This window comes from Trichosurus vulpecula, chromosome 5, assembly GCF_011100635.1.
Source record: "Trichosurus vulpecula isolate mTriVul1 chromosome 5, mTriVul1.pri, whole genome shotgun sequence".
In the NCBI taxonomy this organism is placed as follows: domain Eukaryota; kingdom Metazoa; phylum Chordata; class Mammalia; order Diprotodontia; family Phalangeridae; genus Trichosurus; species Trichosurus vulpecula.
Genome location: NC_050577.1, coordinates 143,000,043 through 143,288,400, shown reverse-complemented (window position 1 = coordinate 143,288,400; position 288,358 = coordinate 143,000,043).

Below are 288,358 nucleotides of genomic sequence, written 5' to 3'. Positions count from 1 at the left end.
CCATATGGACCGGCAGATTTTTTCCTAGGGAGTTTATTGGTAGCTTGTTCAATTTCTTTTTCTGAGATGGAGTTATTTAAGTGTTTTACTTCCTCTTCTGTTAATCTGGGCAGTTTATGTTTTTGCAAATATTCATCCATTTCCCTAAGATTATCACATTCCTGGGCATATAATTAGGCAAAATAATTCCTAATTATTGTTTGAATTTCTTCTTCATTGGAGGTGAATTAACTTTCTTCATTTTTTGATATTGGTAATTTGTTTTTCTTCTTTTTTTTCAAAATGTTTGGCAGTTTATTTTTAACAAATGTTATCAAATAATCCAAAATATTCATATTTAAAATCTGTAGACCAGTAATATCTGTTGGTGAAAGATATTTAACCACATAAGTGAGGAAAACAGTGGGATAAAGCTCTGCTTTTTTTTCTCTTTGAAGATATCATTATATCTTACACATACAATTTCATTAATATCTATTTTGAAAGTGTTGTGGGACACTGTTTCCTCCATCAAGTTGGAATCCACAGGGAATTTTGTTAAGAGGCATTCATGGCTGGTGTTTATTCATTTACATGCTTATAATTATAGTATTTACATCATCTCACACTGTGCTTATTTTCTAAGTGCTGAACTTTCTTTTTTTTAATTAATGTATTTTATTTTTAGTTTACAACACTCAGTTCCACATGATTTTGAGTTTCAGATTTTCTTCCTCCTCCCTCCCTGAGATTGCATGGAATCTGGTATATCTTGTACGTATATCTTTGCATTAAACTTATTTACCCAATAGTCAAGTTGTAAAGAAAAATTATTAGCAATGGAATGAATCAAGAGAAAGAAGAAACAAAACCAAAAAACAAAACAAAACAAAAGAGGAGGAAAAAAGAAAAAAAAAAGGAAAAAAGAAAATAATTTGCCTCAATCTGCATTCAGACTCCATAGTTCTTTCTCTGGATGTAGATAGCTCTCTACATGATGAGTCCTTTGGAATTGTCTTTAAACCTTATATTGCTGAGAAGAGCCAAGTCTATCAAGGTTAATCATCACAGAATCAATATATCTGTAGTTGTGTATAATGTTCTCCTAGTTCTGCTCTGCTCACTCAGCATTATATCATGTAGGTTTTTCCAGGTTATTATGAAGTCCATATCTTCCCCATTTCTTATAGCACAATAGTATTCCATTACATTCATATACCACAACTTGTTTAGATATTCCCCAACTGAAGGACATTCCCTTGATTTCCAATTCATTGCTACCACAAAAAGAGGAGCTATAAATAATTTTGTACATATGGGTCCTTTTCCCTTTTGTGTGATCTCTTTGAGATACAGGCCTAGAAGTGGTAATGATGGGTCAAAGGGTATGCACATTTTTATAGTCCTTTGGGCATAGTTCCAAATTGCTCTCCAAAATGGCTGGATCAGTTCACAACTCCACCAGCAATGTAACAGTGTTCCAAATTTCCCACATCCTCTCCAGCATTTTTCACTTTCTTGTTTTGATATTGTAATCAATCTGACAGCAGAGATGTGGAATCTGAGAGTTGCTTTGATTTGCATTTCTCTAATCAGTTGTGATTTTGAGCATTTTTTCATATGCCTATAGATATCTTTAATTTATTCCTCTGAAAACTGCATGTTCTTTGACCATTTCTCAATTGGGGAATGACTTGTATTCCTACAAATATGGCTCAGTTTCCTGTATATTTTAGACAGGAAGCCTTTATCAGAGACACTAGTTGTAAAGATTTTCTCCTAATTTTCTGCTTCCCTCCTAATCTTTGTTGCATTGGCTTTTTTTTATACAAAAACTTTTCAATTTAACATAATCAAAATTATCCATTTTACATTTTGTAATTCTCTCTATCTCTTGTTGTTTCACAAATTCCTTCCTTTCCAATAAATCTGATAGGTAAACTATTTCTTGCTCTCCCAAATTGCTCATAGTTTAAGCCTTTATTCCTACATCATGAACCAATTTTGACTTTTTTTGGTATACAGTATAAGATATTGGTCTATGCCCAATTTCTGCCCTAACATTTTCCAATTTTCCCAGCAGTTTTTGTGAAATAGTGAATTCTTAGCCCAGAGGCTGGATTCTTTGGGTTTATCAAAGAGTAGATTGCTATAGTGTTGACTACTGTGTCTTGTGTACCTAAACTATTCCACTGATCCACCACTCTGTTTCTTAGCCAGTACCAAGTAGTTTTGATGACTACTGCTTTATAGTACAGTTTAATATCTGGTATTGTTAGGCCACCTTCTCTAGCATTTCTTTTCATTAATTCTCTAGATATTCTGGACCTCTTGCTCTTCCAGATGAATTTTGTTATTATTTTATCCAGCTTTGTAAAATAATTTTTTGGTAGTTCAATTAGTATGGTGCTGAATGAGTAAATTAATTTAGGTAAAATTGTCATTTTTATTATATTAGCTCAGCCTAACCATGAGCAATTGATGTTTTTGCACTTATTTAGATCTGACTTTATTTGTGTGAAAGGTGTTTCATAATTATGTTCATATAGGCCCTGGGTTTGACTTGGCAGATAGACTCCCAAATATTTTATAGTGTCTACAGTAACTTTGAATGGAATTTCTCTATCTCTTGCTGTTGGGACTTTTTAGTATTATGCAGGAATGCCAAGGATTTGTGTGGGTTTATTTTATATCCTGCAACTTTTCTAAACTTGTTTTTTATTTCAAGTAGTTTTTTACTTGATTTTTTAGGTTTCTCTAAATGAATCATCATATCATCTGCAAAAAGTGATATTTTAGTTTCTTCTTTGCCTATTCTAATTCTTTCAATTTCTTTGTATTCTCTAATTACTGCAGCTAACATTTCTAGTACCAAATTGAATAATAGGGGTGATAATGGACATTTTTATTTCACCCCTGATCTTATTGGGAATGCATCTGGCTTATCCCCATTGCAAGTAATGCTTGTTGATGGTTTTAGATAGATGGTATTTACAATTTTGAGGAAATCCTACCTGGTCGTGGTGTGTTATTGTATTGATAAGTTGGTGCAATCTTTTTGCAAACATTTTATTTAAAATTTTTTGCATCAATATTCATTAGGGAATATGGTCTATCATTTTCTTCCTCTGTTTTGACTCTGCTGGTTTAGGAACTAGTACCATATTTGTGTTGTAAAAAGAATTTGGTAGGACTCCTTCTTCACCTATTTTCCCAAATAGTCTATAAAATATTGGAATTAGTTGTTTTTTAAATGTTTCATAGAATTGACATGTAAAACCATATGGCCCTGGAGATTTTTTCCTAGGGAGTTCATTGATGACTTGATAAATTTCTTTTTCTGTCATGGAGTTATTTAGGTATTTTAATTCATCTTTAGTTAACCTGGGCAATTTATAATTTTTGTAAGCATTCATCCATTTCCCTAAGGCTGTCAAATTTATGGGCATACGATTCGGCAAAATATTTCCTAATTATTGTTTTAATTTCCTCTTCATTGGAGGTGCGTTGACCCTTCTCACTTTTGATATTGGTAATTTCGTTTTCTTCTTTCTTTTTTTAATGAAATCAACCAAAGTTTTATCAATTTTATTGGTTTTTTCCTAAAACCAGCTCTTTGTTTTATTTATTAGTTCAATAGTCTTCTTGATTTCAATTTTATTAATCTCTCCTTTGAGTTTTAGTATTTCTAATTTGGTATTTAAATGGGGATTTTCAATTTTTTCTTTTTTTAGCTTTTTTGGTTGCATGCCCAATTCATTGATCTCCTTCTTCCTTACTTTATTCAGGTAAGCATTCAGAGATATAAAACCTCCCCTAACAACTGCTTTTCCTGCATCCCACAAGTTTTGGTATGTTGTCTCATCATTTTAAATCTCTTGAATGAAGTTAATGATTTTTTCTATGATTTGTTTTTTGACTCATTCATTCTTTAGGATTAGATTATTTAGTTTCCAATTAGTTTTTAGTCTATCTTTCTATGGCCCTTTATTACAAACAATTTTTATTGCGTCATGATGTAAAAAAGATGCATTGACTATTTCTACCTTTCTACACTGGATTTTGAGGTTTTTGTGCCCTAGTACATGGTCAGTTTTTGTGTATGTGCAATGTACCACTGAGAAAAAAAAAAGTGTATTCCTTTATATCCCCATTCGGTTTTCTCCAGAGATCTATCATATATACCTATTCTAAAATTCTATTCACCCCCTTAACTTCTTTCTTATTTATTCTGAGGTTAGATTTATTGAGTTAAGAGAGGGAGAGGTTGGGAAACCAAGGACTGGCCTAAAGCTCTCCCCCAGGACCCTCCAAACACCTATAAAAATGGCTCTGAACAAATTCTAGAAATGCAGAACCCACGAAATAGCAGAGGGAAACAGGGCTCCAGCCCAGGACAGCCTAGATGGTTGCTGGGTAAGGTCTATTGCATGGAGCTGGGAGCAGAGTAGAGCAGAGCCCAGCACAGGCTGCACCCGGGTCAACCAGACTGGGAGCCGGGCAGAACAGGCCCTAGTGCCCTGCATCAGTGAGCTATGACAGTTACCAGACTTCTCAACCCACAAATACCAAAGAAAAATAGGGAAGGTTAGTGGGAAAAAATTGCAGGGACATAGTGAAAAGAGTTTGTGGTTCGGCCACCACCCTGGGGGCAGTGGAGGTGGTGCAGCTACAGAAGTACAGCTCCAGTTGCTTCCAGCCTCAGGCCCACCTGGTGGGAGGAATTAAGTGGCGGATCAGAGCGGGAGTGCACAGCCTGCTCAGATCTGAGTCACTGTCCGGGTTGGTGGTTGTTGGGGGAGGAGGAGCACTGGTGTGGCAGAGCTTGCTGTGTAGAGAAAGCTCTGAAAACAACAGCACAGACCCTCAAGCTTGGGACAAAGTGCTCTATACTCTACAAGCAGTCATACCCCCATGAAAAACTCAAGTAGTTGCCTCAGAACATGGCCAGGCAGTGGAAACAGACTCAGATTCAGACTCAGACCTTTGAATTTTTTTTTTGGTGTCAAAGAATACCAAAACATACAACCAGAAGAAGTCAACAAAGTCAAAGAGGCTACATCTAAAGCTTCCATGAAAAACATGAACTGCTCTCAGGCCATGGAAGAACTCAAAAAGGATTTGGAAAAGCAAGTCAGAGAAGTAGAGTAAAAATTGGGAAGAAAATTGAGAGTAATGTGGAAAAACCTTGAAAAACAAGGCAATGATTTGCTAAGGGAGACCCAAACAAATCCTGAAGAAAACAACACCTTAAAAAATAGACTAACTCAAATGGCAAAAGAGCTCCAGAAAGACAAGGAGGAGAAGAATGCCTTGAAAGGCAGAATTAGCCAAATGGACAAGAAGGTCCAAAAGACCACTGAAGAAAATGCTACCTTAAAAATTATATTGGAACAAGTGGAAGCTAGTGACTTTATGAAAAATCAAGATATTTTAAAACAGAACCAAAGGAGTGAAAAAATGGAAGACAGTGTGAAATATCTCATTGGAAAAACTGCTGAACTGGAAAATAGATCTAGGAGAGATAATTTAAAAATTATTGGACTACCTGAAAGCCATGATCAAAGAGAGCCTAGATATCATCTGTCAAGAAATTATCAAGGAGAACTGCCCTGATATTCTAGAGCCAGAGGGTAAATTTGAAATTGAAAGAATCCGCCAATTGCCTGCTGAAAAAGATCCCAAAAAGAAAACTCTTATGAATATTGTCGCCAAATGCTGGAGGTCCCAGATCAAGGAGAAAATACTGCAAGCAATCAAACAGAAACAATTTGTGTATTGTGGAAACACAATCAGAATAATACAAGATCTAGCAGCTTCTTCATTAAGGGATCGAAGGACTTGGAATATGATATCCTGGAGGTCAATGGAGCTAGGATTAAAACCAAGAATCACTTACCCAGCAAAACTGAGTATCATGCTCCAAGGCAAAATATGGATTTTCAATAAAATAGAGGACTTTCAAGCTTTCTCAGTGAAAAGACCAAATCTGAATAGAAAATTTGACTTTCAAACACAAGAATCAAGAGAAGTATGAAAAGGCAATCAAGAAAGAGAAAACATAAGGGTCTTACTAAAGTTGAACTGTTTTGTTTACATTCCTACATGGAAAGATGATGTATATAATTTCCGAGACCACAGTATTAGGGTAGCTGAAGGGAATACACACAGACACACACACACACACACGCACACACACACACATATATATATACATTTATATGTATATATATATAGATGTATGTGAATATATATGCATATATATATATATATGTAGACAGCAGCACAGAGTGCATTGATTATGATGGGATGATATCTAAAACATAAAATTAAGGGATGAGAGAGGAATATATTGAGAGAGGGAGAAAGGGAGAGATAGAATGGGGTAAATTATCTCACATAAAAGTGGCATGAAAAGCAGTTCTGTTGGAAGGTCAAAGGGGGCAGGTAAGGGGGAATGAGTGAGTCTTGCTCTCATAGGATTTGACCTGAGGAAGGAATAACATGCACCCTCAATTGAGTATCTTACCCCACAGGAAAGAAGGAGGATGGAGATAAAAAAGGGGGGGGTGATAGGAGGGAGGGAAGACATGGGAAGGTGGTAATCAAAAGCAAACACTTTCAAAAAGGGACAGGGTCAAGGGAGAAAATTGAACAAACCAGTATAGGATAGGAAGGAGCAAAATAAAGTTAGTCTTTCACAACATGAATATTGTGGAAGGGTTTTACGTAATGATACACATGTGGATTATGTTAAATTGCTTGCCTTCTTAGGGAGGTTGGGTTTGGAGGGAAGAGGGGAGAGAATTTGGAACTCAAAATTTTAAAAACTGATGTTCAAAAAAAAGTTTTTGCATGCAACTAGGAAATAAGATATACAGGCAATGGTACATAGAAATCTATCTTGCCCTACAAACAAGTAAGGGAAAAGAGGATGGGGGGGAGTGGGATGACAGAAGGGAGGGTTCAATGGGGAACAGAGCAAGCAGAATATAGGTCATCTTCGAGTCGGGGGGGAGGGTAGAAATGCGGAGAAAATTTGTAATTCAAACTCTTGTGAAAATCAGTGCTGAAAACTAAAAGTATTTAAAAATTAAAATAAAGAAAAAAAAGGGAGAGGTCGAGGTCCCCCCACTAGTATAGTTTTGCTGTCTATTACTTCCTGTAACTCCCTTAAGTTCTCTTAGAGTAGTATTATTACTTCATTGTAATATTACTTCATTGCCTAAGGTGCCTTTTAGCAGGATATGTTTTCCTTCCTTATCTCTTTTAATTAGATCTCTTTGCTTTTTCTTTGTCTGAGGTTAGGATTGCTATTCCTGCTATTTTTGCTTCAGCTGAAGCATAATATATTCCACTCCAGCCTTTTCCCTTTTCCCTGTGTATATCCCCCTGTTCCAAATGTATTTCTTTTAAACAGTGTATTGTAGGAATATGCTTTTAATGTATTCTGCTATGCACCTTTGTTTTATGGGAGAGTTCATCCCATTCACATTCACAGCTATGATTACTATCTGTGTCTTTTTTTCCCAACCTGTTCCCCCACATTTATGTTTTTATTTCTCCCTTCTGCCTTTCCCTTCTCAAAAGAGTTTTGCTTCTGACCACCACCTCCCTCCATATTCCCTCCCTTTCAGTCTCCCCTTATCTTACCCTTTCCCCCTTACTACTTCTTCCCTTCCTTCTAGCCCCACTTTTTTCTTTCCCCATCCCCTTCTATTTCCTGTAGGACAAGATTGATTTTTATACTTATAAGATTATGTTATTCTCTCCTTGAACCAAATCCAATGAGAGTGAAGCTCACACACTGCTCTTCTCCCTCCTTTCTTTCCCTCTGCTATAATATGGTTTGTGCCTCTTCATGTGGTAAAATTTACTCTTTTCTGCCTCATCCTTACCTCTTCACCCAGACCAATCCCTTTGCACTCCTTAATTATGTTTTTATCATTATATCCATTAAATTATACTCACATCCTCGATCTATGTATATCCCTTTTGATTTTCATAATAACTATACCATTCTCACCATTAACATATATAACATATATAAAACAATATAATCCTGTATAAGATGGTAAATATTTTATCCTTATTGAATAACAAGGTTTTTGTGTGTTTGTTTGTTTGTTTTCCCTCTCTGTTTACCTTTTTATGTCTCTGTTGTGTTTTGTATTTGAAGATCAAATTTTGGGGGGCAGCGATGTGGCCCAGTGAGTAGAGCACCAGCCCTAGAGTCAGGAGGACTTGAGTTCAAATCTGCCCTCAGATGCTTGACAAACTTACTAGCTGTGTGACCTTGGGCAAATCACTTAACCCCAATTGCCCTGCCTTCCTCCCTCAAATAAAAAAAAAAAAGATTCAAATTTTCCTTTCAGCTCTGACCTTTTCATCAGGAAGTTCTGGAATTCCCTTATTTCATTGAATGTCCATCTCCTTGCTTGAGAAATTATGCTCAGTTTTGATGGGTAGTTGATCCTTGGTTGTAGTCTAAGCTCATTTGCCTTACAGAATATCAGATTCCAATCCTTCCTGTCTTTTAATGTAGAAGCTGCAAGGTCCTGTGTGATCCTGACTGTAGTTTGGCAATATTTGAATTGTTTCTTTCTAGCTGCTTGCAGTATTTTCTCCTTGACCTGATAATTCTGGAATTTGGTTACAATATTCCTTATAGTTTTCAATTTGGGATCTCTTTCAGGGGGTGTTTGGTGGAACCTTTAGATGAATATCTGGTACTAGATACCCCCCCTCTGGTTCTAGAACTTTGGGGCAATTTTTCTGATGATTTATAGGAAGATAATGTACAGGCTTTTTTTTCATCATGGCTTTCTGGTAGACCAATAATTCTTAGACTGTATCTTCTGGATCTATTTTTACATCAGTTGTTTTTCTGATGAGGTATTTTACTTTTTCTTCTATTTTTTCATTCCTTAGATTTTTTTTTGACTGATTCTTGATTTCTCATGGAGTCATTACCCTCCACTTGTCTAATCCTAATTTTTAATAAACTGTTTTCTTAATTTAGCTCCTATACCTCTTTTTCCATTTGGCTAATTTTACTTTTCAAGGAGGAATTTTCTCCAGATTCTGAACCTCCTTAACCATTTTGCGAATTTTACTTTTTAAAGATTTGTTCTCGGGGCAGCTAGGTGGCACAGGGGGCAGCTAGGTGGCACAGTGAGTAGAGCACTGGCCCTGGAGTCAGGAGGACCTGAGTTCAAATCCAGCCTCAGACACTTGACACATGTACTAGCTGTGTGACCTTGGGCAAGTCACTTAACCCCAATTGCCCTGCAAAAAAAAACCAAAAAACAAAAAAACAAAAAAAAAAAATAAAAATAAAGATTTGTTCTCATCAGTGAATTTATTTCAATTTTTCTTCCTTTACCTCTTTAATTTGGTTTTTAAAATCCTCTTTGAGCTCATTAACAAATGCTTTTTGGGCTTGAGACTAGTTCATATTCCCTTCTGAAGTTTCAGATGTGGGTATTGTGTCAATGCTGTCCTCTTATGAATTCATATTTTGATCTTCTCTGTCCCCATAATATGATTCAATGGTCTTTTTTTTTTACGTTTCTAGATTCTTTCTTCATGGTGGTTGCCTTTTTCCTGGCTTTCCTCGGGTCCAGGTGTCTCTGTCCCAAGGTTCTTGCGCTGCATACTGGAGGCCTGGTTACTGGCTTTGTGTGCTGTAGCCTCTGATTTTGTCACCTAGAGGTTATATAGTGCTGCTGCTCACCTGGTGCTGAGCTAGAGTTGGCTGGTTTGCCAAGAATTGAGGCCCAATGAGGTCTTTCTTAGTTTCCCAGGGTGGGTGGGTCACCAAATGGGGTATGGGGGAGGGATGGTCTGGATACTGGAAGTCTGTTCTTCACCTAGGGCTGTGCACTAACATAGATGGTCTCAGCTGTTGTCTTGCTGCTATCTGCCAATTCCCCTGCCTGTGCAAACGCATGCCTGGTGTCCTGGTGTTGGTGTTTGCTGGCTCCACCCCCTGGGGCTCAGGAACTCCAACTGGTCTCCCAAGGTGAGGCTTGCTAGGCCACCTCCCTTCCTATACTGGTCTCCTTCCACTACCACAAGAGAGGGCGTTTCCCCATCCTCGTGAGATATAAGATTACTGAACCTCCACTTCTGGTTTCTCAATTACAGGATTTCTCCTAGGGCAGTATTTTCTGGGTTTATTCAAGGGAGGGAGGCATTTTACCTGGTCACCATGGCTCCCAGAATTTCAAGAAGGTGAGTTTCATACCTTTGGTCTGTGGGCTGAATGCCTCAGGAGTAGCTTCTGCTGTGGCTGCAGGGTTTGTGCTGCTGCCTTAGGGAGCTCCAATAGACTCCTGTCCTGGGCTGAGAGGCCTGGGGATTGCCACTGCAGCTGGCACTTCAACCCTGGGCTTGCTCCTGCTCCTGCTCTGGCATGGTTTCATTCCACTTGCCCAGCATTCTCCCAGCCTGATTTGCTGGCTGAGTTCTGCAGCTGCTCCTGTTCTGGTGTGGTGAGGTACAATTCCCCAGACTGGTCCTTTCTCAGCCCACAGATCCATCCTGTCCACCCTCAGGCCTCTCCTGAGCTTGAAGTCTGCCACATTCAGTCTCCTAGTGTCTTCTACCTCTATCAAATCTGCTCAGATTCACTTTTTTAGAGGTGTCTGATAGAATTTTAAGAGAGGTCTGATAAGTCACTGTTTTCACTCCACCATCTTGGCTCCACCCTCCCAATCTCATGCTTTATGTAATAATAAATGCAGAAGATCACAATAAAAAAAGTTAGATGACACTGGAAGTGTCAAAGTTATGAACAGGAGAAAATTCTAAACAAGAAAGGGATAAAAGATCATAAATGATAAAAAGAAAAAATCAGTTATTTGAAGTTTTTTTAAAAGTGTGCAAATAACATCTATGTATCTAGAATCAGAACAAAAGATAAAAGACGGGAGAAATCATTATAATAAATATCTCCACTATCCCAAAATCCAAATAAAAAGACACCCAGTACTAATGCATAATTTACATCATTCACCAGTAGATGAGTTATCAAAAGATATGAGTGGATTTAAAGTAAAACTGTCAATAACCATCTGAAAAGTGTTCAGAATGAAAAAAATGCAAGTTAAAACAACCTTGAGGTATCACCTTGTACCAATTAAGCTAATAAATATGCCAAAATTTGTGAAAATTGTTTGAGGGGCTGTGGGGACACAACCAAGCTAACTTATTGCTGATGGAATTGAATTGGTTCAGTCATTCTGGAAAACAATTTTGAATTATGCAACAAAAAAGTTAGTAAATTACTAACTCATTTATAGCCTTTGATCAAGCGCTTTAATTACTGTGACTATACCATAACTAGATAAATGACAGCAAGATACATATACACAAAGATGTTCATAGCCACATTATTTGTGATAACAAAAAAGCTAGGAACAAAATATATGTCAAGCAATTGAAGAAGAGCTGAACAAATGACAATATATGAAAATAATGGAAGGGATGACAAATATGGGGGTTTTAGAAAAACATGGGAAGATTTATATAAACTGCCACAGAGTAAGAAACCAGAGCTGAAAGAATAATATGGACAATAAATATAGCAAAATAATTCAACATAGAAACAGAGCAAAATTGTGGTCAAGTATCAAGGTCTATTTTAACACTATATGCTCAGTGTTTAAACATGCATCATTCCTTTCTTTTAACAATAGATAGTTTAACTAGGATAAATATACTTTTAAAGTGGGTTAAGGGTGCAATTTTTGGAAAGTATCTGTTTTATCAAAATAAAATAAAACATTTTTTCTTATATTTAATAAATATAGCCAGAGCCATCTCCAAAAGGCCCCAGAGCCTTCTAGAAAGACCTTACCATAGTCTTAGATCTTACCAGAAGATTGACTCCCAAAATATGTACCTTGCCCATATCCCTCCAGCTCCTTCTCTTGAAACTAGGGGAGAATCACATGGTGGCCAAGCAAGAAGCACCAAGCCCAAAATATCTTTCTTACATTGTGTCTTTGTCTGTCAGTACAAAGAGAGAGAAAGAAACCAAAAACCATGCCCAGTTCTTGTAAAATTTACTCTGATGTACCACATAATGTACTCCTGCTGTCTATAACTTGTCTCTAATCTACCTTTTCAGCATAACTGCCTTTCACACATTTTGCATTCCAGCCTAACTAGCCTTCTTGCTCTTCCTCACACACAGCACTAAATGTCTTTTAATGGGCCAGGTATGTAATACAAGCCTTATTTCTGCCTTTTAGAATTCCAACATTCCTTCAAATTTCAGTTCAAGGACCACATTCTACATGTGACCTTTCCGGGTTTCCTCAGTTGCTATTATTCCTCCCCATTCCCATTGAAAAAGAAAATTTTATTGCTATATTTTGTGTACTTTCATATTTGTATGTTGATTCCCATAATTAAACACATACTCTGAGGATGATAGTTTCTTTTCTTTTTTAATCCTTAATTTCTAGCACAGTTCCTGTCACATAGTACTACCTTAATAAATATTTACTAAGCAACTTTATTAGTTGATTCTTCTTCATGAAAGTTGTCTTGGATCTTATTTTCAAACTGGGAACAATCTAAGCAAACTAAAAGACCAGAAAAAAGCAAATATACTTATTTATATACCAAAACTAAGTAATTTCTAGGTGGGTTTTTTTATAATCATATCATATTGTGACTTCCATTTGAAACATTTATAATGCCTATTTATGTAAATAAATATTTTTATAAAAGTGGTATTATCTAAATTTTAACATAGAATAAATAAGGAAATGTTTTGTCTATTGCTAAGAGAAGGAGCTGGCAGATTGATCTTCACAAATAGAAACCTGAAGCAAATAATTTTCACATTACAATTAGCTATTTTAAATTAATTTTTTTCATTTTCCATTTTCCTAAGATGTGTTATTATGTTGGAGATTCTTTTATGATGAAATAAATAGTACCAAAAATAAATTTTCATACACACATACATTTATGTGTGTGTACATACAGACAGGAATATAATGTATATATGTTATGTATCAGTATATGTGCATATATATATATATACACATATATACAAATTTCTATTAATAAAGCCAATTCATAATCTGAAACCCAGATACCTAAACCATCCACTAATTATTTTTTCTAATTTGGTTGATTTCATTGTGCAGAATTAAGTTCACTTAACTCAATTTTCCAGTTGTGTGTATTTTTAGCTATTTTATTAGGATGAATGATCCTGGATGACTAGAAAGTAACAAATTCTGCATTAAGACATAAGGTGAATTTCCACCTGATAGCAAATAAGGCACTGTTATTTTATGCTTTTAGAGTCTATTTTAATTTTGAAGCAGATAGCTGCTGTATAATTAAAGCTTAGAAGCAAAAGAAGTATGGATTTTTAATTATGATTTTCCTCATTAGAGAGAAATGGCAGCTTCTAAGTTAAAAAAAACTGTAAGAAATCACATTAGGTATTGAGCATCGAATCTCTAAATGGAAAGCAATATATCTAGTAGGAAAGATGCAGGAAAATGATTGGCATATTCTTTGTACTCATTATTCATTACAGAGTTTGAATGAGCATAATACAGAAATATGTTTAGAGGTACTATTGTACAGTGGAAGGAACATTAGGTCTGGAGTCAGATGACCTAGGATCAAAATCTAATAATAATAAAATTTAGAAGTCACAATTTTAGAGAAATGTTTAATTTTTTTTAACATGTGATTGGGGAAAAATAAAATATTATGGAACAAGATACTGAGGTAGTTATTGGACAACACAGAGATTATAAGTTGCAGAGCAGATGTCATTCTGTATTGGCAGAAGGTGCTTCCTTAGAGGACTTCCCTATAACAATGAAATGCAGGAAAAAAAATTAGTTCGTAATAATAATAGCAATTATAACCAAACAAATTCCATTTATATAGTTCATTAAAAGTGGAAAATCCCTTTACTTGTGTTCTTTAATTTAAATCTGACACCAGGTGAGAACAGATTGCATTTCCTTCCAGAAATGGCAAAACTTTTTTAATGATCCCAAGTTTCTCCTGGAAACAAAAGCTCCTGTTTTACTACCAGTATCTTATAGTACCTTTGTTGTTGTATGACTTTGAGACACATAAGTCTTGGAAAATTTCACAGTAAATATCAAGCTGACAGCCATGGAGAGGTGTGTTGTCAATGTGAGCAGACTGAAATTTAAATCAAATGGTGAATTTGGAAGAACAGGGTTAAATGTGTCATCAGGGAAATGTATCACAGGAAGAGAAGATGGACTGGTCACATGATGAGAGTGAGGAATGAAAGATGAATATATCAGGTGCTTTAATACTATATCAGGCAAAAACAAAGAAGGCCTTCCACAAAACTGGTAAGCTATCTACATTGGAATTATTTGACAGCACAGATAGGCCAGCATGGATGGGTTGTTATTGATGTCATCGAACAAAATATCCATACAGTTGAGATCACAGATCTGCTTAAGAATATAATTATAATCATCTCTGACCCTATAAAGGTCTTTAATCATATTGCCATTTATATTTAAAATTTGGCTTCATTAAGTATCATAGTATTTTAGTTTTTAATAAAAGCTAAAACCTGATGGATGTGGTAGTTCTTGTACCTTTTTGCTGATAAATGCTGAAGACTGTGGAAATAGCTAATGAAAGCAGCATAGAATAATATAGTTATACTTAATTATAGACGTAGGTGATACTATGCTTCAGTGAAATTTCCAAAGATTGAGGAAAAGGAAGGCCAACTGTAAATCAGCAATTGTTATCTGTTATGTTTTAAGTAAACTTCCCTACAAAGGAAAAACACACAGAAAGATACATCATTTTGCCATGTTTAGCATCCATAGATGCTTGCTTAAGGAAAGCTCCCTCAGTGGTCTACTTGATTTTGAATAGAAGTGTTTAGCTCCTTTTCTAAACTTTAATGATAAGTTTTTTTTCCTTTTAGAATTTAGATAATACCATTCAGTATGAAGAGCATAAACATAAGAGTTTCTGAATCAGGGTGCTTTGTGAGAAATAGCAAATCTGACTGGATATAAATAGAATCTGAAATTTACCATTCGTGTTTTATTTTCTAGAGGTCTGAAATAAGGAGGTTACAATATGAGAGTGTATGGAAGTAGAGATATAAATCAAAAAGGGTGAAAAAGAAAGTTCCATAAAGCTCTGAAACAAATTGTTACCTGCAATAACATACCAATGAAAATAATCTTTAATATGTTGTTTTTATGTGTAATCCATTAGCTCATAACAAAGATTTGCTTTATATCTTGCAATGCTTACTGAACTAAAACTCATTGGCCTAAGGATAGCTACTTGCTCATTGATAAATGATCATCCCTATACACTGATGAGAAAATGCTCTAAGCATAATGTGAGGTGAGGCAGATAGCAGTGGGCAGATATATAGACCAAGGGAATAAGAAATGTCTAAGAGATTAACCCTCTACACACCTAAGGGTGTGTTTGGGGGAGGGGGTTGTATTTGGGAGATGAGAAAGAATGAAGTAGGAATAAATCTTAATATATTCAGCTGTTTTTCCATGTTAGGGAACTAAAAATAGCTTGGAGTACTTGGGGGAGGGTTAAAGTAAACTTTTTATCCATTCATTCTTACAACAAGAATTTATTAAACATATGTTTTGTTAAAAACCCTCTGCTAACCCCTGGTGATAAAAATTTTCCCAGTTTTAGAATCTCTTACACACAGTAAATTTCTACATGCTTTTCCAGTGTATCCTACTTTGCCATGTTAAGAAGTTCAAGTTCTTTCTGTGAGTTCCTTATGCATCCATATTAGTGTAAGAAGTCAACTCTTCATGTCACTTGTTGGAATGAAAATTCATGTTTGCTTAAAGAGTTGCCATCCCTTCTAAGGCAAATCCTAAAGACTCATGATGGAAAATGCTATCCACATGCAGAGAAAGAACTTTGGAGTCTGAATGCAGATGAAAGCATACTATTTCCTCTCCTTTAGAAAAAAGTGTTGCCATCCTTTTTAGGAGATGGCTTCCTTTTCAGAATTTTGGGTGTAGGAACCTGCTTTTCCTTCCTCTGAAAATTTTGAAATGTCTGTTGCTATATAATTATACATATTTAACATATAATTCAAATATGAAATATGTTTGAATTGAAGATGTTAATATATAAAATACATATGTAACACATACATGTGGTGTATATTATATTGCGTATGTTATATTTAGTTATTGTATACTTCAGGTTGTGAGGCGATTAGGTGACTCAGTGGATATAGCACTGAGCCTGGAGTCAGGAAGACCTGAGTTAAAATCCTTCCTTAGATACTCACATGCTAAAGGAGATCCCATAAAATACTGAGATAAAAATAGACTAACCAAAATGACAAAAGAGGTCAAAAAAGCCAGTGAGGAGAACTCTACTAAAAAGCAAAAATGTGATTGACCAAATGGAAAAGGAGGTCCAAAAGCTCACTGAGGAAAATAATTCCTTAAAAATTAGAGTGGGACAAATAGGAGTTAAAGATTCAATGAGAAATCAAGAAATTATCAAACAAAACCAAAAGAACAAAAAAAGAAGACAATGTGAAATATTTTATTGGAAACACAACTACCTGGAAAACAGATCCAGGAGAGAGAATTTTTAAATTATTAGACTACCAGAAAATCATGATCAAAAAAGGAGCCCAAACATCATCTTTCAAGAAATTATCAAGGAAAACTGCCCTGATATTCTAGAATCAGAGGGTAAAACAGAAATGGAAAAATCTGCTGATCATCTCCTGAAAGAGATCCCAAAAGAAAGACTCCTAGGAATATTGTAGCCAAATTCCATAGTTTCCAGGGTCAAGGAGAAAATATTACAAGTGTCCCAAAAGAAACAATTTCACTATTGTGGAACCACAATCAGGATAACACAAAAATCTAGCAGCTTCTACATTAAGGGATTACAGAGCTTGGAATATGATATTCTGGAGGTCAAAGGAGCTAGGATTAAAACCAGGAATCATCTACCCAGCAAAACTGAGTATAATCCTTCAGGGGGAAATGGATATTCAATGAAATAGAGGACTTTCAGGCATTTTTTGAGATTTTTTATTTTTAGTTTACAACACTTGGTTCTACATAATTTTGACTTCCAGATTTACCTCCCTCCTTCCCCCTCCCTCCTCAAGACAGCATGGAATCTGATATATCTTCTACATTTAACTTCGCATTGAACTTATTTACACAATAGTCATGTTGTGAAGAAGAATTATGACCAATGGAATGAATCATGAGAAAGAAGAAACAGAACCAAAAAAAAAAAAAAAACAAAACCAAAAACAAAAGGGAAAAAAGGCAAGCATAAAGTGTGCCTCAATCTGTATTCAGACTCCATAGTTCTTTCTCTGGATGTAGATAGCTCTCTCCATGATGAGTCCTTAGGAGCTGTCTTTGCACCTTGTATTGCTGAGAAGAGTGAAGTCTATCAGGGTTAGTCATCACAGAATCCGTATATGTGTGGTTGTGTATAATGTTCTCCTGGTTCTGCTCCACTCACTCAGCATTATATCATGTAGATTTTTCTAGGTTATTATGAAGTCTGTATATTATATACATATACACACATATATACATATATACATACACACAGATAGACAGACAGAGGGCACAGGTTGAGTTGTATATGCAGGTATGATATCTAAAAAATAAAGGGGTGAGAGAGGAAAGTACTGGGAGAAGGAGAAAGGAAGAGATAGAATAGGGTAAATATCTCACATAAAAGAGGCAAGTTTATTCAGTAGAGGGGAAGAAGGGGAAGGTGAGATGGAATGAATGAACCTTACTCTCATCATAGTTGGCTTAACAAGAGAATAACATACACACTCAATTGGGTATGGAAGGGGAAAAGAGGGGGGGCGGGATGAGAGATGGGAGAGCAGATTGGGGGAGGGGTTAATCATAAGCAAACACTTTTGATGAGGGACAGGGTCAAAGGAGAGAACAGACTAAATGGAGGGCAGGATAGGATAAAAGGAAATAAAATTAGTCTTTCACAACATGACTATAATGGAAGTGTTTTGCATAACTACACATGTATAACCTATATTGAATTGCTTGCCTTCTCAATGAGGGTTGGTGAGGAGGGAGTAAGGGAGGAAATTTGGAACTCAAAGGTTTAAAAATGAATGTTAAAAAATATTTTTACATGCGACTGGGAAATAAGATATACCTGCAATGGGGTATAGAAATCTGTTTTACCCTAGAGGGAAATAGAAGGAGAAGGGGATAAGAGAAGGGTGGGGGTGGTAGAAGGGAGGGCAGATTGGAGGAAGGGCTAATCAGAATGCATGCTGTCTTGGAGTAGGGGCAGGGGAGAGATAGGGAGAAAATTTGTAACTCAAACTCTTGTGGAAATGAATGTTGAAAAACAAAAATTAATTAAGTTTCCTTCAAGCTCTTAAAAAAGAAGTTATGAACAAATCTTTTTAGAGAAAGTGAGTTTTACCAAATGTCCAGATAACTGAAATCTCCCATAACCTCTGTGACAGACTTATGATCCATTTCTTTGACTTTTTATTTACTTCTTTTTGACCAGCTACCCTGTAATTCACATTGAGGACAAAATCACTGTTTCCTCACCTCCATTGATTTTTAACGCAAGTTGTTATATCATATATAATTAATTCTTGAATGTCCTGCTTCCCTTCTGTGGGCCTTCAATTTCTTCATGTGGTTATACCTATTAAATTTATAATGTTCTGCCACTCCATCAAATTATATCTCCCCTTACTCTAGTGTCATCTATAGATGTCAGAGCTTTCAATCCTGAGCTTTATTCCAAAAAATCTCAGTCAGTTGGACTATAAACAATGAATTTTTTGTTATGTATGAGGCATCATGCTAAGTGCTGGGGATGCAAAGAAAGGGGACAAAAAGAGATTTCATGTTTCCAAGAAGCTCATAGTCTAATTGGGGAGATTGCATATAAACAATCATGCACAGGCAAAATATACACAGGATAAATTGGAAACGATCAATAGAAGATAAAGGCTTCCTGTAGAAAGTGAGATTTAGTCTGGGACTTGAATTAAGCCAGGGTAGCCAGTAAGTGGAGATGAAGAGGGAGAGCATTCCACACATGAAGCAGTGATAATGCCCAGGCACAGAAAATGGAGTGTCTTGTTTGAGGAGAAGAAAGGAGGTCACTGTCATTAGATTGCAGAGTATATGCTGTGGTATATGCTGTATAAAGATTGGGAAGGTGTGTGTGTGTGTGTGTGTGTGTGTGTGTGTGTGTGTGTGTGCGTATGGGGCAGATGGTATTGAAGGACTTTGAACACAGAGGAAAATACTTGATCCTCATGGCAATAAGACATCGTATCTGGAGTTCAAATCTTCAAATCAAGCACTTTGTTATGAAAATATTGTAACAGCACAAGTGTTTCTGTAAGAAATAACAATCAAACTTTAATATATTTTTAAAAAAATAGCTTTGCCTCTAAAGAAGTGTTAAATATATAAAAAGAAAAAGCATTAATCATTTATAATTATAATTTTTGATATATCTATAACTTCAGAGACATTCACAATATTAAGTATTAGCAGTAATTCAACATTTTAAACATCCCTTTCTTGAGACAGTTTTCTTTTTTAAAATTAAGGCAATACAAAGAATTTTTTTTAAATTGAAATTACTATTGTAATTTTTAGATGCTTAAGACATTTTATCCATAAAGAGTCATAAATGTATTTTATGTTTAATCATGTATTTAATCGATTGAGTCAAAAGAGACATGTGATTTATGGTAATTTATGCCTGTTTCTTATTATTTTTGTTTCCTTCTTGCACATTTATGTGGGAAAATCTGAAGTAAATGACTTCATGTATTATTGTCATTCCCTTTCTCCTCCTACATTGGAGTTGATATTTCTTTCTTGATTATGAAATCTTATTTTATAAGGTTGGAGATGACATTGAGTCATGATTTTTGTCCCTCTCTTTGAGCAATATTACATTCAAAATTAAAATATATATATATATATATATATATATATATATATATATATATATATATATATATTCTAAAAACCACTAGCACATCAGAACTTATGGCCCAAGGAGAACTGAGAACCTGGCTCCAAGGTGGAAAAGAGTACTTATGTTCACTCACAGGCCAAGAGAGTAATAAACCCACCTCTCCCTAGATCATACCACCTTGGAAGAGCTGAATTCATACGGGGACCCAGAATTACCCCTGAAAACAGCTACACAAAAAAATGGAAGGTTGGAACAGTGCCCACTCCACCCTACCCCGACTTGGGAAGAGAGCTTGCTTTAGTGTATGGTGATATGCAAAGATAGGCTAGACAAATGAGCATACAGCTGGAAAAAGTTCCTGACTACAGAAAATTGTTATGGTAACAAGGAAGATCAAAACACAAACTCAGACAACAAATTCAAAACTACTACATCCAGTGCTTAAAGGAAAAATATGAATTGTCTCAGGCCATGGAAAAGCTTAAAAATTATTTTAAAAATCAAGTAAGAGACGTAGAGGAAAAATTGGGAAGAGAAATGAGAGTGATGCAAGACAATCATGAAGAAAAAAAACTCAACAGCTTGGTAAGGGCAACACAAAAAAATACTGAAGGAAATAACACCTTAAAAACAGAATAAGAATAATGGTAAAAGAGGCACAAAAATCCAACGCAAAGAATGATTTGAAAAGCAGAATTGGGAAGCAGCTAGATGGTGCAATGGATATAACACCAGCCCTGGAGTCAGGGGAAAGGAGGAGACTGACAGAAAGAAGGATGGATTGGGGGGAAGTCAAAGTAAAAAGCAAAACACTTTTGAGTCTAGACAGGGTAAAAGGAGCGAGTATGATAAAAGGTGGGAAATAGAATGGAGGGAAATGCACAGTAATCATAACTGTGAAAAAATTACAGCAAGTTTCTCTAATAAAGACCCCATTTCTCAAATACATAGTCACATTTATAGAAATAAGAGCCATTCCTCAATTGATAAATCATCAAAGGATATAAACAGGCAGTTTTCAGATGAAGTAATCAAAGATATCTATAGTCATATAAAATGCTCTAAATTACTATCAATTAGAGAAAGGCAGATCAAAACAACTCTGAGGTACCGTACCACATCTATCAACTTGGCTTATGTGAGAGAAAAGGAAAATGACAAATGTTGGAAGGGAAGTGGAAAAATTCAGACATTATTGCTCTGTTGGTAGTGCTATACTGATTCAACCATTCTGGAGAGTAATTCGCAACTATACCCAAAGGGCTATAAAACTAAGCATATCCTTTGACCCAGCAATACCACTACTAGGTTTGTATCCCAATGAAATAAAACAGAAAAAGGAAAAGAACCTACATGTACAAAAACACTTATAGCAGCTCTTTTAGTGGTGGCAAAGAATTGGAAATTGAGGCTATGTCCATCAATTGGGAAATGGGTGAGCAAGCTGTGGTATATGATTGTGATTGAATGCTATTGTGCTATAAGAAATTATTAGCAAGATTCTCTCATGAACCTGGAAAGACTTATATGAACTGATTCAAAGTGAAATTTGCAGAATCAGGAAAACATTGTACACAGTAACAACAATATTGTATCATGATCTACCATGAATAACTTAACTATTCTCAGCAATACGATGTAAATACCTATTTGTATGTAATCCGTAAAATTTGATTGTACCTTGTCTCTTTTCTCCTTTTCTATTGCCTACTTGAGGATATGAACGATTCATTTTGTAACATCTTTCAATAATGAATGTTCTTATACTCTAACCTTTTTATCTATTTTTTAAGCTAAGGGAAATAATAGAGAAATAATTTTAGAATTCCACAAATTAGGGTGATTTTTTTCATTGTATAGTAGAAAATGAAATGATTAATGTCTTTTATAGATGTTTCTTTAAGTCTCACCTAACAAGGGAAGAGTCTAGCTAAATACCTTTCAGAAGACCATACCACACGGGTACATTTAGGAGACCAGCTAAATCACGGAGCTCGAGCAAATCCCAAAGACCACCAATCTTAGCCCCCTGGTTTGGAGAGAAGGACACTGGCTCTCAAAGAAGTGAAATGAATTGTTAAAGTTATACTGCAAGTTTGTAGCAGAGCTGAGTCTAGATATCAGGTCTCCTAATCCACAGAACCATACTTTTCTGTCATGCCAAATATTCTTAACTTTTTCTGTGTGTTATGGTTCCCTTTGACAGTCTGGTGAATCTTATGGACCCTTTCTCGGAATGTTTTTAAATAATTGAAGCATTTACTGCATTTAAGGCACCCCCTATTCCAAATGTCCTTATTTCTGTCAAGGGCACAAACGTTACCTATTAACTTTCATCTATAATGCTCTAATACCCTGTCATTAGTTTCCTTGCTTCTCTCTCCAGTCCATCCTCAAAACATCTACTAAAATCATCTTATGGCTTGAGTCTAACCTTGTGGCTTTCTTAGTAAAAGCAACCCTGCTCCTCTCCTCCTCTTCTCCCTCTTACTCATTCTCCTGGCACTTGTATAGTACATTAAGGTTTGCAAAGTGCCTTAAATGTGCTCTGATTTGATCCTCACAACAATCTTGAGAGGTAGGTGCTACCATTATTTCCATTTTATTCATGAAGGAATTGGGCTGAGAAGAGTTAGGTGGCTTATACAGGTCTAACACAGCTAATAAGTGTCTGAGTCAGGATTTCAATTCAGGTATTCCTTACTCTTGGTCCAATCTACTGTACCACCTAGTGTAACAATAATGCTACTTGCTGCTACTGTGGCTGTGTAAGACCAACAACAAGAGCACACAGGAGGGCTGCTAGCCCCAGTTCTTTGATCTGCTTTGTTAAGGAAAGCAACTTTAAGGGTTTATAATCTCACTTTAATTAAACATACATATATCATTCACGTAGTTCAAGGGAAAAAGTCAGCACCCTGAACTTCAGAGAAAACACAAGCAGAAATTTCAAGCAGAAATTATACAAACAGCAAAATGACACAAATCAGCAGACAAGCTTCTGGCTGTCTGTCCCAGATATTACATAAATAGTTATCAGAGAGAGAAGCACCAACATCTGGGGTTTTCAAAGCTGGGGGTGCTCCAGTGGCTACCTAGAGTCTCATCTGGGCAAATTACATGACACTCCTCCAGTGAGTGAGCCCCCAAAGCAAAACCTCCCCTCCTGCAGTTCAGGGAGTTCTAGCTTAATGGCTACCCTCAGAGTATATATACCCTTTTTCAGGGCCTGAGGGCTGGAGGGCTTAACTCTGGTCACCTAAATAGCAAAAGGGTGTGGACCTTCCTACAAACAAAGGCAAGACTCAAAGGCACTTGATTGTCTTAGTGCTGAGAAGTACTCCAAAACACAAGACAACAAAAAATCCCACTTTGCTTGCCATTACACCTAGCTGCCTCAATAAACAAGCAAAGCCCTATAGGGGCTTCCTAATTACCACCAGGCTAAAAGTCTTTAACCTGGATTTAAAGTCCCTTGATATTTTGTCTTCAAACAGCATTGAAAGCTTCCCTGTCTAGCCAAATGACACTACTAGCCCTTCCCTGCACTCACTATATGATCTGCTGCCTCCATGTATCCACACTGCCCACTCCATTTACCCTCTACCCCCTCTTAGAGGCATCCATATGGTGCTATGGAAAACACCAAGCCTAGAATGTTAAGGACACCTACTATCTGTGTGATCCTAAGTATCACCGTCAACTTGTATCTGCCTCAGTTTCCTCAACTATAAAATGGGAATAATAAAGTCACCTAATTCACAGGGTTATTGTAAGGCTAACAAGAGATAATATGTCTAAAGCAGTTAACAAATTTCCTGGAATATAGCTACTACTTACTTAATAAATGATTGATTCCTTCCCCTTTTCCAATCCTTGCTATATCCTTAGAATGCTCTAGCTCCTTTCTTCTTTGGCTTTCAGAGTATTTATCTTCCTTCCAGGTTTGGTTTAGATGATATTTCCTCCAGGAAGTTTTTCCTCATCTCTCTAACTATTTCCTCTTTAAATACACACAGACACAAACACACACACATATGTATAAGTATTTGTGTATTCCTGTATATATGTTAATATCCTCAAGAAGAAAATAAGGTTTTTGAGGACAAGGGAACTTTGAATTTTTATCTTTGAGTTTTTGCAGTCCAGTCCAGTATGAACACATTGTGGACAATTAATAATTTGTTGAAATAAATTGATAATGTGCCACAAGTTCTGTGCTATCTCAAATATTTTCCAAAGCATTTTCTCTTCTGTCATAGGTATATACATTTGAAATTATATTACCCTTGGCACACTGAACACCTAATGCAAAGAAAATGTAATAAACTAGGAATTAATTTTAATAATGAATGACATCTCAACAATTATGAGCAGTAAAATAAGCAAAGAATAAATTTTCAGCCAACCCATTAGTCCCTGTTATTTATATTTTCATAAGAAAAAGCCAAAATATAGCTACAATTATTTAATTATTTAGACAGTTTGTTTTCTAAAAAAACATTATTAATGCTCTTTGTTTGATATTCCAGGCGTTTCCATACACACACATACATATATGCATATATATATATATATATATACACATATATATGTGTGTATATGTATATATTCCTCCCCTTACCCTTATCCAATGAGTGTTCCCTAGTAATAAAACATTCATTCAATCAATCAGGAATTTATTATATGCCTATTGTTCCAAGAACTGGGGCAAACACTGGGGTACAACAAGAAATAAAGAAAAAAATTGTTAAAACTAAATAAATGCAGTAACAATTTACAAATATTTCATTTAAATAGACTTCCAACTTTCTACCAGATAGAGTTAGGTTAAGTGTTATAATTTGAATTCACCCATTAACTGAATATGTAGCTAATGATATTCTTCAACAATATAGTGATTTTTGCTTCTTTCAGAGTTTGGGGCTATCCTGAATCTACTTCATTAGATAATTATGGCCAACTGTACAAAGTGCTTTCATATACATCTCATTGGATTATTAAAAAAAAAAAAACCCTATGAGTTAAGTAAATGAGTTATAATCACTTGCATGTTATAGATAAGGTAAAACATAGTTGTTACGTGACATTTCCAAGGTCACCTTACAAGTAGAATTATCAAGTCAAAAATTAATGCATCTCCTGATTTCTAATTCATAAATAATGCCATTAAATCTCACTGTCTCCCATTTATGTCTGGTTACCTACATGTGTGATTTCACCTATAAGGAATTCACCATACGGATGTTCTCTTCATTTATGCAAATCAGCCACTTATCCGGAACTTACGGTCCAAGAGGGGTTGGGATTGGAGAGGGTTAGGGAAGTCAGACAGTTATTTTGTGTCAAAGGCAGATCTTAAAACCTACTCCTCTTTGCTCAAAGCTACCCCATACTGTTATGCAAGAATACCTTCAAGTTTTATGTTCTTTATAGTATTTGACATCTGGATTAGTAAAATAATGTACTGCAAAAATTAATTTCCCAAATATTTTTATGGTTTTTAGTAGCTTAAGAGAAATATGAAAAGAGCAGTGAGAAACACCCCCACATACACACATACCTTTTTTTTCAAAGAATCTGTCAGAATATGAGTCCTTTCATTTTGCTCTAATCTAAATCTTTAAATCCTGACAATTTGACAGTTTACTTCGTTTCATGTCAGCGGGGTCTTATCCCTGGAAATTGAGTCTTTGTGCATACATAGACCTGGGTTCCAACATTCTATTTCGAGGTTTGAATTTATCCAGTGCTTTTCTTTTATTATTACTTTATTTTGCTTATCAGTCTATTTCTATATTCTCTGAAATGAACCATTCATTACATTACAAAGTATTATAAATTCATCTTATTTGCATCCTACCTTGCTTCACTATCTCCCTACTGGCAAAACTGTTGGCATGTAGTGGATCTGTAGTTTCAGCGAGCATATTATTATCATAAGTATTATAAAAAATCTTATTAATTCAGATGATTGCAGGGTAGCGTGGGAAATGCCACAAATAAGTTGATATTTCAGAAGATTAATAAGAAAATGCAATTTTATTTTTTAAAAATCACATTTAAAAATTATCAAACATTTAATTACTTTTCTCCCTCCACTGCCCCATCCTCCTGGAAAGAAAGAAAAGAAAAACAAAATCCTTGTAACAAACAAACCTAGTAAAGCAAAAAAAATCCCACATTGGTCATACAAAAAATTTATATTTTATTCTACATATCAGTCTATCACCTTTCTATTAGGAGGAAACATAACATTTTTGTTATTTCCAAGGTGAAATTGAGAAGATAGTGTGTTTGGGCTGCTTCAAGGAGCAAACATTTCATATTTGCATTTAACACACTAATTGTATACTATTTGGGAGAGAGAAAAAAAAAAACTTACTTTCCTAAGTAAGTCATCCACTAAGCTACAACCTAATAGCTGTTTGCTTAAGGGTAAGACATAATTTCACTTAAACTCAGTTTCCTCATTTATAAAATAAGGCTATTAATCTTTACACTAATTTCTTCTTAAGATGGTTGGGAAGAAAATTCTCTGTAAACTTTTAAACATTGTGTATGTACAGCCTTCTGTGGAGAATAAAATTTGTCTGAATAGGGCTTGATTTTTTCCCCTCCCCTCCTATCAAGAAAGATGAGTAGCTGACCGCTTTTTGACTTTGCCTTTCTCTGTGCACTAGGATGGCTCACAACTGAATTTTCCCACTGGACATTGCTACTTTATACCTCTCCATCCTATGTAAGAGGCACAACTATTTTTTAGGGAGGTGGCATTGAGAAGCAGGATTTACATTAAGTGCCTAAAGCAACCAAACACTGGATATAGCAAATAATGAGCTTGAGGTTTAGGCCTAAGGCCTATGGCCTAAGACTACTCCTAAAATAGCAGAGAATTCTGCATAGCTAGAAACTGACTGAAAATAATAATAATAATAATAATAATAATAAAATTTATCCCTATGATAAAATTAGTCCTTGACCCATTTAAATATTTGTGTATTCAAGTTACCCATTTTCATCCATCCATTTTCCTTATCAGTATGCAATTAAACTCATATGCTGTATGAAAGCAAAATGATTTATTTTACCTTTAAGAACATTTTAGTAGAGAAATCTATTGTAAATGAATGGCTTAAAAGAGAGAACCTTAGATTTAAGTATCTGCCCTTTCCAGGAAAGAATGAGGTAAGAAACAAAAGACTCTCACCAGTTGCTTGAAGTCTCAGAGAAGAACAATTCTGTCACCTTTGAGCAGCATGATTTCAGTGAATGGAGTAGTGAGCAAAGGGAGGCTAGCTGCTCAACACTTAACTGTCAGTGCTCATTCAAAGCATCCCTCATCATAGCTGGTGGTGCTGCTATTCTCTCAGTCCTGTTACAGATGCCCAGTCTAGCTCCAAAGGAATTTTCTCCTTCTATGTTGCAGAATGCTTCAACAATACCTAATGTGGCAAAAATCTGTCTTCTATCTCAAGGTCCATAATAGTTCCATAGTCATTCAGGTCTACAAATCCCAGGGTCCTTAATGAGGATTCTAAAACTGTTTCTTTCAACCACAGGGGAATTAGTCTGAGCCATCTGAATATCCTGTTTCAGGTAAATTTGAATTATTATTGCTATTACTACTTCAATCATTTATCTACTAGCAAACTTCATACCCACTAGGTCTTACACCATCCAAATGGAAAAAAAATTGGATTAGCAAGCAGGTTTTACTGTACTATCTAGTTCCAATGCAATAAGATAATTTTATATGCAGGGCAGATGGTGAAATAAGATTTTTTTATAATTACTCAGGTATATGACTGAATCATATTCTCAATGCCACTACTGCTGGTTCTCCTAAGTGGGCCACAGCAATTCACAATAACCAGACGGTTTGTTTTGCTTCTTTTGACCAGAGGAAATTCAGTGGGGAGTTAAAGTCTGGAGATGGTGATCACCTTTTCTAGAAATGATGTTGTTGTTTTCTCTTTGCAGTGAATTAGGAGTTGAGAATACTTCAGTTTGCTTGGGAGCTGGAATAAGAACAAGGAAATGGCAGTATTTGTAGGATACTTAGAATTCCTTGTATTTAGATGGTCAATTATATTTACAGAATATTTTTCATGAATTAATGTCACTTGAGCTTCACAATGATCCTTTGAAATAAATAGATGGATGTTTGTGGAAGATGTAGGACTTGAACCAAGGTATAGTGCATTGAACTCTGTAACATATAAAAAATGGTGGTACATTTAGAGTCATAAGATTGGAATTTAAATCTCAGGTTTGTCAGTTTTTACCTCTGTATGACTGTGGGTAAGTCCCTTAAACTTAGTAGGTCTAAGTGTCTTCATATTTAAAATAAAGAAGTTGGATCAGATGACCTCTAAGGCCCCTTTCATGTCTAAAAAGAGGATCTCATGATTCTGTCATCTTATGATGTAGTTGTAAGTTCTGATTCTTTTGTGTATACCCTGTATGACCATAGACAAACCCGTCACCTCTCTGGGCCTCCATTTCTCTATCTACCAAAAAAGGAATTTGAAACAGAATCTCTCAAAGGTTGTTTCTATCTCGGGTTTTAGGATCCTACAAACCTAGGTCTTTTTAACTACGAGTCCAATATGCTTTACCTCATTCATGTTTAATGAGGGCAAGTGTCTTTTTTGAAGCTATTTCTCAGGATGATCTAATAGCTACGCTTATAATATCACGTATTTAATGGATGCCTAGCATGAGTTGATACCCAAGACTCATTTTCAAGATAGTCTTCTCTTCACCTTCACTGAGATGTTAACTGCTTTTTTATAGCTACTTTGTGCTGTTTTATTGGTGTTAATGGAACTACTGTGGTTGTTACTGACCATCATTACGTTATTTCCCATCCTCACTTCTGTAGCATGTCTATGTCTCTCTAGCAAACATGACATTGATCATATTTTTAAGTATCAGCCTCAGATGATAAACCTGGTGGTGCTAGTGAATGACAGCTTTGGAAGGACCATAAAATGTCTCCCAGACAGATGGCAAATGTACAACTGTTTACATTTTTAAATGCATGCTACAGATGGTGAGAAATTATTTTACCATGTTTAATAGGGAAAAAACCACAGTATTTCTACAACGACCCTTTTCATTTTTACTACTAGGGAATATATTCACTAAGCTAGGTACCAACCATCCCTTTGCCTTCCAAATTGTATATTACAAGCATATGGGAATGAGGTCTAAAGATGTTGCATCTATTTTTCTTATATGTCCTTAAATTTATTGAGCAGTAAAATAAATAGAAATGAGAAAGGTCTATGAATGTGTTAATTCTTTGGGGAGACAAAAATAATTCTTATAGTCATTTCATGTACTTATTCAATTACAAACTACATCTATGACTTAAAAGATTGATTGTAAAGAATAAATATAAATTCCATATTTTTATTTTCTTTGCTTAAAGTCCTCCTTTACAATTTCTTGTTGTTTTGTTGTTGTTTTAATGTAGCATGTGAGTATCTGTATGGATGTGGGTTACGCAGTGAAGTTATTTGTAATAAAACTAGTACCTTAATCCCAAATTCTTAGAAATAAGGGGCAGGTAGTATAATATAAATCAATAGACTTTAATTTCTGGGTTTTGACTTTTATTTTATTTTTTTACATTTGTGGTGATTTTCATTATAAAATATAATTAGGGTTAAAAATTTTGCTTTTCATACCTAAAAATTGCCATATTAACAGGTTGGCTTGCATGACTATAAGTTTATTTCAACCTCTGGTTCCTTCTGTTGAATGCAATAGTATGAAGCTATAGTTTTTGATTTTCAATATCAAATACATAAGAGGACTATGAAAACTTTGAAAAAGGTACCCACAAACTGTTATTTGTTGGAGGAATAGATCCTAAGTGCATTTTATTTATTTGCCAGGACTTGAAAGCTGAAGGGATTCATTTTACCTCATCCTTTCAGAATGGAAATCTCAAGACAAATTTTGACCTTTAAATATGAGAAAAATGAGATAGCATTACATTAATAATGCTCCACCCAATAAATATTGTCTGACTTTCTGTTTGTAATTGGGCCAGTAACATCCTGTCCTCCCAGAAGTATAGGAGGAATTTAGAGGTATGATATATAATGAACATGTATTGCTGTGTAATGTGCATTAAAATTTTCATCATTCTATGTACATCTTATCTGTACCTACTGTATTATGGGATACCTGAGGAAAGGGGGCATGTTTTATTTATCTTTATATCTCCTCCACTGACCTTCAAAGCAAGCTATAGTCCGTATTTTATATACATTTGTTGAATGAACGGACGGATGCAGTGGACTCACAATTTAGTATTTATAGATCCAGGTTATAATATAACTTAGCACCACTTCTTAACATATTGGTGCCCCGGGTGACAACTGGCATATTCTTCATGATACTGCAGATGTAGCCCATCTAATGAAAGACATTATTACTATAAACTATTTTAAACATAAACAACTTCCTATTAATGCCAAGAATATAAATTTTACGTGAGGTGGCTGGCCTCCTGTTTGTTGCTCAAATAAGATACCACATCTTCCAAATCTGCGCATTTTAACTGGAAGTCCCCCATGCCTGGAACCTCCATTTAACAAGGGTGACCAGGCTAGCCACTCCTTCATTTCCCATCAGGCTGCACTCCTCCGGGCTTCTCCATCATGCCTCCAAAACTATTTACCTTTCCTCCATCCTTTCCCCTTTTAGCTTCCTTTTATAGATTTTCTTCCTCAATGGAATGAAAGCTACTTGAGGGTAGTGATTGTTTTTTCTTTTTATTTACATTAATATTCTTAGTGCTTAACAAAGTGCTTGATACACAATTAAGCTTGATAAATGTTTTTTGACTAGCTATTTTTCAAGTTTAAACAGCAATAACTGAAACGTCTGTTTCAGGATGTATGAAGACATCTTATTGCAGCTACAGGCATGTATCCATAAGACTTCATCAGAATGTTTCCATAAATGTCACTGTTTTGCATTTATTATTTGTTTGCAGTCCTAGATATATATGCTCCCAAATCTTCTATGACTATTTTAAACTTGAAGATTTCTAGAGTCTGACAAATGCAGTGTGGTGTTCAATCAACACTGTCTAAATATCTCTAAGCTTGGTTTACCTTGATTACTTGTGTCCCTGGACCTATGACACTCTAGGGTGCATGGCTAACTTATTTCCACAGATATTTCTCTGCCATTCCATAGAAATGTCTACAGTCTGGAAGCTTACTCTAGCCCTGGGTTACTTATATTGGAATTTGCCCCATAGCCTTTTCCTCTTATACTTCCTTTCCTCCATTTTAAGGAGAAGACTCAGCTTTACCATGCCTGTATCCATCTCCGGGCTACACTGCTGACTACTATCTACAGAACTTTCTTTACCATTCCCCCATACAGGGTACTTTTACCTACTTAACTCTTTTCAGCTCTGTTTCATGTGTTGTCTTCACCAATTAGAACATGTTACTTGAGGACAGTGACAAGCTTTTTGTCTATGTTTGTATTTCTGTTCCTTAGCACGGTAACCAGGATAGAATAAACATTTAAAAAAAATTCTTATTACCTCTTGGACTGAAATAAATAATCACTCCTAGGTGAGAAGGAAAATAGGAAAATTTTGAAAAACTGAAAATTATAGATTAAAGATTCCTCTAAATAAGAAGCCTAGGTTCTTATGATCTAAGAAGGTGTCCATTGATTCACCTTAGGCCCATTCCATCTTTCCAGGTTGATATTTTTATTGAACAATTATATTTGTTTATTTGAGATATTGTAATGTTCTAGGAACAGTGTTGGGGATGAAGAAAATTATGAATCTAATTTCAGCTCTCTTTCTCATGAAGTATATGAGCTTCAATAAGCCATTTAATTATTATTTGGGTCTTGGTTTCTTCATCTTTTGTTGTTTTGCTTTGTTATATCTTAATAACCTTTTGTTTTTGTTTTAAATTTATTATTTATTTTAATATTCTTTTCATCTTGAAATTTAATTTCCAGTTTCTCTCCCTGCCTTCCTCCCATGCCTCTACCATATACTGAGAAGACAAACAACATATGAATTACAAATGTGAATTCATGCAAAAAATATTTCTGTTAGACATAACCCAAAAAAGTATAAAAAAAAGTGAGAAAATTATACTTCTGTTTGCACTCAGAGTTCATCAGTTCTCTCCCTGGAGATGAGTAAAATTTTTTCATCATGAGTTCTTGGGACATGTCTTGGATCATAATATTGGTCATAGTAAACAAGCATATTACGTTTGATCACCATTACAATATTACTGTTACTGTGCAAAGTGATCTCCTGGTTCTTTTCTCTTCGATTTGCATCAATTCATATATATCTTAACATTATTTTTTTTTTCTGAAACCACCCCCCCCATTGTGGTTTCTTATAGTACAATCATATTTTATCAAAATCATATGCGTAACTTGTTTAGACATTCCCCAATTGATGAGCATCCCCTCAATTTAAAATTCTTTGACACCACAAAAAGAACTGCTATAAAAACATTTTGTTCATTTAAGTCCCTTTCCTTTTTCTCTGATCTCTTTGGATGCAGAGACCTAATAGCGGTCTTGCTGGATAAAAGGATATGCAGTTTTATGGCCCTTTGGGCATAGATTGTTCACCATAGTGTTGTGTAGAACGGTTAGATCAATTCTGTACTCCAACAACAATTTATCAATGTACCTATTTTCTCTCATGTCCTCTAGCATTTGTCATTCCTGATAGGTGTGAAGCAGTACCTCATAGTTGTTTTAATTTGTCTTTCTCTAATCAATATGGATTTACAGCATTTTTCCTATGATTTTATATATATATATATATATATATATATATATATGTATATAAAATATATCTTATATAATATATTCTTCTATATAATCTTAGATTTTATATATATATTTGTAAAATCATATATATGTATATATGTATGTATATATATAATATATATATATATATATATATGATCTTAGATTTTTTTCCTCTTGAAACCTGCTTGTTCATATCTTTTGATCATTTATCAATTGGTACTGGCTCTTAATTTTAAGAATTTTCACTCAGTTTTATACTCAGCATGTGTTTGAGAAATGAGGCCTTTATTAAATAAATTTGCTTAGAGAAATTGTTCATAATTTTTCACTGTCTATTGTATCTTTTAGCAAAATGTAATTTCCCTGTGTATCTCTTTTAGTTATGTCTCTTTTTGCTTTAGCTTTGTCTGAGATCATGATTGCTACCGCTTTCTTTTTTAATTCAGCCGAAGAATAGTAAATTCTTCTCCAATTCTTTATTTTAACCTGTATGTCTCTTTCTGTTTCAAGTATGTCTATTTAAAACAACATATTATTGGATTCAGATTTCTAATCCATTCTGCTATCTGCTTCCATTTTGTGGATGAGTTCATCCCATTATCGTTAAGTTATGATTAATAACTGTGTATTTCCCTTAATCCCATTTTCCTCAGTTTATCCTTCTCTTTCTCTCTCCATATATGTGTGTGTGTATTCATATATATGCATATATAGTATATATGTGCATTTACATGTATGTATATACATACATATATGTATATATGTACATATATATACGTGTGTGTGTGTGTCCTGTTCCTCCTCAAAAGTCTGTTTTACTTTTGACTACTGCCTCCTCGAATGTGTTGTCACCCTTATCATCCCCCCTCATTTCTTATCCCCTTCCCCTCCTATCTCACTATTGCGTAGGATAGATTTCTATAGCCAAATGATTGTGTAAACATATATACTTTCCCCTTTGAATCAATTCTGATGATAGTAAGCTTCAAATATTGCCTGCCACACCTCCCCATTTCCCCCTCCACTATAAAAGCTCTTCCTTACGTGCCTCCTTTAAGTGAGAAAAACTGCCCCATTCTACTCCTCCTTTGCTCCTTCACCCAATGCATATCTCTTTCTCATCCCTACGTTCTTTTTAGGGAGAATATCCCAACATAATCCACTCACCCTTGTCCTCTGTTTATGCAGACTCATTTTAACTGCCCTAATTATGATAAAACTCTTAGGAATTACACAAATTGTCTTTCCATATAGGAATGTCAAAAGTTTAACTATATTGAATCCCTTATGATTATTCTTTCATGTTTACCTTTATATGCTCCTCTTGAGCGTTCCAATTTTATTTCAGGTTTTTAGTTCTACTCAGGTCTGTTCATCAGGCAGGCTTAAAAGTCCTCTATTTCATTAATTTTCCCCTGACAAATTACACTTAGTTTCCTTGATAGGTTATTTTTGGTTGTAATCCTAGATCCTTTTCCTCCAGGAATAGTATATTCCAAGCTCTCCTATCCTTTAGAATAGAAGCTGCTAAATCTTGTGCAATGCTGACTGTGGTTCAGCGATATTTGAGTTATTTCTTTCTGGATGCTTCTTTGAACATAGCTCCAGAATTATCTATAATATTCCTGGGAATTTTGATTTTATGATGTCTTTCAGGAGATAATCAATGGATTCTTTCAATTTCTTATTTTTACCTTCTGGATCTAAGATATAGGGGGAATTTTCCTTTTTAATTTATTAAAGTGTTATGTTTAGATTTTTTTATCATGGCTTTCTGGTAATCCAATAATACTTAAATTATCTCTCCTCAATCTGTTTTCTAGACCATTTGTTTTCCCAATGAAATATTTCACATTTCCTTGTATTTTAACATTGTTTTAAATTTGGTTTTGTTTCTTGATATTTCATGGATTTATTAGCTTTCACTTGCCAAATTCTAATTTTTAGGGAATTATTTTCTTTGGTGAACTTTTGTATCTCTTTTTCCATTTGGCCACTTTTTGCTTTTAAAGGAGTTATTTTCTTAAGCAAATTGTTCTGCCTCTTTGGCCATTAGACTAATTTTTTGATGTTTAATGGGGATATTTTCTTCAATATTTTTTATGTTTTTTTTTTACCAAGCTGTCAATTTTCTTTTCATAATTTTCTCTCATCATTCTTATTTATTTTCCCAAATTTTCCTCTATCATTCTTATTTCTTTATTTAACTTTTCCAGGATTCTTGCTGGCCTTGGATCCAATTAATATTTTTCTTTAAGGCTTTGCTTGTAGCTGTATTCACATTGCTATCTTCTAAGTTTATGTTTTATCTTTCCCTATCCTCATAGTAGATGTTTATAGTCTTCTTCTTCTTCCTCTTGTTCTCCTTCTTCTTCATCTCTTTCTTCTTTATCTTCATCTTCATCTTTGTCTTTTCTTTCTTCTCCCTCTTTCTTCAGTATTTCTTGACTTATAACTTTATGTTAAAGTTGAGCTCTGCTCACTTAGGGATATGGAACCACTGTCCCATGCTCTATGCTTTTACATGGTACTTTTTAAAGAGCTAATCCTAGGACTCTGCAACTTTTAAGTTCTTCCAAGTTATGGTGATCCTAGAACTGGGATCACTGTTCTCTTGGGTTTGTACTCTAATATTTACCCAGGAAGTTTCCCTGCTTTCCTGAATCTGCAAATACTAGTGCTCCTCTTGATCCTGGCACTGTGACCAGGTCCTCTGCCCTCCTACAGCTGCAAGTGCCAAATGTCCTTCCTGTTCTGGAATTGCAATCTAGAAGTGCTTATGTGCAATGTAGATGTGAATCAGCCCCAGGTGCACCAAGTTCCAAGAAAGGGTTCCCTGTAATCTCTTTCTGACCAGTTGTCTGACCCCCTTACTTTCTCCCAAATCTGTTACTGCTACTGCTGTTCCTTTTGCAGCTACCTTCAAGTCTCAACATTGATGTTTCTGCCACACTCCATGCCTGTGCCCATTGTGTTTTAGACCTTCCCTGGCAACCTCCCAAGTTTTCTTAGGCTGGAAAAGTGTCTCCCTCTGGCTTTTCATTGGCCCTGATGCTCTAAAGTTTGACTTGTAGTTTTATAAGACAAATGAGGGAAGTACAGATTGGGTAACTATGAGTGAATTATAATCTGAATCATGGGAGGTTATATCATGTTTTCAGATAGCTAGCTATCTAGCTAGCTAGCTAGAGATATAGCTACACACATATACTCCAGAGTAATAGGAAATATCCTTATTTCTATATATCAATATTTCTATCTATATCTATACCTCTGTCTATCTATCTGTCTGCCTGTCTGTCTGTCTGATTCAAAGAGAAATTCAGTTAAGTTACCTGTGAAAAAGGAAGGTCATAATCAGTTTCCTAGATGATTTATTGGTCTAAAAGAATTGTGGGACTTTATCTCAAATCTGAATTTGAGTTTTATGTATTCTTTTATCTGCTGGTATGCAGCTTTTGAAATTACATAGGTTTAAGAATGATCATAAGTATTTCTCATAAATGTGAAGCATGACTTTTTTGTGCACACTTACTACAAATCTCTTGATATGGGGAGAAGAAAATTTCGGTTTCAGTTAAGATAGAGGTAGGAGTGTGGTTAGTGAAAAAAATGGCATAATTGACAGTATTTATCTGACAGATTTTTAAGCACTTGAAGTGCTAATAGCCTTCATACTATAGTGAGCACTTTCTTCTAATATTATGTGTGCACATCTGTCAATCTTTGAGTTAATTTTCTCAGATTTATAAGGAGGTAATGAAATGTGCCATGTTGACAGCCAGTCTGAAGGCCCGATACACTTTTTTCCTTTACCCCCCTTTCATTTTCTTATGGTTAAAATGTCCTTTATTTATATTGTAGTTGGCTACATTTAACAAAGGAAGCCATATAATGTCTTATGGCTGTAATATGCATGTTGGGTGAATCAAACATTAAAGGTACTAACTGCCTGTCACTTTAACTTCTCCCCAAAACCCTGACTAAGTTTTTCACTAAATCTATAGAAGCAGACCATAGTCCTTATAATAAGGCAAGAATAAACCATATTCTTAGGTAATAACTGGTCACTGAACAGAGGACAAAGATGCCTACTTAATAAGGCTCAGTAAAAAATGGACTTGAACAGACCAGGCACTTCCTCTAACCTGTTCAGGTATAGACCATTACCTATACCACTTATCTTGAAACCATACTTGTTAGCTGTGTCTTATTCCCTTCCATCCAATTCAATCAATCAAGTAAGCTTTTACTAAGTACCACCACTGTACTGTACATTGGGGAAACAGATACAAAGAGCAGAATAGTCCCTGATCTCCAGAAGCATATATTCAATATTAAATGCCTGTTATGTTCTTGATGCTGTATTAAGCACAGGAAAGAACAGTAACAAAAATGGAAATAGGTCTTCCCCTCAAGAAGCTTATAGTTTATTGAGGGAATATATATACACATATATATGTGTGTGTGTATATATATATATATATATATGTATATATATATATACACACACGTATATATACACACACATGCATGTTTGTATACACACACGCGTGCACACACACACGCACATATATATACACATACATACATATATATACACATATATATACATATATATATATACATATATATACATGAGTAAGTAACAAAATATAATGTTTTACAATGTCTGAAGGAAGGATGAGGCTATTGCACCATGCTCTTTCTGTTTAGATCCTTGTACTTCTTTTCCATTTGAAATTTAAACTTTACATTAATTCCTTGTACATCATCCTTACATCTTTAGCTGGAAATATTGTTAGTCAGGCACTGGTGACTACAATGTCACCACATCCAATGGAGTTAAATTATCACTTGTGACTGATAATTCTCAGCAGCAGATTATCACTGTATTCATCAGGGAGATTAACACTTATAATTACATTAAAAAACACCCTAAATTAATTCAGCTGAAAAATGTTAAACATTTTAAACTTGGCTGTAAGCTTGCTATAATCTAGACTGATACAGGGCAAACATACAATGGCCAACATTCTACTTTTTTATTTTTTGAGACTCTTCTGTTCTCATTGAATTATACTAAAAGGGTTCTAAGCCAATGTTCATCCTGAAAATGACAGTGTAACAGCGTACCCAGGGAATCTTGTCAATCATTTTGACTTAAGAAGGCGTTCCTAAGCATTAAGAGGTGGTTCAATCTTTCTTTCATTTTCACAAAAAGCTGTTCCTGAGGATATATCAATGATAAATCAAACTTTGGCAGAGAAAATCCCACAGTATACGGATACTTGCTTAATGATATAAAGACATCAAGAACAGAACAGTTATAAGACCTCATTAACTTATATCACAACTCTTCCCCACCTCCACCTCCTTGATCTCTAAAATCTAACAAGGGGCTCCAAGTTTGGTGGTGAGAATAAAGTTGATATTCGTTGCACTCCAACCCTATTTTCAAATGCATGATGAAGTGAGAACACCAAAAATATTACCTCCTCTGGAGAGTCTGTGTCTGTTTCATGGGATCATAGCTTTAGATTTGAAAGAGAAATTAAAGCCCATCTGGTCCAACCACTTCAATTTACAGATGGTGAACTGATGTCTGGAGAGGTTAATAATAAAAAGAAATAATATTTGTAAAACACTTACCACCATGCCTGGAACACAGTAGTTTATTGCTTTCCCTTCCCCCTCAAGGCCCTTAACACCCTTGTCCAAGGTCTCTTAGAAAATATCATAATCAGGAGTCAAACATAGGTCCTTTACCTTCCATAAGTCCTTTATATACTTCTCACCCTACCTTTCACATCTTCTGTTCCTCTGTCTTGTTCCAATATGACTTTAGGGAGCACCTAAGTGACACAATGGTTAGCACACTGGGCCTGGAGTCAGAAAAAAGCTGAGTTCAAATCTGGTCTCAGACATTTACTAGTTGTGTGATCATGGGCAACTTGCTTATACCCCTTTCTGCCTCAGTTTCCTCAACTAAAATGGGGATAATGCCAGTACATACCTCCCAGGCTTATTGTGAGGATCAAATGAGATAGTATTTGTAAAGTCTTTAACGTAGTGCCTGGAATAATTTAGGCACTTAATAACTATTCCTTCCCTCCCTCCCTCCCTTCCTTCCTTCCTTCCTTCCTTCCTTCTTCATGCACTCATGGGTCTCTAATGATATAGCTAAGATTTACCTAGGTTGGCCTTCATCCATCTTGAAACACAGCACAAAATCTCATAACATTATTTGTTATGGAGATTGTGAGGCCTAGTGAATAGAGTATTAGTTTCTTAGAGCTAGGAAAACCTTGGTTCAAATGCTATATCTGACCCTTACACAATAAGGCCTTAGGAGCAAGTTCATTAAAGTCTCTGAGTTTCTGTTTCTCCAACTATAAATGTCAGTGGCTCTTATTTCGAGAACCTGCAACTAGTAATGTTTTTGGCTGGGGCAATATTGGTCAGAAGACATGTTGACTCATTGTGTAACCTGATTGGGAAGAAGTTAGTGATGAGAGAACACTATATATTCTTTTTATATTTAATTTATTTATTTTCAGTTTTCAGTATTTATTTCCATAATTTTTAAATTTTCTCCCCTCCTTCCTTTCTCCAGATGGCATGCAATGTGATATGTGCTCTACACATACATTCCTATTAAACACATTTTCACGTTACTCATGTCGCATAGAAGAGTTATAACAAATAGGAAAAGCCACGAGAAAGAAAACAAAACAAAACAAAAGAGAAAAGAGTATGTTTTACTCTGCACTCTGACTCCACAGTTCTTTTTCTGGATGTGGATGGCATTTTCCATCATGGGTCCTTTGGAAAAGTTTTAGGTCCATGAATTGCTGAGAAGGGCTAAATCTATCAAAATCAGTCCTCCCACATTGTGGCTGTTACCGAATGCAATGTTCTTCTGGTTCTGCTCACATCACTCAGCATCAGTTCATATAAGTATTTCCAGGTTTTCATGAAGTCCATCTCCTCATCATTTCTTATAGCAAATAGTGTTCCATTACATCCATATACCACAACTTGTTCAGCCATTCCCCAATTGGTGGGCATACCCTCAATTTCCAGTTCTTGGCCACCATAAAAAAGAGTTGCTATCAATATTTTTGTACATGTGGGACCTTTTCCATTTTTAAAAATTTATTTATTTAATTTATTTAATATTTTTAGTTTTCAGCATTGATTTTCACAAGAGTTTGAATTACAAATTTTCTTCCCATTTCTACCCTCTCCCCCATTCCAAGATGGCATATATTCTGGTTGCTCCATTCCCCAGTCAGCCCTCCATTCTGTCACCCCACTACCCCCCCATCCCCTTTTCCCTTCTTCTCTTGTAGGGCAAGATAAATTTCTATGCCCCATTGCCTGTATATCTTATTTCCTAGTTGCATGCAAAAACTCTTTTTGAACATCTGTTTTTAAAACTTTGAGTTCCAAATTCTCTCCCCTCTTCCCTCCCTACACACCCTCCCTAAGAAGGCAAACAATTCAACATAGGCCACATGCGTATCATTATGTAAAACCCTTCCACAATACTCATGTTGTGAAAGACTAACTGTATTTTCCTCCTTCCTATCCTATCCCACTTTATTGAATTTTCTCCCTTGACCCTGATCCCTTTTCGAAAGAGTTTGCTTTTGATTACCTTCTCCCCCTATGTGCCCTCCCTTCTGTCATCCCCCCTTTTTTATCTCCTTCCTCCTTCTTTCCTGTGGGGTAAGATACCCAATTGAGTGTGTATGTTATTCGCTCCTCAAGTCAAATCTGATGAGAGCGAGATTCACTCATTCCCCCTCACCTAACCCCTCTTCGCTTCCTACAGAACTGCTTTTTTGTGCCACTTTTATGTGAGATAGTTTACCCCATTCTATCTCTCCCTTTCTCCCTCTCTCAATATATTCCTCTCTCATCCCTTAATTTGATTTTATCTTTTTAGTAATCATTCCTTCATATCCAACTCACCCTGTGCCCTCTTTCTCTATATATATGTATGTATGTATATATATTCCTTTCAGCTACCCCAATACTGATGTCTCATGAATTATACACATCATCTTTCCATGTAGGAATCTAAACAAAACAGTTCAATTTTAGTAAGTCCCTTATGATTTCTCTTTCTTGTTTACCTTTTCATGCTTCTCTTGATTCTTGTGTTTGAAAGTCAAATTTTCTATTCAGATCTAATATTCTCACTGAGAAACCTTGAAAGTTCTCTATTTTACTGAAAGTCCATATTTTGCCTTGGAGCATGATACTCAGTTTTGCTGGGTAGGTGATTCTTGGTTTTAATCCTAGCTCCATTGAACTCCAGAATATCGTATTCCAAGCCCTTAGATCCATTAATGTAGAAGCTGCTAGATCTTATGTTATCCTGATTGTGTTTCCACAGTATTCAAATTGTTTCTTTCTGGCTGCTGGCAGTATTTTCTTCTTGGTCTGGGAGCTCTGGAATTTGGTGACAATATTCCTAGGAGTTTTCTTTTGGGGAGCTTTGTCAGGAGGTGATCTGTGGATTCTTTCAATTTCTATTTTACCCTCTGGCTCTAGAATATCAGGGCAGTTCTTGATAATTCCTTGAAAGATAATATATAGGCTCTTTTTTGATTAAGTAGTCTAATAATTTTTAAATTATCTGTCCTGAATCTATTTTCCAGGTCAGTGGTTTTTCCAATGAGATATTTCACATTGTCTTCCATTTTTTCATTTCTTTGGTTCTGTTTTATAATATCTTGATTTCTCATAAAGTCATTAGCTTCCACTTGCTCCAGTGTATTTTTTTTAAATTTATTTAACATATTTAGTTTTCAGCATTGATTTTCACAAGAGTTTGAATTACAAATTTTCTCCCCATTTCTACCCTCCCACCCACTCCAAGATGGCGTATATTCTGGTTGCCCTGTTTCCCAGGAAGCACTCCCCTCTGTCACCCCACTCCCCTCCCATCCCCTTTTCCCTTCCTTTCTTGTAGGGCAAGATAAATTTCTACACCCCATTGTCTGTGTATCTTATTTTCTAGTTGCATGCAAAAACATTTTTGTTTGTTTTTGAATATCTGTTTTTAAAACTTTGAGTCCCAAATTCTCTCCCCTCTTCCCTTCCCACCCACCCTCCCTAAGAAGTCAAGCAATTCAACATAGGCCACATGTGTATCATTATGTATAACCCTTCCACAATACTCATGTTGTGAAAGACTAACTATATTTTACTCCTTCCCAACCCATCCCCCTTTATTGAATTTTCTCCCTTGACCCTGTCCCCTTTCGAAAGTGTTTGTTTTTGACTACCTCCACCCCCATCAGCCCTCTCCTCCATCATCCCCCCATTTATTTTTATCTTCTTCCCTCTTCTTTCTTGTGGGGTAAGATTCTCCATTGGGTATGTATGGTATTCCCTCCTTAGGCCAAATCTGATGAGAGCAATGTTCACTCATTCCCCCCTCATCTGCCCTCTCCCCTCCTCCCACAGAACTGCTTGCTCTTGCCTCCTTTATGAGAGATAATCCACCCCATTCTATCTCTCCTTATCTCCCTCTCTCAGTATGTTCCTCTCTCATCCCTTAATTTGATTTTATTTCTTTTAGATATCTTCCCTTCATCTTCAACTCACCCTGTGTCCTCTCTCTCTCTCTCTCTCTCTCTCTCTCTTTCTCTCTCTCTCCACATATAGATATATACATACATACACATTCACCCATATATATATACATAAACATATATGTATGCATATTCCCTTCAGCTACCCTAATACTGAGGTCTCATGAATCATACTCATCATCTTTCCATGTAGGAATGTCAACAAAACAGTTCCCCTTTAGTAAGTTCCTTGCAATTTCTTTTTCTTGTTCTTTTTCTTGATTACCTTATCATGCTTCTCTTAATTCTTGTGTTTGAAAATCAAATTTTCTATTCATTTCTGGTCTTTTCACTGAGAAAGCTTGAAAGTCCTCTATTTTATTGAAAATCCATATTTTGCATTGGAGCATGATACTCAGTTTTGCTGGGTAGATGATTCTAGGTTTTAATCCTAGCTCCATTGACCTCCGGAATATCGTATTCCAAGCCCTTTGATCTCTTAATGTAGAGGCTGCCAGATCTTGGGTTATTCTGATTGGGTTTCCACAATACTCAAATTGTTTCTTTCTGGCTGCTTGCAGTATTTTCTCCTTGATCTGGGAGCTCTGGAATTTGGCGACAATATTCTTAGGAGATTTCTTTTTGGGATCTATTTGAGGAGGTGATCGATGGATTCTTTCAATTTCTATTTTACCCTGTGGCTCTAGAATATCAGGGCAGTTCTCGTTGATAATTTCTTGAAAGATGGTATCTAGGCTCTTTTTTTGATCATGGCTTTCAGGTAGTCCAATAATTTTTAAATTCTCTCTCCTGGATCTATTTTCCAGGTCAGTGGTTTTTCCAAGGAGATATTTGACCTTGTCTTCCATTTTTTCATTCCTTTGGTTCTGTTTTATAATATCTTGATTTCTCATAAAGTCACTAGCTTCCACTTGCTCCAATCTAATTCTTAAAGTAGTATTTTCTTCAGTGGTCTTTTGGACCTCCTTTTCCATTTGGCTAATTCTGCCTTTCAAGGCATTCTTCTCCTCATTGGCTTTTTGGAGCTCTTTTGCCATTTGAGTTAGTCTGTTTTTTAAGGTGTTGTTTTCTTCAGTGTATTTTTCAGTATTTTTTTGGGTCTCCTTTAGCAGGTCATTGACTTGTTTTTCATGGTTTTCTCGCATCCTTCTCATTTCTCTTCCCAATTTTTCCTCTACTTCTCTAACTTGCTTTTCCAATTCCTTTTTGAGCCCTTCCATGGCCTGAGACCAGTTCATGTTTTTCTTGGAGGTTTCTGTTGTAGGCTCTTTGACTTTATCATTTTCTTCTGTCTGTATGTTTTGGTCTTCTTTGTCAGCAAAGAAAGAATGCAAAGTCTGAGACTGAATCTCGGTGCGTTTTTGCTGCCTGGCCATGTTCCCAGCCAACTAATGTGACCCTTCAGTTTTTCATGGGGGTATGACTTCTTGTAGAGTATAAAGTACTTTGTCCCAAGCTTGAGGGGCTTCTCTATTGTTTTCAGAGCTATTTCTGCACAATAAGCTCTGCCACACCAGCGTTCCTCCTCCCCCAAGAATTGCCAACCCGGACTGGGATTGAGATCTAAGCTGGCTTTGCACACCTGCTCAGATCTGCCACTTAATTCCTCCCAGCAGGTGGGCCTGGGGCTGGAAGCAACTGTAAGCAGCCTCAGAGCTGCATCACCTCTGTTGCCCCCAGGGCGATGGCTAAACCGCAAACTCCTTTAATTCTGTCCCCGAAGCTTTTCCCACTAACCTTCTCTGTTGTCTTTGGTGTTTGTGGGTTGAGAAGTCTGGTAATTGCCACAGCCCACTGATTCAGGGCCCTAGGCCCTGTTCCCTCTGGCTCCCAGTCTAGTTGGTCCAGGTGTGGCTCACACTGGGCTCTACTTGGCTCTGCTCCCAGTTCTGTGTGATAGACCTACCATCCAGGCTGTCCTGGGCTGGAGCCCTGCTTCCCTCTGCTATTTTGTGGGTTCTGCAGTTCTAGAATTTGTTCAGAGACATTTTTATAGGTGTTTGGAGGGACCTGGAGGGGAGTTCATGCAAGTCCCCACCTTTTCCATTTTTATGATCTCTTTGGGATACAGCACTAGAAGAGGTATTGCTGGGTCAAAGGAGAGAATATTATATATTCTAATCATGAGAAAGGGCCTAGGCAAATGGACAGAGGCTGGATGTGGTAGACTGTGATGGGATAAAGACTAATAGTATTATTTGAATGAAATGCAGAGTGCACAAAAGAATATAATGACAAAGAAAGCTAGAAAAGATGATATGTAGGTAGTGGTAGAGAATGAGTAGACTTTTCTAAGATGTGTTAAGATATCTGGCATTTCTCCATACTGTGTTATTTCTGGATAGTGAAGATTTTCTGTATGAGCCACTAAACTTCTTATATCTACCCAAATACATGCTACATTTTCTAAACTACCAGAGTAACCAAAAGTACACAATTAAGATGAAAGGTAGAAGTTTATGATGAAGAAAAAATAAGTTAGAGAGATTCTTAGGCTCATTATTTAAAATGGAACTGAGCATTATTGAAGCAGAATCCAAGAGCAAGTCAACAGAAGAGGGGGCACCAATAAGAAATAGAGGGAATTCATTTGCCTATTACTAATCATAGTAATGATTGTGACATTTCTAAGTCTTAGAATGCTTTGAATTCATATTGGATTCAATCATTCTCTCTAATGATTATGTACCCAAAGAGCACTTCAAATGAAGACATTTTCAAAAGTTCAGTGATAGAAGAATCAAATACACCTACTAAATATTAAATAGTCTTATCTTCTGGAATCCCCCATCATTTTCAATATGTCTGAATCAAAGTATTTCCCCATTAGATTTTAGTGTGTATTTATCTATCCATAATCTATCTATCTATTTATCTATCTCCATATAGATATTAGGGTGATGTTGCTAATCCATATCAATATGAAAAGATATACTCTGTGTGTATGTTGTTCTTATCACAAATATAATTTATTTTTATTACACATTTGATTACATTCCCAGTAAAGTCAATTACTTTTTCCTTGGCCATACATTATCTGTCAGGAGGTCTATTGTTGTGACAATATTTAGATTTTATAAGCAGACATGTTTTATTAGAGGTAGCAGTAATATTTTTAAATAGTAGCTATATAATGCATCTTAGACCTTTGAAGGTGAAAATTTATTATATGCAGCGAGGCCAAGAATAGATAACATGTTATAGTAATATACAAATATGTCTATGACCATGATACAGTGGTATAAGCCTAAGACAGAAAATTACACTACTATAACCTTTGGCTGCTGGAGGGAGAGGAGTTCAACCTTTTCACAGATTTAGCCCAATGGTAGAACATGGTTCTAATTTATGCACTTACCTGCCCAGATGAATATCTAATTACAATTGCTCAAATTTTCTCACATGTAAAATGATGGGATTGGACTAGATGTCCTTTAAGGGCTCCTTATTCTCTAAATCAACAATTCTATCAACTGTTGCATAGCCTTTTCCTATAGGGATCCCTGAAGAGTGGCTGTTTGGAAGATTGCAAGGTGTAATTATTATTCCTTTCATCCCTAAAGTTTTATTAAACTTTTACCTGCTAAAGGAGAAATCACACTCACACACTCACATAACCCAAGCTGTTAGTTACATGTATTTGAGTGTATGCGTAGCTGAGAAATTTATTTTGTTCATGCTAAGGCAATAGAATTTGGTTGACCTTAGGCTTGTGTGCATAGCTCCCTTCTCATGTCAGAAATGCTTAGGTCAGGCCACAAGTAATGAGTAGCTTGCTGACAAGGACTTTCATGTTTGGGAAGAGTGTGCCCAAGTGTCACTCTGGGCAATGTACAGTCTTTTATTTGTCAGTTTCTATGCCTTGAGTTCATTAATACAACATCCATAGTAATCAGACTCCCATTCAGACTGTACATCAATGTACAATAAAGAACCCTATGTCTACGTGATTTTTAATATTTTTTTAGTCTAGGAGAAAATTATGCCATTTGCATCCCATTATACTGGGATTATTATTGTTGTTGTTGTTTTCAAATGCAGCATCATATAGGATAATGTTAACCATGAAGACATTAAGTTATGCATCTGAGCATAACTGAAGTTATAAATTACTTTTCAGACTAATGATCTCATTAATCATACAAAATTCACTGACAGACTGGAAAAGAGATTATCACACATGAGCCTTTAATAGACAGACCAAAAATTTCATGGATTCTCTTAAAAAATTGAAACGTATTGCAGGCAGCTTTCCATTTTTCTTCCTGTTTTAAAGCATGCTTAGCTTTAATGTTTCTTATATATTTGGGTTCTGTGGGAATTTGGAGACATTTAATAGTCCATTTCTACCAAATAATTCAATTATATAAGCCCTTTAGTAATGTTTACAGCTCATTAAAAAGTTGTAGAATCTTAAAATTGAAAGGGACTTTCTAGTTTAACTATCTGTTTTAACTTTCTACCTTATGTAGAAATCCTCTCTAAAATATGCATGATGAAAGATTATCCAGCCTTTATTTGAATGCTTTCAATGGCAAGCACATCACTACCTTACCAAGGATTTCACTTAATTTTTTTTAATATCTCCAATATTTATGAAGTTATTTCTTCATATTGAGTCAAAGTCTATTTATATGTAAGCTCACTCCCTAATTCTGGTTGTGACCACTCAAGCTATGTAGATGTCTAATCTTCCTTCTGCATGACAGCTCTTTGAAATCAGCCATCAGTATTTCCCTTAAATGGTATATTCCTCAGAAAAAATAACCCTACTTTTAGTTTTATTGCTCATATTATATGTTGTATACTTTCAGTAAAAATATATGATCCTTGAGGGTAGGAATATTTTTTGGTTTGTTTTTACCTTTATGTGTCAAAACCTCCCATCCTGCCTAGCACATAATAAATGTTTGCTGAACTGAATAGAATCCTAGCAGCTCCCTTCTAGATTCACCCTGGTTATCAATGTCACTCTTAAAAGGTGGACCTCCATACACCAGGCTATATCTGTGATCTAACCTGATTGTAGCACAGTTGAATTATTAAATAACATGTCTTGATTTTTGATTTATCAGATTTTATGCCTCTTTGATCCTTGGCAGCTGTTTGGTGGCTTCCAACTAAGATCCTGATTAGGCCTAAGCATAAATATTATTACTTTATGAAACAAATCTATGTGAAGTTTAGGCTAGTTTGGTACCAACAGCTCATTATCAATGAACTTCTGGAATACGAATTTCATGACTCATTAACTACTAAGTTTTTCAGGGCACATTCTTTTGACTACGTTATTAATTGATTGGCTTTTGATAATAATCCCTAAATTAGTTTAATATTTACCAAAATATAGACTATACAGTTCATAAAGAATATGCAAGCGATATAGAATATTCAGTTTTCAGTCAAATTTCTGAGGGAAAGAATATTGGATTACAATATGAAATGTAATGCTATGAACTGTATCCTTTGAAATTTGTGAGATCATTTCTATAAATTAGTTGAGGTAAGCCTGATATGAAGTATTTTTTAAAGTTGAAATGTAGCCACAATGAATTGTTCAATACAGTAAAATATTTCCCTATTCAGAAAACTGGTGTACATTTAACTGTCATTTACCTTTGTACCATGTCACATCTGGTTACCATGAATCATATCACATCTTGAGCATGCTACCATATCATGCCTCAAGGTGACATAAAAACCTAACATGATGTGACAAATCATACACTGTTAGGAAAGTCATGCCCCTCCAAATTATTCTTTTGAAACAAAATGAAACAAACTAGATTTTTTTGTCCTACAGATAATATTATATACACATATATGTTAATATTTGTGTTTATATGTATGTGAGTGTGTATGTGTATATATACACATATAAACACATTTAACATATTTAAAGATTGATTCCAAAATTTTCCCATGATTCCTTTTTTCATTGCTGTTTTGAGGTGGAAGGCTGCATTTACAACTTTTATTTCTTTGATATATGGAATGATGTGATAAATCATATACTGTTAGAAAAGTCTTGCTTCTCCAAGTTACAGCCATGATACAGTATAAGACAAACTATAATTTTTTATTCTGCAGAGAAAATACATTGTATAATACACACACATGCTTATATGAATGTATATGTGTTTATGTATATTATATATACACACAAATACATATAATACATTTTAATGATAAATTCCAAAAGTAACTGTGATGCCTTATTTTCTCATTGTTTGAGAGGATAGAGTCGATCTGGATCTTTCATTTCTTTGGTATAGGAAATTCATCATAAGGAAATTCCCTTTTCTAATATTGTTCTACAACATAGAGTGTTAAAGAGTTACTTTCAGGGGCAGCTAGGTGGTGCAGTGAGTAGAGCACCAGCCCTGGAATCAGGAGGACCTAAGTTCAAATCTGGCCTCAGACACTTGACACACTTACTAGCTGTGTGACTTTGGGCAAGTCACTGAACCCCAATTGCCCTGCCTTCCCCCCTGCAAAAAAAAGTGCTACTTTCATCCTTGAGAAATCAAGTGACTTGCTCAGGGTCATGTAGACATAATGTGTCAGTGATAAAGACTTGAATGAAGGACTTCACAACCTTGAGGTCATTCCTGACCCTCTCAGGAAGTGATAAGTACCACCACCCAAAAAAACCCTCCAGCTTTTATTTAATTTTCATATACCTTATATATTGAGAGGGAAGTCAGAGCCAGAAAATGTTAGAGGTTCAAGTCTTGTCTCTGACAAATGCTAGCTTTTAGATTCTTATGCCAATAAAGCTGAGAGAGAGAGAGAGAGAGAGAGAGAGAGAGAGAGAGAGAGAGAGAGAGAGAGAGAGAAAGAGAGAGAGAGAGAGAAAGGAAAGAAACAGGGAAATTGAAAAAGAAAGAGTAGAAAAGGAAAGAAAAGAAGTAAATATGTGATAAAAATGAATGCCAAAAGATAATCATCCTTTAAAAGACACAATAATGAGATAAAAATAGATTGTGCATTTGCTAATATGATATCTAATTAATTGGTTGGAAAGTGAAAATATTTGAAATTTTAATATAGCATCATGAAGATAACAAACAAGGTATTTTTTTCCTTTAATTCAAGTACACTGGGGTTGTATTTGTCTAATTTTTAAAACGAACTCAGTCACTTCATGTAAAAAGATTTGTGTGATGACCGAGCCATCTTTGGTACAGGATAGGGGAAGAAGGAAAACGCAAAATGCAAACAATTATGACAGATTCTCATTTTGTCTTCATATAATCATAGATTTGCAATTGGAAAGGACCTTAGAGACCATCAAGTTAACATCACTTATTTTAAAGAGGAGGAATCAAGCCACAGAGAAGTGAAATGATTTCCTGAGGGTCACACAACTAGAAAGAATCTGAAGAATCATTTGAACTCATTTTCCTTATTACGAATCCAGGGTATCATCCACCAGGCCATTTTACCTCTATTCTGCAAGGTCTTCAAAGGAGATGCTCTCAAAAGGGGAAAAAAGGCAGGGTCAGGAAAATGTGGTTCACAGTCTCTGAGAAGGAAAGACAGTCACATCAATCTTCTTTTAGGAAATGTCTTTATCTGCCTGTGGGTTGACAGGTGGAGTGGGGGGCATTTTAGGTATCTGATTATTGAGAAAATGTGAAAGAAATCACGGGATATATTGTATTGTCAGTAATGCAAATACCCAGAACACTGGAGATTGATGTGACCTCCAATTCTGCAGAAGAACTGGATTTATTTGGAATGACCACTCAAATCCTACTCTAATACCTCCTCATTGTGTGGAGACAGCCTTAGGGTCCTAATTAAGCACACCTCAGCAAATCTTACCAAGTTATCTGTCTGCAAATTGTCAGAGTCATCGACTTACCCATCTTCTTATAAACTCAATTCTTGTCAGTCAAAGAACTTTCTTAATGCTGCCTTTGTAATATTTCCCCCATGTAGCCTTTCCTTTCTACTCTCATGTCTACCACCTAGTACAAATCCTCATCAATTCTTAAGACTTCTATTATAATCATCTTGTAACCTTATTCCCAGATTGTCCTTCTGTAATGATTCCTATTTCCAGTTAAGCTTTCTCAAACCTACTGTGTTTCAGTCACTCAATTACTTTAACATTTATGATTTTTATCCATTTCCAAACTAGTTTCCTTAGCTGACAATCAAGGACCGCCACAATGTCACTGATATCTGTTTATAGTTTCTTTCTATTGTGAATGCACTTATATAGGTACCTCTTGCTCTCTTGTTAGAATGTAACCTCTACAAAGGTACAGACATCTGTCTAGCTACATGACTATCTATCTATCTATCATCTATCTATCTATTCATTCATTTATTTATTCACACACTTATTTATGTGTTTGTTTATTTATTTTGTATCTGTATGCTTGGAATCTAGCAAAGCATCTGGCATATAGTATTCATTTAATAAAGATTTGTTGGTTGATCAATTCACATTCTTATCTGCCATTATTCAATCTGAACTTTTTCCAACTAGCCAAATTTATCTTTTCACAGTTTCCCAAATGTTTTGTGTTATTTAATCTCTCCATATCTTTCATCATGCCTTTGTTTTATCAATGTGTTTTTGTTTTTATTTTTTTTCTGAATTTACTTTATTCTTCTGTAATTTAGGTATCAGGATCTTATTTGTATCATAATCTCAAGGGTCTTTGTGAAATTAATTTACACACATGTTAAAGACATACCTGTGGGAAGGACAGAAAGCAGTTTTACAGTCACATAGTTGACTGAAAGTTGTAGAGAAAACAAGATTTCAATTTGTTATAAGTTTATTGATGATAAAAAAGTATATCATAAAGTAGAACAAAATTCTAACTTAAAGGCTATTTGCCAACAATATCTTTACCTTTTTAAAAATTTATTTGAACATTTGCTTTTAAAACTTTGATTTCCAAATTCTCTCCTCTCTTCCCTCCCCACCCACCCTCCCTAAGAATACAAGCAATTCAACACAGGTCACACATGTATCATTATGTAAAACACTTCCACAATACTCATGTTATGAAAGACTAACTATATTTTGCTCCCACTTATCCAGTCGTCCTTTATTCAGTTTTCTCCCTTGACCCTGTCCCTTTTCAAAAGTGTTTGCTTTTGATTACCTCCTCCCCTATCTGCCCTCCCTTCTATTGTCCTCCTTTTTTATCCCTTTCCTCCTTCTTTCCTGTGGGGTGATATGCCCAATTGAGTATGTATGTTATTCTCTCCTCAGGTCAAATCTGATGAGAGCAAGATTCACTCATTCCCCCTCCCCTGCCCCTTTTCCCTTTCAACAGAACTGCTTTTTCTTGTCACTTTTATGTGAAATAATTTACCCCATTCTATCTCTCCCCTTCTCCCTCTCTCAATATATTCCTCTATCATTCCTTAATTTTATTTTACTTTTTTAGACATTATCCCTTCATATTCAACTCACCGTGTGCTCTCTGTCTATATGTCTATATATATATATATATATATATATATATATATATATATATATGTATATATACATATATGTATGTATATTCCCTTCAGCTACCCTAATACTGAGGTCTCATGAATCATACACATCACCTTTCCATGTAGATATGTAAACAAAACAGTTCAACTTTAGTAAGTCCCTTATGATTTCTCTTTCTTGTTTACCTTCTCATGCTTCCCTTCATTCTTGTGTTTGAAAATCAAATTTTCTATTCAGCTCCGGTCTTTTCACTGAGAAAGCTTGAAAGTCCTCTATTTTATTGAAAATCCATATTTTGTCTTGTGGCATGATACTCAGTTTTGCTGGGTAGGTGATTCTTGGTTTTAATCCTAACTCCTTTGACCTCCAGAATATCATATTCCAAGACCTTGGATCCCTTAATGTGGAAGGTGCTAGATCTTGCGTTATCCTGATTGTATTTCCACAATACTCAAATTGTTTCTTTCTGGCTACTTGCAGTATTTTCTCCTTCATCTGGGAGCTCTGGAATTTGGTGACAATATTCCTAGGAGTTTTCTTTGTGGGATCTTTTTCAGGAGGTGATTGGTGGATACTTTCAATTTCTCTTTTACCCTCTGGCTCTAGAATATCAAGGCAGTTCTTGATAATCTCTTGAAAGATGATATCTAGGCTCTTTTTTTTGATTATGACTTTCAGGTAGTCCAATAATTTTTAAATTATCTGTCCTGGATCTATTTTCCAGGTCAGTGGTTTTTCCAATGCGATATTTCACATTGTCTTCAATTTTTTCATTCCTTTGGTTCTGTTTTATAATATCTTGATTTCTCATAAAGTCACTAGCTTCCACTTGCTGCAATCTAATTTATAAGGTAGTATTTTCTTCAGTGGTCTTTTAGACCTCCTTTTCCATGTGGCTGATTCTGCCTTTCAAGTCATTTTTCTTCGCATTGGCTTTTTGGAACTCTTTTGCCATTTGAGTGAGTCTATTTTTTAAGGTGTTATTTTCTTCAGTATTTTTTGAGTCTCCTTCAGCAAGTCATTGACTTGTTTTTCATGGTTTTCTTGTATCACTCTCATTTCTCTTCCCAATTTTTCCTCCACTTCTCTTACTTGATTTTCCAAATCCTTTTTGAGCTCTTCCATGGCCTGAGACCAATTCATATTTTTCTTGGAGGCTTTTGATGTAAGCTCTTTGATTTTGTTGTCTTCTTCTGGCTGTATGTTTTGGTCTTCTTTGTCACCAAAGAAAGATTCCAAAGTCTAACTCTGAATCTGAGACCATTTTCACTGCCTGTTCATGTTCCTGGCCAACTACTTGACCCCTAAGGTTTTTGTTGGGGTGTGACTGCTTGTAGAGTAGAGAGTACTTTGTCCCAAGCTTGAGGGGCTTTGCTGCTATTTTCAGAGCTACTTCTGCACAGCAAGCTCTGCCACAGTAGTGCTCCTTCTCCCCCAAGAACTGCCAACCAGGATTGTGGCCCAGATCCAGGCAAGACAAAGCAGGCTTTGCCCTCCCACTCTAATCTGCCACTTAATTCTTCCACCAGGTGGGCGTGGGGCTGGAAGCAACTGCAGCTGTAGCTCTGGAAGCAGCCTCAGAGCTGCAGTACCACTGTCACCCCTGGGGTGGTGGTCACCCACAAACTCCTTTAACTCTGTCCCAGCAGCTTTTCCCACTAACCTTCTCTGTTGTCTTTGGTGTTTTTAGGTTGAGAACTCTGGTAACTGTCACAGGTCACTGATTTAGGGTACTACACCTATTCTGCTTGACTCCTGGTGTAGTTGGTCCTGGTGCAGCCCATACTGGGCTTTCCTCCATTCTGCTCCCAGCTCTGTGCAATAGACCCTTCCCAGGGACCATCCAGGCTGTCCTGGAGTTAAATGACTTGACCAGGGTTACACAGCTAGTAAGTGTCTTAGTTTAGATTTACATTTGGGTCTTCCTGACTCCAGCCCTAGCACTCTATCCACTCCTCCATCTAGCTGCCCTAAGTCCAAAGAGTTCCTAAGAACTTTTTTCATCACTAGGGCAGTTAAAAGGAGTTTATATAGACAGAAGGTATGTTTTTGAGACAATTATTTTAGAATGGTGTCCAAAAAAATGAAAGGATAAGAAAGAAGGATGCACTTGGAGAAGGGAAAGGTCGAGGTAGAATAGGGAAAATATTCTCACATGAAAGAGGCACACAAGTAAGAGCTTTTACAGTGTAGGATGAGGGTAGGTGGCAGACAATAGTTGAGCTTCATTCTCAATGGAATTGATTTGAAGAGGGAAGACTACACATACAAACCAATTTGGGTATAAACATCTGTCTTACCCAATAGTGTAATAGAAGAGAAAGTAATAAGAGAAAGAGGGAGATGATAAAAGGGAGGTCAGACTGAGGGAGATAGTGGTTAGAAACAAATAGTTTTTTTGAGGATGAACAGAATAAAAAGAGAAGGCTAAGCAGAAGAAAATAGGATGGAGAGAAATACACAGTTAGTAATCATAACTGCATATGTGAATGGGATGAGCTCTCCCATAAAATAGAAATGGATAGCAGAGTGAATTAGAAACTAGAATCTAATAAGAGACACATGAAACAGAAATCATGCACACAGTTAAAATGAAGAGCTGGAGCAGAACATATGCTTCAGCTAAATTTTAAAAAAAGGCAGGGGTGGGAGCCAAGATGGTGGCTGGTAAGCAGGGAATAATGTGAGCTCCGTACAGAGACCCTCCAAAAACTTATAAAAAATGGCTCTGAACCAATTATAGAACGGCTGAACCCATAAAACAGCAGAGGGAAGTAGAGCTCCAGCCCAGGACAGCCTGGATGGTATCTGGGTGAGGTCTATCCCACACGGAGCTCGGAGCTGGGAGCTGGGAGCTGGGAATGGAGTGGAGCAGAGCCCAGCCTGAGCGGCGTGGACCATCCAGACCAGAAGCTGGGCGGAGGGGGCCCTAGCGCCCTGATTCGGTGAGCTGTGGCAGTTACGAGACTTGTCAACCTACAAACATCAAAGACTTCAGAGAAAGTTAGTGGGAAAAGCTGCAGCAGTGGAAGGAGTTCGGAGTTCGGCTTCCAGCCCCCGGGGGCAGCGGAGGTGGGGCAGCTACAGCTGTTGCTGCTTCTGGCTCCAGGCCCACCTGGTGGGAGGAATTAAGTGGCAGATCAGAGCAGGGGTGCACAGCCTGCCGAAGATCTAAGCCCAGTTCGGGTTGGGGGTTGGGGAAGGAGCAGTGCTGGTGTGGCAGAGCTGGCACCTCCCCCCCCCAAACGTGGAACATAGAACTCTGTAATCTACAAGCAGTCGTACCCCACTGAAAAACTCAAGGGTCAAGTTAGTTGGCTGGGAATATGGCAAGGCAGCAAAAACGCACCAAGATTCAGTCTCAGACTTTGCATTCTTTCTTTGCTGACAAAGAAGACCAAAACATACAGACAGAAGAAATTAATAAAGTCAAAGAGCCTACAACAGAAACCTCCAAGAAAAACAGGAACAGGTCCCAGGCCATGGAAGAGCTCAAAAAGGAGTTGGAAAAGCAAGTTAGAGAAGTAGATGAAAAATTGGGAAGAGAAATGAGAAGGATGCGAGAAAACCATGAAAAACAAGTCAATGACTTGCTAAAGGAGACCCCAAAAAATACTGAAAAATACACTGAAGAAAACAACACCTTAAAAAACAGACTAACTCAAATTGCAAAAGAGCTCCAAAAAGCCAATGAGGGGAAGAATGCCTTGAAAGGCAGAATTAGCCAAATGGAAAAGGAGGTCCAAAAGACCACTGAAGAAAATACTACTTTAAAAATTAGATTGGAGCAAGTGGAAGCTAGTGACTTTATGAGAAATCAGGATATTATAAAACAGAACCAAAGGAATGAAAAAATGGAAGACAATGTCAGATATCTCATTGGAAAAACCACTGACCTGGAAAATAGATCCAGGAGAGAGAATTTAAAAATTATTGGACTACCTGAAAGCCATGATCAAAAAAAGAGCCTAGATACCATCTTTCAAGAAATTATCAAGGAGAACTGCCCTGATATTCTAGAGCCACAGGGCAAAATAGAAATTGAAAGAATCCATCGATCGCCTCCTCAAATAGATCCCAAAAAGAAATCTCCTAGGAATATTGTCGCCAAATTCCAGAGCTCCCAGATCAAGGAGAAAATACTGCAAGCAGCCAGAAAGAAACAATTTGAGTATTGTGGAAACCCAATCAGAATAACCCAAGATCTGGCAGCTTCTACATTAAGAGATCGAAGGGCTTGGAATGAGGTCAATGGAGCTAGGATTAAAACCTCGAATCACCTACCCAGCAAAATTGAGTGTCATGTTCCAATGCAAAATATGGATTTTCAATAAAATAGAGGACTTTCAAGCTTTCTCAGTGAAAAGACCAGAACTGAATAGAAAATTTGACTTTCAAACACAAGAATCAAGAGAAGCATGAAAAGGTAATCGAGAAACAGAAATTGCAAGGGACTTACTAAAGTTGAACTGTTTTGTTTACATTCCTACATGGAAAGATGATGTGTATGATTCATGAGACCTCAGTATTAGGGTAGTTGAAGGGAATATGCATATATATATATATATGTTTATGTATATATATAGCTGAATGTGTATGTATGTATGTATCTATGTGTATATGTATGCATGTGTATGTAGGTATATATATATGTGTGTGCTTTTATATATGTATATACATATATATGTGTATATATATATATATATGTATATGTAAAAGAGAGAGAACAGACACAGGGTGAGTTGAAGATGAAGGGAAGATATGTAAAAGAAATTAAATGAAGTTAAGGGATGAGAGAGCAACATACTGAGAGAGGGAGATAGGGAGAGATAGAATGGGGTGGATTATCTCGCCTAAAGGTGGCAAGAGGAAGCAGTTCTGTGGGAGGAGGGGAGAGGGCAGGTGAGTCGGGAATGAGTGAACCTTGCTCTCATCAGATTCGGCCTGAGGAGGGAATACCATACATACTCAGTTGGGTATCTTACCCCACAAGAAAGAAGAGGGAGGAAGATAAAAAAAAAAATAAAAGGGGGGGATGATGGAGGGGAGGGCAGATGGGGGTGGAGGTAATCAAAACAAAACTTTGGAAAGGGGACAGGGTCAAGGGAGAAAATTCAATAAAGCGGGATGGGTTGGGAAGGAGCAAAATGTAGTTAGCCTTTCACAACTTGAGTATTGTGGAAGGGTTATACATAATGCTACATGCGTGGCCTAGGTTGAAGTTCTCGACTTCTTAGGGAGGGTGGGTGGGAAGGGAAGAGGGGAGAGAATTTGAAACTCAAAGTTTTAAAATCAGATGTTCAAAAACAAAAAAAAAGTTTTTGCATGCAACTAAAAAATAAGATACACAGGCAATGGGGCATAGAAATTTATCTTGCCCTACAAGAAAGGAAGGGAAAAGGGGATGAGAGGGGAGGGGGGTGATAGAGGGTAGGGCTGACTGGGGAACAGGGCAACCAGAATATAAGCCATCTTGGAGTCGGGGGGAGGGTAGAAATGGGGAGAAAATTTGTAATTCAAACTGTTGTGAAAATCAGTGCTGAAAACCAAATATGTTAAATAAATAAATTAATAAAAAAGGCAGGGGTAGCAATCATGTCTTGGATAAAGCAAAAGGAAAAATAGAGCTAATTAAAGGAGATAATCAAAGAAACTATGTTTTGATAAAAGGTACCATAGACAATGAAATAATATCAACAAATTTCGCAGCAAGTTTCTCTGATAAAACCCTAATTTCTCAAATGTATAGAGAACTGCATAAAATTTATAAAAATAAGAACCTTTCCCTGATACATAAATGGTCAAAGGATATGAATGAGCAATTATTGGAAGAAATCAAATCTATCTATAGTCATGTGAAAAAAAATGATCTCACTCACAATTAATTGGAGAAATGCAAGTTTAAACAATTTGAGATACCATCTCACACCTATCAGAAATTTCAAAAGCTGGAGAGGATGAGTGAAATTTGCTACATTATTAATTGTTGATGGAGTAGTGAACTGGTCCAGTTCATTCTGGAAAACAAAGGTCTATAAAACTTTGCATTCCCTTTGGACCAGCAATATTGCTACTAGGTTTTTATCCCAAAGAGGAAAAAGAAAAAGGAAAAGAATGTACATATGTGTTCAATATTTTTCATAGCCCTTTTTGTGTTGGCAGAGAATTGGGAATCAAGGTGATACTCATCAATTGGGGAATGACTGAACAAGTTGTGACATTATGGTGATGACATATTATTAGGCAGTCATAAAAGATGAGGAGAGTGGTTTCAGAAAAAATTATAGCAATACCTAGATGAACTGATAGAAATCGAAGTGAACAGAACTGGCAGATCATTTTGCATTGTAACAGCCATGTTTACATGATGATCATCGGTGAAAGAGTTGGTGCTGATCAGAAAATGATCTAAGACAATTCTATCAGACTCATGAGAAAAAATGATATCTACCTCCAGAGATAACTGATCAACTCTTGGTTCAAATTGAAGTATAATTTTCTCATTCTATGTTTTTGGCTTTTTTCCCCAACATGGTTAATAAGGAAATAGGTTTTGCATGATTTCACAGATATAAGTGATATCATACCATTTACTTTCTCGATGGGTGGAAGAGATGGTAGGGAGGGAGAAAATTTGGAACTCACAATTTAAAAGAAAAAATATTTAAAGTAAATAAAAAATTAAAATATATAACATTTGAAATGATCAAATGGGACAAATGGATCCTTGGAAAAGCTTGATACAATTACAGTGATAAACAAACCATGTGGCTAAAGATGTTTTTTTGCTAAGTGCAAAGTTCATTATACCTGGAAGATACCACTCATGAAAAAATAACCAATGGTTTGAGTTGTTGTATGCAAATCCTCACCCATCCTTGTAGAAAAAATTTCCAAAAATTAGAAATACTTTTTCATGGAGAATTACCTTTCCCTTCTCTTCATTGCCACTGAAAAAAGAGATAAATTAAAGTAATGTAAAGCTACTTAACTGTGTAAAATTTGGTCCCTTACTCCTATGCTTCATTAAAATTTTAACCCATATTTTCATTTTTCTTTCCTAGTGCATATGACTCTCAATTTGTAACATAAAAAAGCTTCAACATCAACTATTCACATTTATCATGGTAGCTTTTCCTTCAAGAAATATACTTAATAACATTTTAGATTTCAAATCCATATTTACAGCATGATGAATTTCCTGACATAGTAATTTCATTTTCATTGGAAGGGGGAAAGTATGTATTTTATTGATAGAAGTCCTGGGAAATTTGAATATCTGGCATGGAAAGACAGAGAGAGGGTCAAACTATCAATGTTATGTAGTAATGATAAAATATGGTCATCCAATTAGATCATGCATTTAAAGCTGCTCCTGCATTTTTGATAAATTATTGTCAAGTATAAACCATAAAATATTTTAACTTATGTTAAACATATATACATAAATTCAAATACTGCATACCCTATTTTGTATTTTGTCTTCAAAAATCCTCTTTTAATTTTGTTCTTTACAAACATACTCCTTGGATGCCATGAAACTGAGGCAAAAAGAATTTGACCATGTATTTTGCAGTGACCAAGTCTTTATTAATATATGTAGGCAATTTCATTTTTATAAATGCTGTACCAGTGTACTAAAATTTTCACACACATAGAAACTCAATGCTTTTAGTTAGTGTTAGATTTAAAATAATGCCCAAATTTCTGAAGTCTCAACTCTTTAGTTTCTTGGCCAAATTATTTTTCTGATTTTATTTCACTTTGTTCATTGAAAGAAAAATTGTCTTCAAGGATGGTGTTTGTATACACACACATGCACACACATATAAACATACATAGATCATACAATATCGGTATATATATAATTATGCATATATATTTAATTTTATAAAATCAAAAAGTAAAAAGTCTTTTGTCTTCAATAAACATATAGTATCCTAGGGCACTAAAATTGGTTGTCAAAGGGACCTTAGAGGTCATCTAAGTTCAACTCCATCATTTTACAAACAAACAACAAAAACAAAAACAACTGAGGCCAAATGATATAATAATATAATGTATAATTGTATATACACACATACATACACATACATGGTGAGGGAGGGAGGGAGGGGGAGAGAGAAAGAGAGAGAGAGAGAGAGAGAGAGAGAGAGAGAGAGAGAGAGAGAGAGAGAGAGATTAATTAAGATGGAATATATTAAAACTACAAATGGAAAAGACATTCGCTCTGCAGTCAGAGCTACCTCTGATACTTTTCTCCCCTTTTGACTTCTGGCAATTTACTTAACACCCTAGACCTCAATTTTTATACATAAAATCAGGGTGTTGGATGATCTGTGACCATTTTCATCTCTAAATCAATGATGATATTATGAATAAAACAAGTTCAGCAGAATAAGAACCACAAACATATTGACCACCATTTTTCCCAAAGGGCAACAAAGATGCAGGTATTATGTCCATACAGTTCTAGAAGAAGACACTGAACAAATGATATGACTTTTTTTTTAAAAAATTGTGTTATACTCTTCAAAATGTATTTCTGCTTTTAATATTTTATTTATGAATTTGTGCTATATTCTTTTGTGTTTAGACTTGTCAGGTATTACTAAGTTTGGAGTAATAAACATTTTTAAAAGTATACTAAAGTGATTTAACAATAAAAAAGGAATAGCGTGTCTTCTTTGAAGTACACTTATTAGATGCAGCTTAAAACAAAGAAGACAAATATGTAGGTTGTCACTAGGAAAAATAAAATTATTTAGAGCTAATTTCTTTGAGTTGAGGCAATCATGTGTTAAGAAGGTAGCACAATTATGAATGTGTAGGAGGTGTTAGTAATTTCTTCACTCAACTATAGCACATTATTAAGGGGAAAAGAAGGAAATTTTCTGGGTAAATAAAAAATTAGTCAACAACTGGGCAATGCAGGGGAAGTGACTAGTTAAAATCCATTGCCTAAAGAGAAAAAGGATACTTTTTCCCCATACCAGTGAAGGCTGATGCATGGTAATTATTGATTCAAAGTGAAGTACATGCCTTATTCAAGTTTAGCAATTTGATTCTGCAGGGCATCCCAAAAATAAAATTTCTGTGCATTAAAAGTCAGTTTTATTTTGCCTTACTCCCAACTTTTATTTTGGAGCAATGGAGTAAAATGGAATCTTTAGGTTCCGGAGAGAAAGAATTACAGGCCAAGGTTTGCTCAAGGCATTTATATGTATGTCTGTATAGACTTACACATATATAAACACACATATTTCATCAGATTATACACATACATATATATGACTTGAACCATATATATACATACATATATACATACATATATATACATATATATATATATATATATAAACATACATATAAATAATTTAATGAAATTCTTAACTATCTTTTTCTGTAAGTTTGTTACTTCATAAAGCAAACCAACAATGGAAAAAAGCACAAGATTCACGGTGAAAAGACCTGAGTTTAAAACCTGAATCTCCCTTTTACCAAACAGATGACCTCTTCTGCAAGTTATTCTAGTTACTTGTGCTATTTTGGCCTCAGTTTCTTTCTTTCTTTTTTTTTTTTTTTTTGCAAAATAAGGGAGCTGAACTTAAATGACCTCTAAGAAATCCAAGTATCACATCCTAAGGTCCAATATTTTATACTTATCCTATTTTTATATTTTATCCTATATTTTACTTTTTATATATTGCATGTTAACAAAATTTTTAACATTTTTATTTGAATTCCAGATGCTCTCTTCCACCCTCTCCTCTCACTTGGAGAAGGCAAGAAATTTGATACAGATTTCCATGTTAGTCATGTTGCAAAAGAAAAGAGACCAAAGGGGGAAAAAGAATAATAAGGAAAGAAATAAAAAGTATGCTTCAATCTGCATTCAGTTTCCATCAGTTTTTTCTCTGGAGGTAGGTAACATTTTCCTCATAAGCCTTTTGGAATTGCCTTGGGTTATTGTATTGCTGAGAGCAGCTAAGTCATTCACACAAGTGATCATCATACAATATTGTTGTTACTAGGTACAATATTCTTCTGGTTCTGTTAATTTCACTTTGCATCAGTTCATGTAAGTCTTCCAAGGGTTTTTGAAAGCATTCTGCTCTTAATTTCTTATTGCACAATAATATTCTGACACAGTCAGTATACTACAACTTGTTCAGCCACTCTCCTTCCCCCATTGATGGGCATCCCATTGATTGCTAATTATTTGCCATCAAAAGAATAGTTACTATACCTGTTTTTGTATATATAGATCTTTTTGCTTTGATCTCTTTGGATCACAGACCTAGAAGTGATATTGCTGAGTCAAAGGATATGCGGTTTTATAGCCCTTAGTTCCAAATTGTTCCCCAGAGTTGATCAGTTCACAACTCTACTAACTGCATTGCATCACTATTTTTCCATATCTCATCTAACATTTGTCATTTTCCTTTTCTGTTATACTAGCCAATGTAATAGTGTGAGGTGGTACCTCTGAGTTTTATTTTAATTTGCATTTTTCTAATCAATAGTGATTTTGAGTATTTTTATATGACTCTAGATAGCTTTGATTTCTTCTGAAAACTGCCTGTTCATACCCTTTGACAATTATCAATTGAAGAATGACTTATAAATTTATGTTACATTACAATTCTTAAATTTAATTCAATTGTCCAATGTATTTGAGAAATGATGCCTTTTTCAGAGTAATTTGCTGTAAATTTCTTTTTCTCACTTTTCTGCATTTCTTCTACTCTTGGTTGTATTGGTTTTGTTTCTGAAAAACCTCTGTATTTTATTGTAGTCAAAATTATTCATTTTACATCTCATAATGCTATTAATTGTTTGGTCATAAATTCTTCCCTTATCCATAAATCTGATAGGTAAAACGTCTCATTTCCCCCCGCCCCACCATTTGGTTATGATTTTACGTTTCATATCTAAGTCATGTACCCATTTTGACTTTATCTTGTCATATGGTGTGAGATGTCTATACCTACTTACTGACAAACTGATTCCCAGTTTTTCTAGCCATCTTAGCCAAATAATTATTTCTTTTCCCCAGATCTTTTATCTGTGGATTTGTCAAACCCTAGATTAGTATTGTCATTTACTACTGTGTGTTGTGTACCTAATCTATTCTACTTATCCACCATTCTGTTCCTTAGCCAGTACCAGATTACTTTAGTTTTAGTTATCACTGTTATGTAATACAGTTTGAGGTCTGAAACTGCTAAGCTACCTTCTTGCACATTTTAAAATGAATTCCTTTGATATTCTTGACCTTTTGTTCTTTCACATGAATTTTGTTATTATTTTTTCTACCTCTATAAAATAATATTCTGGTATTTTGATTGCTATGGCACTAAATAAGTAATGACATTGAGTTAGAATTGTCATTTTTGTTATATTGGCTTGGCCTACCCATGAGCAATTAATATTTCTCCACATATTTATATTTACTTTTATTTGTGTGAAAAGTGTTTTGTGATTTTACTCATATAGTTCCTAGGTTTATCATGGCAGATAGACTCCCAAGTGTTTTACATGGTCTGCAGTTATCTTAAATGGAATTTCTATTTCCATCTCTTCCTGCTGGACATTGGTGATAACATATGGAAATGCCGATGATTTATTCTCATTTATTTTACATCCTGCTATTAATTTCGTTAAAGTTTTTCATTTTTCAACTAGTTTTTTCGTTGATTCTCTAGAATTTTCTAAATACACATCATGATATCACCTGCAGTGTGATAGTTTTGTTTCTTTATTGATTATCCTAATTTCTTCTATTTCTTTTTTGTATTATTGCTATAAGCTAGCATTTCTAGAATAATTTTGAGTAATAGTGGTGGTAATTGGTATACTTACTTCACCTCAGATCTTGTTGGAAAGACTGTTAGTTTATCCCCATTGCAGATAATGCTTTATGATGGTTTTAGATAGATACTACTCAGCATTTTAAGGAAGGCTACATTAATTTCTGTTTTCTAGTGTTTTAATAGGAACCAGAGTTGTATTTTGTCAAAAAATATTTTTGTTCATCTTTTACTATTCAGCCAATTCTATTTTTTAAGGTGTCATTTTCTTCTGCATATTTTTGTCTCTTTTACTAGACTGTTCACTTACTTTTCATAATTTTCTTACATCATTCTCATTTATTTTCTCAATTTTTCCTCTACCTCTCTTATTTGATTTTTAAAACTCTTTTTTGAGCTCTTTCAGGAATTAATTTGGGACCTGGACCTATTCACAGTTTTCTGTGAGGCTTTGAATATTCTTCTAACTTGTGCTCCAGTGTTTACCCAGGAAGGGTCCTTGTTCTTCTTTATTCACCAGCACAAGCACTCATCCTGGCCCTGGTACTGTGATTAGGCCCCCAGCTCCATTGAAGCCCCAATTGCTAGTGTTTCTCTCTTTCTTCTAATTGAGACCATGCTCCCTAATACCCCTTCGGTGGCCACAGTGCTCCTCTCTACCTTGGAAGCAGGACCAGGGCCCCTGTTCCCTTATGGCCACAATTGTTATTGCTTCCTTTGGCCCTAGGACTGTGACCTAGGCCTGCATATGGGCAATGTAACAGGGTCCTGAACCCAGTGCCAGCAAAGGTCCCCTGTATTCTCCTTCCAAACAGTTCTCCAATATTTGGGCCCCCACCACATACACACACACACACACTTTCTGCGCACTGCTTGCTCTTAAAGCTGCTGTTAATGCTTCCAGTACAGCTGCCTCCAAGGCCTGTTGCATAGTTTTGCAGACTACATTGCAGGGACTGTGTGGTACTCCATGCTTGGTCTCCACCTCAGTGTGATAGACCTTAGTTCTTAGATAGTCCTAAATTGTTTCAGGCTGGAAAATCATTTTACCCCATGTTTTCTTTATTTTACCTCTCTAGAGTTCAATCAATGGCATTATTTTAGAATTGTTTAGAAGGGAATTTGGGAAAGCACTGATAAATGCTTTCTCTAATCTACCATCTTCAAATTGTGTATTTTTATAGATGACAAATCACCTTCATTTTTTTGATCCTATAAGATTAAACAACTAAAGATCTCATAGGGAAAAAAAAAACATTTTCTTTCCTACTGGAACCATGTCATTTTTGTTTTTCTTTTTTGAATATTGTTGACTTTATGTGTAGGTTTGGTTAAAAACTACTGATATAATACATTAAAAATATTCAAGTAATTCCCTTTATTTCCTTACCTTCTTCACTACCATGTCATATATATACACACACACACACACACACACACACACACACACACATATATACATATATATATACATACATATATATACGTGTATATATATATATATATATATATATATATATATATTCAAATAGAATCAGGTTCCAGAAATGACTGCAATGTAGAAAACATCAATAAAACCTATAAAATATTATGTGGCAGCCAGATGAAAGATTTAAAATAAATAGATGATCTTTTCTTTTAAATAGTTAACTCCATAGAAATCAATTCTCTGTCATACAATATTGAATTACTTGGGACTACTAAAGTCACTTTTCATATTAATTTACTTTGTAAGGAGAGAGTGAAGTAAATTGCATTTGAGAAATTGTGCAACACTTTCAATGACCTCAGACTTCCTTCTTGAAAAAAAGCCTCATATTTATAAGTTCAATATTCTTTCATTGAAGCTATATAACTACAATTCTTGGAGAATCACAGTCATTTAAAAATGAATTTAAAGGTCAAACAAAGGGCAGTGGAGAAAAATGGAGGACATATTTGGTCTACATCATATTATCAATGGTAACTTGTGCAAAATAAGGTGGATAAGAGATGTAATTGAAGATATGTGGTAAAGGACATGTGTAGTTCATGTATGAAGATGAAGGGATAACAGATTAACAGACTTCCTAATAGTATGAAAGAACAAACCCTAGAAGAAGATCCTCAATATTGGTTGGATCCCAAGTAGAAGATTTAGGAAAGAACATTGACATAAATCCTACAGTAAAAATAAAGGTGATTAGGTTTCAAACTGTACTATTAGAGATATTACCAAGTAGCTCATAGATTTGTTGAAGTTTTGAAGTGATCCTTTGCTATATACAACTTTAGCTCTATGACCCTTGGCTCAGGGATCTTATTTGACTGTCCTTGGTGCCTAGAATATTCTCTTGTATCTGCTAATGTCTTCCCTACCTTCAAGTCCCACCTAAAATCTCATCTTCTATAGGACACATTTCCTAAGTCTTCTAAATTCTAGTCCCCTCCGTCTTTTAATGATTACCTTTTTTTTTCCTATAGATTGCTCTTTTGCATATTTGTTTGTTTATCATCTTATCGATTAAATTGTGAGCTCGTTGAGGACAGGGACTATCTTCTGCCTCTTTTTGTATCCCCAATGCTTAGTGCAGTGCCTGGTACATAATAGTGCTTCATAATTGTTTATCATCTATATGATGTTACAGATTTGTATATATCTACATTTTGTGTGAGTATGTGTATATATATATAAATACATGTATATTATCGTTTTTATATATATAGTCTCTCAAAAATCCTACATATATAATTTTATCTAACACGCAGACACACACACACACACAGAAAAATTGCAGTTTCAGATCCAGTTTATTGTTCAGTGACTGAAGCCAGAAGGAACAGATAAGAAGCCATAAAGCTGAGGTTACTCTGCAGTGTCTGTGCTATATCAGTGACTTATCTAAAAGCTGTGGAAAGGCAATGGGGTCTTTGAATATGGCTTCCTCAAAGATAAAAAGATAGAGAAAGGCTATTGAGAACACTGAAAATTTAAGGTGAATTAGGTACCATTAATGTTTCCATTTCTTTAAATCTTTCTTCAAATGATATGTTGTCTTTGAATGATCATATTGATATAATTCATTTTTGGTCTAGATGAATAAAATAATTTGATAGTTTTAAAGAGTCTTATTTTGATAAAAAATCATCATCTATCACAGAATTAGAATTTATCTAACACATACTTTTTGCGTCAAAGTATCACATAAATACTAGTAGTGTTAATAATATCCTGGTTCAATGAAGCCAGGACTATTTTAAAAGAAAACACCTGTGAGAACTGTCTATATCTAGAGATAAACTCAAGTTCTTTTTTATCACCCCTATGAGAAATAATATATTCCTCCTCTGAACTTTGATAATTGTTATTATCTAAACCATTTTTGTGGCACTTGTGCTGTACTCTATTTTATTTATGTGCATGTCTTAGTTACATATATATTATGAATTCCTATTATGAAGGTATTATTTCTTATAATCTTGAAGTAGCAGAATATAGTGGAGATAACACAGAGCTTGGTATAAGAGCACCATGGATGAAACATCTACTACATCTAGACCAACCCATAAATTAGAAGAATTCCCTCTAACCAAGACTCCAAATTAGTCATCAAGGCTTCAACTGAAAACCAATTGTACTTGCTAAGTTAGGCTATTGCAATTTCAGATTGTTCTGATTATTAGAAATTCATGGGGGCAGCTAGGTCACACTCAGTGAGTAGAGCTCCAGCCCTGGAGTCAGAAGGACCTGAGTTCAAATATGGCCTCATACACTTGACCTTGGGCAAGTCACTTAACCCCAATTGCCCTGCCAAAAAAAAAAACCAAGACAAAAGAAATTCATTGCTCCAATCAGTTGTAACGTTCTCACTCTTGTTTCCACCCTCTTAACAATAACTCCCATTTCTTCCTTCTGGGGCCAAAAAGAACAAGACTAGTCTCTCTTCCTCATAGCAAATAATTGAATACAATAATAATGCCCCCCCCATAAATTTTATCTTTAGGCTAAACATTCCAAGTTCCTTCAATTAATATCCAATTAAATAGTCTCAGGGCCCACCTTCATGATTCTTTGTCCTCATTATTCTTATGGCATTTTCCAGGTTGTCATTATGTTTTCTAAAATGTGACATTCAGAACTCTGCATTCATGATATGGTTTGACAGGAGCTGAGAACAATGGAACAATCACCTTGAATGTTGTGGATACTCTGCCTTTCTCAACAAAGCCTAAGATTGAAACGAATGTTGTTATTGTAGTTGTAGTTTGTAAGGAGGTTTAGGAGAAGGGAGAAAGGTCCATCCATAGCACAATACTAATTTGTATTGACCTTGCTGTCCACTATCTCTCCCAGTTTTTTGACAATGCATGTCATCTAGCTGTACCTTCCCATTCTTGCAACTCTGAAGTTAATTTTAGAGCACACATGAAAAAACGTACATTTATATTTTTCTCAACTTCATCCTATTACACCGCCCTATTGTTCTAGCTCTTCAAAATCCTAATTCTCAACCTTGACTATTTTTTTTAGTTTGTTAGCTGTCCCTGCCTCTTGGCTTCATGCAAAGTGGTTAAGCAGATCCTCTAGCTCTTCATCACAGTGACTGCTAATTTGAACATCACCACTGGAGTTAAGGGCAACTCCCTGGGCACTGCACTGGAGGACTCCTTTCAAGTTTGCATTTAGACATTAATGATTTCTCTTTGGGTCCTTGGAAACAAAGCTACTAAATAACGTTTTTCTACATTCTACACATCTCTCATTTCTCTGATTTACCAGAAAAGGAATATCTATATCATTATCTAAGAATTCTTATCAATGAAATCACAGACCTGGCCCCTGTCCCAACCAGTCTTTTTAATCCTTCCAATAGAAGGAAGTCCTTTAACCCATGGTATGCTGGTATATTTTTAAACACTGACTCTAAGAAAAAATACTTATGATATACTTTTAGGCTTAATCTATATTATTAACATTTTCTCCATCTTGTTCTTAAGTTGAGACAATCAAGAAGACAATAAATCAAGCTCTGATTAATAGTATTTGCTGATTTCCCAGGTACAGATGCTCACACTGAAAATTTAACAATAGGCTCTTATGAGCTGTTATGCACTAGCTATAGCACACCCTTGCCTTTAAATAGTATTCCTGTTGGAATACAGATTCCAGTCCTGGATCTCACATTTATTAACTTTGCAACCTTGCACAAGTTATTAATTTATCCTGAAACTTTGCTTTTCCTTTTGTGTAAGATAGGTCAGATATTTGTTTTAGCTATGTTATAAGGTTCTTCTGAGTGAATCACTTTGAAAGCCATTAAGTACTTTGTAAGTGTAAGTTGTTATTTTTTTCCTGTCTTCCTTATAGTGCATAATAGACACTATGTAAACAGGTTTTAAGCAAATGAGTCCAAACTCATGACGACTGATGCTAAAAGGAGAGTCTGAAGTTATCTGAACAGTAAGCTCTTAGAGAAAGATTGGAAAATGTTTTGTTTGTGAAACTGCTTCCTCTTTGCAAAAAAATCTTACTGGCATCTAAAGCAAGCATTTACAACTGAACTTATTGCCAAGAATAGAATCCATCTATAACTAACCATACTGTTCATTTAATGGAATGATTAGAATTTACCCCTTTGGTTACGTGGCTTTCTAATTTATCTATCTAATTATCTATCTGTCTATCTATCTATCTATGTATCTATCTAACTTTTTTTCTTCAATGATCCTGTCTCTTCTTCTAGTAGAAATGGAAAATAGGCCAGGCAACAAGCCTGGGCTATTGCCATGGTAGACACCAACCATGCAAGCAAAGTCAGATTCAGGTTGAGCATAGACCAAATCAGGGAGCTTGTACTGGAAGTTTTACAAGTAAGGAAGATCAAAAATTGATGCAATAGATTAGGGCACAGTAGAAAAGCCCTCTGCTCTATTTTGTAATAAGAACTCGGAAAGTTAATTCCTCCATCAAAGATTTGATTTTATTTCTTTAACTTTAGAAATGATATGTTTTGAAACTTAGTGCTATGTAATTAAAATGACTGTAAAAGAGAGGAGAAAATTAATCTGCTTTCTTTGCAAACGTTAGGGTTTATGGTTATAAAACACTGACAATAAGCTCAGAACTGGTTGATATGTTAGTTTTTAGTTCTGAAAAATAGTTTTTTCCCCCATTTCATCTGTATTCTTTGTTATAAGGGTAGCTTCCTGGTTAGAAGAGATAAGAGGGATATATTAGTAAGTGACAATGATATAAAAGCAAAATATACATGTATATTTTTCAATTTAAAAAATAAGTTAATAAAGTAAATATGTTATCATTGCTTTTTTAAAGATTGTCACTGTCAATATGCAATCGACAGTCCCTTCCTCCCCCCCACAAAAAAATGGCATTAAGCACAATAAACTAACACATTGATCACATCTGGTAACATATACTTAATTCTTCATGTAACTGAATGCTGTGTAATTATAATGACAACATTTAGCAGTATCTGCTTGTTTAAGGAAACTTACCTAGTTATGAAAGGCTTAGATACTCCCATGTACCTCATTTCTCAAGTGCTTTCAGTTTGTTTTTTGACCTGGTTACAAGTTCCATGGGGTCAAAAGAAGTATCTATGAGGTCCATAGTTTGTTAAGAGTAGTCATTACCTTTTTTTAATGATTCTTCTTTATCTGATCCAGAGAGAGAAATGTGAGCTGGGCCAGGGCCCTGTTACTTGCCATTTTATTAGATCAATATTCTTTTTAAAAAAATATTTATTTTTAGTTTTCAACATTTACTTAGATAAGGTATTGAGTTTTAAAGTTTCTCCACCTCCTGCCCCTCCCCTTCCCCATTCCCCAAGACCATATGTAATCTGATATAGATTCTACATATACATTCTTATTAAACATATTTTCACATTAAACACACTGTATAGAAGAATTAGAATGAATATAAGGAACCATGAGAAAGAAAAAACAAAACAAAACAAGAAAGAGCAAACAGTACGCTTCAATCAGCCTTCAGACTCCATAGTTCTTTCTCTGGATGTGGATGATATTTTCTATCATGAGGCTTTTGGAGTTGCCTTAGTTCCTTGCACTATTGAGAAGAGTTAAGTCTATCAAAGTCAGTCATCACATGATGTGGCTGTTACTCTGTACAATGTTCTCCTGGTTCTGCTCACTTCACTCAGCATCAGTTCATAGAAGTCTTTCCAGGTTTTTCTGAAGTCCACCTGTTCATCATTCTTATAACACAATAGTATTCCAGTACATTCATATACCACAACTTGTTTAGCCATTCCCCAATTGATGGGCATCCCTTTAATTTCCAGTTCTTGGCTACCACAAAAATTGCTACTATAAATATTTTTGTGCATGTAGATCCTTTTATCATTTTTATTATCTCTTTGGGATACAGCCCTAGAAGTGGTATTATTGAGTCAAAGGATATGCATATTTTATAGGCATTGGGGCGGAGTTCCAAGTTACTCTCCAGAATGGTTGGATCAGTTCACAACTCCACCAACAATGCATAAGTGTTCCAATTTTCCCACATGTTCTTCAGTATTTATCACTTTCCTGTTTTGTCATATTAGCCGATCTGATGGGTGTGATGTGGTACCTAAGAGTTATTTTGATTTGCATTTCTCTAATCAATGGGGATTTGGAGTGGTTTTTTTTTTCATATGCCTATACATATCTTTGATTTCTTTATCTGAAAAGTGTCTGTTCATATCCTTTGAAGATTTATCCGTTGGGGAATGACTCATATTCTTATAAATTTGACTCATTCCTCTGTATATTTTAGAAATGAGGCCCTTTATCAGAGACACTGGTTGTAAAAATTCCTTCCCAGTTTTCTGCTTCCCTCCTAATATTGGTTGCATTCACTTTGTACATAAACGGTTCAATTTAATGTAATCAAAGTATCCATTTTGCATTTCATCATGTTCTTTATCTCTTGTTTGATCATAAATTCTTCCCTTCTCCATAAATCTGACAGGTATACTGTTCATTGTTTATATTGTATACCCATTTTTGTGTACCCAGTTTATATTGTGTACCCATTTTGACTTTATTTTAGTATACAGTGTAAGTTTCTGCCAGTTTTTGCCATATTGTTTTCCAGTTTTCCCAGTAGTTATTGTCAAATAATGAGTTCTTACCTCAAAAATTGGGGTCTTTGGGTTTATCAAGTAATAGATTACTATTGTCATTGACTACTGTGTCTTGTGTACCTAACCTATTCCACTGCTCTACTACTCTATTTCTTAGCCAGTACCAAGTAGTTTTGATGATTGCTGCTTTATCATACAATTTGAGATCTGGTATGACTAGGTCACCTTCCCTAGAATTTCTTTTCATTAATTCCCTTGATATTTTGGACTTTTTGTGCTTCCAGATAAATTTTGTTATTAATTTTTCTGTAAGTCAATATTCTTAGAAATAACTGCAGTTCACAGCAAAAACAAACCAGTGTAAAATTTTGGAAACTGATGGGAAAACAACTGAAAGCCCACATAATATTGATCGTATCCATGTTTATTTTCTCAAGTTATCACTAAGGCTTTGAATTTATCAGGGAAATCAGAAAGAATGACCCAAATTTCTTCTGAGTCTCTTTCTAAGAATTTCTAAAATTAATTCCAGTTACTCAAGTGATTAGGAATTTTTTCCTAATATCTGTTCTTTTCTATGGCTAATTGCTTCAATTGAATGCTTAGAGAGAAACATTATCCTTTTTATATTAAGTTACTTATTTTAGGCAGAACATATTAAGAAATAAATTTTAGAACAATAGAATAATATTTAATTATTGAAAGAGTTAACATTTATTTTTGAATGCTAAGCTTACAAAATAATTTGCAATCTGGCTAAGGGTTTTGTATTTTAAGAAAGTCAAAAATATATGAATAATCAAAGAGATTATTAATGATCCAATTCTATTTTTTAATTTTTTTAAATTTATTTATTTATTTTTAGTTTTCAATATTCACTTCCATAAGTTTTGAATTTTCCCCATCTCCCATTCCTCCTCCATCTCCCCTCCCCAAGATGGCATTAAATATATTTTCACATTAGTCAAGTTGTATAGAAGAGTTAGAACAAATGGGAGGAACCATGAGAAAGAAAAAAAAAACAAAAGAAAACCAAAAAAAGAGGGAACAAATAGTATGCTTCAACCAGCATTCAGACTCCATAGTTCTTTCTCTGGATGTGGATGGCATTTTCTAACATGAGTCTTTTGTAGTTGTCTTAGGTCCTTACATTCCTGAGAAGTGCTAAGTCTATCTAAGTCAGTCATAACACAACGTGGCTGGCTGTTACTCTGTACAATGTTCTCCTGGTTCTGCTCACTTCACTCGGCATCAGTTCATAAAAGTCTATACAGGTTTTTCTGAAGTCCACCTGTTCGTCATTCCTTATAGCAATGGTAATCCATTACATTCATATACCACAACTTGTTCAGCCATTCCCCAATTGATGGGCATCACCTCAATTTCCAGTTCTTGGCCACCACAAAAAGGGCTGCTATCAATATTTTTGTACATGTGGGTCCTTTCCACATTTTTATGATCTCTTTGGGATACAGCCCTAGAAGTGGTATTGCTGGGTCAATAATTCTATTTTTTTTTCAAAAATTCAATTCTCTTTTGGAGCAAGTGTCATGGCTCTGTTCAACATATAGTGCAGTTCTTTGCATCTATCAGATGCTTAATAAATGCTTAATAAACTTGAATTTGACATTCAATTCAGTTAAACACACACTGATTTAGCACTTACTATGTTTATGATGGGGTCAAGCAATACATAATAGAGGGCTACTTCTGATTCTCTACTCTTACCCCTGTCCCCCACCTGATCAATATTGTGACCGACTCTTGAAGAAGTATGAGAGAGGTGGTAGGCTAGCAGTGCAGAATTTAACATTTTAGAATGAGACTATAAACTGTTATACTAAATTTCTTTCATGAAGCAAAATGACTGTTTAATCATTCACATTCTTAAACAGGACAAAAGGAAAATAGACTTTTTAAAGGGCACAGAGATTGTTCAACTAAATATAAATATTTATATGATACATTCATTGGGGAGTAAACTTATATAACCCAATTCACTGTTGCTATATCAAAACTGTTTTTGTTTTGTTTTGTTTTCTCTTTGTTTTGGATAAAATTCATCAAGTTCACTTAGAAATTAAGTATGTCTGTTGGGAAGTTTCCAGTTAAAGTATAGCAATGTAAAAAGTCATACCAGAATCCAATTGTCTTACATGTACATACACACACGTAAATATATATGTATATGTTACCACATCAAATAATAATCAGGAAATTCATAGGGACATTAGAGTAAGCACCTTCATCTTGCCTTTGTAAAGAACAGAACTGTTATTAATGTAATCAGCTCCTGAAGGTGTATGCAAGGGGTGAGGCCTAGAGATGCACAATTTGATATACTTTTTCATATAAGACTAGTTTGTGGATTTGATTTGCTTATTACAAGGAAGGGTTTTTCAGAGGGGGTATAGAATATAGCAGTAGTAACATTAAAAAAGAAAAGAAAGAGTGTCAATAAAATTTAAACTTGAGCAGAAAAGTGGAAGGAAGGAAGGAAGGAAGGAAGGAAGGAAGGAAGGAAGGAAGGAAGGAAGAGCCTGAGTGCCAAGCACTGTGCTAAGTGCTTTACAAATATTATCCCATTTGATCAAATGAACAGAAGGGAGTCCTGAGGGAGATATAAACAATCAGTACAGCTTTAAAACTATTGTACTGATTTTTTATGTGTTAAAAGTTGTTTTTAATGGAAAAGATATGTTTGTCTGTATATATACACATGTATATATATATATATACATACACACACACACACACACACACACACACACACACACACATATATATATATATATATATATACACATGTGTGTATGTATATATTTGTGTGTTCCTGATGTCATACAATCCTCTCTTTCTCTTGTTATATTTGTCAAATTTAGACTAACAGAAAAAGAAAAAAAATAAATCCCATAGAGATTGGCTATTTGAGTGAACTATTCTCAAAAGACCCGGTCATGAGATTAAATTCAGTCTTTTAAAAAATCAAGCTGTTTGTATAGACAAAACATTAGTTTCATTTATTTGAATTTTATAAAATGCACTTTATGTACTATAATATAAATATGACATAGAAGATAATTGGGATAAGGGATTACAAAATTATCTCTGATCTTTTGGATACCTATTTCATAGTTTGCCTTGGTAAAATATTGATCTCCAAGTGGCTAGCTTGATGAGTAACACATCTCTTAGTAGTTAATGCGGCTCATCCTAGAAAAGCAGATAACTTGTGTTGTTAGACTTTATCAGATGTCAGCTATTCGACTAAAAATAATACCACAAGAAATTCTGAAGAAGGAGATTCACAGACAAGCAGGGAAGTTTCCTTATTATTGTGTTCAATTGAATATGCACTTTAAAAATGTATGAGAGTTCACAGTTGTGTATACAGTCCTGCTCCTTGTTATTTATGCATTGAAATGTACATTTGCTGGTAAAAGTCAGCAGTCAGTCAAAAAGTATGTATTACATGTGTATTATTTGCAGGAATGTCAGTTAAGTTCAAAGTGAAAAAAGATAATTTAAAAAAATAAAATAAAACATAGCTCAAATAGATCTCCAATTCTAGGTGATGAATGATTTTAGGCAATAACAAGTTCAATTTTCCCAACTCTGAAAAATTTCACTGAATAATGATCTAGCTTTTCAGTGTCTATAACAAACATCTATAGGAAATTTAACATTGTTCTCATATTAAGGTGGGTAGAGGGACCACATGAAACCCTAGCAATAGAACTATTGCTTTTATGCCTCTATTTTATAATATATTCACATGTGTGTATACATGCATACATGTTTCTGTATTTTATTCTACTCTGTGTCTTGTAAGATAGTATTCCTCTCTAGATCTCTTAGCTTTCAGAAAAAAAATACAGAAAACAGAATGAAAAAAGACTCCTTCATACTTAGGGAATATATATTTTCAGAATGAATTATCTTTCTCAAAGGAAAAAAGGTGACTGATTAGAAAATATTAAGGAGTAATCTGTTTTACTCTCTTCATGGGCATTTTTTTTTAAAATGCCAGTCATTCTGTAGAGTCAGAATGTTGAAAAGTGAAATTCTAGTCCCTGGGTCCATGCTTGAGACTTTTGGACATGGTTTCAACTGCCAAAGTTGAACTGCCACTGACTTAGTCTCCAAGAACACTTATTCACCTCTGTACCATGTGAGGCATTGGAGGAGGATTGTAGTATAGATCTGAGGGTGTAAACAAAAACAAAATGAAACAAAACAAAATTGTCTTTAGGTGATTATATCAGTTGAATTCAGATAAGCTCATCAGTAGACAATAAAATCTAAAAGTGAATATAAATCAATGAAGTATTGAAAACCTTCACTAAAAATTTGGATTGTCACTTATTTCTCATGCCCAGATCAAACTTTTTGTGAAATGCTTTAGTCTTTATTTTCACATACGCAAACCCACACACAGCACATATTGTACTTTTTCAATTAATTAAGATGATTGACTTGAATGGATATGATGCAACTGCCAATTACACATTGACAATCTCATAATTGTACTATGTAATTATTCATTACTAGTATTTGTTTTTCATTAACATTTGATTGGCTTGCCAGACTGTTACTCAATTATTTTTTAATGATCTTGGAATCCAAACTCAGTAATATGTATTGGTTTGATATGGTTTCCTGTTATTCAATTATGCCTTAAAGATCTTGGGCTAATTTCAGTGATCTAGTTTGAGCATTAAATTTGATGAATTGCGGTTGGCAATTTTTATGTCAGGTATGTTTTTAAAATTCAAGAGCAAGAAGTTTCAAACTTATTCTAAATGATTGATTCAATCCAAATACTGATATATTGCTGATACACATATATACATATATATGCATATATACATAAATGTAGAATAATATTTACATAACTTGCTTAAATGTTAAATAATGACTATTTCTAAGTCATATCAATATTTGTAAAGTGACTATGTCTCAATAGCAAAACAGAATAAATATTGATTTTTGTCCTTAAAAAAATTAATGTTCATATAGAGTTCTATTGATCACCATGATTTTTTCTTCCCAAGATTGGTCATCTCTTAATTATCTGCAAGGAAGGATGACTCGTATAATCAAATAATTTTATTTATCTTTGAAATCCATCATCTTACTTTTCACTATGGATTTTCCTTTTGATTATGCTTCTCTTTGCATACTATTAAGGTTAATTTGTATTTTCTGAAAGCAGAATGCTAAGTGGTGGTGGGAGTCTGACTTGAATGGGTGGAAGGAGGAGATTCATAGAATCGTGGAATTTTAGGACTAATAGAGACCATTGAACCCAAATGCTTCATTTCACAGGTGAGAAAACAGAGACTCAGAGAGATTAAGTGACTTTCTTGAAGTTATACAAATAGATAATGACTGAGAGGGGACCAAAACCATGAATCCCAAACCAATATTCTTTCAACCAAACCACACTGACTCTGCATGCATATAATCAGGGGTTGACTTTACATCTCAAACATTGGCTTTATATAAGCAGTGAATTAGACATGGCATTTTTTGCCATTTCTCATTATATGTGTGCACTTCCAGAATATATATGCTAAAAATGGTTAAATTTGATTGTTGTGTTTACTTAACTGGGCTTACTCTGGTATTTACACTCATATAAATGGATCCCGTCTCCTCTAGCAAGGAAATGTTGTATAATGGATAGATGCTCTGACTAGTGTTAGGATGACCTGGACCAAAATCCCAGCACTGACATTTACGAAGTACAGTCTCTTAAATTTTCACATGCTCAGTTTCCTAACTTTTAAAAAAAAGGTTATGATAATAACATTGAACTCTTTTCCTCATAATCTTTATCTCATAGCGTCTAACTATTGATGTATCTAAAATGGTTTAAAAGTGCAATATGAATTTAAGGAGTAAAAATAATGAGAATAGGTAGGATTATGTCCCCAAAGACTGAAATAAAATTGAAGGTTCACCGATTATTCCAGTGCTATGCGAGTGACCAGTTTATACACCCCAAAGCCAAAAATGAAGATACACACACAAACACACACACACACACACACACACACACACACACACACACACACACACCCCTATAGCCATCATTGTGGAGTAAATGAATTGAAAATATCTTGCAAAGTTAAGAAAATATTACATATTTGTGTTGACCTCAGTCTATCTCTCTTTCTGCCTCTGTTTTTCTGTCTCTGTCTCTCCATCTCTTTCTTTCTTTCTCTTTCTGTGTCTGTATTTTTTTACTCCCTTTGTCTGCCTGTCTGTGTCTGTCCTCAGATAAGAGCACATTAGCTTCTGATTAGTCTGCTTGTACAAGTCTGTCCTCACTCCAGTCCATCCTCTATTCAGCTGCCATAGTGATCTTTTTTCACTCCTCTACTCAGTAAAAATCTACTGGAACACTATCACCTCCAGGATCCAATGAAAAAATCTGTTTGGGGTTCAAAGCCCTTCATTATCTCCCCCAACATTTCATTTTGTGTACATAATGCATTAGATGTCAATATATATTGCATGTGAAGCCACTATCTGAACACTTTGATATAATTGTTTTCAAATTTAACCACTTTACTTACTAAACTCATTTTTGTGGAAAAACTTTTGAATTTCATGTAATCAAAATAATCTACTTGATCTTTTATTAAGACTACATCTTCTTGTAGCTGTGAAAAATATGTGAACTGTTTCTCTTCTATTTTTTTAGTGGCATGATCTTTAATCTTAAGGTCAGGAATCCATTTTGAGTTTGTTGTCTAATATGGTATACAATATTGTTTAGCATAAGATTAATTCTAGCCAAACTCTTTTCTGAAATCCCCAGCAGTTTTAATCAAATAGGGACATCTTTCCTTACTAATTTATGATTTAGGTTTTATTGAACATTGGTCTATTGAGTTCCATTGTTTCTGGTTCTGGTTTCTGGTGCTGGTCCTCCACTATCAGTTTTATTGTTTAACAAATTCCAAATGGTTGTGATGACTGTAGCTTCATAATAATTTGAGATCTGGAATACTATTTCCATTTCTTTTCTATCTTTTGTCATTATTTCCCTGCAGATTTTGTTTCTCACAGTAAATTTTATTATTTTACCAAGTTTATAAAGCATCCTTTTGATAGTTTGATTACTTTTTCATTAAAACTGTAAATTTCAGTGAACACTCCAAGTTTTGATGCAATAAGCAAAATACCTTCTGTAAACAGCCCTATCTGAAGGACCTTGCCATCTTTAACTACACTGTTGTCTTTTCACCCACCTCCTTTTATAAGTAAAGGTTCTGAGGTTTGTTTTTGTTTCTAAGTCTTTTGTATGTTTCCTCCTTTGAATATTTGAGTAGCTATCCTTTAGCACACTCAGAATTATTTATCTCCAGCAGTAACCTCCTCTATGTGTAGTTGGTCTATTTCACCTTCGATTTCTCCATTTTTTGTTTCAGTTTCATTTCCACATGCTTAAGTAGCAAAACCAAGACTGATAGATTGATTAAATATGGTAACTTCACTGTTCTTGATAAAAAGAGTTTCTTGTTTCAAAAGAAAAGAAAATAAAACAAGAATGAAAACAAATGCTGCCTTTCCTCCCATATTTGGTTGTCCAGGATACTTTCCAGGGATTGCAACATCATCCTGCATCCTGCAAGTCTGCTAGGGGCCTCTTTTTTACCCTGAGATTTCCTGTGGGAACCAGATACAGCCGCCCAACTGTAGGCTATGCTTTTGTACCTATATCAATTCCATGCCTAGAATGAATATTTGTAGCCATCTTGCTCCTGATTCTTCTCAAGGTGTCCTTGGGTAGCCCCTGACTTGTATTCACCTCAGGAGATTGCCTTTACTGTTCCAGAAGATGATTTCGGAGCACTCTGTCTCAAATTGTCAGATCTTTCCTCCTATCCAGACTTGAGACAACTAGATATTGGAATAGATAAAGCACTGGGGCTGGAGTCATGAAAGCTTGAGTTCAAATCCAGCCTCAGACACTTACTAGCTGTGTCACCCTGGCCAAGTCATTTAATCTCTGTTTGCCTCAGTTTCCTCAACCATAAAATGTGAATAATAACAGTACCTACCTCATAAGATTATTGTGAGGATTAAGTAAGATAGTATTTGTAAAGTACTTACCACAATAAGTGGCACTTAATAAGTAGTTCCTATATAAATTCTTATTCTCTTTCCTGAGGCTACTTGAAGGTCCCTAGTGAGATTTAGGGCTCTTGGGCCTCACAAAACTAAATATCTCCACTTACAACAAAATTCAGACATCACAATAGGGCCCTGGATATTTTAATCACTTATCTCGCCCAAATAGATTTTCCTCTAGTCACTTACAATCTGTTTGACTTCATTCCTCAGTGATTAGCATACTCCCACCCATTCATACTGTTGAAGGTGAAAGATGAAATGATTGTGGAAATGAAGTTTCAAGCTTCTGAGCATATCAATTTCATAAGAAATGCTCAAAGGATTAGGACCAGACCCCTTAGCATTGGCACTGGATGCTGAATACAGAAGGAGCAGATTTTGATGCATTTAAAATAATTAATCAAATAAGACTAATTAATTACAAGAAAACAGTTAACTATGGTGGGGGGAGCGGGATGGGCAGAGCAGAGCCAAGATGGCAGGTGGAAAGCAGGGACTTGCTTAAGGTCTCCCCCAAATCCCTTCAAACAACTGTAAAAAATGTCTCTGAACAAATTCTAGAGCTACAGAACACACAAAATAGCAAAGGGAAGCAGGTCTCCAACCCAGGATAGCCTGGATGGTCGCTGGGAAGGGTCTATCTCACAGGGATGGGAGAGAAGCGCAGCCAAGCATGGGCTGCAACAGGACAGACCAGACCAGGAGTCGACTGGAGCAGGCCTTAGGGCCATGAATCATTGAGCTGTGGCAGTTACTAGACTTCTCAACCCAGAAACACCAAAGACCACGGAGCAGGTTAGTGGGTAAACTGCTATATCTGGTTAGAGAACAGTCTGGCCCCAGCCCTGGGGGTTGCAGAACTAGTATGGCGGTGCTTCCAGAGCTCCAACATCAACTTCTTCCAGAGTCTTGGGCTCACACAGTGGGAGTAATCAAGCAGCAGACCAGAGCAGGAGTGCGGGGTTTGCTTTGCCCTGCTTGGATCTAGGTCGAAATCCTGGTTAGTGGTTCTTGGGGAAGGATGAGTGCTGCTGTGGCAGATCTTGTGGTGTCAGTGGAGTAGAAGTAGGTCTGAAAACAGCAGCACAGACCATAAGCTGGGGACAAAGCAGTCTCTACCGTACAAGCAGTCATATCCTGACAAAAAGCTCAAAGGTCAAGTAGTTGGCTAGGAAAATGGCCACGCATCAAAAAAGGATGCATATGCAGACTCTGACTCTAGCATCTTTTTTTTGATGGCAAAGAAGATCAAAACATACAGCCAGAAGAAGTCAACAAAGTCAAAGAGCCTACAAAAGCCTTCAAGAAAAATATGAATTGGTCTCAGGCCATGGAAGAGCTCAGGAAGGATTTGGAAAAGCAAGTTAGAGAAGTAGAGGAAAAATTGGGAAGGGAAATGAGAGTGATGCAAGAAAATCATGAAAAACAAGTCAATGACTTGCTAAAGGAGACCCAAAAAATACTGAAGAAAATAACACCTTAAAGAATAGACTAATCCAAATGTTAAAAGAGCTCCAAAAAGCCAACGAGGAGATGAATGCCTTGAAAGGTAGAATTAGCCAAATGGAAAAGGAGGTCTAAAAGACCACTGAAGAAAATACTAACTTAAAAATTAGATTGGAACAAGTGGAAGCTACTGACTTGATGAGAAATCAAGATATAATAAAATAGAATCAAATGAATTAAAAAATGGAAGACAATGTGAAATATCTCATTGTAAAAACCACTGACCTGGAGAATAGATCCAGGAGAGGTAATTTAAAAATTATTGGACTTCCTGAAAGCCATGATCAAAAAAAAGATCCTAGACATCATCTTTCAAGAAATTATCAAGGAAAACTGCCTTGATATTCTAGAGCCAGAGGGTAAAAAGCTGAAATAATCCACTGATTGCCTCTTGAAAAAGATCCCCAAAAGAAAACTCCTAGGAATATTGTCACCAAATTCCAGCATTCCCAGATCAAGGAGAAAATACTTCAAGCAGCCAGAAAGAAACAATTTGAATAGTGTGGAAACATAATCAGGATAACACAAGATCTAGCAGCTTCTACCTTAAGGTATCAAAGGGCTTGGAATATGAAATTCTGGAGGAAAATGGAGCTAGGATTAAAACCAAGAATCACTTATCCAGCAAAACTGAGTGTCATGCTCCAAGGCAAAAGATGGATTTTCAATAAAATAGAGGACTTTCAAGCTTTCTCAGTGAAAAGACCAGAGCTGAATAGAAAATTTGACTTTCAAACACAAGAATGAAGGGAAGCATGAGAACGTAAACAAGAAAGAGAAATCATAAGGGACTTACTAAAGTTGAACTGTTTTGTTTACATATCTACATGGAAAGGTGATGTGTATGATTCATGAGACCTTTCTCAGTATTAGGGTAGTTGAAGGGAATATACATATATAGAGAGACAGAGGGCACAGGGTGAGTTGAATATGAAGGGATGATATCTAAAAAATAAAATTAAGGGATGAGAGGGGAACATATTGAGAGAGGGAGAAAGAGAGGTGGAATGGGGTGAACTATCTCACATAAAAGTGGCAAGAAAAAGCAGTTCTGTTGGAAGGGAAGAGGGGGCAGGTGAGTGGGAATGAGTGAATGTTGCTCTCATCCAGTTTGACCTGAGGAGGGAATAACATACACACTCAATCCAGTATCTTACCCCACAGGACAATAGGGGGATGGGGATAAAAAGGGGGATGATAGAAGGGAGGGCAGATAGGGGGCGGAGGAACTCAAAAGCAAACACTTTTGAAAAGGGACAGTCAAGGGATAAAATTGAATAAAGGGGGACAGGCTAGGATGGAGGGAAATGTAGTTAGTCTTTCACAAAATGAGTATTGTGGAAGTGTTTTACACAATGATGCATGTGTGGCCTATGTTGAATTGTTTGCCTTCTTAGGGAGGGTGGGTGGGAAGGGAAGATGGGAGAGAATTTGGAACTCAAAGTTTTAAAATCAGATGCTCAAAAGAAAAAGTCGCTTTTGCATGCAACTGAAAAATAAGATATATAGGGAATGGGGCTCAGAAACCTATCCTGCCCTACAAGAAAGTAAGGGGAAAGGGGGTGGGGGGAGTGGGGTGACAGAATGGAGGGCTGACTGGGGAATGGGGCAATCAGAATATATGCCATCTTGGAGTGGGGGGATAGGGTAGAAGTGGGGAGAAAATTTGTAACTCAAAATCTTGTGGAAATCAATGTTGAAAACGAAAATATTAAATAATAAAAATGTAGGTAATCAGATTTCTAAGTGGAGGGAAGATTAGGGACTTTCCAAGTTGGGAGTGGGAGAGAGAACAGGAACAACTCCCTGAAATCAGAAAAAGAGGTGTACCACTGCCCCAAAGTGTCTACATGTAATCAAAAGAACATGGGAACAACAACTGATAAAACATTACAGGGCCATTTTTCAAAGACATATGGGTTATTTGAGATGTATAATTGTGAGAAAACTCATTGCATCAGTCTTTAGATCCAACCAGGTTTCTAGTCAGCATAACTTAAATCCGTAGTTAAGATTCTATAAACAGTGGGTAGAGGTAGCCCAGTTTTCCAGTCATTCAGGACTAGGTTTGCACGGGTCAATAAGGTTTTCTCACAAGACAGAAACTGGATTAGAGCCATAATTGAGGAGAATGGGAACTAAGCTAGATCCAGAATTGAGTCACAAGGCGGAGTCAGAGTGGTTCACTCATAGCTTGACACTTCTTGCTATTTTACTCGTCTTAATACTCTTCTCATGCCAGTAATTCTGAACACCCAACATAATTGTACAAATTCTGTTGCATTTCCCCATTAATGACATCCATAATCCCAGCATGCTCTGCCTCTCTAATTCCTGGCACTTTAAACCTTACCTGCTTGATGTACAGATCCAGCTCTACCCACCCCTTCTACTATACCTTCTAGAATTTTTGTTCCATAGTTAATTAACTTATTTTCACTTGAAAATTGAGCCTTCCTCACTCCTTCCATCTTCAGACCCTCATTGAGACCAGGCTCTGACCTTATATCACAGAATCCTTGCATTATAACCCTTTATAGGACTGGTTGTAATTTTATTCATATTTCCCCTCCCCAATTGCCCATACATATACACACCAACTCACTGATTCAGTTGGGGAGGTTAGAATGCAATTAACTCTTTACTTCCACTTCCAAGGTCTTCCTCTACCCCAATCACTCAGTAACCTCTCCCCTGTGTGGTTCACTCAATTGATATGTTTTTTATTCAGTCAATGTTGTGGTAGCTGTTATCTACTGATTTTTGTGATATTCCCCTTCTTTTCTTCATTGCATTCAGTACCTGACTCAGAGTCTGTTCTCTATTTCCCTATTCCTACACTCACACTAGAGAATTTTAACATACATATCAATACTCCCTCAAGCACTCTGACCTTCCAGTCCCTTAACTTACTCATTTTTCATGACCTTTTCCTCTACCTTACCTCAGCCAAACACAGAGATGTTACTCCCTTTATCTTGCCATAACCCACAAATATTCCACTTCAATGTTTATGAACTCTGAAATACTCTGATCACAGTCTGTTGACTTTCGACATTTCCATCTGCCTTGCAATCAAAAATAAATATTCTTCATCCTCACAATGACTTCCAATCCCTCAACCCTTCGGTTCTTTTCCAAATAACCTTCCTGCACTTCTCCCTTCCTTATCAAGATGTATTTAAAATCTATAGTGTCCTTTTCTCTTGTGAAGTTTGGGACAGTGCACTCTACAACCTAGAAGCAGAGTCCCACTTTAGCAAAGACTGAAAAGTCAAGAAATAGGCTGGAAAAATGAGCAAACAATAGAAAAAACTTTGACTATAGAAGTTACTATGGTTACAAGGAAGATCAAAACACACACTGAGAAGACAGCAGAGTCAAAACTCCTACAACCAAAGCCTCAAAGAAAAATATGAAATGGTCTCAGGTCATGGAAGACCTCAAAAAGGATTTTAAAAAACAAGTAAGAGAAGTAGAGGAAAAATTGGGAAGAGAAATTAGAATGATGTAAGAAAATTACGAAAAATGAGTCAATAGTTTAGCAAAGGAGGCACAAAAATAGTGAAGAAAACAACCCTTTAAAAAACAGAATAGGCTAACTGGTAAAAGAGGTATAAAAATTCAATGAGAAGAATGCCTCAAAAAGCAGAATTGGCTAAATGAAAAAGATATACAAAAGTTCACAGAAGAAAATAACTCCTTAAAAATCAGAATCCCCAAATTGAAAATTCAAATTTTTCATTGATGCTTTACTTGTTGCTATTTTGACAAAAATGCCATATACTAAGTCTGTGTATTGATTCTCCCTGTCACTAGGGTAACTGATATAGTAACTGATTATGGTCATGTTCTTTATCATTGTTGTTACTGTTTGCTCATTTTTTCCAGCCTATTTCTTGCCTTCTAACTTTAAATTAAAGTTGGGGTTTGCTCCTGGGGTAGAAAGGGCAAAGTCTCAAGCTTTAGGTTTTTTTTTGCTGTTGTTTTCAGAGCTAGTTTTTACAGTTTGTAAGTTTTTAATCCTTCTAAGGTGGTATGATCCAGGAAGAGGTGGGATCACTGCTGCTCTGTCATGTAGTTTGCTCTTTATCCTGGAAGGATCTTTGCTCCCCTGAAGCTACAAGGCCTACCACCTACTTGGCCTTGGAATTGTGAACAGGTCCTTTGCTCTCCTGAAGACACAAGCACTAGTAGTCCTTTCAATCCTGGTGTTGAGACCAGGACCCCTGTTCCTTCATGCATGAATTCAGGCACTGTTCTCCTCCCTGGAAGTGTGACAGAGCCCCTGATCTCTTGTAGCTACAAATGCTAGTATCCCTTCTTCCTTGCAACTTTGACCAGGCCTCTTCCCCCTCTGTAGCTACAAGTTCTAGTGATCATCTTTACCTTGGAACTCCAACACGGAACCACATATAAGCAATGCAACAGTGCCAGAAAAAAGCCCCCTGTAATCTCTTTCTGACCAGTAGTATGAACACCTTACCATCTGTTGGCTGAGAGTTCTCAAAACTTCTCTTACAGCTGTTGTAGCTGCCTTCAAGGCTCTATTTTAAAGTTCTTTAGAGGGAGAGGTTGGGAGAGTTCAACTGAGTATTGGGCTATACTCTGCTACCTTGACTCCACTTCTCTTATCAGATAATCTAATTCCAACTAAAATGGTCTCTTCTTAGTCCTCAACCTTGGTCATCTTTCTATAGCCTTTGAGCTTCTCTCTTTTTATTTTATTTTTTCCTGCAATTACATATCAAGAAAAATTTTAGCATTTATTTTTACAAGATTTGAGTTCCAAACTTTTCTCCCTCCCCTTCTGAAAATGGTATGCAGTTTTATTTAGTTTATACATATGCTATCATGTAAAACATATTTCCATATTCATCACAGTTGTGGAAGAAGAAACAGATAAAAAAACATGAAAAAGAATAAAATAAGTGAAAAAATATGTTTCAATCTGCATTCAGAGTCCATCAGTTCTTTCTCTGGACATGGATAGCATTTTCCTTCTTCAGTCCTTTGTACTTGTCTTGCATCATTGTGCTGCTGAGAAAAGCTCAGTCATTCATGGTTGATCATCACATAATGTTGCTACACTTTGCACAGTGTTTTCCTGGTTCTGCTAATTTCACTTTGTATGAGTTTTTATAAGTCTTTCCAAGTTTTTCTGAAATGTGCCTGTTTATCATGTCTCATTGTATAATAGTATTCCATTACATTCATATACTACAGCTTGTTCAGCCATTCCATAATTGATGGGCATTCCCTCAATTACCAGTGTTTTACCACTATGAAAAGGGTTGTTAGAAGTATTTTTTTGCACACGTAGGTCTTTTTTCCCCTTGTAATGATCTCTTTGGGATACAAACTAATATTGGTATTGCTGGATCAAAGGATATGCAGTTGGGGTAGCCCTTTGGGCATAGTTCTAAATTGCTCTCTAGAATGGTTGGATCAATTCTCAACTCCACCAACAGTGTATCAGTGTCCCAATTTTCCCACATCCTCTCCAAAATTTATCATTTTCCTTTTCTATCATATTAGCCAATCTAATTGGTGTGATTTGGTATTTCAAATTTGTTTTAATTTGCATTTTCTAATCAGAAGTGATTTAGAGTACTTCTTATGCCTATACATATATTTGATTTCTTCATCTGAAAAGTGCCTGTTCATATCCTTTGACCATTTATCAATTAGAGAATAGCTTGTATTCTCATAAATTTGGCTCAGTTCTCTATATATTTGAAAAATGAGGCCTTTATCAGAGATACCATCTGTAAAGATTGTTTCCCAGCTTTCTGTTTTCCTTCTAATCTTGGTTGAATTGTTTTTGTTTGTACAAAAGCTTTTCAGTTACATATGCTCAAAATTATTTATTCTACATTTAATAATGCTCTCTACCTCTTGTTTGGTCATGAATTCTTCCCCTCCCCATAGATCTTAGAGGTAGATAAGTATACTACTTGCTCTTCTAATTTGATTGCTTCATTGTCTGTGGTACCTTTTAGCAAGATGTAATTTCCTTCCTTATCTCTTCTAATCAGATTTATTTTTGTTTTTACATTGTCTAAAATCAGGATTGGTATACCTGCTTTTCATTACTTTAGCCAAAGCATAACACATTCTCCTCTAGGCCCTTGTCTTTACTCTGCGTGTGCCTCTGTGCTTCAAGTGTGTTTCTTGTAAGTAACATATTATAGAATTCTTGATTGTGATCCATTCTGCTGTCTGCTTCCATTTTATGGGAGAATTCATCCCATTCACTTTCACAGTTATGATTACTACCTATGCATTTCCCTATACCCTATTCTTCCTCCTGCTTTTCCTCTCTCTCCTTTTACCCTTTTCCACCTCACCAGTGCTTTGCTTCTGTCTACCACTGTTGCAACAATCCGGGTAGCAGCTGCTGTGGGGGGTGAAAAACCAATACAAGCCCAACAACAAGGATGCTGCAAGCACAGGTTCTTTTGATCTGTTTTACTGAGGAAAGTAGTGTTAAGGGGGTTAACAATCTTATTTCAATCCAACATACAAATATCATTCACTTAGTTCAGGGGAAAAAGCCAGCACCCTGAACTTCAGAATAAATACAAACAAATTACAAACATCAACAGACAGAACTTGTCTGATTCAAATCTCAATGCATAGTTACCAGGGTTTAACAAAGTCCTGACATCCAGGTTTACAAGCTGGAGCACTCTTAACTACGGCTGCCTAGAGTCTCCACATCAACACACCTCCAAGAGCAAGAACCCCAAGAGAGAACGCCAACCTTTGGGTTTATATATCTTGTTCAGGGTCAAAGGCGAGTCACACATGCGACTCACCCACATGACCTAAAAGTGTCACAAAAATGCAACTCAAATCCACATGGTCTAAATGCCTCTGATGTCACAAACATGTCACTCAAACCCATGTAAACTAGGCTTTCCCCCGAGGCAAGGAGGTCATCAAGGACTCCTAATTTAATCAAGGAAACAAAGGCAAAACTCTTCAAGGGCACTTGATTGAATAAGTACTAAAAGCCCTCCTTAATTACCAATACAACCACCTCCCCTGATCTGTCATCCTTTCTGTCTGTCCCCACCCCACCACTTTACTTAAATTTTCTTTCCTCCTACTTTCTTGTCAAGTAAAGTAGATTCCTATATTCAACGAATTGCATATAAGATTCCATCTTTGAGCCTATACTGATGAAAGTAAGATTTAAGCAATGCCAATTGCCGTTCCCTTCCAAATTCCTCTCCCAGTCTTCCCCTCCACTGTCATAGATCTTTCTTGTCTCTTCATGTGTGGTAATTTCCTCCATTCTACCTCTCCCTTACTTCTGCATCCATTGTATTTCTCATACCAGTACCACTGTGATGCAGACCTCAGTACTTTACAACTGGATAATTGCAATAGCCTTCAGGTTGGTTGCTGTGGTTCAAGTCTCTCCTTACTCTAGTTTTTCCTACACTTAAATGCCAAAATCGGCCTCCTAAAGTATAGGTCTTATGATGTCTCTCCATTACTCATTCCATACACTGCAGTATTTCCCTATTACCTCCACAAACAAATACAAAATCTCCTTGTAATCTAAAGGCAACCTGGCCCTTTTCTACCATCCATTCCTCTTATACTTTATTTCCTTCTATTCACTCCATGATCTGGGAATGTTGATCTCCTTGTTGCTCTTCACTTTCATCACTCCATCTCCTGACACTATGCTGGCCCCATTCCTTAGATACCATCTCTCTCCATCTCTGCCTCCTGGCTTTCCTGGCTTCCCTGGCTTCCTTCAAAACTCAGCTCAAATACTTCCATCTGTAAAAGCCTTCCCTGTCCCCCTCATATCCAGTGCCTTCCCTCTGATACTACTTTCACTCCCCTCCCTCTCTCTTAATAGTTATATAAATTGATATGTATATAAAATATTCTAATATATGTATATATATATACACATATATACATATATATACATATATATATATACTCGTAGTCACAAGTGGTTATAACTTGCATATATGACTGTTTAAATATTATTTTACCCAATGAAGTGTGAGCTCTTTGAAGGCAGAGACCATTTTTCTACCTTTGTTTGTCTCCTCAACACTTCACATAATGTTTGATACATAGTAAGTTCTTAGACGGGCTTATTGACTTTACTTGACCTATACTTAAGTGTCATATCTTTTTTGTCATTTATTTAATTTTTTCTAAGATCATAAGATCATAGATCTACATCTTGAATGAATCTTAAATGCATTCTAGCCCAAACACTTAATTTTATAAGAGGAAACTAATAAATAGACTAATGCATAGTAAATAAAAGCAGAACTGAGATTTGAACACAGTTCTTCCAATGTCAAATTCAGTACTCTCTCCATTGTGCCATGCTGACTAGTTTTGTGTCAATTTGAATCTTTACTCTAATAAATAAGTGATCTGATTTTAAAAACTCAATTTTAGAATGACTCCCTGTCAATAAGGAGTCATTTCTTATCTGTTAAAATATAATTAAATTACTTTTTGTTTGTTGTTTCATCTCTCCCAATTCATTTCTTGAAGAAAGGACTCATGATACAGAGGGGTGAGATTTCTGTAGAGTTTATAAGTCTTTAGCCTTTTAAATTCTTTACTCTTAAACCATATTCTCCAACATTTTTCACTATAATCTCTGACAGCTCCGCCTATCAGTGAAATTAACAAGCATCAAGTTGTATTTTGACTTAGTTTGGAAGATCTTATTAAATTCTTCATAGACTTTCTCTACCTTTTCCTTGTGACAGATTTTTATAGATAAAAGGCCACCATTTGTATGGAAGTCTTTTGGAGAATATTTTTCAGAAGCCCTGTAACATGAGGTAAACAAAATCCTTCTAAATCAATAATCCTTTAACTCTTTCTCTCTCTCTCTCTCTCTCTCTCTCTCTCTCTCTCTCTCTCTCTCTCTCTCTCTCTCTCTCTCTCTCCTTCTCTCTCTCCTCTCTCTCTCTCTCTCTCTCTCTGTTTCTTTTCTTTTGGAGTGCTTCTCAGCACTAAGGAAATCAAGTGCCTTTGACTGAGTCTTTGATGACTTGCTTAAGTCACAAGAAAGCCTACATCACATGAGTTTGAGTCACATAGCTCTCTCTCTCTCTCTCTGTGATGAGTACATTTTGGCAATATGGTGACTCCTGTGGATGCATGGATTAAGATTACAAAAAATTGTCATATTGAAGTGCAGTTATCAAAATATTTAAAAAGCAAATTCATAGAACTCAGGTTAAGAACCTATGTGCTAAGTCCCCATTTCTTGATCTAATTTCAATAGTTTTGTGATTCTTAGTGCTTTTGGCTTCATTTTTCAAGAAGTTAAAACCATCACTCCATGATTAGACAGAGGCTGCAATAAGATCGAGAGCCATTTTATTTTTTGCTTTTTTTATTTTGAACTACAAAATGGGGAGGGATTTTTGAAGTCATCTATCCCAAACCTCTTATGTTGCAAGACAGGAAACTGAGGCACAAAGAGGCTAAATGAAAGTTACAAGGCTTTTAGTAAAAAAAAATTTGGATTCAAGCTCAGATCACCAGACTCCAAACCTGGTGTGTCCGCACTTTTGTCAAAGGATTTTCATCATGGATCATCCTTATATCGAACAAATGCTTCTTCATATTTAGCCAGTCTGTCCTTGAAAAACATATATAGTCTATTGTAACCCTTTTGAGCATGATATAATCTATCAAAGCCTGAATACCACTGCCAGATTTTAGATTCTGGATTTATTTGCGCTGCCTGGTGAAAGTAGGAATTCCTTGGTAATATTCTTTATAAGACCTATGATTTCATCAGTATAGGAGTTTCCAGTGAGCAACTTCTTCTGCCACTGAAAATCAACATTATACTACTGAGATTTTTAGAAAATTACTTGGGGCACTAAGATGTTGAATGACTTGCCCAAGGTCACCCAGTCAGTACTTGTCACAATTGGGCTTTGAACATAAACTTTACTTGTTATGAGAATATCTAATACTCCACAAATGATTTTGGTAAAGAATAGTTAGTTAAAAGAGTAAACTTCTTCATATCTCACTTCCTTTATGGGTAGAAATCAGTGTGGGCAGCCACTCCAACAGAAGTGCAGTGGTATCTCAAAATCTCTGCCCAAAAAGGACAATGTCCTACATATCTGTTCCCTATGGAATGCTATGATGCTCCTTATCCTTAAGCAAGGTTGTTTTCCATGCCAGTTACCCTTGGCACAGTTTTTGGTGCTAAATTCCGTTATAAATACCTCCTTATGGTTTTGTTATCTTTTATGTTGTTAACTTGGCTTTTACATGAGGGATTTTAATCTGGCTAGCTATCATTCCACTTATATATTGTATGAAGAGCACTAATCTAACATAGAAAGCATGGGTTCTAGTTCTTCAGTTGCTTACTATCTATATATGTTCTGCTACTGAAATTATTTATAAATAAACTTGGCTGAGTGACTTAACCTCTCTGGGCTTTTGCTTCCTCTATTTCACAATGCGACTAGTAATTCTTTTTCAACGTTGAGGCTGAAAGCTGGGTGAAATGACCTTTTAAGGTCTTGTTTTGCTCTAAAATCATTGATTCTATGATGTTTGACACATTGATTTGGTTCGTAAACAAAATTATACTAAAATAGAACATCCATCATGACTCCTGTGTAAATTAAAGATAATAAATCATTTTACATAAACTAAATTAGTTTTTCATTTGATTTGTCAGTGGTACATTTAATTATCTCAAGATCTCTTTTAATTACCTGTTCCTAACAGTTAGCTGCTGCGATTTAATGGGCATATGTGTTGATGGAGGTCAGTGAGTAATATTGCAAATATAAGGTTCTCTTGTTGTGTCCTAAAACCAAAATTGGTTGAAAAGTGAAAAACCTAATTTATAAAATGATTTTATCTATGTGACTTAAGACAAAGAGTATTCAGAATTTTGTAATGGATGTGTCTCATTTCCATGAACAAGATTGTTGAAAATCCTCTCTTGACCATAACCTATCATCCTTACATTTCCACGCATGCTTCTCCCCTCCTAAAACAATTCTTTATCCTCACCATGACCTTAAAATGCTTTCTCATATAATTCATTACCCCCTGTTCTGACGTCACTTACCTCCCTTCCTATCTTTTCTCTTCACCCATTTAAAATCAAAATATCACACTTCCTCAAATCCTTTGCCCTCTTTTCCTCTCATTTCTATTGCATTGCCTAGCCTGCCTCTTACAATTCAGCATGATAAAGTGGAAAGAGTCAGAAGAAATGGGTCAAATGTGCTTCGGATATTTACTATGTCCTTGGGCAAATCACTTAAGATTCTGGAGCCTCATTTCCTTATCTAGGAAATTAATGGTTTTGTATTGGATACCTTGTGAGTTCCCTTCCATCTCTAGAACTATGAGGTTAGGAATGACTTACTCATATGCTGTTGAATCTTGTTGAAGGAATTCATATAATTGTTGCAATGAGATTTACACAGCATTCCCTTTATTCTTCCCTTTTAGACTCTATCAGATTCATCCCTGGAGGTATCAAGAACTTTTCTCTTTTCAAGCTTCTTCCACAACCCCAACAAAAATACATTTGTTTTAAAATAGATTCCTTTTTTTTAAAGAAACTGAAAGATTCCATTACATCTCAATGGAAATGCATACCAATACAAGAAATACTAACACTGCTAATGCCATTCACTCACTCTTAAAACCCATCTCTGTAAGGGCAAGCAAAGTGGTACATTTTACTGTTTCTTTTCTTTTGGAGTGCTTCTCAGCACTAAGGAAATCAAGTGCCTTTGACTGAGTCTTTGATGACTTGCTTAAGTCACAAGAAAGCCTACATCACATGAGTTTGAGTCACATAGTTGTGACACCCTCTGACCCTGATACATATACTCTGAGGTTAGAATTTTGCTTTGGGGGGCTCGCTCACTGGAAGAGTGTTCATATGATTTGTCCAGAGGAGAATCTGAATGGCTGTTAAGGATCTCCCCCGGCTTTGAAAATTCAGATGCTGGTGTTTCTCTTTCTGGTAACTATGTATGTATTGCTATGGACAGATCATTTGAAGTCCTGTCTGCTGATTTGTGTTATTTGATCTGTTTATATAATTTCTGCATTTAATTTCTGTTTGTGTTTCCCCTGAACTAAGTGAATTTTATATATATATAATATAGTGTGTGTCTACATACATACACAATACATATATGTGTGTATATGTACACACATATATATGTATATGTGTATATGTATATATGTAGGTATGTGTATATATGTGTATATGTCTGTGTATATATATATGTATCCACCTTGAAGTGAGAAAGATTAGAATCTAATAGCCATATGTGTATGTATGTATATGTATGTGTGTATGTACATACACATATATATATATATATATATATATATGTTTAATCAAAGTGAGATTGTAAATTCCTTAAATTTGCTTTCCTTAGAAAAGCAGAACAAAAACCTGTGCAGGCAGCCCTCCTGTGTGCTGGTGTTATTGGCCTTATACCTGCACAGCAGCTGTGAGCAGCATTGTTGTTACAATCTCCCCTCGCCCCAAACAAGATTTTATTATGATACTTAACTATCTTTTGTAAAACTCCTGCCAGGTCTTCTAACTTTGTCTGCTTTTTAAGAGGGCAAAAATATATTTGGTCTTATGTTCTTATTTTCTGAGTTCTTTGAGTATTACTGTTTGACCCTTGAAGGCTTTTTTCAATATTTTTTTTTATCCATCTCACCCTTAAGAATCATTTTGTTCTATTTTAAACACTGTTGGGGAGGGGATATTTTTAAAAGAATTTTCTACAAATGTCAATGGATTGCTAGCTTCAATTTCTGCTACCAGGTGCATTTACTGCCCTCGTTTCCATTCCTAAGTTCCTAGTTGAAATCATATTGCAGTCTCTCTGTATCTTTAATCCAGAAAATTACGTTATCAGGTTTCCTAAGGAAATCTCTTAGAATTGTTGGGAAGCTGAGTAAGAAAGACTTCTTTCTGGTAGCTAGGTGGTGTTATAGATAAGAGTGCTGCCCCTGAAAGCAGATAGAACTGAGTTCACACTCTGCCTCTGAAGTTTGCTGGCTTTGTTACCCTCAACAAGTATATTATCCTCAATTACTTCATGTATAAACTGAGATACTAGTAACAGCAGCTTCACAAGGTTATGATGAAAACCAAGAGTTTGAAATCCTTAATGTGCTTTATAAATTTTATCATAACCATCATCATCATCTTCACCCCCACTCTTCCTCCTCCTCCTTCTTCATAATTATCATCATTATTGCCATGCTGGTATTAAATATTTTTTTCTTTGTTTTATTTCCTTTCCAAAATGCAGTTGTTATTTCATTATCACACTACTTTCATCAATTCTGCTGGACTATTTTTGGAAGTGAGAAATGATGAGGTAGACTTGGTGTTTTTGTTTTCTTTTGCTGTTTTATTTAGGCAAGCATAACATGATTCAAGCATCAAATTCCTTTTACCATAAGTGCTTGTGGAATGCATGGATATGTAGATGAATGAATGACTGGCTCAATGAATGAATTGTTTGAATTCAACATTTTTTACCAATTTCAACAGTTTTACCTATGACCTGAAGGAATGTGTAGATGGCAAGTTTATTGTTAGTCATTGGAATTTGAAGATTTGGTATTGCACTGAAGTTGACAATAGCAGCTGTCAGCTTCACCCCTTTTCCTTTCTTGGTTTTCAGGATTTCTGATAGTCATCACCATCTTTTCCCCTTCCCTTCCAGGGATTCTAGTGTTTTCTTGATACTTCTCTGGTGTCAGCCTAATTTTCATGGCCTGATCTCTCTCTCTCTCTCTGTCTCTGTCTCTGTCTCTCTCTCTCTCACACACACACACACATACAATCACACACCCATTGGGGTAGAGGGTCATGCTAAGCATTTAATAAGGAATGCAAAGACAAATGGAATACAAGAGTATATTCTCTTCTGCAGTTTGAAAGAAAAATTAGCAGGAATTGATGACCATTTAAGAAGTATCCACCTTGAAGTGAGAAAGATTAGAATCTAATAGCCATGACTTAGCTAGGAGTGAGAGCTGGGAAGCATTGACTAATATGGGCCAGTCAAAACCTGTTCATGGTTGCCATGGGGTTTGGAAGGGGTCAGGGTTGGGTCATGAAGTCCAACAAGCAAAGAGGTAGAAATGTATTAAATTACAGAGATACATATTGGTTATTGCCATCTCATCTCATGGTAAGACCTATAACAGACAGACAGATAGACAGACATGGAGACAGGTAGACAAAAAACAACAATAATAACAACACAGATCCAGATAGGGATAAAGACAGACTGACAGAGACAGAGCAACAGAAAGAGACAGAGACAGATGGAAACAGAGGCAGAGAAAGACACCTAGATTCAGAGAAAGACAAAGACAGAGAGATAGAGATGAAGATAAAGAGAGACATAGAGAGAGAGAGACAGAGACAGAGGGACAGAATCAAAGAACAATAGAAAGAGATGCCACATAGGCCTGGAAGCAGTAAAAACTCTGGAGATCCAAAAAGATTAGAAAGCAGCAGAGAACCCTTGACTGAAACACCTGAAGAGGTATTACTGAGAGCTGAGAAGTGAGAAGCAAAGATATACAGAGCTATTATGTAGAGGACCAAACTAAGACCTTGCCATTCATTGCTAATCTGACTCATACTGACTATGCAGATCTGGAAAAACTAAATTACCCTGCTTGGTGGGACTACAATATTATTGTGCTAATATAAGCTTTGGTAACTAAGTCATTTAGTGGAAAAAATGAAATCCATCAAAGGGGAAAGTTTTCTTAACTGTCTATAGAGTCAGGTAAAAGTGTTTCTTTATTCTTTATTGTATATAATAAGCTTTTTACTTCTCCCAAATATTGTTCAACTTGAGGCTTAAAAGGGAATTGGAGAGGTTTAAGGAAGTGCTAGAAACTTGCTTTGCATAACATCTTGGGATTGTCAATGCCTCCCTATTCTTCCTAGTGCAAGGCAGTGGAATATAACCTACTTGAAGGCAAAAACTATTTCATTTTCATCTTTCAATTTCTAGTTCCTAGAGTTGTCATTATTACATAGTAAGTTCCTAAGTGATGTTTGTTGAGCTATGAGAAGCAAAGACAATTATAAAGTTAATTTTAAATTATTCTTGATATAGTCTTCTGACTTAACTGCTACTGATTATTAGCATAAGGAATTGAGAATTATCATTAAAGTTTCATGACTATTATAAGAAAATTCCATTACTTCATATTTTTGTCTTGTATTACTTTGAGGTTGTGTTTGAGACAGGAAACTGCTTTCAGAAAATATCCAGTGGCAAGTCTGTCAAATCATTGCTGATTTTTTTCTTCCTTTTGCTTGTCTTTCATATTAGTACTTTCAAACTCATTCCCTATTGTATATTTTGAGATTTATTATTTCTCCTTATGTAAAATTGTATAGCTCTTTATTATACTTTATCCCATTGAGCTCAGACCATCTGTCTGACTTTTTTTAGATTGTTGGTATTCTCCTCTGATCCTCCAAATGCCATTAACTGTTGCCAACTTGATATTATCTGTACTTTGCAGCTGCACTCTGTACTACTTCATTTATAAGAACACTAAAAATATGGGACTTAATGTGGAATCCCTTTGAATTCTACTTGATATCTGTTCCTAATTTGATCACCCACATCAACATTTAAGTCTATAACATTTATGACAATAAAACTAACTGAGGTCAGAATTTTTAAATCAATGTGGCACAGTAGATAAAGAGCATACTCTGGGACAGAAAACCTGGATTCAAGTCCAGCCTCTGACACATACTGTCTGTGTGACCTTGAAAAGTTCACTTTATTTCTAAATGCTCTCTGCACAAGTTTTAAAGATTACATATAGCACAGAGGTTGCCAAGCCACTTTGGTAGGAGTTTTCTCACTTAAGATTTTCCTTTATCAAAGAAATCAGTTCCTGTCCTTATTCTTATTATTTGGAAACTTGAGCTACTGAAATCCTCATTGACATTATTATGTCACTTGGAAAATCTGAGTGTAATTATATGTGTGTGTGTGTGTGTGTGTGTGTGTGTGTGTGTGTGTGTGTACTATATGTATATCTATATGTATCATTCCCAATACTTATTCTTCCAGGCCTAGGATGAGCAGGAAGAGAAAGTGGGACACACACATTGCATAAGACAGAGACATCAAACTCAAATAGAAATATGGGCCACTAAACCATAAATAAAATCCCTGCAGCTGCGTATTGACTTAGAAAACCACATCAATATTATCTATATTCTATTGTCTTTTAAATTTATTTTATTAAATATTCCCAGATTACATTTTAATCTGGTTAGGGTGGCACTTGGGGATGTTTGTGGGTGCTGTTTGGCACCTCTGAATAAGGGGCAAGAATAATGGAAAATTAATAAGGTAGGAGATATGGCTTTAAACACATTTCTGCCCCTAGCCAGCACTGAGTATGGACCAATCAATATTCTGGATGATGGATTTCTTAACCGAAAAGGAAGGGGTTTGGATGAGTTCTAGTAAGTGATATATCAATGCAATAAAGTAGAATTAACTATATCTTTACACTGGAACCAGGTTATACTAAACTTTACAAATATTTTATTTTGAGATTTACTTTCAAATTTTTATTTTATTCACTGCATTTTGTTGACTTTTATCCAAATGTCTATTAATGTTATTTGTTTTTTTTCTAAAAGCTGATGCCAATTGTTTTGCATATTATAGTCATTTCCCAAAACTACCCCTGCTATTCCAAATTGGGTACCTATACATTCTCTCTTTTTTTTGCAGGGAGGAAGGCAGGACAATTGGGGTTAAGTGACTTGCCCAAGATCACACAGCTAGTAAGTGTGTCAAGTGTCTGAGGTTAAATTTGAACTCAGGTCCTCCTGAGTTCCCAGGCCAGTGCTCTACTCACTGTGCAACCTAGCTGTCCCTACCTATACATTCTAACAAAGAAAAACAGTTAAGCAAAACCAACCAACACAACAAAATTTAATATCACTTCTCTGCTAGGAGAAGGGAAATGTATTCTATCACCTGTTTTCTAAAACTAAGATTAGTTGTTTAATGAAAAATTAGCTGACTTCTAGTGTTAGGTTTGTTGATGAAAACAATGATGAAGATGTATATTTTACCTAATTCTGATTTCTTTGTTTTATACCATTTCATTCATTCCAATTTTCCCTGAATTTCTCAAATTACAAGCTTCTTATAATTTCATATACAATCATATTTAATTCACTTTTATCAACCCCTGATAACCATTATGTTCTTGCCAAGGTGTAATAGCTAATTAGATTATTACACTAAATATAATTCCTGAGGGTTCCAGTGTCATAATATACATCTACATCTTAATAAAAAGTTGACTATTAAGTACCTATAAAATGATTTTTTTAATCTTAGCAAGCCATAATTTTGACTTTTTTATTCTTTTATATTGATTTCAAAACTTTTCATGAAACCACAAAGACAGTTATTGCCCAGAGGTATGAGTGAAAAGGTCTCTACTGTTTCATGGAAGCAGAAGACAGGGCAAAATCATGAGTGTGGCTGAAATACAGAACTCCTTCACATGAGTAGAACAAAATGAACCTGGCAAGACGTATTGTATCCAGACTGTGCAACATTTTATGTTCAGACTAGAGAGTTTTTATTTTATGTAGTATTTAATCAGGAACCAATAAGCATTGTTAAATAAAGTTATATTTGTAGGCCACTGAATTAGGAAGAATAGTATGGTTGCACCCTGAAAGATGATTTAGAGAAGAGAGATCATGTGAGAAGTAATGAGTTTTATTTAGGGCTGTGACAGTAGAAGTGTAGAGGAAATGATGGATATGAGAGTACTAACTGAACGGTGTTATATAAAATATAGATGGAGCCTCATATACAGTAGATATTCAGTGATTATTTTTTGAACAAATGAATGAATGAATATGAATAAATGAATTAATCCAATGGAAAAATTATTTATAAAGCTTCAACTATGTGGAAAGAATAATAATCAGTGCTAAAAATATAAAGAAACAAACAAATAAACAAACAAAAATCTCTGCCCTCAAAGGATTTGTATTTTATTGAGGAATCAGAAGATAAAACAGATGAATAGATAATTTTAGGTATAAACAGAGAGCATTAACAAGAAGGATTAGGATAAAAAGTGACAAGAGCTGAGCCTTGAAGGAAGGTAAGAATTTTAAGTGACAGAGATAAGGGAGAACATTCTAGACATATAGGACAACTTGGTGCTAATATGTGGAGGTATGGGATGGTTTGGATACTATAAATCTCCAGTTTGCCTAAAGCATAGAGTGCATAAAGGAGACTAATACATTTAAACATAAGGCTGGATCAAGATTGTTAAAGACTTTAAATGACAAGTTCAAGATTTTGAATTTTATCCATTTTTCCACTAAAGCTTTTAAGCAGAGGAATGACATGGAAAGCCATGTTTTACATATATTATATTTGTAGTTGTGTGGATGCTTGATTGGGGAGGGGACAGACTGGGAGCCCAGAGCCCTGTTAGCATACTTTTGCAATTTCCCTGTAAAGAGATGAAGAGTACCTGAATGAGGGTGGTGGAAATATGAATGAATACAAAGCAATGGACGTGAGAAATGTGGTGGAAAAAGAATCAACACAATTGGGACATGGATTACATTTGGAGGCATAAGAAAGAGTCAGGAATCAAGGATGATTTTGAGATTAAGAACCTAAGCCGCTAGAAAAATGATAATGCTCAATAAAAATAGAGAACTTTGGATGAGAGACAGATTTAGTTGGAGTGGTGATGTGTTCTCTTTTAGTCCTATTGAGTTTGTGATGCCTAAAAATATAAAATCGGATATATCCAACAAGAAGTCATTAATGTGGGGTACTGACCATATGAGAGATAACTAGAGTTGATTGTGATTGATTCATTTTATTGTTAATGAACTTTTGCTAAATGGGAAGATCTTTCCCATCCATTAATAGGCTCATGTGACTTTCTCATGTCACATGGAAGTGTAAGTCACATGAGTATGAATCACATGAGCCTGGGTCACAAGGGTTATGATGCCCTCTGACCCTGAAGAAGTATATATATACTCTGATGTTAGCATTTTGCTTTGGGGCTCACTCATGGGAAGAGTGTTCAAGTGATGTAGCCAGATGAAACTCTGGGTAGCTATTAGAGCCCCCTGGGCTTTGACAAACCCAGATGTTGGTGCTTCTCTCTCTGGTAACTGTGTATGTATTGCTTTTGGTCAGACAGTTGCAAGTCCTGTCTGTTGGTCTCTGTTTATACAATTTCTGCTTGCAATTTCTGTTTGTATTTTCTCTGAAGTTCAGGGTGCTGACTTTTCCCCTGAACTAAGTGAAATACACACACACACACACACACACATACACACACACACATGTTTGATTAAAGTAAGATTGTTGACCCCTTTTAAGTTGCTTTCCTTTAGAAAAGTAGATCAAAGAAACTGTGCTAGCAGCCCTCCTGTGTGCTGATATTATAACATTTGTTGTTACAGTCATATACCAGCCATCAGATTCCAAATCATCTTTATCCTCATTTGGGCATGAAATATTAAATAATCACTGCGTTACATTTATTGTTAATTGGAGCAAATTTGTTATAATAGTTTATGTTGAATTAAATTTTAAATGTATTTTTATTTAAAAATTTTAATATTTTTGTCTAAAAATCATACTAAAATGTTCAATAATTTTGGCAATTTATTTGTGCCTTCTTCCCAAAGGATTCATCATCAGTATGGCAGGAGGAGTGCACCTCAGTTTAGAAAACTCTCCTTTAGGTAGCAAAAACTATGCCAGATGGGAGTGCCTCCCACATATCCCATTGTGATTGTGTAACAACAATGCTGCTAGCAGCTGTTGAGGGGTGAAAGACTGATAACACTAGCACACAGAAGGGCTGCTAGAACAGGTCCTTTGGTCTGTTTTTCTACTTTAAGGGGTTATGAATCTTACTTTAATTAAACATACGCACACCATTCACTTAGTTCAGCGGCAAAAGCCAGTACCCTGAATACAAACAGAAATTAGAAATGGATCAACAGACAGGCTTTTATCTATCTGACCAAATCACAGTACCTGCGTAGTTACCAGAGAGAAGCACCACCATCTGGGCTTTCAAAGCTGGGGTGCAGTGGGGCCGCTGCCAACATGCTTTCAATTAGTACCCCCCAAAAACAAAACATCAACCTCCATCCTCCAATCTCATATAAACATCTCAGGGCCCTGGGGCACTTGATTAGGTCAGTGCTGAGAAGCACACAAACAAAAAACAACAAAAAGTCCTATTTTCCTTGCCATTACATTTGAAAGGCAAGACTCATCAAAGATACTTGATTACCTTAGCATTCCAAAAGAGAAAACAGTAACAAAGTCCTATCCTAATTACCATAACAGATTGATAGATTTCTTTTATGGTTATGGTGACAGACTGTTGTTTGAGGACAAGACTAGCTAAGTTCAGAGAAGCTAATCATTAGAATTTTAGCCTGAGAATAAGAAATTTTTCAATTCCAGCAACTTATGATGACTTCTATTAAAGGAGTGGAAGGAAGCAGTTTAGAAAAAGACCATGGTATTAAATACACATAAACATACAAGCAAGTAGCAAAACCTTCTTTAAAATAAGCCCACATAATATCATAATTTAAAGCATAAAGACCATTGACTAATATATTAATATCATATTTTGTGTCCACACAAAGGAAATAATTGAGACTTGAAATGTTTAAGTATAAATATGATTGTGACAAAACCATAGTGGGATTCCATTCATAAAACCCGAGTTTCAATTCCACCTGAAACTCTTTCTAGCTTACTTCCTGACTTTGTACAAATCACTTAAACTTCCTCAGTCTCAGTTTCATCATCTTTAAAATGGGGATAATAAAAGCTTCTACCTCAGTGGGCTGTTGTGAGAATCAAATGAGATAATATGTGTAAAGTGTTCTGCAAGCCATAAAGTCATATAGAAATATTAGTTATTACTTCTAATAATAGTATGCTATAATCATAATTATTGTATTTTTTATAGTTATATTGGTTGTATTGGTTGAAATACATTGAGGTCAAATGTTAACTTTAGGAAGAAGTGCCCGCCTTTAGAATTTGTGATAGGAAAGAAAGTTGTTTTGGGAAGATGGCATTCAGGGATCTGGAAAAAGAAATAGAATGATCCATAGGCTAAAGTTTTCTAGAAAAAAAATCTTACTACGAAGGAATTCTCTTAAGGATAAAATTCTGAAGGTGACCACAGAAACAATTCTGGTGAAGAGGAATAGTTGGGGAAGTATCAAAAGAAACTAATGTAGGTTCACAGAGTCCTTGTCAATCACTTTAAAAAGTCAAATATAGAAAACAGATTCAAGATCAAGGAATGAAGAATGGCAGATGCATAAGTAGATAATACTTACAAAAAAATCTGGAATTTCAGTAACGTCCATGTTCAAAATGGATCTATGAGGCAAAATAGCAGACAAAAACTAATGTGATTTTAGGCTACTTTAAAAAAGGCACAGTACAGGCCCACCATATTCTGTACTGCTCAAATCACATGTATAGTATCCTTGTTAGTTCTGGTTACCACCTTTTATGAAATATATTGGAAAATGATAGAAAATTCATCAGAGTGAGATGAGGGGACTGATTTCCCTTAAGGCCATAAAAGATGAAAAAAGCCAAAATCCACAAGAGAGATTCAGTGTCTGGAATGCTAGGAATCTTCCATCTCCAGTCGCTGGAGATTTGGAAATTTAGGTCTTGAATCTGCATTTAATTGTCTCATCTCAAACCCTTTAAGAAATTAAATTATATTTTAAAAAGAAAATATCTTCTTGTTACCTCCCCCTCTGTATCTATACGAATGCACAGGCATGTGTATGTGATGTATGTGTATATATACATATGAATACACATACACCCCTAATGATTATACCCTTAAGGATTTACTTTATTATTTTTTTTAATAATAATTCTCTTAAAATGCCGATTGCCTCAGTTTTCTGTGTTTTGATTTAGGATGAATTAACTAGTGACTGAGGCTATTTGTAAAATGTTACTTAAAATATATTTATAACTTTATTAGTAAGAAAGGAAAACAACATTTTAATTAAGAATCTTACTATTTAATCATTATTTAAAGCAGTAGTGTCAAGGTCAAGTAGGAATGGGGGCTACTAAACTACCATATATAAGGATTGATGTCAAACACATTTTGACTTAGAAAACTATACATTAACATATTTTATTGTGTTGTATTTGTTAAATATTGCCCACTTACATTTTAATCTGGTTCAGGCCACCCTCAGAAAGTTGTGGGTCACAACAGAGGATTGAGAACTCTGATTTAGAGGGCACACACACACACACACACACAGAGGATTTTTTCTCCATTCTTTTGCTTCTGTTTTTCCTCCGTCTTCCCCAAATAATCATACATATGCTTAAAACCATACTAAAAATTTGGGGATGCCATCTGTGTGTACAAGTATGTATACATACATAATACATACATACACATGTGTGTATATACACACACTCATCCACAAATATCTGTATATATGCATATAAATGTGTCTATGTGTCCATATATGAATCTATGTGTTTGTATGTGTATGTGCCTTTTATGTTGCCCTAATTGTATATCTTCTCCCTCCTCAAATTATCTTGTACTTATTAGTGTATATATTGAGGCTACGTAATAGACTGAAGGCTCTTTGAGGGTAGGAACTGATTTTAATTTTTTAGTTTATATTTGAAATACCTAGGACTGTACCTTGCACATAGTAGGTGCTTAAAATTTATTTATTGGATTACTTAAGATTGGACTGCTTTGAGTCAATATACATTTAGAAGCGCACTATGTGAGCTGAAGGATGCAGTTGCTAGAAACATGTACAGATAGTAACCAGACACTGTCCTCTTTAATTGTCTCAAAAACCTGTTGTGTTATTTTGCATTTTTATTTTCACATTACTAACTCCAAATTAGTGTAGCATGAGGCAAGAGGAAATTTTTGTTCCTGCCAATTATGGAGTGACCATATAAAATGGAAACATATCATCCATCTGCTATTCTTGTCAGGAGATTAGCATTTATTCATGAAATAGTAATGGATTTGGTTACCACGCAAGGCATTTTTGGGGTGAGATTGGAGAAATGGACAGTCCTACACATGCCTAACTCTGACCATTGAGCCAGATGCCAAAGATTAAATCCTTGATTTCTGCCCGGTGGTAACTGCACCTGTTTAGAGAGCTGAGTCTGCCAGCAGAACTGGCAGTGGTTTTTACTTCAGAGGGAGCGGCTTGTTTACTCTCTTGGCAAATAAACCTCTGCGTATCACTGTTTGAACTCCTGAGGTAAAATTCTACATTCAATTGTCTCCTATTAGAAAAGAATCCCATTCATTTAATACTAAATGCATTACATTGTGAAATAACAGCAATGTCTTGCTGAGGGGAGAGATGAGAGGAAGAAGGGGAAAAGGAAAAAAAAAATCTTAGCTGCATATGAGTATGTGTTTAAGGTGTCTGCTACCTTAGAGGGACTTGGCAAGACAATGGATCTGCCTCTAGTAATAAAATCAAGGAAACCTTTTTATAATCTAACAGGAGACAATAGAAAGTTCACTTTGTTAATAGTCAAAAGATCCAGACTTGAATCCTGGCTCCTAAACTTAATATTTGATCTTGGGCAGTTTGGTCAACCTTCCCCTACCACCATCCTGCCTCAGTTTCCTCTTCTGTTAAATATAGATTTTAGACTAGATGATTTCAAAAATCCCTTCCAGATTTAAGTCTACCGTAAACATTACTTCTTGTAGACATTTCATTCTTCTTTACGAGTAGGTTTTAGGGCAACATCCCCACCTCCCCTCCTCTTTCCTCTCCTCCTTGCTCTGCCCTTATTATAATCACAAACTCTGTTATACAGTTAACATTAAAGACCCTGTTTTTGTTGTTTTTTAAAAGGTTTCTATTTTTTTCCTCTTTAGTGGTTGAAATTACTTTGAAATTTTATGCATTGTCATTTAACATGAAACAAGTGAACAGACAAGTAAGAGAGTTAGATATTGAAGGGATCTTAGAGGATTATTGTAGCCAACTACTTTATTTTAGAGATGAGGAAACTGAAGCTCAGAGTGGTTATGCAGCTAGTAAATGGCAAAGTTTGGGATCAGTACCCACATCTTCTGTCGGATACAGTGACCTTGATTACTGTCTTGTTTGAAAATGGTTCTTCTTTAGTCTGTACCTGATGGTACTATCCTTTATCAGCCTTCCATATGTTGCATTGACTGGCACGTGATGTAAACAAACTGAGACTGGCAAGAACATGCTATTGTCCTCTAGTATTCTCACTGAGGTAAAGCAGAGTCATGAAGTCTATTACTGAATAACATGGAAATGCCAAAGCTGCTTCTTGAGTATATTTGTTCCATAAGGGCTTTAAATTCCTCATCAAGGATTCAGCTGTCTCCCCATTCTGAACAGGCTTCCTGGGAGCCTCTTAATGTCTGTGAACTTCTAGTGCTTCAAGGGGAGTTAACACTCAGCTTGATATTCTGCTTTGTTTCCCTTGATCCCTTGGAAGTGCAATTTGATACACAAAAGGAGGGAAAATAGCACATGTGGTTGAGCAGCTGATGACTCATATGGCAGCCACACAAACAAGCTAATGAGGGATTGGCATTTGGAAAGAGCCAGTCCACACTAGACTCATACTGTTCTAGTTGCTTTGGCCAATAATAAGTCGTTGGGGGAGAGGAGGAACTGATTTTTGCAAACATTTTCTACCAATTTTTTTTCTCTTCCAAATCTTATCTTTTTGTGCTAATAATTGTAGAAATAAAAACCTGCTCTTTATTATCACTATCCACATTAGAGAAGTAGCATGGAATAATGCATAAATAGACTCAGAGTGAGGAAAATTTGGGTCAGGTTTTTACTAGTACTGTGACCATAAGCAAGTCTCTTTATATAATAAAATTATGTATTTAAAGCTGGAAGAGACAATAAATGAGGAAGCTGAGACTGAGAGAGATTAAAAGATTTACTTGTAGTCACTTAGCTTTTAAGTGTGAGCCAGTTTTGTGCTGAGGTCTTCCTTACTCTAAGACTAGAGATCTATCCATTGCACCACATAGCTGCCCCAGATAAATTTCTAAATATCCAGGCAAATCACTAATAAATGTTACAGACAAGTTAAAAGTCTCTATTAGAGGATAGAATTACCCACAATAACAAAATTATACACATATACCCCACCAAAAAAAGAGAAGAAAAAAATTGCATTGCATATCCTCGCATGTTTTTATTTTGTTTTTGTTTTTATTATTCAAAGTAATATTCACTTTCCTTCAACTTTACAATAAGTAATTGCTAAAATGTTCTAATATTAATCCACAATCTTCCTGTGATTAGCCTGGGCTACGATGACATGCAACTGACAGCTGCTGTAGGAACTCTTGGTTGGCAGTGTATATTTGTCATTGAATTTCAAAATCCAAAGGGTGCCTGCTGAAAAAGAGTGAGCAGCCAAAAATGACAGACAGAACAGGCCAGTATCTCTTATCTCAATGGTAAGTTGAACAGCACCCCTGCCTTGTAAACTTTGAGGGCTATGGGAAGCACCATGCGACATTTGCACAAGCCTGCCAAAACATGTGCTCACTTCCTTGATATGGTTTTCAAGTTCTTGATTTATTAGTTTGACATTTGAAAGGCTGCAATAGACAAGCACAATTCCATGACAGCTAACAGCTCTCTATTGTAAACAGACGTAGGGGTGGGGAGGGGAAGGTTGCTTGGGGTAGGTTGAATATCAATTATTTTCATTTTGATTGCTAATCCAAAGTGCCAAGCAAACACTCCAAAATGATATATAATCTGTTGCATGTCACCTCATATTTGGGCTTCTTGAACAAAGTTATCAACATACAGCAAGCAATTAATGAATTACTGCCTCTACGACTTTTGAGGCAATTGGCTTTGTAGAGAAAGAAGATCAGGATATACTGTAATTCTGAAATCCAAGCACTTTTTCATTCTGGAGAGCAGCAGTAAATTACAGGAAAATAGATAAATTAGCAGATTATCTTAACTCTGTTGTGTTAGAAAATGCATAAGAGGATGTCATTAATACTGAAAAATACAGAAAAAAAGTTTCAGCAAACCAAACACTAGAACACTAGATCTGAAGTCAGAAACTTTTAGGTTCAAATCTCACCATCTATCTTCACTCAGAAAATGAACAGGAGCAAATGACTCACCTAACCAGTGTTGGGATTCAAATGAATTAACAACCTGTTTTCCATGGAACTGAACCAAGGTGCAGCCCCCATGCTGACGCCCCAGCCCCACTAACCTGTTCATGGAACTCAACCTAAAATTAGGTACTGATTCTACCGAACTGGTGGGAAATGCTGAATCCCACCGCTGCACTTAACATCTATGAACCTCAGTTTCTTCATTCCAAGAATGTTGTGAATATTAAAAAAAAGTACATGAAGCATTTTTTAAATCTTAAAGCACTTTATAATTATGAACTATTTTTGCTTCTTATTTGCAAAAGCCGGTGATTACTTAAAAACACATAGTAATCACTGATTATTTAGAGGAAAATTCCCAGCATTTATAAGAATTCCGTTAAGATCATAACCCAACTAGGAATTAGTAGATTAAGTCTTAGGGAGTTCCCAGGGGGAGAGACAGTTTAAGTGGGTCACTGAAGGTCTTAAACTAATGGCAAAGTTCATATTTGAATCCAGGTCTTCCAGACTAGAAGACCACTACCCTAACCATTAAAATCTGCTGCTCCTGTAGTCTATGATTAATACATGTTAAATCTAGATACCCCTAGTATGATAGATTTATGAATTAATTAGTGGAATAATTAACAATAATAATAGCAACCAGAATACCAACCATATATAAAGTATGTTAAGTTTTACTGTGCTTTACATATATTTTCTCATTTGAGCTTTACAACAGCACTATGAGGTAGGGGCTATAATTACTATTCTTGCCCAGCGTCTTAGAGCCAATAAATGATTGAGGAATAATTTGACCTCAGGTCTGATGACTCCATATCTGGCATTCCTTGCACTAAACCATACTGCCCCTGTGGTTCATGATTAATATAGGTTAAATCTAAGCACTACTAGGAGAAAAAAGTCTTAAGAGATTATTTTGTGAAATAAATAGTATGGATCATTGTAGGAAAACTAACCTCATTCCTCAAATGTCTATTAATTTATTGTTGCTTATCTGTTCAATAGCACATACAAGAGCATCTCAGCTGTACTACAGTATGAACCATAGCATATGGCCAAATGTGGGCACTCCTCTTTATTTCATTTAACTCAGTCAATAGCTCAACTGATTGTGACTATGAAACATTTCTTAGGGGGGTGGAGCCAAGATGGCGGCTGGTAAGCACGGACTAGAGTGAGCTCCGTACCCGAGTCCCTCCAAAAACCTATAAAAATGGCTATGAACCAATTCTAGAACGGCAGAACCCACAGAACAGCAGAGGGAAGCAGGGCTCCAGCCCAGGACAGCCCGGATGGTCTCTGGGTGAGCTCTATTCCACACGGAGCTGGGAGCTGGGAGCTGGGAGCTGGGAACGGAGTGGAGCAGAGCCCAGCCTGAGCGGCGTGGACGATCCAGACCGGAAGCCGGGCAGAGGGGGCCCTAGCGCCCTGAATACGTGAGCAGTTACCAGACCCCTCGACCCACAAACACCAAAGACTGTGGAGAAGGTTAGTGGGAAAAGCTGCGGGAGTGGAAGGAGTTCGCGGTTCGGCTTCCAGCCCCGGGGGCAGCGGAGGTGGGGCAGCTACAGCTGTTGTTACTTCCGGCTCCAGGCCCACCTGGTGGGGGGAATTAAGTGGCAGATCACAGCAGGGGTGCACAGCCTGCCGAAGATCTGAGCCCAGTCTGGACTGGGGGTTTTTGGGGAAGGAGTAGTGCGGCTCTGACAGAGCTGGCACCTCCCCCCCAAACGTAGAACATAGAACTCTGTAATCTACAAGCAGTCATACCCCACTGAAAAACTCAAGGGTCAAGTTAGTTGGTTGGGAATATGGCCAGGACGCGAAAACGCGCCCAGATTCAGTCTCAGACTTTGGATTCTTTCTTTGGTGACAAAGAAGACCAAAACATACAGCCTAAAGAAGACAGCAAAGTCATAGAGCCTACAACCAAAGCCTCCAAGAAAAACATGAACTGGCCCCAGACCATAGAAGAACTCAAAAAGGATTTGGAAAAGCAAGTTAGAGAAGTAGAGGAAAAATTGGGAAGAGAAATAAGAAGGATGCGAGAAAACCATGAAAAACAAGTCAATGACTTGCTAAAGGAGACCCAAAAAAATACTGAAAAATACACTGAAGAAAACAACACCTTACAAAATAGACTAACTCAAATGGCAAAAGAGCTCCAAAAAGCCAATGAGGAGAAGAATTCCTTGAAAGGCAGAATTAGCCAAATGGAAAAGGAGGTCCAAAAGACCACTGAAGAAAATACTACTTTAAAAATTAGATTGGAGCAAGTGGAAGCTAGTGACTTTATGAGAAATCAGGATATTATAAAACAGAACCAGAGGAATGAAAAAATGGAAGACAATGTGAAATATCTCCTTGGAAAAACCACTGACCTGGAAAATAGATCCAGGAGAGATAATTTAAAAATTATTGGACTACCTGAAAGCCATGATCAAAAAAAGAGCCTAGATACCATCTTTCAGGAAATTATCAAGGAGAACTGCCCTGATATTCTAGAGCCACAGGGCAAAATAGAAATTGAAAGAATCCATCGATCGCCTCCGCAAATAGATCCCAAAAAGAAATCTCCTAGGAATATTGTTGCCAAATTCCAGAGCTCCCAGATCAAGGAGAAAATACTGCAAGCAGCCAGAAAGAAACAATTTGAATATTGTGGAAACCCAATCAGAATAACCCAAGACCTGGCAGCTTCTACATTAAGAGATCGAAGGGCTTGGAATGCGATATTCCGGAGGTCAATGGAGCTAGGATTAAAACCTAGAATCACCTACCCAGCAAAACTGAGTATCATGTTCCAAGGCAAAATATGGACTTTCAATAAAATGGAGGACTTTCAAGCTTTCTCAGTGAAAAGACCAGAACTGAATAGAAAATTTGACTTTCAAACACAAGAATCAAGAGAAGCATGAAAAGGTAATCAAGAAACGGAAATTGCAAGGGACTTACTAAAGTTGAACTGTTTTGTTTACATTCCTACATGGAAAGATGATGAGTATGATTCATGAGACCTCAGTATTAGGGTAGTTGAAGGGAATATGCATATATATATATGCATATATATATGTTTATGTATATATATAAGTGAATGTGTATGTATGCATGTATCTATGTGTATATGTATGTATGTGTATGTATGTGTATATATATATATATATGTAAAAGAAAGAGAGCAGACACAGGGTGAGTTGAGGATGAAGGGAAGATAGCTAAAAGAAATAAAATGAAATTAAGGGATGAGAGAGTAACTTACTGAGAGAGGGAGATAGGGAGAGATAGAATGGGGTGGATTATCTCCCATAAAGGTGGCAAGAGGAAGCAGTTCTAGGAGAGGAGGGGAGTGGGCAGGTGAGGGGGGAATGAGTGAACCTTGCTCTCATCAGATGTGGCCTGAGGGGGAATACCATACATACTCAGTTGGGTATCTTACCCCACAGGAAAGAAGAGGGAGGAAGATAAAAAAAAAAATAAAAGGCAGGGGGATGATGGAGTGGAGGGCAGATGGGGGTGGAGGTAATCAAAACAAACACTTTGGAAAGGGGACAGGGTCAAGGAAGAAAATTCAATAAAGCGGGATGGGTTGGGAAGGAGCAAAATGTAGTTAGCCTTTCACAACATGAATATTGTGGAAGGGTTATACATAATAATACATGTGTTGCCTAGGTTGAATTGCTCAACTTCTTAGGGAGGGTGGGTGGGAAGGGAAGAGGGAAGGGAATTTGGAACTCAAAGTTTTAAAATCAGATGTTCAAAAACAAAAAAACTTTTTGTATGTAACTAAAAAATAAGATACACAGGCAATGGGGCGTAGAAATTTATCTTGCCCTACAAGAAAGGAAGGGAAAAGGGGATGAGAGGGGAGGGGGGTGATAGAGGGGAGGGCTGACTGGGGAACAGGGCAACCAGAATATATGCCATCTTGGAGTGGGGGGGGAGGGCAGAAATGGGGAGAAAATTTGTAATTCAAACTGTTGTGAAAATCAATGCTGAAAACCAAATATGTTAAATAAATAAATTGCATTAAAAAAAAAGAAACATTTCTTAAAAACATATTAGGTATTTTGCATATTAGGCACAAAGTAATTAATAGTTTACCTCTTCTGCACAACTCCTGTCAAAAAGTACTCTTTCTTTTAGGTCTAAGTGTTCTTAGCTTTCATTATACCATGTTTTATGCTTTGAGTGCAATCTCAGCTATGCCATATGTGGAGCAGTTGAAAGGATTGTCAATACTTCAGTAGAAGAGAACATTGTATATAAAGAGGCAGTACATGTCAGCCATCTTCAAATATTTGAAGGGCTCTAATGTAAGTGTACTTTAGTGTACCTAGTTTTCAACATTCCCTCCAGCAGTTGTAATTTTCCTTTTCTGTCATGGAAGCTATGATGTGAGCTGGTACCACACATTGTAAGTATTTAAACAGAAGCCAAATGATCGCATAGAGTACATGTCATATCTGATTCATTTTGGATAGGAGTTGGACTAGAGGAGAGTCATTTTTTTTTCAATTCTATGATTTTAGAATCTATTGTTTTATATTTAAAATTTATTTATTTAGTATTTTACTTTTTCCTACTTACTTATAAAAACAATTTTTAACCTTCATTTTTAAAATTTTGAATTCTAAACTCTCTCCCTTCCTCCTTTCCTTCCCACACATCCCCCACTGAGAAGGCAAGCAATCAATATAGATTATCCATGTACACTCATGCAAAACATTTCCAATATAATCATGTTGTGAAAGAAAACATAGCCCAAAAAAATACCCAACCCTCAAGAAAAAAATAAAGTAAAAAAAGGATGTTTAAATCTATATTCAGACACCATCAGATCTTTCTCTGAGGATGGATTGCATTTTTCATCATAAATCCTTCATAGTTGTGTTGGATCATTGTATTGCTGAAAATAGCCAAGTCATTCACTGCTGATCATCTTAAAATATTGCTGTTACTTTGTACACAATACATTTCACTTTGCATCAGCTCATGTAAATCATTCTAGGTTTTTCTGAGAGCACCCTGCTCATTATGTCTTATAGCACAAAAATATTCCATCACAATCACATACCAAAATTTGTTCAGCCATTCCCCAATTGATGGGCATCCTTTCAATTTCTAATTCTTTGCCACCGGAAAAGAAGTACGATAAATAGTTTAGTTCACACAAGCCCTTTTCCTTTTTCTTTTTGATTTCTTTTGGGATACAGACCTAGTGGTGGTATTGCTAGGTCAAAGGGTTGCATGGTTTTATAGCCCTTTGGGCATAGTTTTAAATTGCTCTACAGAATTGTTGAATCATTTCACAACTCCACCAACAGTACATTGATGTTGCATTTCTTCTATGTCCCCTCCACTACTTGTCATTTTCATTTTCTGTCCTTTTAGCTAGTCTAACAGGTTTAGGTAGTACCTCTAAATTATTTTAGCTTACATTTCTCCAATCAATAGTGAATTAGAGCATTTTTAAATATGGCTATAGGGAGCTTTGATAATTCATCTGAAAACAATTCATATCTTTTGATAATTTATCAGTTGGGGAATGGCACTTATTTTTATAAATTTGACTCTGTTCTCTATATGTTTGAGAAATGAAGACTTTCTTAAAGAAAATTGCTTCAAATTTTTTTTCACAGTTACTATTGTTAATTGCATTTTCCTCCAATCTTTCCCCCCCAATTTATTCTGTTCTCTCTCTCCTTTCACCCCGTCCCTCCTCAAAAGTGTTTTGCTTTTGACTACCCTCTCCCCCAATCTGTCTTCCCTTCTATTACTCTGCTTTTCTTATCCCCTATCCCTCCTATTTTCCTGTACGGTAAGATATATTTCTATACCCAAATGTTATTCCCTCTTTGATTCAATTCTGATGAGAGTAAGGTTCACTCACTCCCCCTTACTTTTTCCATCTTCACGTTCACTGTAAAAGCTTTTCCTTGTCGTTGTGTTGTGAGATAATTTACCCCATTATAACTTTTCATTTCCCTTTTTCTGAGTGCATTTCTCTCAAACCGTTGTGGCACCCCCTCCAGTTTCTCCATTTTGCCCCAGCTCACCCCACTGTTTGTGTTCCCTTCTCCACGGAAATCAAATTGAGTTCTTTCCCTTTAAGTACCCTGACCCTACTCCTGCTTGGGGCTGTTCGATTTGAGTCTTTATTCAAAACAATTGCGTGCTTGAATAAATCCACATCAAAATTAATATCCGGGTCTTGCTCACTTTTTTTGGGCACAACACAACTGCTTATATCCCTTATGATTTTCTTTTGCTGTTTACCTTTTTGTGCTTCTTTTGAGCTTTGTATTTGCAAGTCAATATTCAGTTTTGCTGGAGAGGTGATTCTTGGTTGTAATTCTAGCTCCCTTGCCCTCTAGAGTATCATGTTCCAAGCCCTCTGATCCTTTGATGTAGAAGCTGCTAAATCTTGTGTTATCTTTTATCCTGACTGTGGCTCTGTGATGCTTGAATTATTACTTTCTGGCTGCTTGCAATAATTTCCCCTTGACCTGGGAGCTCTGGAATTGGGCTATAATATTCTTGGCAGTATTCATTTTAGGATCTCTTTTAGGAGGCGATTAGTGGATCAGTTCATATTTTACCATCTTGTTCTACCATATCAGGGCAGTTTTCCTTGATAATTTCATGAAAGATCATGTTTAGGCTCTTTTTAAAATTTTATTAATTTATTATTTTTTTTAAATCATCCAATAATTTTTAAATTGTCCAATAATTTTTAAATCGTCCAATAATTTTTAAATTATCTCTTCCAGATCTATTTTCTAGGTCAGTTGGTTTTCCAGTGAGATAGTTCACATTGTCTTCTACTTTTTCCATTCTTTGGTTTTGTTTCATTGTTTCTTGATTTCTCATGAAGTCATAAGCTTCCATTTGCTCCATTCTGATTTTTAAGGAACTATTTTCTTCAATAAGCTTTTGTACCTCCTTTTCCATTTGGCCAATTCTGCTTTTTAAGAAATTCTTCTCTTCATTGACTTTTTGTATTTCTTTTACCATTTGTCCTAGCCTGTTTTTTAAGGTATTATTTTCTGTGGTGCTTTTTGTCTCCTTTACCAAGCTGTTGACTCATTTTTTTATGAGAGTCTTGCATCACTCGCATTTCCCTACCCAATTTTTTTCTACCTCTCTTACTTGATTTTTAAAATCCTTTTTCAGCTCTTCCATGGCCTGAGACCAATTTGTGTTTTTCTTTGAGGCTTTGGATGCAGGAATTTTGACTTTGTTATCTTCTTTGAATGTGTATTTTGATCTTTCTTGTCACCACAGTACCTTTCTATGGCAAAAATTTTTCTTTTGTTCACTTATTTTCCCAGCTTATTTCTTGACTTTTAACTCTTTGTTAAAGTAGGGCTCTGCTTCAATGATGGAGGCTGTACTTTCCCAAGCTTCAGGATTTTTTGTGCAGCTGTTTTCAGAGAGATTTCTTGGGACCTGTAAGTTTTCAATTCTTCCAAGGTGGTATAGTCTAAGGAGAGGTGTGTTTTCTACTCTCCTGGCCTGTGCTGTGGTCTGTGAGCAAACGCAAGTACTTTTTTTCTGCCCAGATCCACTGGTGACACAAGCTCTGGTGTGCTAGTGCTCCTCCCTGCCCTGACACTGCCTCCCAGGTCTTTGATGTGGATCTGAGTATGGACAAAGCAACAGAGTCCTGCCTTAGTGCTAGGAAAGAGGCCCCTGTAATCTCCTTTTGACAAGTTGCTCAACTCCCTTACCCTAAATGGGCTGAGAGCTCCAGAAGCAGTCACTGCTAGTGCTGATTCAGTGGCTCCCAAACTCTACTCCTGGTTGGCTGTTTCTGAGGCTGTGCAGGAGCAGCCTGCATTGGACTATGCTCCATTTCCTCCTGACTTTCATCCTGACCATTTAAGTAGTCTTTGGAGTCTGTAGGCAGGAAACTGCTGCTTCTGTCACTGATTCAGTCGCCCCCAGATCTGCTCCTGGTTTGCTGGGGCCAGGTCTGGGCTGATGAGACCTGTGCTATACTGAGCACCTTTCTCATTTGGTGCAACAGACCTTTCCTGTGGACCCTCCAAGTTGTCTTTGGCTAGAAAATTATTTCACACCATCTTTTTTGTGGGTTCTACTCCTCTAGAATTTGTTTAGAGTTATTATTTAAAAGTTTTTGAAGGAATTTGGCATAGAGCTCAGTTGAGTCCCTGCCTTTACTCAGCCATCTTGACTCTGCCTCTAGAATTTATTGTTTTAAAAGCAATTTTGTATCTATAGGTCAATTTTCCTTTCTCATTTTGCATACTCTACTTCTCATCAGTTTTTTTTCTTCTACAGACTTCATAAGAAGATAAATGTGATCTACTATATCATTTATATTTTCTGTCACATTTTTTTGTAATTGGTATTTTATTTTTCTGATTATGTGTAAAAATAGTTTTCTACATTCATTTTTATAAGATTTTGAATTCCAAATTTTTCTCCTTCTATTCCTTTGCTCCCCTCTCCCCAAGAGAGCAAGCAATCTGATTTAGGTTGTACATGTGCAATCATGTTAAACATATTTCCACATTTCTCATGTTGTAAAAGAAGAAACAGAACAAAAGGGAAAAACCATGAAAAGAGTGAAAATGGTGTGCTTTAATCCATATTCAGATGCCATTGTTCTTTCTCTGAATGTGGAGAATATTTTCAATCATTCATCTTTCGGAATTTCTTGGCTCATTGTATTGCTGAGAGGAGCTAAGTCTATCATAGGTGATCATTGCAAAATGTTGCTGTTACTTTGATACATACAATTTTATATCATTGTACTTTCTTTTATTTCCTCACTTCTTCCTTCATGTTTCTCTATTTTCTTATTCGCAGTTAGACACTGAAAACCATTCTCTTTCTGGTTACACAATCCCTTCTTTGATCTCCCTGGTACACAATACTTTCTTTTACTCTAGAGTTTTCTAGTGTGCTAGACTTTGTTTAGAAAGGACCTTAGAGATAATTTCATCCATCATCGGCATTAATTTGTTTTTTTTTCAGTCTTAACCTTTCTTAACCTTTTCATTTAATTTGCCACTGTTGACCACCTTCTCCTTCTGGATATTTTCTCTTCTTCAGGCTTTCCTGACACTCACTGTTCCCTGCTTCTCCTTTGCCTGTCTGACCACTCTTCAATCTCTAGTGCCAATTCATGATCCATACTATTTCCACTATCATTCTCCCTATATCTCATTGCTCCCCAAGTTCTGCCCTGGTCCCTCTTTTCTCTATATTCTCTTGATGACATTATCAGTTCATTTTAATTTAATTATCATCTCTATGCTAATGAGTCATCATATTTATATCCTGCTCCAGACTCTCCTCTGTGGTTCCATCCTATATTATTAATTACCCACTGATCATTGCAAAGTGGATATCCAGGAGATATGTGAAGCTCAATATATCCATGACATAACTCAATTCTTTCTTTCCAAATATATCCTTCTTCCAAATTTCCCTATTTCTTCCAAAGGCATCACTCTTCTGCTAGTATCCTAGAGTCATAACTTCAGCACTGCCCCAGAAATTCACTCTGCTTTACCCTGCACATCCGATCAGTTGCCAAATCTGTCCCTTTCTACCTCTATAATATCTTTCATACTACCCTACTGTCTACTTACACAACTGCCAACTTAGCTCAGGTCCTCATCACCTATTTCTGAATTAATTACAGTGGCCTTCTAATGGTCTCTTTGTCTTAAGTCTCTCACCACTCCAGTCCATCTTGCTCACAGATCTCAAAGTGAATTTCACCAAAAGAAAACCTGACCATGTCATTTACTTCCAACTCAATAAATTCCAGACTCTTATCTGCCTCTGGTGAAAAAAAAAGAGAAAGCCTTTTCCTTGACTTAAAAACCTTTCAAAGTCTGATTTGAGCCTATCTGCTCAGCCTAATTGTACATTAGTCCTTATCCTGCTCTCTATGATCTAGTCAAACTAGCCACCTTTCTTCCTTACATAGGGCAAAACATCACTATGCTTTTTCACTAACCATCTCCCAAGAGTTAAATGCACTTGCTCTTCACCTTTGCCTCATTAAATACATTATTTTCTTTAAGACTTCTGAGGCATCATCTTTTAAATGAAACCTTTGCTGATGTCTGCATTTGCTTGTGTCCTCACTCCCAAATTATTTTGTAGTTAAATATTTTGTATTTATTTTAGTTTTCTTTTAAAAATATATATACATATAGATATCTGTGTATATATAGATACATACGCATATATAGATGTTTGTGTGTATATGTATGAATGTGTGTTTGTATATATCCTTGTTGTCACTTTCTTAGAATGAAAATACCTTGTGGATAGAAATTATTTCAATCATTGTATTTGTATTCCTAGGCCCTAGTACTATGCCTGTCACATTGTGGGTGATTAGTACTATTATACTAATTAATTGATTTCTGAATATATTGCTCCACATCCCCAATCCATTCAATAAATGAATGATAAGAAAGGGAAATATTCGTACAAAGAAAATCACCAATTGAATCTGACATTGTATGAAGTGTTCTATACCCATTTTTCCCCTCACATCTGCAAAGAAGAGTGGCATTTTCTCATCTCTTTTCTGGGGTCATGGTTGGTCATCATATAGTGTTCAATTTCATTTTTTTTCTTTCCATTTCCATTGCTGTAGTCATTATGTATATCATTTTCTTGATTCTTCTTATTTCACTCTACAGTTTTTCACACAGTTCTTCCCAGTCTTCTCTAAATTGTTTATATTAATCAATCAACATTCATATTCATCATTACTTACAATATACTATTATATAATTACGTTTATATATCACACTTTGTTTACTCATTTCCCAATCAATGCAATAGCAGTTATAGATGAGGACACGGAGACAAAGAAAAATTTAAGTGAGTTGGCCAATATCCCATAGGTTGTAAGTGGAAGAGCTAGGATTCGATTTGCTTTTTTTTTCCCCTGAAAGCCTGCATGTGTTCTCCTATACCACATTGTTTCCTAGCATGTGGTATGCACAGGGCCAGGCCTCAGTAAAATTATAATGGGGATGGATTCTCTGTAGTATATTACTAGACTGCTTTTTAAAATTTTGTTATTAAGCGTTCTTTTTTATGACTGCCTAAGGGCCTTAGTGAGGGAACCAACTCAACCTTTTTTAAAAATTTTAATTTGAAAAAAATTAAAAACAGTTATTTTCTCTTCCTCTCACTCTACCCTCCCTCCCCAATTGGGAAAAATAATGAAAAGGAAACCCTGTAACAAATATGTATTGTAAAGCAAAACAAATTCCTATGTTTTGAACGTTGCCAAAAATGTATGTGACAATTTGTATCTTGAGCCTATTATAGTCTCTTCCAGGAGGTTGGGTGCATTTTTTTTAAAATTTGGTTTTGAATTGTTTTATTTTTTTCCATTGATCTTCTTGAATCATAGTTGGTCAATGCAATGATCAGAATGCTTAGGCCTTTCAGGGTTTTATTTTTCCCCAAATTATCCAAGGTTTCACTGAAACTGTTCCTCTCATCATTTTTGTTCAGCCATTCCCCAGTAGCAGGGCAAGATTTTCGTTTCTAGGTCTTTGGCATTACAAATGAAGTAATTGTTTATGCTATAAATATTTTTGTTCATTTATGCCCTTCTGTTTCATTTATCTTTTTAGAGTATAGGGCTAGTAGCAGTCTTATGCAATTAAGTAACTTTTGGGGTTCAGCTCTTTTCTGCTTGAGAAATAGTTCACCCTTTGGAACCATCTCGCCACTATAAATCCAATACATACTAATCTCTCATATATCTCATTTCCTATTCTGTCTCCTTCTAAGTGTATAAATTTGTCAAACTAACATTTAAATGATTTTCAAAGGCTGAAAGGATAATATATTTCCATATTTGCAAGTTAATTCTGGAAACCAATCAAGCAAACATAAATTACCTTCCCCAAGGGATTACAGGAAACCAGTTAGGAAAAGGCAAGTAGATATTGTGGGAAGTTGGGAATATCTTTCACTTCCATGCCATTACCATGTAGACATGTAATATTTGCACCATTCAGAATTGCATGTATGTATATATGAATATATGTGAATGCATGTGTGCTATATATACATTTGTACATAACATATATTTTATATCTGCACGTACACACACGTGCAGTGTTTAGGAAGATTAGATAGCTGCCTACATGGTATGCTCTGTAGGTAAGTAGAATCATATATACAGTTTCAGAATGTTTACATATAGGGAAATGGTGAGTTTATATGATATCCACAAATTTGCAAAAACTCAAATCAACGTCTTCAAGCACATAAAATGACAATCTGAAGATAGACCGGTCTGCTTCAGGAGGTAGTGGATTCTCTCTCTAAAGCAATTGGGATGATCACTCATATTTGTATATGTGGTGTCATTCAATAGAATATACCCTCCTTGAGCGCAAAGATTGTTTCATTTTTTTTCTTTTTGTATCTCTCGTACCTAGCACAATACCTAGTACAGAGTGGGTACTTAATAAATGCCTGTTGATTCCTTACAGGTCTGAAATTTTGTGATTCTTTGAGGACACACACAATTTGACAAACAATCTTTAAAGTTATACTATGTACCAGCAACAAAAATGAAATAGCTTCTATGCTTAAGCAGTTTACATTACTGGGAAGGATACCATATATTACAAGTGAATAAAAACATTCTGTACAAATTAATTTCCAAGAGGGAGATAGGGCTAGGGACTGTGGTGATTAGAAAAAGGCTCCTAGAATGATGCTGTCCCTGTACATTTACTGCCCAATTTTGGTCAATTTGCTTAAACTCTAGATTTCTTTATACAAACAATGAAGGAGTTCAACTGATGATTGATGATCCTCCAAGGTTCCTTCCAGCTCTGAAACCTGTGCCCAGAGAAAGCAACTTTCTAAAGTAAATTTGATTTAACAACAATTCTATAACACATGTTTCTTTGCAACTCAGTAAATATTTTATTTTTTCTAACCATCAGAGAACCTTGACAAGTTCATCGTGCAGAGCACTGTCAAAGAACCTCACGAGCAATATGTCCCTTTTCTTTTTCACAGACACCAAGGCTCTTATGAATGCTATGCCATGGTTCATCTTTCAGAGTGTGGCACATGTTCTCACTGACATTTAAAAGGTGAATGGAAATGCAGATGCCCCAAAATGACAGGGAAAAGAAAGTGAGACATGACAAGGAGACAAAGCAGGGACAGATGTTTCAAATGTTAAAAATCTTAGTCTCAATTTTAGGAAAGCTTCTTCTTGCTCTTAAAAATAACTGTAAGAAGGTAGAGACATAAAAGCAATTGAAGGAAAATGAGAAGTCCCCATGATGTTATCTCTGTTTATCTATATCTGTGTCTACGTTATACAAGTCTGTCTGTCTGTCTATCCACTTATCTATCTATCTATATTTGTCTATTTATTCATTTGTTCATTTATTTGCTTTTTTGTTTGTTTGTTTGTTTGTTCTGAGGCTGGGTCTCCTTATGTCATTCAAATTGAAAGTGTACTAGCCAGTAATGGACCCAATCCCACTACTGTTATTTACAGGAACTTTGATTGTTCGATTTCTGATCTGGGTGCTTGCTCCACTTTAGGCAGCCTTATATTCCTGTACCTGAGTTAATGGAGATACCTGTTTGGTTTTTAAACCCACTGCAGCTCAGTACCTCTGAGCTCAAGAGACTCACCAGCCTCAGTTTCCCCATTTCAAAGTTTACATATGTGCAGCACCACATTCAGGATCTTCATAATGTTATTTTTTCCCTGACATTAAAAATGTTGGGAAAATTGATGAGGTCTGTTTTATAATTGACTCAAAAATATCCTCCCCTGTTCCACTGAAAACAGATTCATTATCTTCTATCTTGTGGTAGAATTACATAATTTTGAAGCAGGGATTTGTGCTGTAGATCAACTAACAAAACTGCTTCAAGTTTTTAGATGAAGGCTTTGACTTTCTTCACAATATGGCCCCAGCCTCTTCAACATATAACATGATTTTTCCCCAAATAGGAATACTAATGCTCTCTTCATGGAGCCAAGAACTGGTCCAAATTTTCTAGAGAAAAATTTGGAACTTCACCCAAAGCACTATAAAACTGTGCATACCTTTGACCAATTAATTCATTACTAGATCTACACCCCAAGGAGTCCAGAGAAAAAGCAAAAGGACCCATATATACAAAAATGTGTTAGCAGCTTTTATTGTGGTGGCAAAGAATTGGAAACTGAGGAGATGCCCATCAATTGGGGAATGACTGAACAAGTTGTGGTATATGCTTGTGATGGTATGCTATTAGACTCTAAGAAATGAGGAAAGGGATGGTTTCAGAAAAACCGGGGAAGACTTGTATGAACTGAAACAAAGTGGTGTGAGCAGAGCCAGAAGAACCCTGTGCACAGTATCAGCAATAGTGTAATGATAAACAACTGAAAGACTTAGTAACTCTGATCAATACAATGATATATGACAGTTTCATGACAGACTCATGATGAAAAATGTTATCAATATACAAATAGAGAAATTATGGACTCTGAGTGCAGATTGAAGTATATATTTTCTCTTTTTTCTTGCTTTTCTCATAGCATGGCCAATGTAGAAATGTGTTTCGCATGACAATGTGTAAAATGAGTATCTTATTTCTTGCCTTCTCAGTGGGTGGCGGAGAAGTTGGATATAGGGATAGAATTTTGAACTCAAACTAGTTTTTTTAAAGTGACTTCCCCAAGATTGTCCGGTAAGTTAGCAAATCCAACACAAGTAAGCAGGTCAAAGACTTTTTCTTTTATACAATTGTTTCCTCAGGTGAAGAAGTTATAGTCACGTTGCTAATGATTTGTGTTATTGGGTCTTCGTCCTGGCTAAAGGAAGCCCAGATATTAAATGACCAGCTAGTATATAAGAAAGAATAAAAGACTGGCAATCAGAAGCTATATGACTTTCAGTCTTCCTCTGGCTCTTGTTATCTGGGAGACCAGAGGCAAGTCACTTAACCTCCTTGAGCCCCCCTGTTCCTGTGGGGCAGTGGATAGAGTGGGGACCTAGAGTCACAGAGATGTAGGTTCAAATTCTGCCACAGACAGTGAGTAACCCTGCACAAATCACTTAAGCTGTCTGCCTCAGTTTCCTTTTCTGATAAAAAAAATAATCATAATATAATAGTACCTAGCTTCCAGAGGTGTTGTGAAGATAAAGGACATATTGGTAAAGTGTTACACGAACATTAAGGTGCTATATAAATGCTAATGCTAATAATAATAATAAAAAATACCTGTGTTACTTGCCTCATGAGTATGCATAAAATAAATGCATAAAATGCAATTATGTAAATGTGTTACCTACCTCACAAGGTTATGATGAAGGTCAAATAAGATAATGAAATACCTTTGTGTAAAACTTTAAAGTACTATTTAAATAACAGCTATTATCTTCCCCCATTTTGGGGAAGTATCTTGTGAAGTAGGTTATTCTAACTCTAGACCAGAGTTTCTTAATCTGGGGTCAATAAAGTTTCATGTATGTGTGTGTGTTCATATGTGTGTTTGTGTACAGTTTTTTTTAATTGTATTCCAATAGAATTTATTTCCTTTTGATCATGCATGTTTTATTTTATGCATTTAAAACATTATTCTGAAAAAAAGAGATGCATAGACTTTACCAGACTGATAGAGGAGTTCATGATAGAGAAAAAAATGGTTAAGACCTCATAGGAAGAAACATAGGGGAAAATAGTCTTATTCCTCATCTCTTTTTCTTAAATTCTCACTGTGGAGCAGAGTGGTAGGAGTTGTGACATATATAATTTCATCTGAACCAATCCCTAACATCCAGGGACTAGATTTCCTCTCCACCCAAATGAATATGTGCCCATAGAGAGTCATTAAGTTAACTTTGATAGAAGGGGAGGGATTGGCATGGGGAATAAAGATCAGTGTTTCCCTTTGTTCACCATTCTCCCCCATTTCCTTTCTTATTCCCCAGGGCCCCAAACATGCATGGGTATGCGTGCATGAGCATGTGCACACACACACACACACACACACATGCAAAATTGCTAATCACTTGGTCCATAAATCAATAAGCATTTATCACTTGCCTATGTGTTCCAGACATTATGCTAAGTGCTGGAGATATAAAATAATGCAAAAGACAGTCCCTGTTCTCAGAGAGCTTGCATTCTAATGGGGTTAGAGGAAGACAACATGAAAAACAACTAGGTACAAACAAGATACATACAAGAGAAATTAGAGATAATCAATAGAGGGAAGGCAGGAGCATTAAAGGGGATGAGGAAAGTTTGCTTATAATAAATGGAATTTTAGTCCAGATGTGAAGGAAGCCATCAAAGCCAGGAGGATGAGATGATAGTATAGAGTTTGGAAAATACATTATTGACTAGAAAATAATAAAATTAAAATGAAATTATGAATTCATTTCACTTTATATATTAATGTTCTGCTTAAATTATGTGCATGGAATTTTTGCAACGAAAATGTTTTAAATGTATTGACAACTTGTTATTTTAAGGGAATCTTAGAATGAATCCGATTTCAAAGTAAAACTTATTTAATTCATGTATTGTTCCCTTATGTGTATTGCTACATGTTAGGAAATGGGCATGCCTGCTTTTCTTAAAATTGAATCAGTCATGGGTTTAACAATGTTTATAAATGTTTACCTTGTTTTTAAAATGCCAATCATAGACATAGCTGGAAATTCTCGCACCTAGGTGAAATTCATTTGGGCGGCTAAAAGAGTTGAGGTGATGAGAAAGGTAGAGAATAGGGGAAAACACAGTAACCACTAAAATCCCCATTGACACCAATATTGGTCCCAAAAGTTCTGTGTAGGAAGCATCTTAAAATGACCTTCCTGCCTCCTAAATATCTTAACCTTGGGAAAACATTCTTGAAGTCCTGTGCTATTCAGGCTCTGATGTTAAGTAATATCTCCCATTTATGATTCTTTATAAATTAAAAATTTTAAAGATGATTTCATTCATATTTCTCCTCCTATTTTCTATGTTTAGTTCATCGTACTACCTTTCTTTCAAGCACTCAGGGACAAAACCTCAGTCTTTTATTCTTTTGCTCTCTTCCTCAACCCTATCATCTACTCGGTTGTCGGTTGTCAAATCTTGTTGTTTTATGTATGTAATATCCCTTAAATCTACTTAACTCCTTTTCAATACCACTGATACTTCCCCAGTTCAAGGTCCCTATTACCTCTCAAACTCGTCCATCATATTACAAGCTTAAGTGTTTTTTTAATTCCCAAATATCCCTACCCACTTTCCTATTCTATTCTTTACACAATTTCAAAAATCATCTTCCTAATGCATGGATAGGGCCATATGACTCCGTTACTAAAAGGAAAATTAATAGCAAAAACAACAGCAAAACTTCAGGAGCTCTCAGTCATCCATAGGAAAACTTTTGATTCACCAGCTTCTTAGAATTTGAGATCCTCCACAATCCAGTTCTAAACTACTTTTCTAACTTTATTTTACTGTGCAAAGTATCTATTACATAACAGGTGCTTGGTAAATGCTCCTCTACATTTGAAACTTGTTTTGACATATTCTGTATCATAGGTATCAAAGTTGCTATCTGCAGGGCAGAAGCATAGTGTAGACTGCACCAGATTGAAATGTAAATGGGAAATAATAATAAAATAATTAAAATACAATATGACATATATAATATTAATTTGTGGTTTTCTAACAGCAGGGAATCTGTTTATATTTGAGTCTGATACCACTGATCTATAGTATAGTCAAATTGGAGTATCCTCCAATCACAGGAGTATAGATCTAGAGATTAATGGGGTGTAAGTCAGGAGGATTTTTAGAGTTTTTAGAGATCTTTTTTAGAGTTTAATTTCTCAGGATCCAGGGCCATGGCAATGTCTAGTTTCCAGGTATTAGATAATAACTTCTAGAATAGCCCCAAGGATACTAGATAGTAATTCCTAGAATCATAGTGATAGACAGTCCTGCTGAGGCCGCACAGTAAGATAAGGGGTGACATAATATGATATTTACTATGTATGTGCAGAATGACAATATTGTTAAAGTTAACCTGTGAACTTAATGTTGGCAAGATACCTTCTTTGTCTGTTGCCCCATAAAGCAAGTGAGCACTAGTCATTGCCCATAATCCATAGTAGGACCCATGGGGGAACCCATTTGGGATTTGGATAATGCATAGAGGAATGCATGTACCTGCCTGAACCGGCCCCCTTTGAGGCCTGAGGGCATTTAGGGAAGTACACAAGCTGTGCCTGTCTCAATTGACCCCATCGAGATATAGGGGGAGTTGCTCCCCCTTCACTCCTGTCCCTGCAAGAAGGGTTGTTAGGGAATGCTGTGGAGTTAGTGCTCCCATTATCAGCAACCCTTTTGAGAAGACTAGACTAGAATAAAGTAAGATTATTAACCCCTCCTAAGCTATCTTCCTGTCATTCTTGTCTGACCAGATCAAGAGTGAACTTGTTAGAGGCTGAAGTCCAAAAACTCCAGTGCCTACTGTGTGTTATCTGTGAAACATGGGACTATAATCGTCTTCATTTTATAGATGAGGAAACTGAGGATCAGAGAGGTTAAGCATATTGTCCAGGCTCATATAGTTAGTAAGTCTGAGGTGGGATTCAGAACAATGCCTTATATGATGAATGACAGTTGAATTTAATTTCACTTTCATGAATGTCTCAATCAAAGTGAAATCCCAGATAGCACCATAGGTCTAGTTGAGCACAAGAGATATTCAAAAAAGACCTGGAAATGTGTCAGGTATAGTTCCAGGATTTTCATGACTTCCATTTTTTTTCTGTTAAAAAAGAAAAGAATTCAACAAAATCCTTGTTTCACTAGCAGAAAAAGAGTTGAAAGGAACTTCAAGGGTCCCCTCTACTTCCTTTCCCTGACTTCCTTTAGTCTAACCTATCTTTGGGAACATTGCTCTAAAGGTCTGTTTCCTAATTTTGTCTTCAAGAACTTCATAGTGGCTTTTAGCTATGAGTTGTTGGTGGAAAGATTCTTACTGAGCCCTATTCAACAGAAATACTTGTCACTTGCAACTCATCACATTAGACGTTTCAAGAGAAATAAAAGTCCAGCTTCTTACATTGTGGGGATCAGGAGTATGTATGTGTGTATTTGAGCCTTGGTGGGTGTAAATCAGGCTCACCATTTTATGTCTTTGCAACAGAAGCAACTCCATTGGTAATATTTCAATAAAAATCCATTCTCTCAGACAAAGAGAGTAATTGAGAAAATGAATGGGAAAGCAGGTCTACATTCCTTTCCACTTTACTTTTTGAAAGCCTGTCCTATTCAGTTACTTCTTTTCTTCACCAAAGAAAAAAAGAAATAATAGACTCTCCAAGTGCTTGGACACAGAAAAAAGAAATATATTGAAAAGAAAGACCATCATTATTTTGTAAGACAGTTGATTTTAGGGAACACTGAATTGTGGATTAATATCATTTGTTGAAATAATGAAGACTTCAGAGTCAAAGGAAAATCACAAATCATCATAGCAATATTCACAATAGTCAGAAATCTTTCTTATTCCTTGCCACTTATACACAGGTCATCATTTCATTGCTATCACTTTTCAAAAGTCTTTTTCAATCTTTTCATACCAGAAGATAATCTTTGGTACTAATTATATCTCTGTAGTTGTTGCATCTTCCTTTTCTCAGAACTTTGTCCCTTCTGCTTTTCACATTCTGCACAAAATTACCTTATTTGATACTGCTCTAAGCAACTCTTTTCCAGAAGTTTAAGCAGATGTAGTATGTGAAAGTATTAATTTACACAAAAGATGAGTTAGAGGGTGTCTGCCTTGCAGAAGGAATCCTTGCTTTACCCAAAGAATTTGCAAGTGTTCTTTTAAAAAGCCAAACTTCTTATTGCAAATAAAATGTAGTTTAACTAGCCAATAGGGGCGGCACACAACTGTCTGTATTTCTTGAGCTTGGGAGTTTTGATTTGCAGTGTGCTAGGCCAATCAGGTGTCCATGTTAAGTCCAGTAGCAATACTGTAAACCTTCTTGAAGGGGAGGAACCACCAGGCTACGTAAAGAGGAACAAACTCATGAAGTCTGGAAATGAAGCAGATCAGAGCTCCTATATTGACCTGTTTCTGCTTATAAAACTTTGATTGGATTTCTCAGATTGAATTAAAAATTCATGTAATGAAAAATTTTATCAATAAACAGAAATTTCAAGATATTTTGGAAGAAGAGGCAAAATATCTCCCAATTTGATGTATATGTGCATTGAAAGTGAAAGAGTCAAACTTTTATAGTCAGCAATACAGTCAGTTAGTCAGATAAGCTTTTACTATGTGTCAGGCATTGTGCTAAATAACTGGGATACAATGAAAGACAAAAGTAGTCCCTGCCAGTAAGGAGCTCAGAATTTGGATAATTAGCTTGGGATTTAATCAAACAAAACAAGTCCCAGTTGTAAAAGGTTCAAGTCTAAAAGTTATCAGGGGGGAAAAATGGGCCATTTCCTCTCCATTTCTACTTAGAAAACTTTGATCAGTTTTCTCAGATTGGGTTAAAATGTGAAGAGTGATAAACATTTAAATATGCCTTTTTAGGTTACATTATGGAGTGTTAGTATCAAAATAAAATAAGGATAACAGTGTTGAAAAACTCAATATGCCATCTAACTACAGATCTGTTAATATAGAAAGCTGTTACTGAGAATACTGAGGATTATTGATTAGAATAATTGAAGAATATCTCTCTCTCTCTCTCTCTCTCTCTTCCTCTCTCTCTGCTCTCTCTTTCTCTCTCTCTCTCTCTTCCTCTCCTCTCTCTCTCTCTCTCTCTCTCTCTCTCTCTCTCTCTCTCTCTCTTTCTCTCTCTCTCTCTCTCTCTCTCTCTCTCTTCCTCTCTCTCTCTCTCTCTTTCTCTTCCTCTCTCTCTCTCTCCCCCCCCTTTCTCTGTCTCACTGTTTCTCTTTGTCTCTGTCTCTCTCTGCTACTGTTTCTCTGTCTCACCCCTCCCCCCTTCGTGGTGGAAGATTTCATAACAAGCGCTTATGGAAGAATTTGGTTTGTGCTTGAACAGTTTGAGCTGTGACTTCGTTCATTTTTCTAAGGAGGAAAATAGGGAACATAATTATGTAGTGAAGATCTACTTGGGAAATTGTATGACTGATCTCATTGAAGGCTCATTCAATTGAGCAATCCTAGAGCCCTAGAGCCACCCACAGATGTCATACATGTTTTCTACCATCAACACAAGCTGCTTTGCCAGTACTCACTCTTGGTTCTCTCAGAAAATTAGTTGGAGGTAAAATCAATAGTACTTTCCCCCTAGGGTTTATCACTCATCACTCCACTGAAACGAAAATAACTTCCCTCATTATATTAAGCAATCTATTCTCTTCAATTTTGTGAATGATATATTCTCAGGAATGCAATACAATATAAATAATATTATGGAATTATGTACATAGTTTACATATGCATGTATGCATATGCATACAAAATCATAGTAAACATTATATAAAGCAATGGTAGTATTAAGATACTTAAGTGTCTCTATTAGGGAAAATCACACCTATATGTACTACAATGGCATCTATGGACTCCAAAGAGTTGAGATGATCTGATGGCAGGAAGTTTATTACAATAAGCTAACCATTGCCCAGGTGGTTCAAAATAATGAGGTGAGCACTTCTAGAAGGCATAGTGAATAATGGAGGGCAAGCCTGCCTGGAGATTGTTGGTAATGAGGAGATGAGGCACAGTTATTGAGTCAAACCAACCATTTCCTGACTTCACAGTCATTATCTAGGTACTAGATACTCTGTTAAAAATAAGCAGATGTTGAATTTTCACCTGAAAACAACTCCCTTCTCCAACCCCAACTCCCATAAAAAAAATTGTCTGCCCTTTTGACACAGAGAATTAAAAAAATCTCTAGTTAATAGTATTGGATCTGACTTGGACATGGCTAGAAATACTATTTTTGCTAATCCTCCAGTCTGTGAAGGTTTCCCCTTTTCCATATGTTCCCACCTTCATATTTGTCCTTTCAACTATTTCCACAGAGAATGTCAAAGGAGGCCCCAGAACCTGAGCATCTGAACTAAATTTTCCTTTTGAAGTTGAATGAATCAGTAAATGAAAAATACTTAAGCACTTATACTGCGCTGTTCCCAGAGATTCAGATAAAAAAAATCCCTACCCTTAAGGCACTTACATTCTAATAGGAGCTATAACATATGTAGGTTATTGGTATGCAGGAAGTGATGTTTTGCTTTAGAAAATTATGGAGAAGGTGAATGAGGCATAGAAGAAGGCATAAACCTATCCTTTCCAGGAGTAAGGAAAGATGTTTTGATTGTGGTCTGAGAACTAGAAAGCCAAAAAAAGGTGGAGGGGGGGCAGGGCAAAGGGTACATGCCTGGTGGCATGAAGCTATATAGTAATGGCTAGAAAGTGAAGTGAAACATGGTTGGAACCAGATCTGAAAGTAGAGAAATCTACATTTCATCTTCAGATTTTTTAAAGGCAAGAAAATTTTTAAAAATACTTATTCAGATTTCTCAATTACATTTGTCAAAGTAAGGTTAACTAATAACTTAAGGTGTATTACCTGAGGCAAGGAATAGGTTTTGTGGAATGCTCATATTAGGTGTAGTCTTTCATTACTCATCTTAGGTGTAGTTTAAATTGGACACAGAAGCAATGGCAAAATTTCCTGTATTTTTATCTATGGTATACAGGTGACAGAGAGTAATGCTATATACCTTGGAGGTATAATCACAGAACTATGAAATCTTATGTAATGCCAACCAAGTTGGGACTTTTTGTGTTTTTTTTTGTTTGAGTGCTTCTCAACATTAAGGCAATTGAGTGCCTTTGATTGAGTCTTGCCTTTGTTTCAATCAAGAGTCTTTGATTGAATTTGGAGGCTTTGATGACCTGCTTAAGTCAAAAAAGCCTAAGTGGAATGAATTTGAGTCACATGGTAGTGATGCCCTCTGACCCTGAAGAAGTATATATATACTGTGAGGTCAGCATTTTGTTGAGGCTCACTCACTGGAAGAATGTCATGTGATTTGACCAGATGAGACTCTGGGTAGCCATTGTTAAGAAGCCCCCCAGCTTTGAAATGCCAGATATTGGTGCATCTCTCTCTGGTAATTGTGTATTGTGATTTGAACAGAGACGGCTGTCTGTTGGTTTCTGTTGTTCTCTCTGCTCGTAATTCCTGTTTGTAATTTCTGTTTGTATTTACTCTGAAGTTCAGGGTGCTGATCTTTTCCTCTTGAACTAAGTGAACGATATATGTATGTTTAATTAAAGCGAGATTGTAAAGCCCTTAAAATTGCTTTCCTTAGAAAAGCAGATCAAAGAACACGTGCTACCAGTCCTCCTGTGTGCTGGTGTGTGGTCTTACACAGCCACAGTAGTGGCAAGTAGCATTGTGGTTACATCTTATCATTGGAGGGCATCTAGTCTGCATTCTCCCATGAAAGCTGGAATTCCATTTTCAACATATCAGAGAGGCAGTCATCTATCTGCCACTTAAAAGGTTTTCAGGGTTGGGGAGCTAGAATTCTTTTTCCTTCTTTGTGAAAATCAGAATATCACTTCTTTATCTTCATGTTATTACATTGGACACAATTCCTCAAGTTATAATTAAAACTGTTTTGATTCTATAAATTCGTTTCAACAAACATTTAGAAAATTTCAGTTGGATGCTGGGCATTATCACTTCTTTTGGCATATCGGGTATAATTTGGCAGGGTCCAGAGAATTGAACTTATTTAAAATAGATACTTAAAGTAGTATATTATTATGTTACGAGTAATAATGTTTATAACGATAGCTGCTGATATTTTATAGTTTTATAGGCTTCACTGCACTTTCATATATTATCACCTTGTTTTCTCTGAACAACCATAGCATTCCACTTTTTTTAAAATGAGAAAACAGGTTCAGAAATGTTAATAAGTGCCTAAGGCAACACTGCTATTGAATGCAGACACATCTGGAACTAGAAACCCAGGTTCTCTGACTCCCATTCTTTTCCACTGTTTCACTTTTATTTTCTCTCATTTTTTAACCAATACAATATCAAGGTTAATCTCCATGATGAGAAAATGGAAGAAAATGAGTTCAATTCTTCTAGAAATCTCAACCTAGACATTTTCTTGAGATTTTAAATTCAATATGTACAAAACAGAGGACATAATGTTTTGCCCTGAAACCTATTCCTCCTCCCAGCTTCCTTGTTTCTGTTTAGAGCACCATGATCTTTCCATTTACCCAAGTTTTCTACCTTAGAGACATCCTTGACTCTTTTCTCTCCCTCACCCCTCAGATCCTATCAGTTTTTAAGTCTTGTCAATTCTACCTCCTTAGCATCTGTTGTTTCTATCCCCTTCTCTTCACATACAAAGACTCTACATCAGGATTTTGTCATCTTTTGCCTGAATAAAGATTTTTAGGCTCATAATTATTCGTTATTTCAAGGTTTCCCTTATTTCTAAAAAAGAAATCTGAATATGTAGCTTCCATTACCAAGAATATTTAGTCAAGAAGGTCAAGGGAATCAATGACAAAAAATGCAAAGGTGGGTATACTAGACATGCCAGATCTAAAGCTATATTATTAAGTGGCAATCATTAAAACTATTTGGTACCAGCTAAGAAACAGAGTGGTGGATCAGTGTAATAGGTTAGGTACAGAGACACAGCATGAAATGCCTATAGTAATCTACTGTTTGATATGCTGGAAGACTCTGGCTTCTGGAATAAGAAATCACTATTTGACAAAAACTACTGGGAAAACTGAAAAACAGTATGGCAGAAACAAGCTATAGTCCAACATCTCACATCCTATACCAAGATAAGGTCAAAATGGGTATATAATTTAGACACAAAGGGTGATAACATAAGTAAAGTAGGAGAACAAGGAATAGTTTATCTGTCAGATTTATGAAGAACAGAAGAATTTGTGATGAAACATAAAATAGAGAACATTGTGAAGTACAAAATGGATAGTTTTAATTACATTAAATTAAAAGGTCTTTGCACAAACAAAATCAAAGCTACCAAGATGAGAAAGAAAGCAGAAAGCTGGGAAACAATTTTTACAGCCAGTGTCTCTGATAATGGCCTCATTTATAAAATACATAGAAAACTGACTCAAATTTGTAAGAATACATGTCATTCTCCAATTGCTAAATGGTCAAAGGATATAAACAGATAGTTTTCAAAAGGAGAAATTAAAGCTATCTATAGTTATATGAAAAAATGCTCTAAATCACTATTGATTAGAGAATGCAAATTAAATCAACTCTGAGGTACCATTTCATACCTCTCAGATTGGCTAACATGATAAAACAGGAAAATTATAAATGTTGGAGAAGATGTGGGAAAATTGGAACACTAATATCATTGTTGGTGGATTTGTGAACTGATGTAACCATTCTGGAGAACAATTTGGAACTATGTCAAAGGGCTATAAAACTATGCATACCCTTTGATGAAACAATACCACTACTAGATCTGTAACCCAAGGATATCATAAAAATTGGAAAAGGACCCACATGTATGAAAATATTGATAGCAGCTCTTTTGTGGTGGCAAAGAATTGGAAATTGTGGGGACGTCCATCAATTGAGGAATGGCTGAAAAAGTTGTGGTATATGAATTTAATTGAATAATATTGTGCTATAAGAAATGATGAGCAGGCATATTTCAGAAAAAACCTGGAAAGATTTACATGAACTGACGTTGAGCGAAGTGAGCAGAACTAAGAGAGCATTGTGCACCATAACGGCGACGTTGCGTGATGATCAGCTATGAAAGACTTAGCTCTTTTCAGCAATACAATGATGCAAGACAATTACAAAAGATTCGTTAGGGAAAATGCTGTCTACTTCAAGAGGGAAAAAAATTGAGTCTGAATACAGATTAAAGCATACTCTTCACTTTTATGTTTTGATTTTATTTTTTTCCTTTCTTGTGGTTTTTCCCTTTCATTCTGATTCTTCTTTTACAACATAGCCAGTGTAGAATTATATTTAACATGATTGTATATCTACAACTTATATCAGATTGCTTGCTGTCTTGGGGTAGAGGGAGAAAATGTGAAACTCAAAATCTTATAAAAATTAATGTTGAAAACTATCTTTACATATAATTGGAAAAATACTTTTAAGTGGGGAAAAAACAATGATCAAACCAAAAGAAGATTTAACTATTGCCTCTTTGATGAAATATGTCATTAGCAGTGCCATAATGTGGCATCTATGTATCTTAGCAGTTTTAGTTTCTATTATTCTCCTTCATACATTCTCCATTCGAATCAAAATGGACTGCTAGCTTTTTCCCTATTCATTATGTATAAATCTGCATTTATTGGTCTTTGAATAGGTGGTCTTTCATGTGTGTAATGCACTGCCTCTTCACTTCGTTGTTAAAATCCATAGTTCCTTTCGGAACACAATTCAGGTACTAGCTGGGCAGAACTCAAAACAATGGAGAGAAGTTATAGAGAGGCTGTAAAGAAAAATGTCCAAGCAATTTAAACTCTGTAAATGTGAAATGGGCCATACTGGAAATTAATGGTTTACCCATCATGGAAGACTTTCAAACAAACATGGAAAATCACTTTTCAGATATGGTATAAAAGGGACTGTTATATTTGATGTATCAAGTAGACTAAATGACCTCTGAGATATCTTACAGTGTGTAGATTTCTAACTCTGTCCTCTTAAGTCTGGTTGCTATTAGTACATTCTTCCACCTGGAATTGCTTTGCATATCTATATTTACATAGTGTATCAACATATAGGTGCATTTTTTAAAAAAATAACTAATATATTTTAAGCTGCTTGAGTGCAGGGATAGTTTCATTTTCATCCTTGAATACTCAGCCCTTATCACATGTGACTTTTACATAGTAGCTGCATAATATTTTTAATTGAATTCTGATAATAATGTTATCTGCTCTCAAGCAATGGGTTTATAAAAGGTGGCAATTTATTGACTATTTTCAATATGACAACTCCTTGGATATGGGGGTGTGAAAGATAGTGAGGAGTCAAGGATGATAACTAGGTTGCAATCCACAGTGACTGGGAGGATTGTGTTGCTTTCTACAATAACTTTCTAGAGTAAGGGGTTGTGGTTTAGGGAGAAAGATAATGAATTCAATTTTGAACATGTTGAGTTTAAGATATCTACTGGACATCCAGTTGGATATTTCTGAAAATTATTTGGAAATGTAAGATTGTAGGTCAGCACAGAGGTTAGGCTAAATAGGCAGATTTAAGAATCAGCATCAGTAGATGGTAATTAAATTCTTGGGCACTGATAAGAACACCAAGTGAAGTAGTATAGAGGGAGAAGAGAAAAGATCCCAGGACAGAATCCTTTGGGTCAGAGTTAGAAGATAAGATCTGGGTGATGATAAAGCAAAAAAAAAAGACTGGTTTGATAGGAGTGAAACCAGGTGGCATTTGTGTCCTGAAAGCCTGGAAAGAAAAGAGTATCAAGGAGAAAATTGTAGTTAAGTGTTAAAAGCTACAGAGAGGTTGAGAAGGCCTGGATGGGAGATCAAGCTGCTTGTAAGAGAGTCAATATATATGTTGAAGTCCCATACTCTGAAGGCAGGAGTTGGAGAAGAGAGAAAAATTATGAGTCAGGTAGCAAAATTGATGAAGAAGGAAGGTTTATGACCTGGAGTTCTGTTAATAGCAGTTTCTGGAGTTTTAATTGAGTGGTAGACAGGATTTGCATGAACCTTAAAATAGGCTTCAAATGGGGAGAAGTTTCTGAGTGATGGAGGTAGAGAGAGAACCTAAAAGTGACAATGGGGAGTGAGAAGTATTGCATTTTCCATGCCTTGACCTGTAAACCAAGGGGACAGAGTAAAGATTCAGCCAGAACTGAAGACAGTAGACTGGAAAGCTGTGCTATCATCAGGGAGGTTTCAGTAATCACTAGAGAATGGAAGAAGTGAGAGAAAAAGTTGTAGGATTTAGGGAAGTTTGTTGCCTATGGAATAGGCATTCTAGAGAGTGGAAGGGATAGGCAATATTTGGTCAGAAATATTAAGTAGAAGGGTTGAAAGAGATGGGAACAAGTATTTCAGTAGTGGGGGAAGGGAAATGGGATCTGATTTATGATTTAGAGATGTTCAACTCACTGGGATGTGTGACCTGTGACCAGGTGTGAAAATATCCACCATTGAGTCAAAGGCACCACTTTGCTTCTTAGAGGAGCTTGGAGAATAGGCTGAAGAAAAGTGTAGAATGAGATGGGAGGCTGCTGGTCAGATGGGAAGCCCTGTTTCAATACAACTCTTCCCTCTGAAGGCTAGAGATTGGGCAGGAAACTGCATAGCAGGAGGTAGCAGCCTCACTCCCCATTGACTCTCCTCCTGCTCTTACCTCAAGGGACAGGTGAATGGGAAATGAAAGGCCAAATCAGAGGCTATATAGCTCCTCTTTGCACTGGTTGTTTTTCATATTCCGGATGGGAGTTCAAGCTGATATAGGATGTGAAAGTTGCCTTGTGCTGGCACAGATGGAAGTCATTCTGCTGCCCCTGGCAGCCCTCCCTCTGGGAATAGTCAGAGCAGGAGATGGAAGGTATGCAGTCTGACGATGGTCTCACTCCTCTCACCGCTCAAAACTGTAGATCAGTTGGGCACAGCTGGAAGTGGAAGTCTACTGGCTCTGGAGGAAGTCATTTTGAAGTAAAACAGAGTGGCCTGGCCAGAAAATCCCAAGTCAGGAAACTTCGTGTTTCAAAAGAGTTTTTTACTTTCCCTATAACTCCTAGTTTTAGAGAGTTGCCTAGACTATTGAAATGATAAGGGACTTACTTATCCAGACTACCACAGCTAGTATGGGTCAATAGCAAAACTAGAGGCTAGGTTTTCTTAGCCCCAAGGAAGGTTCTCTATCCATTTCCCCATGGTACCTCTAAAAATGATAGTTTAACAACTGAAACATTGCTAGCTGTGGTCATGCCAGTTCATTTAATTAGCATCTTACACCTAATTTTATTCTATGCATTGTTTACAAATAAAGAAAAAAATATTCATTGTACATGCAAGCCTAGCTGTTTATTTTTTTTTAAATTCTTTAACTTAAAGTGCCTCAGGAATCATATTCACACGTCCCCCTGTTCTGTTACTATGCAGAAATAAAACACATGTTTACAAGCAAAACTATCTTAAATGCTAACATGAAGAAGAAACTTTAGGAAAACCTTTAGCCTTGGAAAAAAATAGTGAAAATAAAGTTGGTAAACTTCAAGAGTTTCAACAGGCTTACTTTGGGGACCCAGCTTTTCTACTGCCACTTCGTTGGCATTTTCTTTTGACACTTTTTGAGATGACACTCAGGTAATTTGCTCCTTTGCTGGATATAACTTGACAACTGCATTGTATTTTATGCTGGCCTTCTGTGAAAAGCTCTGTGTCCACTTCAATGACTGCAAAATGAATCAGCTCAACCCCTGGATATGAATGATTCATCTGATCATATCGCATAGCTGCTGACTGCATTGGCTCTCCATTCTCTAATATAATGATTTCTAAATCTTGAGGCCATATGTTCCCATGGGATAAGCACTGCATAAAGAACACAGATGCATGGAAGGATGGCATTTTAAAAAAGACAAAAACAGCAATAACAAAACAATACTGGCTTAGATTTAGTTTACAGCCAACATGTTATGTCTTTTAATACTGTGGCAAAGATAACAACAGTCAATAATCAAGTTGTTGTGTGTGTACACACACTATATTATATATACAGGTAGTAAATGTGTGGCAGTCAAAAGTCTTCAAAGGACAGAAGGCAGGCTTCCTGGTGCCATACAAAAATTTTCAGAAAAGAAGGAAAAGCCTCTGCATCCCCAAGTTAATGAGGAAACTAAGTGACATTCAGTTAAAATAACAACCCTATGCCAGTTTGAATTAGAACCTTTGTGGCTGGATCTAGCTTCTTGCTCTGAGTGATTCTGGGAGTCAGTAGTGTCTGCAGTGAGAGATCAGTGACCTTGTTTCAATAACAATTCTGCCTGAAGGTTATCTCCCAGCTTCAGAGGTTATTATTTATTGACTGATTGATTTTTTTCCCCTCCATCATGAATTGCTGCGGTGTTCGAGGACTAATTTAAAGAAAATTAAAAATATATAAATTAAGGAAAATAGTAAGTAGTACAAAATGTCCCCTGCTTTGAGTAGGCTTAAAAAGTAGCAAGCAGCTAGAGAGTTGTCCATCAGAGCTACTTTCAGAAAACTGAGCACAAAGGCAGGGCTATGCAATGCATGTAAATGCACAGATGTTAAGCTAAAAATCGGATATTTTTCTAGAGGGACAATTTCTGTTTCAACAGTAATGGAGGTTAGACAATTGCTAAACCAAACAGACATAGTTTGCATTGTGTCTGAAGGCCACCCAATCTGGACTCTGAAAGGGATGGGATAACAACAGCAAAATCTTTCCTTAAAGAGAGTTCTATTTTCTCATGTCTCTGAGCGCTACAATAACTTTGAAGCTCAAAGGTTGTAAGGCCCCATATTTAGAAAGTGTTTAGTTGGGAAAAATAACACCTGCAGCCCTTCAAAAGAATAGAAAAACATAGGGCTTAGTAGCTAGTTAAAGAGAATAGTTAAAATAGGAAGCTACATTTTAGATCTTCGGGGTAATTATCCTACCTGACCTGCTCTACATCCTCCATACATAGTAGATATATTTACAAAGTTCCGTATTTATGTGCTGGGATTTCTATCTTCTCTCATTGTCAACTGAGGATATACTTGGGGCCACTTTCCCTGGAAGTGATCTGTAATACTTGCCCCGGGTACAGAAATTCCTAGTTCTGGTCTGGTTCCAGATTGGCCATGAGTTTTCTAAAATGTGGTTCCCAGAAGTATGCAACAGAGTAAAATGAAACTATGAATCCCCTATTCTTTTCACTCTGCTCATGTTATAGCTTTTAAAAATTGCATTTGTTCAGCAGACAACAAAAGAAAACTTACAAAAGGAGGCAAAGAAAAGATGGACCACTCTGAACACAACCTGTAGTATTTGTTATATAGACTCTCTCGAAATGGAAATTTATTGTTGTATATTTTGGATCCTGTCATGTTCTGCTGTGTATACGGCAATGCTTTTTTGTCTTTTCTTATTTTGTATTTGTTTTAGTATTTAAATTTATATATTTCTTTTTTTCTTATTATATATTTAAGTTTTAGTATTTAAGTTTAAAATAAAATAATAATTTAAAAATTGCATTTGTTTTCTAGGCTCCCATATCATAATGTTTATATTGAGATTGAATTTAACTAAAACTCTTAGGTCTTTCCACATAATCTGATTTCTAACTACATGTCTCTAGAATTAGTAGTTGATTTTTCTGTAGACGTAAGTCTTTAGTCATTCCAACACAATATTTTATGATGGGTCCATCATTCTAGCTTGTTATTATCTTTTGCATCTGATTCTGTCAGCCAGTGTAGTAGGTTTATGTCATCTAAAATTTTGATAAGAAAATAAATTCATCTGTGTCTTATCTAAGACACTGATAAAAACATTGAACAACACAGGGCCCTGCAACTGTCTTACAGATCTTGTCTTTGAAGTTGACATCAATTACGTAAATTATTAGTCTCTCTAAAGTCATTTAGTCCCAATAAATGGTTCCTAATCTAAGTAATTATATTGTCATCTAGTCCACACCTCTCCATATTTTATACGTGAATATGTTTAGCTATTTCTGTCAAATTAAAATCTTAATAGTTTATATATGTATATGTATGCATATATAATATTTATATATGAATATATATATTCTATGTAATCTATTAGTCTGGTAAATATGAAGTAAATAAACAACATTAATCCACTTTTAATTGTTTCTGATATGCTCATAATGATCACAGTGATCACCCATTCTCTAATTATTCACAATCACAAAAAATGTCACCATGCCTCCATCACAGTCATCTCCCCATATATCTCTCCAGTCCAGACCAAACTCTGCCTTGTGACAAGAAAAAAAAAATTAAACAAGGAAAAATTTTGGAATAGAAACCTAGACTCTGATAGTACATATACTACTCGGTTTTATGAGTCCTATAGCTTTCTGACAAGAGATAGAAGAGGTTTGATTAGATGTCTCTTTTCTAATACCTTTGGTGGATTTTCCCATTATTCACTATTCATCTTTATTTTGGCTATTTCTTTTCACTTACGCACTTATAAGACAATGGATAGAGTCCTGACCCTGTAGTTAGTTAGGAAGACCTAAGTTCAAATCTAGTCTCAGACACTTACTATGTGACCCTAGACAAATCACTTGACTGCTATCTCAGTTTCTTCATCTGTAAAATAGAGATATTAATATCACCTCTCTCACAAGGCTGGGAAGATCACCTGAGAAAATATAAGAAATGTGCTTTCCAAAACTAAAAGATAGATATAGATGACACAGATATAGATATAGGCATAGATATAGATATGAAAATATATGGCATATGAAATAATTGAATATCATTATGGAGAGAGAAATAAGGAATGTGAGATTTCAGAGAAATGAAGGGAGAATCATATTAAATGTTAGAGTAAAATAAAGAATATATGTGTATATGTATATATGTATATGTAGATAGATGTATGTATGCAGATACATGCATGCTTATGTTTATATATACATGCATATATTTATATGCATATGCATCTTTATGGCACAGTTTCATATCCATATTTGGCATATTTTTATCTATAGGAATATATGTATGTATATGTGTATATATATATATATATATATATATATATATATATATATATATATATACTTTTTACAAATATAATGACAATGTGTTTTTGTGTGTATATACACCTATACATATATGTAACTGTGTGTGTCTGTGTGTGTGAGTGTCTCTGCAGTTTTTGCCTTTCTGATTACATGCCACTGAATATTACTGGGCCTCTCATTCATAATTTTTTAATGTCATATCTATTTCTCTCTTCAATTTCTACTTTGGCAATTATATCTGGGTAATTTTCTTCCTTTCCTATTTTCAGCTTAAAGCTTCCCAGATAAAATCAGCACGTTCCCAAATGTATTTTCCCAGTCCTCATTAGATGCATTATGTCCCTGGACAAAAGCACATGTTGTAAACTCTAATATAGAAATTCAAATATTTAGACATTATCTTTCAATAGCATCTCTCTTCTAAGACCCATACCTTCAATTTTCAGTGATAAAGAAAATATACCCAAATATGGCAATGTTCTTCAGTTTCCTGCCCATGAGATTCTTTCTAGGTACCTCCTGGAAGAAATGATTCATTCCCCTGTGTCTCTCAAGGAATGTATAATAGTCTTGTGGTTTGATTTCTAAAGGTTTTAATGATCCTGCTTTCCCTATGATGCCTCTTATTTTTATCTTTTAGATCAGTCATGTATTAGCAAAAGTGACATTTGTGGTATTGCTGCACAACAGGTTAAGTTTTTGAAGTTATTTTTGTTAACCTTTAGTTTCAAGTACTGTACGTAGTAATCTATTAATTAAAAAAAGTTGACTGCACCACTATCAGTAGGCCATACGTAAGTTCTTGTATCGATAGCACTGAACCTGCATTTCCTAGTCCATATATTAGGTACATGTAGCACATATTATAATGCAATGTAATTATGTTAAGATTTGATTCATACGTCTTTGGCCCTAAGAAATCCTACAGAGGTAAATATATGTGATATTTAAAATAGAAGTTATTATTAGTATTATTAATACTTTAATTTATTAATTTATACTTATTTGTTCATCATTCAATTGTTTGTTTACTTTTAATATGAAATATACAGAGAATTGTGTTTTGGAAGGAAGGGAAATAATTTTTTAAAAATAATTCAGCCTGACACTTTAATAAAATCATTATAGGGCTCCATGAGATTCAGACCTGATATAATCTTTAGGGCAAAAATTTGAACTTATGAGGTTTATTCTCAGTTCACTACGGGGGCAGTTATCTTAATGATAAATGTTAAGTGAACAAAGTTTAAATCTAAAGCCATGTCAAGATATTCTATGACCTCTTTTCTTTAGGTTGTTGCTCATCTAGAAAACAAAAAGACACTTAAATATACATATACGTGTATAGATTTGTATCATCCAAACCCACATTATCTGTTTTCTAAGACTGTTGCAATGGCCTACCCTACTGCATCTATACCACAAAGCGATCACAGAAAGAGGGAGCGGGAAATGAACTTTATGTACAGAATACTTACAATAGGTTCTTTTTTTTCTGATGGCACGAATCGAAAACTAATAAACTGCCTGTCAGATGGGAAGTGGCCAAAGAAAGTGTTTAAGAAATGTTGAAAGGGATAGTTTCAAAGCAACCTGGGAAGACTTCTAAGGGAATAATATAGAGTGAAGTGAAAAAAAATGGTTATACAATAACAGCAACAAAAATGATTATATAATAACAACAGTATAAAAATGAATAACTTTCAAAGACTTCCTGATAAATGAAATGAACCATTATTCCAGATTATGAAGAAAGCTACCCAACTCTTAATAGAGAGATAAGGACTAAATATGCATCACAAGACATACATTTTTAGACATTGTTGAAGTGGGAAATTGTTTTGTATAATTATGCAAAACAAAAATATTTGTTGTAATGGCTTTGTTTTTATTTTAAAAAACACTAATATGATGAATAAAATATTAGATGAACTACTTTTTAAGAAGAAAAGAAAACTCAATGACTAAATAGCAAATAATTTATAATGAATAAAGAGAAAATAAAAATAAATTACTAAATGCCATTATACTAAATGCCATGAACTGAAAATTAAAGCAAACTGGATTAATAGCTATGAAATATTAAATGACAAAGTTTACAAAGCACTAATTACCAAATATTAGAAAAATAAATTGAGCTAATCATAAATATTATTGTTTGTTTTTTGTCCTTTATTCTCAAAGACAACTTTTCCTAAGGTTGTGGGACAATAGTAAATTCCCAGACAAGACATTTATTTTATCAACAAAGAAATAATCATATCCATGTTACATAAACTATTTTGAAAATGAAAGAAATAAGGTACTTTGGTAAACTTTCTATGCTCCCACTACAGATGAAAAAGATAAAGCGGAATAGGCCTTGTCATGAATGTCTTAGCTTAAAACTATATGAATATTTTGGGGAAACCCTATACAGACCAATGCTATAGTAATAAATCAGCAAATCATTATTGAATTCATTACTGAATGTATGCCATAAATACAAGAATATTTCAGTATAAAAATGGTATAATAAGTAATTTAATAACAAAATCAGTGAAACTTATATGATCATATGGCTATGAAATTCTTCTACTAACAATCAACATTTCCCTTAAAAAGGAATTAAAAGATCCTTGATAAAATTAAAAATATAACTTTAAATCAAAATAATTGCATTATGTTTAAGAAAGAAAACCCTAACAGTTCACAATAAGACCAGCACTGAAGTAAGATGTCCACTGTCTCAGAGAGAGGAGAGGGGTGGAGCAGAAGAAAAAAAGAAAGAGGGAGTACAGAAGTGGGGAGGAAAGGGTGAGAGAGAGGGTAAATGCATGTATTAAGTACTGGTAATGTGCTAGGCTAATATGATACTAGAAATGTTAAGCACAGTAATAAGAAAAGAAGAAGAAATTAAGAGAATAAGTATTGGCAAAGAGGAAGGAAAATGATCTTTATGTATAGATGATATGATGTTTTACTTAGCTCAGGAGAGAAAATCCAAAAAATTAACTAAGACAATAAATAGCTTATGCAAGGGAATAAGATACAAAATAAATTCACAAATATAATTAGCATTTCTCCATGTTATTCACAAGAGAGAAGTGAAAGAATTAAAAGTGCCATTCAAAATTATACCTAAATGCAATAAATGGGAATTAGGATAAACCTATATAAGTTATTTAAATGCAACAACAAAATAATTTTACAGCAATAAAGTATAACTAAGTACTTGGATATTCATTATTACTGAATTGGCTTGCCAATATGCTAATAGTGATGATGTTACTCAAATTATTGTAGAGTTAAAATTATTTCAGATTAACAAGGTGGTGTTTTGTAGGATTAGATAAAATCATAACATCCATTTGAAGAAATAAAACTCAAAGCTAAAATAAGAGGGAAAGAGGTTACCAGATCCCAACTATAAGGCAGTAATTATCAAAATAACATGATATTGAATTAAAAAAAACATGTCCATTCATGCAACTGATTAAATAAGAAGATTAGAATTTAAGCTTCTTACAAGTAGGGATTATTTCATTCTTTATGTCCTTGAATCTTATAACCTAGCCAAGGGCCTGGCCTGTAGTTGTATTTAATGAATACAAGTTGATTGAATAATTAACATAAATGAGTATAGATCTTGAGCCAACTGTATTGCCTTATTTATTAGCATTGAACAGACTATGTAGCACTCACTGTATAAAGGGGAAGGGGAAGGCAATGGAAAAGAGAATATGCATTTATATAGTGCTTCCTAGAGAGTAAGATCCTAGAGATCATTTTATCTTCGATCCTTATAAAAACTCTGAATAATAGGTGCTGTTATCAGCCCCATTTTACAATTGAGAAAACTGAGGCAGACAGAAGTTCAGTAACTCAAGCAGATTTATCAGGCTCAGTGGCTCGAGTGCTGGGTGCTGGGAATAAATGCAAAGGAAAAAAATGAACCAAGGAACTTACATTATACTAACATTACACCCAAAGTGTAAACAAATAAAAGAAAATGTTAAGGTTCAGCAAGCATTAAAAACTAAGGGGATTGTGAAAGACTTCTCAGAGGAGATAACACCTTGGTGTCTTCATCTACTTAAAAAAGTAAAAGAGTTGGATTAGCTGACCATTAAAGTCCCTTCCAGCTCTAAATTCATGATACTGTGATACACTTTTTTTTAACCTTCAAACTTTATTATCTACAAAGTTCTGAATAATCAATTTGACTGTTTTTTTTATTCCTCAACCAACTTAATTTGAGTGTAGATCATTTGCATAAAGCAGCATGAAATAACTGGTTCAAACACCACACAATTTACAATGTCACAAAGCAGACAGATGACACCTTGTTATGAAATGTCCCACAAGAGATTAGTGCCCAATAAATGATTCCTCCTCCTCCTCCTCCTCTTCCTCCTTCTCCTCCTCCTTCCTCTTCCTCATTTGATTGTATTTCTATTCAAGTTCAATCATTAGAGTGCTAGACAGTAGTTTTTCCTTTTCTCATAGATTAAATTACCCCAGGAGTTTTTCAGGCTATTTTTCAAATTATATGGGAGTAGGGGTAATTGGTAAAAACATCACTAAAAGGAAAAACTAAGAAGCTTCCTGATAAGTACAAATGGCAAAGTGATACCATACAGTGGCAAGTTCTTGCTACCATAACTGACTGAGCTAGACGTTCAGCTCTTTCTTTAGAATTATGCTACAGGAATTTTCTTCCTTTCTTTTCTCTTCTTTCCTTTCTTTAATTCTTCCTTCCTTCCTTCCTTCCTTCCTTCATTCCTTCTTTCCTTCCTTTCTTCCTTCCTTCTTTCCTTCCTTCCTTCCTTCCCTTTTTCTTTCTTTCCACTTTTCTTTCTTCTACTATTATGCTACCCAGTTTATTAATTAATTACCTCATCAACTTATCAAATAACAATTTCAAAATAGTTTCTATGACACATTTGTTATGTGGCCATGGACAAATCACTTAACCTCTCTGTGTCTCTGTTTCCTCATCCATAAAATGAGGGAGTTGGAATGGATAGGTAATGCAATCTTAATTATGATTCAAGTGTACAGTGTCCAGAAAGTGAGAGATAACATCCTGCTATACAATTGTCATGAGTAAAATTCAGCACAGGTAGATTGTGGTAATATTGTCCAAGCAATGTAACATTTTATTAACAGACTGTCAACTTGAAAATAAAATAGGTTTGAAGCCTGCCTCAGTGAGCCAAAAGATTGCTAGTGAAAGATTCACTTGTAAAGTTTTTGAGGACCGCAGAACAAAGAAGAGAATAAGGTGTTGAAGAAATAATGGAGTTGGTTATAGAGTTGGTGAAATTATTGAGTTGAGGACAACATGATTGGTTACATGAGAAATAGCATATCTGATTGGGAACTGAGGATGAGGAGCTAACAATAACTCCTTTCTTTCCTCCTGTCACTAAGAAGTGTTTGTTGTCCAGAGCAACATTGTATACAGTAGCAGAAACATTGTACAATGACCAAATTTGTTAGATTTAGCTCTTCTCAGCAGTATGATGATTTGAGACAATTCCAAAAGACTCATGAGGGAAGATGCTATCCACATCCAGGGAAATAACTATGGAGTCTGAATGCAGATCGAAGCATACTATTTTCTTTTTTTTTTCCTTTCTAGTGTTTTTCCCTTTTGTTCTGATTCTTCTTTCACAATGTGACTAATGTGGAAATATGTTTAATATGATCGTACATGTACAGCCTATATCAGATTGTTTGCTGTCTGGGGGAGGGGGGGAAGGGGGAGGGAGGGAGGGCAAAAAAAATTGAAACTCATAGTCTTGTAAAAGTGAAAACTATCTGTACATGTAGTTGGAAAAAATACTATAAAAACAAAACAAGTCTTCATTGTTTGAATCTACCTGCAAGCTTAAAGATAGTGGGCCACATCTCTTTGGATAGCATACTAGACATCCTTGAAGGATAGTTTGGTGGTGTGAAAATCCAGACTCCCTGATGTCCTCCCATAGACAGCAGATTTCCTTGAGGAAATAATAGACTAGTGATTAACAGGAGAACTGGATTTCTAACCAACTCATTATAGGCCAGCTAAATTTCCACACTAAATCCAGAGACAATGAACTATGACTTAGGCAGTTATAGGACAAAATCAAATAACTGTACATAAGATCAATAAACATGATACAGAATCAATGTAATTTCTCACTCCTGTCTGATCAGATAATATCCAAAGTATCATTTTACTTTCTAGCTTTATGTTTTATGAAGGAAATTGGAAGAAGATGAGCAATATTTTGAGAATACTGGAGACCATATGTTGTAAGTACAGAATGAAGGAACGACAGATCTTTAGTCTAGGGGAAAGAAAATGAAGACCTAGATGAATTTAATCTTCAAATATTTGAATGGATTTCATGAGCAATAGAAATTGAACTTATTCCACTTGCCCCTAAAGGATAGATCAATGGGTGGAATTTCTTTTGAGGCAAAAGTAGAATGGAATATGTGTACATCAAAAAGTTGGAAAAGATATTAAGAATATTCCATTATATTTGCAATAGTATTATTTAACTTTAGAAAATATGTTAACAATAAGGAGTGAAAGCGAAAATTTTTTATTGACTCATTAATGTTGACATTAACTTGGAACAATTGCATATTTTTATTATACAATAATTTTGAAGAAACTGTTCTTATGTTGGGTGATATAGATGTGATTGTATGTGTGTGTGTGTATGTGTGTGTAACTATCTACAGGAAAAATAGGACATAATTCACAGAGGGAAGTCACTGGACTTAAGAGGGGTTAGGGAAGGCTTCCTGTAAAAAAATGAAATTTTAGCTGGAATTTAAAGGAAGCCAGAGAGGTCAGTAGTTGGAGCAGAGTATGGAAGGCATTACAGATATGGAAGACAGCCAGAAAAAGTTCTCAGAGAAAAGAGATAGAGTGTCTTATTGGTAGAACAGCCAGAAGGCCAATGTCACTGTATTGAAGAGTGACTGTTGGTTAGTAAGGTGTAGAGGAATAAAGTATGATGAAGGAGAGAGTAATTAACCATGTGAAAGGCTGCAGAGATATCAAGGAGAATGAAGATGAGAAAAGACCATTAGATTTGTCAGCTAAGGGAACATAGGGACTTTGGAGAGAGAAGTTTTGGTGGGGTGTAAAGTAATTAGCCAGATTATATGGCATTAAAAAGAAAATGAGAAGAGATAAAGTAAAGGCACTTATTTTAGTTGGCCTTTTGAAGACAATAGCTACAAAAGGAAGAATGGATATAGGAAGATAATTAGAAGGAATGGAATGATCAAGTAAAGTGTTTTGTCATTGCCATTGTTTGTTGTCATTTAAGCCAGTTATGAGGGAGGGATTCAAAATAAGTGAAAAGAGTGGGAATGACAAGAGGGGGCAATCTGTTGGAGAAGAAAGAATAAAATGAAATCATTTGTAAAAGTAAAAGTGTTAGCCTTAGTAAAGAGTAAGCACATTTTATCATGCAAGATGGGATGAATGAGGAGAAAATGGCAGAATGCATCTGAATAATAGGAGATGAGGAAGAGGGCAGAAGGAGCTTGAAGGTAATGACCTCTTTTTTTTTTTTGTAAAGTATGAGGTAAGGTTCTCAGTTAAGAGAGTGGGGGCAGGGGAACAGGACCCAAGGAAAGTTTGAGGAGGAATGGATAAGTTTGGAAGAACTGCTGTGAAGGGTATGACCAGGTGTGAGAACATTCATCATTGGGTACATGAATTACAGGTGCAGCAGGAGATGAGCGATCTGAAGTCAAAAGAAGGGTTGCTCTTTGGAATGGAGTTTTTCCACATCCCAGTTAAGAGATTGAGCTGGCCTTGTATAGATGTATTCTTCAGGTGGTAAGATAATTTTTGGTTTAATGTTCAATATTTACTTTACGTTGAGCTATTCATTTATCTAGCTGGAGGCTGCAGAATCAAGCTGAGACATCAAATTATGCCTCTATTTTTAATGGTTAGTTTGCAAATTCCACCTATAACTCAGGTGTTGGCTAACCAGTATCCAGTTTTAACCTGATAGAGATCTTCTGCTCCTACTATCTGTTCTTTGATGTGTAAATCATTTCTCCCCTCTTCTTCTGACTTCCTTAAAATTTCATTGTGCAGATCCTTTCTGTGTAAATAAAACCCAAGTAAGTTTGCTGAAACTGCTGCTTGGGACCCACTATTTGTTTTTTTTTTTTTAAGTAATGTCTGTGCTCTGAATATATAATAAGCCAGGTTTTCTGTGCTTCTTTGTGCATATATTGAGCAAGTTATGATTGGTTGAAGTAGCTACTAAGAAATCCTTGGACATATTTGTATCATAGATATTCATGTATTTTTTATTTATTCTCTTTATTTCTCTTTATTCATTTTTATTATATCATGTATTATATTATATTATATTTACATTTATTCTGTTTACATTCATTTTTATATGTGTCATTTTCATATCCCTTATTAGTAAGTAAACTCCTTCTGAATAAGGATTGTGCTATTAATTGTGTTTGTGGTCCCAGTGTCTACCACACTATTAGGCACTGCATAATAGGCACTCACTGTATGATTATTGATTGATTGGTGTTGCTAGTCACACATGGAATTGTATCAGAAGAGTAACCACTACCAACTCTTTGTACTTGGTGTTTTTCAGCTTGTATCCAAAACAGCAATCTGCAGGCCTCTGAAGGAATTCACTTAAATCAGTAGTTTGACGCTAACAGGAAACTAAATCTATCACTACAAACAGAAGTAAAATGGCAGAGTGATATTTTCAGACAATGACTCAAAGTAGCATCATGTGGGAATGAGAGAGAGAGAAAAAAAGATTGTAGAATTTTAGCAACTTCTGCTGAATGTGAGCTCTGTGTGGCGGAAAAACAATACTGCTCCCCCAAAAAGTGTTTTTCATGTTCTACACACATGACCCCTTTAAGATCAAGGAATCAAACAGATTCTCCAAACCTCAGGTCCCTTTTCCTCTTTACAATTGCTGATTTTTGGCCATAGAGGGACTTTTCACACTGGGATTTCCATTTAAATGATAGATCCAAACCAAAAATAAAAATGGGGAAGGGAAAAAAAAATACTGTTCCCTGGATATCCTCACCCAGTACATGTTTGGTAAAATGGAGGTGGGAAATAGGTCATTTGAGCTCCTCAAAATCTTTCTTGTTATTTCTCTTCTCTCTTCTTGAGGAAATCAATTGTTTCAACAGAATAACCATTACACTTGGAAAACACATGTAAATTAAATAAAACATAGCCATTTTCTTCCCTCCCCAGTTTCATCAAAGGACTTTGGGAAGAAAACAGATTCATGCCAAAGGCACTACTCTGTAAATTTTTGACACAGAGAAGATAATCAGAGCTCATTCCATCTGTATAAATATGATGGAATCTTAGCTCCATACATTAGAAGCTATCAATTCCAGCTCCCTCATTTTACAGATGGAGAGAGAAACTGAAGGAGAGAGAAGTTATATAATTTTTTCAAGGTCACACAACTATCGTTGAAAACAGTGTTTTTGTATTCATTTAGTATTTAATTACTCCCCACTGATGTGTAAAAACATTTTTAACATTTGTTTTTAAAACTTTGAGTTCTAATTGCTCTCCCTCCCTCCCTCCCCATGTCCCTCCTCACTGAGAAGGGAAGCAATTCCATGTAGGTTATGTATGTGTAATCATACAAAACATATCCATAACAGTCATGTTGTGAAAAAAAACATAGACAAAAAAATCTCAAGAAAAAAAATAAAAGTTGCTTCAATCTGTATTCAGACAGCATCAGTTCCTTTTATGGGGATAGAGAGCATTTTTCAACCTAAGTCCTTTGGAGTTATCATAGATCATTTTATTGCTGAGAATAACTAAGTCATACACAGCTAATCATCTTACAGTATTGCTGTTACTTTCTACCCATTACATTTCACTTTACATCAACTCACTTTAAGTCTTTCTAGTTTTTTCAGAGAGCATCTTCTTCATTTCTTATACTACAAGAGTATTCCATCATAATTACATACTACAACTTATTCAGCCATTCCCTAGTTGATGTGCATTCCCTCAATTTCTAATTCTTTGCCCCCAGAAAAGAGCGGCTATAAATATTTTTGTACAAAAAAGTCCTTTTCCTTTTGAAAATTTCTTTTGGGATACAGACATAGTAATGATATTGCTATGTCAAGGGGTACGCATGATTTTTATAGCCCTTTTGGCATAGTTTCAAATTGCTCTATAGAATGGTTTAATAAATTCCCAACTCCAACAATAGTACATTAATGTATTATTTGTCCCACATCCCCTCCAACATTTTTCATTTACCTTTTCTGTCCTATTATCTAATCTAATAGGTATGAGGTAGTACCTCAGAATTGTTCTAACTTGCATTTTTCCAATCAATAGTTAAAATATTTTTTTATATGGCTATAGATAGCTTTAATTACTTCACCTGAAAATTGATTATGTCTTTTGATCATTTATAAATTGTGGAATGGTTCTTATTTTCATAAATTTGACATAGTTCTCTATATGTTAGAGAAATGAGGCCTTTATCAGAGAACCTTGATTCAATTTTTTTTACAATTACTATTTCTACATGTATTTTTCTCCATCCTATTCCCCCTACCCCTGTTTTTATTCTCTCTCCTTTCACCCTGTTCCTCTTCAAAAGTGTTTTGCTCCTAATTACCCCTTCCCCCAATCTGCCCTCCCTTATAACACACACCCCTTTCTCTTATCCTCTTTCCCTTCTATTTTCTTTCAGGGTAAGATAGATTTCTATACCGCCTTGCCTGTGTATCTGATTTCCCAGTTACATGTAAAAACAATTTTTAACATTTGTTTTTAAAACTTTGAGTTACAAATTGTCTCTTTTCCTCCCCACCAACCCTCATTGAGAAGACAAGCAATTCAACATAGGCTATACATGTGTAGTCATGAAAACACTTCCATCATAGTCATGTTGTAAAAGACTAACTGTATTTCCCTTCATCCTATCCCACCCTCCCCACTTATTCTATTCTCTCCTTTCAGTCTGTCCCTCCTCAAAAGTGTTTGCTTCTGATTACTCTCTGCCCCAATCTGCCCTCCCTTCTGTCACCCCTGCACTCACATTTTCTTCCGCCTACTTTCCTATAGGGTAAGATAGATTTCCGTATCAGATTGAGTATGTATGTTATTTCCTCCTTAAGCCACTTCTGATGACAGTAAGGTTCACTCATTCCCTTTCACCACCCCCCACCTTCCACTCCACTGTAAAAAGCTTTTTCTTGCCTCTTTTATGTGAGATAACTTATTCCATTCTACCTCTCCCTTTCTCCTCCCAGGACATTTCTCTTTCACTCCTTAATTTTTTCCCCTCATGGATTACACTGTCTGCTAGGTAGGTAATTCAAGCTCTCTGATCCCTTAATGTAGAAGCTGCTAAATCTTGTGTTATCCTGATTGTGGTTTCACAATACTTGAATTGTTCCTGTTCTAGATGGCTTGCAATATATTCTCCTTGATCTGGGAACTCTGGAATTTGACTATAATATTCCTAGGAGTTTTCAATTTGGGATCTCTATTCAGGAGGTGATCAGTGGATTCTTTCCATTTCTATTTTACCCTTTGGTTCTAGAATATCAGGTCAGTTTTCCTTGATGACTTCCTGAAAGATGATCTCAAGGATCTTTTTCTTTTTTTATCATGACTTTTAGGTTGTCCAGTAATTTTAAAATTATCTCTTCTAGATGTATTTTCCAGATCAGTTGTTTTTCCAATGAGGTATTTCATATTGTCTTCTATTTTTTCATTCTTTTGATTTTGTTTTCTCATATAGTCATTTGCTTCCATTTGCTCCATTCTAACTTTTAATGAATTATTTGCATGAGTGAGCTTTTGGATCTCCTTTTCAATTTGGCCAGTTCTGCTTTTTAAGGCGTTCTTCTCTTCATTGGCATTTTGGACCTCTTTTGCCACTTGGCCTAGTCTATTTTTTAAGGTGTTATTTTCTTCACTATTTTTTATGTCTACTTCACAAGCTGTTGACTCATTTTTCATGATTTTCTTGCATCACTCTCATTTCTCCTTCCAATTTTCCCTCTACCTCTCTCATTGATTTTCAAAATCCTTTTTGAGCTCTTCCATGGCCTGAAACCAATTTATATTTTTTCTTGCAGGCTTTCGATATAGGAGCTTTTACTTTGCTATCTTCTTCTGAATGTGTATTTTGATCTTCCTTGTCGCCATAATGACTTTCTATATATAGTCAGAGGGTTTTTTCCAATTGTTTGATCATTTCTCCAGCCTGTTACTTGACTTTTATCTGTTTGTTAAAGTAGGGCTCTGATTCCACAGTGGAGGGTGCACTGTCCAAAGCTTCAGGGGTTTTGTGTAGCTGTTTTCAGACATACTTCTAGGGACCTCTAAGTTTTCAGGTCTTCCAAGGTGGTAAGATCTTAGCAGAGGTATTTACTTCTCTCCTGGCCTGTGCTCTGGTTTGTGAGTGACCACAGGTATTCTTTTCTGCCCTGGACTTGTGAGGAGGGTTCCCTCTCCCCTGCTTCCACAAGCTCTCCTATGCCAGTGCTCCTCCTCACCCTAGTGCTACTACCTAGGACTGTGCCCCAGAACCAAGTATGGGCAAAGAAACAGAGTACTGCTTCAGTGCTAGCAAAGAGAAACCTCTAATCCACTTCTTACCAATCTCCATCAGGAAATAGCCACTGTTGATGCCACTGCTGATTCAGTCATTCCCGAGGCCTTCTCCTGATTTGCTAGGGCTGGGGCTGTTCTGGGGGCTGGAGCTGGACTGCAGTCCTCTCTCACCCAGGTCCAACAGACCTTTTCTGCTGACCTTCTAAGTTGCCTTTGGTGTTTCTGGGTTGAGAAACCTGGAAACTGCCACAACTGCCAGCGATTCAGTCCCTTGAGGCCTGCTCACAGTTTCTTTGGGTCTTTCTCTGTCAGCACAGCCCACACTGGACTGTACTTCTCTCTTAGCCTAGTGCAACAGATTTTTCCTGCCCACCTTCCAGGTTGTCTTGGGTTGGAAATTTGTTTCATTCTGTCATTTTGTGAGGCCCGCTGCTCTAGAATTTGCGAAGAATAAGTTTTTGCAGGTATTTGGAAGAGTTTGGGCAAGAACTCAGGCAAGTCCCTGCCTTTACTGCACTCTGCTGGGAACAGAATTTGAAGTCAGATCTTCTTAGCTAAAAAGCCAGTTCTCTATTCACTAGAGGGGTGTCAAGCTGAAATAGAGACTGGGTCCACTAAACTGTACATAAGAATCCCTGCATGCTGCATATTCACATAGAAACCACATATTGGAGGCAGAGTCAAGAAGGCAGATAAGAGGCAAGGATTCTCCTGAGCTCTGCCCCAAACCCCTGCAAAATCCTTTAAATAATGCCCCCAAATAAATTCTACGGTGGCAGAAGCCCAAAAAGAACAGAGTGACACAATTTTCTAACCTAAGATAATTTGGAGGGCTAACAGGTAAGGTCTGTTGCACCAAGTTGGCAGTGGAGCACAATCCAGCAAAGGCTGTGCCAGTACATACTAGGCCTCAGAAAACCAGGAGTAGGCCCCAGGATGACTGAATCAGTGGCAGCAGTGACTGTTTCCTGACCTCTGAGACCACAGATGGTAAGGGGTTGGAACATCTTGTCAGAAGATTACTGTGCCTTGGCTGGTACTGTGGGCAGGTCTCTGTTACATTGCCCATACTTGGATCTGGGTCTTAGTCCCAGGGTGAGGAAAAGCTCTAGCACAGCAGAGGCTGTAGGGGAGCTAGGACCCAAGCCACACTTTTAGGGTAGAAAAGAGTGCTTGTGGTCAGTCACAGACCAATGTACAGCACAGGAAAGTAGTAAACACACCTCTCCCTAGATCATACCACCTTGGAAGAACCAAAAACATACAGGTCCCCAGAATTACCTCTGAAAACAGCTGCACAAAAAAACCTGAAGCTTGAGACAGTGCCCCCTACTATCCAGAAGCCAAGCTCCACATGAAGTTAAAAGTCAAGAAACAGGCTGGGAAATCAGGAAACAGCAGAAAAATATCGTGATTATAGAAAGTTACTATGGTGACAAGGAAGATCAAAACATAAACTCAGAAAAAGTCAACTAAGTCAAATTTCCTGTATCTAAAGCCTGAAAGAAAAATACAAATTGGCCCCATGGAAGAGCTCAAAAGGATTTTAAAAATCAAGTAAGATAGGTAGAGGAAAAGTTGTGAAGAGAAATGAGAGTGAGAGAAATGAGAACAGCATGAAAAAAATCAATAAAAGCACAAAAAAGAAAACCACATATTAGGGTTTCATTATCACCGTATTTTTATTTATTTCATTAAATATTTTCCAATTACAGTTTTGGACCACACTCAATAGTGTGGTGGACCACATGTGGACCACAAACCTCATCTGGTATGTCTTTACTACATCATCAGGCTGATGACAAAAATTTTTTGTTGTCTGGGACAGATTTTAGATACTCTTGGTAATTCAAAATATTTGTAAGGAAATTATCTGACAATTTTTCTCCTCTACTTCTATTCCCATTGTTTTCTTCTTTATTCTTTTCCTCATATTTAATCTCCCAAGTTTCCTCCCCAAGAAAAATCCTTTCTCTCTCTTGTAAATTGTAAAATTCATAAGCTCCAAAGATATTCTGCTGCTTCAAGTGAATCCTTCTGTTTCTACTGAATTTAGACCTTCAGTATACATTACTCTCTTAAATACTCCTTAATATCTATTAGTTTATCAGTACCTTTGATGATTTTGCCATATGACTGCTGAAGTTAAAGATTTGCCACACAAACATACATATGTATATACACATACATACACACACTCATCTATGCATATCATCACATTATAAATATAAATAATGTGAATATACATATATATATACATATGTATATATATTTATGTATTTGTATCTACACATATATGTACATTCTAATTTTATACCCTCTGCTAGATTGTGAATTCTTTAAGGGAATTTATTAATGTCTCCCATAGTGTCTAGGAGAGTGCATTGTGCATATTGATCTACCATCAGTAGTTTTTTTTTTTAATGATTCAACCAATGAAAGTCATAATGATGGTTAGTTGAATATAACCCATACCTATTATTCAAGAAATAATCCCCTATGCCCTCTGCCAATTTTATATAATTAATTCAGGATAAAATATCTTTGGAAACAATGTCAATAATTCAACTCTTTAGGAAGCACAATATTGAAGATAAGAGAGGGGATACCTTTAATCCAATAATTATTAAGTAAGCACCTATCTTATACAGACATTGCTTTAAGTGTCAGAAATACTAAGAAAAAAAGTCTCTGGCTTCAAGTATCCTAAAGTATATTGTCTCTTTAAAATTATATAACATTTAGGTGTGAAATGCTACATTTTATCCAGAGTAATTATAAATGGAAGACCCAATAGCATACATGATTTTCAGGCAGGATCTATTTAATAATGCAGGGTTGCAGTGGTTTCATCCTATTTTCGAGCAAGTTGTCACTTTACATATGGCTTATTGACAGGCAGTCAAAATTTGTTCTATTTATTTGCCCAAGTACACATGTGAATTCCTCAGCTGACAAACCCTTTCACCCATGGAACTGATTTATCATTTGTCATTAAAAGAAAAGTCCTGCAACAGAAAAGAATGGCTTCAGGCAACATTCTGATGAAGTATTTCCTCCAGTGAATGTGGACCTGAAATTACAATTAAATTTATAAAATGCAAATGAGCTTTTTTAGTGTTTTGACTGCCTTGACTGGTCAGTCAAGAAAAAATAGTCAAGGACATGAAAAAGCAGATTAGGATTTTCAATCTAATAATAGATTGATGGTGAGTAAGTCAGCTATCAAGTTTTGGTGTGATAACAGAGCCTACTACAATGTTACTCATGCCAATATCATTTGCAAATTTCCTAACCATGTCTTGAAATGAATGTTTGGAATCTCTCAGGTTTTATTTTTTATTACAAATTATCTAAAGATAGTTAAACCTAAGAGGGGAGAAAAGCGTCTTAGGGTAAATACTACACTTGTCTGGGTCACTAATGATTTGTGTCAACACAAACTTGGGGAATTTATTGAATTTGAGTGCAGAAATTTTTGTCATTTTTATAGTATATCTTAATGTTATTCCATTGCCTTAAAGACATATTTCAGGCATTCAATAAACACTTAGTCTCTGGCTGAATGCTTACTATATACTCTGACATTTAAATGTAAGGATCTTGACACACTTCCTTTAGAAAAAATTTTTGGAACTTCAGTCTTTTCTCCATGTTTTCATGACACCAATGCTGGTATTATATATATGTATGTATGTATATGTGTATATGTATACAAATACATATGCACACACGTTTCAAATGGAAAATTTTACTCAAATTATTTTTAACCAAACAATTGTGTTGATTATTTTATACCTAAAAATCAAAACTGTTTCCAAGCAAATATTTCATCATTTTTTTCTTTACAACATGATGCATAATTAATAGATAATTATTTGGTCATATTTGTATTAAATGAATCTTCCAAGTGCCCTAAAGTCACATGGACACCATCAAAGAGAAACAAAGTATTTAAATGCTTTTCCTCATTTTTATCACTTTTTAAACACATACACACACACAATATATGCAGACCTATCTAACCCTCCTATACTGATTGTCCTAAGAATACTTTTTCTTTCACATCTTTCTGTTTTCTACTTGAAAACATATTGCAGGAATTACTGAAAGTTTTAATTTAATAGTACCTGAGAAGTGCATAGATAGTATTCTGAAACAGTTTGTGTCCTATACTTTTTCAAGTTTAACTGTGTTACTCTGGAATCATATCAATAATCTTATAGACTCATCTTTATTGATGCATTTCATTTCAACATGGAAGACATTTTCTAACAAACACCTAAGCTAATCTGGCTCAAAATAGAGTCACCAAATGCAGTTACATGAGAATTAATAAAATAATTCTACTTATTAGACATGCAACATTTTGTTTGAAAATTTTATTTATTTTAACAGAAAAGCAGATATGTCTTAATTTTAATAATTATAAAAACTAAATGGGAGGTGCAGAGCCAAGATGGCAGAGTAGAAGCAGGGAACTGATTGAGCTCTCCCCCCCAACCCCTTGAAAATCTGTAAAAAATGACTCTAAACAAATTCTAGAGCAGCAGAAGCCACAAAATGAAAGAGTAAAACAGATTCCCAGCTGAAGACAATCTGGAAAGCTGAGAGAAAGGGTCTATCATGCCATGCTTGGGTGGAGCATAGCCCAGCGGGGTTGAGCCAATGGGCCTGGAGCAGGCCTCAGGGCACTGAATCACGGGCAGCTGCAGCAATTTCCAGACTTCTCAATCCACAAATGCCAAAGACATCTTTGAAGGTCAGTGGGAAAGCTGGCTCACCTGTGTGAGAGGGGAGCATGGTCCAGTCCCAGCCCTAGGCCCAGGGCAGCAGAAGCTTCTAGAGCTCTCAGTCTACAGATGATGGGAGAACTGAGCGGCTGAACTGAGTTGCAGTCCTGGGTTGCTGTCCTAGGTGACAGTCCTGGGAGGGCGAGGAGTTCTGCTCTGGTGGAGCTGGTGGCTGCTGTGGTATCTTTATTGTAAAAAGTGCATAAAAGCAGGAGTGGGTGTTCTGGAGCCAACTTGAATGGGCTAGTGAGACTTGATTGCTAAATTGACTGTTAGATTTTCAGCATTTACAGACACTACAAATCAGGTTTTGATTTGTCATTTTACTGAGTCTATAATTGAGAAAGTGTTGAGGAAAATGTTAATAGTACAGATTAATCTTCAAAGTGCATTTTGTACACATTTTAGAAGGAGAGAATAATTAGTTAACATTTTATCTGTGCACATTAGTATATGAACAAGTAACTTCTGTGGTGGTCTTTCTGTTTATGCTGATTATGAGCAGTACAAGTCATGACCAATGATCCCATGAAATGGTGTTTTTCATTGCCTTTGGATGAAGAAAAAAAAATAATGACACTTGTTATATTTTTGTTCCTCTAAGGAGAATATGTGATATATCTTTTCATATAGCAGAAAGCTTCTTATGGCTGTTAGTTAAATTTACAATGAATATTAATATTATTATGATTCAGTTATTCCAATGTCATTAAATAATCATCCCTTGTTTATGTTACCAACAATCAAATTAACAGTCACAATCAATAAAAATGCAGGGGGGGCATTTAGGAAGAGAGTAATATTTTGCATTCTTCTTGCATGGAATGTCATGTTCAATACATTCCTCACTTATTTGCTTAATTTACAGAGATGAATCTCTCTGTACCTCCTAGGCTTGAAAACTGAGTCATGGTCTATCACTAGATTCACACTTAAATCTTTTATCCTTGAAAGAAACTCTAAAATTTGCACTGGCATAACCTTCAAAAATTCCAGATTCCCTCCAAGGCACAATGAGCCATTAGGGTAAAATATGGAGGATAGTAAATTATGAGTGTTTAACGACATATTCTCTATGTTGCTATAATTCATCTTTAAACATTTTATTTGCTAAAGGATATTTGCAGATGATGAAGATGATGATGATGATGATTAGCATGTATATGTCACTTTAAGGTATATGACACTGTACAAATATCATTACAAATTTTCTCATTTTATTCATGAAACAATCTAGGGGTTAGGTGCTATTGTTATCCCTATTATAGATATGAAAAACTGATATAAGCAGATGTTAAGTGACTCAGCTAAGATCACATAGCAATTAAGGGTCTGATTTTTGATTTGAATTCTAGCCTTCCTGACTCCAAGTCCGGTATTCTACCCAGAAAACTAGATATGTTTAGGTATGCTGTTTTCATAAGCCAAATTTTAAAGTTGTATCTCTTATTAAATAATTTTTAAAATTTCCTACATTTTATCCCAATTAAATCATTAATATTCTTGTAACATTTAATTACATGCATTGTGTTTTTTAACTCTTCATTTAGAAGTCTTTCATGTCCTTTCTAAATGAAAAATCACATGTGACTACTGACAAAGCAAAAACAAAAACTAAGTTGTCCCAATTAATATGTCCAACCTCTAAAGCCTTCTGAAAATCATTACTCTGGCTTTTAATCAAGGCAACAAGTTGTTAAGTAGTACTACATTTTTTTTTTTATTTTTAGTTTACAACACTTGGTTCTACATAATTTTGAATTCCAGATTTTCTTCCCCCGCTCCCTCCCCAAGATGGCATGGAATCCCATATAACTTCCACATATAACTTCACATTGAATTAATTTGCACACTAGTCAAGTTATGGAGAAGAATTATGACTGTTGAAATGAATCATGAGAAAAGGAGAAACAGGACCAAAAAAAAAAAAACAACCCAAAAACAAAAGAGAGAAAAAGAAAAAAAGGGGGGGGGAGGGAAGGTTAGCATGAAGTGTGCCTCAATCTGCATTCATACTTCATAGTACTACGTTGTTAACATGATATAACTTCAACTTGAAGGTTACCACCATTAATATTGATTTTACTTTATACCATTTTTTGTCTTTTGCATATATAGTTTACTATACTATTATTTAATAGTTTATAACTATGTTAAGAAATTTTGCCATTTGAGTTCATATGCCTTTTTATAGTTTATTTTGGAGTTGAAGTTTAGAAGGAAACTAATAAATTTTTTAGTAGCAGTAGTCAAAAGAATTGTATGCTTCTCAGTTAGATTTGCTTTTAAGTAGATGAAATATCAGATGTTGTAACTGTTATGTATGTCACATTTTTTTGTATATATGTGCCTACATTAATAAAATTTAATTTAACAGATATATAATAACTTGATAATAATTTATATAATTATATCATATTACATAATTTTATGTTTGTATAACAATTGTATAATATAGAGTATGTTGTACATATATATAATCATATAATAATTATTTGTATCTGTAATATTGCATGTATTTTTGTGTGTGTAATATTCTTTCCTCTAAGAACTTGCCATTTCACAATTATAGATAGTGCCCCCCCCCAATAAAGAGGATCATTATCCTTTAGTATAATTTTCCTCATCTTCTGTATTTTCCTGTTTTTCCAGAGGCCACCTCTTGAAGTAACCTAGGCTTGATTTCTGGGTCATTGTTTCCTGCCCTAATTCTTTTCCAACACTGAGATTTGCTAGCAGCATTCTACCTCCATAGCTACAAGTTGATCTTCATTCACTATTCTGAGTTGTAATTGGTATTATCATCCTTCATCTCTTATACTCTTAAATGCATATTGTGTTTATTAAGGAGCTCTGACATAATATCTTCTGATTGGTGATCAGTAAAACATTCTTCCAGTCATTTTCCATTAACTGTTAAGTTCAAGCAATTATGACTAAAACTCTATAGTATCATTTACTAGAGAAGTATTAGAAAAAAAATAAGACAAAGAAAATACAAGAAGTATTGGAAAGGAAATAAGACAGGTTGAAGTCCTTGAGTTGCTTATGTCTTAACATATACACACAGACCAAAGCACGCATACACAAACGGATGTGTATATATACATATGTGTGTACATGTGCATGTATGTGTTAACATACATATATATGTATATGGTTTGCATACATACAGGTAAACAATACCCACATACATACAGTGTGTGTATGTATGTGTGTGTGGGTGTGGGTGTGGGTAGGTGGGTGGGTGGGTGGGTGTTCCTTGGCTTGGTCTCTTTATTCTGAATAGACTTAGCTTAATTTTCCCCAGAGTCTCAATTTTTTCTCTTTGTTAGTCTGTTGTTTTATTTTAAAAACAATAGCTCATTTATTCCTCAATTAATATATGGTCAAATGATATGAACAAATAGTTTTCTGTGAAGTAAATCCAAGGTATCAATTATCGTATACAATTCCAAATTGCTAATAAGCAGAAATGAAAATTAAAGTAAATTTTAGGATAGACCTCATAACCATCAGACTGTTAATTCTGAGACCCCCAAAATGACAAAGGTTGGAGGGGTAGTGAAGAAAACAGGTAAATTAGTGAGCTGCTACTGAACCCATAGATTAGTCTTGCCATCTTAGAAAATAATTTGGAAGTGTGACTAAAGTGTTACTAAACTTTTAATACTCTTTGTAATACCACTACTAGGTCTATTACTGAAATTGATCAAAGGAAGAGGCAAAGTAGTGATGTGTCCTCAATTATTTTTGTAGTCATTTCTTTGTTATAGTTGCAAAGAACTTGAAAATTTTTCCCAATGAATTGGGGCAAGACAATCTCAGTATCATCCTTGACTCTAATTCAGCCTGAAAATCAAATCTCTTGTGAAGTGTTGTCATTTTCCCTTCCCAGTTTCTCTCTGTTATGTTTTCTTCTCTCTAATCACACACGTGCCACAGTGGTGTAAGTCTTCATCACTTCATGCCTAAACTGCCACAGTAGCCTCCTGCTGGTCTCCTTGCCTCAAGTTTCTGCCCATTGTTCCAGTTGGCTGCAAAAAATATGATCTCTCTAAAATGCATGTCTCATTTGCTTTTTAAAATAGAGTGGCTCCCTATTACCTCCAGAATTAAACATCACATCTTGTTTGGCTTTTAAAGCCTTCACAATTTGGCCCTTCCCACTTTCCCATCTTCTTATTCTTCCTCCTCAGTGCTTCCCTCTCTAACACCACCTCTCTGCAATCTAGCAGCATCAGCTTTCTTACTATCGCTCCCACAAGATATTCCAATCTCCTTGTCCTGAGCTTTTCTTCCTTGATTCTACCCCCAGAATCTCCTGGTTTCCTCCAAATATCAGCTCAAATGATAACTTCAGCATAAGGCACTTCCACATTCCCATCAATGTTAGTGACTTCCTTCTAAAATTATCTCCAATTTCTCCTCTCTATATCTTCTGTGTACATAGTTGTATTCATTTTGTCTGGCCCATTAGAATATAAGCTCCCTCAGGACAAGCATGTTTTTGACCTTTTTATATTTGTATCCCCAAAGCCTGGCACTGTCTCTGGCAATACAATTCTAATGTGAAGGCATAGTATTGTACTACAAGTAATGCTAAAGGGAAATATACTATGAAGACTTGTATGTAGAGCAAAGTAATCAGAGCCAACATGATAATTTCTACATTAAGAAGATCATAAAAAACAAAAATGTTTATAATATTTAAGAACTTCATTTAATTCAATGACTAACCATTATTTGAGAATACCAATGGTGAAGCATTCATCCTATTCACCTCATGACGAAGCAGTACTCAATGAGATAAATATTCTTTGCATGTGGCCAATGTCTGTTTTTTTTAATTGCCTATGTTTATTTGTTACAATTTTCCCTTTTCTTCCAAGGGGGATAGAGAGTGGTGAAAGGATGACAAATAAATTGTTAATTGAAATATTTTTAAAAGAAACAATGCTAGCATAAATTAAACATTTTTTTGGTGATTAAGGATTTTTCACCTATTTTCTCTGCTACAACTAGTCCTAATCTGATTTCTTGAGTTGTCATAGACATAGAATGTCAGGCATTATATTGTCCCTTCCCTGTGGCATATTCTTCAATTTATCTCTACCACTTGCCAATATTATTTCATTTAACTTAGGGAGAAAGACTCTCTCTTCTAAACATAGAAGCTCCCTTGGACCCATATTCCAAGCTCTTTTTCTCTTCTTGGTTAATGTTTAATTTTTTTGGACACTTCTTAAAAGTATATCCCTGTGACCAAAGGTCACATATGGATCTCTCATCATCTGGAATGTTAAAATTGGAATGAACCTTAAAGATGATCTTAATCAAAGGGGTCAAGCAGAATCCACAATACTCCTGAGTGTGGCCTGAACCAGATAATAATGTGACTGGAAAATATTTAATGAAACAAATACAATAAACATAATTAATATTACATTTTAAAACTAAGTTAACATGCTACCTGTAAGGTCATTATGGATGGTAAGTGGCCTCTGTTTCTGTTTGCGCTTGTCAACATTGATCTTTATTTTACACAAGAAACTTGGGCACCTAGCACAGTTTATTGGCATTTCTTGAAGCAAATAGATTAACCACTAAATTCACATCCATTCCTTTTGGGTTCTAATTTTATCTACTTGTGTAAAATATGCTATATAGGTTTTCTAATGCATTGATTAAAAATATACAGTCTTAAGAGTCTTTTGAAATCACCATTTGCCTTCTCCCTAGAGTAAAAGTTAGTTTAGTATTCCACATATTCTTATCTAAATCCATCATTAAGTTAAGGGGTTGTCTACTCCAAGCCCGTGAAGACATCCCCTGGCAGAATGGGTCAAATGAAAGTAATTTATTCCAAAAGCAATAAAGGCAGATGAAGTGGAGAACTTAAAACTTGGTCAGACATCAAAGATACTATGTTTAGGAGCAGCTAGGTGGCACAGTGAGTAGAGCACCAGCCCTGGGGTCAGGAGGACCTAAGTTCAAATCTAGCCTTAGGCACTTGACACACTTATTAGCTGGGTGACCTTGGGCAAGTCTCTTAACCCCAATTGCCCTGCCTGTCCCCCTCCAAAAAAAAAGATACAAAGGTTATCCACTGTATCCAAGGCCATCACAGTCATCTTGATTTTTGTCTTGCCACTGGACTTAGATGACTCTGGAAGAGAGAGCCTTTCTTAAATCAGATTCGTGTGGAAGTCAACATGTTGCTCATTTTCTTCTTCAAAAAGAAAGATGAACAACAATAATAAAAATGCATACATGTATGTCCTTTTCCCTATAGACAACAACAGGGTCTACTTTTTGTTGAACAGAGAGCCAATGTTAATGGCCTTACCTTTTTAGAGTAATGTGTTTGCATTTTAATACTTTAATACTTTATCTCAAAAGAATGATGATAAAAGTGAGAATTTCAGCTATATGGAAAACCAGTGGGCCAGATTTGGGAGATAGAGGTGAGATAGATAGTGCTCCCAAACCACGCTATGTAGATGACTGTCTACTGCATCTATACCTAATATTGATTCGATGTTATTATAATCCTTGGAAGCTGAATTTTTTGCTGTAAGTATCTGTCATTGGAAAACAGCTTCTATGGCCACATGTGAAAATAGAGCTTCAAAGAACTCCATGGAGATTCCCTTGGACTTTTCAGTCTCAAGTAATTTTGTTTTTAATCTTGTCTATCCAGTTTCATCCAATGTGGGATGTCTAGCATACAGAAAATAGCTTTCATTTTTCCCAGTAGAAGCCAAGGTGGGTCTCCACTGAAGGATAGTAGAGATGTAATATTGTGGGATGGAAGGGATTCTCCTACCATTCCTTCCAGACAGACAAAAAGAAAAATTTAAAACTGGTTTAATATACCAGTATCACTTGATTTTGGTTGTTTCAGATGTTTGAGAGAAAAATGTGTCCTTTAAAATTAGTTCAGATCTATTTATTAAATAATGACTTAGAGGTGTGATGGTGTCTAATCAATAACTGGTAGCACTGATCGTAGCACCATGAACATGTGGCAGCTTATTACATAATAAATAAATATTCTAATTAACCTTATTCTACTTCCAAGATAATCTTATTTCAATTTCTTCTAAAATTTGTGCTTTGTAAAAATTGAGCCATATATCTGAAACAGTAAATATAGTTTGATATGCCATGTGTAATGAGGGGTTTAAAAACAGTCTGAGCATAATAACACAGTTGATCAAATGTACTCAGAAAAAAAAAATAGGAATAGACTGAGAGAGGCTGTGCTTTTATAAATAAGCAATGATATGAAAAGAAAAAAAAAACTGGATCTTGGAGTCCATGAGAAATAGGGTAAATAAGATATGAGTTTTGAATTTATCTTTTGCATTTTTGCATTGTAAGATTTATGTCCTGATGGTTTCATTTCCCCCCACCTTTGTTCCCTCCTGGTGGAGGAAGGATATGACTTGAATCTCCAAGGTAGTTGAAAATTTGAAGAGAGGATTGAATAATTTAATTTGACATTGCTTATTTGACAAAACTCAGTATTTTTTTTCTTAATTTAAATTTATTTATTTAACATATTTGGTTTTCAGCATTGATTTTCACAACAGTTTGAATTACAAATTTTCTTCCCATTTCTACCCTCCCCCTACTCCAAGATGGCATATATTCTGGTTGCCCTGCTCCCCAGTCAGCCCTCCCCTCTATCACCCCCCTCCCCTCTCATCCCCTTTTTCATTCCTTTCTTGTAGGGCAAGATAAATTTCTACGCCCCATTGCCTGTGTATCTTATTTTTTAGTTGCATGTAAAAACTTTTTTTTTTGAACATCTGATTTTAAAACTTTGAGTTCCAAATTCTCTCCCCTCTTCCCTTCCCACCCACCCTCCCTAAGAAGTCAAGCAATTCAACCTAGGCCACACATGTATCATTATGTATAACCCTTCCACAATACTCATGTTGTGAAAGGCTAACTACCTTTTGCTCCTTCCCAACCCATCCCGCTTTATTGAATTTTCTCCCTTGACCCTGTCCCCTTTCCAAAGTGTTTGTTTTAACTCAGTTTTTTTTAAAAAATGTTTTTGCAAAAAAAAAATTTAAAAATTTTAATTTTTAAAAATCTTAGAAAAGAACCAAGCACATGGAGAATTATAGAAAAAGTCCAAAGATATCTTTTGTAGGTACTTAAGTAATATATCAGAGACTGTGTTGTAAAATGTCACCTTTTAAAATGAAATACCTCTAGATTCCTTTATTGTGAAGTACATGCATTTATACATAACTATATACCCATATGAAATAACTAAGTAATAGGATAACTTATAGAAATATATAATAATAGCTTTTGATAGTATATACAGTGTTTTCACATATATTATTTACCTTAATCTCCACCCCAATTTTGTGAGGTAGGTAGAGCAAGTATTATAATTTCCATTTTAGAAATCAGGAAACTGAGTAAGAGAGATCATCTGTCTTATAGATGGAGTAGCAGAAGCTCATGAACCATCATTTTTGATGACAAGTCTACTGCTCTTCATTAATTTAGTTTGGAAAAATCTCTCTCTTGAAATTGTTATATGTGTGTGTGTGTATATATATATATATTCATATATTTATACATATATATTTTCACTTAATTGTACCTTTTCCTTCATCCACCCACTAAGATGTAAGCTTCTTGAGGTTAGGCACATTTCTTTTTATTTCAGGTACTTAGTAGGTGCTTAATAAGTGTTTGTTGAATAGAATTGGATGTGTTCACTGTATTTGGCCCTCCCCCATGCTTTTTAAAATCCATTTCCTGACTGTATGATAGATAACTCTTCAATTTCACAATTAATTTATGTATCTGAAGGACTGTACCATAGATAATACTGATCTTTGGACACTTTTTCAAATACAAGTGTAGTTCTTACTTATTAATAAAGACCTGTTGGAATCATCGTTATTTTAATGTTCTTTAGAATGTAGCAATTTATTCTTTATTACATGAAGCCTTACAATTCCCACTAAGCTATCTTCACTCACCCACCTCATGATTGTCATTTAATAGAAGGAAGGGGGAGAATACCTGGGGTTTCACTATAAAAATGCCTCTTAACTGGAAGATATTACCTACTGGTGTAATACATTGAAAAGCAAATTTTTAGAAAATCAGGGAAATGAGAATTCAAAGCAGTGTGATTTCTTTCTGCTCACTGTACTTTAATTCCTCTGCATGTTGTATATAGTTTTCAGTAGATTTAGAAGTATGAGACTGGAAGGCACCATTTCTTATTCAATAGTTTATACGTGTCTGACTCTTTGTGACCCTGGTAGACCATAGCACACCAGTACTGTCCATGGGGTTTTCTTGGCAAAGATAAAGAAGTGGTTTTGCATTTCCTTCTCCGGTGGATTAAGGCAAACAGAGGTTAAGTGACTTTCCCAGGGTCACACAGATAGTCTAAGGCTGTAGTTGTACTCAGGCCTTCCTGATTCCAGGACTAGTATTCTGTCTGCTGAGCAATCTAGCTGCCTCTGGAATGAATCACAGGGGCCATCTAATCCAATTTCTTCATTTTCCATATGAGCTACTGAGGTACAGAGCAGTTAAGTAGCTTGCTCAATGTACAACATGGTGTGGCCATCAAAAGTGAAGTCTAACCTCTGTCCTCTGATTTCAAATCCAGTGTTTTTTACCCTGTACCTTACTATTTCATGCCAAAGAAGCCATTAATACGCTCTCCAAAAGTTGAATCAACCTTACTTTTCCCAGCCTAGGGTACCAGGAGGCATTCATATCAGATGATTTTAGCTCTGTACTCCCTCTTCTGTATATTTCTTCTGGGTAACACTCAGAGGAATATAATGTCTACCGGCTTTGTCAAAAGACCACACTAGGCAGTTTAGTATAAAGGGCTTACTGGTCTCTAGCACCATTCTAGGTAGAAGAGTAACCCAAATAACTACTAGTGGTGGTGGTGGTGAGAGAAGCAATAGAAATAATGGCAACACGTGTGTGTGTGTGTGTGTGTGTGTGTGTGTGTGTGTGTGTGTGTTAGTTTTATACAGCTCTGCTGACATCAGGTTGAGTGATGGTCAATTCAAATGAAATGGAATACTAGAGACAAACTGCATTTCTATTCAATGAAAGTATAACATAAAGGGCTTTTTATTTTATTTTGTTTTAGTTTTGCTCAGCTGTGTGACTTCACTGAGAAGGCAAATTAATCTCACTTGAACATTCATATTTTAAAAATTTTGTTACAATTCATTTCTCTGCATAGACATGCCCTAATTGCAAAAGGACAACAACAAAAACAAAAACAAAAATCAGTCATTCATTGGCTTTAAGGTACAGTGAAACAGGAGGAGGTGGAATTCCAATTCTTTTTTGGAAGGTTTAATTTCATGCCACTGCTTCTGAGTGATTGAAAAACATTTTGAATGCCTTCTGTTTTAGGCGTCTGCATATGTCTGTTCACGAGAGTAGAAGCATATAAAAGAATGAAAGAAAGTAGCCATTCTTTTTTCCTCTAAGTTTATACCAAAGGCTTTTTTATATATCATCCCCACCATTATGATTGCCTATAAATTGATCATATCTGACATATTAATTGAAGCATGTACCTTCTAAAAAGAAAGTAAGATTGCTCATTGGGTTTCTTCCCCCATATGGATAAAAGAGCTACTGTTTTAAATTTGTCTTGTAAAAAGATATGGAGAGATGAGCATTTTTTCTATTGCATGTAACATGTTGCTATTTGTTCTATATCAAAATATCAAGAGGAATAGGGCTGGTTTTACAAGAGATGTTTTTTTTTTCCTAAACTGTACTAGAAGGGTAGGTAGATAGGTGGCTCAGTGGATAGAGCACTGGGCCTGGAGTCAGAAAGACCTGAATTCAAATCCAGCCTCTTACTAGCTGTGTGACTTTATGCAAGTCACTTAACCTCAGTTTGCCTAGGAGGAAGTTGGGTGGCTCAGGGGATAGAGCGCTGGGCTGGGAGTCAGAAACACCTGAGTGGAACATGACCTCAAAATCTTAATAGTTGTGTGACCTTGAATGGGTCATTTAACCCTGTTTGCCTTAATCTACTGGAGAAGGAAATGGCAAACTTCTTCAGTATCTTTACCAAGAAAACCCCGCAGAAAGTATGGTTCACAGTATGATGGAGAGTTAGACACAACTGAACAACAACAACTAGCAGGTTGAGTTCAATTTCTGTTTTGTTTCCCCCCCCTGCACTATTTGCTTAGAGAAGCCACATTGCATAGTAAACGAAGATCTGGCCTTGCTGTACCAAGGACCTGGATTCAAGTTCCACTTTATCTGTACTGTGCTGCATGACACTCCAAAGACTATAAGTTGTTGAGCACTTTTTGATTTACATGGACTGAATTAGACTGAATTAGATTGGGGTCCACTTAGGAAGAGTCCATTTAGATTTTTTATAGATTAATTAATTTATTTTTAATTTTCAACATTCATTTTCACAAGATTTTGAGCTACAGATTTTCTCCCCATTTCTCCCCTCATGCCAACTCCAAGATGGCATGCATTCTGATTAACCCTTTCCCCAGTCTACCTTCCCTTCTATTGCACCATCCCACCCCTTATCACCTTCCCCCTTACTTACTTGTAGGGCAACATAGATTTCTATACCCTATTGCCTGTATATCTTATTTTCCAGTTAAATGCAAAAAAACAAATGTTAGAAATTCCAAATTCTCTTCCTTCTTCTCTCCTCACACACTGTTACTGAGAAGGCAAGCAATTCAATATAGGTTATAAAAGTTTTGGGGCAGCTAGGTGGCACAGTGTGTAGAGTGCTGGCCCTGGAGTCAGGAGGACCTGACATCAAATCCAGCCTCAGACACTTGACACAGTTACTAGCTGTATGACCTTGGGCAAGTCACTTAACCCCAATAGCCTTGCTTTCCCCCCCTCCAAAAATATTTTTTATGCAAAACACTTCCATAATAGTCACATTGTGAAAGACTAACTATATTTCCCTCCATCCTATCCCATCCCCCATTTATTCTATTTTCTCCTTTGACCTTGTCCCTCTTCAAAAGTGTTTGTTTCTGACTACTCCCACCCCCAATCTGCCCCCTTCTAACACTCCTTTCCTTATGTCCTTCCCCCACTACTTTTCTGTAGGGTAAGATACCTAATTGAGTGTATATGTTATTACCTCCTTAAGACAAATCCTATTAGAGTAAGGTACACTCATTTCCTTTCACCTTCCCCCTCTTCCCTTCCATCATAATAGCTTTTTCTGGCATCTTTTATGTGAGATAATTTACCCCTTTCTGTCTATCCTTTTCTTCTTCTCCCAATATATTCCTCTTTCACCCCTTAATTTTATTTTTACATATCATCCCTTCACATTTAACTCACTCTGTGCCCTTTGTCTCTCTCTCTCTCTCTCTCTCTCTCTCTATATATATATATATATATATATATATATTCCCTTCAACTACCCTAATACTGAGAAAGATCTCATGAGTTCAAATATCTTCTTTTCATGTAGGAATAAAAACAGTTCAACTTTAATAAGTCCCTTCTGATTTCTCTTTCCTGTTTATCTTTTCACACTTCTCTTGATTCTTATATTCGAAAGTCAAATTTTCTATTTAATTCTGGTCTTTTCATCAAGAATGCTTGAAAGTCCTCTATTTCATTGAATATCCGTATTTCCTGCTGAAGCATTATATTCCATTTTGCTGGGTAGGTGATTCTTGGTAGAGGAGATGTGGCAAAAATGAGACATTCTACTCTTGATGGAATTGTGAAATGATTCAATCATTCTGTAGAGCAATTTGGAACTATGCCCAAAGGGCTATAAAACCATACATACTCTTGTACCTAGCAATACAGCTACTTGGTCTGTTCCCCAAAAGAGATTTTAAAAAAAGTAAAAAGAACCTATATGCACAAAAATATCCCTAGCAGCTATTTTTCCATTGTCAAAGAATTAGAAACTAAGTGGATGCCCACCAACTAGGGGAATGGTTGAACAAATTGTGTTTTTTGATTATGATGGAATACTATTTTGCTATGAGAAATGATGAGCAGGACCTTCTAGAAAATCCTGGAAAGACATACATGAGCTGATAGAAAGTTAAATGTACTGTGTACAGCATAATAGCAATATTGTGAGATGATCAACTGTGAATGATTTAGCTATTTTCTGCTATGCAATGGTCCATGATGACTCTCAAGGACTTGCAATGAAAAATGCTTTCCTTCCCCAGAGAAAGAACTGATGGTCATCTGAATACAGACTGTAGCATTCTTTTTTACTGTCTTTATTTTTCTTAGATTTTTTTGCTTGTTTTCTTTCACAACATGACTGTTATGGAAATGTTTTCCATCAATACCCATGCATAACCTATATTGAACTGCCTGTCTTTTCAATGAGGGAGTATGGGGAGGGAGGAAGAGAGAGAATTTGGAAGTCAAAGTTTTTAAAACAGATGTTAATAATTGTTTTTACATGTAACTGGGGAAAACAAAATAGTAAATAATAATGAAAAAAGAAATAATGAGCAGAGTGCTCTTGGAAAAACATAGAAAGGCTCTACATGAGTTGTTGCAAAGTGAAAGATACTGTATATAAAATAACAGCAATATTTTGTGATGATCAACTGTGAATGACTTAGCTCTTCTCAGAAATACGATGATCCAAGACAACTCTGAAAAACTTGTGTTAAAAATGCTTTGCATCCCCAGACAAAAAACTGATGGTATATGAATACAAATTGAAACATAATTGTTTTAACTTTATTTTTCCCAAGGGATTTTTTTGGTCTATTTTTTTTCTTTCACAGCATTATTGTTATGGATGTGTTATGCATGACTATATATATGTAACCCATATTAAATTGCTTGCCTTCTCAATAGAAGCGTGGAGAGGCAGAATGGGAGAGAATTTGGAACTCAAAGTTTTAAAAATGAATGTTAAAAATTTTCTACATGTAACTGGGGAAAGATAAAATGCTAAATAGGCAAACAAATAAATTAAACCTTAAAGAAAAGAAAACCTCAAAAAATGCTGAAATTCCTCTGTTTCATTAAATGTTCATTTTTTCCTTGAAAGATTATGCTCAATTTTGTGGCTAGGTGATTCTTGTTTGTATTCCTAACTTCTTTTCCCTCCAGAATATTATATCTGAAGCCTTCTGATCCTTTATGTAGAAGCTGCTAAATCTTGTGTTATCCTGACTGTAGCTCCACCATACTTGATTTTTTTTCTTTCTGGCTGCTTGTAATATTCTGTCCTTGACTTGGGAGCTCTGGAATTTGCCTATTATATTCCTGGTAGTTTTCATTTCTTTGAGGAGGTGATCAGTAGATTCTTTCCATTTCTGTTTTATCCTCTAGTTCTACGATATCAGGGCAGTTTTCCCTGATAATTTCTTGAAAGATGACTTGTAGGCTCTTTTTTTGATCATGGTTACAAGTAGTCTAATATTTTTAAAATTATGTCCCCTAGACCTATTTTCCTTGTCAGTTGTTTTTCCAATGAGATATTTCATGCTGTCTTCCATTTTTTCATTTTTTTTGATTTTGTTTTATTGTTTCTTTTTTTCCCTTCGATCTCTCTACTTTATTTTGAACATCCTTTTTGAGCTCTTTCATGGCCTGAGACCAATTCATATTTTACTTGGAGTCTTTGGATGTAGGAGCTTTGACTTTGTTTTCTTCTTCTGAATGTGTCTGATCTTCCTTGTCACCATAGTAACTTTTTGAGATCAGGATTTTTTCTTTTGTTTGCTTATTTTACCAGCCTATTATTTGACTTTTAACTCTTTGTTAAATTAGGGCTCTGCTTCCAGGGTGAAGGGTGCATTGTCCTAAGCTTCAGGGGTTTTGTGCAGGTATTTTCAGAGATGCTTCTAGGGACCTATAAATTTTCATCTCTTTCAAGATGGTAAATCTATTAAAAGCTCCTCTCCAGTCCTGTAGTCTGGTCTATGAGTGACCATATAAGCACTCTCTTCTGCTCTGAAACAAGGGTCCCTGCACCAGTGAGGCTGCAACCTCTCATGTACTAGTGCTGCTCCTTGCCCCATGGATTACCACCCAGAACTATGTCCTAAATCTGTGTATAGGCAAACCAACAGAGTCCTGCCTCCAGTGCCAGCAAAAGACCTCTGTAATATCCTTCTAATCAGTTGTTCCACTCTTTACCATCTGTGAGCTGACAGGTCCAGATGCAGCTGATTCTGCTGCTGATCCTGTGGCTCCCAAGATCTCCTCCCACTAGTGTCAGGTCTATGTTGGTGCAGCCAGCACCGGACTCTGCTCTACTCTTACATAGCTATGACAGTCTTTTTGATGACCTTCTAAGGTGTCTTTGGTTGGGAAATTATTTCACTACATCCTTTTATGGGTTCTGCTAATTCAGGATTTATTTTATGCCTTATTTAAATATTTTTAGAGGGCCTTTTGGGAGAGTTTATGCCTTTCTCTGCCATCTTTTCTCCACCTCTTAAAGGATTCTTAAGAACAGAAAATACCACAGTGTGTTGTAGAGAATAGGAAGAAATTAATTAATAGGAAGAGAGTAAAAAGTAAAGGGGCTTGGGAGTGAATGAAGGAGAACTCTTATGAGAAGCAGGAAATGAAGAAGTAAAAAAAAAAACACTAGTAGATAAGCTAGCCTGGGAGAAGAGAAAGGGTTTTTTTGTTGTTTTTGTCAGGAATTTGGAGCAAAGGTAGAGAGATTAGTCAAGGAGTTCTGAGGTGTGGAATAGAGAAGAAGGGGCAACTAAGTGGCACAATGGATAGATTACCTGGCCTGGAGTCAGGAAGATTGCTCTTTCTGAGTTCAAATCTGACTTCAGACACTTACTAGCTACATGATGCTCAGCAAGTCACTTAACCCTATTTGCCTTAGTTTCCTCAGATATAAAATGAGCTGGAAAATGAAATGGCAAACCACTTCCATATCTTTGCCAAGGGAACCTCAAGTAGGTTCACAAAGATCCAGAAACAACTGAAAAATGACTAAGCATCAATGGAAAAGAAGAGGAAACTAACCAGCTTCCTGAGTTCTCTATTTACTTCATAACAATGTGTGGCAAGGTCCACTAATGGGAAGGTGAGGAAAGAGTGGTTTTTTAAGGTTAAAACTATTGCCATTTACTTTGATACTACTACCTCTAGAAAACAGTGGATTCTATTTGATTTTCTGCAGAATTTTACTGTGTGTGTTGAGTACCTTGAATGCAAGGAATGTTGTATTTTTATTTGTAGCCCCCAGTGCTTAACACAGTGCTTTGCATATAGTAAACAGCTGGGTGCCACAGTGGATAGAGCTTAAAACCAGGAAGACCTGAGTTCAGATAAATCCACAGACACTTATTAGCAGTTTAACCTTGAGAAGTCACTTGACCTCTGCCTTGGTTTCCTCATCTGTAAAATGGAAATAATGAGAGAACCTTTCTCTAAGGGTTGTTGTTAAGATAAAATGAGATAATCTATACAGCACTTTGTAAACCTCAAATAACCATATTAGTGTTAATTATTATTATAAATTTAATTAAAAATGAAGTAGTAGTATTCATAAATTATCATTGTCATCTATTCATTCATTCATCCATCCATTAATATTCAAATATCCAGAAGAAAGTCTCCAGTGTACTGATTAGATCCTTCATGAATGATTTGTACCTGAGATAGGCATTTGGCTGGGGAGGGGAGGGGGAGAAGAAAGATGCAAGATAATGTATGGAAAGGTTGTAATCTTTACCAGTACATGACTAAATAATGACATCCTGGATCTATGGATTCCTAGCATGGTGTCTGGAACAAGGCTGATGCTTTATAATGTTTATTGATTAGAGCATTGTAGTATTTTGTTGTCAACACCCAAGAGAAAGCTTCTTTCAATGCAGTTTAATTGTCATTTTTAAACAAAATACAACTATAGGTAAATATCACTAAAGAATGCACTTACACCCTTTGTAACCTGATTCTTCCCATTTATTTCTTTTGATGCCCAAGTTTAGAGTAGTACCCTGACCTTTTTTTCCCAAGCTAAATTAGATTTTAAAGTAAAAGGCAAGAACATAAAACCAAATATCACCTCAAAGAATAGTTTGGCAGCATAAGCCTGGATTGCTAACATGAAATGCTCTATTTGAACTAGAAGAAATTTAGGTCATGTCATTCTTTTCCTCACTCATTTCCAGGGGCAGGTCACTAACTCCCAGACCTTAAGATAGAGTTTGCTCACTTACTTTGTCCAAAATGAAAACTCAAACCAGAGAGTCTGAGCTATGAAGTTGATCACACAAGTTGTTTGGAATTAGTTGAAAATTACCTCAAAACAATCTTCCACCCAAGCTCACAGCTCAGATACTTCTTTCTTTATGATGTTGACAAAACTCTAGATATTAGCTCATTCAATCCTATTAAATACTTAGAATACAAAGGATAATCCCTGAGTAATCAGGCATTTTTATTTAACTCCCTCAAACCCACCAAATCACCAGGTGGCAATGCAGTACAGTATATATAATTCAGCCACATATTAAGAAGAGTTACTGGAAAAGTAGCTTTGAAATGAGAATATCCCATTGTATAGATAGAATTTTTTTGGCCTGAGGTATTATTACCTCACAACAATAAAATAAAAGTGCATATGTTTCCACAAATTGATTTTCCCCTTTACTAATATCAAAATAAAAGTTTTCTCTATTTCCTAACTTGAACCAAACAATAAATTATAAGTTTTCATTTTGTCTTGTGTTTATAGAGCCACCCTTCAATGTTACAGTGAGAATATTTGGAAAAAGAACATTTTTGCTCCCTTATAGCAGTATTCATCAGCTGAATTATGAAAGTATTCCCCACAGCTTTCATAAACATAGATACTAAAAACCCCAAACTACTAAGACAAAAATCCTGACTTACTTTTCCTATCCTTAACTTCCTCAGCTGTCATTATGCAGTCTATGGAAAGTTAAAGGGGAAAATACCATTAGAGAATTGTTTGTGGTAGGGGAAAGAGTGGGAAACAAAAGTCACAGGGGAAGCAACACCAATAGGAATTTATTAAGTGTTTATTTTGTGCCAGACACTGTGCTAAGTGTTGGGAATAAAAAGAAAATTGAAATACAATCCCTGCTTTCACTTTCTAGTGTTGGAGAAAAGAGTCAAGCAACTATATATATAGAAGATATATAGGATAAATTGGAGCTAATCTCTGGGAAGGCACTAGCAGTAAGGGTGACCAGGAAAGCCTTCTTGGAGGTGGTAGGTATTTCAGTTGAGAACTGAAGGAAGTCTGGCATGCAAGAAGTTGAAGATAAGAAGGAAGAGCATTGTAGGCATGGATAACAGCCAGTGAAAATGTATAAAGTCAAGAGACACAGTATCTTGTGAGAGGAACAGTAAGGAAGTCAATTTTGTTGGATATTGAACATCAGACTATTGTAAGGAAGGAAAGTATAAGAAAACTGGAAAGGTCAGTTTGTATTTTTTTCAATCCAAAATATTAGAAATTTAGCTCCTTTCTGGGCTCAGCTCAAGTGCCACTATCTTTAAGAGTCCCTTTCTCATTCCATAGTTGTTAGTGTTTCTACAAAAATCATTTTGTATTTATTTTTCATATATAATTTATTGAGTTATCTGAGAAAATGTCATATTCCTTGAAGTTGAATTTATGATCTTTGAGTGTGGTCACTACTTAGCTTTTATCCCTCACACCTAATAAAATGTGTGGTACAGATCAGACTCTTACTAATTTTTGAGTAATTGCTTGATTAACTAGTAGCATGGTATGGCAGAAACACAAGCATAGCACACTCTCTATCTGTTGCAGTAAAATTTCCTTTTCCTTCCATTCTTGTCAGAAGCAAATTCCAGAGTTCTTTGTCTAAGATTTGGTTGGTCTCTCGGCTAACTCTTGTGCCTGTCTTCTTTCACAATGTTGTGATTTGCAAGGCATGAGACTTAAGATACTCAAACAAAATCTACTTGCCTTTTTAAACACCACTTTTTAAGTGGATTAAAACTCTCCTTCCTTCTGCTTCCCTGGATTCTAAGCTATGCAGTCACACTTAGAGGCTAAGGCTTAAGTTATCAAGCAGATATAAGCTAATAAGACATAAGGATTCAAAAGGACTGATGATAAAATCAAATTATCTGTTGAACTCTACACATCTCATTTCTCCTTACTGCTGCCTTCCAGAATCTTCCCTTCACTTTCCTATATGCTTGGTATTCTGGTCCCATTTCTGAGATGTGGCTATTTAAGAGCAAAGCAAAAGAGAAATCAGTACAAAAACACAAGGGCATATGATGAAATCCAATTGACTAATGAGATCTACACAGCTAATATCACCTTGATGCTACACACTATTAGATCATCTCTAATTCACTGGATGCTGGCTTACTACTGTTCAATACAAAACAGGTCTCCATTCTAAGTCAAAAGTACAGATGATACACTTAAAACAAGTTCCTTTACTTTCATAAAGCAATTAGTAGGTCACCTTCATAAGGTCAGGGAAGAGGAATCACAAAAATCATAGGAGAATAAGAAACACTGTAAGCTCAGGCAAGGTATGGGAAGATGAAACTTGCCTGAATTTCAAGAAGGTACTATGTGCTGCAAAAAAACAAAAACTTCAAATTTCTAGTGTTCAGAGCATGATTTCTAAAACTGTCTAACTTTAGGTTAGATACACTTACTATGTAATAAAGATAACCATTAAATGGTTGAGGACATTCAACCACTGCAATGCTACCAAAAAGAGAAATCTACTGTCTTTGGTAACCAAAATCATTAGTTCCTAATTTAACCCATATAAGCTCTTCACAATCAACAGCTTTAAAAAGACTATTGATACTTAGTATAACCTAATGAAGATTCTATTTGAATTGGATGTTGATTCATTAGCCCTTGAACTAGTGTCCCTGCCAAGAGTATGAAATATAATCACATTTACCAGATACGGTGTTTTATTCATTAACTACTTTGCTGTGGTATTGTTACCCTGTAATAGGTCATAATGTGTTTGTTTAATATTTTAATAGATTAAACAGAGGTCTAGAAAGGTTAAGTTATTTTCCCTAGCCCTGGATAAAGGTTGTTTTTTTTTTGTTACCTTTATTTTTCCTAGAATCTCCCAGTGAAGTCTTTTTCATGTATAAGGACAGTCAATATGGTAAAATTTTATACAATCTTTGTTTTTTGAAATGTCTATATATTTTCTGAAGACTTCTGTGCAAAAATTTGGGGAAATTTCAATTTTTGTTTTTAGATTAATTTTCTTTACATGTTATATGACCCTGGGCAGCTTACTTAACCTCTGTTTGCTTCAGCTATCATTTATAAAATAGGCTTAATAAAATCACCTACATCACATGATTATTGTGACGATCAAATAAATTCATATTTGTAAAGAACCTACCACATTGCTTGGAGCATTGTAGGCACTCTATAAATGCTGATCCCTTTCCCTTCTTTTCTTTTCATCTTCAACAGACATTGAAATAAATGCCAGAGTTTGAAAGTGATTGATAATTTTTTGTCTACATCTTACCAGTTTTCTGTCACTATCAACCCTCATCCTTTGACAGCATTTCTTTATGAATAAGTAATGACAGTGTTATTTATTTGTTTATGTATCTATTTGTTTGATTGCTTAGGTGGAGGTTATGTTTCCAGTTTCACCATGTGAGGGTGGAAAATCACTACTTGGATGGTCATTAGGAACCAATCTCTAACATGTATAGTCTTTGAGAGTTGTCTAGGTCCGTAAGAGACTAAATGCTTGTCCATGGTGACATTATTATTATTTCAGAAGAACTTAAACCCATATTTTTCTAACTACAAGGTCATTTCCTCTGTCCACTATGCAACACTGCCTCTGTCAATTCCTTCAGTTGGTATTCTTTTCCCTTTTCCCTTTCAACAAACAAAACAATATAATTGATTGAAGGAAATGGAAATATTACATCTAAATTAACATATTTCTTTCTTTTAACCCATGTATATGAATAGTGCAGGGGCTTCAAATAGTTAATGTTGTCATAAAACCATTTTTTTTTCAAGAAACTGCCTTAGATTGTTTTATATTTATAGAGGGATTGAAGAAGATTTGACATTTTTGTAATTATTTTAAAGGATTATTTTGGTACGTAGCCTAGTTAGAATAGAATGATTATTTTACATACATGATACTTATCCTAATAATGTTTGTTAACATGTCATGGCAGGTGGTGGTGTCTGTGAATGATTCTTAGTCGACTTCAGACTATAGTCATTTGGGCAAGTGTATAAAAAGGAGAACAGAGGTTGTATGTCTTGATTGAAGCTTAACTTTTGTAAAGAAAGGAAGGAAGCAAGGAAGGAAGAAAGGAAAGAAGAAAGCAAGCAGGAAAGGGAAAAAAAGAAAGAAGGAATAAAAATGAAAAGAAAGAAATGAAGGAAGGAAGAAAGAAGGAAGGAAGAAAGAACGAAGGAAGGAAGGAAGGAAGGAAGGAAGGAAGGAAGGAAGGAAGAAACACTTCCATGGAAGGTATTCTAGATATTGCAGTGGGAAAATTCTAAAGGGTTGCTTATGGAAATGTAAGTAGTTGTTAGACCATGAAAGAGGAGTTAGAGCTGATCTTTTCACCTGGGAAGATAAATGACTTTTCTTATTAGTGACAGGCTATGGCCATTAGTTCCAGTTACTGCAATTACCTGACACAAAGACAATGATGACAATACAACATCAAAATTGATGATGCCAAGGTATGGCATGAGCTTTTGAATAAACAGTGCCAGACAACTGACCTCCATCTGTCCACCGCTTAGTGATAAATATAGAATAAAAGTTGGATTGTGGTGGTCCCATAATAAAAGCAAGATAATTTGCTCAAAAGAGTTCATGCACAAATTATCTAGAATATATTAAACATTATGTAGGTATATGTTGCATAAATGATTTGATAAATATAATGAAAAATAATTGCTAGAATTTATGTAGCAATTTAAGTTTATGAAAGCACTTTATACATGTTTACTCACTTGGTCCTCTCAACAACCCTGTGACTTAGATGCTATTAATATTGCTATTTTACAAATGAGGAAACTGAGGCTGAGAGCTAAAGTTACTTTCCCAGGGTCACACAAAGAATAGGTATCTGAAGCAAGATTCAAACTCAGACCTTCCTGAATTTATGTCCAGTGCTCTATTCCCTGTGCTACTAAGCTGTGTGAAGGAGTCAATATGCTATTTCTTCTGAGTATAAGGGATTTGGATAAAGGATTATTAGATCACAAACACTAGGATAGAAATGGTTTTTCTGGCATAAAAGCTCCATTTTGTTCTCCTAAATTTTGATCTATGGGCATAGGGGAGGCCGAGGAGGTGAACATAAACATCAGAATTGAAATATCCCCTAGCAAGGGGGCAGAGCCAAGATGGCAGCTGGTAAGCAGGAACTAGTATGAGCTCCCTACTGAGTCCCTCCAAAATCTTATAAAAAATGGCTCTGAACCAATTCTAGAACGGCAGAACCCACAGAACAGCAGAGGGAAGCAGGGCTTCAGCCCAGGTCAGCCTGGATGGTCTCTGGGTAAGGTCTGGTGTTACAGGCTCCCGAAGCCTCGTAACTATGCTCGGGGTTCCCCCCAAGCCCCAGGCCTCTGCCTAAGCAAAGGACCTGATCTCGCAGACAATGTACGGGGCAGGAGCCGAAAAGATGGTGAAGGACTCCGTTTATTATTTCAGCAAGCAGCACATTTATACCTTTAGTGACGTAGGTACACTCTTTGGTTACGTGGGTGAAGGACAGGTGAAAAATCAATACACCTGGGTCCTAGGACCTCCCCGACTCCGCCTACTCTCCTCCCCTTCTCTTCCCGCGCTACCCAAAGCTCCCTGCGGGCAGGCGGTCCAGGTAAAGACCGGAAACTCCACGTGGTCAGGCAGCTGGAAGTTCCACATGCTCTGCCAGAGAGCCGGAAGTTCCACGTGGTCAGGCAGGTCAGGCAGGTTCGGGCACGGGCAAAGAGCTGGAATTGCCAGGGAGTTAACAAAGGTGAGACCCCTCCTCCTGGCTCCACCCACATCCCAAAGCCGAGTTCATCTCAGCAGGCCCCTGTGCCTGGAGGTCCAAGGAGGACAGGGCTTGGCTCCAACTTGGCCCGTAACAGTCTGGGAGCTGGGAACAGAGTGGAGCAGAGCCCAGCCTGAGTGGCGTGGAACATCCAGACCACAAGCTGTGAGGAGGGGGCCCTAGCGCCCTGAAACAGTGAGCTGCGGCAGGTACCAGGGCTTCTCAACCCACAAACACCAAAGACTGCGGAGAAGGTTAGTGGGAAAAGCTGCGGGAATGGAAGGAGTTCGCGGTTCGGCTTCCAGGCCCGGGGGCAGCGGAGGTGGGGCAGCTACAGTTGCTGCTGCTTCTGGCCCCAGGCCCACCTGGTGGGAGGAATTAAGTGGCGGATCAGAGCAGGAGTGCACAGCCTGCTGAAGATCTAAGCCCTGCCCGGGCTGGGGGTTCTTGGGGAAGGAGTAGTGTGGGTGACACAGAGTTGGCACCTCCCCCCCAAACGTGGAACATAGAACTCGTTAGTCTACAAGCAGTCATACCCCACTGAAAAACTCAAGGGTCAAGTTGGTTGGATGGGAATATGGCTAGGCAGCGAAAGCACACCCAGATTCAGTCTCAGACTTTGGATTCTTTCTTTGGTGACAAAGAAGACCAAAACATACAGCCTAAAGAAGACAACAAAGTCATAGAGCCTACAACAAAAGCCTCCAAGAAAAACACGAACTGGTCCCAGGCCATGGAAGAGCTCAAAAAGGATTTGGAAAAGCAAGTTAGAGAAGTAGAGGAAAAATTGGGAAGAGAAACGAGAAGGATGCGAGAAAACCATGAAAAACAAGACAATGACTTACTAAAGGAGACCCAAAAAATACTGAAAAATACACTGAAGAAAACAACACCTTAAAAAATAGATTAACTCAAATGGCAAAAGAGCTCCAAAAAGCCAATGAGGAGAAGAATGCCTTGAAAGGCAGAATTAGCCAAATGGAAAAGGAAGTCCAAAAGACCACTGAAGAAAATACGACTTTAAAAATTAGATTGGAGCAAGTGGAAGCTAGGGACTTTATGAGAAATCAGGATATTATAAAACAGAACCAAAGGAATGAAAAAATGGAAGACAATGTGAAATACTCATTAGAAAAACCACTGACCTGGAGAATAGATCCAGGAGAGATAATTTAAAAATTATTGGACTACCTGAAAGCCATGATCAAAAAAAGAGCCTAGATATCATCTTTCAAGAAATTATCAAGGAGAACTGCCCTGATATTCTAGAGCCACAGGGCAAAATAGAAATTGAAAGAATCCATTGATCGCCTTCTCAAATAGATCCCAAAAAGAAATCTCCTAGGAATATTGTCGCCAAATTCCAGAGTTCCCAGATCAAGGAGAAAATACTGCAAGCAGCCAGAAAGAAACAATTTGAGTATTGTGGAAACCCAATCAGAAAAACCCAAGATCTGGCAGCTTCTACATTAAGAGATCGAAGGGCTTGGAATGCAATATTCTGGAGGTCAATGGAGCTAGGATTAAAACCTAGAATCACCTACCCAGCAAAACTGAGTATCATGCTCCAAGGCAAAATATGGATTTTCAATAAAATAGAGGACTTTCAAGCTTTCTCAGTGAAAAGACCAGAACTGAATAGAAAATTTGACTTTCAAACACAAGAATCAAGAGAAGCATGAAAAGGTAATCAAGAAACAGAAATTGCAAGGGATTTACTAAAGTTGAGCTGTTTTGTTTACATTCCTACATGGAAAGATGACATGTATGATTCATGATACCTCAGTATTAGGGTAGCTGAAGGGAATATGCATATATATATATATATATATATATATGTTTATGTGTATACATATAAGTGAATGTGTATGTATGTATATATCTATGTGTATATGTATGTATGTGTATGTATGTGTATATATATATATGTGTATATATATATATATATATATATATATATACATATATGTAAAAGAGAGAGAGCAGACACAGGGTGAGTTGAAGATGAAGGGAAGATATCTAAAAGAAATAAAATGAAATTAACGAATGAGAGAGCAACATACTGAGAGAGGGAGATAGGGAGAGATAGAATGGGGTGGATTATCTTGCATAAAGATGGCAAGAGGAAGCAGTTCTGTGGGAGGAGGGGAGAGGGCAGGTCAGGGGGGGATGAGTGAACCTTGCTCTCATCAGATTTGGCCTGAGGAGGGAATACCATACATACTCAGTTGGGTATCTTACCCCACAGGAAAGAAGAGGGAGGAAGATTAAGAAAAAATAAAAGGCGGGGATGATGGAGGGGAGGGCAGATGGGGGTGGAGGTAATCAAAACAAATACTTTGGAAAGGGGATAGGGTCAAGGAAGAAAATTCAATAAAGCGGGATGGGTTGGGAAGGAGCAAAATGTAGTTAGTCTTTCACAACATGAGTATTGTGGAAGGGTTACACATAATGATACACATGTGGCCTAGCTTGAATTGCTCTACTTCTTAGGGAGGGTGGGTGCGAAGGGAAGAGGGGAGAGAATTTGGAACTCAAAGTTTTAAAAACAGATGTTCAAAAACAAAAACAAAAAAAGTTTTTGCATGCAACTAAAAAATAAGATACATGGGCAATTGGGTGTAGAAATTTATCTTGCCCTACAAGAAAGGAAGGGAAAAGGGGATGAGAGTGGAGGGGGTATGATAGAGGGCAGGGCTGACTGGGGAACAGGGCAACCAGAATATATGCCATCTTGGAGTGGGTGGGAGGGTAGAAATGGGGAGAAAATTTGTAATTCAAACTGTTGTGAAAATCAATGCTGAAAACTAAATATGTTAAATAAATAAATTTAAATTAAAAAAAAAAAAGAAATATCCCATAGCAGTATTTTCAATTATTTTTAAGGGCAATTACAAAGATTATATAGTTGTTTCACTAGGTGGCAGTATGTCTTAAAGTTCATTACCATCTCACCCTTCCTGCTAACTGGGAATGTGGCATGAATTAGGCAAAGACTGATTAAAGTATGGCCTACACAAACTAAAACATGTTTTAGTTTGTTTTTTGGATAATAATGTTTGTTTTTGAAGAAGATTGATAGAGTTAAACTGTGTGTTTGTTCATTTCTCCACACCTGTAGAATAGTAAGTATAGACAATGTAAGACAAATAAAACTATGAAGGAAAATCACTGATCTTAAGACTCTTTTGATATTTCAGTATATCTGGATTTTATCATTGGGTACTCCATTGATACAGCTCTCTACCCATTCACATACCCTATGTGATCCATGGTTTCCCAAGAATCCTTCATAACATATCTACCAACATGTTGAAAACTACTCTTGTTGTATTATCTCAGAGGAATCATTTTACTGATGGAGCTCTCCACCTGTTGTATTTGATTAGATACATGAATGATCTACTTTAATTTCCAGCCATAAATGTCTTCACTGATACTTGTTATGCCACAACTCTCAAGCTGTTCTTCATTGGTGACATTCCACAGCCTGCTATTGACTTTGGGGATATTTGTCATTTTTGTTGCTCTGAGATTGTGACATGTCATGATTACCAGCTATTTAACATCAGTGGGACATTAATGATGTTGAAGGCAAATACTTTTGTGGCACCAAATACTTTAGGATCTTTGGAACTGTTGTAATGTCTCCTAAATACAACCTAGCCTAATCTCTTAATGGGTAATTAGGTGGCAAAGCAGATAGAGTGCTAGGTTTTAAGTGAAGAAAACTCTTCATCCTGAATTAAAATCTGGCCTTAGTTGTATGACCCTGGGCAAGTCACTTAACCCTATTTGCCTCAGTTTCCTAATCTGTAAAATGATCTGGAGAAGAAAATGGCAAACCACTCCAGTATCTTTGCCAAAAAAACCCCAAAATGGGTTATGGAGAGTTGGACATGAATGAAATGAATGAACAATGAAATCTCCTAATATTCTGGTCTAGGGACATTTCATTGTCTATCTGCATTATTCTTTATTTCCCAGACCAAAAACCATGCCCTGGAGGCCTTAAGTTTAGTTTCTGGAACTTCCTTTCCTAGAGGCCTGCCCCCCCCCCCCATGCCCTAGACTTGTTTCATTCTACTCCTTAATCTGCTTCCTATAAGACTCTCCTTCCTCCCACTCTTGGTATGGAAACACGATCAGATGAAATCAGTTATTTCTCCTGGAAGTGATACGTCAAGCTATGGCTCCCAATGGCCCCACTTACCAACTTCAAAACAGAACCTTCTTTGATTACCACTCTTTGATCTGTGGTATATCTCTTATTAGAATACAAATTCTTAAAGCTATGAACATTATTTGTTATTGTATTTGTATTCCCATTACTTTACCCAATACTTGACGCATGATAAGAATTTAATAGATGCCTTTTCATTCATTCACTCATTCATTCATTATCCATCTAAGATAAATAATAATAAAATAAATAAATCAAATAATAAGATAAAAAATAAAGTGTGGGAGAGTTCAGGGGTGGGAAACTTGTGTGTGGCCCTCTAGGTCTTTGGACCAACCTTTTTGCTGAGTCCAAGTTTTACAGAAGAAATACTTTTATTAAGGTAATTGTAGACTAGTAGAGGTGAAATCAGGAGAAATCCTTATTCAAATTCCAGTTAAGACATTATCTATATTATGAAATTGAGTAAGTGCCTTAACTTCATGTAACTCCAGAATCTAAGGGTTGAAATGACCCCTGAAGGCCATGTAGTTCAACCATTGATTAGATAAAGGTGTGAAAAAGCATCCAGACTTAAACAAAGAATTCCACCCCATTTTGTATTTGTTAAGCTCTGATAATTAGAATATTTTCCTGACTTAAAACATAAGTTTGACTAATTTTTAAAATAGGAATAATTTTGTGTGTAGCTTCATTTGGGTTATTTTGATGGAGAAAAATGTGAGTTATACCCATATAGATGGATGGCTCCAATATTATAAATGTGTTTAATAATCTTTATAATATTCATTTTTATGTACTAAGTTTGATCAGTGTTGAAACTTAGAAAAATCATTCATTCATTGCTGAGAATTTAAGACGAGGCTTTTGCAGTGTTCTAGGGTTCAAGCTAAGAATATATTTTATGTAACATTAATGATAATATTTCTATGCCTTTTTATAAGTAGTCATTATATTCCTGGTTTTTACTATTCCTGATTTTGCATAGGTGTTGGGTGGTAATTAATAATAGAGTATCTCTTTTTGGCCTGGTAGGCTCTGTCTCTTAATGTCTTATTCCATAAGATAAACTTTTTACAAAACTGCTATCATGTATATCTCCTCCATTTTTTGAACTGCAGTATAAGACAACAAATTCATTTATCTTTATCAAATTTCATCTTATTTAAAAAAATCTATTCTCATTTGTCATGAACTTTTTGAATCCTAACTTAGAATCCCACTGTGTTACAAGCATCTGTAAGTTTTGTGTTATCTCTAAATTTGATAAGTATACAGTCTTCTGAATGACTTTGCCAAAGGATAAATAAAAATTTTAAACAATATGAAGTCAAGCATTGATTACTAGGGCATTCTATTAGATACCTCTTAAGCATTCTTAACTATTCCTTGGTTCTTTTCACTCAACCAATTCTGAATCCCTCTTGTTGTACTAGCTTGCATGTCCTTATGTTTTATATAAAGATAGCAAAAAAATTGTCAAAATGTAACTGTGCCCGAATTATTCTCCTGATCTGACAATCTAGTAACATAGTTGAAAAGGATCTAAATTTAGCCTTGGAGGTCTTGTTTTTAGAGAAGCTATACTGGATTTGTATATTCCTTACTTTTTGACCAAGTTTATCTTAAAAATTATATTCTAGACTTTTGCCAAAACTTACAGTCAAAGTCACTGGCCAATTTTGAGAATCCATTCTCATCCTTGTTTTTGAATATTGAAATTACAAGTGCCCTTCTTCAATCTTTTGGTAATTCTTCAAATCTCCACAATCTTTCAAAGGTAGAAATCTGTACCTCAACTATCACTTCTGCCAATTCTATATGGAATCTATCTTGGCAGCTGACTTAAACACACCAATAGCAGCTAAGTGCTTTCCTACTATCCCCCTATTTATCTTTGGGATCAATTTCATGTTAATAATTTTTATTCTGTTATTCTATTCCAAAGATAGTTTCCTTGGCAGAAAAAAAATTTGCAAAGTTTGGAAGAAGTCAAATAGCTTGAACATCTATAGGAGGGATTATATCCCTGTTTTGCTCTTTCTCTTTTCCCTAGTGAAGTTAAAAAATGAACACCACCCACCTACTCTTCAGGGGAAAATTCTTTTGTCATATTTCCTTTAGTTTTCATTGCCATTCACAACTCATTCTGACCTTTAGAGGGTCTGTTATAATTCTTGTGGCCCCCTATGCTTTTTTTATTCATTCACTGTTATTTGCTTTTGCTTTTTAAAAATTCTGTATCTTTCTTTTTAAAATCCTAATTGGGTAGTGAGTTATCTGTGTTCAAAAATAATGATCTTCTTTTACCTTTCTCATTATAATTGAGGAACAGAGAGGAAAAATACATTTCCCAAGATTACATATTCAATTAATGACAGATCTGGGACTATTACTGAGGCCTTCTGGTCCTGTAAGAAGCTGGAAGCCTTGAACATCCTCTTGTATGTTGCAGAGCCACTGCTATCGCATCAAACATATGCATATTCCATGTCCTAGCACTGCCAAGCTACTTCCTTCCCTAGGGATATGCAGTCCTAATTAGTGACTGTTCAAATAGCCCAATATATCTAGTGAGCTCCAGAATCTGTACTATACTTCTCCCCAGCCATGTTGCAGCCATGCTGCTCCATTCACATTATCCACCTTTTCTCCCTTGCTCTGGGAAAGTTAATTGATTCAACAACTGTTGCTTCTGTAAAGATTGTGCCTATCCACTGTTCTATGGCTCCGCTCACCCTGTTCTTACTTGCCAGATCAAAACATCCTAACAACTGGCTGACCAATCTGGAGAACAATTTGAAACTATGCCCAACGACCTATAAAACTGTACATACCTTTTGATCCAGCAATACCACTACTAGATCTGTATCCCAAAGAGATCATAAAAAAGGGAAAAGGATCCACATGTATAAAAAAATTCAGAGTAACTCTTTTTGTGGTGGCCAAGAATTAGAAATTGAGGGGATGTCCATCAATTGGGGAATGGCTAAACAAGTTGTAGTATATGAATGTAATGTAATACTATTGTGCTATAAGAAATGATGAGCAGGGCCATCTAGGGAGTGCAGCAAGTAGAGCACCAGTCCTGAAGTCAGGAGGACCTGAGTTCAAATCCAGCCTCAGAGACTTGACACACTTACTAGCTGTGTGACCTTGGGCAAGTCATTTAACACCAATTGCTCTGCCTTCCCCCCTCCAAAAAAAAAAAAAAAGAAATGATGAGCCAGCAGATTTCAGGAAAACCTGAAAAGACTTACACGAACTGATGCTGAGTGTAATGAGCAGATCTGGAAGAACATTATAAACAGTAACAACAACATTGTGCTATGATCAGCTTTTACAGATTTGACTCTTCTCAGAAATGCAATGATCTAAGACAATTCCAAGAGACTCATGATAGAAAACGCTATCTACATACAGAGAAAGAACTATGGAATCTGGATGCAGATCAAAGCATACTATTTTCTCTTCTTTTTTTTCTTTTTTATGGTGTTTTTTTTTCCTTTTGTTCTGATTCTCCTTTCCCGCTGTAACTAATGTGGAATATGTTAAATGTGATTATACATGTTTATATCAGGCTGCTTGCTGTCTTGGGGAGGGCAAAGAGAGAAAATTGGAACTCAAAGTCTTATAAAAAACGAATGTTGAAAACTATTTTTACATGTAATTGGAAAAAAATGCTATTAAGTGGGGGAAAAATCATCCTCACACCCTAGCCACTGCTCAGTTTTGAGTTGCATTCTATTAATTGCAACTAAGTGGTTTGAGGGAAGGGAAAGTATTTCCTTTGGATTTGTATCCCTGTCACTATGAACAGTGTCCCGCACTTAGTAAGTGCTTCTTTTATTTATTCTTTCAAAGTCATTAGAAACATTTTTTCTTAGGTATTATTGGTCAAATATTTTGTTACATTTGTGACTGAGAAAGAAATAATTTTATACTGATCCGTGTGCAGGTGCCGTAGTAAAAAGATTTCATATTTTCCCCCTGCACAATAAGGCCCACTCAAATTTCTCTCCTAGCTATATGGCAAACTCAGCATTCCACTTCAGCCACAGTAGTTGTGTACAAATTTTACCTCCTCCCTGGTACGTATTCACGTTTGCATCTTAGAAGGAGCTTCCTTCAAGAACGGATTCAAGGGACACTTTTTAAAGCAAGCCTTTCTTGATCCTCAAGAAATTAGTGTTCTTTTCCTTCTCATCTTATTTACTCACCTGTTTGCATATTTTAAACATATGCAAATATATTAAAGTAAAATCAAATTAAAACTGACATATATATATGTCGATGTGTGTCTGTGTCATCTTAGTCCTCTTCAACCAGCACTACTATACATCTATACGTACATGCATCCATATACACACAATACAGATAGATAAATAGATAGATAGACAGATTTTCTCTCTCTCCCCTCCCCTGTTTACATAAGGAAATATAATGTACGCTCTTGAGGGAAGGGACTATTTTTCTTTTTTTATTTCTTTGTAACCCTAGTCCCTACCAGAATGCCTTATATCATAGAAGGTACATGATTTAAAAAAAAAAAAGTTGAATTGACTGACCCACTGGTGATCTGCGAACAATCCAAAGACATTTTTGTGATTCAACCAAAAGGGATGTTAGAATATAGTTGAATGGCTGTTTGAGTTAATACTTATTTGTCCCCATGCCAGGATGAGCATTATCATTCTTCTAATGAATGCCATGTGTGGTAGCTTGAAGGCATACTGTATGCCAAGCAATTATTAAGCATGAACTATGTGCCAGACAATATGATAGGTGTTGAGGATACAAGGAAAGGTTAAAAAAACAACATCCCAAAAAACAAACAACAAACAAAAATCTGGTCCTTGCTCTTAAAACCCTTATAGCATAATGAGAAAGACAACATCCAAATATCTGTATACCAATAAGATTTATATAATTTCTCAGTTGCTAGCTTTTACAAAGATGAGATCTTAAATCAATCACTAATAAGTATCTTTAATGTACATTTATTTTGTTTTTATTTGAAAACTAAAATGATTATTCAGACAACAACAAAACCTTAACAATTACTTTTCCTGTAATGGTCACTTAAAAACATGTCGATATATGGTTATGAGTTTTGGGACCAAGCCAAACAATAACAGAGAAACACTTATATCATATAATGGTATAAATGTGCGAGACGATGGTGATGGTGGTGGTGGTAGTGGTGGTGCTGACCCCCTCAAAGACTACTACATTGTTCTACCATAAGGGAAACGGTTGGGTGGGGCAGCAATGGCAGGGCAAGATAGAACAAGATAGAACAGAACAAGATAGCTGTACAATGGGAATTTTGTGTGCCCTGAGACAACTGTGGTAGCTGTTACGGCTTTGCAGGAAACCTGGCTCACTAGTAAATCTGGATGTGGGAATGCTACTGTTTAGATTAATACTCTCATCAGCAACTATTCCTAAGAGACAAAGTAAAAATTTGTAAGGTTTAGGGTTGCAGGCTCATGTGAATGAAAATTATCATAATATCAGTTTAACAGTGAGGACCAAAATAGTGGTCCTCTCCCCTTCTCTAGTACCGAGAGATATAATGCCATCCATCAGAAATTCCAATATCCCACCTGATGGAAATGCTTACCAATAAAGCAGGCAAACTATGAAGTGTATATGAAATGAACTGAAAATATGAATTCAATCATTATGTTCTAGTCCTATGTCATAGCAAAACTGAAAACATATTTCCAATTATAAGTGATGGCTTCACACTGCTTTTTTTTCCCAATAAGACACTTAGATTTAAGTCACATGACAACTTATTACCGAGCACTGCAAGATAAGGGTAGGAAATAACTTCTCTAACCCAACATTGGGTGAAATAATAGGAGAAATTCAAGATTTAGTAAAATCTAAAGAGAAAAATTTAGAGGACCTAATGTCACTGAAAATTTCTATTTAACACAAACTTTAGCAATTCTCCTTGTTTTGAACATGGATGATATATACAATATTTATATTTCAAATGATTTTGAAGAAGCAATGGCCACACTTACAGTGGAGTTTCAGAAAATCCATTTTTAGTCAGATGATATGATTCTAACTTGTGTGCATCTTTAAAGTTATAAAAACTACTGCCACTTGCTATAACAATATAGACAAATGTATTATCACATGATGTTTGACAAAAAGTATGAAAAGATTTCAGGACCTAGGCACAATAGTGTTATGTTGCAGTCATTGTCACAGTAAGATAATCTTGTTTCTTCTTTCTCATGGTTCCTCCTATTGATTCCAATTCTTCTTTACAACATGACTAATATGAAAAATATGTTTAATATGAATGTATATGTAGAGCCTATATCAGGCTGCATGCCATCTTGGAAAGCGGGGAGAGGAGGGAAGGGGAGAGAATTTGGAATTCAACATCTTATGGAAATGAATGTCGAAAACTAAAAACAAATTAATTTTTAAAAAATTGAAAAAATTAAAAAGTTTTTGATTCTCTATTCCAAGTTGGTTCACTTTCTTTTTATAATTTTCTTATAAGAGTTACATAATCTGATGCTGAGTGAAGTGAGTAGAACCAGGAGAATCTTGTAAATAATAATAGTAACATTGTGTGATGATCAACTTTGATAGGTTTGGCTCTTCTTAGCAGGACAATGATTCAAGACAATTCCAAAAGACTCATGATGGAAGATGTTCTCCACATTCAGGGAAAGGACTGTGGAGTCTGAATGAAGATTGAAGCATACAATTTTCACTTTTTAAAAAAATATCTGCTTTTCACTTATATATATACATAAACGCATATATACATATACATACACATATACATATATATGCATATTCCCTTCAACTACCCTAATACTGAGGTCTCATGAATCATACTCATCATCTTTCCATGTAGGAATGTAAACAAAACAGTTCAACTTTAGTAAGTCCCTTGCAATTTCCGTTTCTTGATTACCTTTTCATGCTTCTCTTGATTCTTGTGTTTGAAAGAAAAATGAGTGTTGAAAACTATCTTTAGATGAAACTGAAAAAAATAAAAGGGACAGAGAGAGAGAGAGAGAGAGAGAGAGAGAGAGAGAGAGAGAGAGTGAAAGAGAAAATAGTACACTTAGATATGCATTGAGACTCCATAGTTCTTTCTCTGTATGTGGATAGCATTTTCCATCATGAGACTTTTGAAGTTGCATTAGATCCTTACATTGCTGAGAAGTGCTAAGTCTATCTAAGTTAGTCATTGCACAAAGTTGCTGTTACTATGTACAATGTTCTCCTGGTTCTGCTCATTTCACTCAGCATCAGTTCACATAAGTCTTTCCCTGTTTTTCTGTAGTCCGCTTGCTCATTATTTTTTATGGGAACAGTAGTATTCCATTGCATTCATATACCACAACTTGTTCAGCCGTTCCCCAATTGATGGACATCCTCTCAATTTCCAATTCTTTGCACACACAAAAAGTGCCACTATAAATATTTTTGGACATAGGTCCTTTTCCCATTTTTATATATAAATATAAAAAAAAATAATTACAAGATATTGACTTGTCCAAAGGTTGTCTCTTGTCCACTTCCCATCAAAAAAAAGATACAGGCAGAGGCAAAATGGCGGCTGGAAAGGAAGGACTTGCCTAAAGCTCTCCCCCAGGAGCCTCCAAACACCAATAAAAATGGCTATGAACAAATTCTAGAACAGCAGAACCCACGGAATAGCAGAGGGAAGAAAGGCTAAAGCCCACAACAGCCTGGATGGTTGCTGGGTAAAGTCTATTGCACCATGCTGGGAGCAGAGCAGAGCCCAGCGTGGCTGTGCCCAGACTGACCAGACTGGGAGCCAGACAGAACAGGCCCTAGCACCCTGAATCAGTGAGCTGTGGCAGTTTCCAGACTTTTCAACGAACAAACACCAAAGACAACAGAGAAGGTTAGTGGGAAAAAACTGTGGGGACTGAGTGAAAGGAGTTCGCAGGCAGCCACCATGCTGGGGGTGGCAGAGGTGGTGCAGCTCTGAGGCTGCTTACAGAGCTACAGCTGCAGTTATTTCTGACCCCAGGCCTACCTGGTTGGAGGAACGAAGTGGCAGATCAGAGCAGGAGTACAGAGCCTGCTAAGATCTAAATTGCAGTCCGGGTTGGTGGTTAGTGGGAGAGGAGGAGCATTGGTGTGGCAGAGCTTACTGTGTAGAAATAGCTCTGAAAACAACAGCACAGCCCCTCAAGCTTGGAACAAAGTACTCCCTACTCTGCAAGCAGTCATACCCCAACAAAGAGCTCAGGGGTCATGCAGTTGGCTGGGAACACGAACAGGCAGCAAAAATGCTCTCAGATTCAGACTCAGACTTTGGAATCTTTCTTTCGAGATAAAGAAGACCAAAACATATGGCCAGAAGAAGTCAACAAAGTCAAAGAGCCTACCAAGAAAAACATAAACTGGTCTCAGGCAATGGAAGAGCTCAAAAAGCTTTTGGAAAAGCAAGTTAGACAAGTAGAGGAAAAATTGGGAAGAGAAATTAGAATGATGTGAGAAAACCATGAAAAACAAGTCAATGACTTGCAAAAGGAGACCCAAAAAATACTGAAGAAAATAACACCTCAAAAAAATAGACTAACTCAAATAGCAAAAGAGCTCCAAAAAGCCAATAAGGAGAAGAATGCCTTGAAAGGCAGAAATAGCCAAATGGAAAAGGAGGTCCAAAAGACCACTGAAGAAAATACTACCTTAAAAATGAGATTCGAGAAAGTGGAAGCTAGTGACTTTATGAGAAATGAAGATAATATAAAACAGAACCAAAGGAATGAAAAAAATGGAAGACAACATGAACTATCGCATTGGAAAAACCACTGACCTGGAAAATAGATCCAGGAGAGATAATTTTAAAATTATTGGAGTACTTGACAGCCATGATCAAAAAAAGAGCCTAGCTATCATCTTTCAAGAAATTATCCAGGAAAACTGCCCTGATATTCTAGACCCAGAGGGTAAAATAGAAATTGAAAGAATCCACTGATTGCCTTCTGAAAAAGATCCCAAAAAGAAAACTCCTAGGAACATTGTCGCCAAATTCCAGGGTTCCCAGGTCAAGGAGAAAATACTGCAAGCAGCCAGAAAGAAACAATTTGAGTATTGTGGAAACACAATCAGGATAATACAAGATCTAGCAGCTTCTACATTAAGGGATTGAAGGGCTTGGAATATCATATTCCAGAGGTCAATGGAGCTAGAATTAAAACCAAGAATTACCTACCCAGAAAAACTGAGTATCATGCTCCAAGGCAAAATATGGATTTTCAATAAAATAGAGGACTTTCAGGCTTTCTCAGTGAAAAGACCAGAACTGAATAGAAAATTTGACTTTCAAACACAAGGATCAAGAGAAGCATGAGAAGCAAACAAGAAAGAGAAATCATAAGAGACTTACTAAAGTTAAACTGTTTTGTTTACATTGCTACATGGAAAGATGATGTGTATAATTCATGAGACCTCAGTATTAGGGTAGCTGAAGGGAATTTATATATATATATAGACAGAGGGCACAGGGTGAGTTGAATCTGAAGGGATGATATATAAAAAAAATAAAATCACATTAAGGGATGAGAGAGGAATATATTGAGAGATGGAGAAAGAGAGAGATAGAATGGGGAATAGAGATAGAAATTATCTCACATAAAATGGCAACAAAAAGCAGTTTGTTAGAAGGGAAGAGAGGGCAGGTGAGGGGGAATGAGTGAATCTTGCTCTTATAAGATTTGACCTGAGGAGGGAATAATATACATTCAATGGGGTATCTTACCCCACAGGAAAGAAGGAGGAAGGAGAGAAAAAGGGGGGATGATAGAAGGGAGGGCAGATAGGGGGAGAAGTTAATCAAAAGCAAACACTTTCATAAAGGGACAGGGTCAAGGGAGAAAATTGAATAAAGGGGGATAGGATAGGAAGGAGCAAAATATAGTTAGTCTTTTACAACATGAGTATTGTGGAAGGGTTTTGCATAATGATACACATGTGGTCTATGTTGAATTGCTTGCCTTCTTAGGGAGGGTAGGTGGGGAGGGAAGAAGGGAGAGAATTTGGAACTCAAAGTTTTAAAAGATGTTTAAAAATAAGTTTTTACATGCAACTAGGGAATAAGATATACAGGCAATGGGGCATAGAAATCTATCTTGCCCTACAAGAAAGTAAGGGAAAAGGGGATGGTGGGGAGTGGGGTGACAGAAGGGAGGACTGACTGGGGAACAGGGCAATGAAAATATATGCCATCTTGGAGTGGAGGGGAGTGTAGAAATGGGGAGAAAAATTGTAATTCAACTCTTGTGGAAATCAATGTTGAAAGCTAAAAATACTAAATAAATAAATAATAATTAAAAAGATACAAATCAGAGTATGGTGACTGATATTTATGTGAAGATTTTATATTTACTAAACACTTTACTTAAATTTCTTTATTTGGTCCTCATAATTCTTTTATGTAGTTGTCATTACTATCTTAATTTTATAGATGAGTATATAAACAGACTGAAAAATATATAATAAAAATCAGAAAAAATAATTTTTTCCTGTAGTTATTTACTCTAAAATGCTGTTGATGACGTATGAGTGTTAATAGTAAGGTATACAAATGGCAATTTCTGCATAAAATCTTTTTCTTTACACACTAAGTCTCTGTTTCTAGTATTTCTTCAGTCACCTTTTCAATTGTATTGGCAGACTGATAACAGGATAATAAAATAACTTTTTGAGTACTTGTGAAATACTGGGAAATGATGAGAAACTGAAGATTACACAAAAAAGAAGAAAACTCATAATTTCAACTATGGGGGGAGACTGACACTGCTGGATCTCATGAACTCATGAGTTCTGAGTTGTAATGGATGAAGGCAAATAAGTATTATCATTAGGTTAAGGATCTATATAGTGATCTAGATATAATGAAGGTCCATCAAGATTTCTGTGAAGCAGAGAACCATCCCTAGTTTAAAATGGAGCATGTCAAAACTCCTGTGCAGCTTACAGTGAGATTGGACCCATTAGTAGCACTAGTACTTCTAGTCCAGTTATAGGAAGAAAAAAGAAAGGAAGAAAGGAAGGAGGGAAGGAAGGAAAGGAGAAGGCCCAAAACACAGCAGGTGTTTGGAAAAAAAAATGGAGGAACATTTGGCTTCCATATAAATATACCATGAGGGATTCCTAAGAAACTGAAGGGAAGTTAAGTGACATGGAAATGTTAGTTTTTGACTTATGTCTAGACAAATAAAACTGAAGGATTGCTAAGAGGATTCAAGTGAAGATTATGGTCTTCATGAATAAAATATTGCTCCTGAGATAGCTTGACTATAGTTTGGAGTCAATATTGAAGGAAAATTCATATGCTCTTCAAACTACATTGGAAAAAAAAATGAAGTTTGAAGTATAAACAAAGCTGATGAGGTAGAAGTTTATAATTATATTTCTAACTTTTCAAATGACCTTTGGGATAATTTCAATTCCAATCAATTTGTTTAAACTCCTTGGAGCTCAGCTTTCTTTTTATAAATGTATGTATGTGTTGTTTTTAAGATAGAAAGTATTACCTATAAATGTAAATTATTAATTTTGGCAACCAACATTCTCTTGTTATTTTACTTTATCCTTTAACATTGAATAAAATGCCAACCTATGTCACCTTTTCCAAAGTTGTTACAGTTAATTGGTAGGCTTGGCAAGTCGAGAGACAGGGAACATTTAAGTGTTAATAGGTTGCAGTGGTATGTAGTGTACCTACTGTTTTGCAGTACCCAGAATTTTTCTTGCATGATTTTGTTTTTGAGGAAAGATGAGGCTTTAATTGTATGCTTAAGATGAAATCTGATGTCACAAGAAAATAAAAAATAAATGAGAAATATAGAAAGGTACAAGGGGAAAAGCATTAAAAACAAATGGGGAAATGTGGGAAGGAAAGGAGTTCTTATATGACTTATCTTTTTATAAATTTTATTAACTAATTAGGTACACATCCAAAAGACATAGGTTGTATTTTTTACTTGTATTCTATCCAATCCCAGTCTTGGGCTCCTCTACATTTTCCATTTAATTTATTTGAGAAGACAGAAAATCAACGTTTCCATTTTTTGATACTTTCCATTTATACCCATAAATTCAACTCAGGAATTTTAATTCTCTGTCAACAATACTACAGGAGAAGGAAAAGGAAAAACAATTTTAAATATTTTGCAAGTGAAAGAAGCTAACTACAAAATATTTACTGTGGCCATACTATTCACATCATGGCAGATACAGAATTTTCTACTACTTTTAATTTAGTGATCAATTGATTAAGTTGCTCTAAATAACTGGATTGATCTCCCCACTCCCTGTTAATCTCCAATATTCTTGATGTGGGCTGTGTTGACCTCAGGACATGGCATTAATGGAACAAAGCAAAGATCAATGACCCTAAACCTTGATAAAAATCCAAATATCTATGGATTAAATAGAAGATTAAAGGATAAGTAAAGATGTAGATGACTGGATTTAAGGTTTGAGTGGGCTATTTTAGCCTGAAAACCTTCAATAGATTACCTGAACATTCCAACCTGAGAAAGTGTTAGCATTCTGATTATCATCTCTATATGAAGTATCAGATCATAATGACCAAGGGATTAAGGTATATTGATTACCAACATCTTTTATTCCTATGTTCTAACTCTAAAGGTAAATCATTGGATGTTAAAAAGAGTAGCAGGAAAAGCGATGAGCTTAGAAACCCCAGAAGGATTGGAGAAGAAGGTACAGATAAAATAAAGAGAAAAAAATTGATGAAACATCTTCATGCAGTGTTTTGTGAAGAGGAAAGAAAGGCCATTATCTTGGGCTATAGATACATCCACATTCCCCATGTCAGAACTCAGCAGCTGACATATTCCCCAATTCTTATGCATTGCATTGAACCTACTTGTCTGGACAATCAGAAGAGCTCATTAGTGCTATTTTGGCAGTTATCTTAATGCCAGAGGCTAAGGAAAACCAAAAAAGAGTTGTCAGCCCTTTCCTTCTGCTGCTTTTGTTATACACCCTGAATTTTCTACAGCTGTCCGGTGTACATGTGGAATTATTGGTGAGAGTGCCATATTCACTTATATAATTTAGAACAGCTACAAATGTCTTCTCATCCTTTAAAACTGCTTTCTATATCTTTCCATAAATACACCATAGAGAATCTACACAAGATGCTGGAGGCCTTTTTCTTACCCCTACCACTTTTTTTGTTATATATTCTTCATTGTTTATTCTATGTAATTTGTTGTATATAAGTCATCATTGATGATATGCTACAACTTATTTATATTGAATAACATTTACGTTGTGCACTATTGCTTTTGCATGATGTGCCATTAAACAGTCTGAATTTAGAAATCAAAAGCAGGTAAACAGTAAGGTATTAAGTTGATAATGAAAGAAAGAGAGAGAGAAAGGAAGGAAGGAAGGAAGGAAGGAGGAGAAGGAGGAGAAAGGAAGGAGGAGAAGGAAGAAAGGAAGGAAGGAAGGAAGGAAGGAAGGAAGGAAGGAAGGAAGGAAGGAAGGAAGGAAGGAAGGAAGGAAGGAAGGAAAGAAGGAAGGAAGGAAGGAAGGAAGGAAGGGGAAAAGACAAAGGCAAGATGTTTTGCCAAAAGACAATGGGGAAAAAATTGGTGCTTAATAAGTAAGCTAGATTATGTAATACTCTCTTTTCCCACCTCACAAATTTAGATTTTAGGGGACGGAGCCAAGATGGCAGCATGAAGGCAGAGTCTTACCGGAGCTCTCTCACAAGGTCTGTCAGATTCCCATAAAAAAGTGAATTTGAACAGATTTGAGAGAGTCAGAAACAGCGAGCAGTCTGTGTGGGGCCAATTTCTGAGCCAGGAGAGTCTGAAAGGCTGAAGACATGAACCTGTAGGCTCGGAGAGTGCTCGGCTGCGGAGCTGCTCCAGACCAAGGTGGAAGCAGCCATCCAGAAAATCCACGTGGGAGACAGGCTGGGAGAAAGCTGGGCGCCCGAAACGGCGGAGATCCCCAGGACTCCCAACACAGGACGGCAGTCTGTGGGAGCGACGAGAGGCAGCTCAACGCCACTGGCCGGGAAAACACCAACTCCTGACGCTTGCAGCCCAGGAACTCGGCTTCTTGCACTTCCAGAAGAATCAATGGCCAGGTAAATGGCTCTAATCCCTGCCCCCCTCACCGAGAGAATTCCTCGGGGAAAAAAAAGAGAACTGAAACAGAGGAGAAAGTAGTGGGGCCTCACAGGACAAATAGTAGAAGCTCATTAGTCCCAGAGGGGCAGAGTCAACAGGGGTCAACACCAGGAGCCCGGATGTAATCTTGCTCCCCCAGGGGAAGTGCCAGTCATCAGCTCAAACAACAAACAGCTGAGACCATTGCTGAAAAGCAAGTGCTGGAGAGCACCCATAGGGAGTGAGATGCCAGGGAGCCAGACTCCTCCCCCACACCTCAGGAAACTGAAGGCTATAATTCTAGACTCACAACCCCCAGAATAAGAAAGCTGGGACAGAGAGCCCTGAGGCCCAAAGATAGATATTCATTGTAACGCCAGGAAAAGGCAAAACAACAAACATGAAGAAGAATACAAAAAAACCGAGGACAATAGATTCTTTTTATGGAGACAGGCAGGATCAAAATATCAATATGGAAGAGGACGGCAATGACATTATAGACATGTCTGATACCTCAAAAGGTAATATGAACTGGTCTCCAGCCCAAAAAGCATGGCTGGAAGAGCTAAAGGAGTATTTTAAAAACCAAATTAGGGAGCTAAAAGAAGACAAAATCAAGTCCCTAAAGAATAAGATTGGTGAAATGGCTATGGAGATACAGAATCTAAAGAGAGAAAATGACACCTTGAGAGGTAAAATCAACCAATTGGAGAAGGAGACTCAAAAGCAAAATGAAAACACTAACTCATTAAGAATTAGAGTTGAGCAAGTGGAAGCTAATGAATCTATAAGGCACCAGGAAGTAGTAAAGCAAAATGTTAAGAATGAAAAAATAGAAAAAAATGTGAAATACCTGATTGGGAAAAAAACTGACCACGAAAATAGATCCAGGAGAGACAATTTAAGAGTTATTGGTCTACTGGAAATCCATGATGAAAAAAGTAGCCTTCACAGTATCTTCGAAGAAATTATCAAAGACATCTCCCCAGAGGTCCTAGAACCAGAGGGCAAAATAGTCATTGAAAGAATTCACCGATCACCCCCTGAAAGAGATCCCAAACTGAAAACACCAAGAAATATTATAGCCAAATTTCAGAACTATAAACTCAAGGAGAAAATACTGCAAGCAGCCAAAAAGAAGCAATTCAAATATCGTGGAACTACAGTCAGGATCACGCAGGACCTCTCAGCTTCCACATTAAAAGACAGGAGAAATTGGAATATGATATTCTGAAGGGCAAAGGAGCTGGGACTACAACCAAGAATCAACTGCCCAGCAAAACTAAGCATACTTTTTCAGGCAAGGCGATGGACATTCAATGAAATAAGGGAATTTCAGACGTTCCTGATGAAAAGGCCAGAACTCAATGGAAAATTTGATCTCCAAATACAAAACTCAAGAGAGACATAAAAAGGTAACCAGGGGGAAAGACCCCACAAACGTTATTAACCAATAAGGGCAGGTTGTTTACATCTTTATGTGGGATTATATCATGTATATTATATATATATATATATATATATATATATATATATATATATATACATATATATACATATATATATATATATATATAAGTCAGTCTTGAGAATGGTACAGCTATTATGACAATTGAAAGGGATATACATAGGTTGTGAATGTCTGTATAAATTAACTGATGTAAACATATAAAATATAAGTAAGAGATATAAAGGGAGGGCTATGAGAGGAGCGGTAAGGAGGTAGTAGAAAAGGGTAAATTACACCAAATGAAGTGGCACAAAAACATATTATAGTAGAGGGAAAGAAGGGAGGGAGAAGAGCAGTATTTGTGCTTTACTCTCATCTGATCTAGTTCAAGAAGGGAATAACATACCCTGATAAGTTTAGAAATCTAACTTGTCCTACGGGAAGTAGGAGGGTAAGGGGGGAAAAAGGGAGGGGGGTGGTCAGAAGGGAGAGGAGTAGTAGCAAGTGGGAAATGGTAAGATAAGGGAGGGGAATAAAGAGGGAGGGTAAACTGAGGAAGGCGGCGGTCAAAAGCAAAACTTTGTTGAGGAGGGGAAGGGGAAAGGGAGAAATAAAAGCATAAACAGGGGGAAATAGGATGGAGAAAAAGACACAGATAGAAATCATAACTCTGAACGTGCAGGGGATGAACATTCTCACAAAACAGAAGCAGATAGCAGAATGGATTAAAAACCATAATCCTACAATATGCTGTTTACAAGAAACACATTTGAAACGGGGGGATACACGTAGGGTAAAGGTAAAAGGCTGGAGTAAAATATATTGTGCCTCAGCTAAAGTAAAAAAAGCAGGTGTAGCAATCCTACTCTCAGACAAAGCAAAAGTAAAGATAGATTTAATTAAAAGAGATAAGGAAGGACACTACATCCTGCTAAAAGGCACCATAAACAATGAAGCAATATCATTGCTTAACATATATGCACCAAGTCGTAAGGCATACACATTCTTAGAGGAGAGGTTAAGGGAGTTACAGGAAGAAATAGACAGCAAAACTATAATATTGGAAGACCTCCACCTCCCCCTTTCTGAACTTGATAAATCTAACCTCAAAATAAATAAGAAAAAAGTTAATGAGGTAAACAGAATTTTAGAAAAGGCACATATGATAGACCTCTGGAGAAAACTGAATGGGGATAAAAAGGAATATACTTTCTTCTCAAAAGTACATGGCACATACTCGAAAATTGACCATGTACTAGGGCATAAAAACCTCACAATCCAGTGCAGAAAAGCACAAGTAGTTGAAGCATCCTTTTCAGATCATGATGCAATCAGAATCATTTTTAATAAAGAACCATGGAAAAATAAGCTAAAAACTAATTGGAAACTAAATAATTTAATTCTAAAGAATGAGTAGGCCAAAGAACAAATCAGAGAAACAATCAATAACTTCATTCAAGAGAATGACAATAATGAAACAACATACCAAAACTTATGGGATGCAGTTCGTAGGGGAAGTTTTATATCCCTAAATGCCTACATAAATAAAATAGGGAAAAAGGAGATCAATGATCTGGGCATACAGCTGAAAAAGCTAGAAAAAGAGCAAATTGAAAACCCCCAATTAAATACCAAATTAGAAATACTGAAAATCAAAGGAGAGATTAATAAAACTCAAACCTAGAAAACTATTGAATTAATGAATAAAACAAAGAACTGGTTTTATGAAATAACCAATAAAATTGATAAACCTCTGGCCAATTTGATTAAAAAAGAGAAAGAAGAAAATCAAATTACCAGGATCAAAAATGAAAAGGGTGAGGTCACCTCTAATGAAGAGGAAATCAAAACAACAATTAGGAATTATTTTGCCCAACTGTATGCTCATAAATTTGACAACCTTAGAGATATGGATGAATATCTACAAAAACATAAACTGCCCAGGTTAACAGAAAAGGAAGTAAAATTTCTTAATAACCCAATCTCAGAAAAAGAAATTGAGCATGCCATCAATGAACTCTCTAGGAAAAAATCTCCAGGTCCAGATGGTTTTACATGTGAATTCTATCAAACATTTAAAGAACAACTAATTCCTATACTTTGTAGACTATTTGGGAAAATAGGTGAAGAAGGAATCCTACCAAATTCTTTTTATGACACAAATATGGTACTAATACCCAAACCAGGTAGAGTCAAAACAGAGAAAGAAAATTATAGACCAATTTCTCTAATGAATATTGATGCAAAATTTTTAAATAAAATGTTAGCAAAAAGATTGCAGCAACTCATCACGAGAATAATACACTATGACCAGGTAGGATTTATTCCAGGAATGCAAGGCTGGTTCAATATTAGGAAAACTATTAACATAATTCACCATATCAACAACAAAACTAGCAGAAACCATATGATCATCTCAATAGACACAGAAAAAGCCTTTGACAAAGTACAACACCCATTCCTATTAAAAACACTAGAAAGCATAGGAATAAGTAGAACCTTCCTTAAAATTATAAATACCATCTACCTAAAACCATCGATAAGCATTATCTGTAATGGGGATAAACTAGATGCATTCCCAATAAGATCAGGGGTGAAACAAGGATGTCCATTATCACCCCTATTATTCAATTTGCTACTAGAAACTTTAGCTGTAGCAATAAGAGGAGAAAAAGAAATTGAAGGAATTAGAATAGGAAAAGAAGAAACTAAATTGTCACTTTTTGCAGATGATATGATGATTTATTTAGAGAATCCTAGAGAATCAAGTAAAAAACTACTTGAAATAATAAACAACTTTAGCAAAGTTGCAGGATATAAAATAAACCCACATAAATCCTCACCATTCCTATACATTACTGACAAAGCCCAACAGCAAGAGATAGAAAGAGAAATTCCATTCAAAGTTAGTATAGACACTATAAAATATTTGGGAGTCTATTTGCCAAGACAAACCCAGGGCCTATTTGAACATAACTATGAAACACTTTTCAAGCGAATAAAGTCAGATCTGAATAAATGGAAAAATATCAGTTGCTCATGGTTAGGCTGAGCTAATATAATAAAAATGACAATTTTACCTAAATTAATCTATGTATTCAGTGCCATACCAATCAAACTACCAGAAAAACTATTTTACTGAGCTGGACAAAATAATAACAAAATTCATCTGGAAAAACAAGAGGTCTAGAATATCTAGGGTATTAATGAAAAGAAATGCTAGAGAAGGTGGCCTAGCCATACTAGATATTAAACTGTACTGCAGAGCAGCAGTCATCAAAACTGCCTGGTACTGGTTAAGAAACAGGGGTGTGGATCAGTGGAATAGGATAGGTACACAAGTAGGAGAAATCAACAAGTTTAGCAATCTACTCTTTGATAAACCCAAAGAGGCCAGCTTCTGGGCTAATAATTCACTATTTCACAAAAACTGTTGGGAAAATTGGAAAATGGTAGGGCAGAAACTGGGCATAGACCAATATCTCACACCGTATACCAAAATAAAGTCAAAATGGGTTCATGATTTAGGAGTAAAATCTGATACTCTAAGTAATTTGGGAAAGCAAGGAATAGTTTACTTATCAGATTTATGGAAAAGTAAAGAATTCATGACCAAACAAGAGATAGAGAGCATTACAAAATGCAAAATGGATAATTTTGATTATGTTAAATTGTAAGGTTTTGTACAAAAAAAAAAGCCAATGCAACAAGAATTAGGAGGGAAGCAGAAAATTGGGAGAAAATCTTTGCAACTAATTTCTCTGATAAAGGCCTCATTTCTAAAATATACAGGGAACTGAGCCAAATACATAGGAATACAAGCCATTCCCCAATTGAGAAATGGTTAAAGGATATGAACAGGCAGTTTTCAGAGGAAGAAATTAAAGCTATCTATAGGCATATGAAAAAATGCTCTGGATCACTACTGATTAGAGAAATGCAAATCAAAACAACTCTTAGATACCACATCTCTCCTGTCAGATTGGCTAAAATAACAAAACAGGAGGATGACAAATGCTGGAGAGGATGTGGGAAAATTGGAACATTGTTACATTGCTGGTGGAGTTGTGATCCAGCCATTTTGGAGAGCAATTTGGAACTATGCCCAAAGGGCTATAAACATGTTCATACCCTTTGACCCAGCAATACCACTTCTAGGGTTGTATTCCAAAGAAATCACACAAGTGGTAAAAGGACCCATATGTACAAGGATATTTATAGCGGCTCTTTTTGTGGTAGCCAAGAAATGGAAATCAAAGGGATGCCCATCAATTGGGGAATGGCTGAACAAGCTGTGGTATATGAAGGTGATGGAATACTATTGTGCCATAAGAAATGGGGAAGATACGGACTTCGTAACAATCTGGAAAAACCTACACGATATAATGCTGAGTGAGCGGAGCAGAGCCAGGAGAACATTGTACACAATCACAGAGATATGGATTCTGTGAGAACCAGCCCTTACATACTTCTCTCTTCTCAGCAACATAAGGTGCAAGGACAACTCCAGGGGACTCACGATGGAGAATGCTATCTTCATCCAGAGAAAAAACTGTGAAGTTTGAATGCAGATTGAGGCGCACTTCATGCTCACCTTTTTTCTTCTCTTTTGTTTTTGTTTTTGGGTTTTTTTTTTGGTTCTGTCTCTTCTTTCTCATGATTCACTCCATTGGTCATAATTCTTCTCCACAACTTGACTAGTGTATAAATTAACTCAACCCAAAGTTATACATGGTAGTTATATGACATTGCATGCCGTCTTGGGGAGGGAGGGGGAGGGAGGGGAGAAAATCTGGATCTCAAAATTATGTAGAACCATGTGTTGTAAACTAAAAATAAAAAAAATAAAAAAAATTTAGATTTTATTTATTTTTATATGAAAGGAAGAATGGATAGTGAGTTGGTCTCAGACTAAGGGAAAGTTCTAAGTTTTCAGACTAAAGTTCAAGTCTTGCCTCTGGCATACAGTCTATGTGACCCTGTACAAATCTATTCCTTAGCACCCCACAAAAATCTTTAAGACACACAAGCCTATATCTTTTCTTTTGGAGGGAGAAAGGCAGGGCAATTGGGAATAAGTGCCTTGCCCAAGGTCACACAGCTAGTAAGCATGTCAAGTCTCTGAGTCTGGATTTGAACTCAGGTCTTCTTGACTCCAGGGCCAGCGCTCTACTCACTGTGCCAACTACCTGTCCCATAAGCCCATATCTTAGTTAGTATTCATGTTAATGTATGCCTTTCTTGTATATGTATGCAATCTCAAGAGATAATCTCTTTAAGAACAGGAGAAAACTAGTAAGGTAACTAAGAGGCATATGTAAGGGATATTTTGATATTATCAGAATGAGAAGAGAATAATTGAGCTGGATCTAGGAATTAAGAAATAGATTGGGAATGGTATTGAGGAAGTAACAGGTTTCTGGGTGAATGGAAAAATAAATGATGGCATCCCAGGAGAACAAAATCTTCATGCCCAACTTCCTGTGATACAAAAATATTTCCCAACAGCCTAGTCTGCTCAATGTTTCTTTACTAACTGCTCCCTCATATCTCATCTGATTTTGTGCAGATGGCACAAATGATTTTCAGATGATATTCTGATGATTTGAGAAACAGAGTGCAATCTTTAACCATCACCCATATCCTTCAGAAATGATTAGTTATTTATGGGAAAATAAGCCAGAAGATTTGTTTTCTACTCAAGAATGAGTAGTATAGATAGTATTTATGATTAGGGTTAACTATTAGAAAGACAAAGCTGGAGACATTTTTCTAACTGAAAAGAATTACTTTTTAAGAGGACATAAGACTCTTTTTTGTGTAAATATATGAATCCTTAAGATTAAGCAGTCACATTTTTAAAAAAGTTCAGAGATCATCAAAAAGGAATGTTATGAATGTAGAATGGATGTCTAAAACTATGAAGTGTATATTAAAATAATAGTAATTAGCAGAGACAGTTAATAAGTTGTACGCTAACATATTCACAGTTATTCAAAATGTATTTTTAATGCTAAGAAAATGTGACATTATGTTCTGTAGAAAAATTTTCCATGTTTATTATAACAATACTCTAAAGCACTTTTCTGATTATATCTTGAGAGAAAAATCATGGCCTTAATAAAAAAATCTTCTACAACTATAATTGATCACCCAATAAGAAATGATAAATATCCTCATAGAGATATATTGGCTAAGATGCAGTGAAACAGGAAAGTCATTGTAGAATCCTATTGTGATATCTACTCATATGTATAACATACTTCCAAAACACACAGATCTATAATATTGTTAAGGAATAGAAAATATTACTTAGGAATATCTAGAATAAGGGTTCTTAAACATTCTGGTGACATGGATCCCCTTGAAAATGTGTTGAAGCCTATGGTCTTTTTGAAAGAAGAATTATTTAAATACATAAAATAAAATACATAGAATTACACAGGAAACAAATTACAATGAGACACAGTTATCAAATACAAATACACACTCACATATATACATATATATTTAATGAAATACAGGTTAAAAAAAACAAACTTGTTTAGACTTAGAAATTAGATGAAATATACAAGAGAAGAAATATACAAGAGAAAGAAAGCTCCCTCACATGAATTCACCCCTGTTGTTTCATAAAAGAAAATTGACTTGTCTTCTTCAGGAAGCTGGGGAAAAGTTATTAACATATGCAAAAATTCTTACTATATTTATTTTAAATGGACAAATCACTCTATGCTTTTGTTCATATGATAACAAATCTGCAGGAAAACCAAAATATTCAGGCAATTACAAATGTGTTTCAGTGCTTTAGAATATTTACTGTTTTAATAAACACCAGAGTTCAAACTGTATCATAACTTGAATCATACATGTCTTTATGTTGCAAAGCATGTAGAGATAATCTATTATATTGACAAGTCTTGTTTTCAAAAACAGGTAGACTTTTAATTAGAGATGCTTCCAGAAAAGCCAATTTTTAAAAATGGTTATCTGAAGGCCTAAACCTGGAATTTCGTTGTTCCAGGGGACCCTTGGTATCTAGACCCCTTTGTCCCATACAGATCAGTAATTCACCCATAATTTATAACCTAGAGAGTTGCCTGGAGCAGTGAGAGATTAATTGATTCAACCAATATTTGTTAGAGGATAGACTTCAAACTTGTCTTCTTGAATCCAAGAGTGGCCCACTATCCACTTATTACACTGTCACTTAGAAGACTTGATATCATTTATTAAATAACTCTACACTTGATTTTGAGGTCAGAAATTTTGTGCCTTATGTATCTTTCAAGATACTAAAATGCCTCACAAATTTCAAGTGGGAATAAATATCTGTTGACTCATAAAATGTTTGAGTCAGTGTGAAAACAGAAGGATTCAAATTAGAAAGGATTTCATTTTTGTTATCCTAAGGAGCTAAAAGAAATTATATTGCTGTAGTAGCTAGAAAGGCAAATAGAGGTAGAAAGACCTGAGGTTATGTCAGGACTCTTATACGTACTAGCTGTGTGACCACAAGTTGCTTCATCTCTCAGTGCTGCAGGAAGTATTCTAAGATTATGTTTCAAATAAGTTTCTAATCTATAGTGGCAGAAGGAATTTCCATGCTGGGAATTCATTAAACTGATGATTATCATAGTCCTATTAAAAAGTAAAAGGAAGAAAAGGGAAAAAAAGGAAAAAAATGAGATAAGAAAAGGTCAACCATAAACTGATAACATAAATACAATTATTACTTTAGCATTGTATTCCATTTATAATTATTTTCTGATTTAAAATAAATGGTAGGAGTTAAAATAATGTTATTGCTGACAAATTGAACATTCCTCTTCTTTACCTTTATCTATCTAGTATCACTTATTCCAGATGTGTCTTCATGTGGCAGGTAATACTCCTTTTATGTCTTATTTATATAGTACATATACCATCTGTTCACTGGACCATTTTCACAATCAAGAGCCATTATTAACCATGAATCAATTTGTCAGCAATCTGCCACAATTATGAGGGTAGCTGAAATGAATATAGCAAAATTAGTTGGTGAGGGTAAAAGAATTTACAGGTGGCAAATGGATAATAAAAAGAGAATAGTAGTTTTGTCGTCATTATTAAAACTATCTATGCTTAAACAATTGAAATATTTCTATCTCTAGAGAGTTTCAAGATTTGGATTATAATGATTTAGATAATTTAAATTACAAATGCTATATGTCTCTATGCATATATGTCATTTGCATATACCTAGTTATATAATAGTATAGTGATAGAATTGATTCTTACATTTTAAAAAAACATTGACATTTTGACAGTATGGTATCAAATATAAAGGAAAAATGTAGTAATAGTAATAGGGTAAAAAACTTGATTGAAGTCAAGTAGAAATATTTTTTCAATCCTTTAAATTTTCCAAGTGGAATTTACCTTATCTAACTGATCTTTATCTTCATATTTATTAAAATTTTATTATTTTAATTGTCATTCTTATGGCTTCTATGAATCATTGAGTTAAGGTACTATGAGAAAAAATACTTAATATACAGTGGCACAGTGGATAGAGCGCTGGGCCTGGAGGCAGGAAGACTCATCAGCTTGAGTTCAAATCCAGTCTCAGCCACTTACTGTATGACCCTGGGCAAGTTACTTAAGTGTTTGCCTCAGTTTCCTCATCAGTAAAATGAGCTGGAGAAGGAAATGGCAAACCATTCCGGTATCCTTGCTAAGAAAACCCCCAAAAATGGGTTCATAAAGAGTCAGACATGACTGAAAAATGACTAAACAAAATACATGTAAAACTATTGCCAATCTTAAAGCACTGTATAAATGTTAGCTCATCATTAAATCTCTTCAGTTTAGTAGTTTGAAATCCATCCATCTTTTCTCATGTCATGTGTTTCTTGCCCATCCCTTTTCATAAATCTTATATGAAAAATTTATGGGAAGTAGATGCAGTAAGTCATTTTTTATGTCCTGAATTCCAGAAGGATGTATTGTCCTACTATTCTACCTCATTTTCTAGTTAGACATGTCCATAATGATTGTACAAAAGTCATCACTGTTAATATTGCAGCCTATACAAAATGTCTTTTTAGTATCACCTGCTACTTTAATTTTCCTAATATCATGGAATTGCATAATTAATACCAATAGTATATCATCAAAAGGACATTAACATTAAAAAAGATGAATTTAGGAAGATGACCAAGTAGCTGAAATAAAAAGAGAGCAGGCTTCTCATCCCCTCTGCAATTCGTCTGAATGTATCTGTAAAACACAGCCAACCAAATCCTTATCAGGAAATCCAAGGGAAACAAGAACAACAGCAATGATAACAACACAGTGGATCCTTTTTCATCCTAGATCAGCATAGGGACACAAGGAGAGAGGTTTTCCAATGCTGAGTAATGGTGTCTAACCAGGAAGAGCTTTTCAGAGCATTGCATTACAGGATTAAGCTCTGGACCATGGCAAGAAGAGTGCTTAGCTCCAGCTAAACCTTTGTAAGAAGAAAAAGAGATGCAAACTGGTAGTTCTACGGCTCATTACCCAGTTCTCTGTCATATGTACTGGGCAAAGTGAGGGCAGTAAGATGCCTTGGGCAGCATTCCATGGTAAGGAGCAATCATTGGCAATAGACTGTATAACTATTAAAGAGGACATTCAAAAGAAAGCCACAACTATGTGACTCTGATCTCAGGAGCAAAGTTTCAGTTAAAGTCTTGATCCTACTTTCTGAAGCTTGCAATAGATAAACCAGGAAGAAATTCTAGACCATTGAGGAGCCTATAGTTCTGTCACTCAGAACCAGTAGAACTTTTAAACAGTGGTCTATTGGAACTCTAAATGGGGAGAGCCGATAGGCCTGTTACACAAAGCAAAACACTGGTCTCAAAGTTGCAGAACTCAGACCAGGAGCACTGAAATTAGTCTTTACCCTAGATCAAACCAGCTAGGGTGCACTGAAAGCTTTCATGTCTCCATCCTACATTGTTACTGACATCCTAGACTATAACACAATACTCAGTATCCAAGAGAGAATAACCAAGAATATCCTTGACCTTACAAGCAGAAGTGTTTAGAGCTAAGGTCTAACATAAAATCCAAAGACAGGAAGAAGCCTGGAAAAATTAGTAAACAAACAAAAAATAATTCAACCTGTTCAAAATAGAACTCATTATCTTGTTCCCCAAACCCATTCTTTTCCTAATTTTCCTATTTGTGTCAAAGATACTACCATCTTTTCCAAATTTACAATCCCCCTGTTATCCTTAACTCTTCTCTCCTTCACCCCATATGATAGTCAGTTGGCCATCTTGCTTTTCTCTACAGTATCTTTTGAATGTGCCCTCTTCCCTTCAGCTTCTTTCACTCATTCCCCCAAATACGATCAGTGGTCCCCTTCTGTCTTTTCTGCCTTTGTTAATTTCTCTTCTACATGCCTCTTTTTCTATTCCAACAATACAAACAACTTCGTAAATGTTTCCATCACCTCAAACCTGGACTTTTCAATAGCCTGTTAATAGATCTCTCAGTCTCAAGTCTCTCATTTCAATTCATCCTCCACTCAGTCAGCTCTCATATGATAGTCCTAAAACACAGTACTGACCATTTTGTCATCCTATTCAATAAACTCCAGTAGTTCCATATAATTTTCAGGATAAATATATAAAATCCTCTCTTTGGCTTTCAAATCCCTTCCCAACTTGGCCTCTTTCTGCAAAAGTTTTCTTATTCCTTATTGCCCTTCACCACCTCTGTGATACATAGAAACTGTAATCTTCATCGTTCACTCATATACAATACTTCATCTCCCACCTCTGAGCATTGTCTCTGCCTGTCCCCCATGCCAGGAACTTTCTCCCTTCTCATGTCTAATTCCAAGGCTCACCAGATTCCTTCAAAATTCAACTAAACTCCTACCTTTTGCAGGTTGCCTTTCCTGGGCATCCTTAATTTTAGTATCTTCACTCTGAGATTGCTCTTATTTTATTGTTTATATGTTGTTTGTTTACATTTGTTTTCATGTTGTCTCCTCCATTAGACTGTTAGTTCCTTCAGAAGGACAATTTTGTTGTTGTTCTTTGTTTGTTTTTGGTGGAGAGGAGGGTCTGTTTTGCTTTGTTTTAGTCTCACCTTTCTTTGTTTTCCTGGGGTTATCACAGTACTCAAAGTGTCTGGTAATTAGTAGGGACATACTAACTGATATTTGGCTGACTAGCCAGATATTTAAATTTAGGAATAATATGCAAAAACTTAATCAGTAATTCAATGGAAGCTGGTGAAGTTATCATTGAGCGATAGTATATAGTATATATGAGTGAGGAGAGAAAATAGAAGAGAATCCAGTACAGAGATTTCAGTTACACCCATCATAAATGGCCAAGATATGGATGATGAGCCAACAAAGAAGATTGAGAAGGAGCAGTTAGATGGATGGGAGGAGAATTAGGAAAGAGTACTTTTTCCCACGCCCAGGGAGGAGAGAATATTTGAAATGAAAGGGTGGTCATATTAAATACTGCAGAGAGGTCAAGAAAAATGAGAATTGAGTCAGATTTGGCACCCAAGAGATCATTTCAGATAAGTGATAAAATCATAAAACAGATTTCAAAGGGACAAAAAGTGGGAGAAGGAGAATTAGAGGCAGTAAGTAGAGATGGCAGCTTGGTTGAGAAAGGGAAGAAAGATAGAGGATTAAAACTTGGGATGCTAGAGTCTGGGTGAGGAATTTTGTCTTGTTAAGGATGGAGGAGATGGACATGTTTATTTATTTCATTTATTTATTTTAGTTTTCAGTACCAGATTCTCTACCTCCTCTTGCCACTCCCCCAGTCATTGGGAAGTCAAGAAACGTGATGCCCATCACACATATAAAGTCAAGCAAAGCATATTTTCTCATTATCCATGTTGCAAAAAAGCAATAAAAATAAAGAAAATGAAAAAAAAAAGAATGATTCAGTCTGTACTCTCTCTGAAAGTGAGTAGAATTTTTCATCATGAGTCCTTAGTAATTGTCAGGGATCAGAGTAGCTAAGTCTATTACTATTAACAATAGAATATTGCTATTACTGTGTACAATGTTCTCTTAGTGCTGCTTACTTCATTTTGCATTGGATAATATTTCTTCCTTCTTGTATTTTTTTTTCCTAAACAATCTCCATTGTTGTTTCTTACTGAGCAAAAGTATTCCATCACAATCATATGTCATAGTTTGTTCAGTCATTCAATAATTGATGATCATCCCCTCAATTTCTAAATCTTTACCACTACACACACACACACACACACGCGCGCGCACACACACACACACACACATACACACACACACACTCCTGCTATAAATAGATTTATAGGTATGATTCCTTTTCCTTTTTCTTTAGAATACAGATATAGTAGAAGTATTGCTGGGTCAGTAGGTATGCAGTTTTATAGGACTTTGGGCATAGTTCCAAATTGTTCTTCAGAATAGTTGAACTAGTTCACAATTTAACCAAAACAGCATTAATGTAACTATTTCTTCATATCCCAGCCAACATTTGTCATTTTCTTTTTCTCTGATGTCATTGAATTTTGGTGGTGTGAGGTGGTATCACAGAGTTATTTTAATGTGCATCCCTCTAATTACTTGTATTTTAGAACATTTTTTTCTTATGATTATTGATAGCTTTGATTTCTTCTCTGTGTCTTGGCAGCTAGACATCATTTTAAATTGTCTGAAGTTAAATGGAATTTTTCATGCTATGGCTTCATGTTGTGTATCATTGGCAATATATAGCAATGCTGATGGTTTGTGTGGGTTTGTTTTATATCCTGCAACTCTGCTAAAGTAGTTACTTGTGAGTAGTTTGAACTAATTATCTAGGGTTCTTTGTGCAATCCCTCTATCATTTTCAAAAAAAAAATGATAGTCTTGTTTCTTTATAATCTGTTTGTACTTTTTCAGTTTCTTTTTTTCTCATTGCCATAGCTAGCATTTCTAGTATGATATTGAATAATATTAGTGATAATAGACATCTTTGCTTCACTCCTGATCTTATTGGGAAGGCTTCATATTTATCTCTATTACATATAGTGCTTGCTCTTCATTTTAGATAGATATTACTTATTGTTTTAGGAAAAATTCCATTGATTCTTATGCTTCCTATTGTTTTTAATAGAAATGGATGTTATATTTTGGTGAAAGCTTTTTCACTATCAATTGATATAATCATATGGTTTTTGTTGTTTTTGTTATTTGTATGGTTAATTGTGCATAGTAGATGCTGCTCCCATGCCATATTTTAACTCTTCCTGTGTCTTTCTGTTTCAATATTGTCTTATAAACAAAATGTTGTTGGATTCTGTTAAGAAATTAATCATGATATTCTACTTTAAAGTATTAATCCTAAAATATATTTCTAATTTTTAAGCAATAATTCCTTGTTTTTGTCTTTGCATTTCAGCAACCAGGAATCCATGTATTTAAGCTTATTTCTCCCCCTTCTAATTCATTTTCTATATAGATGCCAAATTGATATTCCTAATGTGACTTTTTACAGCCTCTAGGATAGCATACATAGAAATTTCTCTACATTTAAAATACTTTACAATCTGGATCCAACTTATTGAAATTTATTTATTACTGAAATTGTTCTTCCCAGAACAATTTCAAATTTCTCCTTCTTACTTACTTAAACATTACAATTTTCCTGTACTCTATTCCACATACATATAACATTCCATCTCCTTCTCATGCATATTTTTCCATGGGCTCTTTTCTCACTACTTGAATATTGTTCCTCACTACCTCCACATTTAAGAATTGCCTTCACCTTTATGGCTTAGCTCTAGTGCCACCTCTTAAAGAAGTCATCTTATTCATCTAGTTGTTAATACCCCCTTGCTTCCTCAAGTTACTTTGCATTTATTATGTACATATTTTGTGCTTACCTATCTGTGTACATATTTTCCCCCCACTAAAGCAGGTATTATATCATTTTTCTTTTCTACCCCAGTGCCAGCCACATAGTAGATACATAATAAATTGATATTTCATGGAATTGACTTGGTTATTGAGCTGGTTTTTGGATATATCAGACTCATCATAGAATTTCTGTACTACCTTCTTCTCTTAAATGAATGTTTGCAAAAACTGATTTTATCTTCATCATGATCTACTTGCCTGTACTCTTCATGAGTCCAGTCAAGTGAGATTATCAGGTTCCCTATGAAATGATGCTTCCTATTCACCTTAGAATCAACATCACTTACTTCTGTATTCTGCCTTTCAGTATAATTCCTTTGATTCAAAGGGGAATCTTATAAGGAGGGCTTAACATTCTGGGACAAAGACAGGTCTTATATACATTAAAAAAAAAACCCACAAGTGGGCTGGACCATGACATAATGATTCTTATCCATGCCCATGGCAGGCTCATGTGTGAACAGTGTAGGTATTTCCTGGGTCCTGTGGGAACAGACTCCAGGTTAATTGTCTCGCAGACACAAACAGAACTAGAGTTAGTGTGGTGGGAATAGGAGTGCCATACCTAGGTCAGTTCACTTAAGAGTGTTACAAGAAACAGGGAGTGTGAGCATGTCAAGAGGCATAATGGATAGCTCTCAGGTCTATGGAAAGTAGGATTAGCTCCAACTAAATAGTGGTTAATTCATTTGAAAAATCTATCTGTCAGTGAATACCTGGTGCTGGTCAAAGCAAAACACTTTGCCAGAGGTTGAGATCATCCAGAGTGCAAAGAATTGTTGTTATGCCAAGCTCAGGGCACAGCCTGCTTTCTGAACCTTAGCTCTGGGAAACTGGGTGTCTACAAATATCTTGACAACACTTACCAAGGAATCAGTTTCCCTTGGAGAAAACCAGAGAGAGTAAACTCTAGAGATATCTATTCTTGCTTAAAATTATTTTCATATATTCTAATAATTTAAAAATAATTTCTTTTCTAAAGGATCAAGATGGAAAAATGTTGTCAGTAGCAGTCAGTTTGATTGACAGTTAAGGATCTCTTCCATGTAAATTGTCTTCATTGTTTCCTAAAGAAACCTTAGGTCAGCTCTGGGCACCACAGATTTGAAGGGGAGTTAACATGAGCAAAAATCTGGAGAGACCTATGCTTGTATTGGTACAAGTTCCCTTTGGTTATGTGCAGAGACATGTCTTAAGATAATGGAAATGCATAGCTGGTATCTACTTGACTATTATTTATCAGTTTAAAGTGCTAAGGGAATAAAGGGATGGAGTTGACTTAGAAATCATCCTTTCCATGAGCATGAGGCAAGCTAACTTAGCATATAGCTAATTAAAAGACAAGCACCTTAAAATTCATGCTTGAAAGATTAGTCAGATCAGCAGCTACAATCAGGGTTAAATTTGAATGTGAATATCTCTAAGCATTTCTGATATTAGAGAATTTAGAAACTGTAGACTCAAAGAGGAATTATTGATTGTATTCTGTGATATGCTAACAGAATGAAAGAAAAGACTCTGGGAAGTATTCAGAGATTATAAAATCCAACTCTGTCATTTTATTCCTAAACAAAAACAACAAACAAACAACTAAGGATCAGGAAAGAAAAATGATTTGCCCAAAATTCACACAGCAGGTTTGGTTAAGAACTGAGGCTTCAGGCCCTCCTTATATCTGATCTTGTGGTCTATCCACTACACTAAGCTCTCCAGGTGAGGAAACCTATTGTAAACTAAAAACACTTGATTTAGAGTTATAGCAATTAGGAGGAAATATAATTAAGATACAGGAAGCACTATACTATGGCATAGATTATTATTCTGCTTAATATTTCTCTGTGTTGCACAATTCTATCACAAATGTATGCCCCATGTTGTTAAATTGAATTTACATTTTATAGAACATAAAATTACTATTTGTTGAGTTTTATATTCATCTTACTTCTAAGTTTCTATTTCTATGGCTTACCTAGAATTAATTTCTGCTACCTAGTAAATAAAATACCATTTTTGAGGTAGAGTTTGTGAACTGCAAAGATGGAAATCTATATGGACCTCAAAGGTATTAGGGCCACTCTGGGTAGATTAAACCCATTGGAATGATAATATATGATCATAACAGAGAATTTAACAAAAAAATTAAAACAAAATTTCTTCCTGAAATACTTGCAAAAAAGGATTTTTGTTCAGTTACAGATTGTACTCTGTGGTCTCTGAGGTTCCCTCCAACTCTAAGATCTGTGATTCCCTGATATATTTCCATGCTCTGTAAAGACATAAAGAAAACCTGCCTGAGAGTAAGTCATTAGAATAGATGACTTCTTGTCTGTGGGTGTGAGGGCAAACTATGGGAAAGTGAAATGTGGGTAGGGGTAGTTGAGGAGCTCTTTCCAGGAACTTATGGAGATTATCACAGCAAAGCAGCATTATGAATGAGAACTAACCTTGTTTAATGGTGCTGGGGACTTAGCTGGAAGCAAGATGTAGACCTTGCATATGGCTGGGTACACACCTCAGTATTCTCTACTGCTGACAGCATGTCTCCACTAAGACAGATTCCTAAGTGGCTCCCTAAACCTCTTAGGAACCTGCATTAGGTTTAGGAACCTGAATTAGACAACAGCTGCTGGCTATAGCTGAATGATTATCCATTCAAATGGAACAGATTCAAGAAAGAATGTGAAGGGAGGCTTTTCTCTCTGCTGTGGCTCTGGAGGGTATGCTCTGGTGCCTTGTGAAGCCAGAAGGAGAGAATCAGGTTATAAAACTTTAAGATGCTGCTTAGATTTCATAATATCCTTCTGGGTAGACAGATTTAACAAAAAAAAAAAGAGTATACCACTGCGCAGCTACTGGGAGAAAAATCTTGCACCATTCTAGAAATAAATGTAAGAAGAATAAAAATTTCATTTATTCAGACTAGTTTATTCTTTCATATGACCTTTGTGCTTCTGGATGAATCAAGTTATCCTGTAAAGTTAGATAAGGAGCATGTGAGTATATGAGCATACTATGCATCACAATGGACCTGATCCACAGAAAATATTCAAGTAGGTGTTATATGATTTTTTTTCCGCTGGGCCTGGTTTGAAATGATTTAATTAAAATGAAAGATTGAACTGCTTCTGCATACAGCAGCATTTTGAGAAGTACACACTTCTGCCTGGTCAGCAATTAAATGTAGGTAAAGGAAAATAGTATTTCCTCCTTCCTGATCACATATTCGCAGATACATTTTACATTCAGTAAAATTATTTATCTGCTATAAAGAGGAAAAGATGAGGTTCATGTTAGCTATTTAGATTTTACAATTATTTTAATAGACATGCAAGCAAGTTTCTGAAATGCTGTAATAACATGTGTTCTCCTTCCCCCACTGAAAACCAAGCTTCAGTGGGGGTGGAAGGAAAGATATTATCCAGCAAGTCTATAATCAAGAATGGAGGCAGGAAACATGAAATATAATATGTAGTAAGCTATGAGTGCTGCTACTCATGGGATACTATTAAAAGATCTAGAGGATGTCCTCCAGTGATATTGGACAGATTTTAAAAAGAGGATATAGGTGAAAAACATGAAGAAGAATCACCCAAGGAAAGAAAGCAGGAGATGATTATGATCTTCACCAGTAGAGGAAATACTCCCCTTGATTAGAACAGTGCTTCTATTTAGTAGTTGGTAAAATCAGTGGTTAATGACTGTGGTCCATAGGGTTTGTGCTATGGTGAAGTTACTTAATGGTGCATTCTGCATTAAAGAGATACACAGTTGTATGACAAACATACTTTTCCCTGTGAGCAATAGACACATGCATATTTGAAGCATTATATGTTTATTTATGTAGGATTAGAAACCATAATGATCATATGTACAATTTTGTTGTTCTTTCAGTTATTAAATCACACACCTCGTCTGAGTGAGCACATGTTTAGGTAGTTTTTCAATTTGCCATCAAATTGTTTCCAAACCACCATACTGGTTCAATATTACAGTGCAAACCCATTTTAATATATAGTCAAAATCATGCACATACCTTCATTTTTGTTTTGTATACTGAACTAAAGTAACTTCCCCATTCACCTCTGTCATCCTGAAATACCTCATGAGAAGTATAAGCATGTGGTGAAGATGTTGCAAACATTTACTTTCTTATAGTACACGTCAGGCTGGTTGAAAGATCATGATTGCTGGGCAGTTACATACCAAACTATTTTTAAATTGTCAATGACAAGCACAAATATTTTGAAGAAACATAGTTTATCTTGCCCCCACTCCCTGCCAATGCAGTATTAAAGCTGTTTTTTAAACTTATTTTCTATTTATGTTACCTTATTTCTATTGGGCTGTTATTGAAGTGAACTGGTAGGCAACACTATTAAGTCATTAAGTAGGTTTTCTGTCAGATTGCAGCTGATGTGCAGTAGTGGAAGAAAATAAAGCCACATTTGGATAGATATTCTACTTACAACTATTAGCTTATATGTAAACATTTTTGAAAAGGAACAATATATGCAATTAAATATTAAGTACACTTATAGTTTCATATAACATATCATTAAACTTAAAAAGGTAATATTTTGTAACTAGCCATTCATTCTGGGGACTGATTCAATGGCTAAAAATGAAAGAGAATGAATTTCTGTCTCTCAGTAAAATAGCTTATAAAATTATCCTATCATTCCCACAATACGTTGTGTGAGCAAGCATTTTTACTCTGTCCTAAGTACAAAAATAACCTTAATTCAGGATCTGATTTGAGTGTTGGTTGTTTTTTTTTAACTGTTGAGTAAAAATATTGCAAACCTTTGTTCAAATAAAAAAGTCCAACTTTGAGATCAAGCGTATATATAATTATTTTATTATGTTAAAAATTTTCCAAATTGTAATTGATTTCACCTAAAATGTTATTTATGGTCAAGCAAATTTGTAAAATAAAGAAATTTTAATATGAATTCCATAAATGATAGTAAACATTTTGATTTCTTGATAGATTACTTCTTTAATACAAAATACCTCATATAAAACATCCACATTATTTATAATGTAATGTTTAAATATTAATAAATAAATGTAGAATTTTGACATAAGTACATATTGTAAACTTAACTTGGATCTTTGGGGAGGACAGTTATTGTAGTTTTTGTAAGAACTTAATGGACAAATTCAGATGAATATCATGAGCAGTATAGTAAATTTCCCTGGAGTTCACAATGCACTTTGTGTTATTTAGAGGGGTTCACAGAAAATAAGAATATTGTGAAACAATCCAATTGGGAAATCCATTACAATATTTAAATACATACATTTAGATACATATTCTAGGTCACAGGCCAGTGATGACTATGGGTCTCTTTTCAGAATGATGTTTTAAAATATATAAAATAAAACATGCAGGATCATATAGAAACCAATTACATAGAAATAATTTTCTTTTTTAGTTTAAGTTCACAGAATTCAGGTTAAAAATCTTGACTCTAGATCAATACACTAAAATTTCTCACTAATTCTGTACATATTCCAGTATTTGTCTACTAAGCTTTTGGGAAAAAAATGGGTTGGCATGTCTGTAGGGATTTCAATACTTGTGATTCCCCATTGTCTCCAAATAGAGCCTCTGTATTTGTGTGTATGTGATATTGCTCATGGGTGTAACAAACACAGATACAGATACACATAAACACCATGACATGGAGTAATGCTGAGCAAGAATATTCTGGGAAATTGGTGTAGTGTTAATGTGATCAAAGATCTTCCCCATCCATTCAATAGGCCTCAGGTGGGGCTAGTTGGGAAAGCTTGATTGTATCTTTGTTTGTAAGTAGGTCTAAAGCCTCTACTTACTAGGTACTTAACCTATTTGGGCATGAAGCCCTCAAGGCCCTAAGGGGAGTTGCTAAGACCAGAGCCAATGGTATGTGCATGGAGTTCTAGTCAATCTTTAATTCAGCTAATCAGAGACCTGAGTTCTAGCCAATCAGATGCCAACTAGGACTGTATATCAAGAGATCCCAGAACTGAGAACAGCAGAACTGAGACCAGCTGAATTGAGAAGGAGGACTGAGAGCTGATAGCAAGAAGACATTGAGGCAGCAGACATTGAGATAGAGCCAAGGTCGAGAGATACTGCAGAGCAGAGAGTGCAGAACAAGAGAATTGTGGAGATGAAAGAGCTGAGAATCTATAGTATCATGAGATTAGCGAACTGAGAATCCAGAGAATCCAGGAGACTGCAAGGACTCTAAGAACTGAAAGGTCTTTCAGAAATGTGGAGAGGATGCAGGCAAGCAAAAGTTAGGATTCATGAGTGATTGTTTAAGGGAAGGCCCTAGCAGGGGGGAAGGTTACAGGATGACTTGGTTCCTTGCCATAATACTGTGTTATACTTTCCTTGTTGCTACATTGTGATGGGCTTCCTGGTTTTGGAATATAATTACTGCTATATCTAATTGGAGTTCCTGGTCTTGGGATTTTATCCTCTGGGGTCTAAGTAAATGTTATACTTCCTCTGCCTTCTACCTAGATAATTTCTTATGCTTTGTGATTCCAAAACATTCAGGCATGTTCATGGTCATCCTTGAGGTCATGAATCTTACCTTACTGATCCAATTGGTTGGACATTTTGATTTACTAAGAGAATGACATATGTTTAAATAATATGCAAAATTGTCTGAAAAGGCTATGATACTTGGCCAATTACTGCATGTCTTTTTATATTATATTTTTATTTATTTTGCTTAATATTTACAAATTATATTTCCCTTCTTTTTTTAACTTAATGCCTATAATTTTACTTTTATTTTTCTCAAATTATAGGAAAAAATTATTTTAACAATTTTTTTTAAATTTTGAATTCCAAATTTTGTATTTCCCTCTCTGTTCCTCCCTGTCATAAATAAGTGAAGCAATTTAATATAGGCTATACATGTGCAGTCATGTTGAGAAAGAAAACACAGACCAAAAAAAAATCAAGAACAATCAAGTTTTTATTTTTAAAAGCATGCTTCAGTCTCCTTCAATTTTTTCTCTAGAGGTAGATAGAATTTTTCATCATAAATGCTTTGGAATTATCCTTGGTAATTGTGTTGCTGAGAATAGATAAGTCATTCACTGTTGTTGTTCTTTAAAGTCGTTCATTGTTCACCATAAAAAATTGCTATTACTGGATATACTGTTCTCGTGGTTCTGCTCACTTCATTTTGTATCAGCTCATGTAAACCTTTCTAGGTTTTTCTGAAAGCATTCTTCTCATTATTTCTGATAAGACAATAATATTCCATTACAATCACATAATACAACTAGTTCAGCCACTCTCCAATAGGGGTCCCTTCAATTTCCAACTCTTTGCCATCCCAAAATGAGCCGCCAGAAATGTTCTTTTGCAAATATGTCTTTTCCCTTTTATTTCTTTGGAATACAGACCTAGTAATGGCATTTTTGGATCAAAGGGTATGCACAGTTTTATAAACCATTGGGTAGATTTCCAAATTGTTCTCCAGAATAATTCAATAAATTTATAACTCCACAAATAATGCTTTAGAGTCCCAATTTTCCCATATTTCCTCCAATATTTATAATTTGTCTTTTCTGTCATATTAGCAAATCTGATAGGTATAAGGTAGCACCACAGAGTTGTTTTAATTTGCATTAGTCTAATCAGTACTGATTCAGAGCATTTTTTTATCTTTTTTTATTTAAATTTATTTATTTAACATATTTGGTTTTCAGCATTGATTTTCACAAGAGTTTGAATTAAAATTTTCTCCCCATTTCTACCCTCCCCCCCACTCCAAGATGTCATATATTCTGGTTGCCCTATTCCCCAGTCAGCCCACCCCTCTATCACCCCCCTCCCCTCTCATCCCCTTTTCCCTTCCTTTCTTGTAGGGCAAGATAAGTTTTTACGCCCCATTGCCTGTGTATTTTTTTAGTTGCATGCAAAAATTTTTTTTCTTTTTGAACATCTGTTTTTAAAACTTTGAGTTCCAAATTCTCTCCCCTCTTCTCTTCCCACCAACCCTCCCTAAGAAGTCGAGCAATTCAACCTAGGCCACACATGTATCATTATGTATAACCCTTCCACAATACTCATGTTGTGAAAGGCTAACTACATTTTGCTCCTTCCTGACCCATCCCGCTTTATTGAATTTTCTCCCTTGACCCTGTCCCCTTTCCAAAGTGTTTGTTTTGATTACCTCCACCCCCATCTGCCCTCCCCTCCATCATCCCCCCCTTTTATTTTTTTTTATCTTCCTCCCTCTTCTTTCCTGTGGGGTAAGATACCCAAGTGAGTATGTATGGTATTCCCTCCTCAGGCCAAATCTGATGAGAGCAAGGTTCACTCATTCCCCCCTCACCTGCCCTCTCCCCTCCTCCCACAGAACTGCTTCCTCTTGCCACCTTTATGCGAGATAATACACCCCATTCTATCTCTCCCTATCTCCCTCTCTCAGTATGTTGCTCTCTAATCCCTTAATTTAATTTTATTTCTTTTAGATATCTTCCCTTCATCTTCAATTCACCCTGTGTCTCCTCTCTCTCTTTTACATTTTCCATTCCATATATATATAAAAACACATACATATATAATACATACACATACATACATATACACATAGATATATACATACATGCACATTCACTTATATATATATATATATACATAAACATATATATTATATATATATATGCATATTCCCTTCAACCACCCTAATACTGAGGTCTCATGAATCATACACATCATCTTTCCATGTAGGAATGTAAACAAAACAGCTCAACTTTAGTAAGTCCCTTGCAGTTTCCGTTTCTTGATTACGTTTTCATGCTTCTCTTGATTCTTGTGTTTGAAAGTCAAATTTTCTATTCAGTTCTGGTCTTTTCACTGAGAAAGCTTGAAAGTCCTCTATTTTATTGAAAATCCATATTTTGCCTTGGAACATGATACTCAGTTTTGCTGGGTAGGTGATTCTAGGTTTTAATCCTAGCTCCATTGACCTCTGGAATATCGCATTCCAAGCCCTTCGATCTCTTAATGTAGAAGCTGCCAGATCTTGGATTATTCTGATTGGGTTTCCACAATACTCAAATTGTTTCTTTCTGGCTGCTTGCAGCATTTTCTCCTTGATCTGGGAGCTCTGGAATTTGGCGACAATATTCCTAGGAGATTTCTTTTTGGGATCTATTTGAGGAGGCGATTGATGGATTCTTTCAATTTCTATTTTGCCCTGTGGCTCTTAGAATATCAGGGCAGTTCTCCTTGATAATTTCTTGAAAGATGGTATCTAGACTTTTTTTGATCATGGCTTTCAGGTAGTCCAATAATTTTAAAATTATCTCTCCTTGATCTATTTCTCAGGTCAGTGGTTTTTCCAAGGAGATATTTCACATTATCTTCCATTTTTTCATTCCTTTGGTTCTGTTTTATAATATCCTGATTTCTCATAAAGTCACTAGCTTCCACTTGCTCCAATCTAATTTTTAAAGTCGTATTTTCTTCAGTGTTCTTTTGGACCTCCTTTTCCATTTGGCTAATTCTGCCTTTCAAGGCATTCTTCTCCTCATTGGCTTTTTGGAGCTCTTTTGCCATTTGAGTTAGTCTGTTTTTTAAGGTGTTGTTTTCTTCAGTGTATTTTTCAGTATTTTTTTTGGGTCTCCTTTTGCAAGTCATTGACTTGTTTTTCCATGGTTTTCTCGCCTCCTTCTCATTTCTCTTCCCAATTTTTCCTCTACTTCTCTAACTTGCTTTTCCAAATCCTTTTTGAGTTCTTCTATGGCCTGGGGCCAGTTCATGTTTTTCTTGGAGGCTTTTGTTGTAAGTTCTATGACTTTGTTGTCTTCTTTAGGCTGTATGTTTTGGTCTTCTTTGTCACCAAAGAAAGAATCCAAAGTCTGAGACTGAATCTGGGTGTGTTTTCGCTGCCTGGCCATATTCCCAACCAACTAACTTGACCCTTGAGTTTTTCAGTGGGGTATGACTGCTTGTAGACTAACGAGTTCCATGTTCCACGTTTGGGGGGGAGGTGCCAGCTCTGTCTCATCCGCACTACTCCTTCGCTAAGAACCCCCAGCCTGGGCAGGGCTTAGATCTTCAGCAGGCCATGCACTCCTGCTCTGATCCACCACTTAATTTCTCCCACCAGGTGGGCCTGGGGCCAGAAGCAGCAGCAACTGTAGCTGCCCCACCTCCGCTGCCCCCGGGGCTGGAAGCCGAACTGCGAACTCCTTCCACTCCTGCAGCTTTTCCCACTAACCTTCTCTGCAGTCTTTGGTGTTTGTGGGTTGAGAAGTCTCGTAACTGCTGCAGCTCACATATTCAGGGTGCTATGGGCCCCATCCGCCCGACTCCAAGTTTGGTTGTTCCACGCCGCTCAGGCTGAGCTCTGCTCCACTCCATTCCCAGCTCCCAGCTCCATGTGGAATAGACCTCACCCAGAGACCATCCAGTCTGTCCTGGGCTGGAGCCCCGCTTCCCTCTGCTGTTCTGTGGGTTCTGCCATTCTAGAATTGGTTCAGAGCCATTTTTTTATAGGTTTTTGGAGGGACTCGGTACAGAGTCCCTGCTCTAGTCCCTGCTTACCTGCTGCCATCTTGGCTCCGCCCCCCAGAGCATTTTTATATAAAGATTACTTTGATCTCTTCATATGAAAACTGCCTATTCATATCTTTTGACCATTTATCAATTTAGGAATAACTTGTATTCTTATACATTTGACTCAGTTCTCTATAGGTTTGGGAAATGAGACGTATACTAGAGAAACTTTCTGTGAAAAATGTTTTCAAAGTTATTGCACATTTCCCTCCATCCCATGTCCCCTCTGTTTATCCTCTCTCTCTTTTCTTTCTGTCACTCCCCAAATATGTTTGGCTTCTGACCACCACCTCCCATAATCTTCACTTCCTTATATCAGCTTTTCGTTCTCTCATCCACTTTCCCTGCTAATTCTCAGTATCCACCTGAGTGTGTATGTTTTTCTTTCTTTGAGCCAATTCTAACGAGAGTAAGTTTCAAATACTGTTTGCCACCCCGCCAATCTACTCCTGTCATAGTAAAAGCTCTTTCCTGCCTATTTTATGTGAGATAACTTACCCCAATCTACCTCTCCCATCCCCTTCTTCCACTGCATACTTCTTTCTCATAAAGTCATGAGCTGCCATTTGCTCAATTCTAATTTTTAAGGAATTATTTTCTTCAATGAGCTTTTGTATATCCATTTCCATTTGGCCAATTTTACTTTATATGAATTTTTTTACAGTGAATTTTTGTCCGTATTTTTTTTTCCATTTGGCCAATTCGGCTTTTTAAGGAATCCTTCTCCTCATTGCCTTTTTGTACCTCTTTTTGGCCTAGTCTGTTTTTAAGGCATTATTTTCTTCAGTATTTTTTGTGTCTTCTTTACCAAGCTGTTGACTCATTTTTCAAGAGTTGCATGCGTTACTCTCATTTCTCTTCCCAATTTTTCCTCTATCTCTTTTACTTGATTCTCAAGATCCTTTTTGAACTCTTCTATGGTCCAAGACCAATTCACATTTTTCTTGGAGGCTTTGGGTAAGGAACTTTGACTTTGTTATCTACTTCTAAGTGAGTATTTTGATCTTCCTTGTCACCATAGTAACTTTCTAACGTCACAATTTTTTTCTGTTGTTTGCTTATTTTCCAACTATTTTTTGACTTCTAACTCTTTGCTAAAGTGGGGAAAAATAAAATTATTTTTTAAAATGTTAATAGAATCATCAACTGCTCCTTTCTCATTCTGTTGATTTGTCATTGATGCCCCCGGTATATATGCAGATTATTCTTAGAATGTGGATAGGTGCTTGAGCTGAGTTAAAATCTGGACTGAGGCATTTCCTATCTTTGAATAAGTGAACAATCTATGAAAATTGTACTCAATATATCCATATAATTTTATGCCTCCTAGTCTCCTTGCAACAACTTTTCATTAATAAGCAGCGATGATTGATTTTTATGGTGGAATTAAAAAAATATTTCCCAGGAGCACTGCAACATGAACTGACCAAATGTCCCTTGAAATATTGTTTCTTGTCATGTTTGGAGATAATAAAATCAACCTCACTACATCCATTATTGGTTTCTCCTAGGAGAACGTATGAGCTACTCTTTCATTTAGGTTCAACTTCCCTTTATTCTCTGTTTTATATAGAGAGTCATTTATCTCTTGGCCTATGAAAGTGATCATGAATAGAAAATGTCAAGATTGATACATTTTAATTCTTCCACATATATTTTCTTCTCTTCATCCATGAATAAAGATATCACATCAAGAGAACCAACTACTATGTTAAAGTATATATTTGGTTTAAAAACTGGATAATTTTTAGTACCTTCTACCACTTTTTCTGCTACCATCATTGCAGAAGTAGAAGAGGGACTGAAGACTCAGGAACATTTTGTATTTGCCTTAGTGTCATGGTATTCCATGGCCAAAGAATTCATCACAGAGTGATGATGAATCTCTCTCTATTTAGCCAGGGTGCTCCTCAGAAAACAGACTTGTCTATTTCTGGGATGGTTCTTAAAGTTTTGTTAGCCTGGTAGAACCTACCCAGATTACATTCCACTGATGTAGTCTATGATAACTGAGAATAACAACCCCACCATGACAAGGCATCCCAACAGAATGAAGGATTTAATTATGTTGTGATCACAGGGGGGAACTGCCACTTAAAGACTATAAAGTAATGATGAGTTTTCAGAGTGATAGGAATTCATGGTGGTTTTTTTGGCAGGGGAAGACATCATTCCTAAAACATAATAATATAGGGAAAAAAAGCTTACCCAGAAAATTAAAAAAATAAGCTCAAAGTTAGATCACCTCTGAACTATATGTTCTTACCTCTTATCTAAGAGAAAATATAATATTAGAGTAGGCTATGATGTATTATACCTATTTATTACTGCCTATAAAAATTGAGACTAAAACATTCCCATTCTTTTGCTCTCCACTTAAACCCTAATCTGATTACTCATCACAGCATGGTAGATTTTGATTGCTATGTTAGCAGAGTCAGCAACCACTTAGCTGGGATATCTAAGTCAAAGTCTGTGCTCCTGGTGATGGATTATATATCTAGTGTCTGAGGAACAAGTGAATTGGACTTAGATAGACTCATCATCAGGTCGACTAAAGAGTCATGAATTTTTCAGGCCCAGCAATTCTCAGAGATCATCTATCAATTTGAGTGAGGTTTGTAATCTGCATTGGTGGAGGGAGCTTCCACAAAATAATATCCAAGCAAGTAATTCTCTCACATCATTTGAAAATAAAGCAGATAGAGAAAATTTAAAAAAATAGTTCACAAGTCAAATTGCACACATGCAAGCAGTTATCTATATAGAAAAGCTACATTTTCTGAAGCAAGTTTCATTTACTCAGACCACTAGAATTTTAGTTCATTCATTTATGCAACAAACATCTATCACCTACTATGTGAAAATAAAAATAATGCTTGGATCTAGGGATACAGAAATTCATTTCACATAATCTCTACACTCAATGAGGTTACAAACTGATGTAAACATAAGAGAATACAACACAAGATATGCTGTCACAGAGACAAAGAAAAAAAGCCAAATTTAAGTATTCTCTAAAAATATTTGAGAAAAGAGAGACAACTTACATGTGGAGGGAATCAGTGAAGACTTCATAAAGTGAGTGGCTTATGAGAGAGGGATATATAGAATTGCTCTCATGCCCCTGTGATGCCAATCAGTGATTAAAGATCTTTCCCACCCATTCAATAGGCCCCAGGTGGGGCTAGTTAAGGGAAGCTTGATTAGAGGTTTGTTTGTAGGCTGGCCTACACCCTTTACTTACTAGGTTCTAAGCCCCAGGCCTACACTCTTTTGCTGATTGGGCATGAAGCCCAATGAACCCAAAAAAGAGTATATATACCCAGAAAGTAGCCATAGAACTCAGAATCTGCAGAAAGCTCATAGACCAGCGAACTCCAGAACTCGGGGAGATGCAGAGAGATGATAGAGCTGCAGAGAGATCAGTGGAGAATGGAGACCAAGGAGCTACAGAGAAGAGAGAACTGAGAATCTATAGAATCAAGAGACTGGATAATGGAGAATCCAGAAGACTTCAAGGACTCTGAGAACTGCAAGGGGAGAGGATGCAGGCAGGCAGACAGTTAGGATTTGTGAGTATTTACAGGAAGGCCTTAGCAGGGGGTAAGATTACAGGCGACTTGGCTCCTTGTTGTTATACTGTGTTATAATTTTCTTGTTACATTGAGGTGGACTTAATGGTTTTGGAATACAATTACTGCTATGTGAAATCAGGGTTATTGGTTCTGCGATTTAATCCTCTGGTGTCTAAATAAATGTTATACTTCTCCTGCCTTCTGCCTAGAGAATCTCTTATACTTTGAGTTCCTGAACTATACAGGCATGTTTATGGTCATCTTCAAGGTCGTGAATCTTGTCTTAATGATACAGCCCCCAAATCACAAAGGTTAAAAATAAACATACATTAGGTAAAATCTTTATAGTGTTGGATATACTCAAGACAACCAGATGGAAAACTACTAGCCACATTTGGGGTTTAGTAGGCCTTCTGGATGGCATACGGTGTGTTATTTGTAATATTATTTAGAAAAGCTGTAATTAACAATTCTATTGCCTATTTACATGAGGGTGAGGAATAAAAGAAATTGAAAGGGCAATTTAAGAAGAAAACACCCCGAGGAAATGATAATCCCATCATTTAGGGCATAAATACCCAGAGGCAGCTGTTGAAATTCCTACCACCAGGAATATGGGCAGGAAAGGATAAGCCAGGGAGGAGCTAATCATCAGTGTACATAGACCTTGGGGGTTCCCTTCATCACGGTCAGTCTACAGAGATCAATTTTCCACACTCAGGTTCAGCCACAGGAGCAGAGATGCAGGTAGCCCTTTCTCTCAGAGAGTTTGGCCCATGACCTTGCAACAATCAGGAGAAGGCAAAAATGGATGTAAATACATCTTGAAAATGATCTGTGGCAGGACAGTTTCCAAGTCATGGTCATTCCCCTCAATAACAAAATACAAGGAAATACTAGTAGCTTTGGGCATCATTTACTGCCGAAAAAAGAAGAGGACCACGGAAACTATAGGGCAGTAGGTGTAATTGGCTCAGGGCTGGTCAGGGAACTGAAGTACTTAGGTCATTATGGGCAGGTCTGTAGTATGAGACTAGTGGAATACCACAAAACACAGTGCTGGAAACAGGAAGAAGATCCTACTTTGAATATTCAGTGGCCCTGCACTAAAACTGTTCCACTCCACTATAGATGTACTGTATTTCACCAAGCACAACTTAAGCTTTGAATAAAAATAAATAAATTAATGGAAATCTGAACACTTGAGAAGCACAGTGAGATTTTTGCTTTGGATCTATAGATTTTCCATGTTTAGATTCACCCTAAATATAAGTGGAGTTTTAAATGCTGTGGGAAAAAGGTGCTACCAAAATACAAAGTATTGATATTCAATCATTCTCAGAAAATGGCCAGAGAACTTTAATTAATCACACTGAACAGCTGAAGTCTTACTGGCAGTCCTATTTTGCATGTGGATATTTTAAAATATAGTTAAAAGTTATTTATATTAAGTTCCAAGCTGGAGACAAATGTACCATGTTATGAAGATGAGCTTATGCTTAAAGCTGCAATGGTTTTAGGGTATTGAATAAATGTTTGTGGAATTAATAGTATAGCGTCTTCTCTTCTGTCTATTGATGCTTCAAAAATTTTCTCCAGTATCCAAGAAAACAAAATCTCTGTTCAATTCAGATGTTAATAATTGTGTTAATGGAAGAAAATATTTTGGAGAACTGTTTAAACTCTAACTTTTTAGGTCAAGATCATCAAAAATGATAATCAAATTACATGCATGTATGGAGATCATACTGTGTGCTAGGCACTGAAAACAACAAAGACCAAAATGAAACTGTCCTTGTCCTCAAGGTCCTTACATTCTCTAAAGGGAGACATTTACATAAAATTTAAACAAAATAAATATGTAAACATAAATTTATATAAAATAAATGCATGGCCATTATAGAGGCAAGGCACCAATAACTTGGAAGCACATCATCATAATTTTAGTCTGCTTTTATGACAATAATATGTATTGTAACACCTTAAGGTTTGCAAAGCACTTTACGAATATTCATTTTATCCTTATCGCAGCTCTGGGAAGTGGATGCTATTATTTATCCCATTTATGAAAGAAGAAACTGAGGCAGACAGAGGTTAATTACTTTCCCAGGCATGTAGCTTGTAAGTTTCTGAGACCAGTTTCAAACTCAGATTTTATGAGCTCCAAGTCCAGCAATCTATCTTCATTCTAAGAATTATCTAAAGACAAAAGCTAAGGCCACCCTTTATACTCGAGTGTGTGAGAAGGGAGCAATCATTTAATCAATCAACAAGCAGTCTTTTAAGAATGATATTCTACAATAGTCTGCACCTTGACAAACATGCAATTAAAAGAATACAAAAATGAATGGAAATCTCCATTGTCTTATTACTTATTGAGTATTACAGAAAAAAAAAAAAACAATTTTATTCACTAATCAAAATGTTATCTTAAAGGCTCTTTTCCAACAAGGTATTTGAATGCACATGTGCAAAAGTCAGAAGATTCTTTGAAAGATATAGCAGGAGACATTTGTTTTGAAACTTGCTGATAGTTAATATCCAGTGAGTAGTAAAACAGGAAGACATGTTTGCTAAGGGTGTTTGTTAGCATTATGGAACATATCTAAAACAAAATTCAAGAGGAAGAGGAATTCCTTAGAGATGGTAAGGTCCCCAGGTGCTTGTATTTGTGGATTGTATTGTCTGCATTGCATCAAGATTTGTAAAGTGGTCCAGAAAGACTTGTTGGAGATACCCTTCCTCCTTGCCTTCTCTTCACCTCATTCTCTAACTTCTGTGCTGCCAGACCCCATCCTCGGCACCAGGGATATCCTTCTCACTTATCTTCTCTTCACATTCCTTCCTCAACCCCCAGGTCACCTAGGCTCCATGAAACAACTAAACAGGAAGAATGACATGGCTGCTCACACCACTTGTTTGGGCTGGGATGACCAGCTCTATTTCTATTGATGAGATGGAAGATCAGGAAGGCCTAAAACCTGTCCTATTTCTATACTCTCCAGAATCTGAATTTCTATCATTAGGTGGGCTGATGGACATTAACCCAGGGCCTTACCATGCGTCTCTCATTACACTCCTGGACTTCTCTGTATGTTCTGTCTTCCATACAGATGAACTACAAACTCCTTGAAAGTAGGGAATGTCTTTCTTTTTCTATTCATTTCCCTAGTGCTTAGCATGGTTGTGGCCAAATATTATGCACTTATGAAATAACTTTTTACTAATTATTCAATCCTCAGACTAGTGAAGAGCTTCCTACATGAGATATAAATTTTTCAAGAGAGCTCTATTTCTAGGACAAGTATTTTTAACATGTGTGTGTGTGTAATGGACACACTCAGAGTCTGGGGAAAACTTGTGGACCCCTGTTCAGAGAATGATGTTTTTACATAAGAGAAGGAAATCCTCAATTTCCTTAGTTAGCTATTAATGAAAATCAAGATTAATTTTCCCATCAAAATTCTCAGACTTTTTCCTAAAATCTACCAATTGATGGCTTGGGGATTAATTAACCCATGACCAAGATTCTTGGTCTAGGGAAGGGTACCCAGCATGGATGAATCCTTTATGAAGGAAAGGTTTGCCAGAAGACACTGATAAGAATGGGCAAGAATGGCTGGGATGCATTATGTACCAATTAAGGTCATATCTACAACCAGGAAGTCACATATACACAAACACACAAAAGGTTCCTTAAATAGGGCATTAGAGTTTGCAAAGTGGTTTTATTTTTATTACACATTTGGGAATGATATATTTCATCTCTAAATGTACTAAGATTTGAAAACATTGGAAAACATGGGTTTCTGCTGACCTCTACATGGTATGGATAATTAAAGAATATGCAAATTTTTCATCTAGATATCCCTCTCTTTCTCCAGATGACCTGAACATCTTTTCTTTTTTTTTCCAGACATACATTTCTCCAGTTACCTTTTTGTGTACTCTCTTCTGTGCAGTTCCTATGTATTGCAGTATGTCCTTCATACACTTTTCTGTTTCTGTTTTGGTGATTCTCACCTTTAATTCTTCAGACATTGTGGTATTTCATGAATTTAAACCCTAACCATTTTTTGAATAATAGGATAACATCATAATCACAAGTAACATTTACTTAGAGTTTTTTAAATTTTTGTAGGGAGCTTCATAGATGTCATGCCATTTTATCCTCAGAGCAATCCCAGTTTATTAAGAAGGTGCTACAATTATCTCTATTATCCAGATAAGGAAACTAAAGTTGAGAAAGGTGATGATTTGCCCAGGGTCACAAAGCTAGGGAGTGTCTGAAGCAGGATTTGAACTTTCATCTTCCTAATTCCAAGTCCTGCATTTTATCTATGGCATCACCTAGATGTCTATTGTTGGAAAAAAATAATAAATCTTTTCTTAAATGAAAAGTTGGAAGTCATTAAAACTATTATTTCTCAAGTTTATGAACTCTATCATCAATATGTTCTCAACTAGGTGGTCTTAATTTTAGTTGCCTTGACAGAGACTTAATTAGAGTAGTGAAGACCCAGGAAAAGGAAAATTCACTCATTGTCCATGGAATTCACACAACATTCCAAAGTTAAAAATTAACATATCCAACTATTATATCTGCTTGATGGAGAAAGATATTAAAAGTACCATTAAACTCATTTTACAAATTTGGGAATTAAGGCTCAGAGAGAGTAATCAATTTGCCCAAGATCACAAATTTAAGAAGTTCTGAAATCATGATTCAAATTCAAATCTCTTGAATTGAGGTCTGCAGAGACCCATGCTTTTTCAATTGTTCAAATCTTAGCATGTCTTGGGGATGTACTATATCATTCCCAAATGTCCAATCACTATAGGCTCCTGCCACTATACAACATTGCCCTCCCATAGGTTCAGGCTTTCAATTTTTTTTTTTTTGTGAGAGATAAGAAACCCTTTAAAAAAACCATACCAGAATTATGGGAATAAAATTGTTCTGCCTGGGACTAGGAAAAAATAAATTTGGTTTACTTATGCTAATTTATGTCAATGTTCTGAGAAAACAAAGGAACTTTGAAATATGTATATGGGCTCCATAGCACCCTAGTAGATTTGTGATAGCACAGGAGAACAATGGTGTGAAGAAACTTGAGGCTTTCACAAAAAAAATAATCTAGGGCAGAGAAAAGAAAGATTAAGTGAATCAAGATGTAGAGGAACCTGTTTTGAACCTAGGTTATATGCCAGGAAAGGAAAAAGTATAGTTCAGGGAAATTCTGCTGGCAAAATCCCAGGGAGTCATAAAAATCAGAGTTTAGGTGACTGATCTAAAAAAGAGAGGTATATTTCTTTTATCAGAATATCTATGAGAGAGACAGAATTTCACCAGGGACTCAGAAATGAAAACACAGTAATAAGAGTCATTGGAGATATCTGCAAAAGTTTAATTTACATGGAAATCTGTGTTGGACTAAAATAACTACTGAAATTGAAAAATCGTTAGATATTGGGAAGTGCCTTCTTCTGTTCAGATGTAAAGCAAGGAAATTGAAGATGCCCAAGTACGTTCATTTTCTTCCCCCTTCACCAAAAGACCTTCTCCCCATATCCTCACAAGTGAGAAAGGCAGATGTATGCATGGAATTCTTAATTAGACCTTAGAATATTTTTTTTCTCCATGGAAACAGTGTTTTATCCATAAAATAACAGGATCTCAGATTTGGAGGGGACTTCAGTGTTTCTCTAGTCCAATTCATTAAACCCCAATGCTTTCCAGGATACAATAGAAGTGATAATGATGATGATGATAACTGACAGAGGCTGCTTTAATATATTATCTCATTTGTTTCCTATACAAGTTCTATGAGATAAGTATGATTAGTTTCAATTTCATTTTACAAATGAAAAAAACTAACATTGAGAGAGGTTTAGTGACTTTGTCAACATCACCAAGCTTCTAAATGGGTGAGCCAGGATTGGAACCTAAGCCTTTCTGACAATGCATCTAGGGCTCTATCCACCAACACAAAAAAGCATTAGGTTTGAAACTACAATAACTATATGTCCATATGAAATATTGTAAAAGACATGATTAGAAAGGGAATCAGAGAAGAAAGAATTTAAAGACTGTGACCCATATCTTCAATGTCTGGTCAAGAACAATATACTGAGAGGTCAACTCACAGTCTTCATAGGGTCTTGCACAGTCTTTAAATGACAAAAACCTTTTTCTTGGGTGAAGGTGGTAGAATGTTGCCCTAATGAAAGCAGGATGTCTGTAGTTAGTTGTCTGAATAGTACTATGTGATATTTTGCTATATTTTATGATTGAAGTAGTCTTTCCTTTTTTCATCTGGTTATCACTCATTCAACAAAGATTTGTTAAATGACATCTATAGGCCAAGCATTATGTTAGACTTGAAGCTATAATGGGAAAAAAAAATAGCCTCTATCCTCTGGGAATTTATTTTTTATTATGACATATAAGAAGATTTTTTATAGTATATACAAAATATATGCAAAAAAATCATCTAGACATGTGCAGATAGGTATGTGCACAATGTATAAAAATAAGTATTGTGAAAATAGCATAAATTAAATCAATGGCAGGAAGTAGAATACTGGTGGAACATCAGAAAAATGTAGATGCCAAATAAAGTAATATTATACTGATATTTTGGCATTATGTTTATAGTCATAATACCGTGGTATTTTGCTAATAGATATTTAATAGCCCTGAAACTCCTATCTTGCTGCTTCAATGAATCTATGATCTCCTGAATAATATATATTTTCCCTCCATCAGAGCAGATGGTGACCCATCCATTCTTTCCCATTCTATATTTCCTTGTCCATATCCTATTCTAAATCCTCCATAGAGAATCTCCCCATTGTACTGGAATCTGCCTTCAAGGTTGTTTAATATTCCATGAGCACAAATTCACATTCTCACTTCCCATGTCTCATTCTGTACTATCTGGAGAATATGATTTTTTTAACAATACAGGTCATAAGTTGTTAAGGAATTACAGTCTCTTTATTCCTTTCTCTTTAAAAAAATATTTTATTCTGAACTTATGAAATAAAACAAGCATTTCCAGAACATAGTAGAATAGAAAAAAATGTGTGTATGTGTGAAACCATTCTAAATATACTGTATCAGTTTTTTCTCTGCATGCAAATAGCATCTTCCTTCATAAGTCCTTTGTAGTTAATTTGAGTATAGTCAAAACGAGTTAGTCAATCAAAGTTGTTCTTAAAATAATATTGTTGTTATTGTGGATAACATTCTCTTGGTTCTGTTCATTTTACTCATCATTATTTCATGCGAGCCTATCCATATTTTTCTAGGATCAGTGAGCTCATCATTTTCCTGCACATTAGTATACCATCACAATTATATACCACAACTTTTCAGCCATTCCCCAATTGAAGGGGCATCCCCACAATTTCCATTTCTTTGCCACTACAGAGAAAGCTGCTATAAATATATTAGAACATATAGGTTCTTTTCCTTTTTGCTAATCATATTGGGAAACAGACCAGTAGTGGTATTTCTGAATCAAAGCATATAGGCAGTTTAATAATTTGAGGGGCATAATTCTAGATTATTCTTCCAAATGTTAGATCAGTTTACAGTTCCACTAACAGTGGATTAGTGTCCCTGTTTTTCCACATTTGTCACTTTCCCCTTCAATTATTTTAACCAATCTAATAGGTGTAAAATGATATCTCAGGGTTGTTTTAATTTGCATTTCTCTAATTAATAATGATTTTAGAGCATTTTATATGAATATAAATTGTTTTGATTTCTTCACCTAAAATCATCCTGTTCATATCCTTTGACCACTTTGACTTGTATTCTTACAGATTTGACAGAGTTCTTTATATATTTTTGGTATGAGACTTTTATACAATAAACTGTCTATTAAATTTATTTGCCCAAATTTAATGTAATCAAAACTATCCATTTTATACTTCACACTGCTCTTTGTCTCTTTTTTATTCATAATGTGTTTGCCTATGCATAAGTCTGATAGGTAATATATCCCATGTTCTTTAAATTTTCCCTTTTTACATTTTTAGCTAGGTTGTTTTATTTTCTTTTTTTAAATTTATTTTTTTTTTATTTTTAGTTTACAACACTCAGTTCCATAAGTTTTTAAGTTCCAGATTTTCTCCCCCTCCCTCTTCTCTCCCCTCCTTCCCCCAAGACAGCATGTAATCTAATATAGGTTCTACATATACCTTCACATTAAACTTATTTACATAATAGTTAAGTTGTATAGAAGAATTATACCAATGGAATGAACCATGAGAAGGAAGAAACAAAACCAAAAAAGTAGGAAAAAAAGAGGGAGCAAATAGTTTGCCTCAATCCTCATTCAGACTCCATAACTCTTTCTACGGATGTGGATAGCTTTTTCCATCATGAGTCTTTTGGAGCTGTCTCAGAACCTTGTATTGCTGAGAAGAGCCAAGTCTATCAATGTTAGTCATCACAGATACCATGTGTCTGTTATTATGCATAATGTTCTCCTGGTTCTGCTCCCCTCACTCAGCATCAGATCATCTAAGTCTTTCCAGGTTGTTATAAAGTCTGTCTGCTCCTCATTTCTTATAGCACAATAGTATTCCATTACATTCATATACCACAACTTGTTTAGCCATTCTCCAATTGATGGGCATCCTCCACCGCAAAAAGAGCTTCTTTAAATATTTTGGTACATGTGGGTCTTTTCCCACTTGTATGATCTCTTTGGGATACATCCCTAGAATTGGTATTGCTGCATCCAAGGGTATGGATATTTTTATAGGCCTTTGGGCATTGTTCCAAATTGCTCTCTGCAGTGGTTGGATCAGTTCACAGATCCACCAACAATGTAACAGTGTTCCTATTTCCCCACATCTTCTCTAGCATTTATAATTTTCCCATTTTGTCATGTTACCCAACCTGACACTAGAGTTGTGGTACCTAAGATTTGTTTTGATTTGCATTTCTCTAATCAATTGTGATTTAGAGCATTTTCTGATATGACTATAGATAACTTTAATTTCTTCCTCAGAAAACTACCTGTTCATATCCTTTGACCATTTTTCAATTGGAGAGTGACTTGTATTTTTATATTCCTTAAATTTTCTTGTAATATCTCTTTTTACATCTAGGTCATATATGCTTTTTGATCTTATTTGGGTAAATGTATAAGAAACTTGTCTATGCCCATTTTCTGCTGTACTGCTTTTCAGTTTTCCCAACATTTTTTAACCAAATAATGAATTTTAATCCCCAAACCATAAGATTTTACATTTGTCAAATACAAGGTTACCATATTTATTGGCTCCTGTCAATTGTATGCCTACTCTGTTCTACTGATTTACCTTTCTGTTTCTTAGCCAGTACCAAATAGTTTGGGTAATTATTGCCTTAGAATATAGTTTAAGAACTGGTACTACTAAACCTCCTTCCTTTACAATTTCTTTTTTTATTTCCTTTGATATTCTTGACTTTATGTTCTTCCAAATAAATTTTGTTATTTTTTTCTAATTCAGTAAAACTATTGAATATATAAATTAGGCAAGATTCTAATTTTCATTATATTGGTCCTACCTATCCATGAAGAATTAATATTTCTCCAATTGTTTAATTCTGATTTTATTTGTATAAAAAGATTTTTAAAAATTATTTTCATATAGTACCTGGGTTTGTTTCGGCAGGTATACTCCCAGTTATTTCATACTGTCTAGAGTTATTTTAAATGGAATTGTATTTGCTATCTCTTCTTGCAGTTTTTTTTTTGGGGGGGGATAATGCTTATGATTTGTTATTTTGCTAAAATCATTAATTGTTTCAACTAACTTTTTAGTTGAGTCTTTTGGATTTTCCAAGTTTTTCATCGTAGTGTCTGCAAAAAGAGATCGTTTTATTATTTCATTCCTTATTCTGATATCTTCTATTTCTTTTTCTTCCTTAGTGTTATTGCTAGGATTTCCAATAGAATATTGAATAATATTGTGATAGCAGACATCCTTATTTCACACCTGATCTTACTGGGAATGCTACTAGTTTATCTCTATTGCACATAATGCTTGCAGATGGTTTCATATAAATGCTTTTTATAAATTAAAGAAAGAATCCAGTTATACCTATACTTTCAAAAGTCTTAATAGAAATGAGTGCTGTACTTTATCAAAAGCTTGTTCTGCATCTATTAATGTAATCATTTGATTTTTAAACTTTTATTATCAATATAAACAACTATATTAATAGTTTCCTTATGTCAAATCACCCCTACATTCCTGGTATAAGTCCTACTTGGTCATAATATATAACCTTTGTAATATCATTGTTGTAATCTTTTAGCTAGTATTTAATTTAGGATTTTTACATCCATATTCATTAATAAAACTGACCTATAATTTTCTTTTTTTTTGTTTTTTACTCTTCCTGGCTTAGGTATCAGTATCATATTTGTTTCATAGAAGTAGTTTGGTAAGATCTATTTGTTTGTCTATTATTTAAAATAATTTATTTAATATTGGAATTAGTTGATCTTTAAATATTTGAAATAATTTACTTATAAACCCATTTGGTCCTGGTGCTTTTTTCCCTCAGGAACCTCATTTATGGCCTGTTCAATTTATTTTTATAGTATTTTATTTTTCCCCCAGTTACATATCAAGAAAAATTTTAGCATTCATTTTTGCAAGGTTCTGAGTTCCAAATTTTTCTCCCTCCCTCACTTCCCCTCTTATGAAAATAGTAGGCAGTTTGATATAGTTTGTACATGTGCTATCATCTAAAAATATTTCCATATTAGTCACAGTTGTTAAAGAAGAAACAGATCAAGAAAAAAACATGAGAAGGAATAAAGCAAGTGGACAAAATGCCTCAATCTGTATTGAGAGCCCATCAGTTCTTTATCTGGATGTGGATAGTATTTTCCTTAGTGAGTCCTTTGTACTTGTCTTGGATCATTGTGTTGCTGAGAAAAACTGAGTCATTCATAGTTGTTCATCACATTATATTGCTGATACTGCATACAATGTTCTCCTGGTTCTACTCATTTCTAGGTTTTTCTTAAATTTGCCTGTTTACCATTTCTTATAGCCCATTGCATTCATATACCACAGCTTATTCAGCCATTCCCCAATTGATGGGCATCACCTCAATTTCCAACCTTTTGCCACCACAAAAAGGACTGCTATAAATATGTTTGTACATGTAGGTCCTTTTCCTTTTTTATGATCATTTTGGAATATAGACCTAATAGTGATATTGCACATCAAAAGGTACGCATAGTTTGGTTGCCCTTTGGACATAGTTCCAAATTGCTCTCCAGAATGGCTGAGTCAATTCACAAGAACACCAATAGTGCATTAATGTCCCAGTTTTTCCCACATGTTCTCCAGCACTTATCATTTTCCTTTTCTGTCCTATTACCCAATCATCACCTTTCTGACAACAACCATAATACTTTTTAATCTTTGTTTCTGTGATCCCTTATTAAATATATATATATATATATATGTATATATATATATTGTAATTGCATTATGATCTGAAAAGGATACTTTTAATATTTATGCTTTTAACTATAAAATATTTATAGCCTAATATATTATCAGTTTTTATAAAGGTACCATGAACCACAGAGAAAAATGTATATTCCTTTCTATTGCCATTCTTTTCTCTCTAGATATATATCATATCTAGCTTATCTAAGATTTAATTCAGCTTTTGATTTCTTTCTTATTTGTTTTTTGGTTAGATTTATCTAATTTTGAAAGGTGAAGATTAAAGTACCCCGCTATTATATAACTACTTCCTATCTCTACCTGTATGTCATTTAACTTCTAAAAACTTAAGTGTTATAATATATGGTGTATATAGGTTCACTATTTATATTACTTCATTGTCTGTGGTACCTTTTATCAAAATGCAATTATCGTGTTTATCTCTTTTAATTAAATCTATTTTAGCCTTAACTTTGTCTGAGATCATGATCACTACTACCTCTGCCTTTTTGGCATCAGCTGACACATCATAAATTCTACTCCAACCCTCCATTTTAACTATGTATCTCTCATTTTTAAATGTGTTTCTTGTAAACAACCTATTGTTGGATTCTAAATTTTCATCCATTTTGCTATCAATTTCTATTTTATGGGTGAGTGCATCCCATTCACATTCAATGTTATAATTATTATTTGTGATTTTCCTTCCATCTTATTTTGACTCACTATTGTCCTTCTCAGCCTCTCTTTTTCCCTTTTCCCAATTTTCCTATCCTTTCCTCTTACCCTCAGGTTCCTTTTTCTATCCAACCCTCTAGAATTCTTGCCTTATTTCTCTTCCACCCTCCTAAATCTTAATCTACACACCCTTCTACAAATTCTTCCCTCACCTTGTCTTCTGGTCATCTTATTTCTTTGTTAGGTGAAAGTTCTTATGGCCTAGTCTACTTTCCAGTGGAGCTTCCCCCAGTGCCTACTATTTGTTGATTCAGTGGAGTTGGCCCAGAGGTTTTTACACTTAGGCCAAACTTTAGAGGCCTGGACCCCTGGAAATCTTGTCTTTCCTGAGGTTTTCTCATATTCTCTCTGTCTGTGTCTATGTCTGTGTCTGTGTCTGTCTGTGTCTGTCTGTCTGTCTGTCTCTGCCTCTTTCTCTCTGTCTCTGTCTCTCTGTCTCTCTCTCTCTCTCTCTCTCATACAATATGTTCAACACAGGAATAAATACCTTTTTCCAAAAAGCATCTCATCCCAACTTTCTTATTACTACTATCTTCCTCCTCTCTCAGGTTCCAAACCTCTATGTGGTCACTGACTCCTCATTTTCACTATATATTTAATCTTTTAAAATCTTGTCATTTCTAATTTTCTACATGTCTAAAATACTTTCCCCTCTCTCTAATCATACAACCACTACCCTACTACAAATGCTCATCACCACTCCCCTGGTGAATCATAACAGCTCTCTAATTTGTCTTCCTGATTCAAATTTCTCTTTACTCCAATCTATCTTCCATGAAACTGCCAAAGTGTTAATTTTAAAGATCAGATCTGACTATTTTCCACATGGCCCCCATAACCTTGTATCTTCCAATTAGCCCCAGGATCAATACAAAGTCCTGTCTATTTAAAGTCCTTTACAAACCCATCCTTTTCATTTTTCTAAATATTTTACTCCCTTCTATATTCTGCATCCCACTTTTCAATCCAGGATTGCTTTTCCTCACACATGACATTCCATCTCCCTACTAAGATCTCCTACACTGTCTCCCATAACTATAGTTTTCTCTATCCTCACGTATGCTTCTTAGCTTTCCTGTATTCCTTCCAGACTCAGATCAAATCTCATCTTCTACTGGAGGCTTTGCTCAGGTGCCCCACTGCTAATGCTTCCTTCTGAAATTACATCTGATCTATTCTGTATTTTTCTTTAATGTACATAGGATTTTTTGTTTTGTTTTGTTTTTACATTTTGTCTTTACCATTAGCATGTTAAGTTCCTTGAAGTCAAGGACAGTTTTTAGACTTTCTGCTTATTCCTAGCACTTAGCATAGTTCTTGACACATAGTAAATTTTTAAAATGCTTCCTGATTTCTAATTCAGCTATAATTATTTCAATTCTTTGGGTTTATATGCTTTTTATGTCTAGAGTATATACCAATTTGGAGCTAATTGTGTGATCTAGTATAAGATGTTTACCTAAGCCTAATTTTTCTTGAACTTCTTTCCAAATTTCCTAAAAGTTTCTATGTATTATTTAGTTATTAACCCAGTAATTTTTATCCTTGTATGTGTTAAACAGTATGCCACTGTATTCAATTGTTTCAGTATGTTGCATCCCAAACTTATTCCACTGATTAATTTTTAAATTAAAAAAAATCAGCAGTCATGTCAAATCAAGAAGCATTTATTAAAAGTTTATTATATGCTGGGCAATGTGTTAAGTGCTGGGAATAAAAATAAAATTAAATTAAAAAAACAAGGTCATCTTCTGCCATCAAAGATCTTACATTCTAACCTGGAAGATAAGATGGAAAAAAAAACAGGTGAAAACTTAGGGGTGGAGGAAAACACCTGAAGAAGGGCATTATAGAGATAACTGGAGTGTTAGGAGTAAAGCTGGAAGGGAAAAATATAAGTGACCTCAGTATGTCTGAAAATGAGGTTCTGGGGAAGAAGCTCCATGGAAGGAGGGGGGAATATTATCTTCCAAAATGATAAGGTATTAGGGATAGTGATGTCTTGATGGGTGAGAAAGTTAATGGTAAATGGTGGAAAAGAGAATAGTCAGGAATGAAGTTGGGAAAGGAGACCTAATAGTTTCATAGGAACCAAACAACGTTACTGTTTATTATGTCAGAATTTTAATGCCAAGACCATCCCTTCTCTTTTTACTATTAGGAGACACCCTGTTTTCTAGAGCTTAAGGGCTAGCAAGCAACTTGTGCTCTGAGCTTGGCATAACAACAATCTTTTGCATTCACCCTCCAGGTGAACTCTGTTGCAATTAAATCACAGAACTGATGGTCCCTGAGCTCAGGCAAGCACCAATAGACCCAGACATGAAGGTCTGCTGTGAATGGGCCTTTTGTCACTAGGTAACCTTACCTCACTCCTGCTGTTATGCCTCACCACTGTTGATATAGCACTGTTTGATTCTTTGTCTAGCCACAACTATATTTGTATCTATATTTATCTACCTATCTGCATATCTCTGTGTACATTTATCTACATGTATGTATGTGTGTATGTATATGTGTGTATATTGTATATGTGTATATATATATGTATATATGTATGTATGTATGTATGTATGTATGTATAGAATATGAAAGTTTAGTCTCACTGCCTTGGGTCTCCTCCTAGAGGAGATCTGGCCACATGCGTCTAAGTTCTCTCCTCCAACAGAGTAAAGGAAACTTTTTGCTTGTGACCACTGTTAGCTCTTTGGTTTTGTTTTATTTTATTTTTCAGTTAAGTGTGGTTGTGATAACCTACAAAAGGTCTTCGGTATTTTTAGAGTTAATAGCAATTGTAAAACCTCTGTGACTCTTTGGTTGTTTGTTTTCAGAGTTGACAATGACTTTGTATTGTAGTTTGAAATCTGTTACTGTTAGGCACAGGTTTTTATTATTTCTCTTTAGATACATGATCTTTTTCCCCCTCTGTGTAAAGTTTTGCCTAGTTTATAAAGTAATTCTTTGGAAGTTTGATTGGTACTTATTTGAATCTGTAAAATGAATTTAGGTAGAATTGTCTTTTTTGTTATTTACACTGCCCAATAATTTGCCCAATTATGTCCTCAATAATAATTTTACTCTATTTGTCTAAAATGTTATGTAAAATAATTTAATGCTTCTTTGTGTCTTGGTAGGAGGATTCTGTGACAAGTGAGAGATGAATGACTAAGTAAACAAAGGTTTGATCTTCCAAGTATATTGATTTATTAAGCAGTGCATCTCAATTACCTAACAAAGAGGGTTCAGACCCCTTCATCAATTGGACCCAAATATAGAGGGAGACAGACTTTATACATTAAAAGCAATTAATCAAATAAGGCCAATGATTTAAAAGGAGGCAATACAACATTAGGTAATATGATTTCTAATTGGATGAAAGATTAGGAAATTTCCAAGTTGGGAGGGTGAGAACAAACAGTTGCAATTCCCTGAATTCAGAAAAGACATTGTTCCATTCCTGGAGTATCTGTAAACAATTAAAGAAACATGGAAGCAATAACCAATTGATCAGTATGGGGCCAGGTTTCAGATAAGACATAAGGGTTACTTGAGATGTACATTGTGAGAAAACTCCTTGTATCCATCTTTGGGTGTGACTGGGTTTTTGCTTAGTATAACCCAGATCCTTGGTTAGGAGTATCTAAACAGCAGGTAGAGGTGATCTGATTTTCTGGTCATGCAGGGTTAGGTTCAAACAATACAATAAAGTTCTCTTCCAATTAGTTTTCTCACAGGACAGAAGCTGGACTAGAATCACAATATGGTATCAGTGTGGTTCACTTGATTCCTATAATTAAACATTGGCTGTCCTAATCCCTTGAATTCCCTCAATGTTCTCCCTTTTGATTTGTGAGTGACTCCCTTGTCTATTCCCATCATAGAACACATATATAAACAAAATTCTAAAGTTTTTCATAAATTCATAATCATAATTGCATAACCCACTCTCAATGTCCATTTAATCAGGACATTTTTAGTCCTAAATGTCCAACATGGTCATCTGGAAATCTTCTATTGGGCATTCTGAAATAGGCTTCATTTTCAGGGCAGCTATGGAGGTGCTCTGCTTTTCCAGTTCAAAATCACTTGTAGAGACTCCTAGATTGAGGAAATTGAAGGGATTAAGACAAGTAGTTAATTGTGGGAATTAATTGAACTAAGCTCACTCTGTCTTGTGACTTGCTTCTAGAGCTAGCTCATGTCCAATTATTCAGTTACAGGTTTATTTAGAGTTACAGGTTTATTTTCCCTCTTCCAAAATGGAAAGTCTCTAATCTTTCATGCAATTGTTTTTAATGTATGAAAGTCTGTCTCCCCCTGTAACAGAGTCCATCCCTAAACTGAGAAAGGGCCCTGATCCCTCTTTGTTAGGCAATTGACATTCATTGTTTAGTAAATTGATATGCTTGGAAGATCAAACCTTTGTTTCCTCAGTCATTCATCTCTCAATCACCATGATCTTCCCATATTTTATTTATTCTGTAGTAATTTTGAATAGAATTTTTTCATATCTCAGCTAGATTTCATTAAAAAAGGAATACAGGCTGATTATTTTCTCAATTTGTTATATAGTCTGCTATTTTTGAAGTTCTTATTTTTTTCTAACTTTGAGTTGCTACAGTTTTTTCAAGAAAACTATTTTAGCATCTGCAAAAAGTAATAATTTTCTTCTTTACTAATGCTAAACCTCCCAATTATATTTTCTCATATTTTCCATGGTTAGTATTTCTAAAATTATGTTAAATAGTAGTAGTAAATAAAATAAAATACCTTTCCTTTACCCCTGATCTTACAATAGGTTGCTGTAGTGTTTTACCATTAAATAGAATGCTGGATTTTGGTTTTAGTAGGTACAGTTTAACATGTTAAGTAAAGGTCAACAATTTCTCTACTTTTTAGTACTAACATATAATAATGTCGCATTTTGTTTGAAATTTTTTATTCAAGATTAATATAAACATAGTTGTCATTTTGCAATTAATTTGGTCTATTATATTTATATTTTTAATGATGATGTTGATTCTTCACATAATATTGATACAACCCTTCATTTTTGGTGTAACTGTTATCCAATCATTAAGTTGGCCTTAAACTGTTTAATATATTCTCATAGCCTCATTTCTAATATAACATTTCATATTTCTGCATCAATATTCATTAGTGATGTTGGCCTATATTTTTCTTTTTTCTGATTGATGCTCCCTAGTTTAAGTAGATCTGTTTCATAGGAAGCATTGGGCAGCATTTCATCTTCCCATATTTTATATATGATTTATATAAAATTGTAATATTTATTTAATATTTTAAAAACTTAGTTATAAGTCCATCTGTTCCCTTTGTTTTCATTTGAAGTTTATTTATGGCTTATTCAAGTTTGTTTTCTGAGAATACATTATTTATATTTATTTGTTATTCAGATAATCTGGGTATTTTATATATTTGTAAATATTCATCGTTTCATTTATTCTAGGTTTTTCTGCCATGCAATGGGGAAAAATTGTTTCTAATAATTTCATTAGTTTCCTCTTTATTTGTTTGAGTTTTTTAATCTTATTAAAACAATTGACTTTTTTCTTTAAAAATCTGATTTCCTAATATTTTGCCTATTTTATTATTTTAGGCTCCTTGTAATGCCCATGTGTAAAATATATATCTACAGTGTCTTTCTTTGTAGCTCAAAACTCAGAAATAAGAGAGTTCCTATCTACTGGGTAATAACTAAAAAAATGTAATATATGGATGGAATGGCATATTACTGTCCCATGATGTTTCAACAATCTGGCTAGCAGCTTCTGTGGAGGTATAAGATTCACCCACAGCCAGCACCCAGAAAGCTGCCAACAGCACAGGTTCTTCTGATCTGCTTAATTAAGGAAAGCAAGGTGAAGGGGTTGCCAAGCTTACTTTTAATTCAGCATTCAAATATCATTCAGTTAGTCCAGGGGAAAAAGCCAGCCCCCTGAACTTCAAAACAAAATGCAAAAAGATTACAAACATCAACAGACTGTTGTCTGATTCAAATCCCAACACATAGTTACCAGAGTTCAACAAAGTTTCAACAATCAGGTTTACAAGCTGGAGGGCTCCTTAGCTACAGCTGCCTGGAGTCTCCTCATCAACACCATCTCCAGATCCCCACACAAATGGCTCTGTCCTCCCTTCTTATAGGGCTTCAGACATCATCAAACTTCATCTCAATCACCAGAGCTCAAGCTTTGGTGATTGGTTCTTGAGTTGGCCCCTCCCCTTAGGACCCTGGGAAGTTCACATCCACTTGGATTACGTTAACACCTAATGGGGTTTGGGCCTGGGGCTTAGCACCTAGTAAAGCTCCCTGAGATAAATTGAGTCACTCAAGAAAACAAAGGCCATTCTGGTTACACATGATTATAGGGGAATTTTCCATTTCAGAAGAAACTGGAAAGAATTCTATGAACTGATATGGAGTGAAGTGAGTAGAATTAGAACAAATTATGTGAAAGAAATACTACCAAAAATAAAGACATTTGAAAGATTTTAGACTTTTAGTCAGTGTAATGATAAAACATGAGTCTTGAGGACTGAAGATAAAATGGCACTAATCCCAAGAATGAGAAGCAATGCCCTCAAAATATAGAATGAGACATACATTTTTATATACAACCAATTTGTAAATCTACTTTGCTAAATGATTGATATTGTTTCAAAGGTTCCTTTTTTTATTATTTAACTGAGGGGTTTATTTAGAGAGAGATTATAAATGCTGGAAAGTAGATTTTTATGTGATTTTAAAATCTACTTTTACTTTTCAATTCAACAGGGATTTTTTAATTTAGTGTTTTAAATCTCTTCTTTTACTTCCAGATTTTTCTATTTTTTGCATGTGTGTATGTGTGTTTACTTATGATTTTGTTTGCTTGCTGTTGTTTTCAATGCCCAATTCACTGATTTATATTTTGCTGATGAAATTATTTAGAAATATATTTTCCTCTAACAACTGCTTTTGATTCATCACAAAATATTTGTCATATTTGTTTCATTGTTGTCTTTTTCTTTGGTGAAATAATACATTCCTTTTTATGATTTGTTCTTTGACAGATCTATTTTTATTAGTATTTAATCCTCATTACACTTTGAAAGATTTCATCAAGAATAATTTATTTATTATTTTATTTCATTGTGATTATTTAAGGATGTCCTTAACATTTCTCATTTTCTGCATTTGTTTATGAAATTTTTATGCCCTAGACCAGGGCTGTCCAACTTTAGGTTTTTATTGAAACAATAGACAATATATATTTATTTGCCATTTTAGTCAGAACTCGGCAGTAGCTCCACTTCATTTACTAAAGCATTTATGTAAATTTCTATGCTGGTAGGCAGGCCACATAAATCTCACTTCGGGCTGTATTTTGAATAGCCCTGCCCTTGATCATGGTCAGTTTCAGTAAAGGTACCATTTATGGCTGAAATATATGTATATTCCTTTGCATTCCCAGTTATTATTCAGCAGGGATCTATCTTTAATAACTTTTCCTAAATTTCCTCCAAGCCCTTAACTTCTTTCTTATCTTTTTTTTTAAATTTAATTCTAATGGGCATATCGAAGTCCTCAACTATTTCAGTTTTGTTTTCAATTTCTCCTTATACTTCAATTGATTTTCCTTTAAGTAATTATATGATAAGGTATTTTGTGTGTGTGTGTGTGTGTGTGTGTGTGTGTGTGTATGTATGTGTGTGTGTATGTGTGTGTAGTGCTACTAACATTTTGAAAATCTAAACTCTGAGCGTAATGTTGTTTCTCTGCTTGTATCTTTTAACCATGTCTATTTTTACATTGCTATTCCTTCTTTTTAGAATTCTCCTGAATCATAATAAATTCTACTCTACCATTTCATGTTAGCTCTGTTTGAATATTGTATTTGAGTGTGCATTTCTTGATTTAGTCCCTGTCACATTCATGAAAATGATTGTTAATTGTGCACTTTCCTTCATCCTACACTTTTATACCATCCCCACCCCTACTTGCTCTCGTTCTATACTCCTTTAACAGGAATCAAGTAGGTAAACAAAGGTAATATTGATTCAGTACACTTATAGGAACCCTGGATATTTTCATTGATCACTGTATGTCCCATGAATTTTGTTCTTTGAAGATCATAGTGTGCTGTAACCTGTAACATTTTACAGTGGAATCTTTTCCATCTTTGAATTAGGATGAGTGGCCTCTGAATTTACTTCCAGCCAGAGATTTTGTATTTTTCTGAATTGAAATGCACTTAATAAAGCATGCTTCTTTCCAATTTGTGGAGAAATGGGATATTACAGAGGTAGAATGTTGCATAAATTATTTGACATGGTCACTATATTGATCGATTTTGTATAACTGATTTTTCTGCGAGAGAGGAGTTAATTAATCTTCAGGGGGAGATAGCCAAAAATTTCTGATATAAAAACAAAAGGAATCAATAAAATATATTTTTTATAAAACTGGAAAGCCATCCATGAAGGGGTTTCACATAAGAAGATCCATCTTAGATCATTATTTGTAGGAATATTTTACACTAATTTAAAATATTAAAAAAACAACTATCAGACAACAACCTCACCTGTGGAAGTTATGAGATGAGTTTTAAGTGTATAGTTCCTAATAGTGCCATCACTACTTGCTCAAGAGAAGTACTTATAACAGCTAAAATGCAACAGAACCAGCAAGACTGATTTAGCTGACTTTAAAGATGTGGAGGTATGTAGGGATGTAGACAATTCTTAAGATTCTTTAACCACAGAGGCTGAACAGCAGGTTTTTTAGATCATTATAGGTGAACAAGCCTGGAGGTTAAAATCCTTACTAATCATTTCAATAAGATACTCACCTTTTAAAGACAATATTACATTCCTTATGTCAAATGCTGAGAAAGAATTAACATATATAACCAATAAGTACTCACTGAGCATCTACTGTGTGCTAAACATCAAAATACAAGGTCTGCATGTGTCCCCGATCTCAAACTTTTGACTGATTTATTGAAACAAAGCTAACACACAAAAAGTTTGAGTATTAATAAAGTGCTTAATGGCTTGATAAGTACAATAGTAGTTCAGACAAGCTAAGAAGTGGTATAGGCTGAAATAGTTGTTAAACTACCCTGTGGTATTACTAACCATTGACTGACCCTGCATATCAGTAGGTGGCAAGTGCTGTCATCAGTAGAATCTGGAACACACACCTCTAACAACTTTTTGTATTTATCAAGCCACCAGAGGACACTCTGGTGTAATCTCCAACCTCTCTGGATCCCTAAGAACTGGCTGCTTGCTTCTCTGCCCTTATCTCTATCCTTTTCTTTTGGTTGGCCACAGATGTCTCCTTAATCCAAGGGTTTAGTGTGGATTTATCCAATCAGACTTTTGGCTTAGAGCCTATTTGCGTAAGAGAACTCTACCCGATACCACATACCTAATGCATGCCTGTGGAAGTTATCTTGATAAAACATAGGTGTATACAGTTCTATAATCAAACTAATAGAAAGGAATAAAAACCATCTGCATTAAAGCCATTAGCAAATGTAACTCCTTTCATTCCAAGGATCCTCTTTGACTAGATAAAACACTCTCTTTTTTTTTCATTAGGCAAGCAAAAAATGCAAGGATTCCCAAACACTAGCATAGAGATCCAGCAGATATCTGCCCCTTCCCCTTTTCTATACATAGCCAAAGCTCCAAAAGAGTTGGTGACTATCCAGTGCCACTGACTCAGAAATTCAAGGCTCTTCAGTCTGTTTCTGTCTTTTGAAACAAATTCAACTTGGCTCTGATAGCAGTTTATACTGGGGCTTGATACCGTCCTCCTGGAGATACCATCTTTATGTCTGCTCTCAGCTCTGTCTCATATGCATTCATCACTTTCCCCTGAACCTGGCTTCTTCCCAAAGAATTCACAGTCTCTCTATTAAACTGGAAGGATCAGGTGTATTAATAGACACAAAATTTGCTTGTTTCTTCAAGACTTTCTTCATCCTAGTGTTTAAACACTTATAAAAAGAAAATTACTCCATGGTGTGCAACAGGCTGGCTCTGTTAAATCATTGTTTTGTTTGTGTCTCTCTCAACTTCATTGAAGTACACACACTCCCTCCCATACTGAGGATATCTGCCTGTGTAGTTCCCAAATGCCCCTTTTCTAAGTGTATGTCCTTCAGTTCTACTCTTTTGTGTTTCTCTTAGGTCAGGGTTTTTTTTTTATATTCCTCCTTGTAAGACCATGGCCTCAATCTAGTTCTTGGCCAAGCACCTTTCCCTAGCACCTGTATAGCAGGAAAAAGAGGGGAAGAGACAAAAAGCAAGGAATGTTAGAGGTTGAAGATTTATTAATTATTCTTATATTAATTAATGTCAATATATTATGATTAATATTAATTATTTATTAATCTCATTAAATCAGTGGGATTTAGTGGGGAAGAATAAAAGAAAAATATCAAAAAGATGGTGGAATGCAGACAGTAAACCCCGATGAACTATTCTGATATTCCCCTCCAAAGAACTCTAAAATAACTCCTAAAATCAAGTTTTCAAGCATCAGAGACAACAAAAGGCCAGAGTGAAACATTTTTTTCACCTAAGACATCTTAGGAGGTCAGCAGTAAATGTCTGTGCCAGTGAGGTGCGAACTGCCCTAGAGTGTGGCAGAAGCACTAGAGGTGATCCTTGAAGGAGACAGCAGCAGCAACAGCAGTTTCAGAAGCTGTCAGCTCAGAAATATTAAGGGAGTCAGTTAACTGGTGAGAAAGACATTATAGGGGGCTATTTGTTGGCACTGAGTGCAACTGCTGCTAATTGGTAACTGTATTACCTACATGCAGTTCTGGGTCATAGTTCTGGGGTAGAAATGAACACTTGCGATACATGATAAAGGAGCAGGGACCCTGGTGACAGTTCAAGAAACAAGAGGAGCACTAGTGCTTATAGCTGAAGAGGAGCAGTGGTCTTTCCTGGGCAAAGACCAAACCACAGGCTAAGGAAAAAATGACCACAACTCTCCCTGGATCACACAAACTTTGAAGCTCTAAAACTCATAGACTTCAAGAACTACCTCTGAAAACAGCTGCAGGCAAAAGCCTGGAGCTTAAAACAATACATTCTCACCAAGAGGTGAGCAGAATCCAATTTTAACATGAAGTTCAAAGTGAAAAAATAGATTGTAAAAATCAACGAACAAAACAAAACCAGAACTTGTGTATAAAAAGCTACTACAGTGGCAGGGAAGAACAAGATAAAAATTCAGAAGAAGACAAAAATGTTAAAACATCTTCAATCTAAGCCTTAAAATAATGCTAATTGGATCCAAGCCCAATTAGAATTCCTAGTAAGAGTACTAGTGGAAACATTAAAAAGAGACAGACAGTAAATTACCTTATAAGAGAGGCAAGGAAAAGCTTTTACAGTGGAGGGGAAGAGAGGAGAAGTGAGAGGGCATGAGTGAACCTTATTCTCATCAGAATTGGCTCAAAGGGAGAATAACATACACACTCAATTGGAGATAAAAATCTATCTTACCCTACAGGAAAGTAGGAGAGGAAGGGGACAAGAAAAGGGGAGTGGGGTGGATGAAAGACAGGAGGGCAGATTGGGGGAATAAGTAGTCAGAAGCAAAACACTTTTGAGGAGGAACAGGATGAAAGGAGAGAGAGAGAAGTAGAATGGAGGGAAATTAATATAGCAATAGTAACTGAAAAAAAATGAAGCAACTTTTTCTGATAAAGGCTTCATTTCTCTAACATATAGAGAGGTGAACCAAATTTATAAAAGCATGAGCCATTCCCCAATTGATAAATATTCAAAATATATGATGTTTTCAGATGAAGTAACCAAAGCTATCTATAACCATATGAAAAATGCTCTCACTATTGATTGGAGAAATACAAATCAAAACCATTCTGAGGTACTACCCCATACCTATGATTGGCTAATAGGACAGAAAAGGAAAATGGCAAATGGTGCAGGGGATGTGGGAAAAACTGCTCATTAATGCACTGCTGGTGGAGTTGTAAACTGATTCAACCATTCTGTAGAGCAATTTGGACCTATGCCCAAAGGGCTATGAAAGCATCCATACCCTTTGACCTAGCAATACCACTACTAGGTCCGTATCCCAAAGAGATAAAAAAATAAAAAGGAAAAGGGCTTATATGTACAAAAATATTAATAGCAGCTCTTTTCTAATGGCAATGACTTGGTAATTGAGGTGATGTCAATCAACTGGAGAATGGCTGAACAATTATTTGCATGTGATTACAATGGAATACTATTGTGCTATGGGAAATGAGTAGGATGCTTTCAGAAAGGCCTGGAGAGCTTGCATGAGATGATGAAAAGTGAAATGTATTGTGTATAAAGTAATAGCAATATTGTGGGATGATCAGCTTTGAATGACTTAGCTATTCTCAGAAATGCAATGATCCAAGACAATGCTGAAGGACTGAGTCAAATTTTTAAAAGCACAGGCCATTACCCAGCTGCTATCCATCCTCAGAGAAATCTGATGGTGCTGAATACAGATTGAAGCTTATTTTTTTCTACTTTCTTTTTTTTTTCTTTAGGTTCCCCTTCTCTTTGGTCAATGTTTTCTTTCGCATAACAATTATGGAAATGTTTTGCATTACTACACATGTATAACCTATTTTGAATTACTTGCCTTCTCAATGACAGGGTAATGGGGAGGAGGAAGGGAGAGAATTTGTAATTCAAAGTTTTTTCAAGTAAAAGTTGAATTTGTTTTGCATGTAATTGAGAATAATAAAATATTAAATATATTTTTTAAAAATAGATAAAAATATTTATGGCAGCTCTTTTAATGGTGTGAATGAATTGGAAATTGGGGTGTGGTCCATCAATTGGGGAGTGGCTGAATAAGTTGTGGTATATGATTGTGCTGAAATGGTATTTTGCTATAAGAATTAATGATCAAGATGTCCTCAGAAAAACATGGAAAGACTTACATGAACTGATGCAAAGTGAAGTGAGCAGAACAAGGAGAACATTGTACACATTGACAGCAATATTATATGATGATCTCCTATAAATAACTAAGTGATTCTCAGCTGCACAATGACCTAAGACAATTCTGTAGGACTTACAAAAGGTGCTGTTCATCTCCAAAGAAAGAACTGGTAGAGCCTGGATGTAGATACTTTTTCTTTACTTTCTTTTATTTCTTGGTTGTTGTTTTTGTTGTTTTGTTTTTGTCCATGTTTTCTTTCATAGAATGACTTACGTGGAAATGTGTTCTTCATGACTACATATGTATAACATATATTGCTTTGTTAATTGGGATGTGGTGGGGGGAATAATTTGGAACTTAAAATTCGAAAAACAAAAGAATGTTAAAGTTATTTTTACATGTAATTGGGAAAAAGATAATATTAAATAAAAAAAAAGAAACAGGCTGCACATGCAGATTCAGCGCTCTCCCCCCACAAGTAAGGTGCAAGATTTTATTCAATGCTCCTTTCCTGTGCAAACTGTTTGCCAGTTTGAAAATAAGCAAAAGAGGATAAATTTTTATTGGTTATTGATCATTGCTATGCCACTAGTTCCACTGCACCAAAGCAAGCTGCAAAGAGTACTAATTTTGTGTCCAGCAGGCATCAAGCCATTTTTGCTATAAGTCCATGTTTCAGGGCAAACTCTAGATCTATAAATGTTAGGAATTTCTCTTGCTTCCTCTCCATTTGTGTATACTTCTGGACTCTGTGATGCCAATCAGTGATTAAAGATCTTTACAACCCATTCAATAGGCCTTAGGTGGGGCAAGTTAAGGGAGGCTTGATTAAAGGTAGGCCTACACTCTTTACTTACTAAATACTAAGATCTAGGCCTACATCCTTTGCTGATTGGAGCCCTTGGCCCATAAAAAGAGTATATATACCCAGAAGGTAGTATATCAGTAAGGCAAGATTCATGACCTGAGGATGACCATGAACATGCCTGTATGGTTCAGAATTGCAAAGTATGAAAAACTCTCTAGGTAGGAGGCAGGAGAAGTATAACATTTATTTAGACACCAGAGGATCAAATCCCCAAACAAATAACCCCAATTTGACAAGGCGGTAATTATATTCCAAAACCAGTAAGTCCACCTCAATGTAATAACAAGAAAATTATAACACAGTATCACAGCAAGGAACCAAGTCATCCTGTAACCTTCCCCCATGCTGGGGCCTTCCCACAAATACTCAGGAATCCCAACTGTCTGCTTGCCTGCATTCTCTTCCCCCTCAGTTCTTTGGTCTCTGCAGCTCCCTGCTTTCCAGTCTCCACTCTGCACTCTCTCTGTAGCTCTGTTGACTCAGAGTTCTTACTTCTTATCCTTGGGCTGAATTCTGACCTTTCAGTGGCTACCTGTGGTGATAATGTGATTGAAGATCTTTCTCGCCCTTTCAGTAGGCCTCAGGTAGGGCCAGTTAAGAGAGGCAGGCCCATACCTTTGTGATGTGGTCCTAAACTATACAGGAATGTTCATGGTCATCTTCAAGGTCATGAATCTTGCCTTACTGATACAGACTCCTACCTATAAAAGATGATCTTGGGGGCAGTTAGGTGACACAGTGAGTAGAGAACTAGCCCTGGAGTCAGGAGGACCTGAGTTCAAATCCGACCTCAGACACTTGACACACTAGCTGCGTGACCTTTGGCAAGTCACTTAACTCCAATTGCCCTGCCTTCCACCCTCCAAAAAAAAAAGATGATCCTAGTGACATTTGATGCTTATTCCTGTGGACAAAGGTTCTTTGATGCTAATCTGTGAGGAAGGGAAAAAGAAGGGGAAAGAACCAAAGCAAGCTGAAACTTGAATGGGTTGATTGGGAAGGCCTACCTTCATTACCAAGTTGGTTAATAAGCATGCACCTGATATGATTTTTCTGAACTGCCTGTCTAAAATTATATAAAAGAAAAACTGATGGTGCAGGAGAGACAGCTGGTAGCTCTGTAGAGCTTAACTTTGTCTAGATGGAGGAAGATCTAGGTTCAAATACAGCCTCAAATACTAGCTGTGTGACCTTGGATAAGTCACTTAATCTCTATTTGCCTTGTTTTTCTTCACTATAAAATGGGGGTATTAAGAGTACCTACATCCCAGAGTTGTTGTAAGAATAAATGGAGTAATATTTGTAAAGCATTTAACACAATGAACAGAGATACTACAGAAATGTTTATTGTTTATTCATTTTTGTATATTCCACATGGGAAGTGAGCAGCTCCCTTATAATCATGGTCAAGTAGTCTCATTTGGTATGAATAGCAGTCTAGTGGAAGATTAAAACTGGGGCTGGCCAGATTTGGGAAGGTCTTGAATGATATAGGATAAGGTAAATGGATCTCATTCTATAAATCCCATTCAATAAAATAAACATATATTGGGTATAAGTCGTTCTGCACCTCACACAAATGCCGTCTTGTACTTCCATGCATTTGCATTAGCTATCCCCCACCCCCACCCCACCTCATGCCTGTAATGCTCACCCTATTTATCACTGCTTACTGTCTTTCTTTTTCTTCAAGCTCCAACTTCTCCAAAAAGGCTTCTCTGATCCTACATAGTAGTAGTGCCATACTTCCCAAATGACTTTGTATTTAATTTTTTGTATGTATTTTCTACGTATTTGTATGTATTTTCTTTTTATTTATGATTTATATATGCATATAATATATAAAATAACTTATGTATATAAATGGATGTATGCTTATTTGGAGGTATATTTGTATGTTTACATATTTCTTATCACTCCCATTAGGATGTAAGCTCTATAAAATAAGGTTTGTTTCACACTTTGTCTTTTTATCACCATGAACTAGTACACTTCTGGGCACAGTAGGCACTGAATGTTGATTGATCTAAGGACTTGTAAGCTTGGTGCTAGGCATATAAAAACAAACAAAAAATGATAAATCCATGTTAAACTAAGAAGGTAGGGTGTCAAATGTACAGAGATAAGTGCACACAAGGCAAGTTAATGAAATAGAAAGTTCTAAAAATTGAGCGTGTGATGTCTTCGATTAGGAAGTGACACGACTTAAATTTTCAAGGAAGTTAGGGATCCTAAGAGACAGAGGGTCAGTAGGACCTGCATACAAGGTAGGAAAGAACAACTCATGTAAAAGTACTACAGGGATTAAAAAGACAATGTTATATTCAGGGAACTGCCACGAGAGGAATTTGGCTGCCATTAGTGATTCATGACCTGGAGAATGATGTCATTAAGGTGAAATTGGTGTGATTGCAAAAGGGTTTAAAGTAAATAGAGGCTAGAGTCAGGAGGAATAGGACCTGCCTGTAACATCCCAAATATTACTTAGGTTTCAGGACCCTCTCTGAGTGACTATAGAGGGACTGAAAAAGTGAAAAGCACACACCTAAGAGAAATGTTGAAGACAAGACTTGGTCAAAGATTAGGTATAAAGGGGATGGGAAAAAGAAGAGTTGAAGATTGATAATTATAACTCCAAAGTTTCTGATATGAAGGAAATGGTGGAACCACTGACTGACATAGAACAGTACAGGGAAGAGAAAAGAAGTTTAGATCTAAAAGTGATTTTAAGAAGTAATGTAGTCCAATCCCTTTGATTTATAGGTGAGGAAACAGGTCTAGAGAGTTGATGAGACTAGCTAAAGTGTACATTGCTTCAAGTGTAGTATCCCTTATATTATGCCATACTTCCTTTTTGATATAATGTAAAAATATAGAAGCAATAGGTCCAAAATAAACCCATAGGTTGTAAGCCTCACTGGCAAAGAGTAAAATAAGTGGTTTTCAATTGATGAATTTCCTTTAGTACTATCATTTCTTATTTGTAAGTACTGAGGTGTCCCTCTAAGATCCCCTAGGGGTCAGTCCACTATCTCCAACAAAGCATGTAAAATGGCACATTCCATCCAGGGAATGCTCCTTGGAGTGAATTATTGATACTACTCAAGTGACTCTTGCTGTCTCTAACACTGCCTTTTCATCTTAAAGACAGTACAGAATTCCCAATTGTACAAGGGCACACTTTCTACCTACAGACATGAGCATATAGGTGAACTGCATGATTTCTTATCTCTAGTTATTGGACATTGTTTAAGACTATGTTTGAAAAAAAATAAAAAAAAATTCTTTTCACTAAACCTCCTCAGTCACAGCTACCTCTTTGTGCTTTGCTTATGGCAGAGAAGTCTTTGGGGATCAATATTTGAAAACTGAAAAGGTTAATCCAACCAAATTTATGTGTCTTTAAAAACTGTATCTGGAAATATAGCCTGTACTTTTTATTCTTTTTTTTTAAGAACAAGAGTTTTCCATTGAAGAATTGTATTTAATTGTAAAAACAGGATAGAATCTGTGTCCAACAATAGGAAAATGGCTAAATAAATTGTTGTGAATTTATGGAAAGGGATACTAAAATGTGATTTAAGTCCTACAGGTATGAAGAATGCAAAAGCAAATATGAAATTTTTAATGTAAAGTCAAAAGTGGGGAGGCAGAGTGAAGATGGTAAAGACAAGGGCTCTCCTGAGCTCTCTTCCAAACTCCTCCAAATACCCTTAATAATCACACTAAACAAATACTAGAGCAGCAGAACCCACAAAAAGACAGAGTGAAACAATTTTCCAGCCCAATACAACTTGGAAGGTCAGCAGGAAAAGTCTGTTTCACCAGGGTGAGAAAGGGGCACCATCCAGTGCAGGCTGCACCAGCTCAGACCAGGGCCCAGCAAACCAGAATCAGGAATTGTGGAGGACTGAATCAGTGGCAGCAGTGGTAATTTCCAGAACACTCAGCCCATAGATGCCAAAGACAACTTAGAAGGTCAGCAGGAAAAGTCTGTCCCACCTGGCTGAAAGTGGAGCACATTCCAGCCAAGCCATGCCAGCAAAGCCCTGGCTCCAGCAAATGAAGAGTAGGCCTTGGGAACCACTGAATCAGCATCAGTAGTGGCTGTTCCCAGAGCTCTCAGGCCACAGAAGGTAAGGGGTTGGAACAACTGGTCAGATGGAGATTATAAGGGTCTCTTTGTCAGCACTGAGGCAGGACTGTTTTGCTTTGCCCATACTCAGATCTTTCAAAGTTCGGGGTGGTAGTAACTGGGAAAGAAGGAACACTAGCATAACAAAGTTTGTAGCAATAGTGGAGCAGAGCCCCTCCTCACAATTCAAGGCAAGAAAAGAGTGCCTTTGATCACTCATAGACCAGAGTACAGGCTAGGAGAGCAGTAAACACCTGTCCTTAGATCCTTATTTTGCAGGAACCTAGAAGGATTTATTGAAACAGCTGTGCAAAACCCCTGAAGTTTGGGACAAGGTGCCCTCCTGGGTGCCCAGGAAGCAGAGCCCTACTTTAACAAAGAGTTAAAAGTCAAGGAATAGGCTGAGAAAATAAGGAAACAACAGGAAAAAAAATAATTCTGACCATAGAAAGTTACTATAGTGACAAGGAAGATCAAAACACATACTCAGAAGAAAATAATAAAGTCAAAGCTCCTACTTCCAAAGCCTCAAAGAAAAATATGAATTAGCCTCAGGGCATGGAAGAGATCAAAAAGGATTTTCAAAATCAAGTAAGAGAGTCAGAGGAGAAATTGGGAAAAGAAATGAGAGTGATGCAAGAAAATCATGAATAATGAGTCAATACTTGGTAAAGAGGGAAAAAAATACTCAAGAAAATAACATATTAAAAAACAAACTAGGTCAAATGGTAAAAGAGGTTTAAAAAGCCAATGAGGGGAAGAATGCCTGAAAAGCAGAACTGGACAGATGGAAAAAGAGCCATAAAAATGCATTGAAGACAAAAAAAAACTACTTAAAAGTAGAATTGGCCAAATGGAAAAGGAGGTCCAAAAGCTAACTCCAAAAAAAAAAAAAAGATATTCCTTAAAAAATAAATGGAGCAAATGGAATCTAATGACTATATGAGAAATCAAGAAATAATGGAAAAAGCAAAGAGAATGAAAAAAAATTAGAAGACAAAGTGAAATATCTCATTGGAAAAATAAATGAAATGGAAAATAGATCCAGAAGAGATAAATTAAAAATTATTGGACTACCTGAAAGTGATGAACAAAAAAAGATCTTGGACTGCATCTTTCAAGAAATTATTAAGGAAAACTGCTCTGATATTCTAGGGCCAGAGGGTAGATTAGGAATTGAAAGAATCCACTGATCACCTCTTGAAAGAAATCCCAAAATAAAAACTGCCAGGAATATTGGAGCAAAATTCCAGAGTTCCTAGGTCAAGGAGAACATATTACAAGCAGTCAGAAAGAAACAATTCAAGTATGGTGGAGCCACATTCAGGATAACAGAAGATTTAGCAGCTTCTACATTAAGGGATCAGAGGGCTTGGAATATGATATTCCAGAGGGCAAAGGAGCTGGGATTACAACCAAGAATCACCTACCCAGCAAAACTGAGTACAAATCTTCAGGGGAAAAAATAGACATTCAATGAGATACTGGGCTTTCGAGCATTCTTGATAAAAAGATTGGAGCCCAATAGAAAATTGGACTTTCGAATACAAGACTCAAGAGAAGCTTAAAAAGGTAAACAGGAAAGGGAAATCATAAAAGACTTAATAAGGTTAACCTGTTTACATTCCTAAATGGGAAGATGATACTTGTAGCTCATGAGAACTTTCTCATTATTGGGATAAATAGAAGTTGTATATATAGAGAAAGTGCACAGGTATGAGTTGAATATGAACGGATGATATATATATATATATATATATATTTCAGGAATGAGAGAGTAATGTGCTGTGAAAAAGCAAAAGGGTGAGGTAGATTGGGGTAAGTTATAAAAGAGGCAAGGAAAAGCTTTACAGTGGAGGAGAAGAGGGGAGAAGTGAGAGGGAGTGAGTGAACCTTACTCTCATCAGACTTGGCTCAAAGAGAGAATAACATACATGCTCAATTGGGGATAAAAAAAATCTATCATACGCCACAGGAAAGTAAGAGAGGAGGAGGACAAGAAAAGAGGGGGTGAAAGATGGGAGGGCAGATTGGGGTAAGGGGTAGTCAGAAGCAAAACACTTTTGCAGAGGGACAGGGTAAAAGCAGAGAGAGAATAGAATAAATGGGGGTGAAAAAGGATGGAGGGAAATTCATTTAGCAATAGTAATTGTGAAAAAATATTTGAAGAATGCTTCTCTGATAAAGGTCTCATTTCTCAAACATACAGAAAGATGGATCAAATTTATAAAAATTAAAGCCATTCTGTGACTCCTATATGATCAAAAGATATGAACAGAGGAGCCAAGGTGGTGGAGTAAATGGTAAATTGTTTCTCTGCCATATTCATCTCTGAACAAAAATAGAATAGCACACTGGAACAACTTCTGAAACAGTGGAACCAGTGGAAAGATCAGGTGGAGCAGTCGTTTAGTCTGGGAAACTTGAAGGATGACCAAGAAAGATCTATCTTACTTGTAGCCCAGGGCAGACAGGCATTATCCTTCAGGAGTCAGACCTCTACATGCTTCAGTGTAGCCCCGGGGAAATGCAGAAAAAACCCAACTGGCCTCAGAACACACTAGACACCACCAGTAGGATCCCAGCCCAGAAAATAGGTCAACTGACAGACCCCTACAGCCTCCAGCTGTCAGAACCTGAGACCCAGCCCACAAAAGCAGTGACCAGGCTCTTGGCCACCAGTGCAAAGATCCTGTGTTCCAGCAGGAAAGCTAAACTTTAAAAACCAGGAAATAGGCAAACAAAATAAGCAAGAAGCAAAAACAAACATGGACCATAGAAAGTTACTATGAGGATAGGGAATATCAAAGCACAAACTCAGAAGAGAACAACATTGTCAATATACATATATTTGAAAGCTCATAGGGAAATATGAATTGGTCTCAAGCCCAAAAAGCCTTCTTGGAAGAGCTCAAGAAGGATTTTAAAAGTCAAATAAGAGAAGTAAAAGAAAAACTGAGAAAAGAAATGAGAGATATGCAAAAAAGAGTATTGGTCAAATGGAAAAGGAAGTAAAAAAGGTAACTGAAGTAAATAATTCCTTAAAAATTAGAATTGGGCAAGTGGAAGCTAATAATTCTATGAGACATCAAGAATCAGTCAAACAAAATTAAAAGAATGAAAAAATAGAAGAAAATGTAAGTACCTCATTGGTATTTACCTGGAAAATAGATCCAGGAGAGATAATTTAAGAATTATTGGATAACCTGAAAGCCTGAATCCAAAAAACAGCCTGGACAACATATCTCAGGAAATCATCAAGGAAAAATGCCCTAATAACCTAGAACCAGAGGGTAAAATAGTCATTGAAAGGATACAACTCCTGAAAAAGATCCCAAAATGAAAACTCTAAGGAACATTGTAACCAAATCTCAGGATTATCAGGTCAAGGAGAAAATACTGCAAGTAGTCAGAAAGAAAAAAAATTAAATATCATAGAACTGCAGTCAGAATCACACAGGACTTAGCAGCTTCTACATTAAAGGGTCAGAAGGCTTGGAATATAATATTTTGGAAGGCAAAGGAGCTTGGATTACAACCAAAGATCAACTACCCATCAAAACTGAACATAATCTTTCAGGGGAAAACATGGATTTTCAATCAAAAAGGGGACTTTCAATCAGGGTTGATGAGAAGACCAGAACTGAAAAGAAAATTTGATCTTCAAACATAAGATTCAAGAGAAGCATAAAAAGGTAAAAAAGAAAGAAAAAAAAACAAGCAAGCAGGCTATTTGATAAGGTTAAACTCTTTACATCCCTATACAGGAAGATGATACTTGTAACTCTTGAGCACTGTATCTTTTCTATGGCATTTAGAAGTGGTATGCATAGAGAGATTATGTGCATATAAGTTAACTTTGATGTGATGATTTTAAAAATATTAATTAAGGTGTAAAATAAAAGATTGTCCTGGGAAAAGAGGAAAGGAGGAGGCAAAAAATGGTAAATTACATGACATGAAGAGGTACAAAGACCTATTACCATAGAAGAAAGAGGCTGGGGATGAGCATTGTTAGAACCTTACTCTCATTGGATTTGGCTCAAAGAGGGAATAACATATACATTCGGTTGGTTATAGAAATCTATCTTAGTCTATAGGAAAGTAGGAGGAGAAAGAGGAAAGAAAAGGGAGAAGATTGGTAGAAAGGAGGGCAAAATGAAGGGAAGAACTTGTAGGGGAAAGGAGAAAGAAAAGGGAGGGGGCTGATAGAAGGGAGGGCAGATTGAGGGAGGCTGTGGTCAGAAGCAAAACACTGGTGAGAGGTGAAAAGGTGAAAGGAGAGAGAAAACTATAAACTAGATGGGGTATAGGATGGAGAGAAAGATACAGTTAGTAATCATAAATGTGAATGTGAATGGGATGAACTTTCCCTAAAATGGAAGAGAATAGCAGAGTGGATTAAAAACCATAATCCTGCAATATGTTATTCATAAGAAATACATTTGAAGCAGAGATATATGGAGTAAATGTAAAAGGCTGGAGCAGAATATATTATGGCTTGGTTGAAGTTACGAAAAAGAGGGGTAGCAGTCCCAAGCTCAGCAAAGCAAAAGCAAAAAATAGATCTAATTAAAAGAGATAGGGAAGGAAACTACATCTTGCTAAAAGGTGCCATGGGCAATGAAATAATATTAATACTAAACATATATGTACCAAGTGGTATAGTATCCAAATTCTTAGTGGACCAAGCAAAACTCCTCCTCTCAGAACTAGATGAATCTAGCCACAAAATAAACAAGAAAGAAATTAAGGAGGTGAATAGAATTTTAGAAAAGTTAGACATGGTCGACCTATAGAAAAAACTGAATGAGGCTAAAAAGGAATGTATTTTTTTTTCTGAGCAGTACATGGCATACACAAAAGTTAACCATGTACTAGGGCATAAAAACCTCACAATACAATTCAAAAAGGCAGAAACATTAAAGGCATCCTTTTCAGATCATGATGCAATAAAATTGCATGAAATAAGGGGCCATGTTAAGATAGACTTAAAATTAATTGGAAAATAAATAATCAAATCCTAAATAATGAGTGGGTCAAACAACAAATCATAGAAACAAACAAAAACTTCATCAAAGAGAATTTCCATAGTGAGACAACATACCAAACATAAGGGATGCAGCCAAAGCAGTTCTTGGGGGAAATTTTATATCTCTAAATCCTTCCATGAATAAAATAGAGAAAGAGGAGACCGATGAATTGGGCAAGCAACTAAAAAAAAAAGCTAGAAAAAGAACAAATTAAAAATCCCCAATTCAATACCAAATTTAAAATTCTGAAATTCAAAAGAGATTAATAAAATTTAAAGTAAGAAAATTATCAAACTAATAAATAAAACTAAGAACTGATTTTATGAAAAAAACACCTATAAAATAGACAAATCTTTAGTGAATTTGATTTTCAAAAAAGAAAGAAGGAAACCAAATTACCACTGTCAAAATGAAAATGGTAAATTCACACTAATGAAGAGGAAATTAAAATTGCCTAGATTAACAGAAGGGGAAATAAAATACTTATATAACCCCATGTCAGAAAAAGAAATTGAACAAGGGAACTTCCGGGGACGGAGCCAAGGTGGCGGCTGGAAAGCAGTGAGCTCCCCACCAAGTCCCTCCAAAAACCTATAAAAAAATGGCTCTGAACCAATTCTAGAACTGCAGAACCCCAAAAACAGCAGAGGGAAGCAGGGCTCCAGCCCAGGACAGCCTGGATGGTCTCTGGGTGAGGTCTATCCCACACGGAGCTGGGAGCTGGGAGCTGGGAGAGGAGCAGAGTCCAGCGAGACCTGTTCGGACCAACCAGACCAGGAGCCAGGTGGAGCGGGACCTAGCCCCCTGAATCAGTGAGCTGCAGCAGTTTCCAGACTTCTCAACCCACAAACACCAAAGACTGCTGAGAAGGTTAGTGGGAAAAGCTGCGGGAGTGGAAAGACTTCACGGTTCGGCCACCACCTCTGGGGCAGCAGAGGTGGGGCAGCTACAGCTGTGGTTGCTTCCGGCCCCAGGCCCACCTGGTGGGAGGAATTAAGTGGCAGATCAGAGCAGGAGTGAAGAGCCTGCTGAAGATCTAAGTCCAGTCCAGGGTGGGGGTTCTTGGGGAAGGAGGATTAATGGTGTGGCAGAGCTGGCACATCCCCCCCAAACGTGGAACATAGAACTCTTTAGTCTACAAGCAGTCATATCCCGCTGAAAAACTCAAGGGTCAAGTTAGTTGGTTGGGAATATGACTAGGTAGTGAAAACACACCCAGATTCAGTCTCAGACTCTGCATTCTTTCTTTGCTGACAAAGAAGACCAAAACATACAGACAGAAGAAATTAATAAAGTCAAAGAGCCTACAACAGAAACCTCCAAGAAAAACATGAACTGGTCCCAGGCCATGGAAGAGCTCAAAACGGATTTGGAAAAGCAAGTTAGAGAAGTAGATGAAAAATTGGGAAGAGAAATGAGAAGGATGCGAGAAAACCATGAAAAACAAGTCAATGACTTGCTAAAGGAGACCCAAAAAAATACTGAAAAATACACTGAAGAAAACAATACCTTAAAAAACAGACTAACTCAAATGGCAAAAGAGCTCCAAAAAGGCAATAAGGAGAAGAATGCCTTGAAAGGCAGAATTAGCCAAATGGAAAAGGAGGTCCAATGGACCACTGAAGAAAATACTACCTTCAAAATTAGATTGGAGCAAGTGGAAGCTAGTGACCTTGTGCGAAATCAAGATATTATAAAACAGAACCAAAGGAATGAAAAAATGGAAGACAACGTGAAATATCTCATTGGAAAAACCACTGACCTGGAAAATAGATCCAGGAGAGATAATTTTAAAATTATTGGACTACCTGAAAGCCATGATCAAAAAAAGAGCCTAGATATCATCTTTCAAGAAATTATCAAGGAGAACTGCCCTGATATTCTAGAGCCACAGGGCAAAATAGAAATTGAAAGAATCCATCGATCGCCTCCTCAAATAGATCCCAAAAAGAAATCTCCCAGGAATATTGTCGCCAAATTCCAGAGCTCCCAGATCAAGGAGAAAATACTGCAAGCAGCCAGAAAGAAACAATTGGAGTATTGCGGAAACATAATCAGAATAACCCAAATCTGGCAGCTTCTACATTAAGAGATCGAAGGGCTTGGAATACGATATTCCGGAGGTCAGTGGAGCTAGGATTAAAACCTAGAATCACCTACCCAGCAAAACTGAGTATCATACTCCAAGGCAAAATATGGATTTTCAATAAAATAGAGGACTTTCAAGCTTTCTCAGTGAAAAGACCGGGGCTGAATAGAAAATTTGACTTTCAAAACACAAGAATCAAGAGAAGCATGAAAAGGTAAACAAGAAAGAGAAATCATAAGGGACTTACTAAAGTTGAACTGTTTTGTTTACATTCCTACATAGAAAGATGATGTGTATGATTCATGAGACCTCAATATCCTAGTAGATGAAAGGGGATAGGGCAGGTGAGGGGGGAATGAGTGAACCTTGCTCTCATCAGATTTGGCCTGAGAAGGGAATACCATACATACCCAATTGGGTATCTTACCCCACAGGAAAGAAGAGGGAGGAAGATAAAAAAGGGGGGGGGTTGATGGAGGGGAGGGCAGATGGGGGTGGAGGTAATCCAAAACAAACACTTTGGAAAGGGGACAGGGTCAAGGGAGAAAATTCAATAAAGGGGGATGGGTTGGGAAGGAACAAAATATAGTTAGTCTTTCACAACATGAGTATTGTGGAAGGGTTATACATAATGTTACACATGTGGCCTATGTTGAATTGCTTAACTTCTTAGGGAGGGTGGGTGAGAAGGGAAGAGGGGAGAGAATGTGGAACTCAAAGTTTTAAAAACAGATGTTCAAAAACAAAAAAAAAAAGTTTTTGCATGCAACTAAAAAATACACAGGCAATGGGGCATAGAAATTTATCTGGCCCTACAAGAAAGGAAGGGAAAAGGGGATGGGAGTGAAGTGGGATAATAGAGGAGAGGGCTGACTGGGGAACAGGGCAACCAGAATATATGCCGTCTTGGAGTGGGGGGGAGGGTAGAAATGGGGAGAAAATTTGTAATTCAAACTCTTGTGAAAATCAATGCTGAAAACTAAATATGTTAAATAAATAAATTTAAAAATAAAAAAAAGAAATTGAACAAGCCATCTGAACTCCCTAAGAAAAAATAGCCAGGACCAGGTGGATTTACAAGTGAATTCTACCAAACATATGAAAAAGGATCAATTCCAGGACTATATAAACTATTTGGAAAAATAGGCAAAGGAGGAGTCCTACGAAATTCTTTTCATGATACAAATATGGTGCTAGATTAGGAAGACCCAAAGCAGAGAAAGAAAATTCTTGACCAATTTCTCTAATGAATATATGTGTAAAATTTTTAAATAAAATATTAGCAAAGAGATTATAGAAACTTATCTCAAAGATAATACACTATGACAAGTTGGGATTTATACGAGGAATGTAGGACTGGTTCAATATTAGGAAAACTGTCAGCATAATTGGCAATATCAACAAGAAAATTAATGGAAATCATGAGATTATCTTAATAGATTCAGAAAAAGCTTTTGACAAAACACAGCACCCATTCCTATTAAAAACACGAGAGCATAGGAATAGAGTTTTCCTTAAAATGATAAGTAATATCTATCTAAAATTATCAGCAGGCATTATATATAATGGGGAAAACCTAGAAGCATTTCCAGTAAATGAGAGGTGAAACAAAGATGTCCATTAGCATCACTATTATTCAATATCATTGGCTTTATTTTCTTTATTCAATGTTAGCTTTGACAATAAGAGAAGAAAAAGAAAATAAAAGAATTAGGATAGGCAATGAAGAAACAAAGCTATCCCTCTTTGCAGATGTGATGGTATACTTAGAGAACCCTAGAGAATCAACTAAAAAACTACTTGAAATAATTAACCATGTTAGCAGAGTTACAGCATATAAAATAAAACCACATCAATCACCAACATTCCTATATATTGCTAACAAAGCCCAGCAGCAAGAGATAGAAAGAGAAATTTCATTTAAAGTTACTGTAGACAATATAAAATATTTGGGAGTCTATATGCCAAGACAGACCAGGAATTATATAAACACAATTACAAAACATTTTTCAGAGAAATAAAATTAGATCTAAATAATTGGAAAAATATTAATCGTTCATGGGTAGTCCAAGCTAATATTATAAAAATGACAATTCTGCCTAAATTAATTTACTTATTCAGTGCCATACCTAACTACTAAAAAAATTATTTTATGGAAGTAGAAAAAATAATAATATTCACCTGGAAGAACAAAAGGTCTAGAATATCAGGGGGATTAATGAAAAGACACACAAGGGAAGGTGGCCTAGCTCTACCAGATCTAAAGCTGTATTAATACATTAACAGCAACATTGTGAGATCACAACTTTGATAGACTTAGCTTTTCTCTTCAGTGCAATGATATAAGATAGTTCCAAAAGACTCAGGAGGGAAATTGCTAACCATATCCAGAGATAGAATTATGGAGTCTGAATGCAGATCGAAGCATAACAGCTTCTTTTTTTTCTTTCTTGTGGTTGTAACCTTTTGTTCTAATTCTTCTTTCACAATATGACTAATGTGGAAACATGTTTAATATGATTGTATATGTATAACTTATATCGGATTCCATGCCATCTTGGGGAGGGTGTAAAGAAAAGGAGGGAGGAAATTTGGAACTCAAATCTTATAAAATTAAATATTGAAGACTAAAAGTAAATTAATTAATTAATTTAAAAATAGATGTGAACTGTTTTCACCTGAAGTAATGAAAACCATGTAAAAATGCTCTAACTCACTATTGATTGGAGAAATGCAATTATAACAATTCTGAGATACTGCACTTATCTAATTCATTGGCTTACAGGAAAGAAAAGAAAAATGACAAATGTTGGAAGGGATATAGGAAAAGTGGGACATTAATGCAGTGTTGGTAGAGTTGTGAACTGATTCAACCATTCTATGGAGCAATTTGCAACTATTCTCAAAGGGCTATAAAACCTTATATACCCTTTAATGTAGCAATACCCTTCTAGGTTTGTAGCCCAAAAGAAACAAAAAAAGGACCTATGTGTAAATATATATCTATATCTATATCTATCTATCTATAGATAGATAGATAGATATCAACTCTTTTCTGGGGCCAAAGAATATGAAATTGAGAGGATGTCCTTCAATTAGGGAATGGCTGAACAAATTGTGCTATGTGATTATGATGGCATATTTGTGCTATAAGAAATGATGAACAGGACACTCTCAGAAAAACCTGGAAAGACTTACATAAACTGATGCAAAGTGGAATGTACTATGTATAGAGTAACAGCAATATTGTAAGATGATCATCTGTGAAGGAATTAGCTATTATCAGCAATGCAATGGTCCAGGACAACTCTGAGGGTCGTATGATCAAAAATGCTGTCCATCACCAGAGAAAGAACTGAGGGTATCTGAATACAGAATGAAGCATACTTTTTTTTTTTACTTTCTTTATTTTTCTTGAGTTTTTTGTCTACATTTTCTTTCACAACATTACTATAATGGAAATGTTTTGCATGACTTCACATGTATAATCTGTATCGAATTGCTTGCCTTCTCAGTGAGTGTGTATGGGGTTGTAGGAAGGGAGAAAATTTGGAAATCAAAGAAATTTTGTTAAATTTGTTAAAAGAAAATGTTAAAAATTGTTTTTACATGTAACTGGGGAAAATAAAATACTAAATAAAAGAAAAAATAAATAAAAATTAAAGGGCCACAAAATAAATATTAAAAGAAAAATTTTAAAAGAAGGAGAGGAATGTAGTACAGACTAACTACAGCAGCTTAAGAGGAAAAGTCAATAAGGTCTCCTCATCTGAATCAAATGTGACTTTCCCTCTTAGCAGGGCACTTGAATTTCAATATGCTGACCCCAGATGTTCCTTCGGCCTCTTCAGAACCTTTTTTTTTAACTCCTTGGTCTCTGCTCCCATGTGAAATTGGTCCTTTCCTAGCCATACCTGATAACTAGTCACCTCTTTCCCATACTTTGATGGTCTTATTTTTGATGAAATATAGCTCAAATCAATCTACTAGCTGATATATATATATATATATATATATATATGTGTATGTGTATATATATATATATATGTGTGTGTGTGTGTGTATGTATGTGTATACATGTGTATATATATACATATATATATATACATATGCACAAATACATACATATGTATACATATATTTATTTATTTCCCTTCCATTGAGATATGTTGCATCTGGGATCCCTAATGTAGTCTTGTTCACTATTTTCAGCATCTTAATGTTCAAGCAAAATAATTACCTATATTAAGCCCTGAATTATTTTTTCAAATGTATTTTTGAAATAAATTGGTCATTTCTGGAAATGCTTTTTATTCCCAAGACATTAAACCTTCTTTTGTATTTAAAAAAATAAGCAAAAATTCCTATATTGATGTACTGATCACATTAGGTAATTGTGGGGTCCCTTTTGGGGAAAAGCCATAAAACACAATAAGAAGTGAAAGCTATAACTTAAACTCTGTGAAAGGTGGAAACCTGGACACAGTGACATATTACAATCATAATTCAGACACTGAGTCATAACTCAGATAATAATAATAACAGCTATAACACGGACATAGTGTCCAGCACATGTGACCAGCACACAAACCTGAATTTGGGCATTTACCCAATAACATTGGCTTAATGCTTAAACTTGAAAATGAGCTCATTACTAAGCAGAAACCCCAAAATATCCACCAATCAGTAGCAATGTGCTTTATAGCTCCACCTCCCTTTATTTGATTTCTGTAAGTACCACTGGGTTTTCTTGGGGTCTATGTGGGGATCCAATCAGCAATCTGCCTGCTGCCCCAAACTGATGATTTATTAAACTATTGGCAGGGATCCATCATTCTGCCTCTGTCTAAGTATCCCAATTGATTAAACTACTATCTATAATCAACATGGATCACCCAGTCTCTTCCTTCAGTATAGAATTTGACCTTGAATATCCTGAGCATGGGGAATTCTGGACCTTACAGTAATGTATATATTATGCCCCAGTAATTCACTGCTTCACTCTCTTAAGTGGAAAAGTATATTTCTTTATCTATTATCTGGGAGCATTTAAAATATATATTAGCCAATTAGCCTTTCTTTTTAGTAAGGTTTTCATTTACATATATCCTCTCTCCCATCCAAGCTAGATAGAGTAAGTGAAATCATGTACTACATGTTGCACGTAGAACATGACTAAATTGATGGAGAGAACGCTAGCAGGATGTTGATGTAAGGGGCAGGGTTGATACAGAAACACATTGTTGTTCCAAACACCCTTTTAGGGACAAATAGATATAATCCTAGTCCTATATCCCCTCTTGAGCTATGCAGGTAAAAAGTAAACATAATCCATGCCCTTTACCATCTTCCCTTGAGGGACAAATACCAATCTCCTTTGGAGAGAAGTGAGCCAGATTTCAGAGATATCTATACTTGTCACTAGAGAGTTACATTTAGACAACTCATGAGGCTAAATGTATTTTATAAGGAACAGAAACATATCTTATATGCATTTTGTAGTTATTACAAACATTGTTTCACTTCTGTTTATTTAATTCTGAATCAGTTTTATATCATTTTCCATATTTTCAGAATTCCTCATAATTATCATTTCTTATTGCACAATAATAACCACTTATTATCATATAGCCCAGGAGAGAAACTAAGGAGACTGATTCCAGAAGAATAAAGTTAGCAGGTTAGGTCCAGACTCTACAGACTGTAGTTCTGTCTTGTACCAAGGAGTTGAAATAGATTTCCAGACTAGCCATGGAGAATAGACTGAGAAATAAAAGGAAGAATAGCTCCTTCTTCATCCTGCTATTCCATTTTCAAAAGGGACACATTCACCATCCTCTACTAAGGTTTTCCTTTGTTTTTTTTTTTTTTCCCACAATCCACCAGCTTCAGAAATATAGAAGATTGGATCTATTTGTGTAGAGACGAGAAAGAGGGGAAGCTGGAACAGTTCTATTTTCCAGGCATTTACCCCTCCTCTTTTTTAAAAAATTGTATTAAATCTCAAAAGCTTTACTTTCAGATTTGTGGTTCTTGCATGATGTATAAGTTCCTTTCACTTGTAAGGGTTTGGGGCATGATTTATTGTCCAAACAGCCCACAATGAACATTTGAAAAGGAATGAATTGTCTCAGAGCCAAATTTCTCAGGCAGGTTTCAGTGGAATTTTTGCTTGTTACACAAATGCTATATAAATATCTAATGTCATTATTTCCTCCTTGTTGTTATATTGCAAAGTTTTTGTGCTTTTTATTATTCTCAAATACTTTTCTTGCTTTTCCCCAAATCTTAGTTAAAGGCTGATTTCCCATCCTTAGAAATAGACAAATTTCCCCAATTTCTTCTCTTCCCATCATTCCCTTCTCTTGTTCCACCTATCAACAATTTTGGGAAGATAATTCACCTCTGATATATGTTATCTATATGAGTATGAGGTTTTTAATTCTTACACTACACCACATTAGATGGTTGCTCTGACAATATAATTTTTATAGATCCATACATCTTATGCTTCTACTTCCTAGGCAACATCCTGTTGCTTCTTGCCATGGTATCTCTTTGACTGCTTTTAGATCTGGTGTGGTATTTGATTATTCTACATGTTGAAGGACACGTGGCTTTGTTTCTAGTCCTATGCAATTCTCTCAGAATGAATTTTTCTGGTTACCCAATATTCCACGATTCAGGATTGTTTTCCTTAATAGTATTTTTCCAATTACATGTAAAAATAGTTTTCATCATTCATTTTGTAAAATCTTGAATTCCAAACTTTTCTCCCTCCCCCCCACCAAGAACAGCAAGCAATCTGATATAGGTTATAGGTATGCAATCATATTAAACATATTTCCACATTAGTCATGTTGCAAAAGAAGAACCAGAACAAAAGGGAAAAACTACAAGAAAGAAAAAAATGTGAAAATAATATTCTTCAATCCACATTCAGACTCTGTAGTTCTTTCTCTGGATGTGGTTAGCATTTTCCATCATGAGTCTTGGAATTGTCTTAGATCATTGTACTGCTGAGAAGTGCTAAGTCTGTCATAGTTGATCATTGCACAATGTTGCTCTTGCTCTGTACAATGTTCTCCTGGTTCTGATTACTTCACTCACCATCAGTTCATGTAAATCTTTCCAGATTTTTTGTAATCTGCCTGCTCATTGTTCCTCATAGAACAAAAGTATTCCATTATGTTCATATATGACAACTTGTTTAGCCATTCCCCAATTGATGGGCATTCCTTCAATTTCTAATTCTTTGTCACCACAAAAAGAGCTACTATAAATACTTTTATACATGTGAGTCCTGCCCCCTTTTTTGGATCTCTTTGAGATACAGATACAGTAGTGGTATTGCTAGATCAAACAGTATGAAAGTTTTATAGACCTTTGACATAGTTCCAAATTGCTCTCCAGAATGGTTAGATCAGTTCACAACTCCACCAACAATGCATTAGTGTTCCAATTTTCCCACATCATCTCCAAAATGTGTAATTTTCCTTCCCTGTCATATTAGCCAATCTGATAGGTGTAAGGTGGTACCTCAGAGTTGTTTCAATTTACATTTCTCTAATCAATAGTGATTTAGAGCATTTTTTTGTGTAACTATAGATGGCTTTGATTTCTTCTTTTGAAAACTGCCTGTTCATATCCTTTGACCATTTAGTAATTGGGGAATGACTTGTATTCTTACACATTTGACTTAGTTCTCTATATATTTGAGAAGTGAGGCCTTTATCAGAAACACTGACATTAAAATTGCTTCCTAGCTTTCTGCTTTCCTTCTAATCTGGGATGCATTGTTAACCTTGTTAATTTAATGTAATCAAAGTTATCCATTTTATATTTCATAATGTTCTCTATCTCTTGTTTGGTCATAAATTCTTCCCTTCTGCATAGATCTGAGAGGTAAATGTTCTTTGATCTCCCAATTTGCTCATGGTATCATACTTTATGTCTAAATCATATACCCATTTCACTTTATCTTGGTAGATGATATGAGATATTAGTCTATGCCTACTTTCTGCCATGGTATTTTCCAGTTTTCCCAGCAGTTTTTGTCAAATAGTGAATTCTCATTCCAGTAGCTGGAGTTTTGGGGTTTATCAAATGGTACATTAATATAGTCATTGACTACTGTGTCTTGTGTACCTAATCCATTAATCCACCTCTCTATTTTTTAGACAGTACCAAATAGTTTTGATGATTGCTGCTTTATAATACAGTTTTACATCTTATACAGCTATGAGATATCTCATAATAAGATATTTGTGAAGTGCTTCACAAACCACAAAGTCCTATTATTGTCATTATTAATTTATAGAGGTAGAAGACCCTAAGGGTCTATCTTTAAATGTCCTTAGGTTATAATTGAGGAAACTTAGCCACATGGACATTAAGTGACTAGCCTACAGTCACAGAGATAGTAAGTCATAAAAGACAAGATTTTTACTCAGGTGTTTTGGCTCCAGAACTAGTGCTCCTTCCATAGTACCATATGTCTGGCATTAGTATGAAGGATGAATTAGGAGGACGACAGGATAGAAATAAGAAGATAGATTTCCAGATGAGTGGTAATGTGCTTCTGTGAGTGTGGGGTCTGCTGAGGGTGGTAGAGAGCAGGGGACATTTAGGAGAGATATTCTAGAATTTGAATTGACAGAAATTGGTAACTGATTGGCTATGAGCAGTGAAGGAATAGTTTTGAAAATGCAATGCTGATGAATCATTGGTCAAATAAACCTAAAATAAACAAAAAAAGCTAAGGAACAATATTTTGGGATTGGGAATAATTTTTAGAACACAAAAGATAACTAGAGCAGTGAATATCCCAGAAAGGAATAGATTGTGGGGAGAAGAGGAAGAGAAAAGATGTAGGTATTAGAATTTTCCATAAGACCTAACAGAAAATAGCTGAGAGCTCATACTGTTTGCTTTGGGGAGTTGACAGGAATTTGCTGTTTGTAGGTCAAATGCACATGGATAAGTTATGTCAAATATCACAATAAAAGGTTAAGAAGGCCCCAGGAAAAGGCATAAATAAATCCTTGCTCAGGGACTAGCATTAATGGAAGCACCAGAATAATGAAAAGGCAAAATACAAGAATTTACCATCTGATATCTGACAAGAGGCTCCATTTACAGTGAGTAATCAGGAGGGGACACAGGACTTAAACATAACTTTCCTTTCCTTTATCCCAGACTTAAAGTAAGTGCCTTCAGCATCAATTCCATTCATGGACTGGAATGGGAAGCACTTTTCCCCACACAGCCCTTCTGCATTTCTCCTGAATAAGTATTAGTTCTGCTTTCTGTTAATGAATTTAATGGAATTTTGCATTTAAAAAAACATATATTTGATTTCATAGCTGTTGAATATTCTCAGTGAACTCCATCCATTAATAAGGACAAGCAATTCTTCTGCAATTTACTATCTTAAAGATCTTGAAGCACAGAGAGATTGAGATTATTTGACCAGGGTCATTCAACCAGCATGGGTTAGGTAGGACTTGAATCCTGAAACTTGACTCTGAAGCCAGCTTTCTATCTATTCCCTACACAAGTCTGCTATCACTACCAAGGGATGAAGTAGATGGATACCACTGATACAGAGAAATCATGAGGGGACTGTATCAATGATGCAAACACCATTGCCCTGATTCCTTGCTAGGATTGTGCTGAAGAGGGACAAAGGAATGAAACATCCATGAACTTCCTAGGTGCAGAGGCCTCCTTCACCATTTAACCTTTTGAGAAAGCTTATCAGGACCTCCTGGTCCTGGCAACGAACTGTGTTAAAGTGGAATAGAGAAAGATAAATTCAATTCAATTATATTTAACAAATATTTATTAGGAACTTACTATATTAATCACTTCTCAGTCTTTTGACTAAGACAATTTTTAATATCTGATATATGTTCTATCCTTTTATAAATGTTAGGGAAGCTTGGCGGTAGAGTGTATAGACGGCCAGGCCTGGTGTGAGGAAGACTCATTTCCCTGAGGTCAAATCCAGCCTCCAACACTTCTTAGCTGTGTGACCCTGGGCAAGTCATGTAACCCTGTTTGCCTCAGTTTTCTGATCTGTAAAATGATCTAAAGAAGTAAATGGCAAACCACACCAGTATCTTTGCAAAGAAAACCTCAAATAGCATCACAAAGAGTCAGACACAACTGAGCAACAACATGTTCAAAGCTCTATTCTAGATTCTAATAAATCAAAACAATCAAAAACAAAAATAAAATGGCTCTTTCCCTTAAGGAACTTACCTTCCAAGGGAAAGAAAACAAATATTCAGATAATGATGTGATTTGAGGTGAAAGATATCATTAAGTGGAGACACCAAGAAGAGCTTCAAAAAAGAAGGAAACATTTGACCTGAGCCTTTGAGGAAGATGAGTATTTTGAGAGGCAGAACTGAACCAGCAGTTCATTCTAAACATGGGATACAACTTTGGACAAATTCAGGAGTGGGAGATGGTATGTCAAATCCAGAGAACAGTTATCAGTCCAGCTATGCTTAGAGAGAGGACAAGAAGGGTAGTGGTATAAAAGTAGTCCGGAGAAGTAGCCTGAGCCAGATTGTAAAAGGATTCAGATGAATTTTTGGTAAGTTTTGCTTTTTGCTAGAGGCAGTATAGAATCACAAAAAGACAGCTCTTGAATAGATGAATGATATTATCAAAACTGTGTCTTAGGAAGATTGTTTTGGTAGCTGGTGGAGGACAGATCAGAGAGGGGAGAGACTGAGAGTAGGGCAGTGAGTAAGGATGATAGTTCAGGATAGATCATGAAGAAGACAGGTAACCATGAGAGTAGAGGGACGAAATAGTGCAAATATATGAGAGCCACTGGAGAAGCTGAATACACTATCCATTTAGAACTTGGAGGGATGTGAAGGACTTTGAGGTTGAACCCATTCATTTTACAAATGAAGAAACTGAGGCTGTGAGAGCATAAGAGACTTGCCCAAGGTCATAAAGAAAGTAAAAAGCAGAGGTGGGTTTTGAACCTCAGGCTTCTGACTCTAAATAGATTAATATTTCCTTTATACAAAACTGCACCTCAATATGTGGCAGTGGATTGGCTGCTGAAGGAAAGTAAGGGAGCGACAAGAATATGTGGCAACCATTTCTGTAACACTCTCATTTCCTTTTTCATCACTGCAATAATCCCTTGTGACAAATTGTCATGCAAGTATTATTATCATCATTTTTATAAATGAGGAAAAAGAAACTCATAGAGGTTAAGTGATCTCTCTAAGGTAGCACAGCCAATGAGTAGCAGAACTTAGATTTGATCTCAGCTCTCCAGTTTCCAGGGTCAGTTTTCATTTTACTCCATGCCTAATGGCATGAGTTAACTAACCTCTTAAAGACCAAGGTGACTTTGTATTGCCAAAAGTCTCCTTAAAATGCTAGCCAGCCTAATGGACACTCAATATATACTTGTTGAATTGATTTGAATAGAACAGCACAGAAGCTTTTCTCTGCTGATACTTATTAGTAGAGGACTTTCACAGTTAAGCTTTAAGTGCCTCTCCTCAAGAGTACCAAATTCATTTCAGAAGCATGAAATAGGAAATTTTTAATTTAATACCTTGCAAAATAAACAGTTGCACTATTTTGAAGCACATTTAGAGTTTGTCAAAGAACTTGAAAACATTTGTAACATGCTGACACCATTCCAAAAATATTTCCCTTATATTTTCAGTTCTATGCCTTTCATCCACATCTTTCTTTTATGTATCAATGATTCAAATATTAGTTTGAAAGCACTAGTAAGTCAAAGAAGAGCATAAGATATTTTTGAAAGCTTTCTTGCCCCATCATAACAAGAAATCAGGTTTTACAAAGCATGTGTAACCTTAACTATACTAATGTTTAGTTAATACAGTATAGTATATACTATATATATATATATATATATACATATATAATATAGTATAATAGAATCAAAATACCTAATTTCGCTTTCAGTTTTATAAGTACAAAATTTCTTTCCATGTGAGATGGTTTGCCTTTATCAAATCTGTAATATCGCAGAGAAGTTTACCCTTCATTTTAAGGATAACTAGAAGCACTTCTCTAGCACAAAGATTTTAACATGGTATCCCATTTTGGCAAAGAAAAAAAAGTTAGCTTTTGTTGTTGGTGGTGGTTTTTTTTTTTAAGAATACATCTGATACCATTTTAGCTCTCTCAAATAACTCATGATTTAACATGTCTAAGCTAAAATAGTGTAAATTGCATAGTTTCTGGTGTAATTCATTTTGCTCATGAGGCAGTTGGCATGTAAGGTAGCACATGCTGACCTTGGGCATAGGGAGACCTGGATTCAAATTCTAGTAAAGATAGCTACTGACATATGACACCAGACTAATCACTTGTCCTCTCTTAGCCTGTTTCCTTCTTTGTAAGATGGGGATAAAAATAACCATATCATTTACTTCACATGAGGGTTAAATGAGATAATGTGTTTAAAGAATTCTGTAAATCATAAAACCTGAAACAAAGGTAGGTTATTTATTAGTCTATCCATAGCTTAGGGATTCCATGGCAACACAAGTGCTGGTTAGGGTAGAGTCAGCTCATTAGCACCTTAAAAGACTGTTGTCTCAAGTGCAGAGGTTTCAATGTTAATTTTCATCTCATTGAAACTTGAAAGTGCCATATGGTATTCTGGTCTATGGCTGAGAATGCCTTTCTTTGCCTCCTGCTTGGCACCTTGTATTTGTGGCAAGGTGAATTCTGACCAATGTTTACATGATCTCCTGTTTACTTTCTTGCAACATCACTTGCAATCCAACTTTTTTCTTCAAGAAAGATATTTGTTTTGAAACTAAGATAACTAGCTATAGCTGAACCTGTTTTTTTTTTAACTTGGGCTGGGTCTTCTCTTGGTGGCTGGCTCACAAAAAGAATAATTCACTATTTGGATTGCTGTCCTTGCACAGAATTTATGCTGGGAAAATCTCACAATACAAATCATGCTTATGTTTCTGCAAATATGGGTAATAAGGTCCTTACCTTCCATAAAAGCTCCCAGGGTAACTTTTATTTCAATATACATAAAACGTAAGAGATTCAAAGGACTCAGAAGAGTCCATAAAGAGATGTATAACACATACAATAGCATACATGGTATCATAAAGAAATCAACTAAAAGGTTGTCATCTGTAATGATGTGCTGACATTCTTCTGAATTACTATCTTTCTCATAGAACATTAAAATGATTCATATTATTCCCTGTGATTTTGGCTCTGCTGTATATTTTGGACCTGCTATATGGGTAACCCATTTCCTATTACCAACATTGTCTAACTAACTCATTGTAATAGCACGAAATTTCCAAGTCTTGATTTCTTGCCTTTCCTGTCACATGACAGGGCTTTGCTCATGAAGCAGTCCCTAAGACCTTCTTTGTACAAGAAATCTCCTTTTCAGATAGAAAGGAACATGCTGCCAAGGAAATCAAAATTTTCTCTTTTCTACATCAGTGATGTGAAATTCAAAAAAAAAATCAAATCCATGTGGGCTGCATATTGACTTAGAAAACTAAAAGTTAACATTATGTATGCTATCTTAGATTTTAATTTATTTTGTTTGGCATTTCCCATTTCCATTATAATCTGGTTTAACAGCATTTTTGCAGGTCCCATGTTTCACTTGGACAGTGAGTTTTACTCCTCTACTGATAAGTTTAGGTTTAGAAATAGAGTTTACACATTGTCTCTTGGAATATTTGGATGAATACATTCCTGCTTCTACCATGTAATTCTGTAGGACCTTCATCATTGTTCCAACAACTACCATCTCTTGGAATGGCAAAGTCCATAATCATATTTCTTGTTTCTGATCTGTCTTAGGAATTGTTGAGTGAGCATATGCGCTTCTGTTCCAGAGGGAGGGAGACAATGTAATTGAATGATTAGTTTTTTACTTGGTAAGTCTAGAACACAATTCAACTCTATAGTATTCAGTTCTATTCTATGAATGAATGAAGGATTAAGGAAAGGGAAGAAAGAGTAGGATAAAAAATTCTACTATCTATTATAAGACAACATAAAGGGGCAACTTCTCTGACAAGATTCCATTCTCCCCAAGGTCTTAGGCAAACATTGAATTGTTGGGTAAGATCAATCAATGGCCACCTAGTCCTTGAAACCCAAACAGAAACTACTCCTTCTTCACAAAAGGGCTCCAGTTGGCATTCCCACACTCTCCATGGAAAGGTACCCAGCTGATTCTCTAAAGGGCCAATACTCTGTAGACTCATTACATGGTTTTTATAGTTCAAAATGATTTGCAACTCCCTGATCAGCCTCCTTCCCAGTGTTCTCCAGGTGAGGACTATGGCTTCATATTATAGGATAATGTAATCTCAGAAGAAAAATAATTGCTATAAAGGAGACAGATGAGTAATGCAGTGAGTAAGGGATGACACTTAGATATCCTGAGCATGCTCTAGCAATCTTCTTACTCTAGAAACTTTCCTGTCATATTGCAGTAGCCTTCTCATACTAGAAGATTCTGGTACCCTGATGTCCCTTCCATTAATTGGTCATTTCATCCTAGAAACTCCATTTAAAGAAGAGGCTCCAGGTCAATGATGTTCACTTCTCAATCACCTCTTCTGACTCTGTGATCTTCCTTCTCCACTTTTACCCCTCCTCATCCTATACTGACTTTTTAGCTTCCTTTTATGTGTTATTTTCCTCTATCACAGTAAAAGTTCCTTGAGAGTAGAATGTCTTTCTTTTTAATTGTTATTTCTTTCTTCAGTATTTAGCTCAATGCCCGGCACACATTTAGTAGATTCTTATTGTTTTGACTTTATTGAGCATTAAACAAAGCACTAACATGAATCCTAGGAGTTCCAATATCATATTGGATAGATTCTCTATGGAAAATAATGGAAAGATCTGGACGAGAATCATGAAGGATGATAGTGTTAACTCATGGAGGGGATACCTATGCCTATAAGACCACTGATCCAATTTAAAAAAAAAATTAAAGGATTGAAGGGCAGTAGACATCTCATTCCCATGACTGTATATTTGTCCAAACTATATTAGTGCACTTGTATGTATTTTTCCCTATTTTCAGATGGTGGATAGGATGAAAGAAAAGAATAGGAGACCTAGAGAAAAAAAACAAATTGAGTTGGATTGAGCTTTAAAAACCATTGCGTGCCATCTCTTCTAGCATACTTACTTTATAGATGAAGAAAATGACTACATTGATAATAAGTGAATAGGATCAGGATTTGAACCATCCTGCAATCTGATCACATACAGTTGTAGGTGATGTAAATTTTTAGCCTATTTAATGGGTCATTTATTTGTTTTGTATTTCACATGCTGAAAATAATCCAGCCCCCGTACCTTAACCTGTGAGGTCAATATTTATGTCACTAGGTTTATTACTTTATATAGAATGATGAAATATTGTACATTTAGCCTTTCTGAAAAGCCTTGTGAAAATCACCCCATCTTGATGGCCTAATCTTGATAGAAAATAATGCAATGGAAAGAGCGTGGGAATCCTAGGGACTCTATTCAAATCCTTACTCTACTATTTAGAACCTTGGTGACCTGGGGAATATCACTTAACCATCCTGGATTTCTTTTTCCTCAGTGGAAAAATAAGGCATTGGATTAAGTAGCCTCTAAGCTCTCTTTTCTTTCTCAATCTGTTGGTTTTATAACCCTTAATAGTCCAGTCTTCTCTCCATACTGCAATAAAACAGGTTTGGTGAAGGTCCAAGTTTATTTGAACATTACTAGAAAAGTGCCTGGCATATAACAAGGGCTTAATAAATGATTTTTGACTGATATCTTTAAATATTTTTAAAAGACCTTATATTTACATTGTACTTTATTGATGGATTTCCACTACCTCTTCTAATAAATCAGAGAGATGTTACAGTGTTGTTAGAAGAGAGGTACTCACAATGGAATGAAATCAGAGGTTATTGAAGTTTTGACCTATTTTGTTTATTATATAGCATAGCACCAATTATATTCATTTTCCCACTTGAGTTTCACAAAATCTTGTGAGCCAGGGCAGGTTTACTCACATTTTACAGATGCAAAAACCAAGACCCAGAGATCTTAAATAATTGGCTCAAGTCATGTGGCATAGTGAAAACCGGTATTTGTAATCTGGTTCAGTATTCTTCCTACCATACTACCAGTGTGATATACAAAATTTTCTACCCAGAGACAATGTCGTGTAACCCAGAAGGTGTATTCCTAAAGTGGGTATTTCAGGCCATGAAAGGATAGGGAGATCTCATGTAAAATGGAAGCTATTTGGGCCTTAGGTAAAGAGATTAAGGGTAGCTCTAGGGTTTATCCTCAAGTAGCTCTAGGCAGGGTTTGAAGAATTTGCCATGTGGAAATGAAAGGACATGAGTTAGGGATGGATTTTAAACAAGGAAATGCATTTTGTTTATGTTTCTGAAATGCCACCCTATAGCTTAGAGAGTACAATTTTAAAAGATTTTTTAAAAAATCCATGAAAAGCAGTTTTTCTCTCATAGGGGATTTATGGCATTTGTTTTCAGTTCTGAGATAAACTATTGGAAAACAAATCCTAAAATATCCAGGATTGTGGAGGCAAGAATGGAAGAGGGAAGATTACTCAAATATTGAATTTAAAGCTTCTTTTTTAAATGTAAAAGCAATTAACTCTAAAGCTTATTGTTCAAAGAAAAAAGAGTAAATATCTTATTTCAGATCAAATGTTAAGTTGAGTTTTACAGAGATATGGACATTTTAAGAAGCCAGTCCCAGACTGCAGTAATTTTGTAGTTAACATCTAGGTTGTGTTCTTATTTTTCAGTTATTTTTATAGGAATGTGTGTTGGCAATATGAAGGTGGGGCACAACACAATTACAAAGAACTTTGAAACAGGCAGTAAAAAGAGAGGTAACTGGAGGCCTGAAATTAACAACAGGCAGACCTGGATCCAAAACTCACTTTTATGCATTTATTAACTGTGTGACCATGGGCAAATTATAACCTCAATGGGTCTTGGTTTCTTCATCTGTAAAATTAAGGACCTCCTTGCCTTCTAATTTGTCTTTGGCATCTATGGGCTGAGAAATCTGAGAAATCTATGGGCTGAGGAATGTGTGTTGGCAATATGAAGGTGGGGCACAACACAATTACAAAGAACTTTGAAACAGGCAGTAAAAAGAGAGGTAACTGGAGGCCTGAAATTAACAACAGGCAGACCTGGATCCAAAACTCACTTTTATGCATTTATTAACTGTGTGACCATGGGCAAATTATAACCTCAATGGGTCTTGGTTTCTTCATCTGTAAAATTAAGGTCCTCCTTGCCTTCTAATTTGTCTTTGGCATCTATGGGCTGAGAAATCTGGAAACCATCCCTGTTGCCAGTGATTCAGTCATCCTGAGGCCTGCCCTGGGTTTGCTGGGGCCCAGTCTACACTGAGGTGGCCTGGGCTGGTCTGTGATCCTCTCTCATCCTGGTGCAACAGACCTTTCCTGCAGACCTTCCAAATTGTCTTGGGCTGGACATTTTGTTTCACTTCATCTTTCTGTGGGTTCTGCTGCTCTAGAATTTGTTTAGAATCATTTTTTGAAGGTATTTGGCAGGGTTTGGTGGAGAACTCAAACAAATCCCTGCCTTTACTCTGCCCTCTTGGTTCTGCCTCCAGGAGGCATATTTTAATCCTTTCAATTGCTACTGCCTTCTCTTCTAAGGGTACCTTTAATCTGCTTTCTATTTATATTGTAGATGGCAATTTTTGTATATGTTATCAATCAATAAACATTTATCAAATGGCTGTTATGTGCCAAGCACCACACTAAAGCACTAGGGATCCAAAGTGAGGCAAAATAAAGTCACTGGCTTCAAGGAGCTCACAGTCTAATGCTATTTCTCTCATTAGAAAACATTGACTATCCTGGTTTTTCCTTTCCCTAACTCTAGACTTCTGCATCAGGAAATGAATGTACCATGAGTGATTCGGTATAAAAATTTCAAAACAGAGAAGATAGTATTTCTGAGTTTCTCAAACCGAGAGTGAAATAAGAATGAAACTAAAAGTTTCTTAAAGGCAGGGACTGTTTTTGTTTTATTGTATGCCCAGTTTAACAAAATACCTAGAATATAGTAAGGGTATAAGGAAATGTTTGCCGATTGACTTCCTAAGTTCAGGAACTTTTCCCAGCTGTTTAGGTAGGAAAGGCAGTATAGTTCAGAAACAGGTTTGCCTGTTTTAATGCCCTTCATGACCACCCCATGTTTTGTCTACTCGCATCCCTACTCAGCCAATAGCTAGAATTTAGTGCATGATATTGTATGTCATGAGACTCGATCTATTCCATTTCACTTCAACGGTATTTGAAACTTCCCCAATGACTTTTTTTTCAGAGTTGGTAAGTTTATTGGCAAAGACCTAATCAAGTGTTGTTTTGTGTGTAATTCATTTTGGCCTTTAAAATAGCCTAATAATGAAATGGTTGGTCTAGTTCTTTCAGCCATTTTGACATATCAGCCGGGCAATTTACTATTTACTTTTATCTGTAATACTGGGCAAAAACAAAACAAAAAAACCCACCAAAACACATAAAACCCAAACCAGTATGCCATTTTGGGGACTGATGCAGTCTTTAAGCTTCACTAGAAAGAACCTAAGCAAACCACTACACATTAACATCAGTGGCAATCCAACAAGATTGTCCCAATCTGCCACCTTTCTAAGTGTAACTTCACAATGTATTTGTTAAGATGGTGTTAGACTAGCAGAAAAATGAAACAAAGTGGATAGAATTAAATTCTAAATCCCACCTTCATTATCATACTACTGACATCTTATAAAAATATGCATTTAAAGGAAAAACAGCATCCGCCTGAAGGAATCCTCATAAAGCTCCCAGCCCCAATAGTCTAACTTACTTATGGGCCCCACTGAACAGTAGGCATGATCTGATTTAACCACACAATCTGGCTTTAACCACACCACAGGCCCCAGACTCAGTATAGTGGCTGCCCCTACCTACCCACTGCCCTGCTACCCCTGACTCAATACCCCAACTTCCTTATATTTGCTTCACTGCCTCAACAGAGCAACAGGTTTGTCCATGAACTCATATTTCCCACAGAGCAGCAGGCATATCCATGTGATGGGATACCAGTCACTGCCTCTAGCTAGCCACTGCTCCCAGATCTATTCCTCATATTTCCCACAGAAACAGCAAGTATGTCAATGCACTCAACCACAAGCACCTCCATCTAGTTTCAGACAGCACCACAATAGTCGGCCAGTCAGAAAGCAGCACCACCAGGATGCCCAAGTAGGATATAAACCCCAAAACAATGGAAGGGATTTTCCCAAAGTAGGTACCTGTGCAGTAATATAAAAAAACCTGTCCTTTAGGTGACCTTATCACATAGAGGCTTATTATAATATCATTATCATATATACATACCTCCCCACATGGTTTTTTTTCTGTATGCATTATGGGTAATCACATGCACAATTCCACTGAGGCTAGGACCCCTCCCCTATTACCTAATCCCTTAACAAACCACTCTTGCCTTTTTAATATTCATCATTTCTGTTATGTAATTGCATCTTTATAAAAATCCATCTTGCTTTCACTAAAGTTGCTCGTTCCTCTTGGAACTTAGCCTGCTCCATGATAGGCATCAATCTCAATGAATGCCTATACTTGGATTAGAGCTGGTCTGACTCTAATTCTTTGAGACAGTTCCACATAACACACCATGAAACTGCAACAATGGTGACTAGCTCCTTCTTGGCCACCCTTTGTTCAGTATGTCTGAGCCCTGGGGTCAGAGGCCAAGATAGAGCCCTCTCCCCTCCATTGACTTTTTGGTGGGTATACCAGAACAGATGATGCCTAAAGATCATCCAACCTCTTGAAAGAGTCAGTGTTTAGACACTGTAGAGAACTCTTGGTAGCTTTAGCACTTATAGTGGCTGCTTTAAAGTCTCATAGCAGTTCCTGAAGGAGGCTCAGACTTTTCATTGCAATCAGTTAATGTAATTTCATTCACAAAGCCTGGCAGATTTACAGGTGGCAGGAATATAAGATTAATTATGCTACTCCATCTATGCCTTCAGATGTGACTGAGGCCTAAGTAATTCAATTCCCATCAGTAATTTGTTTCCTTTTGTCATTTCCCAACACCTGCCTTTCTCCTAATTCATCCTTCTACTTTATAAATTTTGGGCTCTTGAAATTGTGCAAAAAACTACCTTCTTTTTATATATTTGTGTTAGACTGGTAGCTTGAGGAACATTCATGACAGCCTTTCCATTTCCTTCAACCTAAAAACAACAGGTCTGTGGGAAGATGAGTGTAATATGGTCATGGGATTTTGGTCTGCTTTCCAGTTGCCTCCCAAAAAGCTTGGTCTTAGGGTTTCTTGGACCTTAGACATTCCTAGGAAAAGACCAGACCACAGAGTAGAAGAACAATGACTAATCAGAATGAAGTAACCAAAGCTGTCTATAGCCGTATGAAAAAAATGCTCTAACTCACTACTGATTGGGGAAAATGCAAATTAAAACAATTCTAACATACAACTCATACCTCTTAGGCTGGCTAGTAGGACAGAAAAAGCATAATAACAAATGTTGGAGGAGATGTAGGAAACCTGGAAAGACTTACATGAGCTGATGCAAAGTGAAACGTACTGTGTACAAAGTAACAGCAATATTGTAAGATAATCAGATGTGAATGACACATCTATTCTCAGCAATACAATAATCCAAGACAACTCTGAAGGGCTTATGATGAAAAATGCTGTCCACCCCCAGAGAAAGAACTGATGGTGTCTGAATACAGATTGAAACATACTTTTTTTTTTTACTTTATTTTTCTTCAGGCTTTTTTTGTCTGTGTTTTCTTTCACAACATGACTATTATGGTATCAGATTGCTTGCCTTCTCAATGAGGGAGGGGGTGGAGAGGGAGGAAGGAAGAGGATATGGAACTCAAAGATTTAAAAACAAATGTTAATATTGTTTTTACACATTACTGGGGAAAAATAAAATACTGAAAAAATGTAAAAAAGAGATTCCAAAATGAAAACTCCCAGAAATATAACCAAAGTCCAGGACTGTCGGTTTTAGGAGAAAATATTACAAGCAGGCAGAAAGACATAATTCAAATATTATGGAAATAGAATGGAAGAAAATATTCAGTTAGTATTCATAAGTGTAAATGATAATGGGTTGAACTCACCCATAAACCAGAAGCAGATAACAGAATGGATTAGAAGTCAGAATCCAACAATACGTTGTTTTTCAAGAAACACACTTGAAATAGAGAAACACACATGGAGAGTGTGTAGAATCTATTAATCTTTGATCTCAAAGTAAAAGCAATAATATCCCTAATTAAAAGAGGTAAACAGCATGACTACACCTTGCTAAAAGGCACCATAGAAAATGAAGTAATATCGATGCTAAACATATATGCATGAAATGGTAAAGCATCCAAAATCATAAAGGGGAAGTTTAATGATTTACAAGTGGAAATAGTAAAACAATACTAGTGGGCAACCTCATTGGTCCCCTACTAAAACTAGGTAAATCTAACCATAAAATAAATATGTAAGGAGTTAAGGAGATTAATCGAATTTTTTTTTTAAATTAGATAGAATAGACTGCTAGAAAAGTTAGATGAGGATAGAAAAGAGTATACCTATGTGTCAGGTTTATATGGCACCTTCACAAAAATTGACCACGTATAAGAGCCTAAAAACCACACACAAAAACTCAGTAATATGAGATGAATGATTTTCATACCATAATGCAATAAAAATTATCCTTTAACAAAAGGTCTTGGAAAAATAGATTAAAATTAATTGGAAACTAAATAATCTAACCCTTAAGAATGAATGGGTTAAAGACCAAATCATGGAAATAATAATTTCATTACAAAGAATGACAACAGTGAGCCTAAATATTA